Source organism: Schistocerca cancellata, chromosome 9, assembly GCF_023864275.1.
Source record: "Schistocerca cancellata isolate TAMUIC-IGC-003103 chromosome 9, iqSchCanc2.1, whole genome shotgun sequence".
Taxonomy (NCBI): domain Eukaryota; kingdom Metazoa; phylum Arthropoda; class Insecta; order Orthoptera; family Acrididae; genus Schistocerca; species Schistocerca cancellata.
This window is the reverse complement of record NC_064634.1, coordinates 207,993,361-208,281,718: the sequence shown is the minus strand read 5'-3', so window position 1 is coordinate 208,281,718 and position 288,358 is coordinate 207,993,361. Positions and strand designations below refer to the sequence as shown.

Sequence of the window (288,358 nt, the reverse complement as noted above, 5' to 3'; positions counted from 1 at the left end):
ATTAGTGATTAGTTAAGAGCATTTTCTTTCATTCTTAAACTGTTGCCTATATTAGAAACTACGATGTTATCAACAAAACATGAAATACAACGTTTCAACGATTTAGTTTGCACAGATTGCAGAAGTGATATAAATTTTTTATGACACACTCGCATTTGTAATGTTTCCCTTTACATAATACATTTTTTACATCACATCAGCATAGCCATTATCCAAGTGGCACCTAAAGAAACAAAGGTACATACACTTCAGGAATAAACAGAAGTTAAAGGAGCCGGACAAATTGATAAACAAACAGTCCGAATTTAAATATATTTTTTCGGTTTTCTAAAAAATCTATAAAATAGTTCGATAATACCTGACACATTTATCAATACACTACCTACGAATCAAGGAGCTGTATATTTAGTTGTAACATTATGATCTCGAGAAAGAGCATATGAACACACAAAGAAACCGAAGGCGCCTGTCACATTTTTATGCATAAGCAACTAAAGACGCCTATAGCATTTTGAATGTATCAAGACATGGGAGAAACAATTTGTGTAAGGATTTAAATGCTTAGATCTGCAGTTGAAACTGACCACACATTTTCACAGCACAGCACAGTTTCTTTTTCTCGTTGTCAGTTTCAACAGATCCGGTAAGTTCCACCACACCAAGTATTGGCCCTGTGCCTTGTTGATACTCATAGCGAATGCAAGCAGCATGGGGAACTGCAGTCCCTTTAAAAGGACATATTTCAATCACTGGGTGCCAACGGAATGCGTTAAACAAATACGTCTTAACTTGTGGCATTCATAAAAATCCGATTCTAGGCTTCCGGTTCTGACTTTCGCAAATGTACACCAATTTCAAACCAGAAGTCTAGTAACAACAATTATATCATAGATTATGCTCTAATTCCATTTTAAATTACAAATTAAAATAATTTATCTGTAATGCGTAATGTACTTTCGAGATGTTTGGGAACAACGCGTCTCCTTTGTACACTCATGTTCAGAAAAACCAGAAAACCTTGAGCGACTAGAGATACGACGTTCATATTCACAGGACATGTGCATTAGTATGTTATGCAGAAATGATTAGCATTTTAGTCACCTCGGTTAGCGTGTGTCCTGTTGCCTAGTAGGGACAGGGTTCAAATTTTAGACAGGTGATAGCGGGTTCACAACCACAACCAAGTATGCTGAGATAAGGAACCAATAGTCGCAAATGCATATTTGTTGTATTGTGGACATAAACCACATATCAACAAGTAGCTCATGGTAATAATTGTTGAAAGTGACGACCGCCACTCTCAGTACATGTATTACAATGGCGCATCAGGCAGCGGGTGATAAACAGCGTACATCCTGACCACCAAATAGATATACTGTACAGAATTCAGTTCAAAGCACAAGTGTCATGTGACGACCGCATGCATCGCACTGGCTCATTAACCTGTGCTGCGCGCACACCACTATCTGTGGTGTCAGTTGTCTATTGCATCAGACAACTTGTGATGTGGCCATGTGGATGTGTGATACTGTGTACAGTGCATGACCAGTAGTCAAATGTCGAACGTTACTCATTACGAAAGTTGGGAGACGTGACTTTAATGTACGTTGCGGCAGGTGTAACGCTCGTAAAACAGCACGAATGTACGTAGAATGTTTTCCCAACAGGCGTCATCCTAATTGTACGTTGTTAAGCGTTGTACGCTGTGTATGTACATAACAAAAGAAATATGCATTTCCGACCATAGCTTCCTTATCTCAATGTAATCTATTGTGGACACATTATCAATCCTTTCAATTTGACTCAAAAAGTTTGTGACACCCTGCATGAGGGAGCCACCTGCGCTTTTTTCAGTCGCTTGGGACTTTGCGCTGGGCAATAGATTTGTTTAAGTAAGTAGCGAATGCCGTAAGGTACTATCTGTAAAACCGAACTGGGATTCAAATGGTTCAAATGGCTCTGAGCACTATGGGACTCAACATCTTAGGTCATAAGTCCCCTAGAACTTAGAACTACTTAAATCTAACTAACCTAAGGACATCACACACACCCATGCCCGAGGCAGGATTCGAACCTGCGACCGTAGCAGTCCCGCGGTTCCGGACTGCAGCGCCAGAACCGCTAGACCACCGCGGCCGGCCAACTGGGATTCCATCCGGACCTGGCGACTTATTTGTTTTCAACTCTTTTAGTTGTTTCTCTGCGCCAGGGATGCCCACTACTATAACCTTCATGCGGGAGTCTGTGCGACGGTCGGTCGATGGGATCTGTGTACGGGTCGTCGTGCGTGAACGATGTCTCAAATGCGAAATTTAAAAGTTCAATTTTCCTTTTGCTGCCTCGTACTGCCATGCCCGATTGGTCGACGAATGACTAGATACAAACCGTCGATCGGCTTAGCAATTTTTATTTGAGTCGCTTGATTTCAAAACATCTAGTAGAAAGGCCTGGTCTCTCCTCCTTAAACTAGATGGAGCTAATACATCACAGCTGTCCAGATAGTTCTGCAATTACAGGCTACATCCGGGGCTCCAAGGGACAGAAACCACACAAGAACAATATGCTGTGAACTTAGTGCCCTTAAGACAAGCAGCACATCTTTGCATCAATATTTTTCCAGATTTACCACTATTGAAATCAGAAACGCGCTGAAGAACGTCAAGGCAGGAAAGGCACCGGAACCAGATGTAATACACCAAAATTTCTTTTTCACTGTGGGAAGTACGGCACAAATTGGCTTGCAGAATATTATAAAACTGTAATGAAAACACGGAACATACCACAGAAAATGAAGAATTCGAAGATCATCGCACTGGTTAAGCCGGGAAATCCAAGCGACCAGCTATAGACCAATCACACTGCTCAGTGTCATATGTAAGGTGCTTGAGAGAGTCCTATATAACAAACTGAGCCCAAAAATACTGGAATCAGTTCCAGGCGAACAAGCAGGATTCCGACTTCATAGAAACTGCACTGATTAAGTGCTTTCCCTGACAACCGGTATGGAGCCAAGATATCAGAAAAAGAAAGGAAAAAAAAAAAACATGAGCTGCATTCGTAGAACTGGGCACAGCCTATGACACTGTCTGGAACAAGGGTTGTTGTACAAATTAATTAAAATAATTCCATTCAGTAATACCGTCAGACTGATCGATAACATGTCTGCTGTGAGAGATTTTAAAGTGCTCGCTAGAGAAAAAAGGAGCTTCACTAACGGGCTCCAACAAAGGGCTACTACAGGGCCCAGTTCTTGCCCCACACTGTTACTCAGTCTTTACATTCCAAACACACAATCTAGGAAGTTTGGCTACACGGACGACTGGGCCCTAGCTGCAGAACACGGATCATTTGAGGCCACTGAAAACATCTTGTGCTCCGATCTGAAATCGCTGACTGGCTACTTTCGCACTTCACTTCAGCCGAATCCGCAACTGGGCAAGAAAAGAGCTCAATGTTATCTTTGAGGGGAACTCCTTAACCATAACAACTACCCCAAATATTTAGGAGTCAGGGCGCTGTCTCACAAGGAGCCCTGAGAAAGACTGCAGGCAAAACGACAACAACAAACATCGTATCATCCATAAATTGTGCGACACTACTCGGGGCTCTACAGCAAACACTCTCCTCACATCGGCAGTTGGGCTTGTGTACTCAAGTAGCAGAATACTGCGTTCCAGTATGTGCACTATGTAATCAAAAGTATCCGCACACCCCCAAAAACATTCGTTTTTCATTTAGGTGCATTGTGCTGCTACCTACTGCCAGGTACTCCATATCAGCGACCTCAGTAGTCATTAGACGTCGCGAGAGAGCGGAATGGGGCGCTCCGTAGAACTCACGGAAGTCGAACGTGGTCATGTGATTCGGTGTATCTTGTGTCATACGTCTGTATGCGAGATTTCAACACACCTCCCTATGTCCACTGTTTCAGATGTGATAATGAAATGGAAACGTGAAGGGACACGTACAGCACAAAAGCGTACAGGCCGACCTCGTCTGTTGATTGACAGAGACCGCCGACAGTTGAGAAGGGTCGTAATGTGTAATAGGCAGACATCTATCCAGACCATCACACTGGAATTCCAAAGTGCATCAGGATCCACTGCAAGTGCTATGACAGTTTGGCGGGGGGTGGGAAAACTTGGATTTCCTGGTTGAGCGGCTGTTAATAATCCACACATTACGCCGGTAAATACCAAACGACGCCACGCTTTGTGTAAGTAGCATTGGTGTAAGTAAACATTGGACTATTAAACAGTGGGAAAACTTTGTGTGGAGTGACGAATCACGGTACACAACGTGGCGAATGGCTGGTGAACGTCATCTGCCAGCGTGTGTAGTGCCAACAGTTAAATTCGGAGGCGGTGGTGTTATGGTGTGCTCGTATTTTTTATGGAGGAGACTTGCACCCCTGTCGTTTTGCGTGGCACTATCACAGCACAGGCTTACATTGATATTTCAATCACCTTCCTGCTGCCCACTGTTGAAGAGCATTTCGGGGATGGCGATTGCACACGATCGGGCACCTGCTCATAATGCACGGCCTGTGGTGGAGTGGTTACTCGACAATAACATGCCTGTAATAGACTGCCCTGCACAGAGTCCTGACCTGAATCCTATACAACGCCTTTGGATGTTTTGGAACGCCGACTTCGTGCCATGCCTCACTGACTGGCATTGGTACCTCTCCTCAGTACAGCACTTCGTGAAGAATGGGCTGCCATTACCCAAGAAACCTTCCGCACCTGATTGAACGTATGCCTGCGAGTGGAAGATGCCATCAAGTCTAAGGGTGGGCCAACACCATATTGAATTTCAGCATTGCCGATAGAGGGCGCCACGAATTTATAGTCATTTACAGCCAGGTTTATGGATACTTTTGATCAAATAGTATGTTAATAGCCCGCACACAAACAGGGTCGATGTGGTATTAAAGGACACCAGGCAAATCATCAGTGGCGCAATGAAATCTACTCGTACCGTATGGCTGCCAACCCTGAGCCACATACCACCATGAGAGGTACGGCGAAAAAATGATCTCCTCTGAGAATATGACAAAAATATTAATAACTTTCAGCTGCTCATATATAATGATACAGCTGACCTGGAGCGCAGAAGGCTTAAATCGAGAAGACCGCCACTACTCCAGCTTTGCTATAAATGAAAAACCGCCCGGCTTCAATCAGTCACGGAAAGTGTGCACAACTTTAAACCGTATACGCACTGGCCATGGAAGAAGTGCTAACGCCCTCTACAAGTAGGGAAAGATACCAACTCCGAATTGCGACTACTGTACTGAAAAACTAAGAATCCAGCACATAGTGGGAGAATGGCCAGTTTGAGCTTACAAGTGAACAATATCGACTTCCTAGCTGCAACAGAGGAGGCTATCGATTAAATTCACTGTGTGGATGTCAGTTTGTAATTGAATTGTATATAAAGCGTATAAGAATGGCGATGTATGTGATACGGTAAATAGATAAATAAGAACATAATACGCGATTTTACCTAGGACCAGAATTTTTCTCGGGTTCTCGGCAAGATCGTTCGTTAAGGCATGATCATGAAACGGTTTAAACGCCGGGATGTCATTACCTTGTGGCTGCTCGTGGTCTCGCGGTAGCGTTCTCGCTTCCCGAGCACGGGGTCCCGGGTTCGATTCCCGGCGCGGTCAGGGATTTTTCCTGCCTCGAGATGACTGGGTGTTGTTGTGTCGTCTTCATCATGGCAAACCACCTCCACTAGGACCTTGCCTAGTACGGCGGTGCGGGTCTCCCGCATCGTTCCCCTACGCTCCGTCACGGAGTATGGGACTTCATCATCATCATGTCATTACCTGACATTTACTTACAACAAATCGTACCAAAAATATGTTTCTGTTAAATACTCAAGCTCCTTTTCTTTGAAACGATCTAATTTCATAACTCGTAAGTTACATTTCAAATACGAGAAGCCTTTAACCAGCGATACGTCGTTTACCATCATTTTACTATAATAAACCAAAGAAAAAAATGACACGTTTTAGACAGTCCCTCGCTGTGCCGTGCTTTGCAGCACGTGAGTTATATTGTAGAAACCACCAAATAAAGCTGAAACTACAGAGGACGTAATCCAAATATAGCATCTATTGAGTTCTTCTCGTGACGTAAAGGAGATCTTACCTCTCATTAGCCACGGTACTCTCCATGTCACAAAAATGTGACGCGTCTTATTCTGCCTTTCACGCTTTTAATGCTCCGTAACGTGAAATTCCATATAGTGATGCCACAAAAATAGCCCAGTTCCACATCCGCGACCACGTTCTCGTCGGCCTTCGCGTCCCTTGTGAGGGCGGCTCGAAAGAGTCACCTCGCCGCTGTCGGTCGCTGAATGCGACGCTGGTGCTGAAGGGCTGCTGGGATAGAGAAGGAAGCGGAGGAGGCGCGCCCTGGCTTGAATAGCCAGACACGTCCTCTCCTCTTCTCATTGTCAGAGCGCTGCGTCAGCCGGGCCGCTCGATCGCCGATCGATAGCTGCAGCGACGGGGCCACCACGCCGAGCTATCGCGTTACGTAGAGAGCAGCCTCTCGCGGAGGCATCGAGCAACCATGTAACTATGTCTGAAATTACGATTGTAAACCAGTAAGTGAAAACTATAACTCGATAGAGCTTTATAGCCAGCCGGTGAGTAAGTCTGAAATACGTAATCATGGTTCCAATGTATAAAATTTTTGACAATGTTAACTGGAATACACGTTTTGAAAATCTGAAGGTAGCAGGGATAAAATGCACGCTATCTACAACTTGTACAGAAACCAGACTGTAGTTCTAATAGTCGGAGAACGCAAGGGAAGCAGTAGTTGAGAAAGGAGTGAGACACGGGTGTAGCCTATTGCCGATGTTGTTCAATCTGTACATCGAACAAGTAGTAGAAGAGACCAAGGAGAAATCCGGAAAGGAGAAGAAATAAAAACTATGAGATTTGTCCATGACGCGCTAATGCCATCAGAGGTGACAGATTATTTGGAAGAGCAACTGAACGGAATGGGATAGTGTCTTGAAAAGTGGTTATATGTTGAGCGTCATCAAAACAGAAAGAAGGTATTTGAATGATTCAAAATTAATTAGGCAGTGTTGAGGGAACTGGATAAGGAAATGAGACACTAAAAGTAATAGATGAGTTTTTATATTCGGGTAGCAAAATAACTGATAATGGCGGGACTAGAGAAGATGTAAAATGCAGACTGGCAGTAGTAAGAAATGCATTTCTACAAAAGAGAAATTTGTGAAGACCAAATATAAATTTAAGTATTAGGGAGTCTTTTTCTGAAGGTAGTTGCCTGGAGTGTAGAATTGTACAGATGTGAAACGCAGGCGATAAATAGTTTGGACAAGGAGAGAATAGCCACTTTTGAAATGCAGCGTTACAGAAAAATGCTGAATATTAGATCGGTGGACCTTATAACTAGCGAGATAGTGGATCTTAGTGAGTATAAATGTAATTTGTGGCACAACTGGAATAAAAGGAGGACTCAGCTGATGGGTTCGTAATGGATGGTACTGTAGCCATTGTAAGCAAATTCAAATGGATGTAAATTGCAGTTATTACATAGTGATAAAGAAGCTTGCACGGGATAGATTAAAGAACAACAACAACTTGACGATGACAGAACGAAAGAGGAGTCAAATAAGTGACTGCAAATTATGTACTCATCTGCTTCCTGTACAGATTCTTTGCATTTTTGAAAAGATGGCTGCTAAGAGAATATTCATCCACTATTGGACAGTTCTTTTGTGAAGTTGTATGTTGTTTCTTGTGCGTTGCCAGTACAACTCTATATATGTCATATAGCTTTCTTTCAAGGAGTTTTGGAGACAGGTATTTTCTAATAGGATTATGTCACCTTGTGTAATGACTCCTGCATTTGAGTATTCTGTTAATGAAATCTCGAATAATATTTCTTTATTCTTCAGATTCCTTGTTTGGTCAAAACCCTTTTGTCTTTTGTCGGTGTTCCATTCACTTTCATCAAATCGGTTGTCTAATAAATTTTTGCTATTTTAATTCCAAGACAATTGGTTAGCGCTTGTTTACAAATTATAATGTTTTCTGTACTTGCATATAGGCTATATTGTACGCTGATAGTTCCTTTTTTTTGTGGACTGGCCGCATAACACGTCTTCGGTGGCAAAATGAAATTATCGTATGGCATTGTTGGCCGGGAGGTCCCAGTCGGTTTCGGCCACCAAGTGCAACTCTAATTTCAGTCGGCGCCACATTGGGCGACTTGCGGCCGATGATGATGATGGTGGTGATGATGATGATGATGATGATGATGATGATGATGATGATGATGAAATGATAATTAGCACAACAATACCCAGTCCTTGAGGGGAGAAAATCTCCAACCCGGCGCTGAATCTAAATCGGGCCCAGTGCATGGGAGGCAAGCACGTTACCACCCAGCTAAGCAGGCGGACAGGTGACAAGAGAATAATGCATTTAGAAACAAATAATCTCGAAGCAGTGGCGTCAGGAAGGCTGTCATATTGAAGTCGGATTTTGGAACTCGCGTATTGTTGAATGTTGAAGCATTTCTTCGAGCAGTTACATGGTTTATCTCCTTTAATTTCAGACACATGCCTCCTTTTGTAGTCGACGTACATCTTTCCTTCTCTACGATTCATTGCTTATTTGTTGCTGTCGCATGGTGATTCATCATGCTTACGCTTTCTTCCTTTTTCTTTAGATGTTCTCTCACCTGAAATTAATACGGAAAATAGTATGTGAGCTTATTATCTTTTTCCGCTGGTGATGACACGGTACCCACCTTTCTTTGTTAATCGAAACAGTGGATTTCACAATAAATAACTTATTATGTTTATCGAATTAATAATATAATTCAATATTTAAAATCCAGAGTAGATTACCTGGTTAATTTGGTCCCGCTAACACTGAAAAGTCAAGCTTTCTTGCAGCAGAAAATTTGTTTTTAATTTGGTTAAGCAATTTTCTGAGGTTCTTGCACAAGATGATGCTTAGTTACAAATACACAGAACTACTATTGGCCTCTGTGGAGTGAAAATGGAAACAGGTGTGAACTCCGTTATGTAGCAAATGATAACAGATGGCATTAGCAGTTACTCATTAGTATTAACTCATTTTCTTAGAAAATGTGGGTTATCGGTTTCTAACCAGACCACAGAATTATCTTTGAACAATAATTCAGTTTCGCTTCTGTAAATAATTCTGTGCGTAGATGGAAATACACACTCTCTCACATGCATGAAACAAGTAAACAAGGAAAAATAGCCTTTTGTTGTTTTCTGTGCTTTCGCTAAGTTATTCCTTGTACATATCATAAATTCTACAAGGGAAACTAAATTTGCATCGCTTTAAAGGTATTCGCGTCGCATAACTGGAGTCATATGTTAGCAGCAGAAAACAGAGTAGATGATGATGTTTGGTTTGTGGGGCGCTCAACTGCGTGGTTATCAGCGCCCATACTATTATCCAATCTTTGCTCAGTCCAATTTCGCCACTTTCCTGGATGATGATGAAATGATGAGGACAACACAAACACCCAGTCATCTCGAGGCAGGTGAAAATCCCTGACCCCGCCGGGAATCGAACCCGGGACCCCGGGCTCAAAACAGAGTAACATTAACAAGTGGTACGACGGGAACAATACTAAATTCGAAGTTGAGAAACATTGCATACGGCATACTGGAAGATTCTGTGCTTGGCTTCCACCTGAATACTGAGCAGAATTAGTTGTATTTTCTGGAGCAAAACTGTGTGACACGCTAACGGCACACACACCAGGCAAGAAAAAAAATGCCCCGCTATTCAAGAACATAGGAATACCTCGTTAGTTACTTCTACAATCTTTCAGACTATTTAGACTCAGGAATGTAGATTCAGAATAATATTTTATATAAAATAAGCCTTGTCTTTTCCAAAGTATAGACAACTGACAGTGTAATTACGTAAATGCTTTGAAGTAGTAGAAAAAACCGCAACTTATGGAATAAGATACGTGATTTAATGAACGATTTAATGAACGAATGCCAGCCTCGAAATTCATTGTAGTCGTTCTCGGGACGGTCAGCATCTATGAGATATACAGTACTTCAGAAGGACTGTATAATATATGGCGGAAGCTGTTTCTCATCAATGTTAGTTACTTCTCACTCGGTTAAATTTTCACGTACGGAACAAGTACGCTCCCCCTGAATTCTCTTACACTAGTGTTTTTCATCGCTGTGAGAGATAAACGATAGAGATAAAAAGAACTACTTTTTCTCATTCAGTAGCGGGGTAAAATGACCTGAAAAAGAAGGATTTTAAAGATAAGTTTACCAGTACCGTCTCTTTTGGTTACATTGATCGAAAGAAGACGTTTTATATTCCTTCAGGCGTCGAAATGGAATGGTGTCCTTCCCTTATCCTGATCTTAGAAGATGGAATCGGTCTTTTCGAATGCGCCGACGTTACGCAATACATCATGTTAAAGATGGCGACCAGTGTTCAACATGGCGCCGCTTCCTCTCAAGGAAGGTCACTATGTTCAAAGTTACATGCTGCAGGATCCCGTAACATTGATACTTCTGCAAAATTGTTCCTTTTTTTCCCAAGCAGTAGTGCACTGCGCACTCAGCCAGTCGCCTAGCTTGATTTGCTGCACTGGAGATGCAGTGAATGGTAGCTTCAGGTAGAGGGTATTTGGGCGACGTACTTAAATTAAAATCCGCCAGTGACTAGTGCGTCGTTATTGGAGCCCCCATTGTTCTAGATAGTAATGATTCATCGTATTCCGTAATGTTGTTTTTATGATTGAGGCCTTTCTGATGAAATGAAACGAAATGTCGTGTGGCTGGGGCCTCCTGTCAGACAGACCGGTCGCCTGGTGCAAGTCTTTCTATTTGACGCTACTTCGGCGACTTGCGCGTCGATGGGGAGGAGGTGATAATGAAGACAACACAACACGGAGTCCCTGAGCGTAAAAAAACCTCCGACCCAGCCGGAATCGAACTCGGGCCCCTTTGCATGGCATTCTGCCGCGCTGACCAATCAGCTATCTAGGCGGACCTTTCTGATGAATTGTACATCTATATGCATATTCTGCAAGCCTCCGTGTGATGTATAGTGGAGAGTCCGTTGTATCACTACTACTCATCTCCTTTCCTGTTCTTCCCACAAATTGAGCAAGGTTCGCAGGATATCGTGTGAAGAAAGGGCAGGCTGAGGTTTGCACGAGAAATGCTTTCTGAATCCGTGCTGGTTTTTGGCCAGAAGCTTTTCTGTTTCTAGGAATATGTTCAAAAATTCTGCAGCAAACCGATGTTAAGGATATTAGTTTATAATTTTGCGGGACAGTTCTTTTACCCTTATTGTATATGGGAGTCACCTATTCTTTTTAAGAGTGTCTGTACCTCGTTCGGTAGAAACGGAACCCTTGTAGGATCGTAGGACCACTTTACTGTCTGACAGACAGACAGACAGACAGTCAGTCCGTCTGTCCATCGGTTAAAAACCTTCTTTCTCACGAAGGGGTAGACGTGTGAGCTTCAAATTTGTCACTTACTAAGACCTATGCTCCCTTGGTAGTGTAAAAATTTGAAGCCTATAAGCCAATGCAGTCAAAAGATAGGGCCATTTATGTCACATGTTTTGATACTCGCAAACTCACTTACCGTAACCTATAGGGTTGTCCCAGACTCACGAACCCCCCTGCGGGTCCGGGGATTAGAATAGGCCCGAGGTATTCCTGCCTGTCGTAAGAGGCGACTAAAAGGAGTCCATCCCCCTCACGGGGGTAGTTAGCGCCTGCGTCCGGAGACGGACGGTTTCACGACCTATAATCGTGGTCTTTTTGGTTTTAAACTTCTCGTTTCTTCCTTCCTTTTGTTGGTCCCTTTCTTTGCTCTTCTCCACCTCACTGTCTTCCTTACTCTTTCCCTTGACTTCTCCTTGCCTTCTCATTGCCTTTTTCTCCTTGCCTTCTCATTGCCTTTTTCTCCTTGCCTTCTCATTGCCTTTTTCTCCTTGCCTTCTCATTGCCTTTTTCTCCTTGCCTTCTCATTGCCTTTTTCTCCTTGCCTTCTCATTGCCTTCTTCTCATTGCCTTCTTCTCCTTGCCTTCTCTGGTCTCCGTCTCGGCGTTTGAGACAGTCTGTCCTCTTTCTCCCTCTCTCTCTTTTCTTTTTCCTCTCCTTCCTTCCTCCCTGTGCGTGTCTGAAGGCCGACCCACGCGTTCGCACGCGTAGCCGGTGACGGGGTAACGCGTAAGTCCCCGCCCTGGGTAGACATGTAAGGCACGCGCGTACCCCCTGGTAGTGGCCAGGCCCGGGGAGGGGTGATTGCCTGAGCTGATACCTTCTGACCATGCCGATTGGTCCCTCCGTCTGTTTCTCGGGAGGTGTGACCTGAGGTGTAAACATTCACCTAAGGCGGGAGTGCCCTCTGAGAGGGTCCCCACAAGGAAGGAGCGCGCCATCGGAGACGCTGGCAATCATGGGGGATTCCTCCGCAATGGATTCTACTCCATCGCTTTCGACTTCGACCCAAAAACGGAAACGTGACCAGCCAACAGTGACAAAAGTACTACCGCCTGCCCCACAGTTCCTCGTAGTTTCTCGCACTGAGGACGGAAAGGATTTTTCCTCTGTCAACCCTTTTGTCATTCAGAAGGGCGTTGATGCCATAGCCGGATCTGTCAAATCTTGTACCAGGTTGCGTAACGGCACCTTATTACTAGAAACTGAGAGTGCCTTTCAGGCACAAAAACTGCTTCGGGCCACCCTCCTGTACACGTTCCCTGTCCGGGTGGAGGCCCACCGTACTTTGAATTCGTCTCGTGGTGTAGTGTATACTAGCTCCCTCGACGGATTGACTGACGAGGAGCTTCAATCTTTCCTCGCTGAGCAGGGCGTGACGGCTGTCCATCGGGTCATGAAAAAGGTCAACAACGACCTTGTACCGACCCGGACACTCTTCTTGACCTTCGATAGTGTTAAGCTGCCATCGCGCATCAAGGCGGGCTACGAGGTTATTTCTGTTCGCCCCTATGTCCCGACACCTACGCGCTGCTACCAGTGTCAGCGTTTCAATCACACTCGACAGTCTTGTTCCAATGCGGCTAAATGTGTCACTTGTGGCAGGGATGCCCATGAGGGTGACTGTCCACCTCCGTCTCCTCATTGTGTGAACTGTCAGGGTGACCATGCCGCATCCTCCCGCGACTGTCCTGTCTATAAGGACGAACGTTGCATCCAAGAAATTCGTGTCAAAGAGAAAGTGTCCACCTCGGCTGCTCGCAAGCTATTGGCTAGTAGGAAGCCCACGCTGCTCCCAGCGGGGAAATATAGTACTGTCCTCGCCTCTCCTCGGACTACCCGGGAGGTCGCAACCCAGACATGCGATCTGACCTTCAGCACCACGGCCGTCCGTTCGGCCAGTGCTAAGATCGCGCGGTCGACGTCTCCTCTTCCTCCCATCACACCACAGACACCAGCCACTTCCTCAGCTTCTGCTAAGTCGAAGACCCCGAAGTCAGATGCACGGTCCTTCAAGAAGGAACCATCCCGTGCAGACTTCCTCCGTCCCTCGACCTCCCAGCCTTCGACCGGTACTTCCACCAAACGTCCTTCCAAAAAGGCGCATAGGAAGCACAGTTCTCCTTCTCCGCCACAGCGCATTTCTTCTCCTGCGCCACCCAGCGGTTGCCGCCCCAGGCCGTCATCCGTTTCGCCTGGCCGCACCGCCGGTAGCCGTACATCTGGCCGTTCACCGGCGGAGGAAGCTCCCCCTCCCGGCCATCCTCCCGAGATGGCCGATGACCCTATAGACCCCATGGACGATGACTGTCCGCCTACTGATAGCGGCGGCAGTGCTCGCTCGAAGCCAGGCCCTAAGCGGCCTTCGAGGTGACCCCTTCTCTCATCTTCCTTTTCTTACGATGGCACTTATTCACTGGAATATTCGCAGCATTCGCTCCAACCGAGAGGACTTGAAGTTGCTGCTCCGCTTGCATCGTCCGCTCGTCGTAGCCCTCCAGGAAACGAAGCTACGCCCATGCGATCACATTGCCTTGGCACACTACACCTCTGTGCGTTTTGACCTACCCCCTATGGTAGGAATCCCAGCTCATGGAGGGGTTATGTTGCTGGTCCGGGATGATATTTACTACGATCCCATCACGTTGCACACCGGCCTGCAGGCAGTCGCCATCCGCATTACTCTCCCCACCTTTACGTTTTCCTTTTGTACCGTTTACACTCCCTCGTCATCTGCCGTTACCAGGGCAGACATGATGCAACTTATTGCTCAGCTACCTGCACCGTTTTTGTTAACTGGAGACTTCAATGCCCACCATCCCCTTTGGGGTTCTCCAGCCTCCTGCCCGAGGGGCTCCTTGTTAGCAGACCTTTTCAACCAGCTCAATCTTGTCTGCCTTAATACTGGCGCCCCTACTTTTCTTTCGGACACATCTCATACCTATTCCCATTTAGACCTCTCTATATGTACTCCCCAACTTGCACGCCGGTTTGAGTGGTATGCACTTGCTGATACATATTCGAGCGACCACTTCCCGTGTGTTATCCATCTCCTGCAGCATACTCCCTCTCCGTGCTCCTCTAGTTGGACCATCTCCAAGGCAGACTGGGGGCTCTTTTCTTCCAGGGCGACCTTTCAGGATCAAACCTTCACAAGCTGCGATCGTCAGGTCGCACACCTCACGGAAGTCATTCTCGCTGCTGCTGAATATTCCATCCCTCACCCTACTTCTTCTCCACGTCGCGTACCGGTCCCCTGGTGGACCGCAGCATGTAGAGACGCTTTACGTGCTCGTCGACGTGCTTTACGCACCTTTAAACGCCACCCTACAGTGGCGAATTGTATTAATTATAAACGATTACGTGCTCAGTGTCGTCGTATTATTAACGAAAGCAAGAAAGCCAGCTGGGCTGCTTTCACAAGCACCTTCAACAGTTTTACCCCTTCTTCTGTTGTCTGGGGTAGCCTGCGCCGGCTATCAGGCACTAAGGTCCACTCCCCAGTTTCTGGCTTGAAGGTCGCGAATGAAGTCCTTGTGGCCCCTGAGGCTGTCTCCAATGCCTTCGGCCGCTTTTTCGCCGAGGTTTCGAGCTCCGCTCATTACCACCCTGCCTTCCTCCCCCGCAAACAGGCAGAGGAGGCTAGGCCACCTGACTTTTGCTCCTCGAATTGTGAAAGTTATAATGCCCCATTCACCATGCGGGAACTCGAAACCGCACTTGGCCGATCACGGTCCTCCGCTGCAGGGCCTGATTCTATTCATGTTCAGATGCTGAAGAACCTTTCTCCTGCGGGTAAAGGTTTTCTTCTTCGTACATACAATCGCATCTGGATTGAGGGACATGTTCCCGCATGCTGGCGCGAGTCTATTGTTGTCCCGATTCCTAAGCCGGGGAAGGACAAGCACTTGCCTTCCAGTTATCGACCTATCTCACTTACCAGCTGTGTCTGTAAAGTGATGGAGCGAATGGTTAACTCTCGATTGGTTTGGCTGCTCGAGTCTCGACGCCTACTTACCAATGTCCAATGTGGATTTCGTAGGCGCCGCTCTGCTGTTGACCATCTGGTTACCTTGTCGACCTTCATTATGAATAACTTCTTTCGGAAGCGCCCGACCGCGGCTGTGTTCTTTGATTTGGAGAAGGCTTACGACACCTGTTGGAGGGCGGGCATTCTCCGCACCATGCATACATGGGGCCTTCGCGGTCGCCTCCCTCTTTTTATTCGTTCCTTTTTAATGGATCGACAGTTCAGGGTACGTGTGGGTTCGGTCCTGTCCGACACCTTTCGCCAGGAGAATGGGGTGCCACAGGGCTCAGTTTTGAGCGTCGCTCTGTTCGCCATCGCGATCAATCCAATAATGGATTGCCTCCCAGCTGATGTATCAGGCTCCCTTTTTGTGGACGATTTTACCATCTATTGCAGCGCGCAGCGTACACGTGTCCTGGAGCGCTGTCTTCAGCGTTCTCTTGACCGTCTTTACTCCTGGAGTGTCGCCAATGGCTTCCGTTTTTCTGCCGAGAAGACGGTCTGTATTAACTTCTGGCGCTACAAAGAGTTTCTCCCACCGTCCTTACGACTTGGTCCCGTTGCTCTCCCAATCGTGGAGACAACCAAATTTTTAGGTCTTACCTTTGACAGGAAACTTAGCTGGTCTCCACATGTGTCATATTTGGCCGCCCGTTGTACCCGTTCTTTAAATGTCCTCCGTGTTCTCAGTGGTATGTCGTGGGGTGCGGATCGAACCGTCCTACTTCGTCTATATCGGTCGATCGTCCGCTCCAAGCTGGATTATGGGAGCTTCGTATACTCCTCTGCACGGCCATCCATCTTACGCCGCCTCAACTCCATACAACATCGGGGTTTACGACTTGCGATCGGAGCATTTTATACCAGTCCCGTAGAGAGTCTTCATGCTGACGCTGGCGAATTGCCACTCACTTACCGGCGCGATATACTGCTTTGTCGGTATGCCTGTCGGCTACTGTCAATGCCCGACCATCCGTCTTATCGTTCCTTTTTTGACGACTCTCTTGACCGTCAATATAGGTTGTATGTCTCTGCCCTGCTACCCCCTGGAGTTCGCTTTCGTCGCCTCCGTCAACACCTTAATTTTTCACTCCCTGCAACCTTTCGAGTGGGCGAGAGCCACACGCCACCTTGGCTCCAGGCTCAGGTCCGCGTTCACCTTGACCTCAGCTCGCTCCCAAAAGAGGTCACCCCCAGTTCGGTCTACCACTCCCGTTTTTTGGAACTTCGTTCGAAGTTCATCAACATGACTTTCATTTATACAGATGGCTCTAAGACCAATGACGGGGTCGGGTGCTCCTTTATAGTCGGGGCACAAAGTTTCCAATACCGGCTCCATGATCATTGTTCGGTCTTCACAGCTGAGCTCTTTGCCCTCTACCAGGCTGTTCTTTACATCTGCCGCCACCGACATTCTGCTTATGTCATCTGCTCAGATTCCCTGAGCGCCATCCAGAGCCTCAGTGATCCGTACCCGGTTCACCCTTTCGTACACCGGATCCAACGCTCTCTTCAGCGGCTGGTGGACGTCGGTCCGCCGGTTAGCTTTATGTGGGTTCCTGGCCATGTCGGTATCCCTGGGAACGAAGCTGCAGATGCCGCGGCCAAGGCTGCGGTCCTCCAGCCTCGGACAGCTTCTTGTTGTGTCCCTTCGTCCGATTTTAGCAGGGTCATTTGTCGGCGCGTTGTGTCGCTGTGGCATGCCGATTGGGCTGCACTTACCGACAACAAGCTTCGGGCCTTAAAACCTCTTCCCGTGGCTTGGACGTCCTCCTCACGCCCTTCTCGGCGGGAGGAGGTCGTTTTAGCAAGGTTAAGGATTGGACACTGCCGGTTCAGCCATCGCCATCTGCTGACGGCTGCGCCGGCGCCGTTCTGCCCATGTGGGCACTTGCTGACAGTTAGACACATTTTAATGTCCTGTCCCGATCTTAACCAACTGCGCCTCGATCTTAACCTGCCTAATACTTTCGATGCCGTTTTAGCGGATGACCCACGAGCAGCTGCTCGTGTTCTTTGTTTTATCAATTTGACAAACCTCGCTAAGGACATTTGATGTTGTTTTTTAATCCTATGCCTGTCAGTCTCTTTTAGCGTGTTTTCACTTTTAGTTGTTGTCCACTTGTGCCTCGCGGTGCATTTTTAGTGTAGTCAGGGCGCTAATGACCATTGAAGTTGTGCGCCCTAAAACCACAAAAAAAAAAAAAAAAAAAAAAGACTCATGAAATTTGGCAAGAAGAAAGATTTCACATCACAAGTAAACGAAAAAATCCGGAAAGTTCTATTTTTTAATTCTATCACAAGAAAAATTTCTTTCGTCATTAGTTATCAGATTTTCAATTAAAACATTCTCGAACATTTTGGAATCCCTGGGATCGATATCTTGCCAGTCGCAATGTCGGTAACAGGCAAAAATGGCAGAAATTCTCGGTTCCCGGAGTGGGTGAACTGTCTGTATACATAATTCAGTTTGTGTGGAACCCTTAGTGCGCGAGTCGTAATAGTTCAGTCCCTAGAGACTTCACTCTGGGCGATAAATTGGCAACAAATGCAAGCTATATTTGTTCCGTTAGATGAAGAGCTCTACAGGACCTGGCGGGATGGTTCCTGCTAAAAGGCCACGGGCGAATACCTGTCCCATATTTGACAAACTAGACCTGAAAAAATGTTTTACACACACACACACACACACACACACACACACACACACACACACACACACTGGGGGGGGGGGGAGAGAGAGAGAGAGAGAGAGAGAGAGTTTTAAATTGTAATATCATGACTTGTCAAAAACATCCTTGTGAAAGTGCTCCACGAATTAATAAACAACAATTACTACTACTACTACTACAACTACAACAGGTGGTCAGAAAATTTTTGAAATGCTTGTAGGCATGTTACAGGGCAGGTTGTACAGAGACAGAAATGTTAAGAAAGAAATTCGATACGTTGCTCCGTTTCCGAGTTATGTAGCATAGAATTTAGCCAAACGGAGCGTCGCGCGCTCGCATTCAAGCGGCCTGCCAGAGGCGGTGTTGCCCAACGAGTGCTTTGTCTCGTTAGCTGAAACTTGAATTTACGCTCGCGACGATCTGATTGGCTAACTTCTATGCTAAATAACTCGGAAACGGCGCAACGTATCGAATTTCTTTCTTAACATTTATGTCTCAGTAAAACCTGCCCTGTAACATCCCTACAAGCATTTCAGACATTTTCTGACCACCCTGTATATATTACTATTACTTCTACATACAGTAATGACAAAGTGGTTATACGCTGTCCTTGTAGGGAATTAGAGATTTCGGGCGTTCTTCAGAGTGTCAGCCCGACAATCACAGCGAAAAGACGTCACTTTTTCGTGCGTCTCTGTTCCGCTACAGCCTCTCCATTTGAAAGTTTCAGTGTCCATTATTTCTGCCGAACAGAGGACTGCAGCAATTCCACTGACATCATCCCCCACCGGTCGGTCCACTTGGCAATGGTTATGCCGCCACTCTCAGTTGTCTATTAAAGCCTGACGTGTTTCCATGTGTGTTGGAAAGAAGACATTTTGCTGCCTTGAAATTTCAAATTGCCTTCAGTTACATTTCTCGTTCATAGTGAGTAATTTTCTGCTTCCAAACTTGGACATACAGCTTACTTGACGGAGAAACGAGGCGCACAATGGAAGGTACTCGTGGTAAAAAGAAAGGTTTGTTGGGAATTACTGAATATTTAGGTAGCATATACGGCTGTTACGTGGATTCGGAGTTTGCAGACTTTCGAAAATGCTGACGGATACCAAGGAAGGACACTAGTGTGGGGTTTGCAGAGAGGTTTGTAACCGGATTCAGATTTTTTTGACACGTGGTACACAGGCGCATTAACATCGAAGGAGAGCGATCCTCAGATGCAAAAGTACTTCAACAACTACATCTGCAATTCGCGGGTCACCGTACGAAGTATGGTGGAGGGACATCGTCCAATCAAAATTATCATCCCTTCCCTCTGCCCTCTATCCTTTCTCATTCGCTAATTGGTTACAGAAAAAGTTTTCACTGCTCCCCTGTACATATCGGAATTTTTTGATTTTGCCGCCGTGGTCATTACACGAAATACACCTGGGGTGTCGGAATACGTTTCTTGACTCACACTGTAATGTGACGTGGTCTCAGTTTAGTTTTTTTTTTTTTTTTTTTTTTTTTTTTTTGTTATGGCCCTCCACGATTCTCAGCACTTCTCTCGTATTGTTTCCTACAGCAATGTTTTTAGCATTTTTGTGCCTCGCATGCAGTTACTTCTGTAAAATATCTGGGAGTATGCGTGCGGAACGATTTGAAGTGGAATGATCATATAAAATTAATTGTTGGTAAGGCGGGTGCCAGGTTGAGATTCATTGGGAGAGTCCTTAGAAAATGTAGTCCATCAACAAAGGAGGTGGCTTACAAAACACTTGTTCGACCTGTACTTGAGTATTGCTGATCAGTGTGGGATCCGAACCAGGTCGGGTTGACTGAGGAGATAAGGAAGATCCAAAGAAGAGCGGCGCATTTCGTCACAGGGTTATTTGGTAAGCGTGATAGCGTTACGGAGATGTTTAGGAAACTGAAGTAGCAGACTCTTCAAGAGAAGCGCTATGCATCTCGGTGTAACTTGCTGTCCAGGTTTCGAGAGGATGCGTTTCTGGATGAGGTATCGAATATATTGCTTGTCCCTACTTATACCTCCCGAGGAGATCACGAATGTAAAATTAGAGAGATTCGAGCGCGCACGGAGGCTTTCCGGCAGTCGTTCTTCCCGCGAACCATACGCGACTGGAACAGGAAAGGGAGGTAATGACAGTGGCACGTAAAATGCCCTCCGCCACACACCGTTGGGTGGCTTGCGGAGTATAAATGTAGATGTAGAGTTAACTAGCCCCGTGGCCAAGTGGCAAATATCGTCTTTGATTCTTCTCTGCTTCTTCTGTTAATCCTAGTCGGTTGGTTAGCATCCTAAACCGACAAAAACGACTTAAGAGTTCATTGAACGACGGATTTGTAAGTGAATTGCTGTACGGATGGAATTAGTTTTCTTGCGATTCTTTCAATATAAATCAGGGTCATTTACATACACGTGTTCGACAAAAAATACGGAAACATCGTGAGCCGTTGAATTTTTCCACGAACTGCAGCGGTGCATTGTCCTCAATACGATACAAGTGTGAGCAGTGCTCAGAACACAGTTCTGCTTAGTTGTGAGTGCGTTATGTCAGAGCTAAGTGAATTCGAATGGGAGCAAATTGTTAGTGCTCGCGTGGTGGGTACCCCCGTAGCCAAGGCAGACAAAGTACCGGGTGTACATAAAATCCGGGAACACTTTCAGTTATTTATTGCACAAGAACTAAACATTATACAGATGTCATACATATTACATTTTGAAGAGAAACTCTGAAAGTTTTTTTTTTTTTTTTTTTTTTATATTCGATATGCAACAACTGGACTCCTTATGAACGTCTGTCGTACGCCCTCCACATTCACTTCACTTACACTGGGACGTCCGCTTCTCTTTGCCAGGCACAAGCAATCCGTCGTAACGAATTTGTTGTGTCAGTGGTAAATGGCCTTCCTTGTCGGTGGCTTCTTACCCTACTTGGTTCTAAACATCCGTTGAACAACTGTAGCACACTTGTTTTTGTCGAACTCCAACACACAGAAAAAGCTCGCTCCGCACCTGAACTCGCCATGTTTGCGATTAGCGCTGACTATCAGCAAATTACCAAACTACACTGTGGCGGTACACATGGGGAAAAAAACTTTCAGGGTTTCTCTTCAAAATGACTTAGGCGTATGTGTGATATCTGTACAGTGTTTGGTTCTTGTGCAGTAAATAATTGAAAGTGTTCTCGGACTTAATGTACAATCTGTATTTGATGTCTCTAAAGGTATCGTATCGAAATTTATACGGCTTACAGTGAGTAAGGAGAATCATCTTTGGCTGTTGAGTCATTGTGACAGACGATCATTGAGGGGAATTGTGACATTTTAAAAAGATGAAGATGATTGTCGCACTCGCGAACCATGTCAGCACCAAAGCAACACCAAGGGAGCTCCATAAGCTGGGAATTGCAGGGCGAGTGTGAATTCCGAAACCATACGTCAGTAACTCGAATGCCCGTAAAAGGAAACCGAAGCCATAAACGTTGACCGTGGAGCAATGCAAGAACGTTATTTGACTGGATGAACCTTCTTTCACACTGTTTCCAACTTCTGACCCAGTTTTCTGCTGTAAGCCGCCCCTTGTCTACGGTGTAGACTGCTTCCTACCATGTCTGAAACATGACGGGGGTTCGGTGATGATTTGAGAAGTGATATCGTGGTATTTCAAGATCGCAATAATGCCACCGAGCGAGGTGGCGCAGTGGTCAGCACAGTGGACTCTCTCTCGGGAGGACGACGGTTCAAACCCGCGTCCGGCCATCGTGATTTAGGTTTTCCGTGATTTCCCTAAATGGCTTCAGGCAAATGCCGGGATAATTCCTCTGAAAGGACACGGCCAATTTTCTTCCCCACCCTTCCCTAATCCGATGGTACCGATGACTTCTCTGTTTGGACTCCCTCCCCCCCTTTCCCACCACCTCCCCCTTTCCCACCACCTCCACCCCCCCACCCCCCCGAAAAATCAACCAACCAGCCAATCATCAATGCGAAGGATTATGTGACCATTTTGGCGGATCAGGTCCATCTCATTGTACAATGTTTGTACCTCAACGGTGACATGTTCCAAGATAATAGGGTGTATAATGACACATTCCGATGCAGAGACATACAATACCTTAAAGGCTGCGCCAAAGATTAAATTGAGAGGGATGTAGAATATAATCTCTGTAATGTGCATATTGGATTCTCTTTTGTTTCATACTCCAAGAAGGAGTTAAGAGTCACTTTCGATTGTTACCTTGTAGAGGATGGACGTAATTTTTGGTGTGTGCGGAAAGGCAGCCATATTGTTAGTATTTATGGTATGTGCGACGAGCAGAGCAAGTCTTATTGTGTTGTGAATAAAAAACAGAAGTATCGAAGTTTTACGAGAATTATTTAAAGCGACGTAGCATTGTATTCCTTGGTTTCCACCGTCTTCGTGAAGTGAACCGATGCCGACTCAGGAAGATACACACGGTCAACAAAGAGAACAACATCGATGGTGACTAATGAATTAATATTGTGGCAGAAGGACGAATTCTACGTCTAAGGTGAGAACTCTGAATAAATCAACAATGACGTAGAATTCAAAAATGTAATTAATCGGAATGGTAAATTATATCACAGGCAAATTTCACACAGCACTGAATTTGTCCGCGTTCAAGCCGGTCAATACAGTCCGTAAAAAAGCATTTCAAAAATTCTAAATTTACAGTTCCATATCCATAACTTTTCCTCTTTCCAAAAAATCAAGAAATTTAATTTTTTTTACTTGTTTCGCCACAGGTCCCTGTTCACACAGCTCGCATCTTTCCTGGACTAATTTTGTGAGCACTAGGATGAATTGTCGCATCTTCCCTGGCACCACAATCACCATTTCTCCAAATGATTGAGATTTTGTCATAAGGCTGCGTGATCACCATCCATCTGAATTTGCCACTGGCTATAGAAAGACATTCCGTTGACTAGTCGCCTACTCAAAAGATGTCGGATGTTTTCGGCTATTTTTGCGCATTACATAACATATGTTTCTGGGCGGGATGAATCTACCAATATCGTGCATCGGCTGAGTTGTGACATAAGGGCGGTGTGACGTCATTCGTTCCCAAAGATAGAACGTCGAAACTCATTAATCACAGTCAGCTGTTTTCGAAAACACTTATTATTGCTGCTATTTTGGATTATTACTGATTATTAGCCACGAGAATTGTTCCATTTACAGTGGATACGCGCATGACTTTCCATCCGACGCTACATAATGTCAAATGCACCGAAGTTCTTGTTCTTAACGTTACGCAGAGTCGGATGGGTAGTCGTGTGCGTATCCTCACAGATACTGCGATCCAATTATTCTTGTGCGTAATAACTAGTAATAATCGAAACCAGTAAAAATGATAAGATTTTTCGTAGCAGCTGACGATAACACAACAAGGTACTTGGTACATACCTGCAAGGTGTGGGGCATCAACTACTGAAGAGAGACAGTTCGCAGTATTTATTTTGCTCCTGTATTAGTTGTTTGGAATGTATATTCTGATGACAAACTGATAAGTGGCGTAGACTGAGGTGTAGGCTACAGTGGAAAATGAAAGTCGTGATTTGGTGAAGCCATTAATATGAATGCGTAATCTCAGTTATGGTGACATACTGATATGATGTGAGAAAATTTTCGATTGTCATTATATATATAATAATTAGGTTACAGGTTTAGCGTATCTGAACGGTTTGTACTGCCGTAATTTCATGTCGTTACATCTTCACTGATTCCATCCCCATTAATCATCCGATTTCATTTAGCGTATTTTATTAATTTCATACATACTGATCTTTAGCATCTCTGTAAATCTAGGTTGTGAGTTCGTGAAGCTAGCAAATGTGAGGCCATGAGAATAACTACGTCTGCCTTCTTGATAACGGCTGTGAGTCAAAGCAGATTGTCACACTCCGTATTTCCTTAGTTATAGTGAGTTGCCTACGATAATCATATTGAATACATCACGCCTTTCATAACGATATTCTAACGACGTAACGTTACTCCATGGTATCCATAGCACTGGAAACAACGGCGCTCAGTTTGATGCCGTGGTCCTTGATTACAGGAAGGCATTTAACACCGTCCCACACTGCCGGTTAGTTGAATAAATACGAACTTATCGCGTATCGGACCAGATTTGCCTCTGATTTCAAGACTTTGTTCCAGATAGAACTCAACACGTAGCTCGCAACAGAGCAAAATCGACAGATGTACAGGTAATTTCCGGAGTACCCCAGCGAATTGTTATGGGACATTTCCTGTTTACAGTGTTTATAAGTGGTCTACTGGAAAGCATCGGAAGCTCTCTGACTCTTAGCAGATGATTCTGTTGTCCATATGAAGGAAGCAACGCCGGAAGAGAGTATGTATTTGCATAATAAAAGTCAGAGGAGTGATGAATGGACCAGGTTCTGGCATTTGACCCTGAACGTAAATAAATGTAACATTTTGTGCATACATAGGATAAGAAATCTACTACTGTACAGTTACAATGTTGATGATAAACTGTTGGAAGCTATATCTACCGTAAAATACACTCATGCTCATAAATTAAGGATAATGCTGATACATGGTGAAACAACGCTCTGCTGGGCGGTTTGTGGGTTTAAATCACCTCGGGGTATGACCATGCGATGCATTTGACCTGCGGTCGTCGCACAATGGCGCTGGCAGCTGTCCATATACGCAGAGGTGGGTTGGTGCATGTCAGATTACGGTGCAGCGAGTAAGTGCGCAGACGCTTTCAGACGTGTTAATGGTGACTGTGTGTTGAAAACGGCTCAAAAAACACATATTGATGACGTTATGAGGGGTAGAATACTAGGGCGACTGGAGGCTGGTCAAACACAGCAGGTCGTAGCACGGGCCCTCCGTGTTCCACAAAGTGTGATCTCAAGATCATGGCAACGATTCCAGCAGACAGGAAACGTGTCCAGGCGCTACAGTACGGGACGTCCACGGTATACAACACAATAAGTGGCCGCAGACGGCTACGGAGTACTGCAGGTAGCCTTGCTCGGGACCATACCGCAGCCACTGGAACATTTGTCTCCAGACACACAGTCCATAGACGACTGATCACACATGGTTTATTCTCACAGAGACCTGCAAGGTTCATTCCACTGAGCCCTGGTCTCAGAAGAGCCCGTAAAGCCGGGTGTCAGGAACACAGTACATGGTCATTGGAACAGTGGTCCCAGGTTATGTTCACGGACGAATCCAGGTATAGTGTGAACAGTGATTCTCGCTGGGTCTTCATCTGGCGTGAACCGGGGACCAGATACCAACCCCTTAATGTCTTTGAAAGGGACCTGTATGGAGATCGTGGTTTGATGGTTTGGGGTGGGATTATGATTGGCGCACGTACACGCCTGCATAGCTCACCCCATGCATGATTGCCCCCCCCCCCCCCTACTCTGTTATCATATACCTATCTCTCACGGTCGCGATAGTACAAAATGAGCTGCTCTTCTTTGAACTTGTTTGATGCATACCGTCAATCCTATCTGGTAAGGAATCCATACCGCACAGCAGTACTCTTGACAAGAACGGAAGCGCATATGGTGGGCAGACGCTTTGGTGGATTTGTTGCCCCTTATTAGTGGTCTGCCATTAAAACACAATTCCCTGTTCGTTCTCCACAAAGCAATTCCTCTTTCATGGTTCCAGTTTGTTGCTAGTAACTGTAATCTCTAGGTATGTTTTGAGACGATACTCTTTAAATACGTGTGATTTATCGTGTAATCGAAATTTAAGGGAATACTCATATGGAGGACGTCACACTTTTTATGTTATGGTCAGTTGCTACTTTTTGCACCGTCAGATTTCTTGCTGAATCACTTTGAAATTCTTTTTGATCTTCTGTTCGCTTTACTAGACGCCAAATGACAGAATCATCTACAAACCATTTGAGAGGGCTGCGCGGATAGTGTCCTAAATCGTTTAAGCTCTTATATAGATTGGGAGGGTAGAGAGCCTTTGTAGAACCCTAGATATCAGTTCGGGTTTACTAGATAAAAATGTCGTGTGACTAGAGCCTCCCGTCGGGTAGACCGTTCGCCGGGTGCAAGTATTTCTATTTGACGCCACTTGGGCGACTTGCGCGTCGATGGGGATGAAATGATGATGATTAGGACAACGCAACACTCAGTCCTTGAGCGGAGAAAATCTCCGACCCATCCGGGAATCGAACTCGGACCCTTAGGATTGACATTCCGTCGCGCTGATCCTCCTCCCCCCTCCTCCCCCTTCTCCCCCTCATCCCCCCTCCCTTTTTAATACACTTTCTTGGTTGTTGTTCGTTGTGTTTGGTCGTAGCGGACGTCACATGACATCCGTCGAAGTTCGTTGTTGATCCGTTCACTCAGGTTTTTTTTTATTACCGAGACCACCCAGTTCTCTGACCGAACACGCTGAGCTACCGTGCCGGCGACTAGGTGACTCCCTGTGTATTATTACGAACTCTGACGTCTGTGACAGGATATCTAGTCCAGCCACACAGCTGAGTCGATACTCCATGACGTAAAGAGTTTTCAGGAGAAACGGTTAAACTTGCATAAGCGAGAATCCAAGGTAGCTACGAATTATACCTGGTTGGCTGATCAATATCAGTCGAAAATTAGAAACAATCTATTGTTTGTCTGAAAACTTATTCATTAATTCGTCTGTTCGCAGCCAAAACGCTTGAAACACACAGCAGTTCCTACGGCATGTGTAAATAATGAAATACTCTCTTTATTTGAATGCGCCACTGTAGAACAATAGACACATATCTAAATATATTTAAAAATTCAGAACTTCGAAGGTAGATGATCTTCACATTTATACTCCTTACCCGAGCGTTTAAGAATTTATGATTTTTTATAAATACTTACGATCAACATTCCCATATGTCTGATTAATTTGCAGCTTAACACCCACCGAGAGAGACGACTTACCTTAAGATCATTTTAAACTGCTTTTATACACATAATTTTCTGATGCACTTTCTTATGGCGACATGTGTTTACATGTCTTTAAGAGTTAATACGTTTTCTTAAACAAACGCAAGGTGTTTCTAAGGGAATAATGATTTTAAGACCTTGTAGCATTTTGTACATTCGACTTAACATTATAAATAATACACCAAATGAATGAGCAACTGAAATAGTTTTTCTTAAGTGTTCAACGTGAGTACCATTTTCGTTACACATCGAACCAATAAGCAAGTTCTTCACGATTCTTGATCAGAGTGTCTGGGTCAGTTATTCCAGCAATACTCTTTCTAAACTCGGGTGGATGATGTAATAGTGGCAGCACATACACATGATCATTTATGAAACCCCAGAGCTAGAATTCGAATAGCGTCAGATCGTATGTGAATGTGGAGGTCATACAAAACAAGATCCGTCATCCAGCCCCTCGCGGCCAATCCATTGGTCAGGTACAACGCCGTTTAACCAATTACGTACTGAGTTATGCCAACGAGATGACGCACCATCTTGTTGCCAAATAAAATTCTGTGGTTGAGCTGCTTCCAATTGAGGGTTGAACCATAGTTCTTATGCATCAAGATAAGAAACACGTGTTACATTTGCGTCACCGAAAAAGAAAGGCCCCTAAACTTTCCGCCGGGATGCGGCCACAAAAAAATTCAAGTTAGGGGTGTCCCGTTGTAAACTGTATCATCTCCCCCAGATACGCACTTCATGTTATGTTCATATTTCCAAGTAAGTGAAATGTCGATTCATCACTGAAGTCGACACGATCCAGAAAATCTTCTTCATGCTGCAACATTTCGTTTCCAAAGTTGGCACGTAAACCGTATTATGCAGGCGTTAGAGCTTGTAACAACTGCAAACAAAATGGTTCAAATGGCTCTGAGCACTATGGAACTTAACGTCTGTGGTCATCAGTCCCCTAGAACTTAGAACTACTTAAACCTAACTAACCTAAGGACATCACACACATCCATGCCCGAGGCAGGATTCGAACCTGCGACCGTAGCGGCCAAGTGGTTCCAGACTGAAGCGCCTAGAACCGCACGGCCACACTGGCCGGCCAACTGCAAACAATAAGGACGTAACTGTAAGCGTCCTCATAAATTTCCACAGAGATTTCAGTGGAATTGCTAATTCACGACAAGCCTTCCGAATTGAACTCTTGGGGCTAAGTGTGAAAATCTCACTCATTCCACACGTTCTTCAGTCACTTGCGGTCGTTCCATATTCTCCTCTTTCAGCATAGATATACAAACGAATCTGTTTGAATTACTCTTTCATTTGACGTATTATTTATAATTATAAGCTGAATTTATCAAATGCTACAAAGCGTATATTCATTTTTAAACACACTTTATTTAAACCCGTCACGCTTAGCATTTTTCCTTATCTGTTAGCGAAGGACTCCTTGTGAGAAAACAAATTTCAGGATACACATTTTATCTGATATGTGAAAACTGTGAATTCTCATGAGCTTTTATACTGTGAGTGGTGGGGGACGGAGGGTAATAAAAGACACATTTCGCATCAAAACAACTTCGGCGTTGAATACTGTTTTCATTGTAATGAAGTTTGTATAGGTCCCGCGCCATGCTGATCGTGTTGCATGTCTCGTATTGATCGAGTGACTGAAAGCAGTTCACTTTTGAGCACAAGTCGTTATACATGGCTGCGGCTGCATTGTTAGCCACCGCCGGCTATTGTGATGTTGCTGCTATTCGTTCTCTCCCTAGGACCGCATTGCGGACTGGCTTATTATTAGAAAACAGCGCTTTAGAAACAGTGGCCTTTAACGGAAAATCAGCTGCAGGTAGCGCAGTGGAATTGCAGAAGCTATCAGTTTCTCATACAGGCGTTTCTCGATACCATCAGCTGTTCTTTAGTAAATACAGAGAAAGAATTTAAGTCTCCTTTTAAACACGAAATAAGTTTGCCTGTCGTATCGTCTCTGGAGCGCATTTCGGAAGAGTCCGTCACCTTTCCCCAGTCGTCGTCGGATCCTCTTCTTTAGGGTAGCAGTCTCGAAGACTGATGTCTTCAAACACGAGTAATTACGTATTATTGTATACACGTGAAGTCTGAAGTTCGATGTCCCCTTTTGTTTCGCGACTTCCTGGGGGAGGGGGGGGGGGTGGAGTTGGAGTGGGGGCGGAGGTGTGGCATTATTTGCACTGGCGAGCTGTACAGATTAGACGTGATTGCTTATCAGCGTAATTTCGACTACTGCTAGGTAACTTTCTTCTCGCGTGTTGACGTCAGAAACACTTTTTTGACACAGACTACGTAGTAAACAAGGATACACGTTCTAAGGAAGAAAAGGTGCCAGGTGACACAATCTTAAACTTAGCTATTCGTTTTCCATTGAACATGAAGTTACAAAGAAAGGCAGTTGAAGTATTCAACGTTAACAGCAGCAGGTGTAGGTGCATGGCACTGCAACATACCGGGTTCTTTGTGCGTCTGTGCATACTTATTAGGGGCGGACAAATAAAACAAAAATTTTTAAGACATCATCGCACCTCTTAATTGACGTTACAGTTTTCATGACTCAACTCAGTGCGTATGAATGCACCCTTCCACTATTTGATACGTTTAAACCCGATAACATTGTGTGGGAAACCCATATCGTACACTTGATATGGTCCTGCTGAAGGTGGTACGGCATTACCTTCTTCGGAATTGCGGATCATGTATCAGATGTGTAACGGAATTCTGTGGATTCCAGTGGGTATTTATGGAGTGTTGTGGAATCTGATATCGACACACAGCCTGCTCGCCACGAATAGCAGGGAGATGATAGTCGAGCGCAGTGTTATCCTCGGACGAACATACCACAGTATCGTGTCATAATGACTGACCTGTGAGTGTACCGTGGTCAAATAAGTGGTCAGTACGCCCATGCAAGATTATGCCTCCCCTGACAGAAACATCTAGACGGCCAAAATGATAATATTCGACAGTGTTCGTGGATGCATCACGCGTTCCCACCTCTCGCCATATGAGGCTACGTCCAACACGTTATTGTGACGCCGTACCCCTTCCACACGTGCGTCTTTCGAGGGATGCAGCGGATGACAGCGCGCGACTGCATCGAACAGCGCAGTGGAGCAGCTCTTGGAACGAGAGGATATTCGGCGAATGGACTGCTCTTCCCGTCCCCCGGACTTAAATCCCATGGAATACGTGTGGGATGCTTTTGGGAGAACGTATTGCAGCACGTCCACGTACACCAATGACCATCCAGCTGCTGGAGGAGGAAAGAAACGTCCTACCACAAGAACGTCTAACCACCCTTGTGGCCAGGGTGGGAGCACGCTGCACGGCACATATTGGCGTCCGTGGTGATCATACACCCTAGTAAGAACGATGTCTTGCCTTTAGTAATATCCAGATGTGATTTCAGTGTAATTATTGAGTTTAAATAAAAGTGTCATTTCTTTTCGTCACATTGCGTATTTCTTTCAGTTATCGTGTTATAGCAGTTCTTTCTGCGTATGGTCAAAGTTTCATTGATCTATGTTACTTGTCAGTGACAAGTCATGCGAAAGTTATTTTCGTTCGTAATTTTTACACACTAGTTTGTATACAAGCAAGTGGTTAGAGGAGGGTTAAGAATGTTGGACCGTGCGCGGATCAGACGAACGGAAGCTCCCGTTTACGAGAACAACGGTTCTGCGCTGTCCTTGAGAAGCGGCCCTGAAAAACAGTAAGAAACGACCATACCCGTGGCTCGTTGAAGGTAGCAAACATAGCTGAAAGGCTTCCGGAAAATAGCCTCTGCTGGTACGGGCTAACCACGCGCTGTGGACCTGACCATATGACAAGAACAATTGACGTAAAATGACCGAAAAGAGGCCATTGGTGGTCAATGAATACATGAATTAGAACCTTAAATAATGATGTGAAATGACGCACTTACGTTCACGATGACGTAACAACACTGGGAGTGCCGTCCCCAAGAGACCTGGTAAATAAGGCACGGAAGGAGAGGAGCTAGTTGCGACATCTGTTCAGTTCCGGTCAGCATCAGGAACCGCCCATAACAGCTTGCTGGAGGCTGCCGAATACACTCATGAGCCAAAACATTATGACCACCTGTTTAATAGCGCGTTGTTCCACTTTTCGAACACAGCAAGGCAGAGGTTCTATTTAGTCCTTGACAGGATTTCAGAAGTATGTGGCACCGGATGTCTGCGCACAGGTCAAGAAATTTCATACAAATTACGGAGTGGTGGTTTGTGGACACGCAGCTGGTGCCCGGTATGTGTTCCAGTCGGTGCAGATAAGTCACACTTCTGACCAAGACGTCAGTGTGAGTTCACCTCAGTGCCCCTCAAACCTCCGTAGCACGATTCTGACCTTGCAACTCGACAGTTATCCAGGTGGAAGATTCCATCGCCGTAGGGAGAGACTTCAAGCTTGAAGGGATGCAGAAAGTCCGCAGTAATGTTCACGTAACTCACTGCTGTCGTGATACATTGGATATCACCGCAGATCCCATCAATGCGAAACTCAGTGTATCCTACTGTATAATTCTTTCCCACCGGCCTGCACCTGTGGCGCGGTGCACGTCTCAAGCAGTCATTCGCTTGGATGACGGCGTGTAATGACACAACCATCGATCTGGTGCAACAAGAAATGCGATTCAGGCGACACGTTTCTATTGATCCACGGTGAAAACTCAGTGATGCTGTGTCCACTGCAATCGTAACCGACAATATCGTTGGGTCAACACAGGAACACGTAGGGGTGTGATGTGGAGCTCGCATGTTCAACAATGGCCTTTGAACAGTGTGCTCCGGAACACTTGTGCCGGCAGCAACATTGTACTCTGACGTCAGATCTGCCACAGATCACTGCCTGTCCTGGATTGCATTGTGGGTGATTCTCTCACCTCTACGTTTGTGATGAGACGTGGTCGTCTAATACCATATGGCGTTATCGTTATTTCACCATCCTTCAACCAATTTGGGTAGGTGCTCACGACAGTAACTCAACAGCAGGCTACCAGCTTCACCGTTTCAGAGATTCTCAATTCCAGCGCCACAACGATGTGCCGTTTATCAAAACCGCTTATATCAGTGGATTTCTGCATTTGCCGCAAGTATCTTCGCTATAATGAGTACCCATTCGTCTCCCTTCCGCTTACATTCTTCTTTCCTTACTGCGTCACGTGCCAGTAACAGCACCAGGAGGCGTTCAGTTTCGTGGTGGGCAGTATGTATGATGTTTTGACTCGTCAGTGTATTAGTGTCACATTATTCTGATAGTCTCGCCATACACTGATCATCTCGTATTCGACAGAGGCTCTCTGCATCCATCATGCGCGGAGGTCCCGCGGGCTGCTTCTAAAGGAGACGGCCACCCGTGCGGTCTTCGGACTCGGTGGCGAGGCAATAAAAGAAAAAGGATACTCGAAAGACGGCAGGGTCGGTGAAAGAAGAGAACGAGGAGTCCGACAGTGGACGTGCCGTAGATGGAGTCGACTGTATCGGATTGCATCTGCGGTTCCCGAATTGATATCTTGCCTACGGCTGAGGCAACTGGTACCTATAGATAGACCGCCGGATACGTGCCGTGTGTAGCACATTGGATTCCCCCGGAAACGATAATGAAACGACACAGGGGTCGTACCTCGTTTCTAGAATTAGTTGCACCTTTCGATGTTGCTGCCTTGTGCCTATGGCCAAAGTTGCTTACATTTGTGTCAGCTAGGTTGGTGATTTGCCTAAAAAACCTCCAATTATGAGGGAAATAGATTTGCTTTAAGAAGTCAGCGTGTTCAAGACTCCAGAATTCGTGAAAAATTGTAATCGGTGCACGGTCCCAACTGGAGGTTGGTTGTCTAAACGACTTCCAGAGACAAGAGAAATTTTATTTTCAGTATTTCGTATAATTATTGACCAAATTTAAAATTTAAATTTTTAATGATCTTCCCGTTAACAATTACAATCTTCTGTTGAAATTTTAACACAATAAGTTAAGTATTAATGTTACAAACGGTGTTTGTCGTCGGGCAGTGTAATTCATGCCGCGCAAATTATGCAGACAATATTCGTCCAGTGTTTGCGAACGAGAACACTTAGCGACTTACAGCATACCTTAAACATAATTTTAGAACCTTTTCTCGCCGAAACTGCTCCTAAATAATGAAAGGAAAACAGTTTATCGCTTACTATATTTCCGCTGTTCATGTAGTAAAACTGCATGATCGGGCACGACGTTTTGTTTCATTACTTCTAACTCTGTTCACAACACATTTTGCATACAGTAGCCACGTATACGTACGTGCGAAAATATATCATCGTACGGCACTTAGTTCATGAGATACCACGTTTGATACATGGGAGTTGGATTCTTTAAAGAATCGCGCTGAAGGGCTTACAGGTTTGAATTGTTCCCTGATTGCCAGCCGGAGTGGCCGAGCGGCTCTAGGCGCTACAGTCGCAGGCTCGAATCGTGCCTCGGTCATGGATGTGTGTGATGTCTTTAGGTTAGTTAGGTTTAAGTAGTTATAAGTTCTAGGGGACTGATGACCTCAGATGTTAAGTCCCATAGTGCTCAGAGCCATTTTGTTCCCTGATTGAAACCGATATCTTGAGTAGTTTTATTACAAATGACTTGATCAGATTTATTGTTGCAGAACTGTCAGTTACGGAATCGTCACGTAAATAAAGACGAAGCATTGCAGTGCGTTTTGTTTTGTTGCTCACTCCAAGCATCCTCCATGCGCTCACCTACCTTAGGAGTCTTTGTTATTGTCCGTAGATTGTAGGGCTGCGTTGACACTTCTCCACTGCTTTATCTGGGTGTAATACGGGAGTGAATCTGTCATATAACTGCGTTCCTGAATACTGTGATTTTGTTTGTATTCACCTGTGTTACCATTGCTGAAAGACTGTCATATACTGAATGACGAAATATTGCGTCTTGTATCTCTAATTTGAGTTTTCACAATGGAAATATTACAGGGTGTTTCAAAAATGACCGGTATATTTGAAACGGCAATAAAAACTAAACGAGCAGCGATAGAAATACACCGTTTGTTGCAATATGCTTGGGACAACAGTACATTTTCAGGCGGACAAACTTTCGAAATTACAGTGGTTACAATTTTCAACAACAAATGGCGCTGCAAGTCATGTGAAAGATATAGAAGACAAGGCAGTTTGTGGATGCGCCATTCTGTACGTCGTCTTTCTGCTGTAAGCGTGTGCTGTTCACAACGTGCAAGTGTGCTGTAGACAACATGGTTTATTCCTTAGAACAGAGGATTTTTCTGGTGTTGGAATTCCACCGCCTAGAACACAGTGTTGTTGCAACAAGACGAAGTTTTCAACGGAGGTTTAATGTAACCAAAGGACCGAAAAGAGATACAATAAAGGATCTGTTTGAAAAATTTCAACAGACTGGGAACGTGACGGATGAACGTGCTGGAATGGTAGGGCGACCGCGTACGACAACCACAGAGGGCAACGCGCAGCTAGTGCAGCAGGTGATCCAACAGCGGCCTCGGGTTTCCGTTCGCCGTGTTGCAGCTGCGGTCCAAATGACGCCAACGTCCACGTATCGTCTCATGCGCCAGAGTTTACACCTCTATCCATACAAAATTCAAACGCGGCAACCCCTCAGCGCCGCTACCATTGCTGCACGAGAGACATTCGCTAACGATATAGTGCACAGAATTGATGACGGCGATATGCATGTGGGCAGCATTTGGTTTACTGACGAAGCTTATTTTTACCTGGACGGCTTCGTCAGTAAACAGAAGTGGCGCATATGGGGAACCGAAAAGCCCCATGTTGCAGTCCCATCGTCCCTGCATCCTCAAAAAGTACTGGTCTTGGCCGCCATTTCTTCCAAAGGAATCATTGGCCCATTTTTCAGATCCGAAACGATTACTGCATCACGCTATCTGGACATTCTTCGTGAATTTGTGGCGGTACAAACTGCCTTAGACGACACTGCGAACACCTCGTGGTTTATGCAAGATGGTGCCCGGCCACATCGCACGGCCGACGTCTTTAATTTCCTGAATGAATATTTCGATGATCGTGTGATTGCTTTGGGCTATCCGAAACATACAGGAGGCGGCGTGGATTGGCCTCCCTATTCGCCAGACATGAACCCCTGTGACTTCTTTCTGTGGGGACACTTGAAAGACCAGGTGTACCGCCAGAATCCAGAAACAGTTGAACAGCTGAAGCAGTACATCTCGTCTGCATGTGACGCCATTCCGCCAGACACGTTGTCAAAGGTTTCGGGTGATTTCATTCAGAGACTACGCCATATTATTGCTACGCATGGTGGATATGTGGAAAATATCGTACCATAGTTTCCCGGACCGCAGCGCCATCTGTTGTTGAAAATTGTAACTACTGTAATTTCGAAAGTTTGTCTGCCTGAAAATGTACTGTTGTCCCAAGCATATTGCAACAAACGGTGTATTTCTATCGCTGCTCGTTTAGTTTTTATTGCCGTTTCAAATATACCGGTCATTTTTGAAACACCCTGTATATACTGTGTTACAAAGAAATTTTAAGTTTTCTGCAATGACTTTGTTACCAATTCTTACGACAGAACATTATTTCTTGAACAATAAAAATAACCCGTTTCCAATATATCTAAATCTCAGTCCAAGGTGGAATCTGAAAAGTCAGTAATAAGTGGGAATTCAAATGTGCTAAAAAATAAAAAATTGCGGCCGTGACCTCTCACATACAGCAAAAATCGTTTCACAGAAATTTATGTTCATGTCCTGGAGGAACCCAAAAATCTTGAAAAATCACTTGTTACTTAAATTTTTGTGTTGCGGCTTAATAAAAGATTGCATATTCACAGATTTTATCGAAGCATTTTTATCTTTGTGTACTTATCAGCTCATTCATGCTGAGTGAGTAGTTTAGTCTGGTGCTATTTATCATATGTCTTCACTTTGGCCCGCTATAGTTAAACCCTGTGATGTTTATTATTTATGTGTATTCTGGTCTGTTATTTTCTTTTGCGGTCATTTGTAATAATTATTTCGCTTTTTTAAATACATGTAACCCGTGAGCCATCATTGGTTCCTTGTACATCTGACGCAAATAAAGAAAGAAAGATACAGCAGCTATGCATTTTTAGATGTGGCACTTTGTCATGAAGATATGTATGTCTTAAATTTCAAAATAGATTTACAATAAGATACGTATTGAATTTTATAGAGCTTCCAGTGCCATGAGATGCAGCATAGGCTTCTAAATTCGAGGAGAACAGAAATCTTGTGACCAATCGAATAAGATGATAACCCAGCAAATAGTGACTGTTAAAATCTTAAGTTTCGTAATCATGGTATCTTCATAAGTTGTTATAACTTTATGGTAGATTAGTACCAAAAATTTATAACAACAGATATGGTTGTGTTATACAAACGGCGCAATGTATTGGAATCGTAAAGTATAAGGGTAACTGAGATATTTCGTGTGGCTGCTGTTTCCACTGTAAGCAAACGCTTTTCCGCGAGGAATATCAGGTGTAACGAACGCCGGCCCGAGTGGCCGAGCGGTTATAGGCGCTACAGTCTGGAACCGCGCAACCGCTACGGGCGCAGGTTCGAATCCTGCCTCGGGCATGGATGTGTGTGATGTCCTTAGTTTAGTTAGGTTTAAGTAGTTCTAAGTTCTAGGGGACTGATGACTTCAGAAGTTAAGTCCCATAGTGCTCAGAGCCTTTTGAACCATGTAACGAGCAAAGAGGTGCAGTAGTAAGACACTGGACTCATTTCTGGATGACGACGACCGAACCGCACAATAACCCTGAAAGAGTGGTTCGGTGTGGGGTGGCGGAGGGGTGAAGTGTAGTGCGGTAGTCGTCGTGGGGTTGTGGACAGCTGCGGCTGCGGCGAGGACTGAGCCTCTCCGTCGCTTCTAGGCCCCCGGTTAACATAAAATACAATACAATACAGTACAGTACAATACAACAATACAATACTAAAAAATGGTTCAAATGGCTCTGAGCACTATGGGACTTAACATCTATGGTCATCAGTCCCCTAGAACTTAGAACTACTTAAACCTAACTAACCTAAGGACATCACAGAACACCCAGTCATCACGAGGCAGAGAAAATCCCTGACCCCGCCGGGAATCGGACCCGGGAACCCGGGCGCGGGAAGCGAGAACGCTACCGCACGACCACGAGCTGCGGACAATACGGTACTATACTGGGTTCTTTACTTGGAAAGTCTTAGAGCCATCCACGTATCTGGAAATGCGATCCGTAGGCTCGGACCTACGCCAACAATCTGTAGTGAGGCAACTTGTCCGTCTGTAATGACAACGATGTCGGCGGGGTGTTAAATCCTAATCTTCCTTCTTTTTCAGGTATAAAATTTGACACGGAAACGAATAATTTCGAAAGTTATCGAGAAACGTTACAGAAAAAAAGGGCTCTAATTTTTGTATGTGATTTTAAAGTGGAATACTGTCTTTTTCTTCACACTCTTTATATTCGTGCATCACTTTTCGTAACTGCTCTCATTCATGCTATTAATGCCTCAGGTTGCGGAGAGTAAATGTCTAGAATTTTTTCTTGAGAATTTTGGCTTGAATTATAGTTCAGATACCACGTCACATGTTTTGTAATGCTTCGTGAGGTTATCCTGCAGGTGCGTTCGTCACCTGGTCCCAAACGGCAATAGAAGAGTGCTCAGCAGCTGTCACGTTGTTGCATAATGTTCAGTCGACTGTTGTTCTTATAATTTCCTAAAGCATTATAATATATTAGGATATCAGCTATATAGGGTGTTCGGAAATTCCCGTTACAAACTTCTTCGCCTTGTGGAGGAGAGCGAGTACATAATATTTTGAATAGGAACCCATGTCTCGGAATCGTACCGTTTCCGTGCTACAGCCGTCTGAAAACGTGTTTGCTAGATAGTTACGCAACAGGGCAGTCATAGTGGGACGTGGTTACGTCGGAACGGCTGATGTCATTTGACGTGGATCCTATCTCTCTGACCTCGGTCGATCTCCATCCACGTGTCAGTGTCAAAGCAACGGCGTTGAGTACACGTTAGCAGAGTACACCGACCTCATCCTTCTCAATGGCGATGGCGATGGTGATGGTAGTGGAAGAGTTGCTCGTCGGCTTTATCACTGTCGTCGTCCACAACGTCCGACTTCCTTTTCGCCACAGTTACCCAACGGCTTCGAGATAGGGTACCTTCACCGTCAGCAGGTCTGACTGGTGCTCCAAGGAGAGGCTGTGCACGCGAATTGGAAGACGACGTGATGCATCAAGCTGAACAGAACCCGTCAAAGAGTATACCAGCAATTTATTTGGCTGTTAATGAGTGGAACTGTAAAACAAGTGATGTACTGGGTGACGCCTAATTAATTACTTGTAAAAGTGGTCGCGTTACCAACGTGTTTTCGAATGACGTTTCCGGACGTGGGTTCCAATTCAAAATAGCATCCACTCACTCCTCTCCACAAGTCCTAGAAGTTTGTAACGGGAATTTCCGAACACGTTGTATAATATACCGTCGCTGCCGGACGAACATAGGCAAATTGTTCCACAATAATATGCATTTTGTAGACAGTGGAGAAACCAACAGCATTCGAAATCCTTCTTTTTGTTACAGCAGATCTAGATTTCAACTATTACATAGACATCTTCAGTGCATATAACAGGTGGCATTAGTCCAATATTGTTTACTACGTGACACTTTGGACTAATGTCATCTGTTGTTATAGACACTGACGATGACTATGTAATAGATTGAAATATAGATCTGCTGTAATGAAAGAAAGGATTTTGCGATCGATAGCCGTTCTTTCCTCCATTGTCTATATTCAACGATTGCTAAGCTTAACGGAATCATATGGATTTAGATCTGATTATTTTATAGTTCTTTGTGAAACGGCTTTCGACTTTCTTTGCCGTTCTCACACGATTTAAAATGAAACAGACAGTCCACACAACATCAGCGAGAGTTGTAGCAGTACAAAGATTGTATCCCGAATATATGCGAACTTCTACGACTGAGTATATCTATAAAGGAAAAACACAAGCTTATTGAAATACACTAAGAAACATGGTTTAATACATTAAGAAGCTATGAACAAATAAACCTTACATTATATTACCCTGGAAGATTGGAAGTATAACAGCCTAATATTAAAACAGTGCACAAGTGAATACTAGCACAGAATACTATCTTACATTCACAAAAAACTGATTGTGGTGAGTAGGCGAAGAAGGGAAGGGGAGGCAGATGGTAAAACGGAGTCAGTGGAACGTGAGGGGTTGGGGGGAGGGGCTGCTGTTCTGTTTATTTCAAGCTTGTTATCTTATAATGTGAAAAATATTACCTGGCTGCTATTTTAACAAGGATGAATACTGGAACTCTAATCATTAAGGATAAAGTCGGGATTCTGTGGTTTGTGTTTATTGATACCCAGAATTTCAAGAAATGTTACTTGTAAGCCTTTATTTGCTATATGAAGAACATTGCATTTATTTATTTATTTATTTATTTATTTATTTATTTTTATTTTTCATTTTTATGTTTTGAATTTTATTTTGGACCACTCTGGTCAGTTATATAAACCTTCATACGAGTTGTTCTTATTCACTAACGCAGTTCAGTTCAGTAATAGTTCGACAATTTAATAGTGCAGTATTCATACAAGGATTATTATAATTCATTCTTTCAGTCGTTTTCTTTCTTTCTTCATCTGAAATCACTCTTCTTGTAGTCCTTTTATCGATATCCTTTTGTAGTCTGGTTTGTGTGTCTTGCGGCATTCTAGTTTTCTCTGTGTTGTTTTTTAGGTTATCTACCGTAATTTGGAGCTCCCTTGTATCTTCCTTAATTTTTCTGATCCATTTGATGTTGCTCTTACTATTCCACAATTATTCTATTATTTCCATACTAATTCTGTTTTTTGACGTTCTCATCAGATGCCCAAAGAATAAGATAGTTTCTCCTTGATGGTGCTCATTACTGGTTCTATTATCTTGTATGCTGTTAAATTTGAAGCTATTATTCTTCTTTATATCGTTAGAATTTTTTCAGTTTCTGCTGTGTTAGTTGTTTCGAAGATGATTTCAGCTGATACGTCATTTCTGACTGTGTAACTGTTCTATAATGTTTTAATTTTACATATATGGATAACCTCTTTTGATGTGTGTATTTTTGGTAATGTAGCTTGCTTTGTTCAGTTTTTTATTATATTTTGTCATGGTGATTTCTCATTTGGATTGTGTGTTACAATTTCACCTAAATATTTAAATCTATCAACGATTGTGATTTCTTGTTCTTCTATTGTAATTCTGTTTGCAAGTGGTGAGTCAGTTAGCATAGCATCTGTTATTCTTCATTCTAAGGCTAATTTACTGTAATATTTCTTATAGTGATTTAACTTGTTATCTGGTTTCTTCAGTTTTTCGCACTTCCAGTTCTTATATTCTGAGGGGTATCATTGTCCCATTCTCTCATTAAGTATTCCAGTGCACAGCTGAACAGTAATGTTGATTGTCTTAAGCCTGTTTTTATGAGAATGCTTTAGAAATTTCTCCTCTAAACTTCACTTTCGATTTGGTTTAGGGTAGATTAAGTCCTGCAAGTTTTTTAGTTTTTAGCGGGATCCGAGATTGCTTAAAATTTTTGATACTGAAGATCTATGGAGACACTCATATGCCTTCTTAAAATCTAGAAATGTTATTGCCAGAGGTTTGCTCCGTTTCCTGTAGTATGCCGTAGTCAGTTTTAAACTAATGATCTGCTTTGCACATCTTCTCCACGGTCTGAAGCGCCCCTGCTACTTCCCTAACTCCTATTCTAGCTGTTCCTTGATTCTTTCATGTAGGATCGTGGATAAAATCTTGTATGTGCAGTCTAGGAGAGAGATTCCTCTACAGTTGTCCGGATTACTCTTATCTCCCTTCTTGTGTAGTTGGAGGATGATGGCTGTAGTCCAATGTTCAGATAATTGTTCTGTTATCCAGATTTTTCTTAGAGCCTTGTGTAAAGAGGTCTGAAATGCGTCACTTTAATATTTCCACATTTCAACAAAAACCTGATTTTCTCCACATGCCTTAAACTTTTTTGTCACTTCTTAGAAAGTTGGAGGTTCTAATTTGCTAGGTTCGGTTTTTAAGGGGTGTTTACGTCGATTTGTAAGAGTTCTTTGGGTTGTTCACAATGTAAAAGTTTATTAAATGCTTTTGTCATGGTATAAAAATTTTATTTGATTTCCAAAGATTTTATAGTAGTTCGTGGAATTTGTCTTGTGGTAATTATCATCTATGGAGTTTATTATGTCTTTATGGAATCCTCTCCTAATTCTTGTAATGTTTTGTGTGTTTTGAAACTTTAACCGTGCTTCGTGTCTTTTTTCGTGGAATTTGTCACGTTCTTATGACCACCATGCGTGTTTTCTTGGTGTATTCAAGGGAGCTAGATTCTCGGCTTGTTTCTTGAGACTTGGTACCAGTTCTTCTAAATCATCTATTATTTTAATAGTTTTTGTTGATTGTTGGTATTTGTCATTGGTGATTTGCTGATGCGGTTCATACCCACTTTTTGTTTTTAGTTTTTCCACTTTTTCCCTTAGTGGATTGAACTTGATTTTAATTTTAAGTAAGTACTGGTCTGAGCCTGTGTCTGCTTCTCTCAGTACTGTAACATTGTAGATTTCCGGATGAAAATTTTTGTCACTGCAGACATGGTCTGGCTGCCACTGCCGTTTCCTTCAGTCTGGATGTTGCCATGTTTTAAATTTATTTGGCTTCCTCGTGAAGTATGTTGATTGAAATATAAGGTTCTGTTATCTGCAGAGTTAGTCTTTGGCCATTCTTGTTTGTAAAATTATGTGGAGTAAATTTTCCAATTGTATCTTTACATTTCCTTTATTTTCCCTGCTGGGCATTGAAGCATTTAAGAAAGATTCTTACGTTCTTTTTATTTGTTCTGTTCTCACTTTGTTCGAGTAAGAGCGTGAGCATTCATAATTTTTATTCGTTTTTTGTAAAAATCAGAGGTGCAGTTCTTGGCGATTTTGCTTGAAAATAAGTTATTGAATGTGTTATTTCTATATTGACTATAAATCCTGTTCCAGGTTGGGGACATTGTTTCATAAGCCTCTGTCCTGGTTTCCCGTTATAAGTTATATATCCTTGTGATTCCAAATGGTCCTCTATCGTGTTTCCCATTTCCTGGAGCCCCGCTATTAAATTTTTTTCTTTATTTAATTCATATGTGAAATTCTTGAGTTTTCCGGTCTTAAATAGTCAGTTTACGTTGCGGTTTGCTGTAAAATTTATTTGCTCATGTTGGATCTTCTTTTAGTGTGTCAGTGTGCGTTTCGGTGATTGCACAGACTGCGATTCGTTGGTGTCTTCTACTGTGGCATTTACCTGCCATTTTGGGCAGAACAAGAACAGCGGTATTTATTTTTCGTAAAAGACCTTTCCATATTTGAGTTTCAAAGGTAATTAACCTTAGCTGGAGGGAGCTCCGATTTACAACTACGGTTGTTAATCACAGGGGGCTAGTTTGCTCTCTCAAGTCCCTGGTAAACCACTGAGGACTCCCGCTATCCCCCACCCAGGACGCGCCACGTAAGAGTATCACCTTTCCTCCTCCTACGGCAGCGCGGTAGATTCGACAAATCACTTTTAATATCATAAGAATGGCATTTATCCAGAGTGTGTTCAACAAAGGTGGAATCACTCTTTTTTTCAGTCTCCAACTTCTTTCATGTTCAGTCAATCTAGCGTATTTGGCATAAACTCGACACTTCCGCATGATAGCTCAGAATAGTTATTTATGTTGTTACATTTATGTTGATACAGATATGCATAGCTCCAGCGCCGGCATAAGTGCAAGGGACGCAAGTCCCACTTGCGGGCGCCAAGCTGGAAGGGGCGACCAAGTGCAAGATTGATATATAGTGCGTATCACAGTATCGGAAACAGATAATTGAGGAGGAGGAGGAGGGAAGCGTCAAATTTAAGTCCTTTATGTTCAAAATATGTTCTCGAACCGGTCCTGCAAACACAAAGAACCTAATGATGACTTCAAGTTTTGCAGTCCTGTCTTCACAGCACTAAGAACTGAACAGAAAATATAATATCAAAACAAGTGTCCAGTTCCTACTGCTGTGAAGTCTGAAAACTAAATTTCAAATGGCAATTGTAAGACGAAGAACAGCAATAACAGTGGAACAAAAACACATGTAGAAGAACCTCCGCGAAACGTGCCGCTGAAGATGCCTTGCAAAGAATAAACGGGAAACACGTATGGCACAAAAATTGTTACGTTCAGTCGTAATTAGATGGTCCAAAAGGAAAAAATATCCCGTAATGTAGCTATTCACAACCGCGGCAGCAATGCATTAGCAGACTGTGGTAAACGTCAGTGGTAGGGTTTGGACTCTTCTTCGCCCAGATGTGAACTTCATAACCGTAGCAAAAAAAAAAGGGCTGTTTCTGCTATAAAAATTGACAAGAAGCATCAGTATCTCGCCAAATTACGAATGCTCGCACCGTCAATATTCAGTGTGTTAAGATTCGGCGACTGTTCAGAGGCATACAAAGCGCTATTCACAGTTAAACTAAAGAGTAGTGTGTTAATTCGATTCAAGCTAATACTGCCGCTGACACTTAAAAAAAAAAAAAAAAAAAAAAAAAGCTCCTGGACGTGTTGCTCATTTGAGCAATGTGATGAGCAAGAAAAAGTTTCAATCATAAGACCTAGTACTTGTCATGCCCGATAGAGCCTCCGTTTAATAAGGCTGATAGGAATATCGATCGATGGGTGCGGCCGTCTATCGGGGTTTTTAATTAGACACGCTAACGAGCCCGGTCGTGTAGCGTGCTTGTTAGAGGCGCGGGCCAATCTGCCAGATTTTTACGAGGCCTCCGCCGCATTGACGGGGGCGCCACCTGGGCGCTGTGCCGGTGAATCTCTTTCGGTTCCTCCCCTCCGCCCTCCGCCCCGCGACCTGCAGTCAGTGCTCGCGATAAAGCGCGATTTATGGCGGGGTGCTGCCACCTCTAATTTTTCATACACGCTGGGCTAGCAGGCTACCAATGGTTTTGTTTGTTTTGTCGTAATTTATGGCCCACCTGCGTGGCGTGGCGTTGTCTAGTTGCGCTTCGGCTCTCAGCTGGAAGACTTGCGAACAGGTGCATTAGTCTCCATCAGCTGCCGCTCGGTTATTGCCAGAGCGCGGCCCAAGTTGAATTTCTGTGCATGCTCCATTCGCTTCTCACGATTTCTTCCTCATAGCTTTGTACTTGTTTATACAGTGTCCTGAAAGATGAAGAACTGTAGCATTTCCTTACTGACTTTGCAAGTTACAAAGTCTGACAAAAACCTTTGTGCTAACCACTTTCACGAAATGAAGAAAACCGCAGCAGTTGTTGAACCTATAACAAATAAAATATTATTGGTTCAAATCAAATGGTTCAAATGGCTCTGAGCACTATGGGACTTAACTTCTGAGGTCATCAGTCCCCTAGAACTTAGAACTACTTAAACCTAACTAACCTAAGGACACCGAGCGAGGTGGCGCAGTGGCTAGCACACTGGACTCGCATTCGGGAGGACGACGGTTCAATCCCGCTTCCGGCCATCCTGATTTAGGTTTTCCGTGATTTCCCTAGGTCGCTCCAGGCAAATGCCGGGATGGTTCCTTTGAAAGGGCACGGCCGACTTCCTTCCCCGTCCTTCCCTGAACTGATGAGACCGATGACCTCGCAGTTTGGTCTCTTCCCCCAAAACAACGCAAGTAACCTAAGGACATCACACACATCCATGCCCGAGGCAGGATTCGAACCTGCGACCGTAGCGGTCTCGCGGTTCCAGACTGTAGCGCCTAGAACCGCTCCGCCATATTGGTTCGACTACTGTTGCGGTTTTCTTCATTTCGTGAAAATGGGCATGTACAGTTGGACTACAGTTGAACTTGCGGTAGCGCTACGAAAAGAACGCTTTCTATTACCAGATGTAACAACTTCGCTATTCAGCGTGTAATTATACGATGATAATTAGATGGAAAGATGAGATTAAAAACCAGCGCCGATACGAACCGACCTCTGTGGAGCAACTCCAACAGGTGAACCTTGACTGCCCACCAATGTCACAGGTTCTCTACGTGAGTGGTTCCCAATCTCCCTTTGCCCATCAGTGTAACCAGAAACTGGCTGGTATCTCTCCCCCCCCCCCCCCCTCCGCCATCGTCAACATTAGCGCTTTAGTTAACTTTTCTACCGAGTGCCTGCAGTGTATACACTGCAGAGTTTGTTCCGAATTCGTACGTCAAATCGCGGGCCACGGCGAACTTTCTGATCTGTAGTGGTTCCATGAATTGCTCAAAAGGCGTAACCCTGTGTTATCTCAAAACTCTCTGGGTCGCCGTCATCCAGGACTTACTGGTTGACCTCTACAGCTCTGGAAAGACAGTGACCATCATCTGGACACGGAACCACATAGGCATTACAGGAAATGAACTTGCACAGTCTAGCTAAAGACGCGACTACAGGAAGTCAACTTGACGTCGGGTTACCGGACACAGACTAACAATTACAACTTCGACGCAATATTTCGAGGCTCTGGAAATTGGAATGGCAAGCTACTACGATCCAAAACAAGCTGGGAGAGATTAAAGGGTGCACTAAGGTGTGGCATACATCTTTCCAGGCCTCTCGGAAATATGCCATTGCATTGTGTCGACTACGCATCGGCCACGAGACACACACCCACAAGTTGCTTCTGCGTAGGGACGATCCTCCTCACTGCAGCTGCGATAGTCTACTGGCGATAGCGCCTCTTCTTGTTGAGTGCGCCCTGCTGGCTGGTCGATCTGCGGCACGCTCTCAGCTTGCCTACCTCTCTACCTCGGATGCTTGCGGATGACGAAATAGCCACAATCAAAGGAGTTGCATTTGCTGAGGGACAGCAGTTTTTACACTAAACTATAATACTCCTCCGCTTCCAGCGTTAGAGGCCGTTGTGGAGGGGGGGGGGGCAACCTTGCCCTGTGGCGGGTACACCCTACGCGACCGCAGGTTATTTTCTTCACCCCTCCTTTTCTTGTGCCTTTAGACCATCTCGTGCAACGCTTAAGTCCGGCCATCTGCACGATCTGGCAACACTGCTAGATGTGGAAGTGTCAGGAGGACGTGTTACCTACTTCCGAGTTGTAGTTATGTTGGGTGAGTCCGTGGTCTAGTGGTAATCGTCGCGAATTCTAAACTTATAGTCGCGTGTTCGCATCCAACTGTATTATTTTTTTTTTTTACCACATTTCGGCCCTCTCGTCTAAACTTATGAGTCTGATTGAACACCGAAGATAATTAGCTTCACATTATACCCACCAGCAATAACAAATACCTCCAGAAACAATTCCGCAGGACAGCTCGTGGCTGCGTCGCGTTCAGTACAGCTTACGCTCGAGCGTTTCCTCGCGCTGCAGCGGCTACCGGCCAGACGCCACCCGCCACTTGAAATCCGGCGCCGCCCAGGTGAACGCGGCGCGACGCTGTCAGTGTGTGTATCAGCTGTCATTTTCGAATTTGAAGTTCTAGTTATCATCTTGCAGTTAAGCATTGGATCTTGCGTACTTGAAAATCATGAACTACGGTTAAACGTTGTAAAATTGAGTCGCAAGTGGGAAAAGGTGTAACATCTGCAACACAATATTTACTTTTGGTATAACAGAGAGGTGAATGCAGAGGAGGCAGCTAGGAAGATTTGAATTGTGTGTGGAGCGAGTACATTTGGGGGAAAATACGCCAGAAAAAGATATTCTTCTTTCAACAAAGATCGTTCTGGCATGAATGATTTTCCACATTAAGGAAGTCTCGACTACTGATATATGTGATGGGCCACCATTGAACCGTCATGCGACATTTGCATTCAACAGGCATAGTTCAGAAGTCTTGTGTCGGTGTACTGCATGCTCTAATTCGAAACAACAAAAAGCAACGAAATGGCTATTATTAAACGTCATCAGATGGCTCATTGAGCATTTCTGTGCAGTACTGTTACTGGTGACGAGTTATGATGCCTTTATCGTTAACTGCCTACGAAGAAATGAAAGTCTGAGACCCACCAAAAGACATAAACTCGAACAAAGAGTAGTGTGAACATAATATTTTACATCCGATAGCTCCAAAAGTGTGTTTTGCGCTACGATTTCAGCCCCAAGGGTGTGTGGATCACAAATGGAATTTGTTGCCAACAACTGAGACACGTTCCAGTTGCAGTGTAAGAAAATCAACCGGCAATACTACATCACGTTTGCTACTCCATGATAAGGCACTATGGGGCACTAAAATTAGCAAGACTAATTTTGCTCGAGCGTTGTTTTACGATTCCGTTATTGAGTTTGTATCTGCCTGCTTGTAGCTCTGCTACAAAAGAATTAAAAATCTGGCTTCCATCGTGTCTCGAAAGGCGAACGAAAGCAGCTTGCACCTGGTAACCAAGCACTTTACTCAGGAGCTAGCTGACAGGTGCCATGTGTTTGTCTTACTTACTGGCCCAGTAGCCGCGATGGCAGATAAATCGCAACATAAGAGACGAGAGTAGTATTTCCCGCGTGGAACAACTTTCGTTGACGCAAAAGGATTAACTGATATCCTTATGTCACATCTCAAAAGAAACTCACTCACATTATTCAGTTGAAATGACACGATAACATCAAGTGAATTTAGCAGGATAGTTCTGTGCTATAACTCGTCGGTCACAGAGTTGCCAAACATATTCTGCGCTGTTGCCAAGTTTCAGATGTAGTGTCAGGAAGGATACCAGCTGATGTGTTCTGTGAGTGACCTCGGAAGTGACTAGCTTCGTCTGAAAGTTGGGGGTGGCAAGGGCCGCAATATCCTCATTATATGTCAGTGAGTCGTATTCGCATTTCTGTAACTAGGTCTAGAGGCTAGAGTGTAAGTACTTGTAATACATCGATGCCCTGAGTGCAAACTAAATGTCATAAATTAATAACTGCGACAATTATTTGTGTTTTACTGTCTTAATCGGACCGAAACCTTGAAAGCGTATTCACCAGACGCGATTCACAATTTTGGAGCTTCGCCAGTGGTTGAGTTGGCAACTTATCTTTGCTGTGCAATATTGTTATTGAGATCACTGCCATTGGCATATCCGCCAGAAGACAGGCATCTTTTCTGACGGTTATTCTGCCTTCGTTCGAAACGTGAAGACTTACGGTGTATTCGAATATCCATATGGCGAAAATCTGATGTTTCTATTCTTCCAGCTCTAACATTCAAAAAACAGTTACAATAAGCGGCAGAAAAGCGCCTGTTAACCAACAATTAATAATGCAGTCATAATTAGTGGAATCTGACAAATTACATCTGTCTACATCTACATCTATACTCCGCGAGCCACCTTACGGTGTGTGGCGGAGGGTACTTATTGTACCACTATCTGATCCCCCCTTCCCTGTTCCATTCACGAATTGTGCGTGGGAAGAACGACTGCTTGTAAGTCTCCGTATTTGCTCTAATTTCTCGGATCTTTTCGTTGTGATCATTACGCGAGATATATGTGGGCGGTAGTAATATGTTGCCCATCTCTTCCCGGAATGTGCTCTCTCGTAATTTCGATAATAAACCTTTCCGTATTGCGTAACGCCTTTCTTGAAGTGTCCGCCACTGGAGCTTGTTCAGCATCTCCGTAACGCTCTCGCGCTGACTAAATGTCCCCATGACGAATCGCGCTGCTTTTCGCTGGATCATGTCTATCTCTTCTATTAATCCAACCTGGTAAGGGTCACATATTGATGAGCAATACTCAAGAATCGGACGAACAAGCGTTTTGTAAGCTACTTCTTTCGTCGATGAGTCACATTTTCTTAGAATTCTTCCTATGAATCTCAACCTGGCGCCTGCTTTTCCCACTATTTGTTTTATGTGATCATTCCACTTCAGATCGCTCCGGATAGTAACTCCTAAGTATTTTACGGTCGTTACCGCTTCCAATGATTTACCACCTATGGCATAATCGCACTGGAATGGATTTCTGCCCCTATGTATGCGCATTATATTACATTTATCTACGTTTAGGGAAAGCTGCCAGCTGTCGCACCATGCATTAATCCTCTGCAGGTCTTCCTGGAGTACGTACGAATCTTCTGATGTTGCTACTTTCTTGTAGACAACCGTGTCATCTGCAAATAGCCTCACGGAGCTACTGATGTTGTCAACTAAGTCATTTATGTATATTGTAAACAATAAAGGTCCTATCACGCTTCCTTGCGGTACTCCCGAAATTACCTCTACATCTGCAGATTTTGAACCGTTAAGAATGACATGTTGTGTTCTTTCTTCTAGGAAATCCTGAATCCAATCACAAACCTGGTCCGATATTCCGTAAGCTCGTATTTTTTCACTAAACGTAAGTGCGGAACCGTATCAAATGCCTTCCTGAAGTCCAGGAATACGGCATCAATCTGCTCGCCAGTGTCTACGGCACTGTGAATTTTTTGGGCAAATAGGGCGAGCTGAGTTTCACATGATCTCTGTTTGCGGAATCCATGTTGGTTATGATGAAGGAGATTTGTATTATCTAAGAACGTCATAATACGAGAACACAAAACATGTTCCATTATTCTACAACAGATTGACGTAAGCGAAATAGGCCTATAATTATTCGCATCTGATTTATGACCCTTCTTGAAAATGGGAACGACCTGCGCTTTCTTCCAGTCGCTAGGTACTTTACGTTCTTCCAGCGATCTACGATAAATTGCTGTCATCTGATAATTGTGAAAAACTACTTTTTTCATCTGCACAGCACCGCAGCACCGTAAGATTCCTATACTTAATTTCGTTGTGATCACTTTCAATGACAGTAGGGGAGGAGCAAACCATCTGACTTGAAACATATTTTTCCAGCGGGATTTGAATCTTTGGCTAAAGTTCAGTAGCACGTCCAATAAGGTATCAAGAATGTGAGCACTCATTGCTGTAGTATAGGCTAGGGCAGGAAGAAGCAGGTTTCTGACAAAGTAAACGACGCAAGACACTGTCGCTGTCACTTATTAAACAGGGACTGTTCAGAAAATTACAACTATAAACAATACCACCGAGTTGCCAAACATTTTCCGAATAGCACTTAAGATAAAAAAAGTGTGTGTGTGTGTGTGTGTGTGTGTGTGTGTGTGTGTGTGTGTGTGTGTGTGTGTGTTTTCTTTCGGACATTTCCGAAAGAACAGACACTACAAATCGAAATAAACAGCATTGTTAATCAATTAAATATCGAAGGACAGATGTCCAGGCTGTCATGGGCGTTAAAATAGAACAACGGCGTCAGATGAAAATTTATGCCAGACCAGGTACGAACCCGGATTCGTAGTGTCTTTTTTTCGGACGTGTCCGAAAGAACAGACATAAACAGGGTGTTTCAGGAGGAGTAGTAGATATTTTAGCAGGTGGTACTACAGACGAATTGCATAAAAGAAATTCTATATAAATGCGTCCACTTTTTATTGAGTACAGAGATACAGCTGTTACTACTTAACACTAACAAACTCAAAGCAAAGGCAAATGAGGACGTTCAAAGTTAATTTTCAAAAATTCCCCCACCAACTTCAATGCACATTTGACTTCTCTTGATAACACGACGTGTATTTTTTTTTTAGGACTGTACTATTCATAATCTGATCAATCAGATCCGCTCTTGGGTTTACTTTTTCTTTGTAGACTTCTCCTTTAACCATCCCCGCAGGCAAAAATCCAAGGAGGTAAGCTCCGGAAACCTTGGTGGCCAAGAAAAGTGCTCCTATCTACTGATCTATCTTCCGGGAAATGTTAGGTTTGGATAATGTGTCACCTGACGACTAGAATGTGCAGGAGCCCCGTCATGCTGGAGGGACATACGCATTCTTGTAGCCAAAGGAACCTCTTGCAATAACGCTGGATACTCATTTTCAAAGAAGTGTAGACAACTGAACGAAAATGCATTGAACTCAGCTATATGTACTCAATAATAATTGGACACGTGTTGTACGGCATTTTTTATGCAATTTGTCGATACTACCATCTTCTACAATATTTACTATTCCTCCTCAAGCATCTTGTATAATTACTCAGGTCTCGACGGGTCATCGAAAGTTTTCAGTGCTAGACGCACATCATCGCCCATACCCTCACGGGGTGTGGCCGCGAGCGAGTGGAATAATGGACGGAAAGGGGGGGGGGGGAGACTGCTGCTTCCCGGTAGTGCCCACCGTCGGGGGGTTCGAGTCCTCCCTCCGGCATGGGCGTGTGTGTTGTCCATACAGTAAGTTAGTTTAAGTTAGATTAAGTAGTGTGTAAGCTTAGGGACCGATGACCTAAGCAGCTTGATCCCATAAGATATTACCACAAATTTACAAAATTTTAAATCCAAACTACTGCATATCGGTTCTTATAATAGTGAAACATGTGTGCACTGGTTAGATGTAATTGAAGAGAGACTCCAACTCGGATTGTGGTTAAGGGCGAATCCCAAGTGCATGGCTACGAACAGCTGGGAGCGGAAACTTAATGTCATCAAAGCCTTGTTGAAGGACCATGACATGCGATCGTTGGACCGACTGCAGAAAGTTCAGTTTATAAATAATAGCAAAATATATCATGTCGCAGCAGTCTTACCGATACCGCAGTTCACCGCACATAAAATACTAGCTGCAGCGTGTTGGTATGTGTGGAAACAAAATATCTTCAAAGTATCTTTCCACACGGCGACTTTGCAGAGGCAAAACGGAGAACTTGGAATTGAATACGTTAAATCTAGATGTGACACACTGTTTCTAACTTATGCTTTTAAACTAATACATGCCACTAGGACAGGCATCGCGAAACCTTTGTTCCTCTCGTTAGATCCTGGGGATAGGAACGCTCCTGTTAATGTAGCACATATAGATTCCAGACTAGATTGCGTCAGGAAGTACTATGTCGATTGGAGCTATATAAGATTTCCACCAGCACAAACCAACACTAGAACCGTCTATGATTATATTACCAGACATCATCTTCACAACCCAATTCAGGTAAATTAACCTACTAAAAACTGGATGAACGTCTGGAAACATATCAACAATAAACTTCTACCAACTAGAGTCAGTGTCGTATGGTACGACGTTGTAAACGAAACCATATCCACAGCGGAACGATTATGGAAAATCAAATTGAGACCATCTCCATACTGCGACAAATGTCGGCTTGTAGAAACTGCAGCGCACTTGTTCTTATGTGAAAATAGAATCAGAATTTGGAACTGGACTAGGAAGAAATGAGCACTTATCAACAGAACCACAGAAAGTCATATACCGATAACTGAAGCTTTACAACACGACTGGAATTGTTACCCGTTCGCAAAGAATAACAGTGATTCGTGGCTTCTGGGACAGTTTGCGTTTTACGTGTTTAGAGACAAAACTTCGAACTTAGAAGAGTACATGTTTTATATTGCACAAGAAAGAATAACAAATATAAGGAATGGTTTCAAAATTTTTTATCCATTACTTTATGTGGGCTAGAAGGAGGTGGACAGTTTTATTGATTAGAAGCAGAATACTATTCTTTCAATTTTTTTATTCGTGGTTATGTTGGTTCTAAAATTAGAACTGTTCTAAATTAGAAAACCCTTCCGGCTCCGAAATTTCTTTCATTTGTTGAAAAATATATGGCTTCATTACAGACCTCATATGCATCCAGTGCATAATAACTGAATTCCGAATATGTTTCTGAATGAATGTTTGTTATGTGTCTTTCCGTCACCCTTTTGCCTGTTATGAGTTATGTTCTACAAGGAACGTACGCCATTGGAAGCGGCCATCTGTAATTTATTTTACCTTATATAACTATTTCAATTTTGTTCTACAGTTTAAGGCATACATGGGAACAAACATGGAATACATGGGAATAATGCAGCTACTCAGTGACAGGTATGGGGGAGGCGTTGTTGCCAGGCCTCGGATCTTCGACCCCTGCCCTCTTTGCCTCCGCCTACCTGGTGCTGAGTCTTCTCAAACTTCAAAAATAAATAAATAAATAGTGCAGTGGTCAGCACGTCTGCCTAATAAGCAGGAGGTCCAGGTTCGAAGCCCGGTCGGTCACAAATTTTCATCTGCCGTCGTTGCTGTATTTCAACGAGCTGTGACAATGTGGACGTCGGTCCTTCGATATGAGTCGATTTTTGAGGCAATAGAGGTGATTTGCGAACATTTGTCTTGCCATCAATGCAACGGGACTTCAACGGCATCCAACCCTTAGTCATTGCTTTGTGACTGCGCTAACCCATGTCATATTCATGCGAATCAGATTGCAGCGCATATTTAATCAAATAACGAAAGGTAAGTATACAAGTATTTACGAACAGTAGAAGCAGGATTGCAGCGAACTGATCACTTAACCAAGTGCAACATAGAGTACTTGTGCAATGAGTCATTCCAGCTGCATAGCTGAGGGTAATATTTGTTAAGCAATTCACTGCAGAATTAATGGAAGACCAACACGATGATCTCTGTAGTCATACTGTATCATTAGCAGCTCGCGAATGCAGTACTATGTTCGTTAAATCGGATTACTCAAGCTGATGCCAAATAAAGAGAAACCACACTATCTAGGTAGTCAGCGCTAAATTATGTGCGCCACCATTAATGTTACTATAAGCAGTTTGACAGCATAACACCACTAAACCTACTGAAAACCTGTACCATTATCATCACACAGTTGTAACTCGCAGTGATTACAAGTTGCTGATGTTTGTAAAGATTAGCAGAAAGCGCCTCATGAATGTGAAGTTCCATTTGCATTACGCCTAAGACGGAGAGAATCCTAAATAACAGTAATAGGTCACCCAGCGAAGAGAAGAGTCCACGTATTGTCTCAAGTTCTTGCAGTTTGATATTAATGCAGTTCCCGATGGTTTCACACTAATGGATTCTTTTGGCTATCTGAATACTTGTATGAGAATTATCAAATTGTAATCGCTAGAATGCTCAACTACCTTAATAACACCTCATTCTGGATTAAATACGACACGGGAAGCGACGTTAATTTCACGTTTCCGTCCATCTCCTGACGTCTTACTGAATGAAGTGCACTCACAGTTGTGTTGCCTGCCGCATGGATTCTGTGTTGTGGCAGCTGGCAGTCATTGCTGAATACAGACATGTGAAAATATCCTCACTGCTCTAGGGGAACTCGCCTTTGTTGCATTTTTTCCATACCGTAATTAGCACAATAACATAAGGCTTGTTCTGCTGAAGAACTTGGTGCCCCCAAGTCCTTAAATAAGAATCTTCGAGCGGTAGTAATGCATGAAAGGAAACAGACTTTTGGACAATAGAATGGACAGCTCCCTGCTTTCTGCGTATCCGATAGCGCCTACGTTAAGAATCTGGTGTCATATTATGCTTCAAAGCCCTTAACTGTTTATTTTTTTACTTCATACTAAAAAAAAACAGTGTTATGAGAAGAGGAAATGACTTATATGCTTCTCAGGAACTTTAGTTTTTCTTGGTTTTGGTCCAAAACAAGGACGTTGATATGAGAAGAGGAAATGAAATATACGCTTCCAAGACATAATATTTCCTTGTGTGCTACTAATGCGTGCATGGAAGCTCTGCAGTTAAGTTTTGTGTGTTGGATAAATTTTGATATCACCTCACATACCTTTGTGAGAAGGTACCTATTTTCTTGGGATTCAAATAGAGTGGTCATTTCATCACTGGTTAATATTCTGATTAATGACATGATAACCGTTGCAATTGCTCCATGGCACCTGTGAGTAGAGTCTCACGTTGGTTACTATAAGAACACGCAGTCAGTGATATCCGCTCACTGCAGTCAGAGCCAAGGTGATTTCTTTCTGTTTATGGCGAAGCGTCTGCTGCAGTGTCCACGCTCAGCCAACATAAACAAATCGCGGTGGCATTGGGCACTGCTAATCACTGCACTTGGCGCGAGCCTCTACAACAAGAGCGCATTGTCTCTGCTAACGACACTATGGAGTTAATACATCTTACTTAACGTAATATGCAGGATGTGGGTTGGGTGAAAATTCTGTTTGTAACTTCCCATCGCATTAAGATACTTTACAGTCATATTTGTTGCAATATTTATTGTTGGTTGTCTCTCTAATGTTAACAGTATTGATTCAGATTGTGCGTGACCACGAAAACACACACACACACACACACACACACACACACACACAAACAGTCATTGATTCCAGTGAGGGTGACAACTACTGTGTGTTGAACAACATATGCACCAATCAATTCCTCAGTTGGCGTCGAATGGATGAGATTTTTCAATTACCTTGCATTGCAAGAATTGTAAGGAGGAGACTGAAAGAAAATGGACTTGTATGCTAAATAGCTGCGACGAAGCAAAGCTTGACCGATTATCAGATGATTGTCCACATGGGTTTTGTAGACGAGTGTACTTTTAGTAACCAACCCACCCACCATCATTACGTAAGATTTCTCGAAGGCGTAGGGGCATTGATTTCATTAAATCGTCGATAGTGTTTCCAGATGGTTTACTTCCCACCATACGTTTTCTATATTCCTCCAAAGATCGCTTTCATTGGTAGGTCCACAAGGCAATGACCTTGTTACCTCTGCCCACATATTCTCTATCTGGTGGATATTCGGTGATCATGGAACAAACGGCAACAGCTTTATCCTCTCTTGGCCCTGAAATCAATCTTGCACTGCTCTGCTCTGATGGACGAGGCTCTGTTCCTGTAAATAAACGGTTATCTCGTTACTTCATATATTTAAATAACGTATTTGTAATAAGCACATTGTATTAGTATTTTCCATAGTGTTTAAGTAATCAGGCCCTGTCATAGATAAGTAATCTAGATTCAACAGTCCGATTAAGAATGTGGTTTATCTAGTCTATCATATGATGAGAGCCGTAGTCGGATATCGACATTAAGACTGACTGGATGAACCCGATTAGAACGATCTGGTATCGAAATGAAATTACAGAAATCGGATAATTTGAACGTCTATATTGCAATAATTCTGCGCGCATAAATTGCTTTGATGGGGTAACAGGTAGTAACTGTCTAAGAAAAAGTGAGTACTATGTCTACTAGCAGTAATTAACGTATTTATAACCCATATTTATGTGATGGAAATATTGAATCGAACAATACACATCTATTTCAGTAGTGGGAAGATACACCATATCGGATTTGCTGAGAACATAATAATAATAATAATAATAATAATAATAATAATAATAATAATAATAATCCTGTGTGGCGCATAGGGGAAAGCCTCCCACATATGGGTGATACCGAGGAAATGAAATACTTGGGGTGAACGAAATACTAACACAATCCTGAACGGCTACTCAACCCGTTGAACCCAAAATCCAGACACGTCTGAGTGGAAATCACCGGTACTCTGGTCACCGTTTGTTAGCTCAATGAGCCCGTCGAGAGGCGGCAGCTGGATTTTCGCATTCTGGGGAGTCCAGGCTACCACGGCAGAGAATATCGAAGATCTCTGGTAAATTTCCCTACAAGCAGAAAACATGCATTTGAAAATTAAAACATCGATACATTGATCCAAACACGAAAACTAAATAATCTCACATAAGAAACTGACCGACAAAAAATTCTAATCCTTGCTCTTCAAGAACCACGACTAACTGACAATGAAGCTTTGCATTACGGAAACTATCACATCTTCAAGAGCAAAACACAACAAAAAGTAGCGAAAGTCGCACATAGATCTATCATCAACTCTGTCAAAGAAATCACACCAATCATCTATCGACTTATGACTAGGCTCATTCAAAGCCCTAATCAAAAATATACACTCATCAATGCACATGCCCCCACCAACATCGAAAATAAGAAAAACACCAAAAATGTCGGAAAATTCAGGAACACACTCGAAAACACCATGATCAAAATTCAAGATGACGTGAAAATACTAATGGGAGACTTCAACTCTCTATTTGGAACAGAAAAAAAACCTATGGATAAATCATAGGCACAAATTCGACACACCGAAACACACCAACGGCACACGTCTGACTGACATTTGCCAACAATTCAACCTCAAAATGATGTCTACCCACTTTAGGAAAAAACCAGTTCCCAGGTAACATGCTTGGTTACCAGATGCAAGCTGCTTTCATTCGCCTTTCGAGACTCGATGGAAGCCAGATTTTTAATTATTTTCTAGCAGAGCTACAAGCAGGCAGATACAAACTCAATAACGGAATGTAAGACAACGCTCGAACAAAATTCGTCTTGCTAATTTTAGTACCCGTTAGTGCCTTATCATGGAGTAGCAAACGTAATGTAGTATTGTCGGTTGATTTTCTTACGCTGCAACTGCAAGGTGTCTCAGTTCTTGGCAGCAAATTCCAGTTGTGATGCACACACCGTTGGGGCTGAAATCGTAGCGCAAAACACACTTTTGGAGCTATCGGATGTAAAATATTATGTTCACACTACTCTTTGTTCGAGTTTACGTCTTTTGGTGGGTCTCAGCCTTTCATTTCTTCGTAGGAAGTTAACGATAAAGGCATCGTAACTCGTCACCAGTAACAGTACTGCACACGAATGCTCAGTGAGCCATGTGATGATGTTTAATAATAGTCATTTCGTTGCTTTTTGTTGTTTCGAATTAGAGCATGCAGTACACCGACACAAGACTTCTGAACTATGCCTGTTGAATGCAAATGTCGCATGACGGTTCAATGGTGGCCCATCACATATATCAGTAGTCGAGACTTCCTTAATGTGGAAAATCATTCATGCCAGAACGATCTTTGTTGAAAGAAGAATATCTTTTTCTGGCGTATTTTCCCCCAAATGTACTCGCTCCACACACAATTCAAATCTTCCTAGCTGCCTCCTCTGCATTCACCTCTCTGTTATACCAAAAGTAAATATTGTGTTGCAGATGTTACACCTTTTTCCACTTGCGACTCAATTTTACAACGTTTAACCGTAGTTCATGATTTTCAAGTACGCAAGATCCAATGCTTAACTGCAAGATGATAACTAGAACTTCAAATTCGAAAATGACAGCTGATACACACACTGACAGCGTCGCGCCGCGTTCACCTGGGCGGCGCCGGATTTCAAGTGGCGGGTGGCGTCTGGCCGGTAGCCGCTGCAGCGCGAGGAAACGCTCGAGCGTAAGCTGTACTGAACGCGACGCAGCCACGAGCTGTCCTGCGGAATTGTTTCTGGAGGTATTTGTTATTGCTGGTGGGTATAATGTGAAGCGAATTATCTTCGGTGTTCAATCAGACTCATAAGTTTAGACGAGGGGGCCGAAATGTGGTAAAAAAAAAAAAAAAATACAGTTGGATGCGAACACGCGACTATAAGTTTAGAATTCGCGACGATTACCACTAGACCACGGACTCACCCAACACAACTACAACTCGCAAGTAGATAACACTTCCTCCTGACACTTCCACATCTAGCAGTGTTGCCAGATCGTGCAGATGGCCGGACTTTGCGTTGTCAGGGGCGGTCGGTTTTATTGGCCACCTTATGTGAGACTTAGTCTCTGTGGCGGCCGGCCGGCGGTTAGTTTTTATGTCTAAGATTGTACTTTGATTATAGATTGTGAGTCATATGATAGGAATATACACTGAAGAGCCAAGGAAACTGGTACATCCGAGTAATATCGTGTAGGGCCTCCGCTAGCACGCAGAAGTGCCGCAACACGACGTGGCATGGACTCCACTAATGTCTGAAGTAGAGCTGGATGGAACTGACATCATGAATTGTGCACGGCTGTCCATAAATCCTTAAGAGTACGAGGGCTGGAGATTTCATCTGATCAGCACGTTGCAAGGCACACGAGATACGCTCAACTCCTATGAACACTCTAAAAATTTGTCCCTTATCTTCTGTAGAACTGCTTTATGAATTCGATCCTTACTAGACAGAATTAGCGGAGAACATTGAAAAAGTGTAAAGGAGGGCAGCTCGTTTTGTATTATTGCGAAATAGGGGAAAGTGTCTCACGGATATGATAAGCGAGTTGGAATGGCATTCATTAAAACAAAGGCGTTTTTCGTTTCGGCAAAATCTTTTTAGGGATTTTCAATCAGTAACTTTCTCCTCCGAATGCGAAAGTATTTTGTTGACGCCCACGTACCTAGGGAAAAATGATTATTAAAAAATGTGTGTGAATTCGTAAGGGACCAAACTGCTGAAGTCATCGATCCCTAGACTTACACACACACACACACACACACACACACACACACACACACACACACACCCGAGGGAGGACGCGAACCTCCGGCGGGAGAGGCCGCAATGATCATTGTAACAAAATAAGAGAAGGCAGACCTCGCACGGAAACAGTAGTGGAACGGTAGAGAAATAGTTTCAAGGTGATTCGATGCCAGGCACTTAAGTATTAATTGCAGAGTAGTCATGTAGATGTAAATATATATGAAGATTGAGAAATGCCTCATCCAAATAGTAAAATTTGTTTCACGTCATGTTGGCACCTGAAGTTGCTGTGACGCAACCTATTTGCAAACGGCTTCAATCCGCGGAAGATCGCACTCATGAGCCACAAAAAATTTCAACATTTCGGAGTTTCTGGATTACAGTAGTGACGTCAAAATACGTAGAAATACTCACGTTTTGCCAAATGTAAGGTAAGCCAACAAATAGATCAAACACAAATTTTTGCGAATTCTTAGTGTTTGAAAGCCACAAGAGCTGAAATGTCGAATTTGTTTGAGACTGCTACTAATCTCATGGGATTAAAAGTAGTTGCAAGTAAAACATTTGGTCTATCTGACATCAAATACACACATCAAAAAAAAGTTTTGCATCATCTCGGTTCCGAGAGTTCCAGAACTTGTTCAGAACATTGGAATAGAGGTCAACATAAACATCATTTCCGCCCTTTCCATTGCTCATTGTACACAGCAGTACCTCTAATACCCAGTAGCACGTCCTCTTGTATTGATGTATGCCTGTATTCGTCATGGCATCCTCTCCACAGGTTCATCGCGGCACTGTTGGTCCAGATTGTCCCACTCCTCAACGGCGATTCGGCGTAGGTCCCTCAGAGTGGTTGATGGGTCACCTTGTCTATAAACAGCCCTTTTCAATCTATCCTAGGCATGTTCGATAGAACTTGCTGGCCACTCTAGACGAGCGATGTCGTTAGCCTGAAGGAAGTCATTCACAAGATGTGCACGATGGCGCGAATTGTCGTCAATGATGAGGAATGCCTCGCCAATATGCTGCCGATATGGTTGCGCTATCGGGCATTCACGTATCGTACAGCCGTTACGGCTCCGTAATGTAATCGACAGTTTCTGTCTCTCTGTATCTCCTCCATGTCTGAACAACATCGCTTTGGTTCACTCAGAGACGCCTGGACACTCCCCTTGTTGAGAGCCCTTCCTGGCACAAAGTAACAATGCGGACGCGATCGAACCGCGGTATTGACCGTCTAGGCATGGTTGAACTACTGACAACACGAGCCGTGTACCTCCTTCCTGGTGAAATGACGGAAACTGATCGGCTGTCGGACCCCCTCCGTCTAATAGGCACTGCTTATGCATGTTTTTTTTTATTTTATTTTTTTTTTACACCTTTGGGGGGGTTGAGACACACCTGTGAACTGTCAACGTCTATCTTCAGGAGTTCTTGGAACTGGGGTGATGCAAAACTTTTTTTTATGTGTGTAAATACGAAAAAATGTAGGGTACCGTTTACAACGAATAGTGAAAGGTGAATCATATTACCGATTAGAATTAGCAGTATAGTGGTGCGTAAAAATTCGTGCAGGGAAGAAAAGCTCGCGCTCTTTGCTTCCTTTCTCTTCTGTGTGGTGAAGGGCAGCTGCTGACGGATTTTAATTTTATTTATTTACAGGAAAGAACGCTTCACTTTTCCTATTAGTCGTGAAGTAACTACGCAGCTTATTTAGTCGTCAGACAAATCGTGGATAGTGTAATCAACCCATAGCTGGCATGAATTAAGTATGAGTGCTGCATAGCCTGGAACTGAACTATGTGGTTTATTTGTGGCAAATGGAGGCAATGTTTTCCTGCGGAGATGTTGTTCTTGGTGGAGAATGCGCAGGCGCGGCGTCAGCCGTTGCGTGTTCAGAAAACAAGGGTGTCGGATGACTGGAGGGTGAGTAGGCGGGGCAGGCCTGGCCTCTTATAACAGCTCCGACGTCTTCCACCCGTTTCGATACGGCTGCCAGAAGGGGAGCGAAGGGCGAGAAAATGAAGCCCTTGTCTGGTCCACTAACAGCTCCGACTGTTCTCATAGCATTCCTGCCCTCTCTTTTTGCTGCTCGCGTGAATTCCTCGTAGAGTCTCACATCATAACTTCCAACCTATGAAATTCCATCGTTCTCATTTGGTACATATGGTGGCTGACATCCGAATGCCCCAGAAATCTGGATGTTTCATTATTCGACCAGACGGCCAAATGGAGACCTACAATAACGCCCCTTTCAAACACTATCAGGTACTGTCTCACACAAGTACGCGGCATTTCCGTGTCCTTTTCAGTGATCACTTAGCATCCGATACTGTTCACGCCTCTTATTTTCCCATTCCAGGCTCTGTAACAACATCGAACACGAACAGCACTAATGCACTCTGGTGGCCATTTTAGCTTTCAGAGAGCACTGCAAGCTATTAATTTACATACCCGCCGCTTGTGCGTTCGTGCTCGAAGTTACAATGACGTTTGACGATGTCCTCTGGATCCACAATTTTTTTCTCTACTACTAGTTGTATGGCTGCAGTATAAATTTGTCAACGGACCGTTTCGCCAAGAGTGTTCATGCAAAATTTAATTTTTGGATGTATTTTATCATCACCTGGTACGCTTTTTTACGGTTTCCTGAAACAGCTTTCACCACTGTTTCTTTTTTATATCTTGAAAAAAAACATAGTGTTCAGCTGGGGACAGCGTTGTGACATGGCAGGGTTGAAACTGACTAGAAGGGTTGTTCTCAACCTGCGGATGTTCAAAAGTTGCCGGCGGGGGATGGCCGAGAGGTTCTAGGCGCAACAGTCTGGAACCGCGTGACCGCTACGGTCGTAGTTTCGAATCCTGCCTCGGGCATGGATGTGTGTGATGTCCTTAGGTTAGTTAGGTTTAAGTAGTTCCAAGTTCTAGGGGACTGATGACCTCAGAAGTTAAGTCCCATAGTGCTCAGAGCCATTTGAACCGTTTTTGTTCAAAAGTTCTAAAAACGGGACTGCTTTGCTTCATGTTATTACCGGATTTTCAGTGAGCATAGAAGATTGAAGGTACATGTTCATAGCGCACAGGTAATACATTAGTGCAGTGTCTGTATTTGACGATCTCTGTAAAGTTCGATGCAATGTTCCTTCGGACATCCATGCATGCACAGTTTATTGCAGACGAATGAAAATTTGTGACGGGCCGGGACTCGAACCCGGATTTCCCGCTTTACGCGAGCTGTCCCCTTATTCGCTTCGGCTATCCGAACAACGCTTCATATATCCCACTATGTGTTACCCGTAATAGTTCACTTGCTTATTTTCCTTTGTGGTATAAAACGAAAGGCGTGGGATTGGCGAATTAATAACTGAAAACATTTTTAATGCAGTTGCGCAGCACTCGACGGAAACAGGAATGTTGGAGATACGTTCAGACAAACAAACACAATAAAGAAATCTATGAGGATAGGTGATCGCGCCCATATGCCGGAATAGTGCACCATTTAGTAAAACACTTTTAAAAAAGTGTCAATTTTAGTTGCTGGTAAGATACTACGTAGACGTAATAGGTAACAAAAAACTTCGCTGAACGTTTATAGTTTTTATTTTGTAATCTCACCTTGGCTGCATTTAAATCATTGAGAAGAGGTGACCATAACCTCCAATCCATTTTAAGAATTAGCTGCTTTCGAGTTGCAGTTCTAAGTGACATCTATCTCGAACAGATGACATCAACACTGCCTCTAAACGCTTTAGATGCAAGTCATCATGTATAGTGTGTCTTGTCCTTTCTTATTCTGTAACGTACTAGCATGGGGGACATGTTATGTTCGAGCAGTAGGTGTGGCGCGTATGACCATACGATGGCTTTGGAATCGGTAAACAGCCGAATTCCTGGAGGGATGTGACGAGAAGATAAAACGCACTGAAATCCGATCTGCTGCATGAAGAATGTAGCTTTCTTGTACGTACACAACTGAGGTAGCGCACGAAGGATTAATGTTTCTGGGACTCCGACTAGTGTGAGTCAGTGCTGCAGTTTTCAAATATTGTAAAAGTTCAATAGTCACTGTTTGGTTTATTGATCAAAAATACTTACATTTTTCAACTCAGTGGTGTTTTAGACCTATGCATTCTTGTCTTTTTTTCGGTTAGTTCATTCCATCCCTCAAGCGTGTTCTGGAAATTTTGCAAAATATGCGGCTGTTAAAACTTCGTAAATGTCAATGTTAATGAAAACCAGTACAGCTGTATTTCAAGTACAGGCACCATTTGCATTCTAAATCTGCGGTTCCCAACGTTTCTGTCGCCATTACCCATGAGTGTAATCAGATACTATCTACAACCCCCTCCCCTTATCACCAGCATTATCGCTTAGCTAAACTTTAAAACCAAAAGGAAGATTCTGACTTTTTGAATAACGTGAGATAAATGATACGTAGTTTTTGTGGGTGTTTTATTAAACCAGGCATTGGTTAGCGAGTGAGCGTGTTCGTACTGCTTATTTCTAACAACTTTTTCTTTCTAGAATGCTGAAGCAATTATAAGTGCATCGCGACTGCTACCTACAGCTCCTTGCCAGAAAAGAAATCCAACTATCCACTATTTACGGTAGAGACTTGTTACAAAATATGCTTCCTCTGCCACACTGCTCTCCCTTTGAACACTTGTTTCTCTGACACACTAAACCCCCATTTGAAATCAATCAAGCTAAAATGTGTGCACTATATTTACTGTTTGTAAGTCATATGATTGCCGAAATCATTACTTCTGGAATGGTGGAAATTGAAAGATTTCGGGCTGCCACTGCTTTGTGGTGATCACTGCCATTGTTAATAACGGTGGTGGTGGTGGTGGTGGTGGTGGTGGTGGTGGTGGTGGTGTGGAGGCTCTACAGTAGCAGACTAAACACTACACAGGAACCGTTATATTATGCTGGCGGTTAGTTTAGTTGTGGCCTGCGGTTCTAGGCGCTTCAGTCTGGAACCGCGTGACCGCTACGGTCGCAGGTTCGAATCCTGCCTCGGGCATGGAGGTGTGTGATGTCCTTAGGTTAGTTAGGTTTAAGTAGTTCTAAGTTCTAGGGGACTGATGACCTCAGATGTTAAGTCCCATAGTGCTCAGAGCCAATTGAACAATTTTTGTCGGTAGTTTATTGTTGCGAAGCCAGTAATGAAGCAATATGTGGCCTATTGCTGGAACTACCTGCAACTCATTTTCGTGAAATATTTAAGCATATGTGATATATACCTCAATTTTACTTTCATAGTGATTAGGATGTTCACACATGCGTTTCGCAAGCTTTAACCTCTACCATATTGTGTCACGGATTAATACTACAGGGTGTATACGGCCCGGGACATCCGGGAATTCCGGGAAAAACCCGGGAATTTTTTCATCCGGGACAAATTCGGGAAAAACCCGGGAATTTTTTAGAATTCCGGGATTTTTCGTTGTTTTAGATTTCAGTTAAAGTTTTGTAGGTGTGACGTGTAAGATCTGATACGCTGACAAAGAACTTTAGTCCACTACTGCTGAATAATATTGCAGCAATGAAACACAAATCAGAGAATAACACCAAAATAAAAGTTAAGTTGCATAGAAAATGGGTAATTTACACAATGCACAGACCAGCTTGCCGACACCGTTAAGTGTCAAAGGCTTTAGGTCGAAGATTATGCAGTACGTCCGTAACAACTAACGTGCATTCGATGTGTGTGACGTCACAATTGTTTACATTTCTAACAGATCACCAGAAAATATTACGAATAGTGGCTTGAGATGCGTTACTTTCAAAGGAAATTTCCACGCAAGATGATTTATGTTACGTGTGAGAATGTGCAGTGAATTTCTTAAATCACAGGGCGTTATAACTCTCATTCAAAACGTAACACTTTGAGAATCAGCCATTTGAAAAATGTCGGGCCGAGAAGATAAGTCATTTATGCCACTATTTAAAATTTTACCGGCATATTTGTATTTGATATGACTTAACGTGTAACACACGCTAAAAAAAGACCGAGCTTCAAGTTAGTTTTCATATTTAATGTTGTTTTTACATAGATAAAAAATTATGCGATCGATGGCAAAAAGTGTAATTGACCTTCAAAAAAATGTGCATAATGTGTTACTGGGTAATGTCACAAGTCTTTTCATGCCAGAACACCTCGACTTTTCTACGCAACTGGTAATCATTTTGGCACGATTTTAATTGCCAAATTAGAGCCTGTTAGTAGGCCTACGGACTTCCTATCATTGTAGGGCTAATAACAGTGGATGCCAAATAGACGATGCAATTCTCGTTCGTACATACACATCTACTTACGAGTTAACCGCTGTAGAAACGCACTTTGCTGAGTTGAGCGAGCTCGGCCCACCTTCGTAACGTACGCGCCGCGGCCTGTCTTTCTCGTAGACCTCGTGCTCTGAATAACTGCCGTCATTCGCTAGCGAGATCAAGTGACATAAGCTATGACTGGCTGACAAAGTGCATCGCTCAACTCAATCTATATTTTAGAGTTTCGGAAGCTACCGTGCTGTAATTTGTGTATATACTTTAGCAATACGAAAATAAACTCTGTGCATATTGTCTCGCATCAAACGACTTTCCAAACGCATTGTTTTTCCTGGATTTCGTTTCCTAAAGTGCTGGGACGTCCTCCGCCGGTATAAGACCTTTACGATTCAAAGGACTGATAGGTTTTACAGCTCCGAGGGAAAGTATACTGTTACTTAACACGGATGTATTTTCACCCGCTTTATACGTAATTTCATCCGGGAGAAATTGTGTTTTTAACCGGGAAATCCGGGAAAAATCCGGGATTTTTTTTTCTTGTCCACGTAGACACCCTGTACTAGTATTTGGAAAAAATGTAGTTATTAGTGATATATGTAATTAGTTTTACAGGCTTGCGAAGGAGTGGTAGAGTAATGATCTTTTAAAATGGTTTAATGTCGTGACCAAAACACAATCGAACCCTTTTGTTTTTACGCCTCGGAAAATTTAATTTTATCCCGCTGGCGATAATTACCTAAAATTGGGAAGCACTGTTCTAAATGTACTTCTTTTGATGACCTGGAGTTCAACAAAATATTTATTAAGATACAGAGTGTGATAAAAGCCATTAAAACATACACGTAATATCGTACACAAATAATATAACGCAACTCACACTGAACGTCCTCCTGCAATGGTCATGAAAAATTGCACTTATGCATTCATGCAAGAGGTGTTGATTGACAACGTAAATAGTGTAACGAAGTTAGATTCCATGGGACTGTTGTGCAAAGCGACTGCGGTACAGTTAAACAAGGAAAAGGAATTCAGCAATCATTCACAAATCCAATCTGTAGTTTTGTTACAGCTCTAGATTTCATCTGTTGAATAGCTATCTGTAGTGTCTTTAACAGAGTCATGTAGACTCGTCAATTTTGTGGCAATACATTGTAGTGCACAACTTTAAAGACCAGATTGGCCATATACGTCTTTAAAGTCATGTAGTAAGTAACGTATATTGTCATATGCTTGACGAGACTATACGACCCTGTTAAATGGACTAAAGACAGCTATTCAATAGCTGAAATACAGATATGCACTAAAATTATAGGATTTGCGACTAATTTCTGAATTACTTCTCCTTTTTGGTAAATAGTGTAGAAAGCAATTTTGTATTTTATTAGCCGGCCGTTTTGGGCGAGCGTTTCTATGCACTTCAGTCCGGAACTGCGCTGCTGCTAGGGTCGCAGTTTCGAATCCTGCCTCGGGCATCGCTGTGTGTCATGTCCTTAGGTTAGTTAGGTTTAAGTAGTTCTAAGTTTAGGGGACTGATGACCTCAGGTGTTACGTCCCATAGTGCTCAGAGCCATTTGAACCGTTTTTTTTTTTTTTTTGTATTTTACTTTTAGGTAGATTTAGTAACTATACTCATTTCTTAGGTTTCACTCTCGTATTTAGATCATTACCTTTGTGTGACTCGATTGTGATATCCTAAAATCGATGTACCACACGCGCTAGATGGCCGAGTAGGATGGTTACACGTTTAATTCTTTCGTAACATTCCAGTATAGCGCAGCTGTCACGTTCCCTGCATGTAATCAGTTTCAGGATGTGCTTTTTACCGTTGGTGTGGCGATTTGACACATTTGAGTCATGACATGAACACATTCATGCCACTTTGTGAGAACTAGTTACGAAGAGTACTATTTTCGATGTGAGTTGCATATACACAATATGTGTAATAGCGTTATTTGCATATTTTAGTGCCTTGTAGCGTAATCTTTATCTCCTTGAACTGCAGGTCACCTGAAGATGTTCATTTAGAGCGAAACCAGCCCTGGCCTAAAATACATCTACGGTGGTTTTTATTAATTTATTTATTCAGCTGCGGAGCTCAAGACGAATAAGCTTAATTCTTCACTCGCCTCCCAAGTGTTTTACAGCCACAAAGTCCTTTAGCTGTGCGAATGGATGGAAGTGAGATGTTATCAACGGTAGAAATAGTAAGACTCGTTGTTTAATACTGTCCAACATCTGTTTTACGTTTGCTTTTCTACGGGTCATCATCGAGCAAATAGGACATCCAAAGCATTCTCACTGTCATCACCTCGAGTAAAATCCAGGAATGGTTAACTTCACAGAGGAAGGTGAAATAGAAGGGGAGAAAATACTAGGACAGATAAAGATTAGAATATGCGTAACAGATTGTAGATGATATTGAGCCCGTGGAGATGGGAAGGTTAGAGTAAGATAGTAAACGACTGAAAACTAGATCGAAACCAGTCAAAAACTTATAACATGGAAACAAAGCAGGAAATGCAGTGCAATGTTCCTTTCGATAACACTGAGTCTGAGCTACCTGGAGGGAACTTCGAACATTAGTGAAAGGTTCCTGAAAGCTTCTATCATTAAAGTTACACTGGATTGTATGTGCGATCATGTAAAAGATACACCGTTGTGAATCTGATGCTTCTTCTGAAAAGAAAAACATCCAAGTGCTATGCGTAAGTTAAAATTCATCCCAACTTTCTATCTTTATTTCTGTATGGTTGAAGTCTTCTGAAATCGGATGAATCTTTCTGAATCACGCAGAATTTTGGCTACTGGTTACATCGCTTCGGTATTCCATTATTAAAGGTTCCGTGGGGATAGGCATGCCGGAAAACTGTATTTACCGGGGCAGCGGCTGTGAGTAATTGGATAATGCATGGAATCCCATTATTTCCGCAGTCCGCTCTCGGCGAAGATGAGAGAATACGCTGAGGGCAACGGCGAACGGTAACCCAGGGGATAACTGAAGTTCGCACTTGCAACATCGTTGGGTGCGCGAAATGCAACGTGGCACTCCAATCTCACTCTTCAACGGCTCGCAGGAAGATTTCTGGCAGGTGCCCGATGAAATATCGTGCTTGATAGTAGAGACGGCCAACTGCAGTTCCTAAACACCATCGCGATAGATGTAAAAGCAATTGATTTTGAAACTGTTTGCGTTTGCTGCAGTACATCGAAAATTTACAAGCACCGTCAGTTGAAAATACTTCCGATCGTCCTGTACTACCTTGAATTATCGTACGTAGTTGCTGTTTTGAGACTTACTTCCAGTGAATCATCTTCGAAAGACGTACGTCATGATTGGATGCAAACATCCATTTTTCAGCTGTCCAACATGAAGAAGCACTTTGTGACTTTTCTTGTCTTGTAACATTGTGCAAGGCCCACAATATTTCATCGAGAGAACGGTTCGACATCTTCAGGTGGTGATCGTTGGTGTGTTCGTCTCTGAAAGGTACGCGCAGTGGCGATAGTTATCGGGCTCAGGAGCAGGAATTATCGTTACGCACGCGCCGGAACTGCACTCGCAGATGGGTAAAGTAGCGAACATAGTGCTGGGAGCCGAAGAGAGGGCTTGCCTTGGAGCAAGGTTTTAAGGAATGGGAAAGACACACTGCGGTTCAGTATTCAGTAGTCGCGTTAGGAAGTTACTATGAAAGCAAAGAGAGCTTCATAACAAGGTGAGCGGGAATTCAAAGCGTAGCTGCCAAACAAAAGCTGAACGTAGCGAAAATGAGCGCCAGGAGAGCGATGCGAGAAGCGTTCCAATAAATTTGGAAGTAAAATATGCCGACGACATTCTCAACACTGACGGTTTTGAGATTCCCGATTCTCGCGCAGTTTGTGTATTACAGCGCCATGTATCACAAAGCAGAAAAAGTGGTCCAACTAAAACATTCATATTTCTTTACGTACTACACGAATATGTAATAAAAAATGGGGGGGTCCTTTTTAAAAAAAAACGCAGCTGATATCCGTTTGACCTATGGCAGCGCCATCTAGCGGGCCAACCACAGCGCCATCTGGTTTCTCCCATCAAGCTAGACAAGTTTCGTTCTTTGTAGTTTTTCGTTTGACTCTTATTTCGTTAGATATTTTGCCCGGTCACTATCAGTGGACCACCCTGTATACAGGGTGTTACAAAAAAGGTACGGCCAAACTTTCATTCCTCACACACAAAGAAAGAAAAGATGTTATGTGGACATGTGTCCGGAAACGCTTACTTTCCATGTTAGAGCTCATTTTATTACTTCCTTTCAAATCACATTAATCATGGAATGGAAACACACAGCAACAGAACGCATCAGCGTGACTTCAAACACTTTGTTACAGGAAATGTTCAAAATGTCCTCCGTAGCGAGGATACATGCATCCACCCTCCGTCGCATGGAATACCCGATGCGCTGATGCAGCCCTGGAGAATGGCGTATTGTATCACAGCCGTCCACAATACGAGCACGAAGAGTCTCTACATTTGGTACCGGGGTTGCGTAGACAAGAGCTTTCAAATGCCCCCATAAATGAAAGTGAAGAGGGTTGAGGTCTGGAGAGCGTGGAGCCCATGGAATTGGTCCGCCTCTACCAATCCATAGGTCACCGAATCTGTTGTTGAGAAGCGTACGAACACTTCGTCTGAAATGTGCAGGAGCTCCATCGTGCATGAACCACATGTTGTGTCGTACTTGTTAAGTCGCATGTTCTAGCAGCACAGGTAGAGTATCCCGTATGAAATCATGATAACGTGGCTCCATTGAGCGTAGGTGGAAGAAACTAAAATGAGCTCTAACATGGAAATTAAGCGTTTCCGGACACATGTCCATATAACATCTTTTCTTTATTTGTGTGTGAGGAATGTTTCCTGAAAGTTTGGCCGTACCTTTTCGTAACACCCCGTATATAAACCTTACAAATGTTAAGCGTGTATTCGACAATTCCCGTTACGAACTCCTTGGTCTGTAGAGGGGAGTGAGTAGATAATATTTTGAATGTGAACGCATGTCCGGAAACGTACCGCTTCCGTGCCACAACAATTTTAAAACATGTTGGAAACGCGACTACTTCAAGTAATTAATTAGGCGTGACTCAGTACATCACTTGTTCTATGTGTACGGCTGGTCCCGGCGGAGGTTCGAGTCCTCCCTCGGGTATGTGTGTGTGTGTGTGTGTGTGTGTGTGTGTGTGTGTGTGTGTGTGTGTTTGTCCTTAGGATAATTTAGGTTAAGTAATGTGTAAGCTTAGGGACTGATGACCTTAGCAGTTAAGCCCCATACGATTTCACACACATTTGAACATTTGAACTTGTTTTATGATTCCACTCAGTAGCCATAGAAATTGCTGGTGTACTCGTTGACTGGTTGTCTTCAGCGTGATGCTGTACGGCACCTTCCAATTGGTGTGCGCGGTATCTTCTTGGCATACCAGAGCCACGGCTGCTGACGTGAAGGTACTCTTTCTCGAAGCTGTTGAGTAATTGTGGCGAAAAGGGTGTGCGGTGGAGTCGGACGTTGTGGAGAACGATCTTGATAAAGGTGACGAGCGGCTTTTCTATAACCATGAGCTTCGCCATACAGGAAAATCATATCTGAATATTCTGCTAACGCGTACTTAACCATGTTGCTCTGACACTGACAGACACTTGAATGAGGCTCGAACCGGGTGAGACGGGTTTGGACAGACGTCCAGTGACATTAGCCGATGCGATGTAATCACCCCCCCCCCCATACACGCGCGCACACACACACACACACACACACACACACACACACACACAGTGACTACCCAGTTGCATACCTACCTTGCAGACATGTTTTCATGTCTGCATGGAAACGGTACCCTGTATTTACAAATTGATGTGCCACGTGAATGTAGAATGACTCGTTGCACATCTTTACGATTTATCATGAAGAATGATACGTGAAACATGAAAGTAACTAACTAAGGCTTTTCAAGCTACATTAGTCGGGTACTGGTCCGCCTCCGTAGCTGAGGCGGTCAGCGCGTCTCACTGCCATACGGAGAACCTGTGTTCGATTCCCGGTACAGCCAGGGCCTTTTTCCTTTCCTGGGAGGACTGGAAAGGTGTCTACACAACATTGTGAAAGTTTGTCTTGGCAGGAAACAGAGCTTTAGTTTCAGCATTTTTACTGTCCAGAAACAGTAGTGATCTTTCGCTCTTTAGGATCAGAGTAAACGGTGTATGCCAGGCTTCTCTTCATTTGTAGCGCAAAAATTTTTATCTTTGGGAGGAAGTTCTGTGGCCTCTGAAACAATGGTTCGATTTGAATGATACTGTTTCTGACGAAAGGCGCCGAGTTACAGAACAACACATTATAATCGAGTATTTATGAACAGACTGAACAATAAATAGTGGTCAATGGATTAATTAATTATCGAAATTTTAATTACCGTCATGTAATTGCTCGTGGTGAAGAATTTTGCACGTTATCTAAACTGTTCATTTGAATTTTTTGAAAGAGAACTTTTAGTTTTTTTAGCAAAAAAATTAACTGTATTCAAATTTTAGTTGAAAAGTAAATTTGACTACAAAACGATATTTTCACCGGAAATAACTGAAGAATAAGAACGCTACAAATTTTACACAAAAGCTTATAATTGTTATTTCTAAGAAATAATAAAACAGAAAGGAGATTATGGTAAAAATATTAATTAAAAACTTAAAAATTCATTCATAGTTTATAATAAAGACAGAAAGTAGCTGTTTTGCTATGTCTACACAATGTGCCCTTATCTGCTTGTAGCCCGTGGAAACGGACAACTGAACACGAAAACTTGAGTTCTCCAATCTCAGCTTTCGCCCTTCAGCACCAACTTTTCGTAACGTCCAATATAGTGATATTATCCTGGATTACAACATGACTTAGGAGCAGAGTTTCAAAAAATTTAAAATCATTAGGAGAATACCGCTGATTTTTTGTACTATTCAGTCCCGAAATACTCTTCGAAAAAGGCAGCGAACGGTGGACGGACAAAATTTTATTTTACTTGGCTATTTTACTTGATAGCTTAATTCCACTTATCTTGACACGTATACCGCAAAAGTCTGAGGGAGTGTCAGAATTTTTCAGCCTTTCTTCGACGTCTACATTTATAACCGGCAATAATATTAGTAATAATTAAAAAACGAAAATGGTTATTGAAAAAAGTTATTTTGACCCGTTTTAACAGTCAGTTTAATCTGGAGATGAAAAAAAAGTGTAACCAAAAACCGGTTATTTCAGCTATATCCGCCATTCGTATCCCAGAGTGATGAGCAATACTCAGGAATCGGCCCAACAAGTTTTTTTGCAAGGCATTTCTTTTGTTGGAGAATTACTTTGCCGTAAGATTCTCCCAAAATAAACGTCAGCCTAGCATATGCTGTTCCTAGAGTTTGTTTTACACGGTCATTTTACTTTAGGTCGCTCTAGATTGTTACTTCTTGATATTTTACGGTTCTTATTGTTTCCAGTGATTTGTCGACAATAGTGTAATCGTACAATAGTGGATTACTAACCGATTTAGTTGCTTTTCTGTTTTGAGAAAACGTATTTCGATAGTGTCATTCCGGCGTTTGTGCAATGATTGAAGAGAGGGGACGAATTACAATCTTCCGTGGTGAAACAGTTTCGAAAGACCGAGTTCAGTACAACGACCTTCTCTCTGCCAGCCCCCGTTTCGGCGCCAGTACGGTCAATGAGCGACCGAATAGATAATTTCCAGCCGTTATCTGACTTTACATTAGACCAAAATTTCTTAAGGCTAGAACACAATATTTCTATGCACAAGGAGTTGCATGGCGACGACTTTGAACGACGTGTACAGTTCTGCCACTGGGCACAAGAGAAATTACAGGACGATGACAGATTTTTTGCACGCGTTCTATTTAGCGACGAAGCGTCATTCACCAACAGTAGTAACGTAAACTGGGATAACATCCATTATTGGGCAACGGAAAATCCACGATGGCTGCGGCAAGTGGAACATCAGCGACCTTGGCGGGTTAATGTATGGTGCGGCATTATGGGAGGAAGGATAATTGGCCCTCACTTTATCAATGGCAATCTAAATGGTGCAATGTATGCTGATTTCCTACGTAATGTTCTACCGATGTTACTACAAGGTGTTTCACTGCATGACAGAATGGCGATGTACTTCCAACATGATGGGTGCCCGGCACATAGCTCGCGTGTGGTTGAAGCGGTATTGAATAGCATATTTCATGACAGGTGGATTGGTCGTCGAAGCAACATACCATGGCCCGCACGTCCACCGGATCTGAAGTCCCCGGATTTCTTTCTGTGGGGAAAGTTGAAGGGTAATTGCTATCGTGATCCACCGACAACACCTAACAACATGCGTCAGTGCATTGTCAATGCATGTGCGAAGATTACGGAAGGCGAACTACTCGCTGTTGAGAGGAATGTCGTTACACGTGTTGCCAAATGGATTGAGGTTGACGAACATCATTTGAGCATTTATTGCCTTAATGTGGTATTTACAGGTAATCTTAAGTCCTATAGTGCTCAGAACCATTTACAGGTAATCACGCTGTAACAGCATGAGTTCTCAGAAATGATAAGTTCACAAAGGTACATGTATCACATTGGAACAACCGAAATAAAATGTTCAAACGTACCTACGTTCTGTATTTTAAAGAAACCTACCTGTTACCAGCTGTTCGTCTAAAATTGTGAGCCATATGTTTGTGACTATTACAGCGCCATCTATCACAAAGCTAAAAAAGTGGTCCAACTGAAACATTCATATTTCTTTACGTACTACACGAATATGTAACAAAAAATGGGGGTTCCTATTTGAAAAACGCAGTTTATATCCGTTTGATCTATGGCAGCGACATCTAGCGGGCCAACCATAGCGCCATCTGGTTTCCCCCTTCAAGCTAGACGAGTTGTTCTTTGTAGTTTTTTCGTTTGATGCTTATTTCATCAGATATTTGGCCCGGTCACGATTCTCCCAGACTTTCATATCGCTGGGCAAGTGCTCAAAAATTTTAGTTCCGGCATTGTGCACCTCTTTTTGTGCTAAAGACAACCTTAATGTGGAGTAATGAATGTCTTTTTTTTTCCTTCTAGTATTGTAATTATGTTCATCACTGTTCCTTTTAAAATTACAGAGGATTATTTACAACAAACTTCCATGAGGAATAAATAAACTGTGAAGCAGTAGTCGGAATGCTCGAGTCCTTAAACATATGTCTACAAGATGACAGTGGGTGCGCACCACATATTATTCTTAAAGCATGTTTTTGAGCAATGAAGACTTTCTTTCTTAAAGATAGGTTACCCCAGAACATCATTCAGTATGACATTATAGGATGAAAATATGCAAAATACATCGACTTACTGATTTGTGTATCCCCAAGATCTGCAATGATTCTAACTTCAAATGTCGCTGAACGAAGTTGTTTTAGGAATTCAAAAATGTGCTTTTTCCACTTTTAATTCTCATCAAAATGGACAATTAAGAATTTTGAAGTTTCTATCCTATTTATTATTTTCAGTATATTCATTGTGGATGACGAACTGCGTCTGTGATTTAAATTGGCGATTTACCTGTAATAAATATGCAACCAGTCGCTTTTTTTTTACGATTTGTTCAACGATCAACTTGTTTTGGAGCCCCTGCAGGCTCATCATCAGATGGAGGTGCAAGAACATTATGTTGCAGACCAAGTGTAGCTAGACGCAGTGCTGGTGAGTGCACTGCCTTGTGGAATCCATATCAGATCTCTTCCTATAACGCACATTATTAAGCCATGTGCACAAATATACACAGAATTTAGCTGCACTTTGTTTTACATAGTGTAAATTGGAATTGGGGAAATGAATTGATAGTATCTTTTTCGAAGCAATGGATCATACATTTGCATTACACCATTTAGGCAAATCATGGAGAACCTAGCTTTGGATGGTCGCGTGGCTGTTTGAACCCCATATCTCTAACACCGACATTTGTGTCATAGCCTTTGTGCTATCTCGCTCGCTTACAGTAAAAACCATTAGCTGCCGTAAGATAAAAAGATAACTGATATCCTGCATAGACGTAGAATTTTGTCACGTTTTACACGAGACACTGGAGCAGAAAAGAATTTTTCTTCCGTGGAAAAATAAATAAAGAAATGTTTTATCCAATTAATGCATAATGTACAGTACGATAAGTTTCCTTGATACAACGCTGATTTTCACACTGTTTAGATATTATGACAAATTTTTGTGATCTAGGATAGAATGCGGGACTCTCAACAAACACATGTTACTGCTTTATAATACGTCGTACAGAAGTATGATATCGCATACATCAACAGTCTGTAATTAAGTTCAACAAATCCAGCGCGATCCATAGTGGTTTTGCTCAAGAACAAGTATGTAAACGCCAATTCACAGAATACAAAAAAAAGACTGATCGATTTTTGCTCTTGAGTCAGGTAAAAGCCAAGACCGATGCTATCGCTAACTCCGATGAGCAGAAGTATTTTATCGGCTCTGCGTAATGGCATGAGAAACTTTACGATTATATTTACGGCTCGCACACGTTACTGGTACTTATTCCCAGTGTCTGTCAGACCAAGTGTACGAAACTATAAATTTATGGAGACTGTCCTGCCCGAAATCTAGATGAGTAGATGCATTCCCCGATAGGCTTTATGCTGATGATACATCGACCATGCGTGTGTCGGAACGCTCGGCCGTAAACGGACCAAGCGAACAGTGCTGTGCGCTACAGTTTTACTGATGCCGTAAATTTCCGTTGGGCGTATCTGATGCGGAATAAGGCGCATTAAGACACAGTGAATGGAATTCCTTGATAACAGCGGCGAAACTTCCAACAAATGACCACGCTGATTAATATATGGGCAGTTAAGAGGCTACTCCATAGTGATAACACACAATGAAGCGACTGTGACGTCGGTAGCCCAGTTCGCCGAGGGGTCACAAGGTCGCCGTGGATGGTTGATTTGTGACGAAGCAATTCATGAAAGAGGACAATCTTTTACATTCTGTTCACTTTCTATCACTACGTCGCACTCCGTGCCTGATCCGTCGTTTTCTGCAGAGAGTTTGATGAACTTGGCGGTGGAGAAGTAATCTTCCCGTGTTGCTACAGTTATAAAATAACGCAGCCCAGCACTCGTGATAATTTCATTCAAATTGAAACAGATATTTGCTCATGTACTACACTTACGAGACATTGATGTACGCGATACGCGCCATAAAAAAAATTAAGGCAGCTTAGAGTTTAAGATGTGGTTAACTTCAGGATCATTAGTTAAGAGTGGGTAAGGATGGAATGAGGAATTTACGCTTACACTCTGCATCCCACGTTACGTGTGTGGCGGAGGGTAATTCTGATACCACAAAATTTTTCCCCTTCCCCATTCCATTCCCAAATGAAACATGGGAAGTCTGTAAATCTCGATATTAGCCCCAACAGCCATGTTTTTCTCCTTGTGGTCATTTCGTGAGACCTGTGTGTTGGAGAAAGTGACATTTTCCCGACACTTCCAAGTTAGGAATTTCAACAGCAGACTTTAGGTGATTGTTCAGTGAGAAGTAGCGACTCTAAAGTCTGGAAAGCCGACATTGGCCGGGAGAGCGGTGTGTTCACCACATGCTCGTAAATACCGCATCCAGATGACGATAACACGACGGCCGTTTGGCATTTCGCGGTGATGTTGGCCTGATGGTAGTGTTCAGTTCAGGTCAATCAGTGGGGCACTGATGATTGTACAGCGTGTTTTGTATGACGTGGTGCTCCATTCTAATATGTTTTGGTATGGTTTTCCGCGTGGTATTTCATGTAGTAACATGGCAGCGATGGCTCAGTGATTAAGCGCCAGTTTGCGGATAGAAATTTTCGGGATTAGATTCTCGGACAGTCCTAGGATTTTCATCCGTGACTTACCACTTCATTCTTTGACACTGTTTGTCAATGTTAAAAATGGTCAGTCAGACTATGGTTCGGCGTCCACGTTAAACTGTAGGTCCCGCTATAACTGGCTGCCTAAGTCACTTCTACGGTCGGAGAAATGCATTGGGATTATGCCTAGTAAAGCAATTCGATGTTCAAATCAGCCATCTGATTGATGGCATCTTTACCTTTTACCAAACCCCACCATGTGTGAATGTGAAATCTTACCCGCATGGTGGAACTGCCCAGACTCCGCACACACTCCTTACGACCCGATGTTAAATTTTAATAGCTTAATGGAATCGCTATCTCGAAAATGACGCTAACATTGAATCATAAGGTAGAGAATTGCTATGAAGTCTACTGAATGACTATTTTTACTCAATCGACAAATAACAACAATAATAATAGATAATGAACTGAAGGAAACCACAAGTTACTTGAAATGAAGTACAAAATAAAAGTAAACTGATGTTTTAGTACATTAAAAGGAATGAGGTGGCATAAGACTCGGAGACATTGAGATTGCAATAAAGATATGAAGAAACTGGGAGAAGCGTTACCATATCTTAGCTACACATTGAGTCACTAATATGAATGCAACACACCAAATGTTTTAGTTGCTCCAGTGGTTGATTGAATAATAAATGAAAACAATACTGTCATTGGAACCAGTGGCAACGATACGTCCCATTTGAAAACATCAGTGCCCACCTACCGCCAGTGCTGATTCAAACTCTCGCCAATCTGCTGTGGCGGTAAGTCAGCCGTGCGCTGTCGCATGTGAAGAACCAGAATCTTGCTTGTCAGGACTCTGACGGCGTGAAGTCCCATCCACTCGACGTCTAAAACCAGCAACCTTTCGCCTTCCGCATACAAACAAAGAGTGTCGATCTCCAGGTGTCCCTAATGCCGAGTCTGCTGTCTGCGCTATTCCGGCCGCAACCGCAAGTTAGAAAAAATGTTACTGTTTTCCGCCAATGGCGTGAAAACTGCCACGTTTAATAAACTCTCACCACAGAATTTGTCTGGATGCAGGCTAATCGGAGCACCTCTTCCTCGCCAGTTTGCTCTAGAAATTCCCGTCTGACGTCAGTAGGCGATGGGCAAATCGTAGCGTTGTTTACATAGTTCTGAATTTCCAGAATCGTAACCAACATGACGGGAACTCAGCGAGGGTACTTTCCCCATCGCATAGATCCAGACTTTCCGACTTGACATTTCTCACCTGGGGCGGGGATTTTCTCCGCTTAGGGACTGGGTGTCCGCGCAGGTCGCCCAATGTGGCGTCGAATGTAATAAGACCTGCACCAAAGCGGCCGGACCTGCCCCGTAAGGGGCCTCCTGGCCAATGACGCCAGTCGCTCATTTCCTTTACCATAAATTGTGAGATTTCAGCCAGCACTTGAGTCTACAGCCTTCTATAGACCCGGATACCGCGAACCCAGTCTTAGCTTGATTGACAGGGGGTTCCGTGAGCCCCGTCAGGTGGCTCCTTGAGCACGCATAAGCCGGAATAAAGCCTCTGAATGTCTTGTGGTCTCCCCTGTCGCTCTGAGTTGAGTGCAAACTGAGCGGTTCTCACTCATTCGTAGACTGGGATCGCAAGCTTTGATCGACAACCACTGCAGTTTTATAAAATACATTCCCCCGCATTCAGTAACGTCAGGAAACTTATATTGTGTTGAAACTAGAGTGTGCGGCCTAGCTCCAGTTGTGACAAGGAGATGAATTTAGCTTATAAATGGGAGAAGGCAAGCCAGACGCGTTATAACCTTTCACTTTTAACATTGCGTATTCGGGACGTTTTCACTCGTCGTAGTTGTTTTTTCACATGTCTCATCAAGGTGCTAACGTGAAACTCGTCATCTGTGGTGATTGATTGTTAAAATTTGTCCGTCAAAGCAAAACGAGGATACTAATAGTTTCATCGAGTGTCGGTTGGAAAAAGGCTAACGGTGATAGTGTCGAACGGAACCGATGATGAATCCGCCTGTTCTGTTGTCGGCGTTGGCAGAGGTTTTGAAAGAAGCCGCGTGGAATCTTGCTGTCCACGTCGTGAATATGGCCAGACTCGTAGTAAATATGCAGGTAAGCGTGCCTGGCTGCTTTTCCAGGATTCTGCGCATGCGCGCGCGGACGGTAGACGCGCCCTTGTCAGAGCCGCCGCCGCCGCCGCGACCACCACCGCGAGTACGAGCACTCGTGCCGGTATCCCCCGCTGCGGCGGCCGCCGGAAGTCACGTCCCGCAGCCTGTGTTGCACCTCACCCCACCCCTTCCCACCCCCGACCTGGACAGAGGCCAGGCGGCTCACCACCACTTTGCATACCGCGCTCATTCGTATGCCGGTCGCAGAATACCCTCCTGCTCCTTCTGGTTCTTTCCCAGCGGACGCTTGCGGGCGGATATCTGTTTACAACAGCGAGGTTGGCTCTCCAACAAGGTAGCGAACAATATTAACACTCGATTGTCTGAGTTTGCAGCCAGTTAATGTCATTTATTCCTTCCAGGAAGTTTCGACAATTTCCCTAGTTGTCTTCGCCAGCTATCAAGTGCAGATCTCGTTGCTCGGATTCTAACCAAATTGTGAAAGAACACGCTTTGTTTGATTGTTTCCCGTCTTCTTCTACTTGTTCCTATCTTCTTCCCTTGTTGTTGTTATTTTTGTTGTTGTTGTTGTTGTTCTTCTTCTTCTTCTTCGGTGGCTCTACCGTTCGTTGTGAGCCGTAATCTCGTAAATAATTCTCCGCCAGTTAACACGATCCAAAGCTCCACCTATCCATCCCCTACAGCTTATTTTCTAGAGGTCTTCCATGACACCGTCCAAAAAGACTGTCAGACAAAAAAAAAGAAACACAAAAAATCATGGACGCATGTCAGCGTAACTTCGTACACTTCATCGGCGGGTATGGATACGACAACCAGAGCGCTTCAGTGTTGTTTAGTGTTGTAGGCTATATAAGCAGCATGAACAGCGTTAAGTGTTGAGTGATCACTGTGGAAGACGAGGAGAGGCCACGTACTCGTGACAGACTGCGTTGTTAGCAGATGAGAGAGTTTGAAAGAGCGCCGATTGTTAGTGTCCATTTGGCCCGCCGATCAAGTGGCGCAGTATCCTAATTTGTTGGACAATGCTCCGATGTTGGTTTCTATGGGAACATTAGGGCAAATATACTCGTCGTCAAGTTTCCGGTCGAACTCGTGTGACCACCACAATGGCGGGGAGGGGGGGGGGGGGCGCTCGCGATATTGTGCACCAAGCACACCGTAATCCCTTCACATCTGCGTCAACCATCCTAGATTGAGTAATGGACAAGTAGCAGCCAGACTAGGAAATTACTGTCCCACACATAAGCTGTATTAACATCACGATACAAACGGCTGCGTTTGGAGTGGTGCCGTGACCGAAAAGCATTGCTGATTAATTGCATCGCTTTGTGTTCAGCGACGAATCGCGGCTGCATCACCCCAGATGATCCGTTGGGTGATTGAAAGTACTATGAGGCCACAATGGTTTGTCACGTACATCCAGCATCCTTGTGTATTATCACTCGTGTGACAGTATCGTGGTGCCCGTTTTCAACTGCCGACGCGTGGTACGTGGTCCTATGAACAGTCTACTTGATGCCGTGGCCAGCGAGATCGCCAGACCTGTAATCGATAGAACATGTATGGGATCAGCTCGAACGTAAACTTCGCCCAATGCCAGTGTCCAGGGTATCAGGGACCAGTCACAATAGTTGCGGGCCAGTTCGCCTCAGAAGAGAATGCAAAAGCTTTGTGATACTCCTCCCAGTACAATGAGTGCATGCATCCAGACTATTTCACGAGTGTGCTGTGAATACTAAGAATCCGGTAAAACATCAGATCTCCGACATAGCTGTGGCCGGAAAAAGATTCTGCGAGAACAGAACCAACGACGACTGAAGAGAATCGTTCAGCGTGACAAAAGTGCAATCCTTCCGTAAACTGCTGTAGATTTCAGTGGTGGGCCATCAACAAATGTCAGCGTGAGAAACATTCAACGAAACATCGCCGATATCGGCTTCCAAAGCCGAAGCCCCACTCGTGTACCCTTGATGGCTGCACGACACAAAGCTTTACGCCTGGCTTGGACCCGTCAACACCGATATTGGACTGTTCATGACTGGAAACACGTTGCCTAGTCGGACGAGTCCTGTTTCAGATTGTATCAAGCGGTTTCACGTGTACGGCTATGGAGACAACCTCATGATCGATGGACCCTGAATGTCAGCAGGGGACTGTTCAAGTTGGTGGAGGCTCTGTAATGGTGTGGGGCGAGTGCAGTTGGAGTGATATATATGTGGAAGCCCTGATACGTCCAGATACGACTCTGACAGGTGACACGTACGTAAGAATCCTGTCTGATCACCTGCATCCATTCATGTCCATTGTTCATCCCGACGCACTTGGGCAATTCCAGCAGGACAATGCGACACTCCACGCGTCCAGAATTGCTGCAGAGTGGATGCAAGAACAGTCGTCTAAGTTCAAACACTTCTGCTGGCCACCACGCTCCCCAGACATGAACATTATTGAGCATATCGGGGATAGCTTGCATCGTGCTAGTCGGAAGAGACCTCCACCCCCTCGTTCTCTTACGGATTCATGGACAGCCCTGCAGGATTCATGGTGTCAGTTCCCTCCAGCACTACTTCGTACATTAGTCCACTCCATGCCACGTCGTGTTGCGGTACTTCACTTCTGCGTGCTCGCGGGGGCCCTACACGATGTTAGGCAGGTGTGCCAGTGTCTTTAGCTCTTCAGTGTATTATACCAGAATGAAAAAGATTCCTATCGTAGCAGTAAAAGGCAAATATGTTCGGGGCAGAGATCGGGATGTAAAAGCTGGAAATTAGCTTTTCAACTTTCCTGGGAGCCTCAAGGGCATTTTATCAAAACATATTGACACATTCGCGCCTTTTTACTTTTAAGTATTAGTACCCATGTCACGTAATACAACGCATCATCTCAGGTCAGGTAACATGATACATAATGTCATGTTGTATAACATGGAGCATGTCGTTGTATCATCGAACATGCCATTTCTCATGTCATGCAATATGGCGCAACGTCTCATTAAGGTTTAGGATGCGTGAACCTCAAATTCCGGATACTTTGTAGATGAATTCACTCTCTAAAAACACACAAATGTGAGTCTATTTGTTCTTACATCCCTAACCATACGAGTAACAGGGGGCGGGTCTAAGGTAGCTCACTCACTGCACTGGGGAAGTGGGGTTAACTCATAAAAAGCGCGAATATGTCAACATGTCTTGATTTAAATGTCTTTGAAGCTGCCAGATAAGTCGGAAAGCTAGTTTCCTTCTCTTACATTTCTAGCTCTGCCCAGGACATATTCGCCATTTTCGTGTTACGATATGAGCATTTTTCATTCTAGTGCTCAGCTTTTACTTTAGGATAATTTTGACATTAGAGCGCCGTATCTTGGCAACCGATTTTGATTTTAGTTAACTCCGGCGACGAGTAATACGGTGTAGGGTTTTTTTAATTGTTGTTCGAACCAAGTTGCTTATATCGTGGCAACGGATAAAGCTTTCACAAAACAACAGGACGACCATTAATTACATGTATCTGTCTACCTGTTTACATAATTTGAACTGTTTGCACAAATTAAAAACATAGAAAAGACGCGCTTAAAAAAATCTCACGAACGGTTTTAAAATCCGAATGAAGCAATACAGGGTGTACATAAAGTCCGGGAACACTTTCAATTATTAATTGCACAAGAACTAAACATTGTACAGATTTCATACAGGTTGCATTTTGAAGAGAAGCTCTGAAAGTTTTTTTACAAACATTCGATATGCGAACCACGAGTGACCCGGCAGACGTCAATCGGTAATCGAATTCTTGCCATACCCGTCCCAGCATGGCATCGTCAACTGTGGCAGTCGCTTCCCGTATTCTCTCCCGGAGCTCTGCTACATCACGTGGTAGAGGCGGTACATACACCAGATCTTTAATGTGTCCCCACAGAAAAAAGTCACACAGAGTGAGATGTGGCAATCGAGGAGGCCATTTCATGAAACGGCTGTCCCCTCCTGTAGCATGGCCGCCATGTTCGCCACTAGCGCTGACTATCGGCAAATTACCAAACTACGCTGTGGCGGTATACATGAAAAAAACTTTCAGGGTTGCTCTTCAAAATGACATATGTGTGATAGCTGTACAATGTTTGGTTCTTGTGCGATAAATAACTGAAAGTGTTCCTAGACTTTATACACACTCTGTATTTTTAAAAGCGAGTTTTCAATTATATTGTAAAAATGCATTTTTTTTTATTTCTTTCACTTAACATCGTTTCCCCCATTCAGTTCGCGTGATAACGAATTTAAGTTTTACATTTAGCTCGACGTTGAACCGTAGGATCTCTACTGTGGACAAAGATAATTGGATAAAAAGCAGTTTATCCACTTTTGCGCAAAGTGCGAACCGTTTTCCGAAAGTTTAGTGTTGAACTGGCTCGCTTCAAAAACCTCCAGGAAAAACGTGTCTTTTGCACGTAAAATCCAGACGAAGCAGGATTTTTTGAAACGATTGAAACATTTCTTAGACCAAGGTTCGATACACTGATGGACCCACATTTAGTCTCGCTCGACTCCGGTGTTCGAGTGACTGATTTTGCGCGTAAAATCCGAGCGCTGGACATACAGATAGTGCCATTAGCAGAGCATTAATTTCAGCTCGTTTAAAATATTTTGCAAGAGGAATTAGTCGATGCGCACAATTTGTCTGGGCGCCAGCTCCGGTTCGTTGTTCAAACCATGCTTAATACACGTATTGTAACATAGCTACAGTAAGACAGATGTTCGAATGGGTATAAAAATAGCTGCTGGTCCGGGCTAAACGAAAATCTTTTTATTCCATGTTCCTATCTCACAATCAAATTGGAACCGAGCGCCAAGACCCTCTCTCCCTCCCTCTCCCCCAACCGCTCCTCTCAAACCATCATTTTGTGAGCGACCTTTTCAGACATATTAGAGACGTTAAGTACTTACGGAATACATAGTTCAACACCTGTTTGATTTAGTTGTTACTTAAATAACAACGTACAAAGGTACCCTACGCTGCTCGGTAATACGGAGAGCGACGCCACATCATCTATATGGGGAGAAATTACAATGAGAGTCCCACAGGGTTCGATCATTGGCACAGTACTATTCTTGCATTTTGTTAATGAGCATCCATTTTATTTGAATCAACAGGCATTCGAGTCGTGTATGCAGATGATACAGTGATTGATGTGAAGCCGAACAAAGGAACGTCAACAGAGAAAATAGGAAACGTAGTTTTTGTGAAAATTAACGATTGGTTTTTCCAAATGGGCCAGACTTGGCCTCACTCAGTTTTGTACTGTCAAAAATATTCCACCCCCTATTAACGTAATATAATAAACAGGGTAAAAAATTGCAAGTTTTTTGGTGTGCATATTGATGAAAGCTTGAAACCGAAACACCTTACAGTATACCTGCTAAAACTTTTAGGTTTGGTTGGTTTTGCCATAAGAATAATTGGTAACTTTGGATATACTGAAGTCAAAAAGTTAACATATTTTGTACATTGTCATCCGCTGGCGACTTACGGCATAATGTTTTGGGGTAATTCTGCACTTAGCCAAATTTGTTTATTGCACAAAAGAAAGTGACTGGAATATGTGTGCGGTTGACACCTGTAGTTCTTGCGGGCATCTCTTTAAGCGACTAGGCATTTGAGACGTCACTGTAGTGATCATCACCTTTTTATTTTTATGCCCAATATTACCGGTTTTGATGAGTACACCATTATCAAGAAGAAGCAAAGCGTAACCATCGTGTCACTGCAACATTTGCAGCGAAAAAAATTCACTGTCGATAGAAAAACATAGCTTCTGTTACAATAAATAATATCCAAAAGACCCAGATATAATAGGAGACGCACACAAGACGATCATACTTTTCACAGCTTCGCAGTACATTTGTTCGCTTCTGAAATATGCTGTCAACAATCCATCTGAGTTTGTTTGTAACAGATATTCAGAAGCAGGACACTGAACGGAAAAGTGATGTGCATTACCCTTTATTAAACCCAATTTCGGCACAGAAAGGTGTGAAATGTTCAGCTGCATAACTCTCTGACGATCTACTGGTGGAAATAAAGTCTTTGACAAATAGGAGAAGTGTTTTGAAATGTATATTAAAGAAGTTTCCCCACGACTCCTCCTATACCATGGAGGAATTCTTCAATAAAAATAATTAAACATTTATACAGCAAAAAGACAACTACATAATAGAGGTACTCCTTTCGTTGTTCAGCCTTTGCCTGACCCACAAACTGGATTTGGAACGTGATTCAGATTGCTGACAGCCAGTGGGTTTTGACATGGCTCTGTTTACAGCTTCCGTGTTGGTCTTCCTGTTGCATCACAGGCCACACGGTGGAAGACAAGCATTCGCTTCGTGCTTGGGGTAAAGGAGAAACTGTGTTGAGTTATTCTTGCGATTAGTTTCTGCTTGATGAAGTCAACACCGTAAATCAATTACTACAACGGCGTGCTGAAAACTAATACCTCCTCATTTTGCATGTGAAAACGCTTAAAGCTTTTTAAATAAAACAAACTTTATTAACATTCTACATCTCTGTTCTTCTTATCTACATATTTATTTCTCAACATAATTACCCTTGTGACGAACACATTTCTCGCAACGAGAGACCAGTTTGTTAATACCGTCATCGTTGAGTGTTTGAATTATTTTGACGGAGCCACAGGCTCACGTCCGTGTGCACCGCTTTATCACTATCAAACTGGTATGTAAGCAGATTAAAATCGGATGGGACCAAGTCGGATGATCGGTGAAAGTGAACCAAAGCCCTCGGGTTGTTGCAGACGTAGCGCTCGTGTGTGATCTGGAATTGTCATGCTGAAGGAGAGGGTGCTTCATGTATACACGAACAATTCCAGCTTCATGTTTTCAGAAACTCGATTACAGTACGTTGCTTGTAACGTACTGACAAAGTTGCGTTACACACCGCCATGTTACACGCTGCAATGCGGAGCCCTCTATCGGCAGATAGTTGCAAGTTGCCCCATCGAAGCGGGAAAGTTGAATGATTAATATGCATGACATGTAACACCTCAGCCGATTCTGAGACACTACTTTTCAGCCGCGCGGGATTAGCCGAGCGATCTAGGGCGCTGCAGTCATGGACTGTGCGGCTGGACCCGGCGGAGGTTCGAGTCCTCCCTCGGGCATGGGTGTGTGTGTTTGTCCTTAGGATACTTTAGGTTAAGTTTTGTGTAAGCTTAGGGACTGATGATCTTAGCAGTTAAGTCCCATAAGATTTCACACACATTTGAACATTTTTGCTTTTCAGCAATCCCTGGTAAAAAGCGAGGCACAGAGCAGTCGAACTTGGCTGTAGTGTCTACACCGTCTCACGTATACTTTCATATATACCCTGCAATACACTGTACGGATCATGGCTGAGGGTAGATCATACCGATAACATAATTTTTCTTTCCTGTTCAGTATCAAGCGAGGGAAAAATTTATTAAAATATATGATATGCATGGCTAATTTCTCTTCCCTCTCTTTCATTACCCGTACACGGAATATGAGCTGGTGGCAGCATAACGGGCGCATAGTCATAATCGAATACAGAGTTTCTTAGATTAGATTAGATTTACTTTCATTCCAGTTGATCCGTAGTGAGGAGGTCCTCCAGGATGTAGAACATGTCAGAAAACAACAATACATGACAAATATTTACAACTCAAACAAATAAGCTAATGTACCATTCCACAGGTCCCAAGTGGTATGGTCGTCATTTTTAATGAACGGTGTATGAAAGAATCATGTTACAAATACTAGTGCACTGAATTTAAAATAAAATTTTATTTATTTATTTATAAGGTAGTAAACGTGTAATACAACTACTAAATACTTATTTACAATGAACACGTTACTGCATTGTACTGGTGCAGAAGTTAGGTTGTACTTACACACACAGACTCTCTCTCTCTCTCTCTCTCTCTCTCTCTCTCTCTCTCTCTCTCTCACTTATTTATAATGAACAAATTACTGCACTGAAATTGTGCAGAAGTTATATTGTACTTTGTATATATATATAATCAGTTGGTTCTAGTGAGAAATTCATCAATGGAGTAGAAGGAGTTGGCCACCAATAAATTCTTTAGGCTTCACTTAAACTGAATTTCATTGGTTGTTAAGCTTTTTATAGCTGCTGACAAGTTATTGAAAATGTGTGTTCCTGAATAGTGCACACCTTTTTGTACAAGACTAAGTGACTTTAAATCCTTGTAAAGATTATTCTTATTTCTAGTATTGATTGAATTGAGCTGTTGGTTTGAAAAATTGATATATTTTTAATGAAAAATTTCACTAAGGAATAAATATATTGGGAAGCAATAGTTAGTATCCCTATTTCCCTAAACAGGCTTCTGCAAGATGTTATTGAGTTCACACCACATATAACTCTTACTGCACGTTTTTGTGTCCGGAAAACTTTAGCTTGGCTTGATGAATTGCCCCAAAAAATAATCCCATATGACATTATGGAATGAAAGTAAGCATAGTATGACAGCTTTTTCATTTTTATATCCCCTATGTCTGACACAATTCGCATTGCAAGTAGAGATTTGTTAAGACGCTTCAGCAGTTCTGTGGTGTGCTCGTCCCAGTTGAATTTATTATCAAGCTGTAATCCCAAGAATTTAACACTGTCCACTTCTTCTATCTGCTTGTCATCGTATGTTAGGCATATACTCGGGGGGCACCTCTTACAAGTTCTGAACTGCATGTAGTGTGTTTTTTTAAAGTTTAGTGACAAAGAATTGGCTAGGAACCAGTGATTAATGTCCACAAATATTTTATTAGCTGACCTTTCTAAGACTACACTTCATTTGCTATTTATTGCAATGTTTGTATCATCGGCAAACAAAACGAACTTGGCTTCTGGTAATGTTACTGGTGAAAGGTCATAGATATAAACAAGAAAAAGTAAGAGCCCTAAAATGAAACCTTGTGGGACCCCACATGTAATTAGTTCCCAGTTGGATGATGCCTGATAGCTTGATACATGTCTCTTTCCTAATAACACCCTTTGTTTCCTGCCAGAGATATAAGATTTGAACCATTTTGCAGCATTTCCTGTAACACTATAATATTCTAATTTATTTAAAAGCATATTGCGATTTACACAGTCAAATGCCTTTGACAGCTCATAAAATATACCAGTTCCCTGCAATTTTTTGGCTAATGAATTAAGCACATTTTCACTATAAGTGTAGATAGCCTTCTCAATATCAGAAACCTTTAGAAATACAAACTGTGACTTTGACAGTATGTTATTTGAGATAAGATGGGGTAGGGAGGGTCAAATTCATATTATGGTAGTTACTTGAAATGTCTGGTCTGACGTATTCCATAGCAGCATCTACAGAACCTGACAACCCCATCCTGTCAATAACAGTTATAAAATGTTTGTTAAAAAGTTCTGCAACACTATACACGTCTGTCTTAGTTTACCCAACAGCGTTTTGTGACAATTACAGAGTGTATAAAAAAAGAATCACCTGATTTAACAAAAATCATAACTGTTATGTTATTTGAGATATGTACGTGAACAGAGTACTGTTGGAAAGAGCAAACACTCGACTTTCACGTGGTTCCCCCTAGGTAGCAGCAGCGTGCGCCCACGGAAGTTCTAGTGAGAATGGTGTCGGGACAACAGAAATCGTTTTGTGTTCTACGTTTTGCACAGTGCGCGTCAATAATAACTGCTCAGCATGACTTTCGTACTAGGTATGGCGTGAATCCTCCTACAGCACAGAGCATTAGACTATGGCATGAACAATTCCGAGAAACGGGTTGTTTATGTCAAGGCAAATCGCCGGGCCGTCTCCGAGTGTCTGACACAGACGTCAAACGCATCCGCCGTAGTTCGGCAAGGAGCCTGCAGAAATCGCCATGCAACTCGACAGCTGAGCATGCCCCCGATGTCCGTCTGGCATGTGTTGCGTCGCCGTTTACACATGATACCATACAAAATTCAACTACTGCAAGCTCTTAGTGAAGGTGACGAACAACAGCGTCTGGAGCTCTGTAATTTCGTTCTTGGGAAGATGGAGGATGACAGTTTACTTCCACTCTTAGTGTTTAGCTACGAAGCAAAATTCCGTTTATATGGAAAGTTGAATTGTCACAATGTGAGAATATGGGGTATGAAAGAACCACATGAAATTGTACAACATGAGAGGGACTCTCCAAAATGTAATGTGTTTTGTGCAGTTTCGCGGGAAAAGGTGTATGGTTCATTTTTCTTTGCCGAGAACGCTGTTGCAGGAAGCACTTATCTCGATATGCTTGGCAACTTTGTTTTTCCACGGTTGAAGACTGATTCGAACGGCTTCATTTACCAACACGCTGGGGCACCGCCACATTGCATTTGGAAGTGGAATTTTTAAATCAAAGGATTACCGAACGATGGATCGATCGCACTGGACCAAATGATTCAGCCTTACATTACTGACCTCCAAACTCACAAGAAATAATCCTTCTTGTGAGGGTTGATAAAAAGACTCTGTTTATGTGCCTCCGTTACCTCAACAATGAATGAAGTGAGACATCGCATATCAGCAGCTGTGGAAGGGACATATTGAACACACATGAAAATGTATGAAAAAAGCTTTTTGAGTTTCGCATTCATCAAAAGAACAAAATTCATTTTATATTTTTATTAGTTTCAAAAGTACAGACGTGTCAAATCGGGTGATTCTTTTTGATACACCCTGTATATCGTCTTCCTTCCACAGCTACTCGGTAAGTTTGTTGCTCTTTCTTATGGACTATATTGGTCTGTCACGATCGTGGCTGCATGCTTCTGAATTCGAACGATGTCTGTTGTCATGCCTATAAGATAAGTACTCTGGAACAGTACTGTAGAATTTCTCGCATTAGTGTCTTGTACACAATATCCTTTACACATGATTGCATTTTACCAGAAACATTCCAAAAAGTTTGTCTTCGATTTGACTTTCTTAATGTTGATACTTCATACCGCTTCTTAAGCTACCCCTAACTACAAGGGGGCAATCAAATGAAAACGAGACAGATGGAAAAAAAGTGTTTACACTATTTATTATTGCAAAATAAATCGGCATAACTATTAATACTTTTAGCCTCCCACTGTAAGACAAGACGGTCAATGTCATCATGGAAAAATGTTTGCGATGCCTGAAGAACCATGATTGTACCCAGCCGCGCACACCTTCGTCCGAAGCAAATCGACGTTTCTTCGGGGCGCCAAAAGTATGGAAATGGCACGGGGAGAGATCGGGACTTCATGGAAAACATGTAAGCGCTTTCCAGCGAACTTCTGCATCATAATCCAAACAACCATGGTTACATGTGGAGTTTCACTGGGAAGTCGTTACACTTTTTCTATACCGTCCCGATCTCTCCGCGTGTGATTTCCACAATTTTCGAGCTTGACGAAGAGGTTCATACCTGGGTTGAATCATTTTTCCGTAGGCAGCCGCAAACATATTTCCATGAAGGCATTCACCGTCTTGTCTCACAGCGGAATAAATGTATTTACATCTTATGGCGATTACTTTTACAATAATAAACAGTTTACTTACTGCTTTTTCGTCCGTCTCGTTTTCGTTTGACTACCCCTTACACTTTCACCATTCAAGACGTGCACCACTAATCGAATACTATTGTATTATTTCTTTGTATTTTAGGCATTATCTAACATATATTTACACTTAAAGAGATCCACTTTTCTCTGCACCAAGTGAAAGTTTTGTCAAAATCTTTCTGCAGTTCCTTACGATCCTCTAACAACGATCCCTTCCTTTGTACAACTGCTTAGTCGTCGATCAGTGTCATAGTGCTGCTGATCCTGTCTGATAAGTAGTTTTTTCAAGTTTACGTAGCGTCAGTAATACCCAGTTTCCAGTGTTCATTTATTGCGCTTGAGAATAGACGACGCCACTGTATTCCTCACGGTACAGGCATTCATGGCGGAGTACTGACAGATACAAAGGTTTCCTTAGTGCCTATCTACGAAAGTACCCGGCGTACAAAAGCATACTAGTTTCCAAGAGTTTCCTGTTGGTACTCAATTGTCAATCTTCAGAAGGGATGATGTGGGAAAGCATGTGAAGCATCAGGCAGTTATTATTGATCGCCACATACTTCACTAGCAGAGTTTGTTCCGTTCTCCCCTACTTCATCTAATCTGAACAACAGGACTTGGCCTGCCGTCTCTGTGAAATACGTGTAGCCCCTTACAACATGCCCCTGCAGGACTTTAGCAAGGCACCTGCGCTGGTCGACGTGGACCACACGTTGCGCGATAACGCGTGTAGGCTGAATCCGCTGCAGACCTGCGCGCCTGTCGAGGTCGTAATAAGCACCCTTGGAGGCCATAGTTAGCAAGAATTGCCGCCCAGTGCAAAGGACCTCCAAAGACGGAGGCTTTAATTGTAGCATTCTGCGTCTGCCGTACGGCAATTACAGGGTCTTTAGGGATAACTGTCGTGTTTGTACGCCATACAGCGGTACTTAACAAAGCGGACGCACATTCGGTTACGGAAGTAGCCGAATCGTAACGCATAACTTCATAATACTACTGCGGTTCGTTGTAAACGCCTTCTGGGAACTGTATAACTTAGTCGCTGCAATTTGCTAAGGCACATGGCGCGACGGTTGCGTACCATTCTTCTTATTGTCCTTTTATTAACTTTTAACCTAAATATCTCGCCCATTGGCTTGCAGTTCGAGATAATCTTCATTAAGATGGTCTAAACTGGGCTTTGCAGGAATCGCGAGAATCAGACCTACGAGATGTCTGTATAGCTGCATACTTAATTCGGCTCATTCCATCCTTCGACGATGGTGGAGTGTCACATGTTGCAAGGTGAAATCAAAGCTGTACATCGGCGTAAGTCCGTACGTAAGCATATCGATGGTGGTCTTCCCTACAGCCACACACTGCCAGAGATCTACATACGAGCTTACGTAGGTCTGTGCGGCCACCACGACAATGTACCATCTCTCTCACTGCTTTGCTCAAAGACATCCTCTCCGCAGATGCTAGAGGGCCGATAATGAGTTCCGTATTTTCGTTTTTGTTGTTGTTGTGATCTTCAGTCCTGAGACCGGTTTGATGCAGCTCTCCATGCTGCTCTATCCTGTGCAAGCTTCTTCATCTCCCAGTACTTACTGCAACCTACATCCTTCTGAATCTACTTAGTGTATACATCTCTTGGTCCCCCTCCACGATTTTTACCCTCCATGCTGCCCTCCAGTACTAAATTGGTGATACCTTGATGCCTCAGAACATGTCCTACCAACCGATCCCTTCTTCTAGTCAAGTTGTGCCACAAACTACTCCTCTCCCCAATCCTTTTCAATACCTCCTCATTTGTTATGTGATATACCCATCTAATCTTCAACATTCTTCTGTAGCACCACATTTCGAAAGCTTCTATTCTCTTCCTGTCCAAACTATTTATCGTCCATGTTTCACTTCCATACATGGCTACACTCCGTACAAATACGTTCAGAAACGACTTCCTGACAATTAAATCTGTACTCGATGTTAACAAATTTCTCTTATTCAGAAACGCTTTCCTTGCCATTGCCAGTCTACATTTTATATCATCTCTACTTCGACGATCATCAGTTATTTTGCTCCCTAAATAGCAAAACTCCTTTACTACTTTAAGTGTCTCATTTCCTAATCTAATTACCTCAGCATCACCCGACTTAATTCGACTACATTCCATTATCCTCGTTTTGCTTTTGTTAATGTTCATCTTATATCCTCCTTTCAAGACACTGTCCATTTCGTTCAACTGCTCTTCCAAGTCCTTTGCTGTCTCTGACAGAATTACAATGTCATCGGCGAACCTCAAAGTTTTTAATCAAAATATCCACGGGTGTACTACCGGTCTACAGTGTCCAACGGGCACAATATTTCGGCGATCATACAGGTCACCATCATCAGGTGAACTGACGGACTGAGCTCCTGCACGGAGATCCGTACGCTATGGCTGCTCAGGAGGAACTGGGTTCGGTCGCAGCGGCGGCCGATTTAAATACCCTCCGCCCGCGGCGCGCTCACTCCGCCGTCCGCGCCCCGCGCCACGGTCGCGCGGTGGAACAGATTGCGACGGCGTCTGGGGTGACGTCGGTGGGATAGCTCTGTCCGCCGTGGTCGTCACAACTACACGTTTGCTCGATTTACTCTTGATTAACCCAATCGCTGGTTCCCAAGCCTTGCTAAGATTATAGCCACAGTCACTGTTTATGAGGTCGTCATTGGTGCGAATTTCGATGGCCTCTCTAACAACGCTGTCCCAGTATCTCGACATCTGTACCAGAATCCTCGTGCGTTCATACTCCATAGCGTGATTTTCCGACAAACAATGTTCAGCGACCGCCGACTTGCTCGGATACATCAGTCGAGTGTGCCTCTGGTGTTCACGGCATCGATCCTCGACGGTACGCATCGTCTGATCAATATACGACTTGCCACATTGACACGGAATCTGGTACACGCCGGCCTTCCTCAAACCGAGGCCATCTTTGGCGCTCCCCACCAGTGCACGAGTTTTATTCGGAGGACAAAACACAGTTCCGACCTGGTGTTTCTTCAGAATGCGGGCGATTTTCCCCGAGAGTGCGCCTGTGTATGGAATAAATGCAGTGCCTCCCTCCTCCCTCGTGACTTCATCCATCTCAACAGGTTGTGCAGCAGTGGTTGGGCGGAGAGCACGTTGAATCTGCCACTCTGAGTACCCATTTTTTCGAAATACAGTTCTCAGATGTTCCAATTCCTGGGGTAGACTCTCTGCGTCAGTGATAGTGCGTGCCCTATGTACTAGAGTTTTAAGTACCCCATTCCTCTGTGAAGGGTGGTGGCAGCTGTCTGCGTGCAAATACAGATCAGTGTGCGTTGTCTTCCGATACACGCCATGACCTAGGGTGCCGTCAACCCTGCTCTTGACCAAGACGTCAAGGAAAGGTAATTTACCCTCCGTTTCAGTCTCCATAGTGAATTTTATGTTGGGGTGTATGGAGTTTAGATGTGTAAGGAAGTCAAGGAGTTTATCCATACCATGTGGCCAGATGACGAACGTGTCGTCCACGTAACGGAAAAAGCAAGTAGGTTTCCATTCGGATGACGACAGGGCTTCCTCCTCGAAGTTCTCCATGTACAAATTCGCCACCACTGGTGAGAGTGGGCTACCCATGGCGACTCCCTCCGTTTGGTCGTAGTATTCTCCATTAAAAAGAACATACGTGGAAGTCAAGACATGCCTAAGCGGTGGTCTTCTCGTCAAACTTCTGACTAATCAATTCTAGTGACTCTCGCAGGGTTACCCTCGTGAACAAGGAAACGACGTCAAAACTCACTATGATATCTGACTCATCCAACCTGAAGCTATCAAGGCGTTTAGCAAAATTCACGGAATTACGGATGTGATAAGGGCATTTACCCACATAAGGACTTAATATTCCCGTCAGGTATTTGGCCAACAAATATGTAGGTGCCCTGATGTTGCTGACAATGGGGCGTAATGGTACCCCCTCTTCGTGAACCTTCGGGAGTCCATATAGTCTAGGCGGTACCGGACATTGGGGTAACAATTTCTTAGCGTCACCCTCCGGTACTGGAACTGAGCAGCCATAGCGTACGGATCTCCGTGCCGGCACGTTCACAGGAACTCAGTCCGTCAGTTCACCTGATGATGGCGACATGTATGATCGCCGAAATATTGTGCCCGTTGGACACTGTAGACCGGCAGTACACCCGTGAATATTTTGATTATCAAATACGCCGGGAGAAACTCAAGAATCATCTCAAAGTTTTTATTTCTTCTCCATGGATTTTAATACCTACTCCGAATTTTTCTTTTGTTTCCTTTACTGCTTGCTCAATATACAGATTGAATAACATCGGGGAGAGGCTACAACTCTGTCTTACTCCCTTCCCAACCACTGCTTCCCTTTCATGTCCCTCGACTCTTATAACTGCCATCTGGTTTCTGTACAAATTGTAAATAGCCTTTCGCTCCCTGTATGTTACCCCTGTCACCTTTAGAATTTGAAAGAGAATATTCCAGTCAACATTGTCAAAAGCTTTCTACAAATGCTAGAAACGTAGGTTTGCCTTTCCTTAATCTTTGTTCTAAGATAAGTCGTAAGGTCAGTATTGCCTCACGTGTTCCAGTATTTCTACGGAATCCAAACTGATGTTCCCCGAGGTCGGCTTCTACTAGGTTTTCCATTCGTCTGTAAAGAATACGTGTTAGTATTTTGCAGCTGTGGCTTATTAAACTGATTGTTCGGTAATTTTCACATCTTTCAACATCTGCTTTCTTTGGGATTGGAATTATTATATTCTTGTTGAAGTCTGAGGGTATTTCGCCTGTTTCATACATTTTGCTCACCAGATGGTAGAGTTTTGTCAGGACTGGCTCTCCCAAGGCCGTCAGTAGTTCCAATGGAATGTTGTCTACTCCGGGGGCCTTGTTTCGGCTCAGGTCTTTCAGTGCTCTGTCAAACTCTTCATGCAGTATCGTATCTCCCATTTCGTCTTCATCTACATCCTCTTCCATTTCCATAATATTGTCCTCAAGTACATCACCCTTGTATAGACCCTCTATATACTCCTTCCACCTTTCTGCTTTCCCTTTTTTGCTTAGAACTGGGTTTCCATCTGAGCTCTTGATATTCATACAAGTGGTTATCTTTTCTCCAAAGGTCTTCTGATTTTCCTGTAGGCAGTATCTATCTTACCCCCTAGTGATACGCGCCTCTACATCCTTACATTTGTCCTCTAGCCATCCCTGCTTAGCCAGTTTGAACTTCCTGTCGATCTCATTTTTGAGACGTTTGTATTCCTTTTTGCCTGCTTCATTTACTGCATTTTTATATTTTCCCCTTCATTCATTAAATTAAATCCCTCTTCTGCTGCCCAAGGATTTCTACTAGCCCTCGTCTTTTTACCTACTTGATCCTTTGGTGCCTTCACTACTTCATCCCTCAAAGCTACCAATTCTTCTTCTACTGTATTTCTTTCCCCCATTCCCGTCAATTGTTCCCTTATGCTCTCCCTGAAACTCTGTACAGTCTCTGGTTTAGTCAGTTTATCCAGGTCCGATCTCCTTAAATTCCCACCTTTTTGCAGTTTCTTCAGTTTTAATCTACATTTCATAACCAGTAGTTTGTGGTCAGAGTCCACATCTCCCCTGGAAATGCCTTACAATTTAAAATCATGTTCCTAAATCTCTGTGTGGTGTTACCGCCATACACCACACTTGCTAGGTTGTAGCCTTTAAATCGGCCGCGGTCCGGTAGTATACGTCGGACCCCTGTGTCGCCACTGTCAGTGATTGCATACCGAGCGCCGCCACACGGCAGGTCTAGAGAGACGTCCTAGCACTCGCCCCAGTTGTACAGCCGACTTTGCTAGCGAAGCTACACTGACAAATACGCTCTCATTTGCCGAGACGATAGTTAGCATAGCCTTCAGCTACGTCATTTGCTACGACCTAGCAAGGCGCCATGACCAGTTTATATTGAGATTATATAATGTATCAACAAGAGCGATGTTTTCCAATTATGGATTAAAGTTAAGTATTACATCAACTCCGTACTTTATTTATTAGACTCAACTCCTTTAATCTGTTCCAGACCTCACGCCAGTCTGCGTGAGCTTAAACGCGTGCTAATCGGCTACAAGTCATAGTGGATTGGCTGTCGGGTCAGTCCACTACACTCTGTCTTACCATTATATAATCTATCTGATACCTTCTAGTATCTCCAGGATTCTTCCATGTATACAACCTTCTTCCATGATTCTTGAACCAAGTGTTAGCTGTGATTAAGTTATGCTCTGTACAGAATTCTCTTTCATTTCTGACCCCCATTCCATATTCACCCACTATGTTTCCTTCTCTCCTTTTTCCTACTCTCGAATTGCAGTCACCCATGACTATTAAATTTTCGTCTCCCTTCACTACCTGAATAATTTCTTTTATCTCATCATACATTTCATCAATTTCTTCATCATCTGCAGAGCTGGTTGGCATATAAACTTGTACTATCTTGTACTATTGTAGTAGGCATGGGCTTCGTGTCTATCTTGGCCACAATAATGCGTTCACTATGCTGTTTGTAGTAGCTTACCCGAACTCCTATTTTCTTATTCATTATTAAACCTACTCCTGCATTACCCCTATGTGATTTTGTATTTATAACCCTGTATTCACCTCCTGCCACCGAACTTCACTAATTCCCACTATATCTAACTTTAATCTATCCATTTCCCTTCTCAAATTTTCTGACCTATCTGCCCGATTAAGGGAACTGACATTCCACGCTCCGATCCGTAGAACGCCAGTTTTCTTTCTTCTGATAAAGACGTCCTCTTGAGTAGTTCCCGCCTGGAGATCCGAATGGGGGACTATTTTACCTCTGGAATATTTTACCCAAGAAGAAGCCATCATCATTTAACCATAGAGTAAAGCTGCATGCCCTCGGGAAAAATTACGGGCGTAGTTTTCCCTAGCTTTCAGCCGTTCGCAGTACCACCACAGCAAGGCCAGACCGAAATTAAGTCTCCTGTCACTTAACACGCCGAACTAGGACCAATTGTGAAGAGCGGGATCGCCTAACGCATGCATAGGCGGAGCGCCAACTGTAGCTCCCCAAGGTTAACTGTGGAGTACCCAATTCCATACGAAGCAAGTAATTATTGCTGTAATCAGGCTGTAAATAAGGTCAACAATTGATTTGGGGTGAAGTCACATTATTTGACCGGCTAGAAAAATGAGCTCAGTGAGAAAAAGAAACCACTTACGCCGGCCCCTGTGTTTGAGCGGTTGTAGGCGCTTCAGTCCGGAACCGCGCTGCTGCTGCGGTTGCATGTTCGAATCCTGCCTTGGGCATGGATGTGTGTGATGTCCTTAGGTTAGTTAGGCTTTAGTAGTTCTAAGTCTAGGGGACTGATGACCTCAGGTGTTAAGTCCCATTGTGCTTAGAACCATTTGAACCATTTTTTGAAACCACTTACACTGCGGTGGTATTACAAATAAATTAGTGTAAGGTTTGAAATAACTATGATCTAATTTTCCATGCAGTAGGAACCAGTACTTAGGGCCAGTTTTCCTCAATATGGCCAGTTGATATACTAATTTTTGTTACCAATGTCAGAGCACCTGGGAATTTCAAACTATGGCGACATGAAGGAAAAAACTTTGTATGTTCGCAACACATGAGACAACAAATATATTAGCGGGAAATACGTGTTCACATTACCCTCGAACTGTGAATGTAGCTATTTTTAAACCAAAGTACAAAGCAGCGTTCAAATGATAAAGTACGAAACGTCGTAACAACCAAACCAGTTGAAATTAGCATATACCTCTTTCGGATAACGTAGTGAAACATCTAGGGTCGCGAATGTAGTGTCGTTACCGTTCCCTGAAGAATTCAAACCTGTACTCTCAACAGGCAAGGTGATTCTCACCGTCTTTATCTGCGTTCGAGGTCCGACTTTCAAGGAATTCCTCGATCACGGAAAAACCATTGACAGTAATGTAAGGCACTCCGCAGCCTACGCAAGTCCTGATATGCTCACGGAGGGGGTGATCCTGCGTCCACACGTCTCCGAGTTCACTCACTCAAAGTGTAATGGCCAAGTTCTCAGGAGCTCGGACATGTCGCCTTGCTACTTCCATATGTTTGGTCCGCTAAAAAAAAAAAAAAAAAAAAAAAAAAAAAAACTCTGCGAAGGGGTGCGCGTCAGCTCGGACGACGAACTGAAGGATACGGTGGAGGACTGGTTCTTGTCACAGACACAGGAATTCAGGGAACGGGGGATCCTTCGGCTCGTTAAACAGTGGGATAAAAAATGGTTCAAATGGCTCTGAGCACTATGGGACTTAACATCTGTGGTCATCAGTCCCCTAGAAATTAGAACTACTTAAACCTAACTAACCTAAGGACATCACACACATCCATGCCCGAGGCAGGATTCGAACCTGCGACCGTAGCAGTCGCGCGATTCCTGACTGAGCGCCTAGAACCGCTAGACCACCGCGGCCGGCTAAACAGTGGAATAGTTGTGCTCAGGAATCTGGTATTATTTACCAATAAAGACTTCAGATATACCCATAGTGTTATTTCGTACCTTTTCTTTTGTAACACCCCTCACACATTTGTGTCCTACCTGAAAAATATTTGTTTTAAATAGTAAAGGAATGCGCCTCAGGTATCAAGGACTCGCTATAATGCATCATAAGGAGAGGCAGTATCCTCAAGTGGTAATTCTGTAGCTATTGCATTAAATGGCTGCTCCAACGAGCTGAATATACATATTTCTGTAGAAACTGCTGAAGCTACTTATGTAACTCCAAAATGATCTGTTGAGAAAGGACGCAGTGAATGTGTCGTAGCTTTTGATTTATCCTACGGCTGATCTCCCGGTAAAAGGCGTCACTAAGACGACTTGCGTCTCAGATCTGCCACTTACGTAATTCCATACTATCAGGAACTGTGGTAAGTGACTGTATGCTGCAAATGTTCTGTTTCTGTTGTTCACGGAGGATGTGGGAGAATAGAAAACATCTACCGCCAGCCCTGTCGATTAACACCGAGGGGACAATCCAGCTTAAAGTTCTCAATGTCACAACTTTGTACGAGGTTCCAGCGAGGTCTAGAATTTATCCACAGAGTGATAAGAAAGTGTACATCGCCCTTCTGTTCCCCTTGCAGATCAAAGTCTGCCGACAAAAATATATTGCAAAACCAAGATATCACTCGGTTATCCCCACATCGAACGTGTCTACGCTGGCGTGCCTTAAAGACCTCGACCACACAGCGGACATAATTTTGTAGTCCGTCTGTAACAGTATATCCGATCAGAATATTAGTCACGCCGTTAAAAGCACAAACCGGTCATTTTGGAGCGCTGTAAATATGTAACATTGGTACCAGCCAATCATGAGACCCTCTACAACAGACGTGAATCATGGTATTAAAGTGATGTGTATGTACCAATCGGTTGTATGTAGTCAACGCAGTAAGAGGGTCAGCGAGGAGACATTACGGAGTGGTAGAAAGGGGCTTTGTGTTTGGACACGCCCACAACCACACGTTGATTCAAGTTGCCATATTTATAGATATATTAACGCAGTCCGTCCTGCGCGTCTACAAGGAACGGTGTAGCACTCGGAGCCATGCAACACGGCGTTAAGAATTGTGGTCACTGCTTATCAGTAACAATTGGTTTCAAACCAAACAGGAACTGCTGCTGTCAATGAATACAGGTCCATCTGCCTAGTTTTCAAGCGAAAGTAGCGAAGGGGACTGCATGCAGTGGACATTACTTATCGGGTAACTCGCAAAAGTCCATTGTTCACTCTGGCACCATGTGACAAAGAACACAGTAACTGGAGAGTGGCTGACAGGAGACGTATAGTGTGGTGCAAGGCGTTGCGCGCACCAACTACCCAGTATGGTATTTAACCTGTAGTCTGTGAAGGATGTTGACAGGCCCAAGCTGATTCTGTGGTGTTTTTTTGGGGGGGGGGGGGGAGGAGGGGGCGTTTTTTCGTATCACGACACGGGCGCACTCATTCAAGTTGCAGTGAACGTGAAGCAGTATGTTGAAATTAACGTTCTGTGTGAGCAAGTGTTGCCCTTTCTTCTAAATCTTCATGATGATTATGCTCTGGACACTCCTGTCTTCCAAGGTGTTCACAGGGCTGCACTAATACGCTCCTGATTGCCGAACACTCCCGCACCCAATCGCACATCGGGTGGACCGCTAATCACCCGATCTTAATCTTAAAGAAAAATGTCTCGGGCTGAAACGTAGCAGTCAGCGTGCCTGGAATTTGGTAACTATGCGAGATGTAGCGATTAATGAATGGCTCCAAATGGACTTGGAGTGCCTGAAGAAACTTGTGCACACTCTTTCTCTCCGAACTGAGTTCATTATCATGGCTAGAGACGATGTTATATTTCATTAGTGTGCTGCAAGAACTTGTGATCCGGCAAGGACTAGTTAGCGAGAGTATCGTATGTCCTCCCATAAGCGGTAGGCACAACCCTTACCGCAGCTATTGTTCAAGAAAACGGGAGAACGCTTGCTAATTTGTTTTTTCCTTATATGAGGTTTAATTTGTATAAGAGCAGATATTTTTATTGGTGACTGAGAACAGTGTGGAACAGTGTACTGAACAACGTTACATCAGTATTTACTTCAATTGCAGGCTAAGAATTATGACTATTAGGAACAGTATGTTGTTAAGTTGGTTAGTACCTCCAAGCACGTGTCGTGAGAGCAACCCATTAATGCTTATTTTCTCCAGTGTAGCAGGTCAGGTGTTCAAACGTGGATGCAAAACGGTTGCTCTTTATTGACAGGCGTAGTCCACTTAGTGGTGCAGTTACGACAACGCAGAAAATATCAGGTAGCAAATTATATGACGTGTTTGCGGGAAGACTGTTCGACAGAAAAAACAGCCAACACACTGATGTACACTCCTGGAAATTGAAATAAGAACACCGTGAATTCATTGTCCCAGGAAGGGGAAACTTTATTGACACATTCCTGGGGTCAGATACATCACATGATCACACTGACAGAACCACAGGCACATAGACACAGGCAACAGAGCATGCACAATGTCGGCACTAGTACAGTGTATATCCACCTTTCGCAGCAATGCAGGCTGCTATTCTCCCATGGAGACGATCGTAGAGATGCTGGATGTAGTCCTGTGGAACGGCTTGCCATGCCATTTCCACCTGGCGCCTCAGTTGGACCAGCGTTCGTGCTGGACGTGCAGACCGCGTGAGACGACGCTTCATCCAGTCCCAAACATGCTCAATGGGGGACAGATCCGGAGGTCTTGCTGGCCAGGGTAGTTGACTTACACCTTCTAGAGCACGTTGGGTGGCACGGGATACATGCGGACGTGCATTGTCCTGTTGGAACAGCAAGTTCCCTTGCCGGTCTAGGAATGGTAGAACGATGGGTTCGATGACGGTTTGGATGTACCGTGCACTATTCAGTGTCCCCTCGACGATCACCAGTGGTGTACGGCCAGTGTAGGAGATCGCTCCCCACACCATGATGCCGGGTGTTGGCCCTGTGTGCCTCGGTCGTATGCAGTCCTGATTGTGGCGCTCACCTGCACGGCGCCAAACACGCATACGACCATCATTGGCACCAAGGCAGAAGCGACTCTCATCGCTGAAGACGACACGTCTCCATTCGTCCCTCCATTCACGCCTGTCGCGACACCACTGGAGGCGGGCTGCACGATGTTGGGGCGTGAGCGGAAGACGGCCTAACGGTGTGCGGGACCGTAGCCCAGCTTCATGGAGACGGTTGCGAATGGTCCTCGCCGGTACCCCAGGAGCAACAGTGTCCCTAATTTGCTGGGAAGTGGCGGTGCGGTCCCCTACGGCACTGCGTAGGATCCTACGGTCTTGGCGTGCATCCGTGCGTCGCTGCGGTCCGGTCGCAGGTCGACGGGCACGTGCACCTTCCGCCGACCACTGGCGACAACATCGATGTACTGTGGAGACCTCACGCCCCACGTGTTGAGCAATTCGGCGGTACATCCACCCGGCCTCCCGCATGCCCACTATACGCCCTCGCTCAAAGTCCGTCAACTGCACATACGGTTCACGTCCACGCTGTCGCGGCATGCTACCAGTGTTAAAGACTGCGATGGAGCTCCGTATGCCACGGCAAACTGGCTGACACTGACGGCGGCGGTGCACAAATGCTGCGCAGCTAGCGCCATTCGACGGCCAACACCGCGGTTCCTGGTGTGTCCGCTGTGCCGTGCGTGTGATCATTGCTTGTACAGCCCTCTCGCAGTGTCCGGAGCAAGTATAGTGGGTCTGACACACCGGTGTCAATGTGTTCTTTTTTCCATTTCCAGGAGTGTATGTACATATTAAGATACAGGATATAAAAGTATCTATGCTTATACCCGTTACACCCTATATAAGTACAAAGCAAACATCTTCATGGTAACTGGTTACTGGAACGACATATCTCAAACGAAGGCGTCCACGAGGTGGGCACTTGCCACCTCCTTGTATTTGGGTGGAGAGTCGTTATTCATTATATTTCTATCGGGGACTCTGCGCCGACTGTTTCGCCACTGTTCTGCAGTTGCAATGGGAGCGGAACTTTTCAGAAATGTCGAAATAAAGTAATCAGTATTTTGTCACTTTTCCATAGAGCCCTTAAGGATCTGTGGACTGCACAACGAAATCACAGCAGTCGTTCATAGTTTTGTGTGGATGAAAAAGCCCCGTGAGTACATGCTGGATAATATTCGGTTTTACGCGGCAGAGCTAGTGCAGTACTCAATGGAGGACACGACCATACCACACTGTACTGCACTTGGAAGTTAAATAAATCGTTCGGAAAAAGGCTGTTTTCTGCGTTGGAAGAGAGGACAAAAGGTTTGAAATTTCAAGGTCGAACATATGTTCTCTGCAGGTACCGAAAGCTTCAAACTCTATAGGTTGCGATACAGTCCCAAAATTCATAGAGCTAGAAACTGTGGACTCCAATTGGCCTAACTGCACAATAATGTTGCAAAGTGAAGACACAGTGATCGTCTTGATTCAGTCCCAGGCAGATAACAGTCGGTTCCACCGGTTAAATTGAGGATGGTTTTGGGAAGTTTCAGCGTTCATCCAGCCGAGCCCTGAGATATCCTTTATCCAACCAAACCAAAAAATGTAGCTTTTAAAACACATTCGATTCGGTTTTAGTTACAACAGTAAACATTTAAAGAAGAAATGCAGTAAATCCATTAACGTAGTCAGATGTGAAACTTCGTAAGCAGACAAGGTGTCGTAGATAACATCAAACTTCAACAAATGTCTGTTCAAGTTTCTTCCCGTTTCTTCACTTCGTTGAAAATTAAAGTGGAATTTTTCTGTTGGTTACTTTTTTGAAATCCAAAAGGAATTTCTGAGACGTCCTGAAAGTTTCTTTATACCTATATTCGTAATTCATTGGTTACCCTGATGACATAATTTCAGATTGTTGATTAAAAATAGTAGAATTCATATATTTAATATAAATAGTATCAGAAAACTACCTGCGTTATTTAAATATGCATGTCGTTTAGGTACCAAAGTAATCTACCTTAAAAGTACGTCACGTTCTCAAACTCTCTGAATTAGCTGCATGAAAAACGGCAATTTTAGAATTCACTCCCTCTTGGAGAAATTTACCCGGACGCCCATGACCTCTAATTTCTTTTGTAGTCACTGTGCACATCGTGGACAGGTTTCAGAAGAAAACAGTTCTTCTTTTGTTCGGTTTCATCCCAACACAGCGACGAGAATCCACTTTAACTGATTTGGAGCACAATTAAAGAAAATTTATCAGCAAGAAACATTTACAAACCTGCAGCTGATAACTCTGAAGCGATTGACATGACGCTGCAAAAGTAAAGGGAACTGCAGAAGACTGCGTGAAATGATTTGCGCGTTCCAATAATTCGCGATGTTTTTATGTAGCAGGCACTTGAAAAAGATCATAGATTGCCTAGGTGAAAATAATGGGGAAGAGGGTGACGAAGGTTCCACACAGCTCATCAGAAGGAAGCTGGACCCATTATGGCAACATAATCTATCCGTAATACCTGATTAGGTTGCAATATAAAGGTTTAAGATTTACCGCGAACGACACATCTACATACAGTACTCGATAATAAGCATTATGTGTAAGTAATACGCATTTAATGACCTGCAAGCATCTCATATAATCCGCTAATATTTCTCCCGTCTTAATGTTCTGAAACTGAGTGTATCTGCAATAATATCTGTCAGCGGTGGCGTGATAACTGCATGAAGGAACACTTAAGTTAGGTTAGACGAATTACATTTTAGGGATGGAAGCAATGATAGGCAGTGCCATCGCGATGCACTGTATGCACCGGGAAGGTGTAGCTATAGGTGATATTCTATATTGAGTTAATGTTGAAAACAATGCTACAGTTTCAGTCGTCTGTAAATGCTGATCCAATACTAACGGCTTTTAAGTACAGCATCTAGAAACAGGTGAAGTAAGACTTTGACTTAAGTGACATCATCTCCGAAATTACTCCAACGTTCAGCAGAATTACTAAACTTGCGTCATTTGAAATTTCATCATCTGAATAAGAATATAAAAGTATGAGCGTCCACCAAAGAATATTGCAGGGAGTTTATTGTGATTGTTTGAGTCCTGTCGTAGCAAGATCAAGAGAGAGATGATGTGATTTCTAAAAGAAAAATCTGTGTAACGATCTATCCAGAGGACGTTGCCCCCCCCCACACACACACACACACCAATCTTACATTTTCTGTCAGAACTTATGGCACATTTGCGTTTTTTAATTTACCACTGATCCACTCAAGACGGTACTGTCACGCATTTCATGTTTTAATCTAAGCAACTTTCTCGTGCATGAAGTTACAATTACCCCAAAATCCTCATGCCTCCAGAATACTGTTTATTAGACTTCTGACTCTTTTATTGCGAGGGAAGCGGTAGGAACCGTACACTTGCTCCCCTCAGCTCATCCTGATATAGACTTTTCCGAGTTATCGACCCACGCTAATAGTGCTGTAGAACTAGGTCAGAGCCAACCAATTATATTTCAGTTCCAATCCCGTGCAGGAACCGAACGGCGAGGGCTGCGTGCTTGGTGCCCTCAAAAATTCTCTTCAGCCTGGTTCCGATGGGAATGTCGCGGATGCCATCACAGACATCCTCATCCAGCGAAATTTTTGAGTCTGGGGTAATCAGGCTGGGGTAAGATAATTGTAGAAGGTGTGCGTTCGCTGTTCTATACTGTATAGAAGTAAATTTGCAGGTTGACTCAGAAGTATGGCTTCTTTATTTATTTCACGAGTTTAACCTCACGATAATATAATACGCACCTACATTTGCTCACCGCCAATAACAGTACAGTGTACGACGAATGGTGGCTACCATTACCAGTACTAATTTACCCCTTTCAATTGAATTCGAAAATATCGCGCGGAAAGAATAACTTTCGGCATTCATTCCTACAAATTTATGTATAAATTCTGCAAACCACTGCTGCACAGTCTGTAGCGGAGTTACTTCATACAAAATTTATCTATTTTTGTCCTATCGCAGTCGCAAATATTTAACGAGGAAAGAAACACTATCTTCGCGCACAAACCTCTCTTACTCTTACTCTCTTACTCTCGTGAGTCCTACGCAAGGCATATGCAGCAGAATTGTAAACGTCCTCGAATACCAGTTCCCTAAAATGAGCCAACAGCTCTTCGCGATCCTTTTTACATTTTAGTATTGGGTATACCAGTCTGTGCAAGTTGCACTTCCGTGATTTCGGTATTTCCTGCCATGCTTAGTTGATTGGAACAGTGCTCTAGAATTGGCGGAGCGCCGCCGCCTATGCATTTTCCATTGCAGTTACATTACACTTTCCCATAATCCTTGCATGAAATCTAGTTTCCAGTCATCTTCCATACTGCATATTTAACGTGTTCTCTCCATTTCATTTCTACGGTTAGTATTATCCCTAAATACGAGGGCTTGCTGGAAACTAATGTCTCCGAATTTTTATGTGAAAAGGCTTAAAGCTGATTAAAACAAACGTTATTAACATTCTGCATCTTCGTTCCTCGTGTCTACATACTTGTTTCTCAACATAGACATCCTGGTAATGAACACATTTCTCCCAACGAGATACCAGTTTGTTGATACCGTCGGATACCGTCACTACGGAATGTTTGACTTTTTTGACGGAGCCACAGTTTCACCGCTGCTTGCACCGCTCAAAGTAAAGTGTCGAAGATGCCCTGTAAGTTTTGAATACAGATGAAACTCGAATGGGCGAAGTCGGGAATGCATGGAGGATTATGAATGACAGTGAACCCAAGGCTTGGGATTGTTGGAGATGTCGCATCGCTGCTGTGCGGTTTGGAATTTTCACACTGAAGGAGACGTTTTCTGCGGTTAGAAACACCATTACAGCACGCTGTGTCTCACGTACCGACATGGTATTTAAGCGAGTATTGTGGCTAGTGCCATCGCAACAGGATCCTTTGTTTCTATATCTGATTTGCGGCACATTTTCTTGGCATCTTCATGTCCTAGTACGAGGCGTGTTGTTTAAGTAAGTACCGTCTTGAAATTAAAAAAATTACGTACTAAGATATCTCAATAATTTTATTTTTACATGAAAGCCTGCAGCTTAATCTACTTTTCTACATAATTTCCGTCAATACTAAGGCACTTGTCATAACGTTGTAACAGTTTTTGAATACCCTCCTCATAGAAGTCTGCCGCCTGACTTGTTAACCACTGCATCACCACTGTTTTGACTTCCTCATCGTCTTGAAGACGCCGACCGCCCAGGTGTTTCTTCAAGATGAAATATGGGTGGCCTACGTCACACCAGAATCAAAGCAACAGTCCATGGAATGGCGGCATTCAGATTCACCCAGAAAAGTGAAGTTTAAGCAAACAATTTCTGCCCAGAAAATCATCTGCACAGTTTTTTGGGACAGAAAAGGAGTACCGCTTGTGGAATTTCTTCCTCTTAATGAGACAATCATTGCAGCAGCTTACTGTAAGACATTGCACAATCTGCGCCGTTCAATTCAGAACAAAAGACGTGGCAAGTTGAGCAAGAGCATCGTTTTGTTGCAAGACAATGCGCGTTCGCATGTGGCGAATCAGACCAAAAATCTCATCACATCCTTTCGTTGGGAAACTCTAGATCATCCTCCGCACAGCCCCGATCTTGCGCCCAGTGAGTACCATCTGTTCCTGCACTTGAAGAAACACCTGGACGGTCAGCGTCTTCATGACGAAGTCAAAACAGTAGTGATGCAGTGGTTAACAAGTCAGATGGCAGACTTCTATAAGGAGGGTATTCAAAAACTGGTACAACGTTATGACAAGTGCCTTAGTATTGACGGAAATTATGTAGAAAAGTAGATTAAGCTGCAGGCTTTCATGTAAAAATAAAATTATTGAGATATCTTAGCACGTCCTTTTTAATTTCAAAACGGTATTTACTTAAAAAACACGCCTCGTATCTGAAATATACCAAGTGGATGCAGCAGATCGTTTCCAGTCGGACTTTCCGAATTAGGCCAAATAGAACAGAACAGAGACGTTTCTGAATAATATAACTTAATTAATAGAAAACTGTCACAAAAGGATAGAACGGTGGCTGACAGCTTCGTATATAAAAGGATTTAGAAGTTATTTTTATCTGTTGTGTTACGCGCGTTTTTGGACGTGACTAACTTGTTGGGGGTCAACGTCCTGGCCACTTTTCCCAACGAGTAATGTGGCCACCTTTCCTTACCAAATGCAGTGTCGGCAATAGTGATCCATAGAAGTAACTATCAAACTTATATAAATAACAAAGAACTACAACCTATTTTGGCCTAAAAGTGTTCAAACTTTGACATTGTGGGAAGTTATAGCTCTTGACACACCTGATGTGACAAGAACAATATAAACGACTTATCTTACATCAGACGACTCAAAAGGCGTGGTAGAGTGGTCGGCGCAGTTTTAATGACCTCTGTGTCAGGATGGCTCAGTGGTCAAAGCATCAGCCAAATGAGCTGGAGACCCGGGTTCGAATCCAGGTCCGACACAAATTTTCGACATAGAGGTTTAATTGGCGATATACTGAAGGAAACTTCACAAATTAGAATTATTTTTTAATTGGCACTTAATCTAACACTTAGCTATTATACACCAGAGTCCGAAAGTAATGTGTACAATTTAAACTGTATTGTGCACTTCCTACAGAAAGTAAAGCTAATGCGCTGTCTTACCCGACCTTGGAGTAAGAGTACGTTTCTTTTGGTGTTGCGCTTTATTATTAAAATGAGCTCATACGTGGCATTCAATTCTTCTTCTTTATTTAATTTGTGGTACATATACACATAGGTACCTTGTTTTTAGTATATATTAGTTTCTGTTAACACAATATTTGATTTAATGGACAATTCTGGGGTTTGTGAACAAAACACTGCGAAAATATTCCAATCAGAGGAAATGCTGTTTAACAGATATTACAAATGAAGTGTTCAGAACCTTCATGACAAGAGAAGTATTCATGCCACCGCTGCTCGCAAATTAGATATTGAATCCAGTATTCTGTGGTTGAGTTATTGTACTTTTCAGAACAGCCTGGACAGTGAAAGTTTGTGGGTTTTCCGTCGATGTATTTTAAGTTCTGCTTTGTTTTCTTTTTGTTGGCTTGATCATAATCAGTTTTCTCTTTTGTTTCGTTGTTTCTTCTTCTCTTAATTGTGGGTTCCGTTGCTTCTTGCAGAGGTCTCGGATACTATTTCTGACTTCTTCCCTTTCTCCCCTTTCCATTTCTATGCTTTAAAACAGTGGATTCATCTGCCAGCAGACTAGATTTTTCGTTACCGATATCAGCTCGCAGAACTTCTTTGAAATAGGGACCCAACGCTTCGTTCGATGTAATTGCAGATTTGTGGTGTATTTAGAGTCAGAAAATATGTTTTTACACAATTCTCCCAGATGTTCTAGTTATAGCCGAACACTGTTCACCAATGAAAAATGCAAGTGATGCTTCTGCTTTACTGGAAGGTCTAATGTCCATTTTTTGTACTGGTAAATTTTTTCTGTGCCGATTTTATGTGAAGTCTCATTTTTTTGCTTTTTAGTTTCAGTGTGTTCTTTAATATCGTCACTTCAGCATAAAATTCAGTTTGGCAGTAGGAATACATAGCTTAATATTTCCGGAACGGGTGTCATCTGTCCATTAAATGCAGTTGTATACCCTTATTTTTTGTATTCTTGAGTGTAGCACTTTTTCTTCACCAGTAATTCCATTACACCCCATTGTATTAGCTCACAATACAAGACGCAACACAAAGAAACGAATATGTGCAAAAACACCCTAGAGCCTAGGCTTAGCGGACAATGCCACCCCAAGCTACGCGAACACTTCCGAAATGACATGAGACAGCTAACGATTTCAAGCTACCCGAGAAGTTTCGAAGCGGCACGAGACAAATGCCGATTTCAAAGTGCCTTGGTGTAGCTTTTTGAAGTATCAAACAGCTGTTCTTTTTGAGTTTGATTAGCGTTTTCCGGTTGAACTAAGAGTTACGGCGTATATGTTCTCAAGACAAGTTGCATGTGGTACTTGAAGAAACGTAGTTCAAAAAGTCGCAAGAGAAGTTGTTAAAATAAATTTAGTCGCTAAACAACTTCAAAGAGTCGGCTTTAGTTCCCTGCAGAGTAGCCGACTGCTAGATTATTAAAACTGAGTTGTAAGCGTTGCACGGACTTAATCCAGTCCACGAATGCCATCACTTTGAGTGTACTTCTGGCACTGCCAACTGATCGCCTCTTCCCTGTTCCACTCGTTATTGACGCGTGAAAAGGATGATTGTCGGTAAGGTGTCAGCTCTAATTTCACGAATTTTTTCGTTGTTGTCATTTCACGAGGTGTATGTGGGAGGAAGTAATACGAGGGTTGGAACTTAAATAGTGGCAACTATTTATTCACAACCGATACAAAAGAGTTACATGTTTGCACCTCTTACTGTCGTAAGTAGTCACCAGCGTTGTGCAGAACCCGTTGCCAGCGATGGGAAGGCGTGGTATACCGTTAGCAGAGCCTGTTCTGTTGATGGTGCGAATGGAGCGGTCTATTGCCTGTCGAATTTCCGGAACAGCTCTGAAGCGAATGCCACGAAGTGGTTCCTTCATCTTCGGAATCAAATCAGTCACAAGGACTTAAGTCCGGGGAGTATGGTGGATGGTACATTACTTCCCACCCCCATCGACCGAACAGAGCAGCGACAGCTTGTGCTGCATGCGCCTGCGCATTGTCGTGCAAAATGATGGGTGGGTTGCGCAGGAAGTGTCGCCGCTTATTTCGCAAAGCTGGTCGCAGGTGATGCTCCAAAAACTAACATACTGTGCATTGACGGTGGCATTCGCTTCAGAACTGTTCCACGAGATTCGACAGGCAGTAGACCGCTCCACTCCCCCCATCAACAGAACAGGCTCTGCTAACAGTATACTATGCCTTCCACATCGCTGGCAACAGGTTCTACATGACGCTGGTGACTGCTTTGAACGACAGTAACAGGTGCAAACACGTAGCTCTTTTGTATCGGTTTTAAATAAGTAGTTGCCACTATTTAAGTTCCAACCCTCGCATGTTGACCGGCTCTTCCCTGAAAGTGTCTGCCACTGCTCCCCTCTCCCTCCCTCCTTCACCCTCCCCTCTCCCTCCCTCCTTCACCCTCCCCTCTCCCTCCCTCCTTCACCCTCCCCTCTCCCTCCCTCCTTCACCCTCCCCTCTCCCTCCCTCCTTCACCCCTCATCCTCCCCTCCCTTCTCCCTCCCTCTCCCCATCCCATCCTCCATCACCCCGCCTGTATCAGTCCTATCTGGTAAAGCTCTGACTGAAGCCCAATATTTAAAAATCGCTCGAACAAGTGCCGTGTAAGCCACGTCCTTTGTGGGTGAGTCGCATTGCGTTAAGGTTCTTTCTAAGGCTTTGTCTACCATCTGTTTTTCGTACTATTTGTTTTATTTGGTCATTCAACTTACGGTCGCACTGAATAGTTGCTCCCAGATATTATACGGTAGATACTTTATCCAGCGAGTCTCCATCAGTAATTCTCTTTTTTTTCCCTTAAGTTGGCTGGCTCTGAACACTATGGGACTTAACTTCTAAGGTCATCAGTCCCCTAGAACTTAGAACTACTTAAACCTAACTAACCTAAGGACATCACACACATCCATGCCGGAGGCAGGATTCGAACCTGCGACCGTAGCGGTCGCGCGGTTCCAGACTGTAGCGCCTAGAACCGCTCGGCCACCCGGCCTTACGTATGCGCAATATGTTGAATTTATTCTCGCCCAGAGTCAATTGCACAGGGACTGCATCACTCATCAGTCGTCTGCAGGTCATTCTGAAAATCGATACTGCCACTTTGTCATCACCTGCCAACAGTCTTAAAGAGCTTCCAATGTTTTCAGCTAGATCATTTGTTACGCTGTAAAAAGTGGCGGATCTATTTACATTGTACTTAGCTGAGAAAGTACAATTCGAAACCAAGAAAATTTGAAAAGAGGATTGTAGTTCTGCCAGAGACGGCGAAGGACCTGAAAGAGCAGTTGAACAAAAGGTTCAGTGTCTTGAAAAGGGTTTATTAGATGAATATCAAGAAAAATAAAACGAGGATAATGGAATGAAACGAAATTAAATCAGATGATGGTGAGGGAATTAGATTAGGAAAAGAATCATTAAAAGAAGTAAACGTGTTTTGCTGTTTGGGCGGCAAACTGCACGTAAGTGGCGATGGTTGGAGTAGAGAGGAATGTAGACTTGTAATGTAAGAAGACCCTTATGAAAAACAGAAATATGTTAGCTCTGAATGTAAATTTGTTAGAAAATATTTTGTGAGGGTGTCTGTCTGGAATATAGCCTTTTTGGGAGCGGTACACAGACGTTTGTTTAACATTTGCTTAGACAAAATAGAAGCTTTTGAAAGATACGGTCACAAGAAAATACTGAAGATTGTGTGGGTACTTCTGATAACTAACGAGGGGGTACGTAATAGGATTAGGCAGAAAAAAATGACGTAACTTAACTAAAAGAAGGAATCGGTTGATAACATATATCGTGATCCCAATAAGCAGGTTCGAATGCTTATAGGTTGCAGGAGCTACTTGCGTTAAGAACTGCATCAAATCAGTCTGTAGACCTGAAGAAGGAGAGGAAGAATGCTGCTGATGCTACTGCTACTAAAAAGTTTCCTGTGCCATGCACATCACATATTATGAAGCAACACCTTAAACGCGATTCTGCGTTGCATGCACTTGATAAATGTTTGGTAGGTATATAGTACCAAATCTCTTTACAGAGGTCATACAATTCGCGCAGATTACGGGCCGGTGGTTTGCAGGCACGTAGCCGGGGCACAATACAGCGCCAGATGTATTCATTCACTATCTGATGAGGCAAATTTGGTAGCCAAGATATCAACAGGAGTTCACCATTATGCTGCTCAAACCACTGTAAGACGGTTCTGACCTTGTTACGCGGACAGTTATCCTGCTAGCAGCTGCTACAGCTGTCGTGCAAACTACCAAGCTAGACCCCCCTGCGGGTCCGGGGATTAGAATAGGCCCGAGGTATTCCTGCCTGTCGTAAGAGGCGACTAAAAGCAGTCCATCCCCCTCACGGGGGTAGTTAGCGCCTGCGTCCGGAGGCGGACGGTTCCACGACCTATGATTGTGGTCTTTTTGGTTTTTCACTTTTCGTTTCTTCCTTCCTTTTGTTGGTTCATTTCTTTGCTCTTCTCCACCTCACTGTCTTCCTTACGCTTTCCCTTGACTTCTCCTTGTCTTCTCATTGCCTTCTTCTCCTTGCCTTCTCATTGCCTTCTTCTCCTTGCCTTCTCTGGTCTCCGCCTCGGCGTTTGAGACAGTCTGTCCTCTTTCTCCCTCTCTCTCTTCTTTTTCCTCTTCTTCCTTCCTCCCTGTGCGTGCCTGAAGGCCGACCCACGCGTTCGCACGCGTAGCCGGTGACGGGGTAACGCGTAAGTCCCCGCCCTGGGTAGACATGTAAGGCACGTGCGTACCCCCTGGTAAAGGCCAGGCCCGGGGAGGGGTGATTGCCTGAGCTGATACCTTCTGACCATGCCGATTGGTCCCTCCGTCTGTTTCTCGGGAGGTGTGACCTGAGGTGTAAACATTCACCTAAGGCGGGAGTGCCCTCTGAGAGGGTCCCCACAAGGAAGGAGCGCGCCATCGGAGACGCTGGCAATCATGGGGATTCCTCCGCAATGGATTCTACTCCATCGCTTTCGACTTCTGCCCAAAAACGGAAACGTGACCAGCCACCAGTGACAAAAGTACTACCGCCTGCCCCACAGTTCCTCGTCGTTTCTCGATCTGAGGACGGAAAGGATTTTTCCTCTGTCAACCCTTTCGTTATCCAGAAGGGCGTAGATGCCATAGCGGGATCTGTCAAATCTTGTACCAGGTTGCGTAACGGTACCTTATTACTAGAAACTGAGAGTGCCTTTCAGGCACAAAAATTGCTTCGGGCCACACTCCTGTACACGTTCCCTGTCCGGGTGGAGGCCCACCGAACTTTGAATTCGTCTCGTGGTGTAGTCTATACTAGTTCCCTCGACGGATTGACTGACGAGGAGATTCAATCTTTCCTCGCTGAGCAGGGCGTGACGGCTGTCCATAGGGTCATGAAAAAGGTCAACAATGACCTTGTACCGACCCGGACACTTTTCTTGACCTTCGATAGTGTTAAGCTGCCATCGCGCATCAAGGCGGGCTACGAGGTTATTTCTGTTCGCCCCTATGTCCTGACACCTACGCACTGCTACCAGTGTCAGCGTTTCAATCACACTCGACAGTCTTGTTCCAATGCGGCTAAATGTGTCACTTGTGGCAGGGATGCCCATGAGGGTGACTGTCCACCTCCGTCTCCTCGTTGTGTGAACTGTCAGGGTGACCATGCCGCATCCTCCCGCGACTGTCCTGTCTATAAGGAAGAACGCTGTATCCAAGAAATTCGGGTCAAAGAGAAAGTGTCCACCTCGGCTGCTCGCAAGCTATTGGCTAGTAGGAAGCCCGCGCTGCTCCCAGCGGGGAAATACAGTACTGTCCTTGCCTCTCCTCGGACTACCAGGGAGGTAGCAACCCAGACATGCGATCTGACCTTCAGCACCACGGTCGTCCGTTCGGCCAGTGCTAAGATCGCGCGGTCGACGTCTCCTCTTCCTCCCATCACCCCACAGACACCAGCCCCTTCATCAGCTTCTGCTAAGACGAAGACCCCGAAGTCAGATGCACGGGCCTTCAAGAAGGAACCATCCCGTGCAGACTTCCTCCGTCCCTCGACCTCCCAGCCTTCGACCGGTACTTCCACCAAACGTCCTTCCAAAAAGGCTCATAGGAAGCACAGTTCTCCTTCTCCGCCACGGCGCATTTCTTCTCCTGCGCCACCCAGCGGTTGCCGCCCCAGGCCGTCATCCGTTTCGCCTGGCCGCACCGCTGGTAGCCATACATCTGGCCGTTCACCGGCGGAGGAAGCTCCCCCTCCCGGCCATCCTCCCGAGATGGCCGATGAACCTATAGACCCAATGGACGATGACTGTCCGCCTACTGATAGCGGCGGCAGTGCACGCTCGAAGCCAGGCCCCTCAGCGGCCTTCGAGGTGACCCCTTCCTTCATCTTCCTTTTCTTACGATGGCACTTATTCACTGGAATATTCGCAGCATTCGCTCCAACCGAGAGGACTTGAAGTTGCTGCTCCGCTTGCACCGTCCGCTCGTCGTAGCCCTCCAGGAAACGAAGCTACGCCCATGCGATCAAATTGCCTTGGCACACTACACCTCTGTGCGTTTTGACCTACCCCCTGTGGTAGGTATCCCAGCTCATGGAGGGGTTATGTTGCTGGTCCGGGATGATATTTACTACGATCCCATCACGTTGCACACCGGCCTGCAGGCAGTTGCCATCCGCATTACTCTCCCCACTTTTACGTTCTCCTTTTGTACCGTTTACACTCCATCGTCATCTGCCGTTACCAGGGCAGACATGATGCAACTTATTGCTCAGCTACCTGCACCATTTTTGTTAACTGGAGACTTCAATGCCCACCATCCCCTTTGGGGCTCTCCAGCATCCTGCCGGAGGGGCTCCTTGTTAGCAGACCTTTTCAACCAGCTCAATCTTGTCTGCCTCAATACTGGCGCCCCTACTTTTCTTTCGGACACATCTCACACCTATTCTCATTTAGACCTCTCTATATGTACTCCCCAACTTGCACGCCGGTTTGAGTGGTATGCACTTTCTGATACATATTCGAGCGACCACTTCCCATGTGTTATCCATCTCCTGCAGCATACCCCCTCTCCGTGCTCCTCTAGTTGGACCATCTCCAAGGCAGACTGGGGGCTCTTCTCTTCCAGGGCGACCTTTCAGGATCAAACCTTCACAAGCTGCGATCGTCAGGTCGCACATCTCACGGAAGTCATTCTCGCTGCTGCTGAATATTCCATCCCTCACCCTACTTCTTCTCCACGTCGCGTACCGGTCCCCTGGTGGACCGCAGCATGTAGAGACGCTTTACGTGCTCGTCGACGTGCTTTACGCACATTTAAACGCCACCCTACAGTGGCGAATTGTATCAATTATAAACGATTACGTGCTCAGTGTCGTCGTATTATCAAAGAAAGCAAGAAAGCCAGCTGGGCTGCTTTCACAAGCACCTTCAACAGTTTTACTCCTTCTTCTGTTGTCTGGGGTAGCCTGTGCCGGCTATCTGGCACTAAGGTCCACTCACCAGTTTCTGGCTTGAAGGTCGCGAATGACGTCCTTGTGGCCCCTGAGCCTGTCTCCAATGCCTTCGGCCGCTTTTTCGCAGAGGTTTCGAGCTCCGCTCATTACCACCCTGCCTTCCTCCCCCGCAAACAGGCAGAGGAGGCTAGGCCACCTAACTTCCGCTCCTCGAATTGTGAAAGTTATAATGCCCCATTCACCATGCGGGAACTCGAAACCGCACTTGGCCGATCACGGTCCTCCGCTTCAGGGCCTGATTCTATTCATATTCAGATGCTGAAGAACCTTTCTCCTGCGGGTAAAGGTTTTCTTCTTCGTACTTATAATCGCATCTGGATTGAGGGACATGTTCCCGCATGCTGGCGCGAGTCTATTGTTGTCCCGATTCCTAAGCCGGGGAAGGACAAGCACTTGCCTTCCAGTTATCGACCTATCTCGCTTACCAGCTGTGTCTGTAAAGTGATGGAGCGAATGGTTAATTCTCGATTGGTTTGGCTGCTCGAGTCTCGACGCCTACTTACCAATGTACAATGTGGATTTCGTAGGCGCCGCTCTGCTGTTGACCATCTGGTTACCTTGTCGACCTTCATTATGAATAACTTCTTGCGGAAGCGCCCGACCGCGGCTGTGTTCTTTGATTTGGAGAAGGCTTACGACACCTGTTGGAGGGCGGGCATTCTCCGCACCATGTATACATGGGGCCTTCGCGGTCGCCTCCCTCTTTTTATTCGTTCCCTTTTAATGGATCGGCAGTTCAGGGTACGTGTGGGTTCTGTCCTGTCCGACACCTTTCGCCAGGAGAATGGAGTGCCACAGGGCTGTTTTGAGCGTCGCTCTCTTCGCCATCGCGATCAATCCAATAATGGATTGCCTCCCAGCTGATGTATCAGGCTCCCTTTTCGTGGACGATTTTACCATCTATTGCAGCGCGCAGTGTACACATGTCCTGGAGCGCTGTCTTCAGCGTTCTCTTGACCGTCTTTACTCCTGGAGTGTCGCCAATGGCTTCCGTTTTTCTGCCGAGAAGACGGTCTGTATTAACTTCTGGCGCTACAAAGAGTTTCTCCCACCGTCCTTACGACTCGGTCTCGTTGCTCTCTCAATCGTGGAGACAACCAAATTATTAGGCCTTATATTTGACAGGAAACTTAGCTGGTCTCCACATGTGTCATATTTGGCCGCCCGTTGTACCCGTTCTTTAAATGTCCTCCGTGTTCTCAGTGGTATGTCGTGGGGAGCGGATCGAACCGTCCTACTTCGTCTATATCGGTCGATCGTCCGCTCCAAGCTGGATTATGGGAGCTTCGTCTACTCCTCTGCACGGCCATCCATCTTACGCCGCCTCAACTCCATACAACATCGGGGTTTACGACTTGCGATCGGAGCATTTTATACTAGTCCCGTAGAGAGTCTTCATGCTGACGCTGGCGAATTGCCACTCACCTACCGGCGCGATATACTGCTTTGTCGGTATGCCTGTCGGCTACTGTCAATGCCCGACCATCCGTCTTATCGTTCTTTTTTTGACGACTCTCTCGACCGTCAATACGGGTTGTATGTCTCTGCCCTGCTACCCCCTGGAGTTCGCTTTCGTCGCCTCCTTCAACACCTTAATTTTTCACTCCCTGCAACCTTTCGAGTGGGCGAGAGCCACACGCCACCTTGGCTCCAGGCTCAGGTCCGCGTTCACCTTGACCTCAGCTCGCTCCCAAAAGAGGTCACCCCCGGTTCGGTCTACCACTCCCGTTTTTTTGGAACTTTGTTCGAAGTTCATCAACATGACTTTCATTTATACAGATCGCTCTAAGACCAATGACGGGGTCGGGTGTTCCTTTATTGTCGGGGCACAAAGTTTCAAATACCGGCTCCATGGCCATTGTTCGGTCTTCACAGCTGAGCTCTTTGCCCTCTACCAGGCTGTTCTTTACATCTGCCGCCACCGACATTCTGCTTATGTCATCTGCTCCGACTCCCTGAGCGCCATCCAGAGCCTCAGTGATCCGTACCCGGTTCACCCTTTCGTACACCGGATCCAACGCTCTCTTCAGCAGCTGGTGGACGTCGGTTCTCCGGTTAGCTTTATGTGGGTTCCTGGCCATGTCGGTATCCCTGGGAACGAAGCTGCAGATGCCGCGGCCAAGGCTGCGGTCCTCCAGCCTCGGACAGCTTCTTGTTGTGTCTCTTCGTCCGATTTTAGCAGGGTCATTTGTCAGCGCATTTTATCGCTGTGGCATGCCGATTGGGCTGCACTTACAGACAACAAGCTTCGGGCCTTAAAACCTCTTCCCGTGGCTTGGACGTCCTCCTCACGCCCTTCTCGGCGGGAGGAGGTAGTGTTGGCCCGGTTAAGAATTGGACACTGCCGGTTCAGCCATCGCCATCTGCTGACGGCTGCGCCGGCGCCGTTCTGCCCATGTGGGCACTTGCTGACGGTTCGACACATTTTAATGTCCTGTCCAGATTTTAGCACACTGCGTCTAGATCTTAACCTGCCAAGTACTTTCGATGCCATTTTAGCGGATGACCCACGAGCAGCAGCTCGTGTTCTTCGTTTTGTCCATTTGACAGACCTCTCTAAGGACATTTGATGATGCTGTTTTTTAATCCTATGCCAGTCAGTCTGTCTTTTATCGTGTTTTCCCCTTTAGTTGTTGTTGTTGTCAACATGTGCCTCGCGTTGCATTCTTAGAGTAGTCAGGGCGCTAATGACCATTGAAGTTGTGCGCCCTTAAACCACAAAAAAAAAAAAAAAAAAAAAAAAAGAAAATACCAAGCTAGAAGTGATGCAGGTGGTCTGCAATAATGTTCACCTAGTCCTCAGCTTTCATGGTGTCTTCGATTACTGCCTCAGGTCCCGTAGAATTCCAGGTGAATATTCGCCATGGCATAATGGTTCTTCGTCTCGCTGACTTCGTGTCTGGACACGGTAATCGACCTGGTGAAATGTGATTCCTCCTACCAGGCATCACGTTTACAATGATTCGAGGTCCCAGTCTCGATGACCTCGTGCCCAGTGCAATCGTAATTGACGAAGTCATTGGGCTAGCATGAGTACATGTAGCATTCTTCTTCTGCAGAACCTCGTGTTCAACACTGTGCGGTGAATACTTGTGCCTGCAGCTGCGCTGTACTCTGTCGTGAGATCTGTTACACACCGAAGCAGACAAGCCTCCGACATCCACGGTCTGTGATGCTTGGACGCCCAACACATTTCCGCCGGAAGGTGCGTTTACACCTGTGAGCCTAGTTGCCGTGCTACTGTACTTGCCCCACGCGCAAGTAGAGGCACGCGTGTAGGTTGTATGCCTCTTCCTGAACATGTACGGGCGAGCGATTCCATTCACACCTGTGTTCACAATGGACGCCTCTACTTCCGCCTGGGGCAAGCTGCAGCCGCTCGGCGACTAGCCGCAAGGCGTACGGTAAAAATACACCTTAATAGTGGTTTCACTGCATTCGACCGGTTGCTGTACATGATCACGACTATAGCACACGAACAGCTGACAAGTTTCGCCGTTTCAGGGGTGCTCGTTCCCAAGCGCCGGGCCGTAGCAACCTGTCCTTTGTCAAAGTCGCTTACATTAGTGGATTTTCCAATTTGCGAGCTTCATAGCCGCCGATTCGCGTCTGCTCTGTTTACATACTCATTCTTTCCTTTACGCGTCAGGTGTCAGAAACACCACCAGGCGGTCTCGAAACTCGTAGTGGGACCGGTCATAATGTTTCGGCTCATAATTGCATGGCATTGGTTCCCAACCACTGCCCTGCAAGAATTAAAGTATGGTTCGCGAATGATTTAAAATTTTAATTTTTTTATGTTAAACTAATAATCAATCGTCGTTTGAGTAATCGAAACTGACAGCATAATCAAAAACAGCTTCGCTCTATAGCAGAAACACTCGTGAATCATCAAGTTGTCGAAGAAGTTCCAGAGGTGAAGGAAAAAAAATCTCTGTCGAACAGCACGGTTAAAGTTCGAATTGAACTAATGTCAAGTGATATCGAATAGCAACTTGTTTCAAAAATTAAAAAACTGCCATGTTTCGGTTTGCAGTGTGATGAACAGGCTGGCAATTCTAATTATTGCCAGTTCCTCGTGTTTCTCCGCTTTTTAGATGACGGCAACATAGGCAAAGCAGAATTATTGATTTCGCGTGAAATGGAATCGACATTAAAAGGAACGGACATCATGGAAATAATAACGGAACATTTTCAGAAACATAACATTATGTGGAAAGATCGTCGGTTTCTGGAGGGATGGCGACCCAGCGATGTTAGAATCAAGCTCCAGTCTAGCAACATCAGTAAATCTGAAGAACACTTCGGCATTAACGACGCATTGTATCATACTTCGCCAAGCGTTACTTTCGAAGTCTGTTCCTGAATGCCTAATTCAGTGTTGTTGTTGTTGTTGTTGTTGTGGTCTTCAGTCCTGAGACTGGTTTGATGCAGCTCTCCATGCTACTCTATCCTGTGCAAGCTTCTTCATCTCCCAGTACCTACTGCAACCTACATCCTTCTGAATCTGCTTAGTGTATTCATCTCTTGGTCTCCCCCTACGATTTTTACCCTCCACGCTGCCCTCCAATACTAAATTGGTGATCCCTCGATGCCTCAGAACATGTCCTACCAGCCGATCCCTTCTCTGGTCAAGTTGTGCCACAAACTTCTCTTCTCCCCAATCCTATTCAATATTTCCTCATTAGTTATGTGATCTACCCATCTAATCTTCAGCATTCTTCTGTAGCACCACATTTAGAAAGCTTCTATTTTCTTCTTGTCCAAACTATTTACCGTCCATGTTTCACTTCCATACTTGGCTACACTCCATACAAATACTTTCAGAAATGACTTCCTGACACTTAAATCTATACTCGATGTTAACAAATTTCTCTTCTTCAGAAACGCTTTCCTTGCCATTGCCAATCTACATTTTATATCCTCTCTACTTCGACACTCCTTTACTACTTTAAGTGTCTCATTTTCTAATCTAATTCCCTCAGCATCACCTGACTTAATTCGACTACATTCCATTATCCTCGTTTTGTTTTTGTTGATGTTCATCTTATATCCTCCCTTCAAGACACCATCCATTCCGTTCAACTGCTCTTCCAGGTCCTTGGCTGTCTCTGACAGAATTACAATGTCATCGGCGAACCTCAATGTTTTTATTTCTTCTCCATGGATTTTAATACCTACTCCGAATTTTTCTTTTGTTTCCTTTACTGCTTGCTCAATATACAGATTGAATAACATCGGGGAGAGGCTACAACTCTGTCTTACTCCCTTCCCAACCACTGCTTCCCTTTCATGTCCCTCGACTCTTATAACTGCCATCTGGTTTCTGTACAAATTGTAAATAGCCTTTCGCTCCCTGTATGTTACCCCTGTCACCTTTAGAATTTGAAAGAGAATATTCCAGTCAACATTGTCAAAAGCTTTCTACAAATGCTAGAAACGTAGGTTTGCCTTTCCTTAATCTTTGTTCTAAGATAAGTCGTAAGGTCAGTATTGCCTCACGTGTTCCAGTATTTCTACGGAATCCAAACTGATGTTCCCCGAGGTCGGCTTCTACTAGGTTTTCCATTCGTCTGTAAAGAATACGTGTTAGTATTTTGCAGCTGTGGCTTATTAAACTGATTGTTCGGTAATTTTCACATCTGTCAACATCTGCTTTCTTTGGGATTGGAATTATTATATTCTTGTTGAAGTCTGAGGGTATTTCGCCTGTTTCATACATTTTGCTCACCAGATGGTAGAGTTTTGTCAGGACTGGCTCTCCCAAGGCCGTCAGTAGTTCCAATGGAATGTTGTCTACTCCGGGGGCCTTGTTTCGGCTCAGGTCTTTCAGTGCTCTGTCAAACTCTTCATGCAGTATCGTATCTCCGATTTCATCTTCATCTACATCCTCTTCCATTTCCATAATATTGTCCTCAAGTACATCACCCTTGTATAGACCCTCTATATACTCCTTCCACCGTTCTGCTTTCCCTTCTTTGCTTAGAACTGGGTTTCCATCTGAGCTCTTGATGTTCATACAAGTGGTTCTCTTCTCTCCAAAGGTCTCTTTAATTTTCATGTAGGCAGTATCTATCTTACCCCTAGTGAGATAAGCCTCTACATCCTTACATTTGTCCTCTAGCCATCCCTGCTTAGCCATTTTGCACTTCCTGTCGATATCATTTTTGAGACGTTTGTATTCCTTTTTGCCTGCTTCATTTACTGCATTTTTATATTTTCTCATTTCATCAATTAAATTCAATATTTCTTCTGTTACCCAAGGATTTCTACTAGCCCTCGTCTTTTTACCTACTTGATCCTCTGGTGCCTTCACTACTTCATCCCTCAAAGCTACCCATTCGTCTTCTACTGTATTTCTTTCCCCCATTTGTGACAATTGTTCCCTTATGCTCTCCCTGAAACTCTGTACAACCTCTGGTTCTTTCAGTTTATCCAGGTCCCATCTCCTTAAACTGCCACCTTTTTGCAATTCCTTCAGTTTTAATCTACAGGTCATAACCAATAGATGGTGGTCAGAGTCCACATCTGTCCCTGGAAATGTCTTACAATTTAAAACCTGGTTCCTAAATCTGTCTTACCATTATATAATCTATCTGATACCTTTTAGTATCTCCAGGGCTCTTCCATGTATACAACCTTCTATCATGATTCTTAAACCAAGTGTTAGCTATGATTAAGTTGTGCTCTGTGCGAAATTCTACCAGGCGGCTTCCTCTTTCATTTCTTAGCCCCAATCCATATTCACCTACTACGTTTCCTTCTCTCCCTTTTCCTACACTCGAATTCCAGTCACCTATGACTATTAAATTTTGTCTCCCTTCACTATCTATTAATTTCTTTTCTTTCATCATACATTTCTTCAATTTCTTCGTCATCTGCAGAGCTAGTTGGCATATAAACTTGTACTACTGTAGTAGGCATGGGCTTCGTATCTATCTTGGCCACAATAATGCGTTCACTATGCTGTTTGTAGTAGCTTACCCGCATTCCTATTTTCCTATTCATTATTAAACCTACTCCTGCATTACCCCTATTTGATTTTGTGTTTATAACCCTGTAGTCACCTGACCAGAAGTCTTGTTCCTCCTGCCACCGAACTTCACTAATTCCCACTATATCTAACTTTAACCTATCCATTTCCCTTTTTAAATTTTCTAACCTACCTGCCCGATTAAGGGATTTGACATTCCACGCTCCGATCCGTAGAACGCCAGTTTTCTTTCTCCTGATAACGACATCCTCTTGAGTAGTCCCCGCCCGGAGATCCGAATGGGGGACTATTTTACCTCCGGAATATTTTACCCAAGAGGACGTCATCATCATTTAATCATACAGTAAAGCTGCATGCCCTCGGGAAAAATTACGGCCGTAGTTTTTCCTTGCTTTCAGCCGTTCGCAGTACCAGCACAGCAATGCCATTTTGGTTATTGTTACAAAGCCAGATCAGTCAATCATCCAGACTGTTGCCCTTGCAACTACTGAAAAGGCTGCTGCCCCTCTTCAGGAAACACACGTTTGTCTGGCCTCTCAACAGATACCCCTCCGTTGTGGTTGTACCTACGGTACGGCTATCTGTATCGCTGAGGCACGCAAGCCTCCCCACCAACGGCAAGGTCCATGGTTCATGGGGGGAATTCAGTGTAATTGGACATAAATGTGGTAAATGTTACCAAAATCAGTGCCTTAAATACATTACTTTGTTAATAAGTAAATAAATAAAATTGTTCGCTAAAATGGACTTAGAGGAGAGGTTGAGTTGTTTCTAGGCTAGGAAAAAAGTGAAAGATTTAGTAGAGTAGTTTTCCGTCGACACCTCAGATGCATTTGGCTTATCTTACGGATATTTTCACGTATTCGAGTAAGCTGAACTTGCAGTTGCAAGGTTCCGCTAACGTTCAGAAGGTGTCGAAAATATGTTTATATTTGAAAATAGATTTCGTGTCTTAATGTGCATACTTCAATTATGGGTAGTGACCCTGAAAGTGCTCGTTGATGGTAAAAAGCATGACACGTTAAGGATAAACATAGAAGAAAAAATGGACAATGGTCTGCAAATGTTGCTTGATGAATTCAACAGTACTTTCCAGAATACAACAAAACAGGAGTTAAAGCTGATTAAAAACTGTTTCGCAACCAATTTTAGCACTCATGATGGGGAAGTTGCAGAAATAATCCAGCAAGAGCTCAGTGAATTTGAAAAGACAGAAACTATAAGGACGCATGTGAATCTGATTCTCTGGAGAAACTCACTTCCGACATCTTATGCTTTTCTCCACAAGTTATTTCTGCCAACATGAGTTTTCTGCTTTGCTAGCAATTAAAGGCAAGTGTAGGAATCGACTGAAGGTGAGACGATATGCGTGTAGCTTTGAGCAACAATATTAGCCTCAGGATCACCGAACTTGTGTATAAGATGCAAGCTCAAATATCACACTGAAGCAAACCGAATTTTATTTTCTATTACAAATGTTGTGTTTTCTTTTATAGTAGTACTGTTAATGCATGTTGCTTGTAATGAATACATTGAAGTGACAAGAGTTTTGGGATAGCGATATACACACATACAGATGGCGGTAGAATTGCGTACGCAAGGTACAGAAGGATAGCGCATTGGTGAAGCTGTCATTTTTATTCAGGTGCTTCATGTGAAAAGGTTTCCTACGCGATTATGATCACGCATCGAGAACTAAGACTTCGAACGCGAAATGGTAGTTAGAGCTAGATGCATGGGACATTACATTTCGGGAATCGTTAGGGAACTGAATATTCCAAAATCCGCAGTGTCAAGAGAGTGCCGTAAATACCAAATTTGAGGCATTACCTCACAACACAGCCAACACAGTGGCCCACGGCGTTCATTTAACGACCAAGAGCAGCTTACATACAGTTGTCAGTGCTGACAGACAAACAACACTGCGTGAAATATCCGCAGAAACCAATGTAGGACGTACGACGAACCTATGCGTTGGGACAGTGCAGCGGAATGTGCCGTAATGGGCTATGGCAGCAGAAGACCGATGCGAGTGCCTTTGTTAACAGGACGACATCGCCTACCGTGCCCCTGCTGGGGTTGCGATCATATCGGTTGATCCCTAGTCGACTGGAATACCGTGGCCTGGTCAGATGAGACCCGATTTCAATTGGTAAGAGCTAATAGTAGGGTTCGAGTGTGGCGCAGACTCCACGAAGCCATGGAACCAAGTTGTCAACAAGGCACTGTGCAAGATGGTGGTGGCTCCATTATGGTTTACATGGAATCGACTTGTCCTCTGGTCCAACTGAACCGATCATTGACCGTAAATGGTTATGTTCGGCTATCTGCACACCATTTGAAGCCATTCATGAGGAACTTCATGTTCCCAAACAACGATGGATGACAATGCAACATGTTACCAGGCCACGATTTTTCGCGATTGGTCTGAAGAACACTAATGATGATTCGATCGAATGATTTGGCCACCCGTACCGCCCGAGATGGGACATAATTGAGAGGTCAGTTAGTGCGCGGAATCCTGCACCAGCAACTCTTCTGCAGTTGTGGACGTCTTTAGAGGCAGCATGATTCACTATTTCTGCAGGGGACTTCCAAAGACTTGTTGAGCCCATGCCACACTGAGTTGCCCCAGTATGCCGGGCAAAAGAAGGTCCGACACAATATTCGTAGGTATCCCATGACTTTCAGTGTTCATTGAAGGTTTGGTTAAAGTTTATTTTTGGATTGACACAGTTTATTTTTCGGGAACTTTATAATCTCTACTAACAACAAAGAACTGACAAAGGAACCTCCCCATCGCACCCTCCTCAGATTTAGTTATAAGTTGGCACAGTGGATAGGCCTTGAAAAACTGAAGACAGATCAGTTGAGAAAACAGGAAGAAATTGTGTGGAACTATGAAAAAAATAAGCAAAATATACAGCGTAGTCCATGCGCAAGATAGGTAACATCAAGGAGAGTGTGAGCTCAGGAGCGCCGTGGTCCCGTGGTTAGCGTGAGCAGCTGGTGAACGAGAGGTCCTTGGTTCAAGTCTTCCCTCGAGTGAAAAGTTTAATTTTTTATTTTCAGACAATTATCAAAGTTCAGGCACTCACACATAATCAACTTCGCTCTCCAAACTTCCAGGACATGTTCAGATTTGCTTGGACATATGCAGGATTTGATGGTCTACACACGGAAAAATTTGAAAACGTAAAAACATATGTTTTGACAGAGCACAGGGAAAACTGTGCGACTGTGAAACTGTTGCATTCATTTGTAGCAGTTTATGTGACAAACCCTTATGTTTTCATCACTTTTTTTGGAGTGATTATCACATCCACAAGAAAACCTAAATCGGGCAAGGTAGAAGAATCTTTTTACCCATTCGGCAAGTGTACAAGATAGGTGGGTCGACAACATACTTCTGTCATGTGACGCACATGCCGTCACTAGTGTCGTATAGAATATATCAGACGTGTTTTCCTGTGGAGGAATCGGTTGACCTATGACCTTGCGATCAAATGTTTTCGGTTCGCATTGGAGAGGCACGTCCTTTCGTCTACTAATCGCACGGTTTTGCGGTGCGGTCGCAAAACACAGACACTAAACTTATTACAGTGAACAGAGACGTCAATGAACGAACAGACAGATCATAACTTTGCGAAAATAAAGGAAACTTTTCACTCGAGGGAAGACTTGAACCAAGGATCTCTCGTTCCGCAGCTGCTCACGCTAACCACGGGACCACGGCGCTCCTGAGCTCACACTATCCTTGATGTTGCCTATCTTGCGCATGAACTACTCTGTTTGTATATTTTCTTTATTATTTTCATAGTTCCACACAACTTCTTCCTGTTTTCTCGATTGATCTGTGTTCAGGTATCGAAGGCCTATCCACTGTGCCAACTTATAGCTAAATCTGAGGGCTGTGCGATGGGGAGGTTCCCTTGTGAGTGGTCGCTGGTTAAAAAAAGCTTGAGAACTGCTGGTGTATGTAAAGATAGGTGCGCATTTTCCCAGTGTTGTGCTCTTGTTTGGTGCCTAGTGATTGCCATGCAGGGTGTGTATGTGTGTGCGAGACGAAGTGGTGTCGTTGCAGGCGGAGCTGGTGCACCTGCGCGCGGAGCTGGTGGAGGCGGTGGCGCGGCGCGGCTCGCTGGAGGAGGAGCTGCACGCGCTGCTGCTGCGGCTGCACGCCATCCAGCTCCAGAGGCTGCCCGGCGCCGCGCCGCTGGACGCAGACGCCGAACGCATCCGCCGCCGCCTCGAGGAGGAGCTGCAGAGGTCGCCCTCCCGCCAGCAGCGCTCCAGTCAGTATCACTTGTTTCCTGTTGTAACTTGCCCACTAGTGACTTACGCAGGTAGTGTTTGACAATCCAAAACACGTCACCACATTGTTAGATAAGCTCACCAGACAAAGTACGTTTCCTGTCAAAAGTGGAACACCCAGTAGGGGAGGAGAAAACGAAATGAAACTGTACAGTTTGAGAGGGTATGCGCTGTTATTTCGGTGATTACAAAGTTGAGTCAGATTTACAAAGAACTTGGCAGTCTTATCCCACTTACCACTATGACATTCCAGTCCGTCTAACTTGAATCTGTCACAGATTTGGGCTGTTTTTTAGGTTAGAGGGTCCCGCGAAAACACAAGAAGGGCTTCAGTCACAAAGGGTGCAGGTCTAACACAGGAAGGACGTAGATACATGAACCATCGGTATAACATGTGTAAATTGTCGTAGCTGTGTTGGGAAAGTACCAGAGCTCCAAGCGCTAATAGAAAGCACTGATGATCAAATCGTTATAAGCACTGAAAGCTGGCTAAAGCCGGAGATAAGCTCAGCCGAAATTTTTGCGAGGAACCTAACGGTGTTCCGAAAGGATGTGCTAAACACGGTTGGCGGTGGCGTGTTTGTTGCTGTTACAAGTAGTTTATCTTGTCGTGGAATTGAAATAAATAGTTCCTGTGAGTTAGTATGGGCAGAGATCATTGTTGGCAACCGGAATAAAATAGTAATTGGACCCTCTTACCGACCTCCCAATTCAGATGATACAGTTGCTGAAAGATTCAAAGGAAACTGGTTTCAAACACGTACTCGACTCATACGATTATAGTTTGTGGTGGCTTTAATTTACCATCGATATGTTGGCGAAAAAACATGTTTAATTCCAGAGGTACGCATAAAACATCATCCGAAATTGTGCTAAACGCATTCTCTGAAAATTATTTCTAGCAGTTAGTTCATGAGCCCACGCGAATCGTAAACGGTTGTGAAAACACACTTGACCTCTTAGCAACAAATAATCCTGAGTTAATAACGGCCTCAAAAAGGGTACAGGGATTAGCGAACATGGGGTTGTCGTAGCCAGACTGAATATTGTAAACCCCAAATAAACGAAAAATATACCTATTCAAAAAAAATCAGATAAAAATTTACTTGAAGCCTACCTAAGAAACAATCTCCACTCCTTCCAAATTAATAATATAAGTGTAGACCAGATGTGGCTTGAATTAAAGAAATACACTCCTGGAAATTGAAATAAGAACACCGTGAATTCATTGTCCCAGGAAGGGGAAACTTTATTGACACATTCCTGGGGTCAGATACATCACATGATCACACTGATAGAACCACAGGCACATAGACACAGGCAACAGAGCATGCACAATGTCGGCACTAGTACAGTGTATATCCACCTTTTGCAGCAATGCAGGCTGCTGTTCTCCCATGGAGACGATCGTAGAATGCTGGATGTAGTCCTGTGGAACGGCTTGCCATGCCATTTCCTCCTGGCGCCTCAGTTGGACCAGCGTTCGTGCTGGACGTGCAGACCGCGTGAGACGACGCTTCATCCAGTCCCAAACATGCTCAATGGGGGACAGATCCGGAGATCTTGCTGGCCAGGGTAGTTGACTTACACCTTCTAGAGCACGTTGGGTGGCACGGGATACATGCGGACGTGCATTGTCCTGTTGGAACAGCAAGTTCCCTTGCCGGTCTAGGAATGGTAGAACGATGGGTTCGATGACGGTTTGGATGTACCGTGCACTATTCAGTGTCCCCTCGACGATCACCAGTGGTGTACGGCCAGTGTAGGAGATCGCTCCCCACACCATGATGCCGGGTGTTGGCCCTGTGTGCCTCGGTCGTATGCAGTCCTGATTGTGGCGCTCACCTGCACGGCGCCAAACACGCATACAACCATCATTGGCACCAAGGCAGAAGCGACTCTCATCGCTGAAGACGACACGTCTCCATTCGTCCCTCCATTCACGCCTGTCGCGACACCACTGGAGGCGGGCTGCACGATGTTGGGGCGTGAGCGGAAGACGGCCTAACGGTGTGCGGGACCGTAGCCCAGCTTCATGGAGACGGTTGCGAATGGTCCTCGCCGATACCCCAGGAGCAACAGTCTCCCTAATTTGCTGGGAAGTGGCGGTACGGTCCCCTACGGCACTGCGTAAGATCCTACGGTCTTGGCGTGCATCCGTGCGTCGCTGCGGTCCGGTCCCAGGTCGACGGGCACGTGCACCTTCCGCCGACCACTGGCGACAACATCGATGTACTGTGGAGACCTCACGCCCCACGTGTTGAGCAATTCGGCGGTACGTCCACCCGGCCTCCCGCATGCCCACTATACGCCCTCGCTCAAAGTCCGTCAACTGCACATACGGTTCACGTCCACGCTGTCGCGGCATGCTACCAGTGTTAAAGACTGCGATGGAGCTCCGTATGCCACGGCAAACTGGCTGACACTGACGGCGGCGGTGCACAAATGCTGCGCAGCTAGCGCCATTCGACGGCCAACACCGCGGTTCGTGGTGTGTCCGCTGTGCCGTGCGTGTGATCATTGCTTGTACAGCCCTCTCGCAGTGTCCGGAGCAAGTATGGTGGGTCTGACACACCGGTGTCAATGTGTTCTTTTTTCCATTTCCAGGAGTGTAGTATCGGCAGCAATTGAGATATTTATACCAAATAAATTAACAAACGACGGAGCTGATCCTCCTTGGTACACAAAACGGGTCAGAACACTCTTGCAGAAACAACGAAAGAAACATGCCAAATTTAAAGAGACGCAAAATCCCCAAGATTGGCGATCTTTTACAAAAGCTCGAAATTTAGCGCGGACTTCAATGCGACATGCTTATAACAGTTTCCACAACGAAACTTTGTCTCGAAACCTGGCAGAAAATCCAAAGAGATTCTGGTCGTATGTCAACTATGTTAGCGACAAGAAACTATTAGTCTTCTCTGCGCGATAGCAATTGAGATACTATCGACGACAGAGCTACGGCCGGCCGGTGTGGCCGTGCGGTTCTAGGCGCTTCAGTCTGGAACCGCGTGACCACTACGGTCGTAGGTTCGAATCCTGCCTCGGGCATGGATGTGTGTGATGTCCTGAAGTTAGTTAGGTTTAAGTAGTTCTAAGTTCTAGGGGGACTGATGACCTCAGATGTTAAGTCCCATAGTGCTCTGAGCCATTTGAACCATTAAAACAGAGCTACGAAAGCAGAGTTGCTAAAAACAGCCTTCCGAAATGCCTTCACAAAAGAAGTAAATATTCCAGAATTCAAATCAAGAAGAGCTGCCAACATGAGTAACGTAGAAGGAAGTATCCTCGGAGTAGTGAAGCAACTTAAATCACTTAACAAAAGCAAGTCTTCAGGTCCAGACTGTATACCAGTTAGGTTCCTTTCAGAGTATACTGATGCATTATCTCCATACTTAACAATCGTTCCCTCGACTAAGTATCCGTACCCAAAGACTGGAAAGTTGCACAGGTCACACCAATATTCAAGAAAGGTGGTAGGAGTAATTAACTTAATTGTAGGCCCATATCATTAACGTCGATATGCAGCGGGATTTTGGAACATATATTGTGTTCGTACATTACGAATTACCTTGAAGAAAACTGTCTGTTGACACAGAGTCAACATGGGTTTAGAAAACATCGCTCTTGTGAAGCACAACTAGCTCTTTATTCGAATGAAGTGTTGAGTGCTATTGACAGGGAATTTCAGAACGCAAAATTTTGTACATGGCTGCACGTTCAGAGACCGTGAATAGTTACAATTGAAAGAAAACAGCCCTCGGTCACCATTTTTAACGAATTAACCGGGTTTCAACACTGCTAGGGGTGTCTTCCTCAGAATTTAAATTAAAGAATGGTCTGTAACATGGTCACAGAATTATGACTAACAACGTATGATACAGAGTATAAGTACAGAATCATCGTGGAAAGACTGGCAGTACTTATAAGTCATTTATAAAATAATAAATATGCCAAAAGGGCATTAGTCACAAAGATATTTAAGATAAAAAATTATGATGGCGAGCCACTAAGGGCTGCTCGTTACTTGCGCGGTTACAGGTTTCAGATAGAGTCCGCATACCTGGATTTCCGGGAGACTTTTGACAATGTACCACACAAGCAGCTCGTAGTGAAGTTGCGTGCTTATGGAATATCGCCTCTGTTACGTGACTGGTTTTGTGATTCCCTGTCAGAGAGGTCACAGTTCGTAGTAACTGACGGACAGTTATGGAGTAAAACAGAAGTGATTTCTGGCTTTCCCCAAGGTATTGTTACAGGCCCTTTGCTGTTCCTTATCTATGCAAACGATTTGGGAGACAATCTGAGCAGACGTCTTAGGTTGTTTGTAGATGACGCTGTCGTTTGTCGACTAATAGTCACCAGAAATTACAAACAACTTCAGTTGGAAGGAACACATGGAAAATGTTGTAGGGAAGACTGCTTTTTATTGGCAGGACAGCTAGAAAATGTAACAGGTCTACTAAGGAGACTGCCTACACTACGTTTGTCCGTCCTCTTTTAGAATACTGCTGCGCGGTGTTGGATCCTGACCAGATAGGACTGACGGAGTACATCGAAAACGTTCAAAGAAGGGCAGCACGTTTTGTATTATCACGAAATATGGGAGAGAGTGTCACTGAAATAATACAGGATTTGGGCTGTACATCATTAACAGAAAAACCTTTTTCGTTGCGATGGAATCTCTCATGAAATTCCAATCACTAACTTTCTCTTCCGAATGCCAAAATATTTTGACGACACCGACCTACATAGGGAGAAACGATCACCATCATAAAATAAGGGAAATAAGAGATCGTACGGGAGCATATAGGTGTTCGTTCGTTGTAATAATAGAGCATTGTGAAGGTGGTTCGATGAACCCTCTGCCAGACACTTAAATGTGATTTTCAGAGTATCGATGTAGATGTAGATAAAGCTGTTGTATCCTCTCCTGAGGCATATTATCACACAAATGTTGTAACTGGTCCTTGATATCCTAGATATTTGTACAGGGATGCAGATGACATTGGATCTGGTCATATACATGTTCCAGTGCGGCAGACTGGTCGCAGGATTACCTCTACATCATGTAAACAATTCATAGGTAAATGAACCGTGAACATCGTTCTGTTGAAAAATGTCGCCTAAGAGGTAACACATCAGGGCGCAGGATGTCTGTGATGTGTTATTGGACCTTCAGAGTTCCATCAGTCACTGTTAGGTGTGAGTTGAAGTCATACCCGACGATTCCCCACAGCATGACGCCAGGAATAACACATCTGTGCCTCTCTAAAACATTGGAAGAATGGGACAGCTGCCGAGGTTGCCGCCATACTCACCACCAGCTGTCATGAAGAGTAGTGCAGAATCCTGATCCATCACTGAATGCAAAGTGACGCCATGAATCCCGTTCATAGCACAACTCCAGATGCAGCCTATTTTGCTGCGGTGTTAATGCCAGCTTACGCGTGTGACAGTGATTCCCTGGTCTGGCTGTGTGGAATGATGCGAACAGTTACGAAGAGTTCATATCGTATTCTCGGATGGCAAGCATAGATGTGAAAGGGTTACAATGTGCTTGGTTCACAGTAGGGTCGTCCTCCATGTTGGTGGTCACATATTGTCTGCCAGAGCCTTGACGATGAGTGCCGGTCGGAGTGGCCGTGCGGTTCTAGCCGCTGCAGTATGGAGCCGAGCGACCGCTACGGTCGCAGGTTCGAATCCTGCCTCGGGCATGGATGTGTGTGATGTCCTTAGGGTAGTTAGGTTTAATTAGTTCTAAGTTCTAGGCGACTGATGACCTCAGAAATTAAGTCGCATAGTGCTCAGAGCCATTTGAACTATTTTCTTGACGATGAGTGTGCCTGCCCTCTTATTTACACCCAGTCCAAAATCGCGCCACTGTCGCATCTGAAAGCCGCACAGATACTCCACGACTCGACCCGTCAGCCAAATACAGACACTCCCTGAAGCCCCTTTCAAATTCCAGATGGTGCTGATAATGTTGTCTCACTTGTGTACTCAGCATCTCCGTGTCCTTCAGTGATCACTCAACATCTGACGCTGTTCACGCCTCTTATACAGCCTAACAGACCTGGTAAAAACACTGAAAATGAATGGCATTAACGCAATTTCATGACCATTCTACCTGTTACAGAGAATTGCATCTCTTATATGTATTTTACATACCCACCAATAGTATGCTCATGTACAAAGTTACATTTAGAGCTGATCGTTTCTTCTTGGTGCTTCATGTTACAGTCAGTTAGTGTATTAGTCACCACTTTCAAAAAGAGGTGGTCACGTTATGCTCCACCGCTGGTGTAAGTCATGGCAGTCCAGTAGTATGTGCCAAGCGGCTGTATGGAATCAGTGTAATAAAGTGGGGCCAGCATTGAGATTTGGTAGATTGGCGAAAAGAAGCTATCATGCTCTGTCAGGTTTCTCAGCATGATCGGTTACTTGTGGTCTTCTGGTTTCTAGGCCGTTTTGTTGTTTCAATTTTATGCTCGGTGTTTTGATAACTGACCTAATCATCTTCTCTGGGTGCTAGTGGTTATGTACGTAGTGTCTGGACTCCACTGGTCAGAAGAACACATCAGGGTCACTCATTGAAATGTTGTGTGTAAAAGGGAAACATCAACTCGGCTGAATAGCTGAAATGTCATGTGGCTAGGGCCTCCCGTCGGGTAGACCGGTCGCCTGGTGCTTGTCTTTTGAGTTCACGCCTCTTCGGCGACTTGCGCGTCGATGGGGATGAGATGATGATGATGATGATAAAGACAGCACAACACCCAGTCCGCCGGCCGGAGTGGCCGAGCGGTTAAAGGCGCTACAGTCTGGAACCGCACGACCGCTACGGTCGCAGGTTCGAATCCTGCCTCGGGCATGGATGTGTGTGATGTCCTTAGGTTAGTTAGGTTTAAGCAGTTCTAAGTTCTAGGGGACTTATGACCACAGCAGTTGAGTCCCATAGTGCTCAGAGCCATTTGAACCATTTGAACCCAGTCCCTGAACGGAAAAAATCTCCGAACCTGGACCCCTTAGCATGGCATTCCGTCGCGCTGGCCATTCTGCTATCGAGGCGGACGGCTGAATAGCTGGCAGACCAACATTAAAAAAAGCTATCATATTTGAATGTGCCTACGAGCACGCCTTGAATAAAGTAAACTGTGTACCAACAAAGTGTGCCCACACACAAGGTGTGGTGTACCACAACATGTGGTCACAGGAAGATCCTAACCAACATAAATCTGACCCAAGTCTCACGCCTTGCCAATAACAATTGAGTTAAAAGTTGACAAGAATTTCTGCTGTTAGTCAGTGCAGGTTCATCTCGACCAGTTTCTGAGGGAACATTTCGACGTGAACTGCATACAGTCGAAATTTGGTGTCGACTTTCATGCAGAAGACCACTGCTTGCAGTGGCACATAAATCAGCACATCTTGAAAGGGCAAAACAAAACAAACTGGACAGTAGCTGACTGGAGGCAGCGTTAACTAAAATTTCTTGATTTAACCGTTTTTCAAATGTTACAAGGCATTGAGGGCACAGATGAAACAATGAAGCATTTAATCTGTGTTGTATCTAGTGTGCAGCTGAGGCCAGATGTGGTTGTGTGATGTTTCGGGGGGGGGGGGGGGGTTGTGTCTTTGCTTGGACCCACTTACGCTGATTACTGTGAATACGATGCAGGCTGTTTACTTCAATATTCTTACTTCATCTTCATGACAAGATGAGAAAGACTGTGCTGACAGAGCTGCATGCATACATTCATAGTTTCATGAACACTCAGGCATCCTTTCACACTTCAACTGCCACACTCAATCACCCAATATTAGTTCCAGACATTTACTGTAATATTACTGGGACCATGGATGCAATGTAGTAATCACTATCCCCCACAGTTTGGTAGCAGTGGCTTCAGCTGGATGTGGCATACCTGAAGAAAGAATGCCATTATCATGACTAGAGGTAGTGTTACGAGGTAATACTCTGATGTCTCCTAGTGTTAATAATTTTTTTTGTTTGGAACGTATATAATGCATGAGGGTGATAAATCTATAAATTGTGAATCATTGATTTTCTCTAATTCTCGGTGCTTCCATGGCCTCACGCAAAGTCTATTTCATGACCACATGCAGAATCCACATACTCCCACCTCGTGAGACACGTTACATGTCTATTTGCTCTTACGATTAACTCAGAAATGTTTGTTGGCGGACCTAGATTAGTCTTGCTCTAGCACACTTACACTGGTGGTGTTACCCTCTTGGAAGTAGATCCTGCTTATGTATTAGATACGTTATTACTAAGTTGCGTTAAATAAAACTTCAAGATATTCAAATCTGTTTACAGCCATCAACGTTACTTCTTAATCACGCTTTAGCTAAGTAGTTTTTATTTCAAAAATCGTGTACAGTCACGATCTCTGCACTCCCCCACCCAGGGGGTCCACAACTCTTTCGTGGATACGTGCGTAGCGAGCACGGGACCCCAAGCTAATGTGGCCTCCCTTCCTTCCCGGGCTGCATACCTTCCCTTTCCGCATCCTTCCCCATCCCCCATATTCGCCCCCCCCTCTCACCACCGCCTCTTTCCTTCCCTTTCTCCCCCTCTGGGAGTATGTTTTGTGCCTACGTCCAGAAACGGACGCTCGAAAATGTATCACATTCTTTGCTTTCTCTGCTTGCAAGTCTCCGTCCTTCCTTTGTCCTTCTCTTTTCCTTACCTCTTCTCTTTGCCCTTTCCTCCGCTGTGGCGTTTGAGACCTCTCTTCTTTCCTTTCCCTTTGTTTTTTCCCCTTTCTCTTTTTTCCTCCCTGTGCGTGTCTGAAGGCTGACCCACGCATTTCCATGCGTAGCCGCTGATGGGGTAACGCGTAATTCCCCGCCCCGGGTAGACAGGTAGGACACGTACGTACCCCCTGGTAACGGCCAGGCCCAGGGAGGGGTGATTACCCGAGCTGATACCTTCCGAAAGTGCCGATTGGTCCCTCCGTCCGTTTCTCGGGAGGTGTGACCTGAGGTGTGAACAATCATCTAAGGCGGGAGTGCTCTCAGAGAGGGCCCCCACAAGGAAGGAGCGCACCATCGGAGACGCCGGTAATCATGGGGGATACTTTCGCAATGGTTTCCTCATCTTCTACTATGTCTGCTCACAAATGTAAGTTCAATGAGTCTCAGCCACAGACAGTCCTTCCATCGTTGCCACAGTTCCTTGTTGTTTCTCGGTCTGACGAAGGTCACGACTTCTCCACGGTCAACCCTTTCATTATTCAGAAAGGTGTCGACGCAATTGCAGGTCCTGTAAAGTCTTGTTCCAGATTACGAAATGGCACCTTGTTGTTAGAAACAGTCAGTGCCCTCCAGGCACAAAAATTGCTGCGTACTTCACTGCTACACACCTTCCCTGTCCGGGTGGAAGCGCACCGCACTTTAAATTCCTCACATGGGGTCGTTTATACACGCTCCCTCGACAGATTGTCCGACAAGGAAATTCAACACTATCTGTCTGACCAGGGCGTAACGGCTGTTCATAGAGTCATGAAAAGGGTTGACATGAACATCATTCCAACCCGTACTGTCTTCTTGACATTTGACAAAGTTCAACTCCCATCGAACATAAAATCGGGCTATGAGATAATTTCCGTTCGCCCTTACATCCCAAACCCTACGCATTGCTATCGGTGTCAACGGTTCAATCATACCAGCCAGTCCTGTTCCAACCCGGCCAAATGTGTTACGTGTAGCAAGGATGCCCATGAGGGTGCTTGTCCACCTCCATCCCATCATTGCATCAACTGTATGGGTGACCACGCTTCCTCTAGAGATTGCCCCATTTTTAAAGACGAAAAGCTCATTCAGGAATTCAGGGTCAAGGAAAAGGTGTCGTCCTTTGCTGCTCGAAAATTATTCGCCAGTCTAAAGCCCACTGTGCCTCAGACAGGAAAATACAGCACTGTCCTTGCCTCTCCTCGGCCAACAAAGGAGGCGGCCACGCAGACTTGTGATCTCAACTTTAGTGCCACGGTCGTCAGATCGGCCAGCGCAGAGATCGCCCGTTCAACCTCCCCACTTTCGCCTGCTGACTCTATGGCTCACCCTTCATCGGGTTCTGCTAAATCTCGAGCCCAAAAGTCAGACACCAAGACTTCCAAAAAAGAGCATACTCGTGAAGATTTTTTACGTACCCCAACTTCACAACCATCGGTTCCTCCTTCATCTAAACATACTGTTTCCAAGAAGGCTAATAAGAAACCCAGTTCTTCTCCTTCTCCGCCACGGCGTGTCTCGTCTACAGCACCACCTGGTGGTAGCCGCCCTCGGCCGTCTTCTCTGTCGCCGAGGCGCACTGCTGGTGGCCAATCAACCGGCCGATCGCTGGTGGCAGGAGCTGCTCCTGAACAACCTATGGATCAGGATCTTCTGCCTTCGGCTGAATGCCGTTCCACGCTGTCAATCGCAAGCTCTGAGCAGTCGTTGAGTTGATGGCAATCTTGGTCACATTCCTCCATTTTCTGTTCACCCTATGTCCATTATCCACTGGAATATCCGCGGCATTCGAGCCAATCGGGATGAATTGTCGATCCTCTTACGATCCTATTCGCCGGTCATCTTCTGTCTTCAGGAAAAAAAGCTGTGTCCCCACGACCGCTTTGTTCTCCCCCATTTTCAGTCCGTCCGATTTGATCTCCCCTCTGTTGAAGGCACTCCAGCACATGGAGGGCTTATGATTCTTCTCCATGATATTCTCCATTATCACCCAATCCCCTTAAACACTTCCTTCCAGGCTGTCGCTGTCCACCTTTCCCTTTCTGGATACACCTTCTCTCTTTGTACTGCATACATTCCATAGTCCACACCAATGGCACGAGCTGATCTCCTTCATCTTCTTGGTCAGCTTCCACCCCCCTATTTGCTGGTTGGGGACTTCACTGCCCACCACCCGCTTTGGGGATCTCCACATCCTTGTCCGCATGGCTCACTATTGATAGATGTCTTCCACCAAGCGGATCTTGTTTGCCTCAACACTGGGGGCCTTATATTTTTGTCTGCCTCCACGACAAATTTATCTCATTTGGACCTTGCGGTCGGTACTGTTCCGCTAGCTCGGCGCTTCTAATGGTTCGCCCTTGATGATACACACTCGAGTGACCACATTCCATGTGTCCTTAGACTGCAGCCTCAACTGCCATATGTACGCCCGCGACGCTGGAAGTTTGCCCAAGCCGACTGGACACTCTTTTCCTCTCTCGCGACATTCGATGACCGTCATTTTCCTAGCGTCGACGATGAGGTCACACATATTACAGACGTTATTCTTACAGCTGCGGAACTTCAATACCACGCGCCTCCGAATTGCCCCAGCGCACCCCAGTTCCTTGGTGGAACGAGGCATGTCGTGACGCAATACGTGAGCGGCGACGTGCTCTTCGCGTTTTCCGCCACCATCCTACTTTGGCCAACTGTATCCGCTATAAGCAGTTCCGTGCGCGATGCCGTCGCGTCATCCGCGATAGCAAGAAGGCAAGCTGGGATTTCTTTACTAGCTCATTTAACACCTTCACTCCCTCCTCGGAAGTTTGGAGGTGGATTCGACGGTTATCTGGCGCGCCTCGTTTCTCCCCGGTCTCTGGGCTCACTGTCGCGCATGATACGTTAGTGGACCCCGTCGCAATTTCTAACACATTGGGTCAACACTTTGCTGAGATTTCGAGCTCTTCAAATTACCCGCCAGCGTTTCTCCCGAAGAAACGTGCAGCGGAAGTGGAACCTCTTGCTTTCTCCTCTCACAATCGCGAAAGCTATAATACTGTTTTCTCCATGCGGGAACTCCAACATGCACTCTCTTCTTCTCGCTTCTCCGCCCCCGGACCGGATGGTATGCACATACAAATGTTGCTGCGTTTATCAACCCATAGTCTGCGTTACCTCCTTCGCCTTTGTAATCGAATTTGGACCGACAGTAATTTTCCCAGACGATGGCGGGAAGCTATCGTCGTTCCTGTTCCAAAACCTGGAAAGGACAAACATCTCCCCTCTAGCTATCGCCCCATTTCTTTCACGAGTAGTGTAGGTAATGTTTTGGAGCGTATGGTGAATTGCCGTTTAGCTTGGTGGCTGGAGTCCCGCAGTCTTTTAACACCTGCCCAATGCGGTTTCCGAAAGCATCGTTCTGCAGTTGACCATCTTGTTGCTCTCTCCACTTACATCATGAACAATTTTCTCCGGAAGCGCCAAACAGTAGCAATATTTTTCGATCTGGAGAGACCATACGATACGTGTTGGAGGACAGGCATCCTGTTCTCTTGGGGGCTTTCGAGGTCGGCTGCCCCTTTTTCTTCGCGAATTTATGGCAGAGCGCACATTTAGAGTGCGGGTGAACACTCTCCCGTACTTTCTCCCAAGAAAACGGGGCACCCCAGGGCTCCGTGCTAAGTGTTGTACTGTTTGCCATTGCCATAAATCCAATTATGGACTGTCTCCTTCCCGATGTCTCGGGCTCCTTCTTTGTGGACGATTTTGCGATCTACTACAGCTCTCAACGGACCAGCCTTCTTGAACGACGTCTTCAAGGATGTCTCGATCGCCTCCACTCTTGGAGCATCGCAACAGACTTCCGCTTTTCTCCCAGTAAGACCGTTTGTGTTAATTTTTGGCGTCGTACGGAGTTTCTTCCACCTTCCTTACATCTAAGACCTGTCAACCTTCCGTTTTCGGACGTCGCTAAATTCTTCGGTCTTATGTTTGACAGAAAACTGTCCTGGTCCTCCCACGTTTCCTATGTTTCGGCTCGCTGTCTGCGATCCCTCAACACCCTCCGTGTCCTGAATGGTACCTCCTGGGGAGCGGACCGAGTGGTCCTTCTCCGCCTCTATCGCGCCTTAGTGCGCTCTAAGATGGACTATGGAAGCATAGTTTACTCCTCTGCTCGGCCGTCTATTCTTCGGCGTCTCGACTCTATCCACCACCGTGGATTACGTTTAGTGTTTGGAGCTTTTGACACCAGCCCTGTGGAAAGCCTTTATGCTGAGATTGCTGAACCTCCGCTGTCCAATCGGCGAGCTGTCCTTCTGAGTCGTTATGCTAGCCATCTGTTTTCTATGCCTCCTAATCCGGCCCATGACATTTTTTTCGACGCCTCCTTGGATTTAGGGTATGCAGGCCGCCCTTCCTCCCTACTACCACCGGGAGTCCGCTTCCGTCAACTGCTCCATTCTCTTTCCTTCCGTTTTCCTAAAACCTTCTTGACAACTTGGGGTACAGCACCCCCTGGGCTCCGTCCCCGGACCTGCCTCCTCCGTGACCTTTGTCAATTTCCCAAGGATGGTACTCTTTCACTTGTTTATCGTCGGGCATTTGCTGCTCTATGTGCACAAATGAAGGAAGCCACATTTATTTACACTGATGGCTCAAAAACATCGTTAGGTGTAGGGAGTGCCTATATTGTTGGCGACACCCCAAATCGATTTCGGCTTCCCGACCAGTGTTCGGTTTATACTGCGGAGCTTTACGCTGTTCTCCAGGCTGTCCAATACATCCGTCGCCATCAGCGGATACAGTATGTTATCTGCTCAGACTCTCTCAGCTCTGTCTCCAAGCTCTCTACCCTGTCCACCCTCTGTCCACCGGATTCAGGACTGCCTCCACTTGCTCCACTTGGGGGGCGTTTCTGTGGCGTTCCTCTGGATCCCAGGACATGTTGGTATCTGTGGAAATGAGGCGGCCGATATAGCGGCCAAGGCTGCAGTCTCTCTCCTTCGACCAACTATTCGCATGATTCCCTTCGCCGATCTACGGAGTGTTTTATGTCGTCGTGTTGCTCTTTTATGGCACGCACATTGGTCGACACTTCCCAATAATAAATTGCGGGACGTGAAAGCTCTTTCCTGTGCTTGGACGTCTTCCTCCCGAACGCGTCGTCGGGAGGAGGTAATTTTAACTAGACTCCGGATAGGGCACTGTCTTTTTAGCCATCGACATCTTTTAAGTGGTGATCCTCCCCCACTCTGTCCCCACTGCTCTCAGCTGTGGGTGGTAAGACACCTTTTACTTGAGTGCCCCTATTTTATTCCTTTACGCGTCCGTCTACAGCTGTCGCCTGATATATCTTCCATTTTAGCAGATGACGCGCGCTCAGCCGATCGCGTTCTCGAGTTTATTAGTGCCAGTGAGATGACGTAAGTCATTTGAAGCTCTTTTTGGGGACAAGAAACCCCCTTCTATAGTGTTTTTTAAGCTTTCCTTCTATTTTTAGTTTCTCCAATTTTTTGAGTTTCGTTCCCATTTCTGCTGGTTTCCAGTTTCGTTTTTTACCTTTTCCTAAGTCAGAGACCGGGCGCTAATGACCGTAGCAGTTTTGCGCCCTAAAACCATAACAAAAAAAAATCTCCGCACTGATGTGCTCTGATTGTCGCGCTGTTAATATGTGGTATGAAAATGGCTGAGGCTACTTCATGTTCCGTAGTGAAACACGCGTGTGGAACATGGTTAAAAAGCGTGGAGAAATAGGTAGCTGGTTCTTTATATTTTTCATTAATTTACAGAGGTAACAGGCTTCGAAGTTTTCCGTTGTTCGCTGGTCGGTCCAAGTCTCCCCTGAGTCATTTTTTTCTCATTCAATTTGAAATACGTACGTCTCGTAATTGTAAAATTCATCATTATTTCTATGAAAAATGCACATCTTCTTGTTTCTAATTACATGCTGCACGTGAGATTCCTGTTTATATAAATTATTTGTTTTCGATATTGTATGAAAGACATTTAATACAGGGTGGCGCAGGGGAACGGGAAATTTTGAACGTTGCAGTTGGCAACACTGTAGCGCCGGCAGATGTTCGAAACTTTGCACAATTGATACTGTATGAACGCATTGCCATTTACATTTAGTTAGAGATGGGCAAACTGAAACACACAACAGTTTTGAAACAGTGAAACAGTTTGTGTTTTGTAGTAGTATAGGCCTTCACATTATATCATCTTGAGTGAGTGTCTACTGTGTAAAGATTGTCATAAAAACACAAATGAGGTGCGAGAGCGCCAATCATATTGCAGAAAGTATGAAACTTTCACGTAGGTGTCTTTGCAGTTCCGCATTTCCTGTAGCAAATACGCTGCTTTCGTGTCATGTGACTTTCATACTTTCCAATTGGCCGAGGTCAGACTAAATATGTTTGAAAAAACAGATTTTGCCAAACTCGTTTACCTGAATGAGCATAATTTTGATAGGTTTTATGAGTGATAATATGTATGTGCTCTTGAAAAGGCTTATCATGAGATATAATTTACTAAGATAACATTCTGCGAAGCGAGGCACTGAATTAACATTTATGAGTGTGCTACTCACACTTTTACTACTCAGTTAAATTTTCAATTGTTTGTCACACAGAGCAGGATGCAAAGTGAGTGAAGCGCACAGATCAAAAAATTACCATAACAGAGTGAAGCATATAGCACAATGATCAAGTATGGCAGTGTTTCATCAAACATTCACAAGTTAGTTAGATACATCTCATAATAAGTACACTTGATAGAAGTAGGAAACATTTCAAGGTAACTGAAATGCAGAGAGAGGTATATTTCTTTGAAGCATAAAATCCAGACTAAACTTTACAACAATTCATACGGTGTAATGCCTTTGTGATACCAGTATCATCGAAGATCTGCCTCTACACCACTTATAGTTCTTGCTAAAGAAGTTTGTTTGAGGTACAGGTACATGGAGTTCCCTCAAGTACTCACAGCAAGCAGATGTATCTCCATTTTATAATACACTTCCCCAGAAAATCAGAGATGAAGTTACGTTGCTGTTGATAAGCAATTTTTTATCACAGTATCTGAACGCCAAAAACAAAAGTATCGAAGTACCATTGTTGATTTGCCTCAGAATTATTTATTATACACAAGTATCAAGATGCCTATAGTGTAATAACCAAACATAGCACACTTACAAAAATAAATACACTAATCAGATAATTGTTGTCAAACACATAAATTAATAAATAACGTACGCAAAAAATTAAACTCACTGAATGGTGAGCAAAAACGTGTCTTCTGCGCGCAACAAATTTGAGAAAAATGTTCTTGTAAGGTAGCTACATGCACGATGTAGTGGACTAAACAAAATACAATCAAATATAAATTCAGTGCACACTGTCCAGAGAAGAACAAAATCAACTGAAATTTTACTGTTTCATTTCTGAGTAGATCTGCTGTACCTGTTCTAAGTTGTAGTTTAGAAATATCATTTTCGGTACTTTTTCGCTCGTTTGCCCCTGCTTTGAAAATATGCGCTCACATGGAACAGAGGTGGACACAATACAAAGACGTCGTTTCATTATTTCAAACAGTGTAGGAAACAACACATGATTTTCTTTCCACCACAGCAATGGATCATGTGATCTGTGTATCAGCGGCATCTTCATATATTTATCAAGCTCGACTATACTTGCAGCACGTGGATTGTCTACATTTTGGATCAAGCCACCTACAGCTTGGTCAAAATCTTGGCAAATGTTGCCACTGCTGGAAGTGAATGTGCTCACCACAACTGGTTTGGCTGGTGGTGGATTCTCTGTAGAACACCGAGAGGGTTTCTGTCGTATTGTACAACATTTGTTAATTATGGCATCTTTTGTTTCTTTTAATCGATGCCCAGTTTTTGGAAATCCATGCTCCCTGAAGCGAGGATCCAATAAAGTTGCTTCACAAGCAATTGCTTTATCTGCAAACGTTTGAACGAGGCGTGTACAGATTCCATCCTCAAGTTTAGCAATTACTGTATTAGTGGCTTCATTGCTGTGATCTGAGTTTTTCAATCTCAGACAGTGACTTTGTAAACCTTTCTTAATAAGACAACTTTTGACAACGTTTACGTTTCTTTCACTGCTAATTTCTGTTGTGACTTGCTCAAAATACGATAGTATGTCACAAGATTTTTCAGTAACTGACCAGTCTTCATGGGACAGTTTTGTTTGTGAATCTACTCTGAGGATGGTGAGGGTGCTTTGCAAAGGCTCTTTGATTTTCATCAGCCTGTCAAACATTCCATACGTGGAATTCCATCTCGTAGGACAATCTTGTTTTAGTGTTAAAATACGGAAGCCCATTTGCTTCTGAATATTGTGTAATTTATCAAGTGCTTGAGGAGTTCTTTTGAAAAATTCCGCTATTGACTTCACTTTTTCCCTTGTGTCTGTAATTGGTTCAAGGCTTGCTTTCACAGTTAAATTCAGTGAATGTGCAAAACAAGGTACATGCCACCATTTGCACCTCATCACTGCCTTCACCATATTAGGTGCATTATCTGTAGTGCAAGCTACAATTTTATTGGTAATATCCCAAGCTGAAGTCACATACTGTAATTCACTGGAAATGTTTTCTGTTGTTTGCTTGTCATGGAATTTAAAACTAGATAACAAATATGACTTCAGATTGCAGTTTTCATCAATGAAGTGAGCAGTCGCTGCAGTATAATTCTCACTATTCACAGATGGCCATCCATCAGTCGTAATGCAGATGTAGGATGCAGCTTGCACTGCGGATCTTGCTCGCACTAGTGTGCTGTCGAACACTTGAGAGAGTAATCTGCGGGAGAGTGCTTTTCTACTGGGAGGTACATAGCTTTCATTCAACAAATAAGTCATTTTTCTAAACTCTACGCTCTCAACTACATTAAATGGAAAGTATTCTTTAACAACGAGTCTCGTTCGGATGAAAGCACTGGTCTTGATGCAAATCCAGTAATCTTCGTTTGTCTACCACACCTACCCAGAACTGAACCGGTGGAAGTGCTGGGTATTCCTTACACAGATTGTTCATCTTGACGAACAGGCACTGAAATGGCAAATTCCTGAACAGTTGCTGTGGAAACTGAACTGGCTTCGCCACTGCCCAGATTCATTAAAACTGATTTCGAACGAGTTTTACTTAAGTGTTGGATGCTTTGTCGGAAGTGTCTGTTCAAGCAAGAAGTTGAACTACTTTTAAACGACAACACTGCCGAGCACAAGTTACATTTAATTTTCTCAGGATTTATCTTCATAAAATAATCCCACACCGGGCTTCGTAACGCCATAGCTGAAGACAGAAGAACCGACACGAACGAAACTGGAGGCCGGAGCAAACTGCAGAAACAACGAATACGCTACTGCGATTCCCACATTTCGTTAGTATGGATAATAAATATATACTCGTCCTGCTAATTTCCATGCACACAAAATAAATCAATACAGAAAACAGACTCACAAATCAAGCCACATAATACGAATAAATAACAGAATATAAGAGAAAAAAATTTTTGTCCCCCAAGGTGTTTCGAACCATTACTACCCTAATTCCAAACTGCTTCCCAGCCCTTCCCGTTCACCATTAAATCATCAGTGATCCGTCAATCACATTGCTTGAAAGTACCTCCAATTTACGTACTGTATATGTCTAAAAACTGCCACTCTACGCCTTTTTTAATTAAATATAGTAGCTGTACTTGCGTTTTTTTAATATGATTACTGTACATGAATAGAGAAGCGTATGTTATAGGAGATGTGTACTTTAACTGAACGTTTTTCACACTTTTATTATTATGAATGCGAATAGTGTGCCTTATTTTATAGTGTGTTAGTGTTTGTAAAGCATATATTGCGCCATTTCAGAATAGAGCAGTCAGTTAGAAACGAAGCTTTATTTTCGAAAATCTTAAGCTTCATGCTGTTGTGTGTAAAAAAAAAAAAAAAACTCTTGAAAGTGTTTTATGAAGTAGTATATTAAACGTATTTTAGTATCTGTGCCGTGCCCGAATCTCGTGCGAGACAAAGCGAAATGAAACATCACTGTTTCGATACAATTAGTCCCTTCCAAGCACAAGTGGACTGAAACAGCGTTGTTTTGAATCGACGGTACCGTTTGTGTGCCTGGCTCGAGATCTAATCTAGTCCCGTTATCCGACACAGAGCGGAATGAAACACTGCTGTCTCGTAACAGTGAAACATAGCCGTTTCGAAACACTGAAACAGTTCCACGTATCGATACACTGTATCGAAACATAGACACGGTGGCTAAGTCTACATTTAGTCATCATGGAGAATTGGACTGGTGCGGAACGTGCAGTAGCTGTGCGACCGTTTTACAAAAATGGTGATAGTGCGACTGCCGCGCAGAGAACATTTCGACAGCATTACCAGCTTGGACGTCATGGACGTGTCCCATCTGCGCATGCGATTACAACTTGGGTGCGTAATTGTGAAGAAACAGGATCTGCCTTGAAAAAGAAACCTCCAGGTGGCATTCCAACGGTACGTACACCAGAGAACATTGCAGCTGCAATCGAGAGAAGTCCTCGCCGCTCCGTTCGACAGCATGCATATTCGCTAGGGATTAAGCGACGAAGCTTATAATGAATACTGCACGAATTTGACTTCCATCCCTATAAGTTGCAGATTGTGCAACACTTACATGAACGAGACCCAGCGTCACGTATGGAGTTTAGTAGCCAGATATTGGCTAAAATCAACGAGGACGCGAATTGCCTTGGTAACTTATGGATATCAGACGAAGCCCATTTCCACCTGAACGGATTCGTGAACAAACAGAATTTTCGTTATTGGGCACAGGACAATCATTGTGAGTTTCACCAGCGACCACTACATAGCGCCAAGGTGTGCTGTATCATGTCATGGTGTTATCGGCCCTTATTTTTTTGAACGTGAGGATGGTAGTGCAGTGACAGTAACATCCGCTCGATATGTTGAAATGCTTCAAACATTCTTTACACCGAGACTGTACGAGCTTAATCTTAACGTCGAAAACGTGTGGTTTCAGCAGGACGGGGCCACGTCACACACTGCTCGACAATCGATGGCAGCAGTTTGTCAGTTGTTTGGAAAACGCATTATTTCACGTAACGGTGACATTGCATGGGTCTGCGAGATCCCCTGATCTTAGTGTGTGCAACTTCTTCCTGTGGGGATATCTTAAAGGCAAGGTGTACCGTACACGTCCTGCAACAATCCATGAACTGAAGGAGAACATTGAAAACTAAATCACTGCCATTCCCCAAGATTTGCTACACCGCGTATTTCAGAGTTTTCGTAACAGGCTGTTAAATAAAGTGTGAACGCCGAATGGGAGCACATCTTTCCGATATCATCTTTAAAAAGTAAAGAGACACTTTTGGACATTTTGATTGTAAAGACATACTGAATAATGGCATACTGGATACATTCACTTTCGTTAATAAATTACTAGTTTTATGAATTTATTCATGGAAATGACGTTATTTCGAAATTTCCCGTTTCCCTGCGCCACCCTGTACAAGCTGCTTAAGTTAAGAAAACACAGGTTTAATTTTTTAAGGCAAAAATGAAAAACCAAGTTTTCTTCATTGTACCACAGAAACATGACGTAGAAACATGAAAAACGATCATTTTCACAGCCTCGAGCACACCAAACAAATGCTGCATTTTTCCATTTTCCACTGTACGATTACAATATGAACCAAACAGAACTGACCAGGAGCCAATTTAAGGGATTCGGCCCGAGAAATAACAAGACTGTTAAGCTGCCAGAATACTGGAACCAACGCACGCAGCTTTTTCAAAAGAAGAAAATGCGGCGCTTGGTTGGCTTCGTTGTTTTGTTGTTATCAACGTAGCAGACGACAGTTCCAGAACTGCAATGTAATTCTCGGATTCGGATAAGGCTGACTGTAATAAATACCTTCAGTGGCTTCAGTATTCAACAGTAAGGTGAATTCCTTCCAGTACGCTTTTGCATCACACTTGGCTTGCTGAGAAAAATTATCCTGTGTTTAAGTTAGGAATTTTCATTGCTCTTGTTTTTAATTAGAATGCTATGTCAGGTGGGAGCGAGAGCATTTTATGCTTTCCGTCTGGTCACTTAAGGTCGGTTTCCACTAGAGCGCGGCGTGCGGCAACGGCAGCGGCAAGCGTTTTCCGCGTCGACGCGGCGGCTCGCGGAATTGGTGTTCCCATCTGGAAGCGGCAGACGTTAGCGGTAGCCAATGACGGACAGCCACTGAGGTACGGGGCAGGACCCACTGAAACGCGCGGTGCGTTTGATTAACTATATCTTACACCGACATGAAGGAAAGACGAAGTTGGGTGAAGACATACCAATTTTTCATTTTCTGTACAATGTACTCTTTCACATATTTCATTATTCATGTTTTCTCATTTCACCATAAACAAATTTCATGACTACCGTTCACGATTGTTCACTATCTTCTAACACATTGAAACAATGTACGACAAAAGAGATTATTCAGATAGTTAAAGCGAGACAAAAATTTAAAATGTGATACGGTAGCAGGTACACGAAAACAGTAAGAACACAAAGGCTAGGTGGAAGGGATGAAAGTGGAAGCCACCTGATAGAATTTCCCACAGAGCATAATGTAATCATCGCCAGCACCTTGCTTAAGAATCACGAAAGAATAATATATATTTGGAACAGTTTTCGAAACCAGATTTTAAATTGTAAGGCATTTCCTGGTGCAGACGCAAACCTGACTGAAGACTGTCAATAGCAAGAAAAGCGTTCTGAAAAAGAAAGTTTGTTCACGCCGAATATAAATTCTAATGGTTGGATACTATTTTACAAAGGTATTTGTGTGGAGTGCAGCCTTGTATGTAAGTGAAACGTGGACGATGAACAGTTCTGTCAAGAAGACAATGGACGCTTTCAAAACGTGGTGATTCATAAGAATGCTGAACATTAGATACGAGGATCGTGTGACTAAAGAAGAGGTACGGAATTAAATAGAGGAGGAAGAGGAAATTACGGCACAACTTTGACAACAATAGGGGTTAGTTGACAGGACGTATTATGGGGCGTCAAAGAGTGAGGACAAAGGGGTTGGGTGATACTATTCTGATAATAATCATCTGTTCAAATACTATTCTACTATTTTAACTATTAATGTAAGCAGTGAATTTATTCTTCCATGCACTCCTCCACAAAACATTTAAACCAAAACTGAAATCAGCTGAACACCAAATCTTTCAACCACTGTCTGACAACTACTGGATTCACTTTCAACTTTCTATAACTATCACTGGCTAGCCACATACACATACAGATATAAGGAGAACAAAAGTAAACAAACATTAGTTTTCAGCATATAATTCTGCAGTTTGGCAACATGTACACAAACAAACCAGACAGGAAGGGACATGAGGTGAACACACTGTAGTTATGACTTCAAATCAGAGTTTTCGGTAAAACGTCTACTGCTAGTGACAGAAGAAAAAAGAGTGAACATGAAAATGTGCTTATGTTCCATAATGTAAGTTTTAATTCAATCTCCAGCATGTGACCAGGTGAGGGGAAACGTATATGTCCGCCAAAAACTCGATTCACTGTAAGTAATCAGTCATTCATGTAAAAAAAGATGTGAACTGTTTTATAATCTGCAAGAATCACATATCAAAACAAAACTGCATCATTCTAGATTCCACCAAAGATGCCTTAAAGTAAAAGGCGAAAAGCGTCTTGAATAAGTAAAGTACACTGGATAAAGAAAAAAAAGTTTGTTACTTACCAAAGGAAATAATCAATAGCTCTAGATATTTAGTAAATTACATCTTATGACATACCAGCAAATTAGTTTCGGTTTAACTTCTCATTCGACATGCTATTAAATGCCGTTTAAAAAAATTCATCTATCCCTTCTGAAAAACTGTAGTTACTTTCATATCTCAGTAGATAAACAGATTTAGGATATTTATCATGCGGCGAAATACATGACTTTTCACAAGTTATCGTTTGCAAAAAAACACGTTTCGATTTCTTGAAACGTTTACGAAATTTGCGGTTGATACAACCACATGGTTTACGACGAGCAGGACGAAGTATCGGTCACGTCGCGAGCGACCCGCGCGCGGTTTATGGCACAGCCCGTCCGCCGACATATCATTCAATATCTCGAGAACGGTGATAGCTATCGATCTGCTCTCAGCTTTAAAAACAATTTCGATATGTTGACTAAATTTCATACGCAATAATGTATTACCTAAAATGAACTGTACGCAAAGTCCATGCAATGCGTTTTTACCTCTGCACACTCATTAAAATTTCGTGTAAAGGTTTCTGTAAATGCGATACAGCAAGTAACCACCACGAATAACGAAAAGAAATTCGGTTCTTTATCGAGAGAAGATATCAGGCTGTAACATGCCCAAGAATCAAATTTTTCTACCGTATAGTTTCCTTGGAATCGGATGATAAGTATTTCATAGCTGCCGCCGCGTCCGCGCCAGCGGTTCGGCGAAAGTTCGCGTGGCCCGGGGTTCGTACCTGACGTCACGCTCAGCGCGTTCTGTGATTGGCGGCACGCACCTGGAGCGCGGCACGCGGCAGCGGAAGCTGTTCGACATTGTCAAACCGCGACGCAGAGCCCGCCGCACCATGCCGCTGACGCCGTTTCCATGGCAACCACGCCGCTGACGCGCGGTTTTGACGCGCGGCAGCCCTAGTGGGAACCGGCCTTTATGAAGCGTGCGGCAGTGCTGAAGTTTTGCCGAATATTATTTCACTATCTGTAAAAATTAAATGACATTCGAAGCTGTATCGTTTCTTTGCTGGTTAGTTGGACCGCTGGGTGGCCAATGCTGTCCTAGTTTAATGCGCCGGTAAAGCTGAGCATTATAGCTCAGTTTATGTCCATGTGACACAGCACACAACGATCCTTATGGTCGTACGTGGCTGTACACAGCTTGGCGTCCGCTCCACGTGAAAAGAAATCCAATGAAATTCAAGCAAACGTGTAAGAGTACATGGCACAATGTATACATCAGGTTTATTCTTATGATGAACACAGTATAATATTCTGTTGGTATCTAATTACATTCAGAAGGATTTAGAGATGCTGCCATTGGATTAGAAAAAGTACAGCCTTAACAATAAATACACCGCCTCCAGTTGGTTCCTAGCAACCTTTATAATCTCCACAAAGTGAAATTTCACACCTAAAGTTTGATTAGATTTCAGTATGTTCAAGAGTGAGTCACAATTTTATTACGACATATGAGAAGTGATGTACACTAAAAATCACAGATGGTTGGTGTGACATACCTTTTACCAGATGTCCCTGTAAATGAAATAGCTGTACGCCTTAAGAATAGCTCTGAACTGCATTCATGGTCAAGGTTTTTCTGCTTGATAAAGACAATGTTATTGCATGTCTAGTTGAGTATGAAAAATAAAATAAATAAACAATAAATATTGAGGAGCTGTCTTGTTGAATGACCGAGCAACTGATATCAACACCTAATGTGCATTAGTTAGATTTTGGTTGATGTTACACAGATTCACCCAACAGCTACACAGACATGCATGGAGGTGAGGTGACCTGAGGTTCCACACAAACACTCACAGGTCTTGGAGCTTTCTTCAAACAGTGGGAGTAGTCTTGCTCAAGCTGCAGGACACTCACAATTTGTAGCAGATGAACAAAGGGTTCATGTGATCAGAATTTAGGTTGCTGAGTCCTGATGGTGGAAATATCAAGGCTGTGATTTTATCCAATATAAACCTCGCCCATATATACACTAAAGAGTCAGAGAAACTGGTACACCTGCCTAATGTCGTGTAAGACCCCCATGAGCACGCAGAAGTGCCTCAACATGATGTGACATGGACTTGACTAATATCTGACTGGTGCTGGAGGGAATTTGTGCCATGAATCCTGCTGGGCTGTCCATGAATCCATCAGAGTACGAGGGGATGGAGATCTCTTCTGAGCAGCATGTTGCAAGGCATCCCAGATATGCCCAGTAATGTTAGTGTCTGGGGAGTTTAGTGGCCAGCTGAAGTGTTTAAACTCGGAAGAGTGTTCCTGGAGTCACTCTGTTGCAATTCTGGACGTGTGGGGTGTCACAGTGTCCTGCTGGATTTGCCCAGTGGAAGTAGGTGATCAGACAGGATGCTTACATACGTGTCACCTGTCGGAGGCATTTCCAGATGTGTCAGGGGTCCCATATCACTCCAACATGCCATACCATTACAGAGCCCCACCAGCTTGAACAGTCCCCTGCTGAAATGCAGGGTTCATGGATTCATGAGGTTGTCTCCATACGCATACCCATACACGTCCATCTGCTCGATACAATTTGAAATGAGACTCATCCAACCACGCAACATGTTTCCAGTCGTCAACAGTCCAATGTCAGTATTGATGGGCCCAGGTAAGGCTTTGTGTCATGCCGTCATCAATCGTACATGAGTGGCCTTTGGCTCTGAAAGCCCATATGGATGATGATTCATTGAATGGTTTGCACTCTGACACTTCTTGATGGCCCAACACTGAAATCTGCAGCAATTTGCAGAAGGGTTGCACTTATCTCTTGTGGAACTATTCTCTTCGATCGTCGTTGGTCCCGTTCTTGCATGATTTTTTACTGGCTGCAGCAATGTCAGAGATTTGATGTTTTACCAGATTCCTGGTATTCACGGTACACTTGTGAAATGGTCATATGGGAAAATCCCCATTTTATAGCTAACTCAGAGGTGCTGTGTCCCATCGCTCGTGCGCCAACTATTACACCACATTGAAACTCGCTTAAGTCTTGATAACCTGCCATTTATTTCACAGGTATACATGTATACTGCATTAAAGATAGTCGCTGAGTTAGAGAGCAAACACTCTTGTCACCATTGTGAATGTGACAGTTTGGCATCTCTTGTGACTGGGACTTACCAGAACGTCAACTGGCGATCTGACAGCTGCTCCAGACAGTTGTTGTACATAGGCATTGCCAACCACAGTGTCGTATTCTGCCTGTTTACATTTCCCTGTATTTGATTACACATGCCTATACCACTTTCTTTGGTGCTTTCATGTAGATTACCTCCACTACCTGCTGTTAGCAAGTGATAGGTGTCATGTCAAGCAATTTTTTATTTACCCATACACTGCCATTGGCAGCTCACTACCGGTCAACCTTTATTCCAATTGTCATGGCTCTTTACTCATTGTCATTTACTAATATTGAAATGGCCAGTTATTTACTACACTGTGGCCCATTTATCCTCCATTAAAATTCATGATGGTCAGTGCATGCCTGTTCTTTCATTAATATGTTGTAGCCCTGGAACAAAAAGTCCAATGCATGAATGATCATGTAACATGCAAGATAATCTCACGATTATAAAATACTCTCTTAATTCATATCCTGCCTTCCGCTGTCATTCTGATGGCCAGTTGAAGTTCTGGTAAGATCCCAGTCACAAGAGATGCCAAACTATTAAATTCACAATGATGACACGAGTGTTTGTTCTCTACCTCAGCAACTATCTCTAATTCAATATATAGGTATATATGAGAAATAAATGTTGCCTCATAATCATCCTGCTTTGCAGCTTTTTCATGCCTTTAAGGTTGCTGATGCCATTCAGGATAAAAGCAAAATAAGCTTCTTGACAACCCTACATAAAAAAATACAGTCTATGGACTGTAACCATTTTTATGCTATCTGTGTGACCTATTATCACCTGCTAACTTTTGACCAAGCAGGCATTCTTTCAAAGAGCCAAACAAGTGATGATCTGGTGTTGTTGTGTCTGGTCTGTATTGTGGATGTTTCCACATCTCAAACTTCGGATCACATAGGACATCCACAGTTTTCACATCTGTATGAGTGTGTGGCCTGTCATGGAGCAGCAGTTCGCAAATTGTTCAGGAAACACACCAGGGTAGGGTGCCTTACAACCCAAAAAACTGAGTGCGGTTGTGCAGTGGTTAGCACACTGGACTTGCATTCGGGAGGACAACCATTCAATCCTGTGTCCGGCCATCCTGATTTAGGTTTTCCATGGAAAAGGCAAATGCTGGGATGGTTCCTTTGAAAGAGCCCAGATGGTTTCCTTCTCCATCCTTCTGTAATCCAAGCTTGTGCTCCATCTCCAGTGACCTCATCTCCTCCTACAACCCAGAAGTTCATCAGTATAACTTCGTAGTGGATGCCTGCACCTCTGATTGTTTCCTGAATGGAGATGATGCATGCTGCCACTGCTTTGATAATCTCTTTCTCTCTTGCTGGTGAATGTGCACACAGAACTCATCTCCTGTCAAAGTTAAATTGAGGAAACCTAGTCCAAATTCAACCAAGACATTGGCTGGTGCTTTGTCACTGTCATTGTCACTGCCACTGACATTGTGCCCTCTATATTTCAATATTTTCATCCTCATACAATGATAATTCATTTAAATATTTGTCTCCATGCTGTTTGTTCATTGTGTGCTGAAGATTCTATAAAATGTAATTTTTTATGAAATAAAAGCAAATAATCCTCATTGTTCTTACTCATCAACAGAGGTGTAGCAGTGGCTTATACACTACGGGTGCATACGACTAGATCATGACTCCTTTGTGGCATAAAGTTAAGGAACCATTGTTCATCCTGCAACACAACTTTTCATTTGTGTGTGTGTGTGTGTGTGTGTGTGTGTGTGTGTGTGTGTGTGTGTGTGTGTGTGTGTGTGTGTTTCCATGCAATTTTATTATTATTAAGTTTTTTTATGAAATAAAAGCAAATAATCCTCATTGTTCTTGTATGTTTGTTGTTAGTGAATAATTATTCATCACTCTATAAAACTGTGCACGAGGTCTTATTTGTAAGTATTTGTTAACTGTTGTGCACCCATTTCCTTACAGAATTTAGGCCTTCACTTTCAACACCAGTGCCATTTTCCAGACATTGCATGTTAAGAAATACTAGCAACATCACGCTGACATCTGTTTTGCTTTAAATCTTAGTTAATTGGAGTGAGGTCTGTGCCCTGTTACAGCTTCATTCCCTTACTGATTTTAAGTGCTTTGCTCTATTCTGTTATGATTGCGTGTATAATGTTACCCCATAACAGTGCTTGATATGTAAAAAAAGAGGTTCTGGTACTGCGACCTTCCAGGGGAGGGGGGAGTGTTTTTGGAATTTAGACTTCTCAAGCCGCTATTTTAATGGTTTATTGAGCATTTTAAAAGTGTGAATACAGCATCTGTTCTGGTAAAAGATAAAACTTATCTTTATCTTTTATTGCATGTTTTATTGATTAAGTTAATATTATTTCTCAATTTACAATTTGTTACAAAAAATAAATTTCAGTAAGATGAACCCGTGTAAACTGTCCAAAGCTTTGAAAGGTTTTCTTTGTATGTTCCTCCACTTTCTCTTTCCTTCCTGTTAGTGCCCACAGTGGAATACTATCCATGAAGCAGTCAATATTCTACTTACTTTGTAGGGTGAAAACACATCAGTGATGGGCCATTCAGCTTCAGAAAAAGTAATGAAGGAACTGTTTTTGTTGACAGAGAGGCTCTACCATCAGTAATGGCCAGAATCATTTGGGGAAAACCCTCCTTCACGTTCACTGGACAGAAGCAAATTTGTGAGATACTTTGTTTTGTTTTCATAATTTCCACCAAAGCTCTCACACTTTACAAAAAGCTACTCATGAAATGGTTTAATTGTGTATTGTTCGTTCAGCTGAAAGGCATAGTTATTACATCACTCAACTGCAGCAAATGTTCTGTTATACCACATCGCAAAATTTGCAGTTCTGATTTGTTTTCATCAGAGGCACTGATATTGGCTACTGGTGCGTCCATTACAAATCCAGCATTGCCCCACACTACTGCATATGAGACAGGATGGTGAGCCAGACACCTACCAGCATGGGTGTCATTTGTACACAGTTTCCTAAGCACTGAAAATGCTGGACTGGTACCCAGTCTCTGCCGTAGAAACCACACTTAGCAAAAAATTAAAATAAGGTAACCAGAAAACAAACTTCAGATGATTCACAGACAAGTAGCCCACACAACGTAGCTCCCTTAGTTAAACTGATAAGTTCTGGCAGGAAAGGCATTAGGCTGAGGAGGAGGAGGAGGAGAAAAAAAAGATGATTCTGTTCCATTACTTGATATTGAGAATTAGCCGAGGAACTCTTCTGCTGTTTCCAAAAAAAGTCTGCTATCATTCATTTTTTTATCCTTTCTGTTACTTCACTCTGTTCCCCCCAGTTGCCCTCTATGATCTCAGGTGTCTTACCTCTGTTTCCTATTTGGAGCAAACCAGTGGTACTGTGTCGCATCATACTTAGATTTACTGAGTAGAGACCAAGAAACAGTTGCAAAACTGTTGCAGATGTTGTTTTGTACTTCCCAGTGAGTCTGAGAAATATATTCTGCTATGTTTTATTTTGGAACACATATTTGTCAAAGTTTATATGCCAATGTGTGTCCTTCAAAACCATCAATATTGCCAAGGTCTGCCTTTTGATATGCATATAAATCTTGAAGTAGCCTAAATTTGTTGAAGATTGCGTGGGCCAACTCTCACTCAACGAGATTGCGCCATAGGGTGGTGGGGTTTCGGGTTCCGCTGGATAGGTCAGGAGTCCACTACACACAGCAATCGGCTACACGGGTAGCAGGGGTTGTGTGGCATGGACTGGGCGGTTTTTTAGGTTAGAGGGTCTCGGGCAAGTGCAGAAAGGGCAACAGCCTCAAAGGGTGCGGGGCAAAGTCAGGACATGCGGGGACCAAGCAGCAATCGGTATTGTAATTGTAAACTGTCGAAGCTGCATTGGTAAAGTACCGGAACTTCAAGCGCTGATAGAAAGCACCAAAGCTGAAATCGTTATAGGTAAAGAAAGCTGGCTGAAGCCAGGGATAAATTCTGCCGAAATTTTTACAAAGGCACAGACCGTGTTTAGAAAGGATAGATTGCATGCAACCGGTGGTGGCGTGTTTGTCGCTGTAAGTAGTAGTTTATCCTGTAGTGAAGTAGAAGTGGATAGTTCCTGTGAATTATTATGGGTGGAGGTTACACTCAACAACCGAGCTAGGTTAATAGTTGGCTCCTTTAACCGACCTCCCGACTCAGCAGCATTACTGGCAGAACAACTGAGAGAAAATTTGGAATACATTTCACATAATTTTTCTCAGCATGTTATACTCTTAGGTGGAGATTTCAATTTACCAGATATAGACTGGGACACTCAGATGTTTAGGACGGGCGGTAGGGACAGAGCATCGAGTGACATTATACTGAGTGCACTATTCGAAAATTACCTCGAGCAATTAAACAGAGAACCGACTCGTGGAAATAACATCTTGGACCTACTGATAACAAACAGACCCGAACTTTTCGACTCTGTAAGTGCAGAACAGGGAATCAGTGATCATAAGGCCATTGCAGCATCCCTGAATATGGAAGTTAATAGGAATATAAAGAAAGGGAGGAAGGTTTATCTGTTTAGCAAGAGTAATAGAAGGCAGATTTCAGACTACCTAACAGATCAAAACGAAAATTTCTGTTCCGACACTGACAATGTTGAGTGTTTATGGAAAAAGTTCAAGGCAATTGAAAAATGCGTTTTAGACAGGTATGTGCCAAGTAAAACTGCGAGGTATGGGAAAAACCCACCGTGGTTCAACAAAAAAGTTAGGAAACTACTGCGAAAGCAAAGAGAGCTTCACTCCAAGTTTAAACACAGGCAAAACCTCTCAGACAAACAGAAGCTAAATGATGTCAAAGTATGCGTAAGGAGGGCTATGCGTGAAGCGTTCAGTGAATTCAAAAGTAAAATTCTATGTACCGACTTGACAGAAAATCCTAGGAAGTTCTGGTCTTAAGTTAAATCAGTAAGTGGCTCAAAACAGCATATCCAGACACTCCGGGATGATGGTGGCATTGAAACAGAAGATGACATGTGTAAAGCTGAAATACTAAACACCTTTTTCCTAAGCTGTTTCACAGAGGAAGACCGCACTGCAGTTCCTTCTCTAAATCCTCGCACAAACTAAAAAATGGCTGACATCAAAATAAGTGTCCAAGGAATAGAAAAGCAACTGCAATCACTCAACAGAGGGAAGTCCACTGGACATGACGGGATACCAATTCTATTCTACACAGAGTACGCGAAAGAACTTGCCCCCCTTCTAACAGCCGTGTACCGCAAGTCTGTAGAGGAACCGAAGGTTCCAAATGATTGGAAAAGAGCACAGGTAGTCCCAGTCTTAAAGAAGCGTCGTCGAGCAGATGCGCAAAACTATAGACCTATATCTCTGATGTCGATCTGTTGTAGAATTTCAGAACATGTTTTTTGCTCGCGTATCATGTCATTTTTGGAAACCCAGAATCTACTCTGTAGGAATCAACATGGATTCCGGAAACAGCGATCGTGTGAGACCCAACTCGCTTTATTTGTTCATAAGACCCAGAAAATATTAGATACAGGCTCCCAGGTAGGTGCCATTTTCCTCGACTTCCGGAAGGCGTTCGATATAGTTCCGCACTGTCGCCTGATAAACAAAGTAAGAGCCTATGGAATATCAGACCAGCTGTGTGGCTGGATTGAAGAGTTTTTAGCAAACAGAACACAGCATGTTGTTATCAATGGAGAGACGTCTACAGGTAACCTCTGGCGTGCCACAGGGGAGTGTTATGGGACCATTGCTTTTCACAATATATATAAATGACTTAGTAGATAGTGTTGGAAGTTCCATGCGGCTTTTTGCGGATGATGCTGTAATATACAGAGAAGTTGCAGCATTAGAAAATTGTAGCGAAATGCAGGAAGATCTCCAGCGGATAGGCACTTGGTGCAGGGAGTGGCAACTGACCCTTAACATAGATAAATGTAATGTATTGCGAATACGTAGAAAGAAGGATCTTTTATTGTATGATTATATGATAGCGGAACAAGCACTGGTAGCAGCTACTTCTGTAAAACATCTGGGAGTATGCGTGCGGAATGATTTGAAGTGGAATGATCACATAAAATTAATTGTTGGTAAGGCGGGTACCAGGTTGAGATTCATTGGGAGAGTCCTTAGAAAATGTAGTCCATCAACAAAGAAGGTGGCTTACAAAACACTCGTTCGACCTATACTTGAGTACTGCTCATCAGTGTGGGATCCGTACCAGCTCGGGTTGATGGAGGAGATAGAGAAGATCCAAAGAAGAGCGGCGCATTTCGTCACAGGGTTATTTGGTAACTGTGATAGCGTTGCGGAGATGTTTAGCAAACTCAAGTGGCAGACTCTGCAAGAGAGGCGCTCTGCATCATGGTGTAGCTTGCTCGCCAGGTTTCGGGAGGGTGCGTTTCGGGATGAGGTATCGAATATATTGCTTCCCCTTACTTATACCTCCCGAGGAGATCACGAATGTAAAATTAGAGAGATTCGAGCGCACACGGAGGCTTTCAGACAGTCGTTCTTCCCATGAACCATACACGACCGGAACAGAAAAGGGAGGTAATGACAGTGGCACGTAAAGTGCCCTCCGCCACACACTGTTGGGTGGCTTGCAGAGTATAAATGTAGATGTAGATTTCATTTTCATTGTTGTTGTAGACATGTCTTCCTCTTCAGTTTGTTCCTTGATCAGTTTGGTTGTTTTTCTGTCTGCCTGGTAATTTCAAACATACATTTCTCCTTTGCTCCCTGAAGAACTCTCATTTCATGTCTCACTTCTGTGAGTTGCACTGATTGATAACTTTCCTGTTCAGACACATTGCAAGCTATATTTTGAGACCTCTAATTGGTTTCCAGATTGAATCATGTCAATTTTCTCAAACTGTATGAATCTTTTGCATACTTCAGGCAGTTTTCTCACCTTATCCTGGTGATCAAATTTCAGATTGTGGAAAGGCCACCTGAAACACATTAAGCTGCTGTTCATTTTATTCGCTATTGTGCGATTGGTTTCGGTCAAAGACTATTGTCCAGTATGGATTTTCGTTAACAGCAAGAGTTACTTATATATGTTAAAAACACAGTATCAAAATTACAGTATTTATAAATAAAGTTTACATGTACATAGAAGTGTATATGTAACTCTTGCTTTTAACAAAAATTTGTGGTGGAAAATGCTCTTTGACCAAAACTGCTCGAAAATAAATGGAACAGTAGCTTACTCGAAAATAAATGGAACAGTAGCTTAAGGTGTTACATCATATCATGTCTACAATTCATAAAGGCTGTGTAACATAATAAACAATAAGTTTTCAAATTTCAATTAACAATTCATCTTACAAAAACTATTGAGGACTAGATAGAAATCAGGTATTGATAGACTCACCAAGAAACATTTTTTATATATAACAGTAGACATTTGAATAACTATATGTTTACCAGAGCTCTACAAATAAATGTACTTAGTCAAAGGTATTTTCTTTACTTTGTCACAACAATTATAGGAAGGCTATCATACCAAAGTGTACAGTTAACCTATACTGTCAATAAAATTTTCATACTTGTACTTACATTTATAAATCAGTAATCTTCAGTTATTTTATTTAATAGATAAAGATGGCAGTCTTCAACTGGGCTTAGCTGAAGTAGCAACATTACAGAGTGAAGCAGTACAACTGAGACGAGAGAATACTGCTCTGCGCAACACACTTCTTGCACTCCACTCCGAGCTCTATGGTGCTAAATTAGCTGCGAAGTATCTTGATAAGGAACTGGCTGGCAGGTGAGTGAGGCAAACTTCCTTTTTCTTAACATGATACTAATATGCTTTGTGTAAAGTATGTACTTCACATTACCTCTTTTATTGTTGTTTTATTTTACCTATATGTTTACATGTTCTCCGAATAGATAAGTTTCATGATCAGTTGTGATTACGAGTGTCTACTTTCAAGCAGTAGTATTGAACCAGTAAGATTGTTGTAGACTCGGTGTTACGTTTAGTGCAGTTGATAGTAATCATGTCTCATAAAATAATGCATGTGCAACCAACATTGATGTATGAAAAGAGGTATTGTTAACTGTTAACAGTTTATCTTCTGTGGTACCAAACATTTCAGTACATTAACAAATTAATTTTCCTGTTTATTATTGTTAATAGTAATTCTATACTTTTATTGATAACAGTTATTTCATTGTATGGTTTCTTGTATTTCATATGTTTCATTGTGATTTCTCTTTTTGATTATTTTCAGGATCCAGCAGCTCCAATTGTTGGGACGAGAGATGCGTGGTGAAATACGGGATAAACTGTGGAGGCAGCTTGAGGCAGAGATACTACTGCATAGGCACAAAACGGTTGTAAGGGCATGTCGAAGTCGGAATGCTGGATCAGGTTCCTCTGGTCCACCACTGAATACCTCCCAGTCACATTCACAGCCACAGCAGCATCAGCCATCATCTCCACAACAACAAGAACAGAACCAGCATCAGCAAAAACAACACCAGCAGCAAGAACAGCAGGAACAGCAGCAGTCCAGTGCATCAGAGAAGGCTGCTGCAGAAGTAGCCAGCACTAGCTGTGGGTCACAGGGAATTGGTGAGCCACGGACTGTTACTGTGCGGAGGGAGCCAGGTGAAGGCCTTGGGATATCCATCACGGTTAGCATTTTGATTATTTCAGTCAGTTGGTGATAATGCACTAGTTGTTGTTTGTTGTGGTTTTCAGTCCTGAGACTGGTAAACTTTATGAAAATGTATACTGTAAAACTGTTAGCAAAAATGAACATCAATATTGGATGCTCTTTCCCTTTGAAATATGTCATTTCCAAAAGAAATAATTTGAAAGTAATCTTTCTGTAAAATGGATTTATTTTTAAAATGTTTTCCATGAATTCAGTTCATATCTTCATGTTTCTTTAAGTACTTGGTATTACAGTACTTGATTGCAAGTAGTGTAATGCATGTGCAAATTCTTCTTACAGAATTCTCTTAATTTTGGATAAGGTATTGCTTCTCAATGCTACTTTCAACTAAATGGGAAAATATTATGTCAATTAATCTCATAATGTGTAAATGGATACCTCATAAATTTCTTGATTGTTATGATGATCCATTGCTAGGCTAGTAAACTTAACTTACAAAGTTTCCTTTGCCTTGCCTTAAAAGAATTAACCATCCTGCCATTTCCTGCTTTGCCCCATCAACATCATGCTGTCAAGTTAACCAGAACTAAATATTTAGTATGATGTGTGTCTATGCTTCATTTTTTAGACATTTTTTGTGAAGTATTCAGCCATTTTCCAACTGCTCAAAACCTGTCCACCTCCAGTGTTATGGTCATGGTTGTGTGTTTGACATCAGTCCATTCCTTGAACCATTCGTTTGCTTTCTTGCCTCTCATAGTTGCCAACATGCACCTCTCTGAACGGTTTTATCATTAACCCAGTCACATTGTATGATGAGCAGTAGTCACAGAGGAAAGATGTGAAAGTGAATGGCCGGCCGGAGTGGCCGTGCGGTTCTAGGTGCTACAGTCTGGAACCGAGTGACCGCTCCAGTTGCAGGTTCGAATCCTGCCTCGGGCATGGATGTGTGTGATGTCATTAGGTTAGTTATGTTTAATTAGTTCTAAGTTCTAGGCGACTGATGACCTCATAAGTTACGTCGCATAGTGCTCATAGCCTTTTTTTTTTAAGTGAATGTCAGTGTAAAATGTGTGGCGTTGCTCTTCTTTTAAAAGGCTATTTTGAGTTCTACCATACTAGTTGGTATGTAAAGCAGTAGTTCTACTGCGTATTGAATCTGATTTCACAGCAACCAAGACTGTATTTAAATGTGATGCCATTGGGTTATAAGTGTACGCCTCACTGTTGTACGTCAGACTGATGGTAAATTATTTAATTTATTACATTCTGAGCTTCATTTTGAGAGATGTTTGGTTTTCCAAAAGTACTACAATTTTTGATTTTTCTGTGTATTTCTTTTGTTGTTCATTGAGTATTCGCCTTCAACTTTATCAAATACAAAAACTTGTCAACTAATTTTGTGACCTCATTTGTAATTTGTAATCAGGGTTGCCACAGGTTCTGGAAACCAGGGCATTTCAAGTGCCAGGGCATTCAGGGAAATATCAGAGAAATTTGAAAAAACATTGGAAAAATCTCGTTTTTGTCTCAGTAGATGAAATGGTTTGTTTACTAAGGTGCCATAGAACATCGCTGGCTGGTTGCAGCTGAGTACGTTCACCGCTTCCCTACTCCCTCATTCCTACCACTCCCCTCAGCTTGCAATCAGTGCTCCCAGCACATCTTGCCACAAGCGTAGCTGCTTCCGACAAGAAGCAGGGAGGCATCAGGAGTGGTTTGTTTGGATCTGATTCTTGGACTGTAGTGGCAGTGGCAGTGGCTGGAGATGGCAGTCATGTGTGCATGAGTTGTGTCTGAGTGATTTTGTGTGTGTTCTCGTTTTCTAACAAAAGCTATGGCTGAAAATTTAGTTATGAGAGTATGATTGTCTTTTCTATGTGCCTGTCTGTTGCTCAGCAATCATCTTCACAGTGAGTTGCTACCTATCCTCATTATTATTGATTCTCAGGGTATTTGAATAAGTTATCTGTTGTGTTAATTGATCACCATGGTCTCATGTCATCAACCTGCTGTCTGTGGCTCATCAATAGCTGGCCAAACAAGTGGATTTCCATGACTGACCAGAACTGCAGGCCATTTTTGTGGGTATCTGTAATGGATCGGCCTTGCCAATCTGAAGCTGTTCAGTTCCCACAAATGTTTGGGCCCTGCCTGGGATCTAGTCCCACCGATCTACCCGCAGGCTAGGTCTGTTTGTTTGTGGCGCAATGCAGCAGACTTAAATGGTTTATCCATTGCAGCTGTGTCACCATAAGTGAATTGTATAGTGTGGCATTTTATAGACATTTTATTTGTTCTAGTACATTTTGACACTGAAAATGGAGTTTATATGTTCGAAAGTATGGACGATAAGAGGAAGAAAACTGTGTCAGTTGCTGGCAGTTTGTACACTATGTACACATACATTTATGAAAGAAAAATCACACAATACCAGTAAAATAATGACACGGTGGGTAATAACCAACAATAACAAACGTAGTAGAACCATCATTTTATTGGCAGTCACCAAAAGCGTTGGTTTGCAAAATTCTTCTCCGCCTTATACACTTCTTTCAAGAGGCCTACTTTTTCTGAGGCTATTTCTGAAATCAGTGAAAGTATTTTAATGATGTCTTGCGACTCCAAGGAAGTGCGTATTTTTGTCACCAAATGTGTTTAGTTTTACTGAAATAAAATAACATCAGTGGTCTTAATGGAACACGTACACCATTTGGCTTGCTTTCTGCACCTAAATACAGTTCATTACAAAAGACGTTGATGTTAGTACTTATGATTTTCCCTCACATCATGAAACGCCATTTGCTTGCAGGCTTTTTTTAGTATTTCCTTGTTTGCACTATCATTTCTTGTACCATACCTGCAAAGATAGATTGTCAACTTACATCTTAACTCACCCTTGAGATTTCAAAATTTTTCAGGGAAAAATGCTAAAAGTTGTCTGTAAATTAGGGAAATATCAGGGAATTTCACGTGGGGAAACCTGCGGCAACCTGGATAATGTAGTCTTTAAGTATGTTGTTCACACATTGTTTTAGCCTTAATATAATTGATTCCAGACCATTTCAGACTTGTTCTATTATGTTCTTCCATTCATTGTTAAAGTTTATTTGCATTATAGACAAGCAGTGTGATGTCATCAGCAAATAAGAGATAACTCGATATGTTACAATGACACACACACTATCTAATCTAAAAAGTATCTGGACACCCCTATGCAATGCAGAATTGACCACTAGATATCACAGGGTGCAGATCCACCACTACAAAAAGAGGTGGAAAGTACTTATGTGGTGGTAATACAGAAGCACGAACAGCAGAATGCTTCAGTCAGGAGAACTCACTGACTTCAGACATGGACTGGATGTCACCTGAATATCAGATCCATCTGAGACATTTCAACCTTTCTAGAAGAGCACATTTCAACTGTTAACTACCTGATTGTGAAGTGGAAAACATGGAGAACAAACACAGGTAAACCAAATCCAAGCAGACCTCATGTGCTGATGGAAAGACACAGTTGAGCATTGCAGAGGATAGTTGCAAAAAAAAAAAAAAAAAAAAAAAAAAAAAAAAAAAAAAAAAAAAAAAAAAGGTATGAAATAAGAAGAGAGAATCACTTGTGAGTTCCTAGGTGCTGTCAGCAGTCCATTTAGTGCAGCATAAGGAGTTAAAAAGAATAGAGTTCAGTGGTTCAGCAGCTATTCATAAGCCACACATTTCTGTAGTCAGTGCTACATGGTATTTGAGATGGTTTAATGAGTGATGCCACTGGACAGTGGATGGCTGGAAATGAGTGATATTGTGTAATGAATCACTCTGTACTATGTGCCAATCTGATGTGGAATGGTCTGGGTTTATTGAATTCCTTGAGAATGTTACCTGCCAACGTGGGTAGTGCCAACAGTAAAGTACGGAGGAGGTTATTGTTATGCTAAGGCAGTGTTCTTTGTGGTTGCAGTGTGTTCTCCTTGTTGATCTGGAGAAAAACACTAAATATGGAAGAATGTAGCTTGTTTGTATCACTGTGATGTTCCCTGTCATAAAACAGTATATGTGAGTCCATGATTTGTTACACTTCTGCAATGGAATGGCCTGTGCAAAGTCTTGGCCTGAACGTAATGGAACACATTTAGGAAGAGTTAGAACATTGATTTTGCTCCAGATCCAGCATCTAACATTACTCCCTTCTCTGTTTTGGCCCTTCAGAAAGAATGTGTTGCCATTCCTTTACAGATGTTCAGACATCTCATTGAAAGTGTCCCCAGTAGAGTCCAAGTTGTCATAACAGCAGAGGTTGGGACATCCCATATTAATACCCACTAATAGGTGTGGTCAGATAACGTATTCCTTGTTCATTTTCCCAGTTTTAGGATCTGAAAACTTGCCCTAGGACTGCTGCTAATAGGATGGTAATATGAAATCTCCTTTCCAGATTCCTCCTTCAACTCTGAATTCTGTCCTGATGAAATCTAAAAAAAGCCATTGTACTGAGATATATTATTCAGCACATCATTTGCTGAAAATGCTGTCCATAAGAGAGCCCAAAAGAATGTGGAATGAGTTAAAGTTATACATTATCTATTGTTTAGGCTGAAGAAGCCACAGCAAGCTACTTCTGTAATATATACGAACAACACATTATGACTTGGCTAATCTACTCACACTTGTAATTGTTGAAATTAAATATTAAGGTCTCTGATATGGAAACTTAGAATAGGGTCATTGGCTTATTTGTTTTCCCTATTGAGGTAAATAACTTCAGCAAATTTCAGCATTTTGTCTTTGTTTTTTAATGTTATGGTACTTTACAGTTTGGAAGTTTTTTCATTTTTAACACTGTAATGGCTCAAAACAACATTTGATAAAAATTTTAAAATAAATTGCTTTTTTTATACGTAACAATCCAAACAATGTGTACATTTAAGTAAAAGCATCAAGACAGGAAAAAATGTATACTGACATTTTTGTATTTTAATTTGCAAAAAACTACAGTTCACAATTACATTGACTGCCACATAAAGGGAAAGAAATAACCTCAAGAAAGTTCTTTCAGAGATAATCCTTAGACCATGGACTATGACTTGGAAAAAGGAAGTGAATGGTGTTTTGTTCCTTTGCTTTTACAACAAATAATAGTTTTTCATTGCTTCTTGAACATAAAATATAACATTGAAGCTTTTAAGGGTCCCAAATGATACACTTTTGACTGTGCTGATATTTTAAGTGGTTAAACTTATAAAAGAAACTGGCTCAGCAAGAAGTCTATATTAATCCAGTTATTTGAAAAATACTATGTACAGTAGAAACAACAATATTTTCTGACTAGAGCACATACACTCTTCTGAAAATTGACAAGTTCTTCCAGTTGATGATATAGGACTTTAAATGACAGAAAGCAAATGAGGATTGGAAGCTGGGCAAATGTCCTTGGATTTGGTCAATGCAATGATGGTGAAGGTCCTGAAGGATGCATGTATTGTACGATAACATCATAGTTTATTGTATTTAGTTAAATTATTTATCCTAAAGGACCACAGATGTAAATGCTATACAAGGTACATGCCTTGATGGGATATGGACATGCTGGTTAATAACATAAGGAACAATAGGCCTTTGTTCGAAGAAAAAAGTTTAAGTGGCTGACTATCCCTATCTCACAGAAATGGTCTCGGCAAAAAATTCAAAATAAAATGAATACTCAACATGTCAATCACAAAATATTTTTAAAGAAAAAAATGGTTTCTTTGCAAAATGAAGCCTGAAAAGAGGGAAGAAACTCAAAATTGAAGTAACTGATTTAGTAACAAATTTCTAGCAAACCAATGAGTATGAACATCAGATCACTGAAATTGTGTCTCTTGGTCTGCAACACCTTGAGTAGCATTCCAGACACTGTCTCCATAAATTATCCAACTGGCTAACATTCTACTGCCACTTTGGGATACCAATATCCAGCTCCTATCCTGCCCACAGTATTGTCTTTGTCAAACCCTCATACAACCTAGATCCTGTCAATCTCATCTTTTCAGCTTGCTGCATCCTCCAACATTCCCTGTCAACACTGCACTAAATCCAGAGCCAAAAGATTCCCAGAACACTGTTGTTAACTTTTCCGCCAAAATCTTCAGCTCCATAGAAGTTTGTCCTATCCAAAGGCCTCACCTTTAGTTGTACACACAACTATCCTTGTTGGACTTGTGAGAGACGTACTGTCCTCCTGATCCCTGCAAGGGAATCACTTCTTGGCCACCAATCCCTCCAACCAAAGCCAATCTAATCCCAACAATGAACCATGCCTCTCAGAATTCATACCACCACCAAACTGTGATACTTCTCCTCCCCCTTTCCCCAACCACTTCCCGGTTCCTTCCAGCAATTCCTTACCTCCACCTTGGCCTCACCATCCTTCCCCATGTCCTCTCCTAAGAACATCAATTTTTCAGAAGAAGAAGGGAAAGCCCTGCACAGCCTCAAAACAAATCCTGACGTTATCATCCTACTTGCAGACAAAGTTTTTCACCACTGTCCTTATGAGTCTCAGTGAGTACCTGGTGGAAGACCTATGCCAGTTGACTAACACCTCCATGTAAAAGGGGCATTCAAATGAAACCCAGTCACTAGCGTAAAGTAACGGTAATGATTTTATTAACTCAAAAATGTAGTTATACGCAGTACACATACTCAAAAATAGTCACCAAAACTGTTGGCCTATTGTCTCATTGCGACACTAGCCGGTCGATTCCATCCTTGAAGAAGCTAGTAGGCTGCTGTTGGATCCAGACCTGGACCCAATCATACACTTCGTCATCTGTTGCAAATAAATGTTCGCAAATAGTTTGTTTTAGAGGGCCAAACAAATGAAAGTCACTTGGTGAAAGGTTGGACTGTATGGTGGATGTTCCATCATTTCGCACTGAAACTGCTAGTGTAATCTTCACCGCTTTGGCTGTGTGGACAGGTATTATCATGCAGGAGGATAACGCCATTGGACAACATGCCTCGGCGTTTCGACTTGATGGCTCTTCTAATGTTCTGTGAAGCAACTCGATATCGCTGGGCATTGATAGTGGTTTCCCATTCCAGGAACTTGACAAGCAATGGCCGCTTATGGTAAAAAAAGGAGGACATCATGACCTTACCAGAACTGGTGTGCATGGCCTTTGATTTCTTTGGAGGTGGTGAAGTCTCATATTTCCACTGCTTGCCCTGATGCTTGCTTTCCAGTTCAAAACAGTGATGCCATGTTTCATCACCTGTGACAATACATGACAGAAAGCCATATTCCTCCTCATGATAGCGTTGCAGATGACTCAAAGACAGCGCCATTCGAGTATTGCACTATTCAGTGGTCAGTTGGTGGGGAACCCACTGGGGGCACAGATTTTTCAAAAGTTCAAGTGTTGGTGCATTATGGTGTGGGCGATGCCCACACTAATACCCAGTAACCAGTGGATCTCATCCACAGTGATTCTGCAGTTGTCCAAAACTAAAGTATTCACTTCCACAACCATTTCTGGTGTGGTGACATGATGAGCCTATCCAGGATGAGAATCGTCTTCCAGTGACTCATGCCCCTCCAGGAATTGTTTGCGCCGTTCCACAACACGTGAATGACTCGGACTGTACTAACGATACACAGCCTTCATCTGTCAATACAGTTCATGGCCTCAAACTCCCTCCACCACCAAAAATCAAATCGGTCCTCGTTGTTCCTGCTTGCATATTCAGTAGTGGATGATAGCTTGTGTGACCACCTTCTCTTCAGCTTGAAACCACACTGGCACTATGCAACATCAAATGGTATGCACGCGTCAGTCTCTCTACCAATAGATGGTGCCACCATACCCGCAGTTATATGTTGCCACCTTTCTTATAAGGCAAATGTAGATGCAGTGACCAGGTTTCATTTGAATGAACCCCATATAAACTCGCTAGAGTGATCCCATCGCAGAAGTCTAACATAAGCTCCAGTCTGTGCTTAAAACCTTAGACCCTTCTCAGAACTTCTCCCCTGAATCCATTTCCCTCCTTACCCCTATGACACGCCACACACCCACGTTCAACATGCTCCCCAAAATCTGCAAACCCAACAATCCTGGATGCTTTATTGTAGCTGGTTATTGTGCCCCCAATGAAAGAATTTCAGCCTTCATTGACCAACACCTCCAACCAACTGCCTGACATATAGCCTCTCACATCAATGATTTCAACCTCTTCCTTCACCATCGCCACCTCTTCACCTCCTGGATCCCTAATTGTCACTGTTGACCACACTTTCCTAACACCAACATCCCTCATACCTATGGTCTTGCCACTACTGAACACTACCTCTCCCATTATCCTTTTGTCTCCAACCCATTATCTCATTCCCAATACACTTTACTAACTGTACCCTAACCCAAACTACCTCTCCTGTGAAGGAAAGCTATACAAAGAAGTCCACAATGCAACTGTGGGCAGCCACATGCCACACTTGTATGCCACCTGTTTATGGGTCATCTAGAGGAAACCTTCCTAGCCTTCCAAAAACCACAAACCCCTGGTGTAGTTCAGAGTTGTCGATGATATCTTCATGACTTGAGTGCAGGGCCAGGACACCTTATCCTCAATCCTTTACAACCTCACACCTTTTCTCCCATTCACTTCACTGGTCCTTCTCAATCTTGTGTGCCACCTTCCTGGACACTGACCTCCCCCTCTGTGATGGTACCATCCACATCTCTGTCCACTTTAAACCCACCTACTAGAAGTACCTGCATTTTGATAGCTACCATCCCTTTTGTGGTGTCACCGCCAGACACCACACTTGTTAGGTGGTAGCTTTTAAATCGGCCGCGGTCCGCTAGTATACGTCGGACCTGCGTGTTGCCACTGTTAGTAATTGCAGACCGAGTGCCGCCACACGGCAGGTCTAGAGTCAGATCCTAGCACTCGGCCCAGTTGTACATCCGACGTTGCTAGCCATGGTTCACTGAGAATTACGCTCTCATTTGCCGAGACGATAGTTAGCATAGCCTTCAGCTACATGTGCTACGACCTAGCAAGGCACCGTACTCAATTGATATTGAGATTCTATTAATGTATCATCAAGAGCGATGTTCTACAAATGTGGATTAAAGTTAAGTATTCCAGAAGCTACGTACTTTTCTTTATAGGATTCATTACGTATCCTGTTTCAGACCTCACGCCAGCCTGCGTGAGTTTAAGCGCGTGCCTTTCGGCTTCCTCTCATTGTGTCTAGGCTGTCTTGTCTAAACACAACACCTTTCATGCCAAAAAAATTTCTCTCATACAGCCTGGGCATATGGGGATGGCGTATCTGCAGTGACAGAGCTCTCTTGCCCAGTATGCTGAAGGTCTCACCCAGGGTTTCACAGATGGGCACTGTCTGCCAGACATAGTCCATAAACACCCGTGCCATTTTCCCACACATCACCAATCCCCCCCCCCCCCCCCCCCCCCAGGAGCCAACTACAAAGGAGTGCTCCCTTCATCACCCAGGACTGAAACAAATGAACCACATTCTTCATCAGGGCTTTGATTATGTATCATAGTGCCCTAAAATGAGGGAGGTGATACCCAAGATGCTTCCCACCAACCATACCACTCTAAATCCCAACCTGTTGACACAGGGATCAAATTCTTGTGGAAGACGAAGTGCAAGACGTTTCCAATCCACACACCCAGCACTTCCTATTCCATTCCTGTTACAGGGTTGTCCTACTCCTTAAGAGGCCAGGTCACCTGTGAAAGCAGCCAAGTCATATACCAGCTCTACTGCAATCACTGCACAGCTTCTTATACTAGTATGACTACCATCTAGCTGTCCACTAGCATGAATGACTACAGCCATACTGTGGCCAGGAGCATAGTAGACCACACTGTGGCACAATATGCACCTGAACGAAACATGCTAGATTTCAATGGCTGCTCCAAGCCCAGGCCATCTGGATCCTCCCCTCCACCACCTGCTTTTCTGAACTGTGCAGATGTGAGTTATACTCGGAACACATTCCCCCACTCCTGAAATTGTTCTCTTGTCAACCTACAGTAACCTACCCTCCCTGCAACAGTTTGTCCCCTCTGTCCTATCCTCTCCTCCCTGTTCACATCCACTCAATCTAATGGTGCATCACCCTCTGCTGATGCACCTGCCTGTCTTTTCTGTTTTCTGCTCCTCATTGCATCCATTCCCACCACTCTCCTCCTCCCAACACTGCACCTAGCAGGATTGTCATGCCTTCATGTAGTTCTTGCATTTGCCACCAGACAGCTCTTCTCTCCTTCTACATGTACCCTGATAACCCTCCCCCTTCCCTGCCCCATTCCAGATTGCTACTTTCATTTAATGTGACAGTTATATACCAGTCCAGACTGCTGGAGATGACAGTCGTGTGTGTGAAGTGTGCTTGCTTGTATGAATGTGTGTGTGTGTGTGTGTGTGTGTGTGTGTGTGTGTGTGTGTGTGTGTGTGTGTGTGTTTTCTGTTCTCAAGAAGGCTGTGGCTGAAACCTAAATGTGTAACAGTATTTTCATTGTAGCTGTCTGCATCTCAATGGATCGAACCTTTCTGATGGTTCCGCCTGTCCATTTCCTAATATTGTTGTGCCACATTCTTACATTTGTAAGTCTCAATTGAAATAAAATAAAACAATTAAAGAATTATCTGTTACAAGTGTTACTATAGAAATAATGGACTTCAGTGAAAATCACTCTTTTTACTATCCACAGTGAAGCTCAGCAATACCATTAGACACATTGAATTGTACATACTGTTATAATTAATGCGGGGAAAAAAAAACTGAATGTGATAGATTAGTTCCGCATCTTTGCGTTATATCTAATGACATGAAACATGTCTCCATAGTTCACAAAATTCAAGAAATTGTGACTGGATTTATCAAACAAACACATTAAAATGATTTTAAAAAATTATTGATGGTTTTGCAGGCCAATAAAAATCAACTTTTATGCAAATGATTTTAAGACCAGTGCTGGGTGGTCATTCTTTGCAACTAGCCACAGAAAAAAATGAGTGTGGTGGCATAGGACCAACAGTTATAAGTAGTTAACATAAAAGGAAATTTTACAAAGATCCTTAGGAAATCAAATGTTATCTGCAGCAGATTACTTTGTTTTGTAATGTTAATGTCACCAAAGTTAACATTTATTTAACTTCTGAAGAGGCTATTAATCATTTACTTCTAACCTTGCACAATACTTTGCAGAACTTCAAACAACTCTTGGAACCAGAAGTATCCATAGTTTTAAACCAGTTAACAGATGGAGCATTCAGTTCATTATTATTTTGCAAGTTCACCCACTGAAACCTATACGTGCATGTAGAAGATCTTACCAGTAAGGAGATTATTTATCAAGTAGAAAGTCTAGTCTGCAGTTTTTGTTTGTGAGCTATGCAGGCCAAGGGTGCAAAGAAGCAGAGGTATACTTGGATATTGCCATTCACATTTACGTAGTATATGCTTACCTTTCTATTCTTTCTCTTCCACAGCCCTTCGTCCTACAGTTCACTGATTACAACAGCTTATTGCTAGAAGTGCTCTGTAATTTGAACCTTGGCTTGTAGTTAATTATTATTTCCATAGCATTCTCTCCCTCTCTCTCTCTCTCTCTCTCTCTCTCTCTCCCTCTCTCCCTCCCTCTCTCTGATGAAGGCATGGAACATTTTTTTTCTCTAGTGCTGTGGCTGAGCGGTTCTAGACACTTAAGTCTGGAACTGCACTGCTGCTGCGGTCGCAGTTTCGAATCCTGCCTCGGGCATGGATGTATGTGTGATGACCTTAGGTTAGTTAGGTTTAAGTAGTTCTAAGTCTAGGGGACTGATGACCTCAGATGTTAAGTCCCATAGTGCTCAGAGCCATTTTTCTCTGTGTCATTCATTGTGTGATTACCATATAAGTATATAAATGACTCCTGCACTTGATTTGTTAAATGTGATTCTGTGGATAGCAAAATAGTTTATCAGTAACATCAACTCAAACTAATTCAAAAATTGTTTGACTGGTTTCTTGCAGGGTGGTAGGGAGCATGGAGTTCCAATTCTCATATCTGAACTAGACCCTGATGGACCTGCAGCAAGATGTGGCAACTTATATGTAGGTGATGCAGTGCTGTGTGTTAATAGTATTGATCTCAGACAGGTATGTCTACGCAGTATTTTTTATTGAGAAAGAGCTTTTAATACAGAAAAATGGTTTTATGTTTAAATGTGATAGTCTGGAAACTGAGACACTATTATTGTCACACTCTTTGCTGTACTTTCATTCCTTATAAATTCCAGCAAGAGAATTTCAAATGGAAATTTTACTTATGAGTATTGGCAGATGAAAGGGTTGTTCAGTCATAATTAGTAACTACTGTTCATTGGAAATAACAATAAAATTTTGTCATCGCTACTGTCATGGTTTGCAGGTGCCTTCTATGGATCTTCATTGATGTCAGTTTCATGAGTCATGCACCTAATACTGAATTTGCTATGCATACCAATTAAATGTTTGCTTATGTGGGTACCCCAACAACGAGAGGACATAGCATAGAATGTATTTTTAAGAGGTGTAACACTTCTGTTACCATTCCCAAGTACTGAAAATTGTCAAAATCTGATTTTTAATTTCTTATTACACTAAAATAATGGTATAATTGCAGTGTTTCAAAAGTTATGTGAGAACAAGAAGCATGATATGCCTTTTACTTATCTTTTATATTGGGTTTGTTTTTCTTGAAGCTTTATTGCAGGGTGATTATTTGTAGTTTCCATTCTTGTCCTGGATTTTTCTTAATTTTTGTATGCTTCAAGTGAAATTAGTGATGTTATGGTTTTGTTGGAAATTAATTTGTTCAGAATTTTTTATATTGGCATTATTTTATTTAATCCAAGCTAAAACAATTGAACTTTATAATTACACTCGTAAGTCTTCGTTCTAGAACTGTGTGGCTTTTTGATACAGGGTCCCACCAAAATTTGTCACAGATCTTTATAGTTACCAGTACATAACAAAGATTGTATATAAGACCATGAGAACTCCAGGTAGGAATTTCAGTAATATAGGAAGAGACAGAGTGCTACTTATTGTAAACATTACACATTAAGTTGTGGGCAGACACAATTAAAATACACTTACACATAAGCTTTAGTACCCAGCCTTTGTTGCAAAAAGAGAAACGCACACTATTCATTCACACTAGCAAGCAAACTCACACACACATAACTGCTACAGACTGTCTTATTAATCTGTTTTCAAATGTGCTTAAATAAAAATGAAATAATTACTTAGAACATTCCATATTATGATTAGAAAAGTATTCTTTTTTCCTTTGGCAACAGCTTTTTGGATGTGGTACAGACACTTGCATAAACATTACCGGTATGTATTCAACTGCTACTCCAGAATGGACAGTATAATGATATAAACAAACTCTACACATGAAAATGACAAAAGTAGCTGATAAATATCACTTTGCTTTGACAAATGGAGGGTCTGATACCTAACAAAACAAACTCCCATACCTCAGACTGACATCTCTAGAAACATTACTGAGGGCTATCTAGGAAGGAGTAGTCGTTTGGCTCCAATAAAGTAACTTATGTGAGAAGTCTTCTTTTGACAATCTTGTATAACTTTCCTATGTAATCGCCATTCAGACTTAACTGTTTGTCACTCCCTCAACCTAGTTATCTAAGCTCTTTGCAAAAAATTTTAAGTTTCATGAATTTTTTGTCACTTGCCTGTATGAGCTCATTGCTGGCTACTGAATGACAACCACAAAAACATGTTTCCATTCATCCTTAAACTCATATTTAATGTAAAACATCTTCATTTACCACCTTTGAGCTATATGCACCACAGATTTTGTAGTGAATGTTAACAGGTTCTTTAGCCACTAAACATGCTATTAGGGAATGGATTTCACATTTGGTGGAATTTTCAGTTGTGGTGCTCATTGCACATAATTGTGTATGTGGTGTATTAGCCACTGACCCCCCTGATGATTAAAGTAAATGTACTGGAAACAAATGGTGTCCAATACTAATGGTTTTCTTGCAGTGGAAAAAATTCTGAGAATGACTCATTACTATTTAAACACTTTTATTTATATTCTATACATGCTGACTTTTAGTTCCTGAATTCATTGTCAGTTGCTGTGATCGTTGATTATACTATCTCCAGAATGATGGAGTCGGTAGGCTCGTTAGTTGCCAAGTACCATATTTGAAAGTCCATGAAAAGTCATTGACCTATTTAGGAGGGTGGGTTAGGAGCAAAATGTAGAAAACATTGGAAGAGTGCATTTTTGTGGAGAATAAAATTCTTAGGTGAAAGGTTCAGTAATAATTCAGTTCAAGTTATTATTTTGTGACCATGTTCTGACCCTGTTTTTAACAAATAAATGGAATCATTAGTTAAACAGAGAATGTAACTTTATTAAGAAATTAACATGATGGCAATGTTTGCCATAAATTTGGACCTCCTCTTTGGCAATGTTTTGATACTTGAATGACATAATATAAAAGTCAGCTGTCTTACCCTAATCTGGCATTTATGGTACTGGATTAACCATTAATTAATTAATTGTGTGGCATTATTTCATTATAAGCCTTGCATTGCTTTATGACCTATTGATTTTTGTCCATACTATCACTTTGCCACTTTGCCACTGTGTCAGTGAAATGATTAATGGAAAGGTGTTTGTCTGTTTCGTCTTCTCTCTCCCTTCTGGGCATATATGTATGAAAGTAAATCAAAGCAAAACAAAAGTAATAAGAATTAGCAGAAATGAGAACAGTAAGAAACTTAACATCAAAATTGGTGATCATGAAGTAGTTGAAGTTAGGGGATTCTGCTACCTACACAGCAAAACAACCCATGACAGACAGAGCAAGGAGGATGGGCATTTCAGGCTAAGAGAAAGCTATTAGTATCAAACATAGGCCTTAATTTTTCTCCACGGGCTTGGTGAGGAAAGGAATACATGGAAAACACTGACAGTAAAAAGGGACAGGATGGTGAGAAATCTGTTAAAGCATCAGGGAATAACTCACATGGTACTAGAGGGAGCTGTAGAGGGTAAAAACTGTAGAGGTAGACAGATACTGAAATACATGCAGCAAATAATTGAGGATGTTGGTTGAGAAGAAAAGGTCGGGACAGGAGTGTAATTCATTGGGGGCTGCACCAACTCTGTCAAAAGACTGATGACTCAAAAAACCACTTCTTCATCCATGATGATGTGTTTTGAAACAGTGGAGTTACATTGGTGAATGGACAGTCAGTACTGGCATATGTATGCATGCATAAGTCACCTCCAGAAAAGCAATTGCCTTTGGTTTGGGTTGATATTCTGATCCATGTTGCCGTTTGCAAAGTACTATGTCATTCTGCTGGGCAGTAAACAAGATGTAACGTCTGCTGCAGTTTATTTGAATACAATTAGATGCCAATATCAGTTATACAATGTTATTGAACATGCCACATCATACCCTAAAATTGTTCAAATAAAATCAGAAAATAACACACTAAACTATTTAATTCCAGAACAAATATCAAGCTAAGAAGAAAGATTAAGGAAAGGCTAACCTACGTTTCTAGCATTTGTAGACTTAGAGAAAGCTTTTGAGAATGTTGACTGGAATACTCTCTTTCAAATTCTGAAGGTGGCAGGGGTAAAATACAGGGAGCGAAAGGCTATTTACAATTTGTACAGAAACCAGATGGCAGTTATAAGAGTCGAGGGACATGAAAGGGAAGCAGTGGTTGGGAAGGGTGTGAGACAGGGTTGTAGCCTCTCCCCGATGTTATTCAATCTGTATATTGAGCAAGCAGTAAAGGAAACAAAAGAAAAATTCGGAGTAGGTGCTAAAATCCATGGAGAAGAAATAAAAACTTTGAGGTTCGCCGATGACATTGTAATTCTATCAGAGACAGCAAAGGACTTGGAAGAGCAGTTGAACGGAATGGACAGTGTCTTGAAAGGAGGATATAAGATGAACATCAACAAAAGCAAAACGAGGATAATGGATTGTGGTCGAATTAAGTCGGGTGATGCTGAGGGAATTAGATTAGGAAATGAGAAACTTAAAGTAGTAAAGGAGTTTTGCTATTTGGGGAGCAAAATAACTGATGATGGTTGAAGTAGAGAAGATATAAAATGTAGACTGGCAATGGCAAGGAAAGCGTTTCTGAAGAAGAGAAATTTGTTAACATCGAGTATAGATTTAAGTGTCAGGAAGCCGTTTCTGAAAGTATTTGTATGGAGTGTAGCCATGTATGGAAGTGAAACATGGACAACAAATAGTTTGGACAAGAAGAGAATAGAAGCTTTCGAAATGTGGTGCTACAGAAGAATGTTGAAGATTAGGTGGGTAGATCACGTAACTAATGAAGAAGTATTGAATAGAATTGGGGAGGAGTATGTGGCACAACTTGACAAAAAGAAGGGACCAGTTAGTAGGACATGTTTTGAGGCATCAAGGGATCACAAATTTAGCATTGGAGGGCAGCATGGAGGGTAAAAATCGTAGAGGGAGACCAAGAGATGAATACACTAAGCAGATTCAGAAGGATGTGGGTTGCAGTAAGTACTGGGAGATGAAGCAGCTTGCACAGGATAGGGTAGCGTGGAGAGCTGTATCAAACCAGTCTCAGGACTGAAGACCACAACAACATCAAGCTAAACAAATATAAATGGAAAGGGGACAATATTTACCATGTCTTACTTGTAGAAACTATCCCAGAATTTTCAAAGAGTGTTTTGGGAAAACAGTAGAAAATCCAAATCAGACAATTGTGTCAAATAAGCCATGAATCCCTTATACAAGGAAAGATTTTTCTATCTTTGAATTCATTTTGGTGGGTTAGAATTGTAACATCATTAGCAAATAGATCTAAAGTATTTGTACATGGACAATACAGTCTACTGTTTCATTCATTCTAGTGAATTACTTTCCAATAACACAGTGAAACGTGTCTAAAATATCACTACATGGAAAATAATCTGATCAGGAGAAAAGTCTAAAAATCCTGTGGTTTCTCATAAGCTGTTTCGTAGATGTCCATGGAAAATAATGGTCCCAGTGTAATGCACACTATTTTGGATGTATTTCAAAATGTGCTCATCACATAAAACATTGATCATCTGTGCCATATTCTTTTAATGAACTCTGCTGTTTCTGTTAAACAAGTACACATTGTCAGACATGCATCTTATGAGTTGGTAGGTGCACTTTGGTACCAGTGAAAGATCATTAGCTTGTTAAACAGAGGCCTACTGTAAGGCCTGTGAATTAACAGCACAAATGGCCTGCTTTTGGTCTAAAACTTTTCTTTGTGTATGAAAGGATTTACTTCAATATTATCTCCTAAGTATTTGCATTCAGCTCATGCAATGGATTCTAAATGTGTCCCCTCTACAAAACTACCTTTCCAACTTGCCCTGATCTTTTCAGAATTCCTACTAATATTGATACATAGGTACTCAGTCAAAAATTGCACTCCACTGGCAATTTGGTTTTACTCATTCTTTGACTGATCCATGAATGTCTGAACAGTGACTCTTCATGCCTTGGATTTTCACTGTATATGTTTCTGGAAACCCTGCTGGCTTTTTCCTCACAAAGGTAGGAAAATGATGTGCCTTTCTTTACAGTGAAATGTGTTGATTTACTATAAATGTGTGTATTTGGTTCATATAGTGTGGTTTATGAATTAGCTTGATTAATGAAAAATTTCTTTTATAGGCTTGCCACCAAGAGGCTGTGGAAATCCTATCAGCCCAAACAGGTGATATCACTCTTGAAGTACAATATGTATCAACTGAAGACAGTGATGAAGACAACTCCCTGGGAGAAGATTTATATGGATTCCGGTAAATAACTTACTTAAAATATGTGTACTCTGTAGAAGGATAACAGATATGTTTAGTAGATTATGTACAACAGCCATAGAAGATATGGTGACTGTATTTCTGAAACTATCTACATGTTTTTAATAGATTTAGTATTTTCGTATCTTCCCTCATAACAAAATATTGTAATATATAATGACAAAATTGACCATGTATTTTGCGGTAAATTTTTTAGAAACCAGTCTCACTTATTGCCTACTCATCTAATTATGGACAAATTAAATTAATTGTCAAGTACATCAAGTACATCATGTTTAACTGCATACTACTGAAATCAAATTAGTAATTAACCCCCCCCCCCCACCACCACCACTACAAAAAAAATAAAAAAAAAATCATTGACTGGCCTACTGGTAAAGATAAAATTTATTAATTTCTTAATTAATGATTCTAACAACACTATTTCACAAATTTTATTTATACTGTCTCTTTACTGCAAAAAAAAAAAATTGTGACACTTCTAATTTACATTCCTTTTTGTGAGTTCTACTGTGCTTTCTGTTAGGCAGCACATGGTCTGTAGCTGCATGCATTGCTGACCAGTACTTCCCTCAAGGAGGCAAAACATTTAGCTTTGCAGATACACAGATTTAAAAGTAATAGTACACAACACAATCCTAGCTTTTGGAGCTATTAGTTCCTTCCATGGTAAAGAAGTGGTATAAGTTCTGGAAGATTAAACAGGAATGACAGAGCCTTATTTTTTCAACTTTCAAAAAGTTCAATTTCCACGTCATTATTTTGTTCCAATATAAAATGTGTGCACCATGTTAGCCAAATCAAACAACTGAATGACAATCTACAATGACCCAGAAGTTCTGGATTTTTCACTCTGAACATCATTTCCAGATAACCATTTATTTCAGGTAATTGTTTTTTCACTTTTATTTGAAATTAGTTTTAGACACCAGTAATGGATAATAATGTGAGTTTTCATTAACTTAATTAACAAGTGAGCTTTGTTTCCAGTAGTACATGATTTTTCTGTTGCTAAGATAACATGGAAAAAATACCAAATATTCTCCATAGGATCTATGTTAGCTGATTTTTCATAAATAATTGAGGTTAACTTACACTGTTATTATGAGACTTATACTATAAGTAAAAGACAAGTTCATAGAAAACAATTCTTTTATTACCAAAAATTTTGTACACTTATGGTTCTTTTTCAACATAATCACTAAAGAGATTGATACATTTATAGTACCTGTGGACAAGCTTTGCAATATCCTCTTCAAAAAATGTTGCCGCCAATGATTTCAAATGAGCATTGACATTGTTTTGAAGATCTTCGTTGGTTTGAAACTGCTGCCCTCCTAGCCACGTCTTCAGTTCAGGGAAAAGGTGAAAGTCGCTGGGTGCCAAGTCAGGACTGTATGGCGAATGATTGAAAATGTCCCATTGAAATTGTTCAAGGAGCCGTTGGGTTGTGCCAACAGTGTGTGGACGACCGTTGTCATGGATCAACATAATTCCTGAAGTCAGCATTCCTCTTTGTTTGTTTTGAATGGCGCTCCACAAAAGTCTAAACTTTCACAGCTGATATGAAACTTCCTGGCAGATTAAAACTGTGTGCCGGACCGAGACTCGAACTCGGGACCTTTGCCTTTCGTGGGCAAAGGTAGAGCACTTGCCCGCGAATGGAAAAGGTCTCGAGTTCGAGTCTCAGTCTGGCACACAGTTTTAGTCTGCCAGGAAGTTTCAATACCTTTTCGGCCCTGAAACACTGTAGCCATAACCTCTGTTGTTGAATGTTTGTTTGAATTTTTTGGTTTGTTTGGTGAATTTGGGAGTATCCATTGTTGTGATTGTCGTTTTGTTTTCAGCATGTCGTATTGGATCCAAGTTTCATCTACAGTAACAGTTGATTTCAAAAAGTGCACTTCTTCATCGTGATGACTGTCAAGTAAATTCAAAGTTGATACCATTCGGTGACTTTTGCGGGTACCCATCAACATTTTTGGAACCAAACGACACAAAGTTTTTTGTAGCCTAAATTTTTAGTAACAGTACAGATCTTGAAACATCCAGAATTTCCATAGACAAAGAAGTTATGGTGAACCTAAGATTTTCTCTAACCATTCTGTCAATTTGTTCAAAAAGGTCGGCTGTAACAACAGACTTGCGTCCTTGGCCCTTACGTCGTGCACGTCATTTCGGCCATCTTTAAACTTTTGGCGCCATTCATGCACAACACCATCAGTCATGAAGTAATCACCGTACAATCGGCTCATTCTTCGATGAATTTCTACTTTCAGAAACTGAATTACACTTCATGATTCACACTTGGCAGGAGCAGCAATGACGGTAGCCATGTTTATGTTGCTGTAATGCAACTCAGCCTGTTGCCTTGAGGTCGGCAACGGCAGAGTGTGTATTGCGAGAGTTGCGCAGTAGCCTACAGTGCATGTCCACTTTCTGCTGTTCACGTAGGTTCTATACTAAACAATCGTAGGTTGAAAAAGAAAAAAGGCCCTCGTATTATTATTATTATTATTATTATTACTCTTTCTTTCTTTCTTTTCTCAGACGTTATGTCTGGTCAAAAATGGAAAGTGACGCGGACCTTGATCAAGCGTGACTTCCTTTTAACTGTACGGTATATGTTATATTGCATTTAGGAACTTTTGGGTGATTGAACATGTATCAATAATTACGGATTTCTGTAGTTGTATATATAAGTTTGGATGTAGCTGTGTTGCATTGATGTACTGGTGGATATTGTGTGGTATGACTCCTGTAGTTGATAGTATAATTGGTATAATGTCAACTTTATCCTGATGCCACATGTCCTTGACTTCCTCAGCCAGTTGGATATATTTTTCAATTTTTTCTCCTGTTTTCTTTTGTATATTTGTTGTATTGGGTATGGACATTTCGATTAGTTGTGTTAATTTCTTCTTTTTATTGGTGAGAATGATGTGAGGTTTGTTATGTGGTGTTGTTTTATCTGTTATAATGGTTCTGTTCCAGTATAATTTGTATTCGTCATTCTCCAGTACATTTTGTGGTGCATACTTGTATGTGAGAATGTGTTGTTTTACAAGTTTATGTTGTAAGGCAAGCTGTTGATGTATTATTTTTTCTACATTGTCATGTCTTCTGGGGTATTCTGTATTTGCTAGTATTGTACATCCGCTTGTGATGTGATCTACTGTTTCTATTTGTTGTTTGCAAAGTCTGCATTTATCTGTTGTGGTATCGGGATCTTTAATAATATGCTTGCTGTAATATTTGGTGTTTATTGTTTGATCCTGTATTGCAATCATGAATCCTTCCATCTCACTGTATGTATTGCCTTTTGTTAGCCATGTGTTGGATGCGTCTTGATCGATGTGTGGCTGTGTTAGAGGATACGGGTGCTTGCCATGTAGTGTTTTCTTTTTCCAATTTACTTCCTTCGTATCTGTTGATGTTATGTGATCTAGAGGGTTGTAGAAGTGGTTATGAAATTGCAGTGGTGTAGCCGATGTATTTATATGAGTGGTTGCTTTGTGTATTTTGCTAGTTTCTGCTCGTTCTAGAAAGAATTTTCTTAAATTGTCTACCTGTCCATAATGTAGGTTTTTTATGTCAATAAATCCCCTTCCTCCTTCCTTTCTGCTTAATGTGAATCTTTCAGTTGCTGAATGTATGTGATGTATTCTGTATTTGTGGCATTGTGATTGTGTAAGTGTATTGAGTGCTTCTAGGTCTCTGTTACTCCATTTCACTACTCCCAATGAGTAGAGCAATATTGTTATAGCATAAGTATTTATAGCTTTTGTCTTGTTTCTTGCTGTCAATTCTGTTTTCAGTATTTTTGTTAGTCTTTGTCTATATTTTTATTTTAGCTCCTCTTTAATATTTGTATTATCTATTCCTATTTTTTGTCTGTATCCTAGATATTTATAGGCATCTGTTTTTTCCATCGCTTCTATGCAGTCGCTGTGGTTATCCAATATGTAATCTTCTTGTTTAGTGTGTTTTCCCTCGACTATGCTATTTTTCTTATATTTGTCTGTTCCAAAAAGCCATTTTTATATCATTGCTGAATACTTCTGTTATCTTTAGTAATTGGTTGAGTTGTTGATTTGTTGTTGCCAGTAGTTTTAGATCATCCATGTATAGCAAATGTGTGATTTTGTGTTGGTATGTTCCAGTAATATTGTATCCATAATTTGTATTATTTAGCATGTTGGATAGTGGGTTCAGAGCAAGGCAGAACCAGAAAGGACTTAATGAGTCTCCTTGGTATATTCTACGCTTCATCTGTATTGGCTGTGATGTGATATTATTTGAATTTGTTTGTATATTAAGTGTGGTTTTCCAATTTTTCATTATTTTCATTATTATTATTATGTTCTCTTTTTTGGATGATTTTTCAGTTGTTGTTCCAAACAATTCGTGTTGCTGATGCAAAGTGACATCTGTGGTGTGGCCTTTTTAGGTTTATAAAATACCATTAGGTTATTCTGATAGTTCATCACAGAACTTAAGAAATCATTTTTATGTCTCTGTTAATAGCTGTATTTCCAAACAAATCATTGTAGTCAAAGTACTTTCAAATCAGAAAATTGTAAACTTTTTTCATACAACTTAAGAGCCATAAATCTACAAAAACTGGAAGCACAGCATTAGTGATCAAAAGTGTTTCTGTTTCATGGCAAAAAACACAGTTTCCTAATAAAAGGAATTACACTGGCATTGATAAATTAGTCAAACTCTATGATGAAAAGTAAGGTTTACAAATATGTTGGACTTGAACTGCAGACAATAAAAATTGAAATGGAAGAGGTATTTTGTGAAGATGAGGGACCACCTCTTTTACATAGCTGTCTGGTTCTGTGGAATAGAGAAAATTCTTATTATCTTTTTTTCTTCACAACATTTACACATCAAGAAGATTGAGTGATCCCCATGGTTGGTGCCGATAAAAAACACAAGGAAGACAGATCATTGAAGTCCACAGCATTGCAAATTGTCAGGAGCAACATGACGTATGAAGAAATGGAACAGTGTTCTACCATTCATCTGCTTGTTCCAGCAAAAACAGATAATTTAACCTCAGTGACTGTCAAGAGTTAGTGTTGCAGTATGATGCAAATCTGCTCCCACCATACAGAGGTGTTGAAAAGATTGATAGATGCAGTAATAGTATCTTCAGGAAAAGAGCAAGCCATGGCTGCTTACTGAACAGTCGAAAATTGGGCTATCATCCACAAAATTTTGAAGCTTTTGTGGCTACTTGTTGCCAATTCCAAGGTGAAAACCCTACTTCAGGCACTGTGTTGAGATACAACAGCAAGCAATCCAGGTTGACTAGATAGTTCCAGTACCATTGTAAAGAAAAAAGTTAGTTAGAGAAGTTTTTTTGACGCTATGATCCTGACATGATGCTTTCGAAAAGATTCAGAAAAAACCTTGGCAGAACACAACAGTTGTATTTATATAACTGGCAGCATTGTAGTGTATGATGGTGTCTGCTTTATTATTCTTGGATTCCTTGAACACTACTTTCCCACACTGAAATAACAGCAAAATGGCTACAGAGAACTTTTGGAGCTAAATAACTGTTTTTAGAACAAAAGGATATTGTTTTGTATTTCATTAGTTGTAAGCCTATCCTGTTGTATGACAAAGGCATTCTAGATATTGAATTACTTCAAGATCATTTTCAGTTATGGGAGGAATAACTCTTTAAGAAAAATGTATATTTTTCTTGCTCACATTTATGTACACACTTCATCATGAGTTCCTGTTAATGAGTCAACAGAAAACCATCAGGATATTGAATGGATAATTGATAAGGTTGCTGTGATAAGATTTTATGACTACAGTAAAACCCCGTATTAATGAACCCACTTTTAAGGAACACTTTCGTTGGTCCCGGCGATAACGCCATAAAAACAGTGTTCCTGAAATTCGGTTTTAACGAATCGCGCTTTCTTTTAAATTCCGCTTTTAAGGAATAAGTGTGTTACAATTCGCAAATTAAAATACAGTCTGCAGCTGCACTACTTGTTTTTGGACATTAAATCGTAACAAATTTTTTGGTCCCCCGAGATTCGTTGAAAAGGGGTTTTACTGTATCTCTGGTACATAGTTCATGAATCTGGGACTCTGTTCTTAGGTATGTTGTGGCAATAATAATTACGGTAAATGTAGTAAAAGCTATGCAGCAAGCAGATGAAGCTGAACAAGATGGAAGGAAGAAAAAGACTTCTGAACACACAGTCTGCTTTAAAGAGATTTTTTTATTTTGTACAGACTTCGAGTTCTCATCTTTTGCCACATTTGGTACAAAAACTTTCTTCAGGAGATTGTGCACCATAACTGACTTCTACAACAAAATCCCTTCACAATGAAGCAATGCTCCTGGTTGTAACAGTGGAATTGGAAAAAATCAGAAACGAGATTCATACTCAACCAAGATTACAGAAGTAATCTCACAAAAAATGAAACTGAGGCATAATTTGTTTCCCAAATGGTTGCTGGAGAGCATATAAAGTATACAACTGCTACCATATTCATTCTTGGGGGGGGATAGAATCTTCATATCTGTTTGCTCTCATCATGTTTTGGTTCAATAGAAGTTGTAAATAAAAATACATTTCTGTTAGAGAAATATTGCATATTATTAAATAATATATAATTTTTCTTGAATTATTCACATTTTCAGGAAATTTTGGAAGATATTATGTGGGAAATTTTGTTCAACATGTTTTTTTTTTTTTTAACAATCGCCCGCTGCAATTGCCTTGATGTGTTCCCATGTATTCATCTAACAAGTATAGGGCCATAGGCACAGAACTGACTTTTTAACCATTACACTACACTGCCAGTGTATGCAGTGCTACTATTTCTAAAGCTATAGAACATTATGCAAAATTATGAATTTTTTTTCATTGACTACTTGCAAACGAGGGCCTACGAGGGCGAATGGCTGCAGGGTCTCATATAAGGAACCCTAACCTACACAATAATACAGATGGTTTCAAATGTCAGTCCCATCCATGTGGACCTCTCCTTGTAAGAATAAAAGAGCAAATGATGGAAATGGGGAAGAGAGAACACTTGTGAAGGAACCTGATCAAAGCACGTACTACTTTCAGGGAATTTAAGAGGACACCTAACAATTGTCAGATTGAGTGGAAATTTTATGCAGTCTGTATTATGTAGTTGGTTGGAAAAAGGATGAGGAGTAGAAGCAGCCGCACACATGTATACCCACCTTAAAATAACTTGCTGTCTGACACCCCTAGCACTCTTAGGGATGAAACTGAGAGTACGAAAGGGAGGGGAGATGTGGGAGGGACGTGGGTGGTTGGGGAGGCACATGTGATAGTAACTCTGGAATACATGGAGAAATAAGTACACATATTAGTACCACTAGATAATCACTGTGAAGGTAACACAGCCCTAAAATACCTGTTTATGTGTTTGTATATCTAAAATAATCATAAGAAAATTGGTACAACAGTTAATGAAACTTCCTGGAATATTAAAACTGTATGCCAGACTGAGACTCGGACTTGGGACCTTTGCCTTTCACGTGCAAGTACTCTATTGATTCAGCCACCCAAGCACAACTCACGACCCATTACTTAATGTCTGCCCAAGGGTCCAGACAGTTGTAGGTAGTAAATTTTTCACTCTTGGCTACATTTTTGTTGGGAGTCATGAACCAGAAGTTGCAACAAAGTCGCCAATTTAGTAGAACAAGACAATAATTTTATCAGGATACACTGTTTAGAAAAGTGAGATCCCACATCCAGATTTATCATAGGTTTACTGAGAGCTAGTTACAACACAATCTACAACAAATTGTCCATGATGATACGTCATATCTTTTATAGAAGTTTCCTACAAAAATCATGAATGATAGAATGCAAACATTGGAATAAGTTTTGCAGTGTCCATTGCCAGAAGATGGCACATACATAAAAATAAGGAAGCAGAAGCTGTTGTCATTGAGGTTCTGTATTCAAGTATCCTTATAGAGGGTAAACGTACGCGAAGTTTTAGATAGTAATTTGATGGCACTGGTTTTATCTGTGGAGAAAATACTTGTGAGTAATTTGCACTGATAAAAGTTTCTTCCACTTATGTCTTTATCAGTTACATCTGTTCCTTTTCGTCTTTCTAGCAATTTAAGGAAACAGGTCATTTTGTAATGTAAGTGTAAACATTATTTGTGAATAAAATGTTTTCCTGCACAGAATATGTTTAAATTGTGTAATCTCCTGCAACAGCCCTCTGTACGCAGACATTGTATTTAATTATAAAAAAATTAATGGGACAAATCAATAAAGTTTCACACAGTGTGTTTCATCATTTGATAATTGCAACAGAAATGAAATGACTTGAAAAATACCTTGTTGCAGGTACAGATTTTTTGATGATGAGGTTCTAGATGGAAGCGATCCCGTCACCCTGCATCCATTACAGAATGGTTATATCAGCTATAAAAATAATACTGATTGTGCATTAATAACAACACCTACTGCACCAAGGACACCAGAATCACCAAATGAACAACACAGGTGAATGCATTTACTGGCAGAAGGTTAATAACTGCATTTTCATACTTACTAAAGAATAAAAGCAGACACTGAGAATGACTGTTATACAGTAAAACTTCGTTTATATGTTTTTTTTTTCAATGGACTATAGGAAAAAAATGTGTAAGTGTGAAAAATGTATATGAAATATAGCACCGTACTATCAAATTAATTCGTATCACAAATGAAAAATCCAGTAAATAAAAAGTTACATTCTACATAACTTTATATAGGCTTACTAGGTACCATACTGAACAAAGATATAAAGAAAAACGTAAACCTCTACACAGAAGAAAACATCATTTTGTAAAAAAAAAAGTCCATAATTTTTGCTTGTTTTTTCTTTGATATGGCAATAGCTTACACTGTCCCCTCAAAATGGGATAACTCTGTCATTATTTTATCAGAAACACTGTGGCGCATCACAAGTTGTTTAATTATTTATAATGCATTTACTGCATTGTTAAACATCATGGAGGAATGCTGAGGCTCTTCTGTGTCAACCTCATCATCAGTTTCGTCCTCTTCCAGGTCCTGCGATGACATTGAACTATCTCAGCGATAGTTGTGGGTTCTGTAGTGATGAGGTTTTCATCAACGTTCACATAATCCTCAAATGATGCCTGCTCTTAAAGTCAATTCCATTCTTCATCTTTCAGTAAATATCCTCAATATGATCATTTCCACCAAGATCATGGACTTCATTTTCAAATCCGGTTTTTCGGAAACAGTTCCGAATGGTATAGTCTGAAACTGTGCCATGAAGCTGCAGTGTAGTACAGTGCCTATCAGAAGAAGCAAATTCATTAATAATTTCTCAAAGTGTTCTTTGGCTCTGGTAGCACAACATGAAATAAATGGCAAGTAAAACTCATACCTGTAAAATGTTTATTTTCATTTCTTTCTTTTTTCAATGTTTACACACCTGATGGCATGCTGCACAATCATTTTGCAATAATGCAACTTGAAATTATGTATTACTCCAAGGTCAAGTGGCTGGGGCTTACTCGTGCCATTCGCTGGAAAGAATTCCGTGGTCACATTTCTCAAACAGGAAGTAAGGGGAGGATGTGCTACACACCTGTCTGCAAACAATAATACTTCTGGCCTGCTGCACCCATTTTCACATCGACATGACGAAGCCAGCTTTCGAAAACTTTTGTCATAATCCACAATATCGTGTTACTAGTGTATTTTGTGGGAAACGTGACAGTGTCCTTAAAACAATGGGGTTTGGCAAATTTGCTAATTGTAAGTGGCGGGAGCTTCTTGCTCCCATCACTGTTAGCACATAACAGCACTGTTACACGTTGTTTACATTGTTTGTCGCCGTGGAAATTCTCGGCTTTGAATGCCATTGTGGGGTCAGGCATTGTATTGTAAATCAAGCCTATCTCATCCGCATTGAAAATGTTTTTAAAAGCATATTGGGATGTCTGTTCTTTCAAACGGTTTACTTCCAGTCTCACACTGTTTCAGGATTGACACTTTTGCTTTCGTCACATACCTTCTGACAGCTGATGCCATGTCTTACTTTAAATTTGTACAGCTAACCTGATGGAGCAGTGAAATTTTCCACACTGAGTTGAATTGCAAATTTTTTTGCTTTTTCACAAAGCGTTGGGCCACTAATAGGAAAGCCTTCTGCTCTATGTTGTCTGAACCATTGCAATAAACAATCTTCCATGTCCTCATATTTCCTGCCCTGAATGCAGGTTTGCTTACTAGTAGAAATTCCGAACACACATGCACTCTCTTCAATCTCCTTTGCCTTTGTTACTATAGAATTTAAAGTAGATGCAGAAATTCCTAATTCCTTAGCAATGTCCACTTGCTTTCAATTACTGTTTTCCTTCACAACTCTCAAAATTTGTAGCTTTTCATCAATAGTAATGCTTTTCTTTTTTCTTCCACTCATGTTACCAGTTCTCAAAATAATTAGAAATACAGTACTATAGCCTATACAGTATGAGGTGTGATGTGTTTCGGGATTCCCGAGTGACATGCAACAATTCTTGTCCAGTTGTGCCATAGTTCAGCAGAAGTCGTGTAATTTTGGGAAAACAAATAAGTGCTATACCTACTACCAGCCTTCCCTAAGGCTGTCCCCATTACTGTAATAGTAAGCTTCATACGTTATACTGTACTTTCCAATACTGTACAGTCTCTGTATAACATCTGGTTTTTGTGATGATTCTATAATTGTAGTTTATACTGTTGTTGTGTATCTGTCAATCTGTAAAACAATCTCAAGTGTGTCACATTAAAAATTAAGTGTTAGTTGGATTCGGATGCTCGCAACAAAGTGATTTTCTAGTTGGCAACCGTGGTGCTGTGTTAATAGATGGAGCTTAGGCCAGTATTATACTATCAAATTTTCTTTCACAATGATCTTTGACGTGGCACAAAAGGGGGCATTTCACTGTCATCAAATATTTCCTCAAAGTTCCTTCATAATGGCCTATAACAACTTAATACTATTCTCTGCAGTTCAATTTTACTTATGGCATCGGCAGTGTAGTGTGCTGATGTTGGCAACACCATCTTCATATAATGCAAATGTTTTGTTATGAAATGTTCATTTTATGAGTATAACTAAGTTACTGAGCAGACAAGGGTTCATACAAGAATCTGTCAAGCATAGAGCAAGAACAGCTTCAGTTATTTACTTTGTGGTGAAATGAATCCCCAGCAATGAATGGTCATTGCCAACATCGACACACTAAGCTACCGATGCCGTAAGTAAAATTATACCTAGTCTGCAGTTGCATTGTCATTGCATTTGCAAGAGAAACGGAAGAAAAGGAAACATACCTGGGTGAAGCTGTGGACTTCGTGGTGAGATGAAAAAGATATACAAAAAAAAAAAAAAAATTTGCTACAGAAGCTGCAAGCTGAGGATGTAAAGTTGCATGAAAATCCCTTTGGGAATGGACGAGAGTATATTTCAATATGTGCTCAAGAAAGAGGCTCCTCATATTATGAAGCTGAACACACTCCTCAGAAATGCTACATCCGCAAAAGACAGACTTAACATAACACTGTGATTTCTAGCTACTCTAGTTTACAGTACCGGTGTAGCACTCTAATGTTGCAGTACACATTGACGAAAATAATACCAGAAATGTTTGAAGCTATTTATTTTGCACTAGATACGTGAAGGCAAATAAATTCAACACGTACTGCAGTCATGAAAAATTTTTATTTCCACAGAAGTTGTAGATTTTTTCCTTTGTATTCTTGGGGGTGTATCTTGGTTGTACTTCATGGCTAATAGCATCAGCAATTTTTTTTATAGTTCTCACTTTTTATTCTGTTTCTGTACTCGGGATGCCGTAAGCTACACAGTGCTTCATCTGCCTCGAATATTTCTATTAATTTCGTTATATATGCGATGCACCATGTAAATCTGGGAGTCATATTGATAAACATTGTGTGTCAGACAGCTGCAGTGATGCTAGTGTTCCAAGTGGTTGATTTCTCCATGCAGTAAACATAAGGTGAACACTTCCTTTGATAAGAACTCTAATGCGAGGCACTAGAGTTGATCAAAGAAAATTTTACCAATGCCTAACTTCGACAAAGTTCCTTATTACACTATCAAATTTTATTATAGTCCAATATCGGCCTTACCAATCCACTTCTCGACAACGAACTCTGAAACACTGCATCAGAACTTGTGCACACTGTGATAATTCGTCAGGGGGGGAGGGGGGGTGGGAAGAGTATAAGTGAGAAAAACATATAAGTGAAAAATGTATAAATGAAGTTTTACTTTATATGGATTTATTATTACTGTTATTGGCAGTGAACTAATGCAGGGTATTATTCTTGTCACGTAAGTAAGATTGTATGATTTATGATTTTTGTTGTGGCAGGTCATGACCACAAGTATTCAGCTATACATACCAGGAGTAATGTAATAGTATCTTGAAATATTATTGGCACTGTGATTACATGGAACTAACTTAAAAGGTATTATAAATATTTGTCTTTTGTATTCCTTTTACATAGCTTGAATACAAAGATTTAGTGGGAAATAGGCAAGATTTTTTGCTTTCAGTTGGTGTAATTATATAATTCTTTGATCTACTCCATTATTCCGCTGTCAACTGAACCCTCACCTAATTGTGCCACATCACAAAAATAGTGACAGGGAATCACAATGAACAACTGTTTGTTGATTATACATTCCAGTTACACACAATATATTATAATCTTGCCAGAAATACAATATATGCAGTTTGTAAGTAACCAGTGACCAGATAAGACTGCAGTTTAGAGTTAACTTAGATAATGAAACTAAACTTTATTTGAAATGGAATTACTCAGAAAACAAGTGTGGAGAATGCTTATCCAGGTGTACATGAAGGCAGTTGTGTGTTACTTGTAGTGATACAAGGGATGAGGATTAAGGGTTATGTTTAACGACAATACAGTAAACAGGCAAATTGCGGAATTTATTGTGACTGTTTGTTCTGGGGAGCTTGTGCATGAGATGGTAGGAATGGAGGGGAACAGGTTGGATTCATGTGAAAATGTCAGAGATGAGCCTAAGGATGTGACCAGTTATTGATGTTTGTAAGTGAAGGTGTTGACAAAGACTGTCCACTCACTAACCACTGCAGTTCATCACAACAGTGGTGGGGGCTTTATCTGCAAGTAAGGTGTAAGCAGTGATCTTTGAAAAGTAATCAAAATGTCATGGGTCCTGGGTATGAACCTTGCTTAAATTTTGAATACAAATCTCCAGCAATGGCGACCAAAGACTTCCAGCGGAAGAAGCCACCCTCATTCTGCCAAAGGCATTGTCAAAGAGGGTGGAGGAGCAGATAGAGGTTCAGGTCACTATCTTGCTCTTACAGTGGCAAAATGCCCCTAAAAGGTGGAAAAGTCAGCAGTTACCTATGGCATGAGGATGTAGAAGGTAAGGGAAACCACTACATTAAATACGCGCAGTTAATATGCACGGGATATGTGGCTGGTAATTGGAAAAGTGTCATGATTATCTCTCCATTGGAACAAAAATCCAGAATTAGCCCCCCATTTGGTTTTCTGGGAGGGGACTGCCAAGGGCGAGGTGACCACGAGAAAAAGGTGAAATAACCAATGAAACAGTTACGTTCTGTGAGGCAGGGCATGGAATGTCAGAAGTTTGAATTTGGTAGGTAAGCTAGGAAACCTGAAAAGGGAGATTCTAAGGCTCAATCTAGATATAGTGGGGGTCAGTGAGGTGAAATGGAAAGAAGACAAGGATTTTTGGACAGACAAGTATAGGATAATATCAACAGCAGCAGAAAATGGTATAATGGGAGTAGGATTTGTTATGAATGGGAATGTAGAGCAGAGAGTGAGTTACCATGAACAGTTCAGGGATAGAGTTGTTCTCATTAGAATCGACAACAAACCAACACTGACAGCAATAGTTAAGGTATATATGCTGGCATCATTAGGAAAAGATGATGATGATAATGAGAGAGAGAGAGAGAGAGAGAGAGAGAGAGAGAGAGAGAGAATGTGAGGATATTGAACAGGTAATTTAGTACGTAAGGGAAGGTAAAAATCTAATATTCATGGGGGATTGGAATGCAGTTGTAAGGAAAGTAGCAGAGCTAATGTGTACTAGAGAATATGGGCTTAGTAGCAGCAATAAGAGAGGAGATAGACGAGGTGAGTTCTGCAATAAATTTTCAGGAATCACAAGGGGAGGGGAAGGCCAAGGGACATGCGAAAATTTCAATTGGATTACATCATGGTCAGTCAGAGGTTGCGAAATCAAATATTGGATTGTAAGATGTACTTAGGAGGTGGTATGGAGCATAATTTGACTTTGATTAAGAGCAGCTTGAAGTTTAAGAGACTAGTAAGGAAGAATCAGTGCACAAAGATGTGGGCGACAGGAGTAGTTTGGAGTGAGGAGATGTGCTTGAAGTTCTCTGAGACTATATATACTGTACTAATGATAGTTCAGCAAGCAGTTCAGTTGAAGAGGAATGGACATCTGTAAAGTGGACAATCACAGAAGTTGGAAAGAAAAACAGATAAAAAGAAATAATTATGAAAAACCATCAGTAACAAAAGGAATACTTCAGTTGATAGAGGAAGGAAAGAAGTACAAAAATGTTCAGGGAAATTGAAGAACACAGAAGTACAAGTCACTTGTAAAAAAAAAATAAATAGGGAGTGCAGGGAAGCTAAGGCAAATTGGCTGCATGAAAAAAGTTAAGGAATAAAAAAAAAGAAGTGATTGTCCAGAAGACTGACTCAGAATAAAGAAAAGTCAAAATTAATTAAAACCAAGGGCAGAAACATTAAGAGAGTGCAGTGGAAATTGCTATGTTATATGCAGAGGAGAGAGAGGATAGGTGGAAAGAGTACATTGGAGGCCTCTGAGGGAGGGGACTTGTCTGCTGATATGACAGAAGTAGAAATAGGAGTCGACAGGGAAGAGACAGGGCATCCAGTAATAGAATCGGAATTTAAGAGTTTTGGAACTTTTTAAGATCAAATAAAGCAGAATAGATAGACAACATTTCAACGGGATTTCTAAAATCATTAGGGGAACTTGCAACAAAACAACTATTCACATTTGGATGTAGGGTTATGAGACTGCTGATATACCAGCAGACATCCATGCATGCAATTCCCAAGATTGTAAGAGCTGACAAGTGTGGGAATTATCACACAGTCAACTTAACAACTCATGCAGCTCAGTTGCTGACAAGAATAACATACAGAAAAATGGAGAAGAAAATTGAGGATCTGTTGGATGAAAATCAGTTTGGCTGTAAGAAAGATAAAAGTAACAGAGAGGCATTTCTGATGTTGGGATTGATAATGGAAGCAAGACTGAAGAGTAACCAAACACGTTGAGAGGATTAGTCGACCTGTAAAAAATGTTCAGTAATGTAAAATGGTGTACGAGATGTTTGAAATTCTGGGAGAAATAGGGATAAACAATAGGGGAAGATGGGTAATCTGTTCTAAAGACAATTAGTTGTTTAATATTGTTACCAAAAATCTCAAAAAGTTCTTGACTGATTTACTTCAACTTTGTCTTTTTTTTCCCTTTCATTTCAGTGACCCCCACTATATCTAGACTAAACCATAGCATTTCCCTTTCTAAATTTTCTAGCTTCCCTGTAATAAACAATTGAATGGACATAAGCTACAGATTTTTCAAATATATGTAATACATATAGGTCATATAACAGGGAAACTTTGTTAGCAAAAATAAAAATCTTGAAAAGTTATTGAGTGATTAACTCTGAATATTTACGTGATGCTCTTATAAACGTTCAGACTGACATGAGCTTCATATTTTAAAATACATATAGTATATAAACATATGTATAATACGAAAAGGGGAAAATTGTTAACAAAAATCTCAGAAAGTCCTTGATCACTTTACTTCAAATTTTTACATGGTACTCTATAAATATTCATATGAACATAGACTGCATATCTTTTTAATAAAAAATATACAGGTTTTCTGTTAAAACTGGCTGTGAGAAAGAAAACGCTGCGCTGTGAACCGAAAAAGTAACTGTGTTATCAGGACATTAGACAAATCATTTTTTTCTGTAAATATTCTTTGTGTGTGTTTGTGTGTGTGTGTGTGTGTGTGTGTGTGTGTGTGTGTGCGCGTGCGTGTGTAAAATTTTAAACAAAAATTGTATGCACAACAATATACGGTTTGTTTTCTTCCTCACAATCGGTTTTAAAAGAAACAAGAAAATTGCATTTATGGCTTATGTTTAGAATACTACTACAGAATCTGAATCATCTGAAACTTTGTAATCTTAGCTGTTCACAGATTAAAACTGCGCAAAATACTGTCATAGAAGCTACTATCCTCATAGATCCAGCTGCTGGAGAGGTCTCTCTCATAAGCTGTATATCAATGATCCCAGCTGATTTACGCACTCATTTTAAGTAACTAAAATTCCCACTAAAAGTTTTGTTTGTAATAACAATACTCAAGGCTGAAAGTTAGAGAGAGGGTTGAAGTGGAGGGAGGAAAAGGACATCGAAAGGGAGAAGGGGGAGATGGATAAAGAAACAAGGGAAAGGGGGGATGGTGAGAGATGTGCAGGAGGAGGAAAATAGAGGGAGGGTAGAGGAGGAGATTAGAACATGTGTCCAATTCCAGTACTTACTGAGCAGTTGTGAAGCAATGCCAGGTTCACCGGTATACAATATGTGCAGGAACCAAGAGTGAACAACAAGACTGGAAGACCAAGAATGAAGTGCTTTAGTTAACAAGGGGTAAGACAGTGGTGTACTGTTTTCCCCCTACTGTTCAATCTGTACATCAAAGAAGTGAGGATGGAAATAAAAGAAAAGTTCAAGAGTGGCATTAATATTCAAGGTGAAAGGCTATCAATAATAAGATCTGCTGATGACATGGTTAACCTCGGTGAATGCGAAGAAGAATTACAGGAGCTGTTGAATGAAATAAAGAATCTAATGAGTGACGAATATGGACTGAGAATGAATTGAAGAAAGACAAAAGTAATTAGAAGTAGCAGAAATGAGAAGAGTGAGAAACTTACCAGTGTTGGTGATCACGAAGTAGATGAAGTTAAGGAATGCTACCTAAGCAGAAGATTAGCCCATGATGGTCAGAGCAAGATAGACACAAAAACAGACTAGCACTGCCAAAAGGGGCATTCCTAGCCAAGAGAAATGTACGTGTATCAAACATAGGCCTTAATTTAGGAAGACATTTGTAAGAATGTATGTTTGGAGCACAGCTTTGTATGTATGTTGTAATCTTACCCTCCCACACATCACCATTAAAGTTCTCATTTTTTGCACAAATTTTTGAAAATTATGAGAGGAGTAAGGTTACAAAAGAAGAACTTTTGACTTATCTCGTTCTTGTAGATGGCTCAAGTCTTGTCTAAGAATACTTTCTTGCAGCTGAAAATTTTGATTCCTTACATTTGTGATGACATAATAACTATTGAAGAGTTCCCAGAATGAGATTTTCACTCTGCAGCGGAGTGTGCGCTGATATGAAACTTCCTGGCAGATTAAAACTGTGTGCCCGACCGAGACTCGAACTCAGGACCTTTGCCGTAGAGCACTTGCCCGCGAAAGGCAAAGGTCCCGAGTTCGAGTCTCGGTCGGGCACACAGTTTTAATCTGCCAGGAAGTATTGAAGAGTTGCCTGTTGCTATAAACATTCTTTTATTTTATCCCATTCTTCTAAGTCACACTAACTTTACAGTTTCCATATTCAAAACCAATAATTACATTGTTGTTGAAAAGTTTAGCAAAATATATGCATTTCCATCAAAGGAATGCCCACCACAACTTACATGTTGCAGTACTCACAGTTTCCAAAGAGTTTACAAAGCAAATGATTTTACAAACTTTCTCCCAAATTATATCATTATGTCATAAATTAATCCATAAACAAATTTAATAATTAGTGTTTGATTGTGCAATTAATAATATGAATTTTAAATATGCAACAAATTTTGTAATTTCAAATATTTTTAAAAGAGGAGTAATTTTAACTGTTAGTACTTATCAATGTTATACATTAATTTCTTTTTATACCTTTTAGCCTGAAATATAATACATTTTATACAAAATCATATGAATTCTTTTAATGAAACAGCTGAGATATTTTTAACCTATACAAGATTCTAGAGTATACATGGTATTGGTTGTTTCTCTCTCACAAAAAAAAAAAAGGTGTGAGAGCACGCAGACGGATAGTTACGTGTGCACAGTACAGGGGCAGCAGCGAAGACTCTTTGCTTTGTGTTTGTTTTTGTCTTAGTTGTTCTATGTTAATGTCTGGCTCATTGCTTCACAGTAAAGTTGAACATTAAGAATACGAACGAGTCTATGATTAATAGAAAGGAGCTACATAGTGGCTACAAAGTGGTGACCCCAAAGTCAAAAGAACATATACAGCAAGAGGCAGAGGAGAAGGACAATGAAGGTACACTGCAACATACGCCAAATGACAGAAGCTCTACAGCACGATCAGTACACCAGCAAGGTACGCTGCACGGTCAGGTTCAGAAATTATGGAATGACGTTCAACACCATGGAATGGATTCAGCAGAGTAAGGCAGTGATATTACCATGACAAAATCCGCGGCCAGAACACATATACGAGAGGAAGATTCGCTGGGACAATGCATGAAAGTACACCCGCCGCCCTTCCTGGCTGATAAACCAGAACTTTGGCTCTCCATGTTAGAACTGGCATTCACGCATAATCGGGTAACTGACAACCGGGAAAAGTTCATAATAATGGCAAACAGTGTGGATGTCAGGGCAGCGGTATTGATTGAGGAGATAATTAGATGGTCATCGGAAATGCAACAATATACAACATTGAAGGGCGTTTTAATAAGCCGGCTTACTAAACCGCTAGATCAAAGAATCTGCCAGGTGTTGCGAGGTGAATGTAGAGGTGACAGAATTCCCTCCGAATATTGGAGGCATTTGCGTGGAATCGTGACGGAAAATGAATTTTCGAACATCACACTTCATATCGTTTGGGCAGCACAGCTTCCACCTGCAGTAAGAGCAGCTGTGGCAGCGAATGACGGATACAGTATACAAGCACTACTCCAACTCACCAACAGGGTTCATGCAACAGTTGAACCAACAAATTCTCTCAGTATAGCAAAGGTGGAGGCAACGACGGAAGAATACGAAGCGGCGGCGATTAATAAGCAGCAGTGCACTGTTACTGGTACACAACTTCAAAAACTCAAGGAGCAGCTAGACAGGCTGCAGAAGCAGATGGAGGCGTTGAGAGGTCCTGCCGACACATAAGGACAACGGAGATGCCTGGAAGGAGCAGTTGTGTTGGCATCATCGGTGATTCGGGGAGCGAGCCTCAAAATCTTGGTGACTTTATGTTCGGGATGTGATGGCTTCGTGTTATTATTTGATAGACACGGGGTCTGATGTCAGCACGTGGCCAAAGGGGAAATGTACTTCCCTCAGTGACAGCACATCATTTTGCCTCAAGGCTGCAAATAAACAGCCCATAATGACATTGGCAGTTGTGTCAAGGAAGTGAATTTAGGACCTAGTATTATTTGTCATTGGACTTTTGTCACTGCAGATGTGGCAGAGTGCATATTAGGAGCAGATTTTCTATATGCATTCGGTATTGTGGTGGACATTCGGTTATCGCAGCGTAGAACGGGCAAAGAGGTGGTGCATGGTCATGAAGGAATAATCACAGAGAAGGTACACAGTTTGGTTGGAGTGAGAAGTATGCTAACTTAGAGAACTGTCAACGCAGCCAATAGCCATGGTGGCCCATCATACAGTTCACCACATAAACACTATGCCTGGGCCTCTGGTCTCCCTCAGACCGAGAAGGTTGGCCCCAGACAGATTTGCAGACACAAAAGCTGAGTTCGAAGAGATGTTGGAAATGGGAGTGATACGAAGATCTGATAGTGCATGGGCCTCGCTTTCACATTTAGTGTGGAAGAAAGATAGAAGTTGGAGACCTTGTGGTGATTATAGGTTGTTAAATGCCCGTACGATACCTGATCGGTATCCAGTTCCCAACATTCGCGACTTTACAAATAAATTGGCCGGAGCTGAATGTTTCAGTGTAGTCGACTGTAAAAAATCATACCACCAAATACTGGTGGCTGACAGTAACATACCGAAGACAGCAGTCACTACCCCCTTTTGGTCTTTTCGAGTTTTTACGCATGCCATTTGGTTTAAAAAACACTGCACAGATATGGCAACATTTAATCGATGAGGTGCTGCGACGGCTAGATTTCACTTTCGCCTTTTTAGGTGATATACTGGTGTTCTGAGCGACAGCAGCCCTCCGCGAAGAGCACCTCTGGACAGTTCTCGAGAGGCTACGTACTTATGGTGTAGTGGTAAATGACACCAAATGCAATTTGCATAGAGATCAGGTGACTTACCTGGGTCACACAGTCTCAGCAGTTGGCATCCATCCTTTGGAGGAGAAGGTCGAGGTTATACAGCAGATGCCTCGCCCGTTAGATTTGCAACATTTTTAAATTTTTACTGCAGACACCTGCCAGGAGCTGCGACTTTCGAAGCGCCACTCACGGAGGCTTTGGCGGGCATGAACACCGGGAACAATCAGAAGCTACAACGGACATCAAGCATGCAGCGGGCGTTCGAGCCGATCAAGGAAAGTCTAAAGCAAGCGGTTTTACTAGCTCACCCAGAGAAAGATGCGAAGCTAGCTAGTCTTCTCCAAGAAACTCACAGCAGAATTGGAGTGCATATGATAGAGAGCTGCTGACTGCTTACGAAGCCATAAGGTATTTCCAGCCTTATGTGGAAGCCAGACCATTTACATTGTTTACAGATCACAAACCGCTCACTTTCGCATTCTGCAAGCACACGGATACTTCATCACCTTATCAGGCAACTGGAATATATAAGCCTGTTCACTACTGATTTATGACATATTAACGTGGCAGAGAATATGGTGGCAGGTTACTTCTTACGAATTGCGGCAATAAAGTATTCAGTGAACTATGCTACAATGGCGAGAGAGCAGAAAGACGATGCACAACTGCAAGTTTTTCGGCAGAGCACGCCAACCGGGTTGAAGTTAAGAAAACTGTGTCCGGAAGGTGAGTCAATACAGTTATGGTACGATACCTCACAGGGACGACCTAGACCTTTTGTGTTGGAGAGTTTGCACTGGAAAGTATTACATGGTTTGGCTCATCCGGGGCCTCGAGCGAGTGTAAATTTAATGACGGAGCATTTCGTGTGACCAGGAATTAAGAGAGACTGTCGGAAGTGGGCGCAGATGTGCCTGGATTGTCAGCGATGTGAAGTGGGACACCTTGTGAAGAAGCCAGTGGGTAAAGTTGATGGGCCAACTGGTCATTTCGAATGTGTGCATCTGGATATTGTTGGAACATTGCCTAAGCCGAAGGCTATCGGTACCTATTGATGGCAATTGAAAGATTTATGAGATGGCCAGAAGCAATCCCCATTTCAGACATATCAGCAGAGACAGTCAGTCGGGCATTCTTGACGACGTGGATAGCACAGTTCGGATGTCCGGTACATGTCACGATGGATCAAGGACGTCAGTTCGAATCCTTGTTCCTGGAGCTGGCAAACATGAGCGGGTTCCGCTGTCACTGTACCACAAGCTATCATCTGTAAAGCAACGGCATGGTAGAGCGGTGGCACTGAACACTTAAAGCCACGTTAATGTGCCATGGTGAGAATTGATCAGCAGCATTGCCACTAGTGTTACTAGGATTATGCACTGTTTTCAAACCTGACCTTGGAGGATCTACAGCGGAATTAGTATACGGGGAAACCTTGCGCCTACCTGGAGAGTTTTTTCAGAAGAGTACAGGCGAGATGGACTTGATAATGAGAGTAAGGACTCAACTGGCTGAGCTTAGACGACAACCAGGGACACGGCATGGTGTTAGGCCGTCGTTCGTACATCGAGAATTGAGCAAATGCTCGCATGTACTATTGCAAACCGACGCAGTCAGAGCTCCATTGCAGCCACCATATACGGCACCTTATAAAGTACTACACCGTACGGAACAGGCCATGACTATCCTAGTTCACGATAAAAGTGTTACTGTGTCAATAGACCAGGTGAAGCCGGCTCACTTACTGCTAGAAGATGTGAGACAAGAAGAGAAGGCGGGCCTGCAGCAAGATGAGGGGTCCTTACAGAGTGCAGTGGATGGTAGGACAGCGAGCCAGATGAAGCTGCAAGAGGATACGACGATGGAGGAAGTACAGCCAGAAATTCGCACAAGAGCTGGGCGAAGAATCCGGTACAAGTTTTCGCACATTCCTGGAGCTCCGCTCTTCAGGGAGGGGGCTGTGTGGGAGCACGCGAATAGTTGGCGTATGCACAGTACAGGGGCAGTGGCAACGACTCTAGTGTGCACATAATTATTTACTCTTTGCTTTGTGTTTGTTTTGTCTTAGATGTTCTATGTTAATGTCTGGCTCATTGCTTCACAATAAAGTTGAACATTAAGAATATGGACGAGTCTATCATTAATAGAATGGAGCTACATAGTGGCTACAAAGGTAATGTTAGAGGAGGATGTATCATTACAATGTGAAACATGGACTGTGGAAAACCAGAGCAGAACAGAATAGAAGCATTTGAGATGTGGTGCTACAGAAGAATGTTGAAACTTACGTGGCCTGAGGATGTAAGGAATGAGGGGGTTCTCCACAGAATTGGCGAGGAACTCAACCGAAGGATAGCAGTGACAAAGAGGGACAGGATGATAGGACATGTGTTAAAACATCGTGGCATAACTTGTGTGATACAAGGGAGCCTGTAGAGGGTAAAAACTGTAGAGGAAGACAGATAATGGAATATATCCAGTAAATAATTAAGGATGTAGACTACAAGTGAAACTCTGAGATTAAAAAGTTGGCGCATGAGAGGAATTCATAGTAGACTACTCAAAGCGGTCAGTAGACAGATGACTTAAAGACAGTCAGGTTGGAAACAGTTTTGGGCCTGTGAATGGCTGCACTTTCACTGTCTACAAATTGTTGCCATCTGATGTTGCGTAGGGAATGAAGACAACAAAAGGTTGGAGGTGAGGAATTTCTGGAAGGCTACAAAAGTCTGGTACTATGGAAATGCAGGAAGGTCATAGACATTGGGTGTGTTTCAGATACCAGGGTGGGTGGGAAAGAAGCAATTCAGCTGCACAGAGTGAATGAAGGAGAATACATTTTTTATTTCACGATGTCTAAATTGAATATGTAGTCTTCTTTTTAAGTCAATAACAGCCTGGTTTGTATTTTTGGTTTGACTTCTAGAAGAAAAACAGAAAACCATGAGTTATAAGTGAATTACTGCCAATAATGGAAAAACAAAAAATATACTGCTCACTTATTAGTTTATTTATCTTCATACTTAATGTATCAAATGCATAAAATGCTGTTCACAGCAATATTGGTGGAGGCCATCAGCTTATTAATGAAGAGTTCAAACATGACACCAAGCAGTAGTAAGACATTAGACTCACATTGAGGAGGATTGTGCTTCAGATCCTAGTCTGGCCATCCACATTTAGGTTTTTTCTAAATTGCTTAAAGCAGATGCCAAGATTACTCCTTTGAAAGGACACAGCCAATTGCCTTCCCTAACTTAAGCTTGTGCTCTGTCTCTAAAGGTCTCATTATCAATGTGATTTTAAAAACCAGTTCCTTCCTTTTCATGATCTAAGGAATCACCTTCAGAGGACGTCATGTTTCCAAGTAGAGAAGGAATTAGAGATAAAGTTAGTGAACTGCTTATAGGTGTTGACTCTGAAATTATTGGTATATTTGAGCACCACTAATATGACAATTCAGAGGCCTCTTTTACCAGGATAAAGATTAGCTGGCTGTTTTTCAAAGAGTTCTTTGCAGAGAGGGGGAGTGGCCATGTATGTAAAAAAATGGTATTCCATTTGAGCCCATAGGCAAATCATGGCACTACATTTAACAGATATTTTAATGTTGTGCAGGGGTAGTTGAATTTAGTGAAACTAAACTTCTAATTTTTGTTGTTTATAAGTCTCCTAACTCTTGACTTCAGAGCATTTCTGCTCAAGCTAAAGAGGGTTCTTGATTCAGTTTATAGGAAGTACGAGAAATTAGTAATATATGGTGGCTTCAATATTAATTTTGTATATGATTGCACAAAAAAAGTATGTTGGTAGATCTAAATTAATATGATCTTATGCAGATTGTGTTTTTTCCAACTATGGTGCAAAGGAACAGTAGCACAGCCATAGACAATATTTTTATTCATTCTTCATTACTAGATGGGCATTCTGTTAGTAAAAGGCTTAATGGCCTTTCAGACCATGATGCACAAGTTTTAACACTAAAAGGCTTTTGCACTCAACCAAATGTCACATATACAGGGTGTCCAGAAAAGGACTCCCTGATTTCAAAATTAAATATCTCGAAAACAAAGATCGATAGAGGAATGCAGTAAACGGTATGTTTATTGTGAAAGCTGTAAGAAGTTTATACAGCAGTTTGAAATAATAGTTACAAAAGCTGCTAACAGATGGCGCTGTAATCGCCATACGTAATGCCTAGTATAAATAGTGATCCGAAGCCCAGAGCGATCAGTTCCACTATTGAAACGTGAAAGGAGGTTAGCGTACCGAAGGAAGAGATTAAAACCATGTACTCCATTGAACAACGCATTTTTCTGGTGCTAGAGTACCACAGGTTAGAAGAGAGTCCTACGGCAACAAGGCAAAGTTTTCAAGCACGATTTAATGTTCCAAAAGGACCCGATGCGAAAACCATTCGTATGCTCTTCGCAAAATTTCAATGAACAGGCAGCGTAACTGATGGTATAGTGGGGCATGTTGGCCGCAAGCAAACCGCAATTACGCCTGAAGATATCGCCACAGTTTCTGGAATTATTCAGCGAAATCCAATGTCATCCGTCCGTAGAATTGCATCTGAGACTGGTTTGAAGCTGTTCCAGCACACAGAAAATACTGAGAAGGAGCCTACACATGTTTCCATTCAAAATTCAAACGCACCAGACCATACCCGTACGAGCTGTGCAACAAAGGGTTGCCTTTGCTAATCAGATGCTCACAATGATTGATAGTGAAGGATTTGATGTTGGCTGCATCTGGTTTACAGATGAAGCACACTTCCACCTGAATGGATGCATGAATAAGCAGAACTGGCGATTTTGGGGTTCTGAAAAGCCATATTGGTGTGAAGCGAAACCCCTGTATTCTCCTAAAGTTACTGTGTGGGCTGCAGTATACAGCAGAGGCATTATTGGCCCTTTTTTCATTCGAGAAACGGTCACTGGTGCACGTTGCGTTGCAATTTTGGAACAATTTGTCGCCACACAGCAAGCGTTAGAGGATCGACCAGGTACTGAATGGTTTATGCAAGATGGAGCCCGACTACATCGGACTGAACAAGTGTTTCGCTTTCTTGAGGAATACTTCGGGAATCGAGTCATTGTTTTGGAATATCCCAAATTTACTGGTGCAGGCATGGATTGGCCTCCATATTCGCCGGATTTGACTCTCTGTGACTTTTTTTTGTGGGGCACAGTGAAAGACATGGTCTACCCGAAGCATCCTGCCACGCTGGATGAGCTTGAATCGGCGATCTCTGTGGCATGTGAATCCATTTCGGTTGAGACACTACGAAATGTGATGGCGAATTTCATTCTTTGTTTGCGCCACCTCTGTAGTGCCATTGGTGAACATTTTGAAAACATTGTGATGTGAGTGTTTGCAAAGATTGTTTTCATATGATTATTTCACTTATGTATGCTGATATGAGCTGTACAGCATACAGCGCCATCTGTTAGCAGCTTTTGTAACTATTATTTCAAACTGCTGTATAAACTTCTTACAGCTTTCACAATAAACATACCATTTACTGCATTCCTCTATTGATCTTTGTTTTCGAGACATTTAATTTTGAAATCAGGGAGTCCTTTTCTGGACACCCTGTAATTACTATGTAGAAAAGTTAATCGGCCTTAGAAGTCATTTAACAACTGAAAATGCTATATTCTCTATTCTCTGTGAGGTACTAGATTGGTTAAACAAAAGGTTCGAATGCTAGGCATATTTTTTGATTTAACTAAGGCATTTGATAGTGTTGATCACAAAATATTTCTCCAGAAGTTGGTCCATTACAGAATACAGGGAGGAGCTCACAATTGGTTCACCTCTTACTTTAACAACAGACAGCAAAAGGTCATTATTCACAGTGTTGAGAATAGCCTGTGATGTGGGGTATGGTCAAATGGAGAGTGCCCCAGGGATCAGTGTTGGGGCCACTCCCGTTACTTATTTATATAAATGATATGCTCTCCAGTGTTATGGGTGACTCTAAAATATTTCTATTTGCTGATTACACTAAGCTAGGTGGTAAAGGAAGTTGTGTGCAACATTAGCTTAGTTTCAAATAATGCAGTTCATGACATAAGTTCATCGCTTGTAGAAAATAAACTGACGTTAAATCACAGTAAGACTCAGTTTTACTAACACGTAATTTAATAAAACCAACATTTTAATTTCACAGAATGGGCATATGATGAGTGAAACTGAACAGTTCAAATTTCTAGGTGTTCAGATAGATAGTAAACTGTCACGGAGAGTCCACATTCAGGATCTTGTTCAAACACTTAATACTGTCATTTTTACTATTCGAACGGTATCTGAAGTAAGTGATTGTTTGACATGAAAATTAGTCTACTTTGCTTATTTTCATTTGATTATGTTGTATAGTATTATATTTTGGGGTAACTCTTCTCATTCTAAAAGGATATTTTTGGCTATATACATATATATATATAGCCCGAACCACCCGTTTCTGAGCCAAAAATTGAAATTTCTAATTTAAATTTGCCGCCGCTCAAACCTCACCTGTCTTTCAACAACATCTTTGCCTCTGTACTTCCGCCTCGACTGACATCTCTGCCCAAACTCTTTGCCTTTACAAATGTCTGCTTGTGTCTGTGTATATGCAGATGGATATGTGTGTGTGTGCGCGAGTGTATACCTGTCCTTTTTTCCCCCTAAGGTAAGTCTTTCCGCTCCTGGGATTGGAATGACTCCTTACCCTCTCCCTTAAAACCCAAATCCTTTCGTCTTTCCCTCTCCTTCCCTCTTTCCTGATGAGGCAACCGTTGGTTGCGAAAGCTTGAATTTTGTGTGTATGTTTGTGTGTCTATCGACCTGCCAGCGCTTTTGTTTGGTAAGTCTCATCATCTTTCTTTATATATATATTCCTTACTGTTGTTTCTTGTTAACAATATCAGCTCATTCCCAAGAATAAGTAGCTTTCACTCAGTTAATACTTGGCAGAAATCCAACCTGCATTGGATCGGACTTCCTTTACTCTTGTGCGGAAAGGTGTGCAGTATACTGCTGCATCCATTTTCAATAAACTACCACAAGAATTCAAAAATTTTAGCAGTAATCCATGTGCTTTCGAATCGAAACTGAAGAGTTTCCTCATGGGTCACTCCTTCTATTCTGTTGAGGAGTTCCTTGAGAAATTAATCTGATTCTTATGTTATATCATTAATTGTGTTTACTTAAACATAGGTCTGACTTTTTTTGGGTTTATAAACATTTTATTTTTAGTTGTTATTACTTTTATGTTGTAATTTCATATACCGAGACGTTCCATGACTTGGTCCTATGGAACTTGACGTGAAAATAAAAAACAGCAACCTACAAGACGATTGCAGAACATGTCTAAAACTTATTTAAAAATTACATGTAATATACTTTTTATGGTTAATGAACCTTAAGTGCAGGTACTTCAGTACGGGTTATTGACAAACACCAAATGAAACACAACTTGGAAGGGTTTCTTGTTGTTCAGGTAGACAAAAGCTTAAACTGAAGCAGTATATTAACAATTTAATCAAAAAATTCATGTCATCATGCTTAAAAACATTACTCACATTATTGATCTGAAGACAAAATTAATAGCTCACTGTGTACACTTTCTCTCTTTGCTGTTTGCAGGAATTATCCTCTAGAGTTATGCAATGCTACAGGAAAATCGTATAGATAGCTCTTTAATAATGCCAAAAAACTTTAATGTTTTATAATAGAAAACAAAAGTAATTACCTTGTAAACTGTTTTTTCCCTGTCTAGGATTCAGAATGGGGGATTCATTTTATTGGGTGCAAAAGACTGACAGTTGGCTATAGACTTAATGCAGTAAATTAGGAACCTATATACATGTAAAAGTAAGTAAAAAACATCTCATACTTGCCACCTGAGTATTTTTATTTGAGGATTAAACATCCATGTTTAAAAGATTCTGTAGTAAATAGGCCTCACTTTTTACAGCATTTTGATAACTGTAACGCTTCAATAAGTGTTGCATCAGTCAAATGTCCCACAAATTCTTTACACTCTTGGATTCCCAGGTAGTAATAATACCACCAGTTTCTCAGTGTGCAAGTTTGCTGTTATTCGTTGATGATTGTGCAGTTATATGATTGTTAAGGAAGCAATAGTGAATTAACAGCAGCTATGGAAATACGTAAGAAACAGTAACCTGTTAAAAATGCATCTTTGTGGGTAATTGTATAAATGTCCATTTGTAGGGTCTTTTCAAGCAGGAGTCCAACACAGTATGTTACCATTAAACTTGCAAGGAAATGGTCCAACCTAACATGAAATTTTTCACTGAAAGAAATGCACTGGCAAAATTTTAGCTGCTAAGACACAATGCAAGCATTTAAAAAAAAAATTAATGTTGCCCAGTTTTGCCACACAAAGAACTGCTTATAACAGAATTTTGTGCAGCCCTTACTGCCTAGTGCATGGGTCAATGAATAAGCAGACACAGCCATGACTAGACAGCATAATGCCGTGTAGCATAAGTCAAAAATGTACATATGTGACTATTAAGCTCTTAAAACATACCTAAAATGTCTCACATTGTTAACTTTTTGAAATTAGTTGCAGTTCATTTTGGCAGCTAAACTGCTGCAGATATGATTATTACACAAGCGATCAGCAGAAGAGGCAAAACTGACGCACTGTATTAATTAGACTTTAATTTGTTGACATGAAAAATTTATAACAATTCCTGTAGTACAATTCTTATAATGATTTTCGAATAATGTATATTTTACTGAATATGAAACAGTTCCTTATTTATTCCCTGAGATAGTCTCAAAATTACAAAGCATCTATTGGATGACTAAACCAGACATTTTCTCTACACAAAGCACACTTGATAAATGAAAAATTAATGCATTCAGGCACTTCAAAGTAATTACAAGTTTTATTTAAACAGAATTGGGATGGAGAAAGAAACAGTTTTGGCTGTTCTTATGCATATTGTGCTGCATACCAGGTATATTTGGTAAAATTCATAAAATGTCATCAAGTCGGCACCGTTAATTGGGCCTTCAAGGCCAGTTTGAATGGAATTTAGTTTTAGATTGATGATGCAGACCAACAGTGCAGAAATGTTGGAAGTTTAACGGCACTATTCTGTTGGTAATCTGAAATGACAAAGACCTTTTGGAAATTACTGCTTGTACATCACAGGTAAAGTTCAGATGGAGTCCACGAACAACCTTTGGACCTCCAATCAATTGCTGTTTATTAAACTGCCCAGCCAAGTCAATATCAATCGCCTTCAAACTACGATACACTGGTACACTGTGCCGCCAGCGACAATGGTAACCACATCGCAGAGGCATTGCAGTGGCACGTTAACACAAGAAGAATGGTTAACGCTGTCAAAAAATTTCATTATGGAGGGCTGAATCTGAATTACATTTACAGTTTTGTCTTTATCGTCCTAAAGAATCCAACAAAAGCAATGACTATTTTCTGCAACTGGTAAGTAGATGCTTTAGATGTAAAATGGAAAATTATTCCTCTAATTTTTTCAAAGTTTGCTCAGTAGATTACAAGATTTTTGCAACTAAGCAGTCTTTTTTTGAATTGTTGGCCCTAAGATGCTTTGAGGTTCTTGAAGACAGATATAAACCTGCAGAGACAGTAATCTTCTGATACATCCATTGACTGCACAAGTGAAACTGTCTTTTTTTTGTGCAAGAACTGCTTGCAAATTGGAGGAAAAAAAGACTGGCTGGCTTTATACACAGCATTTTAAGGAATAACAAAAAGCTATGAATTTGTCTGTAGTATTGCCTGTTAATGACATCCCTTGTACATCTTTGCAGTTCATAATTTTGCAACTTCCTTCTCTGTTTAATTTTCTGAATCTGCTTAACCATGTCAAAGAAGCCTGGATATCACTAATTTTCATCTCACTTGCAATTTAGAGTGCCTGGTCTTATAGAATTGTTTTAGGAATGGTGCATTCATTCTCATAATCAGTTCTAAAACTTTCACACTTTTGCAAGTTTTATTTTGTCGCATCTATCATACTGTCTGTACATCTTTCTTCTAGTTATACAATTTACATTCAGATTTTATGAAATGGGACCAACTTTTCAAACAGCTTAACTTTAAGCATTTTCTCCCTGCTTTGTTTAATGGAAAAATTTACAGCCATTTCTTGGTCATCAAAAGCTATTGCTGTCCATGTTTTCTTTGTGTTAGGAAGCTACTGTATTGTTGGTCTGGACTTTTATTAGAACACAATCACTGTTCAAGCCATGATTCATGGAACTGTCAGAGTTATTTCCTCTGTCTCCTAATGTTTTCACAATTTCTAAAGAAATGTCTACTTCATTTTAATGACTATCCAAGAAACTCTTATTTTATCTTTGTAATGTTGGAAACATTAATTGGATACCACATTACTGTGAAACTCTGGAACCTGCATAACAACAGATGCTATGAGCAACCATATATGAAGAAACCAAAAGAATTAATTCAGTTTCACATCCATTGTTAACACTTAGCGATGTTGCAGAGACAACTGCTAATTATTATGAATATTAAATGAGTTGCAAATTTGAGTGAATAGTAACTGTGAATAACTGTGTCAGTAAAAATATCAGTGGATACTGAAACTCACTTTACAAATTACGATCACATTGTGCTGTCAATCAAGTGTGTGTGCCTGCTCTGTGGTGGATGTGCAGTATTGGCTATAGCTACAGAAGGTGCATACTTCTCCAGCCACCAGGTGAGCTGTGAATTTGACAATATTCAACATAAAAAGCAAATAAAATAAAAAAAGAACAAAAACTTAGTGTGCCTTAGCAGTGAGAATTTTGACTTTGCATTCCTTTCAGTGTATTTTTCCCGTGTGAAAAATTTCAGTATAGATTTCAAAATGTCAGATTGGACCATTCCCTTATTAGTGAATAATTAATATAGCTTCCATGAGTAGTTTGACAGCTACTTCTCCCTGTCTAATATATAGCTTCACTTATGTCACATCCTTAAATGTTTCATCTCATGATGATTCCTTTGGAACACAATGAATAAACCTAAAAAAACCTGTCAACAGTGAACTACAAACAAAATTTGTTAAAAGTGCTGTCATTCATTGCAGCTGCAGAAGCAGCTTTTGTGATAATAAACAGTTTATGTATCATTTTTACTTAAATAACTGAAACTTCAGTTGTGCCAGCTTGATAAGAGGAATTAATTATGTTTCCAGGAATTACTCAGACTGCAGCATCCCGGGAAGTCCATTGATGAATGAAAAGGAACAGCTTGAGCCACATTCTGCTGGAGACCATGAAGCTGGCTTTGCAGAACAGCTTTCATCTTCTTTTGCTGTTAGCTGTTCCACAAATTCTCCTAGCCACTCAGATACAAATTTCTCTGCTGTGAACATGGATCCTTCTCCATATTCACCAATGCAAGTTTCAACAGATGGCAGGTCGTCTGTGAGTGAAGATTCATTGGTCAGGAGTCCTATTAAAGACCACACAGGCCAAAATTACTACAAAGATAGTGACACAAGCATCTCTGTTCCATCAACTCCAAACAACAATAATAACAGACAGTCGGTCACTAATGAAGATGACAAGCACAATTTGATGAACATTGGTGTCACCACATTACAACATATATTTGGAAACACATTCCCTAATCCCTCTGCATCACCAGACACAAAAAACCACATTTCATCTGATGCAGTAGACAGTGTTTCACTAGGAAGTGTTATTCTTGATTCAAATAAGAACAGTTTAGAGAATACTGCTACCACTGGTGCCAAACATGATGATGTGCAGAGACATTCTGCAAAAATTAAGAAGACCTCTAGTATAGATTCAACAAGTGATCAATCTCCAGGTGAAACATCAAGTTTGACATCTGAAAAGTGCCGAAGCAAATCTAGGGAAAGTCAAAAGACTCGAGGGCACAAAAAGCGTTCAGCAGGGACTTCTGTTGTGGAAACCCATGGACAAAGAACTGGTAGGAGTAGTACAGGGGTGACAAAGTTTGCAGATACTGGTCACAGAAGTGGGAGGGCACAACGCCTTGCACAAGACATCTCTCCTCCTTCAGTTAGTGGATCTTCTCGCTCTGTGGGTACTGACAGTTTTGGTGACCCTGATTTTGGTACTCCAGTCTGACACAACTCACAGAAATGTGAATTTTGACTGAACATAGCATATGCTACACCCCGTCCATGGTGTCCATCCACTGCCACGTCTACCCTGCTGAACCTATGGAGGGTGCGGTGAATCTAGTTTCAGAACTTCCGTTCTGTAGAATAACATATGCTGTGTGCTAGCAACTATTTGAAAATGCATTCCTCCCTCCATTTCAAGCAGCTGAACCTTATTTTCCATGACATTTTTGAAAAACATAGTAGTACATATTACCACAGTATGTTAGGATTATAATACTTATTTTCATTCCATTTGTCTCACTTGAAGGCAATTTTTGAAGTACAACTGCTTTAGAAGCTTCTCTGATTAAATATATTTTGGATACAGTCATAGCAAGATTAAGAATTGTAACTCTGTGGGATGTACAATAATGTGTTTGCACACTTAATATCTACACATTTTGTACTTTTACTCTTGTGTTACATATGTCATTAGCCTTTAAATGATCCTTGAGGAACTAGAAACTAAGTAGACCTTTTGAATAAAGTGTTAATGTTGTTTCATCAACTGCAGTTGTTTTAAGGTTGCAGTTATCCATTTTATATCTTCTGTGGTTTCTACTGAATGGAGCAATTTTAGCAATACCTTTGTTCTTCATTGTGAAGTAAAAGTAAGTAAATGCAAGTTGTGTAACTCTCAGTTTCTATTTCTCACACGATACAAATTTTTGAGAGAACATTTTCTTGGCCAAGCTTTCTTGCAAAGCATTATTGCATTTGCATTCAATGCGTTTTGCAAAAGCAGTGTATCAGTAAAATAACAGGTTAAGTCATTGAAAAATAAATCAGGTTTTGCTATCTGATTGAGAAATAGTGTTTGAGATTTGCATATAGCACATTATATAAAACTATGCAATATGTCTCATGTAATTCTTCTCTTAAATATAAACATCTATCTTTCTCTCTTGTAGGTAAAATGATGTAAGGTGTGATTATACAGCACTAAATTTTGTAAATAGGATATATTTGTTAATTTTTATTTAAGACAGGTTATTGTGTATCTCCTGTAGCTCATTTGTATTGAATAGTGTTCTTACTTTATTTTCATATGGACACTGAAAGAGTGATTACTTGGTGCTCTGTTACTGGTCAGTACTGTTGCCCTTACAGAAATGTCTGTATAATAATTACAAAGTGTAAAGTTAATTCTGTTTTTAGCAGCTCTTTGTGTGCCTCCACCACAGCTTTAGCTTGTCAGGTAAATGATGAAATCTGATTTTCAAATCTGATTGGATGCCCAATATATCTGAAGTTTACTTTAATTTGTTAGATACATAAAATTTTAATAAACAATAAATTCCCTAGTGAACAGAAATGGGAACTGGGAATGAAGTCTTACTTAATGACAACTGAAACTGTGTGTTTAGTTGTTTCAGTTGATTTTTAAAGCCAGTAATAAGATTTTTCAACTTAAGTGTGGGGGTTTTCAAAACTTACTAAGGAGAATTAAAACAGGAAGACACAGGTAGTCCTGAGTGAAAGGTTATTTGTCAGACATAGCTATCAGGTTCAGTGGGTGTCGTAGGAAAAGACATGGCACAATAACATGCCAAGTGAATGGAGAAATATATTGTATCTCTTTGGGGTATATATTGTTTGGGATATACAGCTGAAACAGGTATTAACTGTAATCTCAAACTCTTGGTGTAAAGCCCAGAAAAAAATTGAAATGAAAAAGAGCCTAAAAAGGTCGTAGAAGAGATTTGTAGTAACAGTGCAAGAGACTGCAAACAGGAATTTTGATGTGCAAACAAAGATTACCAACATAAAGGCCTAAACAAGGAAATGCATTAGAGAGTTTTTCACATTGTCAGAATGCACATAGATTATTGAAATTTAATGAACAAATTGCCATGTCATAAGAAAATTATATTATTTAATGTCACTATGCTATTAAGTACACTACTAATTAGCACTTGTTGTTGATTTTCCTATGTGAAATGTGACTGAGAAACTACATATACAGCGCTAGAAGATGTGAGTGCCCTCTCATAAATAACTCTTCTGAACAATGTCCTTTTTATTACTAATTTTGTACTTGGATTGTCTAAGTAGCAATAATGTTGATTAAATACCATAAGTGGAAGCATTATGACAGCTCAGTCTTATTGATGAATACTCCAGTTTATTTTCTTTCCACAGCAGTGTGGCACATTATAACAGTAACAGCTTGGATCTGTACCAGTCATCAGATACAAAACTGTATCTCTCTCATGAATAAATAATGTCCTTGCCATAATACAACAGTACATTTTCACTTACAACATTTCTGACATCTGCTGTTAAGAAAGCTATCTGTTTTTGCCGTGATATCATCAATCTGGGCAAGATGAAATGAAATAATTGTCATTGCAAGAAGACTATGCCATTGGCTTGCTTGTAAACAAGCAGAAGGTAGCCTGATGCAGTTAACATAACTTACTGCAAATTGAAGCTTATATTTAAGTCTACAATTACTTGTACTGCTGTAACTGACGAAACTCTCTCTCTCTCTCTCTCTCTCTCTCTCTCTCTCTCTGTTTATTGATACTTGCCAACTGCTTCATTTTTTATTAGAAAATACCTCACAGAAAATGTACAGCACATGATGTGACTACTGCAGCTACTCTTCTGCTCTTGGCAGTTTAAATGCCCAATTCATGTTATCTTTTGAGAACTAATTTCATTCTAAGTCAGCATTAAAAAAACTCAAATAATTACAATTCTACTTAGAAATTCAAAATCTGAAATCTGACAGTCAGTTCCCTCACAAGCTTTACACATACTACTGTACTCTTGTACTGAGCAAGAAGTTGGCCCAAAACCTAAGACTCAAATTTAAATAAAAAATCTGATATTGGTTGAAGAAAATGCACTGCATGAAATCCTGGCAGCTACAGAAAATTTCAATTTTTGCATTACATTGCCACTTTCTCAATATACTTTTAATATGTAAATTACAATAAATTGTTATTAAATTTTGCTTTTGATTAGGGAAAGCAGATGTTTATCATAAAGAGACAATGATTTTATTTGATATATTTCACAAAATTATTGTAACGAAAATCGTGACCTGATCCTTGTTTTATGCTATTGTTGATAAACAGAAACTGAATTAACAAAACACAGATTTGATTCAGTTTTTAAAATCCTGTTGCTGACCTGCAACATAAATATTTGTATATATTATTTACTTGTATTATAAATTTATAACTGCATGTATTGAACTTTATTTATGTATATGCATAGTTGCAAGTGCACACGAATCAGAATTGTGTGAACAGAACTATGTTTTATAGTCATTTTAGCCTTGACTGTACATCACAATTAAGTTCTCAATCCATTGAGTAGTCTGTCATTTTTGTCCTCTCTCTCCTGAAATAAATAATTTATTATTCACCTGAAACACTACTGTGAAATTCACAACAATCAATTTCCCATGTAAAATAAGTTATAATGAGCAGTCACATGTACTCGAAAGTTCATTCCATTACTGAGCTGACAATGATTTGTTAAAACATATTGGTACCTCCATTATAGCTTTGAAAATCATGAGACTAAACATAGTTCTGACAGTTTCATTTCTAACCAGTATCCGCTACATAAAATTACCTGAAACATTCTTCACATATTTCACACACTGTGTGCTTTTCTTCCAGTTGCCCATATTTCTCATCTGTCTACATTCTGACATGGTTCTATAATCATGAAATGTATATGCTTTATGCCACACTGTTATGAGTAATAAGACAGTTTTATTTCTTTTAGTGGCTGGTATATATTCACCGAAGTCTTTGTTTAAAGACACTATAACTTTATATTTTTTCCTGTTTCTTGGGGTATTGTTGCTGGATTTAGTATTAAATGTTCAAAAGAATAGACTTTTACATCTTCCCAGTGGGTCCACTATTGAAATCACGGTTGCTAGATATTTGAAATTTATTTAGAAAAAATTTCACAATTGCACAGAGTGTCTTGTTCTGATTTCAGACTATCATGCCTGTTACGGCATTTGCATATCTTATGGATTGAGTTATACCTCTTTAAATCCCCTAGTTAGTAGTCCATTGCAACCTATTAATGCAAAGAAAAATCTATGGATTACATTTGTCCATCAACTACAAATTTTTTTAATGAGAGAGAAGACAAATGTATATTGTGATGATAACTTTTATTCATTTGTAAACACAAATATGTTGTCCATTAGTGGACTTTTTTCTTAAGAATGAATGCAGTTTCTTTTTTCACTGTCTTCTAAGTAACATGCTTGTGGTGCTAAACTGCTGCTTTGTAAAGTGAGGAATGAAAGCTTCCTGTGAATAAAGAATTACATGTTGTAATGTGGAACAGCAAAAGTTTTATTAAGAAAGAATCAAATATATAATACTCTTTAGGAAATTTACTGAAATATTAAAATTTGTTACAACTGCATGCAATAATTAGAAGCAAGGCTTCAAAAGTAAATTAAATTAAATATTATGTTAGTATTTTTATTTATCTCCTCGAATACCAAAGATATTATTCTTTCTTATTGATTGTAACAATTTACTTTCAGTTGATGTAAAATCACATCCATTTACTGAGGCAGCTTCATGCCAACTCTCACATATTGTCAATTTTTATTCTCTGATAGCTGAAAGCACAGGGTGTTTCACATACAGCCAAAGTGATACGGCCGCATACACATTTTGTTGGGCATTATATTGGTTTTAGCTAAACTAGGTGAAATAGGAGCAACCTCAGAAGAATTCAGAGAATATTGTTGCAACATTCAGCATTTTAAATCAGAGTATTAGCAGCATCAGCTAACGGAACTGCACACATACTAAAACTGTACAAAGTAATGCTTAGGGACCTGAAAAATTCACAATATATTATAGACAATAATTCGGTCTCAAAATACAAAAACACATTAGCTAATAAATGCTATTTCATAGTAAGTAGTACCCAGATAAACTTTTTTGTCAGAGATAGTTTAAAATAGCTTTATTTTTTATGTATAAATACTGAAAATTTACTCAGTTTTTGGTTACTTGTATTGAGAATCATCTAGTGAAGCACAGTTTCTAAGGAGAACATGTTTCCAAAATAAAAAGTGCACACATGCAATTTTGTACTAGTGCACTCAATGCTCTGGTGTCATACCAGTTGTGGGCCATTGAATGGTATGTACAAAATACATGCCACGTAATGCAACATAGGAATCAACCATGGGAGCTAGCATCTCAGTACAAAGGAACCTTTAAAATTAGGTAAGTGGATAGATAATAAAGATCTACTCACCAACCGGTGACAGAACACACACATAAAAGATTACAATTAAACAAGCTTTCAGAGCCAGTGGCTTCTTCAGGCAGAAGGGTTGAAGGGGAAGTAAGAGGGGTGGTGGAAAAGGAGTGGGGAGGTCTAGGAAAATGGGTATATTTGACAAAGTCATCCAGAACTGGAGGTCAGGGAAGACTTACCGGTTGGGATAAGAAGGAAAGACTGATTGTTGGAGACTGCATTGGATGAGATTTGAAAACCTGAGAGCTCAAAGGTGGAAGACAGGGTAATATGCAAGGCAGAGATTACTGCTTAATATGTTAAACGTTCCCTCCCATACAGCCTTGGCATTCAAGGTAAATGTATTTGTTTAGATGCAGACACCTTACACCAATATTCCATCATTCTCACCTCAGCCTTCACTGGACGTAATTACCCCACCAGCCTCATTCAAAAGCAGATTTCCCAGGCCATCACATCCAAACCTGATACTCCAGTGGTTACTCAGTATTCTAGTCTGAAATGTATTAATCAGCTACTTCAAAAAGGCCACAACTCCTTAAAATCATGCCATGAAATGAGATCCATTCTGTCTGAGATTCTTCCCACCACACCTAGAATAACGTTTGCCTGCCCCCCTCCCCCCCCCCCCCCCCAAAAAAAAAAAAAAAAAAAAAAAAAAAAAAAAAAAAAAAAAAAAAAAAAAAAAAGCAAGAAGCAAGCTCCTCGATATTCTTGTCAGACACTATGCTCCGTTTGCACCCATCTCCTACCCTATGGCTCCTGCTCCTGTGACCATCCCCACTGCAAGACTTGCCTTGCATCCTGCCACTGTGACGGAACTCTCTCTTAGTCCACTGTCACTGAAGCAAGCTACAAATTGATATTCACCTACCTTAGACCAACATCTGCTCAGCGTCCCTTCACTCTGCAACGTACATATTTACAAGATGATGAAAAATCATCACTGATGAAAACAGCATATCTCTCTCTCTCTCTCTCTCTCTCTCTCTCTCTCTCTCTCTCTCTCTCTCTCTCTCTCTCTCTCCCCCCCCTCCTAAGCATTAATCCTGACTGGCAGGGCGTGCTGGTTAATCGGATGTAGCATGTTAATTTGAAGGGGTGGCAGACACCCTTCCTGTCTCCACTCCGTACCCCTCCGGGAAGGAATTAGTGTACCCCAACTGTCTGCATCTAGTATAATCCATGGAATAGTGTGAATGTGGTCAGATGCCAGCGAGCTGTGTGAGGTGTAATGTGGGGACCAGCCCAGTATTCACCTTGCAGGATGTGGAAAACCACCTAAAACCCACATCCAGGCTGGCCGGCACACCGGCCCTCGTCGTTAATCCACCGGGCGGATTCAATCTGGGGCGTGCGCCTACCTGAGTCCAGGAAGCACCGTGTTACTGCCCTTGGCTACCCTGAGGGGGCGATGAAAACAGCACCTAATAACTACAATTACTGAGGCTGTGTAAATCTCGTTATAACTGTTCCTGTAAATATTCATAATAAATTTTCAGGTGGAAAAATGGAGTCCTGATCCTCTTTGAAAGTTCGGAAATCTGGTAAAAGTAGGTTTTATTTTCTTTGCTTAAACATGTGTCATCATCCCACATTTAATATGCAAGACTGCTATTATAAGTTCCCAGAATTCTCCTAAGTCCATTCCAAAAAGAATCACTTGAATATACAGTCACTTTCTACACATAATGTTGATTTCTTACACAAGTCATTCAGTGGATTTCTTTCACAAAGATTGCTCGTTGAATATATTCTGCAGTAAAACACACAACATTGCCACGCGGAAATTTCTGAGGACAAGAAGTCACACATGTGTCTCTCCCGAAAAAAATATCCCATGACTCTCAAACTTTTACAAAATATTCGTAGCAACAAAATCTACCATTTCAAATCCATCTGATTGCGAAGGACTGAACATTTCTTCATCTTACACATTTTATGGATGGTCACATTTAACATGACCTTTGCGTTTGAAAAGATAGTCCCTGACTCCTCCCCTCTAGTTACTGATACAACCTAAGTATCTTGCAGTGTGCGGGAACCATACTGACTTCCGATTGGCTGTTCAAAAAGGCCAGCCAATCCGATCGTACCTTCTAGATCTTACTCGCGCCAAAAATGTTCTGAGCCAATCACTACATCAGACTCATTGGCATCACTTCGACAAGCAAACTATTACTATAATGTTTATTAATTGAAACTAAACGAAAATTAATCTTGAGATAACTTTAGAAAACTGATTATATCATTACCGACTTTCTGGCTGGCTGCTTTATTACATAATCAAACACTCACAGACGTAAGTCATCTGCCATTTAGGGGGATTTACAATTTTCATGACACCCTGGTGGTGTAACACTTGCTGGTAACGTAAGGTGTATTACCATATAAATTTGAAATTTTACGTATGTCTCTCATACGCACTCACATTCACTGTCACCACCCTGAGACAAAATATAAAAGTTAATATTTAAACTTATTTTCATTACGAAAGAAAGATTATCAAAAGTTTAGAATTGAAAATCTTTATAAAAAAATAAATTGGCACACAGAGTGCTATTACTGTTTTCAAATAACAAAAGAAATATAAACTGTTATGGTTCCTATCTGAATTTCCTTTCTTTTGTTTTGGTCACGTAGTTTTTCAATGGGTTTTTCATATCTCAGAAATTATTATAGGTAGCAGTATCAAATTTTGATACACTATTTTTCTGAATAACAAAAGGTCCTGTACAACTTTTGGAATAAAACAGATAATATTTAACATAGTTATCTAGTTTCTTAGGTGAGGTAAAATTGGACTCTATACGTGGCACACAAAAGCATTCCCATGCTCGGCCAGAAGGGCAGGTGGCTGATGACACAATCGGCAGGCCACAAGTCGGCTGCCACTGGATGCTACTATACTGCAGGCTTCCAATATAGTTTGTCATAATGCAACAAAACTTATTGAAAAAACAGCGGTCGCAGATTAACCCGTGATGCTACACCACCGCCACCTATACCAGCCCGATAACTGGCAGAACTTACTCTATCAAAGAGACGGATACTTGAACCAACACAGTCTTGTAGGGATGCATTTTCAAACCTCAGTGCAAGATTCTTCTCACACTTCAATCAGATAATCATAAGGCTAATATGTGCTTTCTTGTGGAACATTGCAGTGCCCACATTATACTGACTTTTGAAATTTAGCTAGCAGACAAACTTAGTTCTTTAACAATGAAAACAATCAATTTTTGTCAAAATAATGTAATTAGATGGATAAAAAGAATCTACTCACCAAGCAGTGGCAGAACACATGCATAAAGGATTACAATTAGGCAAGATTTTGGAGCCAGTGGGGCACTTTAACATGACAGTTTTAAGTGGCTGGTGTTTTGAACTGCGGTTGCACTTGAGCCTTAACCACCTTGTTTTAAGATACTGGCAGCATCAGTAAGCAATTGCACAATAGCTGTTAATGAATGCTTTGCAGTGTGCATTGTTTTCTTCTCTTATTTTGAAATGAGTGAAGAAACTAATCATAGTCCATCAAGGAACCCGATTAGAGCTACCAAATACCAGGAGGTATCTGTGATCCCTATAACCATATCAAGTTCCACTTTTCCAGAAAAACAGAACACAGTTGTATAATGGCTGCCCTGTGAAAGGACTTGTTTCCTCACAATGCTCCTCTTCCTTCTGGGTGTAACAATTCTACTTTGTTTATGCTTGTGGTCAACTGCCGTTTTGTACTCTCCGCACTCTGGCAAACAAAACCTGGTAATGTATTTTGACCCTGCCAAAAGTGTTCCTCAAACATGCAAATAGAGTTATTTTCAGAGGACCATGTTGGTTCTATCTGTAGCACTGTCAAATATTGGTTGCATGGATATGAATTCCCATGAAAAGTCTAAATCAGTACTCTACATATTTTGTAATTATTGAACTGGGTGGGTAAAGAAAAATGATGATGGGAAAGCACTTAAATCAGAGGCATGAAAATCATGCTGCTTCTGAGAGAAACAATCACTTACTGAAAACTTAAATAGAGCCAAAACAAAGAAGCAAAGAATGTTTTGGAAAATTGTTGAAGTTTTTGCAAAAGCAAACATTCCAGTCAAAAACTTTCCACTTCACCCATTTTTCTCCAGTCAATTTCAAAGCAATAAGGCTTCATCTGCAGGCGTGCAGTGTGACAAACTTTTCAACAGGTATATCTGATCATTGACAAAAAAAAAAAACAGATGCAAATTTTGCCAAAAATAGATGCTAAATTTTCAGATTCTACCTATGGCTGTGCAATCACAGACTGATTCAGATGCTGTTGCCTTTCATCTGTACTGCAACTGGCTATTTCAGTTTGTGCAAGACAGGAGGTTAAGCTTGAACTGATTTTTGTTTTCTGCTTAAGCATGGCTTCAGGAAAAGCAGACGCCATCCTGAACGTCATTGGTAACATCCTAAGAAAATGTAACTTGCCTTACGGAACTCCATTTTGACTGATTATTGAATACTGTCAGTTGGTGTGAGATCCTCAGCAGATAGAACTAATAGAAGAGATAGACAAGAGCCAAAGAATATTTACATGATGCATCATGAGTTTATTTAGGAAACACGTGAGCATCATGGAGGGGTGCACATTGAGCTCCAGTGGCAGAAGTTCCAGGGTGCAGCAGAAAGAACACCCTGATTTAAGAGGCAGTATGCAATGACAGAGTAGAGTGATGGAGATGTGTCCTTGACTAACCACATATGTGTTGTTTTCAGTGTATGCCATGGCTTGGTCAGATGAACATAGCAGTTTATTCAAAAAGGCAGAGTGCCAATGGCTACTCAACTTGGCTTCTGTATTTGCTTTGCGCTTGGTCAACGAGACTCTGTTCCCAATAAGAAAAACGTTTAATTGTTGGGTTTTGAATTTTCGAGAGATCCATTCTGAATTAAAATGTAAACCCCAAGGTTCAAAACAGACTGCTACAGGTTTCAAAAATGTTGCTGCTGAGAGAGATTCAGTTCAATAATCTCCTCAATGTTCTACAAGAAAGTACATATTAGCCTTATGATTATCTGATTGAAGTGTGAGAAGAATCTTGCACTGAGGTTTGAAAATTCATCCTCACAAGACTGTTTTGGTTCAAGAACTGAGTGGAAGAGATTATAAAGTCCATACAAGATTGTGGGAGACATGCTTCAGAATGTTCACCGAGAAGGTGTTATGATTTTTTTTCAGATGAGATACATTTTTGTCCTGTCTGTCAGCTGCAGTAAACAAACAAAATTGCAGGTACTAGCCTGAAAACAACCCCCAGGATCTCCATCAACAACCCCTCCATAGTTCCAAAGTAACAGTGTGGTGCGCTGTTTTTAATTTTTGTGTGATTGGTCCATGTTTTTGTGAAGCAAATGAAGAGTGTGTTACAGTAAACAGCAGTCTGTACTGTACCATGCTCTGTGACTTCCTACAGTGAAAACTAGGTGAATAGTTTCATGACCTTGAGAATGTATGGTTACAACACGTGCTACAGCCCATACAACACCTCCATCACTGGCACTAGTGAGAGAAATGTTTCCTGGACACATCATTTCTTTGTGTGGTGATACTGGGTGGCCACTACATTCACCAGACTTGACACCTTGTAATTTTTTTTTCTGCGGGGCTATCTAAAATCCAATGTGTTCCAATATTGCTCTCAAATTTTAGAAACCCTCAAGGATATAATAATTCAAGAAGTTGAAACAACCATACCCAACATGACTCACAGAGTAATGAACAGCTTCAGAAAATGGCTCAACCAATGCATCAACAATAGAGGCAGGCACTTGAGTGACATATTGTTTAAAACATATTAATATTGGGTATTCTTAAACAAAATTATGTGTGTTCTTAGATAATAAAAATCTCCTATCTTACTTAGTTTCATTTTTCTTAGATTCACTAATAAGGGAGTTCTTTCTGCTGCACCCTTTACAAGATAACTGCTGTGCATCACAGAGAGATTTACTGCTGAAATTCAAGGAGTATGTTTCAAGAGTCTGGTAACATATTACTTCCACATACAGCTCATGAGATAGCCAGTTTCACAGACTGGGAAGGGTTATGGCTTGTATCATGGCATGCAAAGGAGATTAGAACATTCCATCTGTTCTTCAGCTTTGGCACCCTCTCAATTCCACCTATTGGGTGAATCATTTTGATTCCAAAAAAGTGGTAATGGTAGGCATAGAAGGATATTTTGCATATCCTGCACAAGAGAAGGTTTCTGCAGCAAGGGTACCAAAATTACTAACATGTAATAGTGAAATCCACAGGAATTGAAGTGTGTCTGGAAAGTAAGTGGAATGATTTTTTTTCCCCTGCCAACTTGGAAGGTTGCAACATTGTGACTAGTGTGGCCAACATAGCCCTTGACAGTTGCCTGCTGGCCGTTACACAGAGCAGATTGTTCATGGTACATACCTGCGTTCGAGTGACGCACTGGGAGATCCAAATGCCACGATTCACTGAGCAGCAACATGCCATTACATTTCCTGTTATGTTAGGAAGTCAGGCCCCACAACAGTCACAATGGTAAATGAGCCAAAAAAGCAAGAATGTTGAAATTCCAATTGAAGGTAATGCTCATTGCCTTTTTCGATTCTAGAGGCATTGTCCGCTCAGAGTTTGTGCCACACAGGGATAAATTGTCAACAGCCAGTTTTACATGAAGACCTTGAAAGACTCTGAAACAGGGTGCTTCACACTGGGAAGCAGATCAGTGGAAAATGGCAACTCCATCACAGCAATGCATTTTCACATACCTCCTTGATCGTTAGTGTATTCCTGGCCAGGCATGGTGTGGCAACACTGCCCCAGCCACCATACAGTCCCAGTCTGGCACTAGAAGACTTTTTTTGTTTCCTTGAATAAAGGGAAGCTTAAACGGTCATTGGTTTGGGATGGTAGATCCTTTGAAAGTCCAGGTGATGAGGTGTCTGAAGGAGATTCCTATCAGAGATGGCAGAATCACTAATAAAAGTGTATTGACACCCAAGAGTGCTATTTTGAAGAATGGTAAACATTTGTATTTTTATTTTCAATAACTTGTTCTCCTGGATTATTCAACTTATTTTTGGGATAAACCCTGCATTTTGGATCCATAACTTTCCAAGAGTCCAAACAATATACAAGTTCTTGTGAGAGTACACAACAGAAAAACATTTTTAAGCCAGAATATTAATAACCACTGATTTTAGAATTACTACTGTATAATAAACAGATGCTTGACTGTTGAATAATTGGAAACATATTGTTAAAAACAACCCCTGATTGGTACATGAGGATGTGCTTTTTCATTAGGATAAGTATACAGGCCACACAGCAGCAGTTAAAATAGTGACGAAAACAACAGTTGGCACTGGATTGGTTTTTCAACTGCTTTATACTTTTGATTCTGCCACAAGTGATTTTCTCACTTCTCTAGTTAGAAACTTCAGGTTGGTAGAAACACTGTTTCTTTAAATAAAGAAGTGATTAGCCGCATAATCGAATCTGTTGTAGGAAAAAATTGAGCATAATTTTCCAAATGTGAATGACTGGAAATTTTCTGGATGAATTGCATAATTATTAGTATTACATATTTTGATAACTGAACTATTATTCTTTTTAAATGTTTGTCGGGTTTTAATAGACTAATCAGACTAATTCTGTATTCATGAGTGTTTTGGAAAATGCATATATTTGATTACTAGCCATTGTGAGTGGAGGTACCCTGTTTCATGTTTGTTAGAGCTATGGTTGATATGCCAAATGATGTATAACATATGAGAAGGGAAAAAAACTATAAAAATATAAAGAATATAGAATAGTTGGACAGAATGTATCTTCAGGAGCCAAAATTCCAATTCTTCTGATATATACATTTAAATGTACAAAAAAACTCTACATTCTGTAACTATTAATTCCTTCCTGTGCGAGGAAAGAGGGATTGGATGGGGAAGATTAGAAAATCACACAGATCTCATGTTGTGCATAAGAGGGGAGACAAATATGGAGGAGGAGGAGGAGGTGTAAGAGAGAACCGAATAGTACAATAGTAAGCACAGCTTACCGAGTAAGACGCAAAATTGGATTACGAGGAAGAGAAATGAGAAGTGAAATGAATAGGCAATTTGAAGTGAGAGGAGAAAATACAAATTAGAAGGCAACAAAGAAATTAACTGATGTAAATAAATAAATAAATAAAATTAAATAAACATACAATAAAATAAATAATAATACAGGGAAAAAAATGAGAAAGGTGATAGTGTGTTAACAGAGGTTAAGTCTAGGAAGATGGTGGGATGCAAGGATATGTTGGAGAGAATGCTTCCACATCCAGAGTTCAGGGAAGCTAGTGCTGGGTTGGAGGATGCAATTGGCCTGTGTGGTGCAGTGCACACACACATCCCTTAAATCATGCTGTAGAGCATGATCACCAACTGGTTACACAATATCTGCTAAGTGAGTACTTCTTCGGTGTCCTTTATTGGTGGTCATAAAGTGACTACGTTAGTTGGTAAACATCATCATTGGTTGCATGTGGTGTTCTGCCTTTGATGATACAGGAATTACCAGTCATCAAGTTGGATGCTTGGGACAGGTTTTACAGTGATAACAACTGGAGAGGTAGTGTCTAGCCACAATAACTTGACAATTTTGCTAGTGCTGCCAGAAGTGGAGAAAAATCGGCACTACGTGAAAGATATTTATTTGTTTGTGAGTGCTGCCAACATCAAGCTTCCCCTAGATGCAAAGTATTAAGAAAGGCTTGTCACCTCCAGCAAGTAATTTCTGTAAGCACTTGCTGAGTTTATGACACTGAAGTAACGAACTTGCTAGAAGTACTTGTTACAGAAGTGCATTTATTCTTAGACACTCGAGCAGTTGTCACTGTTGTTGCTTTATTATTAATAATGAATAAAAATCAAGACAAAACTAAAAAATAGAAAAAATGTTGGACGAGTACATATTGAAGTTACTAAGAAACTCAATTCAGTTAATTAGTCAGAGGTTTTTGCTTAGATTAAAAACTTTCACAATATCGTATGTGAATTTCGAACATTTCTTGTCTGTTGTATAATCAAATATTGGATAATAAGAAACAAAAATGAGGCTCTGTGTCTCACCAAAAGACTGCCTTGTAACTACTCTAATTTTTTTCGAGCAGTATTAACTACTTTTATCACAAACATAATACATTTATGTTTCAGGTTATCATTTAAAAAAAAAATCAGCTAAAATATAAAGTTGTCTGTAATGACATTCTACTTTACTTTTTGAAATTGATTTGTAAACTCATTTCCCACTTTCTTGACTGGTAGTCAATTACATGTGTTTAAGGATTCCAGAGGTACATTTGTTTCAGACCATCTGCCTTTGTGCCATTCTCCTTTTAAACACTGATAATTTCAAACCAGTGCTGAACGCACACAGCATTTTGTGCCATACCACAACAGAAAGTTCGAAAGAATGCCTAATAAATATGATTCAGAAAAAATTTGGAAATTTGTGGTAAGATCTTATGGTACCAAACATCTGAGGTCATTGGTTCCTAAGCTTACACACTACTTAATCTAACTATCACTAACGACAACACACACACCCACGCCCGAGGGAGGACTCGAACCTCCAATGGGGGCAGCCATGCGAACCGTGACAGCACGCCTCAGATCGCGTGGCTATGACTTCAGGATTATGATGTTAGAGTGGTTACAAGACAGGCAAATAAACTGCAATGACTTGTTGAGAGAGGCTGAATAGTTGTCTAAACGAAAGGACAATAAACCAGCCATGAAAGTGTATAGCGTGGATAAAACTGCTGACAGCAGAGGCCACAAATCAATCCATTTACCAACCTGCAACTGCTGCCAAGGTTCCATAGAACTGGCCTGGGACAAAATAAAACACATTTTCAGGATAAGTCACTGCTGACATGTTGAAGAAAGTACTGCAAATGTTGTTATGCTGCTTTCCTTTCAGTTACTGCCACAGAACTGGCAAAGTTACTGCAGGAAAGTGCAGCAGCTGGGGCAAGAGTATTGGACACAAGATGAAATAACGGAAGTGGTCATAGATGAAGTTATCATCAATACCACACACACCCTCAGGTGGTGGTGGTCATGATCTTGAATCAAACATAAATGACAGTGATCTTCAGTGAACATCATTTTGACAATTCTTTCAGGCATAGTTAATTACACCTTCTAAACATTACTGCTGTGCTGCATTTACATATTCCAAAAATCAGTTTTTGACTTTGTTGAGCACAAAATGAAAGTAATGGTGCCAGCACTGCTGCAAGCAGCTGAGCCTGCCTTCCCCTCACCACTTGTCCCCCATCGACTGCCATAATGTGGGGCCACGGCTATTGCCAAGAGCCACTGTGCCAATTTGCCAAGAGCCACTGTGCCAATTGTCAACTGATCATTGACAAACTGCAGGAACTTTGGGGCACTGATAATAAATGTTTGGTGGGCAATTTCCAATAGCAGTAATGTATTTTTTTGAAGTGTGTGACACACAGCTGAATTAAGTCTTTTCTTATTGTCAGTTTCATATTGTTCCATCATCTCGTTATGAAAAGCTTAGTTATCAATCATGTGTCATATCATTTATCAATACATCTGTCTCTCTTGCCGAATTGTTGGTACGGCTGGCTGCCAAGTAGGTGATCTGGGTTCGATTACCAGCCAGCTCATATATTTTATCCACTCGGGGACTGGTTGCTGTATTGTCGTCATCATCATCATCATCATCATCATCATCATCATCATTTCATCAACATCACACAAGTCATCGAAGTTGTGTCAAATAAAGACTTGCACTAGGCAGCCGAACCACCCCAGATGGGGTCTCTCGGACAATAATGCCGTATGATCATTTTATTTATCAATATGGAAATCCATATAATACATGTCCGAACTAAACAGTTGCACATATACAGAAAACCAACTGGTGTCTTAGCATCATCTTTCATGCTAAGACACCATTTGTTGACAATTGTATAATAGTTTATATAGAACACACATCATTTGGATTTCGATATTGATAAATGATATGACGTGATTAATAACTGAGCTTTTCATACTGAGATGATTGTACAATACCAAAACCAGCAGTAATAAAAGACTATAAATACAATTGTGTCTCATGCATTTAGAAAAGTAGGGATAAATCGTCTGGGACTATAATATAGTTTGAAAAATATGTTGCAGAGATTAGGAGGGTGATGAAAAGCGACAGTGCATGATGTGGGGAGGATATCGGGGGAAAGTTCTCATTTCAAGTCTTCAATGAAAATGTACCCCAAAATATTTTTATTATTAGTAAGAAATACCATCAGAAAGTGAATGTACTGAGAAGTGAGTGTGAGAAAATTAAAATTGTTAAAGAGAACAGTGCAAGATGTTTGGTTATCTACTTTACATAGTATTCTTACTGCCCACTTTGATGAATTAACACTTACTTCACTTACATTCCACCAGAATGTAATAGTATAAAACAGGGAGTGGAAGTATGCAAAATAAGCCAGCCCTCAAGTCAGCACAATGACCGATACTTCTAAAGGCAGGACACCCTGAACAGAGCTTCTTGATTAGTTTTGTGTCGACTCCAGTTTACCTTGTTGCAGCTGTAAGTCATGGAAATTTAAACCTGGTGTTTCATTTAGTTTTGTGACCTTTAATGTCTACTTCAAATATTAGCAAATAATTCTTTGTATTTGTTCACATTTGTGTAATATGAGTCTTAGTATAGTCGATAATATGTGTTGAGTGTATATGGTTGAGTTTTGCCTTTTGATGAGTATATTTGTGTCATCAGCAAACAATGTGGTTCTTGAACAGGTTGCTAAAATCACTGGCAGGTCATTTATGTAGATAAGGAACAGAACCACATCTATTACTATACCTGGTTGGATTCCTTATTGTGTGTGTCTCCGTTCCGAGTTTAGTTTTATTGCCGTGGGACAACTATCCTATGTGGCCCTCTTCGTTCTTTTATGAAGTTAAATATCAATCCATGCAAAATAGATGTGCTATCATTTTAGTTTACAACATAAAATTTTACGCTCCACACAGTCAAAGATTTGCAAGGTCACAGAATATTCTAAATGGGGTACCTTTTGTTATTCATCTTTGCGAGAACTCTCTTTATAGATCACATACAATTTATCGACTCCCATGGTCCAGGGATAGCGTCTTTGACTAGTAATCAAAATGTCCTTGGTACCAGGATCAAAACACCCACCACTTAAATTTTGATTAATAATCAGCCCTGGCAGCCGAAGACTTTTGACATAAGAAGTCACCCTTATTTCATCAATGGCATTGTCAAAGAGGGCAGAGGAACAGAAAGAGGTAGGCCCTCTCTTGGCTGTGGGGTGGGAATCAGCAATGATCAATTGCATGGGGATGCAGAAGGCAATGGAAACCACTGCATTAAACACACATAGTGTGTATCCACAGGACATATGGCCTGTAGTTGAAAAAGTGTCAAGATTCCAGAATAGTCTCCCATTTGGATCTCTGGGAGGAGACTGCCAAAGGGGGTTGACCATGAAAAGAAGATTGAATAATAAATAAAAGGATAATGTTCTACGAGTTGAGGCATGGAATGTCAGATGCTTGAACATGGTAGGGAAGCTAGAAAATCTGAAAAGGGAAATGCTAAGGCTCAATCTAGATATAGTAGGGGTCAGTGAAGTGAAATGGAAAGAAGACAAGGATTTCTGATCAGATGAATATAGGGTAATATCAACAGCAGCAGAAAGTGGTATAACGGAAGTAGGATTCGTTATGAATACCAAGGTAGGGCAGAGAGTGTGTTACTGTGAACAGTTCAGTGATAGGGTTGTTCTTATCAGAGTCGACAGCAAACCAACATGACAATGATAGTTCAGGTATACATGCCGATGTCGCAAGCTGAAGATGGGGAGAGGGAGAGGGAGGGGGAGGGGTGGGGGGGGGGGAGAGAGAGAGAGAGAGGGGGGGGGGGGTATATGAGGATGCTGAAAGGGTAATACAGTATGTAAAAGGAGACGAAAATCTACTAGCCATGGGGGACTGGAATGCAGCTATAGGGGAGGGAGTAGAAAAAAAGGTTACAGGAGAATATGGGATTAATAGTGGATACTCTGTTCATGAATCACAAGAGGAGGTGGTATACTGGGTGATAGGGGAAGATTTCAGTTAGATTAGATCATGGTCAGACAGAGATACCAAAATCAGATTGTAAGGCATACCCAGAAGCAGATACAGACTCAGATTACAATGTAGCAGTGATGAAGAGTAGGCTGAAGTTTAAGAAATCAGTCAGAAAGAATCAATATGCAAAGAAGTGGGGTATGGAAGTACTAAGGAATGACAAGATATGCTTGAAGTTCTCTAAGGCTACAGATACAGCAATAAGGAATAGCTCAGTAGACACTACAGTTGAAGATGAATGGACATCTCTAAAAAAGGCAATTACAGAAGTTGGAAAGAAAAACATAGATACAAAGAAGGTAACTGTGAAGAAACCATGGGTAACAGAAGAAATACTTCAGTTGATCGATGAAAGAAGGAAGTATAAAAGTGTTCACGGAAATGCAGGAATATCGAAAAACAAGTTACTGAGATACAAAATAAAAAGGAAGTGCAGGGAAGCTAAGACAAAATGGCTGCATGAAAAATGTGAAGAAATCAAAAAAAGAAATGATTGTTGGAAGGACTGACTCAGCATATAGGAAAGTCAAAATAACCTTTGCTGAAATTAAAAGCAAGGCTGGTAACTTCAAGAGTGCAACGGGAAAGCCACTGTTAAATGCAGAGGAGAGAGCAGATATATGGAAAGAGTACACTACAACAGTAGTGTGTCGAACAGGAGGAACAATCCAGAATGGTGACGGGAAGGGGGGGGGAGTGAAGAATCAGTCAGCACTGCCTGATGGAGCATGCAGGGACTAAATGTGGCAGGACAGGGCTTCCAGGGAGCAGAAAGGACATGAGCGGGGAAAGGCAAGACGGGCGGGTGCACAGGCAGAGAGCAGTGCACAGTGACGATGAGGGCAGGTGAATGGTGAGGAGATGACAGGACAGAGGAGGTCGAAACAGCTATGTGGAGGCTGTGGGGACAGTAGGTTACTGCAGGTTGAACCCAGGATGATTTCAGGGGTGGTGGTGTAAGGACAACTGACATCTGCACAGTTCAGAAGAGCTGGTGGTGGAGGGGACGATCCAAATGGACTGGATTGTAAAGCATCCACTGAAATGAATTGTGTTATATTTGGCTGTACGTTGTGCCAGAGGATGGTCCACATTGCTCTTGCCAACAGTTTGTCGGTAGCCCTTATCCTGGTTGACAAATGGATGGTCATTACACCAATAGAAGAATCTGAGCAATTATTGCAGCACAGCTGGAATATGACAAGGCTGCTTTCACACGTTGTCCAGCCTATGATAAGTCCACAACAGGATGGGAATAGGAAGTGCTGGGCTGGTGGACTAGGCAGGTCTTGCACCTTAGTCTTCCATAGAGATATGATCCCTGTGGTGATGGGCTGGGATTGGGTGTGGCATAGGGATGGACTAGGATGATGTGGAGGTTGAGTGGGTGACAGAACATCACTTTATCAGGGTGGGAAGCATCTGAGGTACGATGCCGCTAATGTCAGGGCATGATGATAGATAATCAAAGCCCTTAACAAAGATGTGGTTCATTTGTTCCATTCCAGGGTGGTATTGGGTGATAGAGAGGGCGCTTCTTTGTAGCTGGTTCTAGGGGATGGTGGGACGATTCGGAGTATGTGGAGATATGACATGGGAAATCTGTTTGCATACTGGATCTGGAGGATCGTGCATCTCTGTGAGACCTTCAGCAAATCAGGGAACGGAGCTCCCATCACTGCATATACATTGTCGCTGGGTGGCCAAGCTTTATGAGAGAGATTGTTTGGTGTGGAAGTGATGACAGCAGTCAAAAAGCAGGTAATGTTGGTGATAAAATTATAAACAGTCGACCAGTTGCAATGGATAAAGAATTCTTTACCTAGGTTTCAACAAATTTAAATTTGTCTTCTTCAGAAGGTGGCAATTTTACATTAGTATGGACTAATGTACCATCGCCGTTTTTACAAATGTCGGCATAGATCCATTTGTCAAAATTAAAATATAGCCCTAGAAATAGGGTTTGTCACGTAAATATAAATATATTTTAATGGTTATGTATGCTTGTGTCTGTATATGTGTGGATGGATATGTGTGTGTGTGTGTGTGTGTGTGTGTGTGTGTGTGTGTGTGCGTGCGAGTGTATACCCGTCCTTTTTTCCCCCTAAGGTAAGTCTTTCCGCTCCCGGGACTGGAATGACTCCTTACCCTCTCCCTTAAAACCCACATCCTTTCGTCTTTCCCTCTCCTTCCCTCTTTCCTGATGAGGCAACAGTTTGTTGCGAAAGCTTGAATTTTGTGTGTATGTTTGTGTTCGTTTGTGTGTCTGTCAACCTGCCAGCACTTTCATTTGGTAAGTCACATCATCTTTGTTTTTAGGTATATAAATATATTTTAATTCTGACAAATGGATCTATGCCGACATTTGTAAAAATGGCGATGGTACATTAGTCCATACTAATGTAAAATTGCCACCTTCTGAAGAAGACAAATTTAAATTTGTTGAAACCTAGGTAAAGAATTCTTTATCCATTGCAACTGGTCGACTGTTTATAATTTTATTGCGTGGAACTGTTGCTGTTGTGCAGCTATGTTTAAAATACTAATGTTGGTGAGCTTAATGTGGACAAAGGTGAGGATGGAGCCATCAGAGAGGAGATGGCCAATGTCCAGGAAGTGGCACACTGTGTTGAGTGAATTGGAATGGAGAGAAGGAATCAGGATAGCGTGTCCTGGCCCCGAGTCCAGATCATGAAGATATCATTGATAAACGTGAACCAGACCAGGGCGTTGGGAGGCTAGGAAGGTTTCCTCTGGATGGACCATAAACAGATTGGCATAGGAGTGTGTTATGTGGGTACACATGGCTGTCCCATGCATTTGTTTATGTACCTTCCCTTCAAAGTAGTAGTTGTGTGTTGGTGGAAAGGTTAACAAAAGTGTTCTGGGATTGTTTTGGTTTTAGATTTAGTGGAGTGTCAGATGTGAGTTTTTGGGAAGAAGTAAGTTGAAAAGGTCAACTAGGCAGGGTCTAGGCTTATCCTACGCCTTCAGAGGCCAGGCCACCTGTGAAAGCAGCCATGTCATATTCCAGCTTTGCTGCAATCATTACTCAGCTTTATATATTGGCATGACAACCAACAAGTTGGCCATCAGGATGAATGGGCACTGCCAAATTGTGGTCAGGAGCAATGTAGACCACCCCATGATACAATATGCAGCTGTACATAAAATGCTTGATTTCAATGGCTGTTTCACAACTTGGGCCATCTGGATCCTCCTTCCCACCACCAGCTATTCTGAACTGTGCACATGGGAGTTACCCATACAACACATTCTCTGCTCCCAAAATCAAATGGCCTCAGTCAGGGTGTTATGATCATTGCTCAGCCAAGGCCACATTCTGATTTTATATTGCGTAATTTTCATTTTCTCTTCGATGCAGTGTATCAAGAAAGTATTGGAACTTTATTTAATTGGGTAGTAAGAGTGGAGAGGTGAGGGCCGACATTTTTTACTGACATTAGTTTCATTTTGATTCCTATTGACTGCTATAAAAATGAGGGGCAAGCCGTTACGCTCATGTAGTATTATGTTTGTATGATACCCAGTGGTGGCCAAGACAATATTGTGTCTTTTATTCTGACCTTACTCATAAATAACTTACAATCTAGGCTTTTACACTGAAACTGTAGACCTCAGGGTTTATGTCCTTACTGATGTGCTGCAGGCACAGAGATTCACATCCTGAAGAGGTGGTGCAAAGGTATTTCCAAAATATCTTGGTATAGGGAATGGACAGACTTGCATGCAAAGGTTCATAGTGCAATGAGAAGTTATCACCAAACTGTTCACACTTTGCAATACTGATATGACAATAACAAATGCCTATAAGTAACTTAATCAAGTATTTGCTAAACACACTTTTGCCAGATGAGCTCTCAATCACAGACGTGTAGGTATCTATCAGTACTGGTACGTTTCTGGTACACTCTGTGGCAAAGTGAGCCAACAGAATTCTCTACATTTATACTTCAAGGAAGGGTAGGATGTCATTATTTGAACACAGGAGAAATGTATTTACTGTCATGAATGCAGGATACAGAATCCTTGGAACACACAGTTAATAACCCACTGATTGCTGTGGATGTCTTAATGTCAATCAATCTGCTACTCCTAAACAGTTGTAGGTGTTTTAGTTCATGCTACCTATTCACCCACTGAATGCTGGGGGATTTTGTTCAGTTGGAGTATTTGTTGTTGTCTTGGGCCGCAACTCTTTATTATGCTTTTCCACACAGGCAAAGTACATCCCTGTTTCTTTACGAAAATCATACATTACCATAAATAGTAATTTTTGACATAAAAAAGATGACAGTGAGACAGACTTCTCACTAGTGAGAATGCTCATGACTTTTTTACAGAAGCTTGAAGTAACAATCCTCAGTCACATATATTGACTGGTATAAATCGTCTATCTTTCGAGATTTTCTAGTACAGTACCTGATGATATATCTAGTAAATAAACTAAATCAATTTTATTTGTACTCATGGGCAAATACAAAAGAAAACAATTTTTCATTGCCAAAGCAAAGAAACATGAGATTTGACAAACTTTATTGCTTCACTGCTATTTTGGCCTTTCATGATTAGGGTGAAAAGTTAGTGATTTTTGCTTCAGAGATATATGTCTTTGACATAAAAGCTGGACAGTGCAGAGAACAATAGCAAGCTCAGGTTGCTCACTTAAGATGGCAATAAACTCAACTGAACCCCAGACTCCTTATCCTAAACCTTTGCGTGAGGTGGCAATGCTTGGATGCTGAAGTACTGGAGGAAGTGTTTTCTTCCACTTGAGCATTTGTGGTTTTGTATCTATTGGTGGGCTAGTGGTAAACAATGCACAATGTAGAAGAAAAGTTTGAGCCCATCTACTTCCTAATTTATTAAATAGCATTTCCTTCATACACTCATAGAATTTATTAGTCTGTTAGAAGCACAATTACTTATTTCACTTTCTGACCAGTCAGTAATAATGAAAGCTTCCAAAAATGTTTCCTTGAAACAGTTTCTAACTGTCTGTAGAGCTTGATACATTATCTGCTTGAGAGTTTGCATTTTATGCAGTGATCACTAGCCACTGGATGCCGTCTGCAGGTGATAGTGAAACACACTACCACGCACTTATGATCTACAGCACATATTGCTGAACTGTTGTGACTCACCGATCTTTCAAAGTGCCGCCGCGCAGTTATGCGCGTCCTCCACATGCGGCGCTGTCTGCCAGCCATGCAGCAGCAGCGCCACCTAAGCGGCCAGCCAGCCAGCGGCCGCTAGATTCGGACTCAGTTATGATTTGACTGTTAAAGTGTACACATGTCTTACTCTGTTTACTTGATCTGTGACTTTCATGTATTGCGTCTTCTTGAAATATATTTGTTCAACTTGAAGTTATAACAATTGGCGACAAGGATGGGATTTTTCTTTTCCATCATTGACCCACATGTTTACATGCCTACTTTAGAGCAACTATTGCAAGGTCTCATAGAACAGCAAACGCTTCTCACAAATGCGATTCGTGATTTCGTCGCGGCATCATATGTGGGGTGTCTCTTGTCGTTGTCTCTACCTCCTTTTCCTCCTTACGACAAGACGGTGGAAGACTGGTCTGATTACGAAAAATGTCTTCGACAGCACTTCTTGGCATTTCATGTCGTGGACGAACAAACATGTAAGTCTCTGTTCCTTTCATGGATTTCACCTCAAATGTATCGGTTGTTGTCGCAATTGGCTCCTTTGAAAGATCCTGCGTCTTTGTCCTTTGCTGAAATGTGCTCACTTCTGACCGTCTATTTTCAAAAGCAAACACATGTGGTAGCCTCTCGTGTTGCCAAAAACAATCGAATCAATCCTATCGCGCTTGGGCTGCTGACCTTCACGGCCCCAGTAGAAAGTGTCAATTTGTTACTGAAGTTCACAAAGAATCCTATGCCGATTCCACGGTACGGGGTGCTATTATCCGATTGGTGCCCAACAAAGAAGTTAGGCAACGTGCCCTTCAGTTGGCAAATCCGACTCTAGATGAAGTCCTATCCATCGCTCAGTCTTTTGAAATTTCTCGCTCTGCTGGAGCGCAAATAGAGGCATGGGGCGACGTCGGGGAAATACAACCTCTGTGCGATGTTAATGAAGCATGTAGCTTGTCCCCGCCGGCCGACGTGGCCGCAGTACGCTCCCAAGCGCAGCCTCGGCCTAACCGTAAACAAACCTCTAAGAAACTACAGCAAAACCCACGGCAACTTCCTTCATGGCTGCGATGTTTTACGAAACATTCACGAGAAGATTGTCCACAACGTTGGGCCGTGTGTCACAAATGCAAACAAGAAGGGTCATGTGTCATCCGTCTGCATACATGATATTTATAAACATGACGCTGATTCTGATTGTGTGTTGTCTGTCAATTGTACTTCTTCCCTTTCAGGGAAGTTATTCGTCACTGTTCAAATACTTGGTCGAGATGTTCGCATGCAGGTGGATACTGGTTCTGCTGCCTCGATCATCAATTCTCAGACATATCTTCAGTTGGGTTCTCGAATCCTGTCACCTGTCACTAAGCAATTACAGACTTACAATAAACAGAAGATTTCTCTTTTGGAACAATTTGATGCTGAGGTATGTTACAAATCTGTCATTTGCACTGTTCCCATATTTGTGGTCGACTATAGTAATGCGGAGAATCTTTTTGGTTTCAATGCCTTTCGCGTTTTTGGGTTCTCCATAGGTGACTGTCAATATCGTCTCTGATGCTATTCCTTACGCTCAATTGGATTCCTTGTCGACGACATTTTCGTTCCTTTTTTCTCCTGGGTTAGACCGTGCAAACGACTTTGAAGCTCATATCACACTCAAACCCACTGCTCGGCCTAAGCTTTTCCGGGCTCGGCCCATTCCTGTGGCCCTTCGTGATCAGGTCAAACGGGAGCTGGATCATCTCACTGCTTCAGGGATCTTGCTTCCTGTCACTTCCAGTGAGTGGTCCTCTCCTGTCATTGTCATTGCTAAGCCAAATGGTGATATTTGTCTCTGTGGCGATTTCAAAGCCACTGTAAATGCTCAATGCCTTATCGACACTTACCCTATGCCTCGACCTGAAGAATTGTTCACTAAATTTGCTGGAGGTCAGTATTTTTCTAAACTTGACCTGTCAGAAGCTTCCTCTCGACGCTGCATCCCGGCAGTTTCTGGTCCTTAACAAGCCTTTCAGCCTATATCAATACCAACGATTGCCATTCGGGGTTGCCAGTGCCCCTGCTCTCTTTCAGTGATTCTTGGAACAATTATTGCTCACTGTCCCTGGGTGTATAAATTACCAGGACGACATTGTTGTCATTGGCTCCACCACTGACAAACATCTTCAAAATCTTCACACACTTTTTCATGTCTTACAGACTGCCGGTCCTAAGTGTAATCTTCAGAAATCAAAATTTTTTGAGGCGTCTGTCATGTACTTGGTGTTTCAACTCTCTCGGGATCGTATTTGTCCGCTTCAGCAAATTGTCGCTGCGATCGATGCCCTTCCTCGCCCTACATCTGTTAAGGAACTGCAGGCCTTCTTGGGCAAAATAGCATACTATCACAAGTTCGGTGGCTCAGCCGGTGCATCGCCTGTCACATAAAAAGGTGTATTTTCACTGGTCTGTGTCATGCGATGCGGCTTTCCAGAAATTGAAGACTATGCTGAAACAGGCCCCGTGCCTGGCTACTTATCGACCTGGCCAACATCTTGTTCTTGCCACGGACGCCTCTCAATACGGGGTTGGTGCAGTCCTTGCGCACCGTTTTTCTGACGGTTCTGAACAACCCATTGCTTACGCCTCCAAAACGCTCACAGATGCCCAACAAAAGTATTCTCAAATTGAAAAAGAAGCTTTGGCCATTATTTATGCTCTTCATAAGTTTGGTGTTTTTCTCTATGGATCCAAATTTCATCTTGTTATGGATCACAAACCACTTGTTTTCTTGTTTCATCCATCCACGTCACTTCCCGACAAGGCTGCACACCGCTTCCAGCGTTGGGCTCTTTATTTGTCTCGTTTCAATTATGAGATTCATTTCTGCCCAACGGCTCAACATGTGAATGCTGATGCACTGTCTCGCTTTCCCATGATTCCTGATCTGGCATTCGATAGGGATGAACTTTTGTGTTTCCACCTGGATGTTGCCGAGCAGTAGGTTGTGGACGGGTTCCCCATCACCGGGTACTGGCTGTCGGCTGCTACGGGTTCTGACCCTACCCTCTCCCGGGTTTTACGCTGTATTCAGAAGGGTTGGCCAGATTGTCCGTCCGCTAAGACTTCTGAGCCACTGCGGAACTACTACGCTTTGCGTTACTGCCTCACGGCTAGGGATGGTGTTATCCTCCTTTCCACCGACAATGGTTCGCCACGTGTTGTGGTACCTGCGTCTTTGCGTGCTTCAGTCTTGCGCCTCCTTCACCAAGGGCAATGGGGTGTCTCTCGCACAAAATCTCTGGCGCACCGTCATGTGTACTAGCCCGGCATCAACTCTGAAATCGCACACATGGTCGCTGCCTGCGGCCCTTGTGCGTCACAGGTCGCCGCCCCGAAGTCATCTTTGTCACCGTGGCCTTTGCCGAGAAGCCCTGGGAGCGTATTCATGCTGACTTCGTGGGACCTTTTTTAGGTACTTATTGGCTTCTCGTTATTGACGCCTACTCTAACTTTCCTTTCATTGTCCGTTGCACGTCGCCTACCACTGCAGCAACCACCAATGCTCTAGCTCGCATTTTCTCTTTGGATGGCCATCCCTCAACTCTTGTTACTGATGATGCTCCGCAATTTGCCTCTTCCGATTCTGCGGATTTTTGTGCCCCTCACGGCGTCATGCATGTCACGGCCCCTCTGTTCCAGCCACAGTCTAACAGTGAGGCTAAATGACTGGCCTGCACATTTAAGGCTCAGATGAGGAAACTCCTGACTTCTTCTGCTGCTGATGATGCGCTTCTCCAATTTCTGGCTTCTTACCGTTTCACCCCCATGAGCGACCACAGCCCGGCTGAGCTCTTACATGGCCGACAGCCCTGCATGTTACTTCATCTTCTGTGGCATTCCACCTCACAGCTGCAGGTGCCTTCTCTTGGCTGGTTCACAGCCGACGACCTTGTAAGGGTACGGTGATATGGCAGGCGGCCAAAATGAAGTCCTGGCCACATCTTACGACACCGTGGCCAATGCCTGTATGAAATCCAGATGGACACGGGTGTTGCAGTGAGTCATTCGGACCACCTTCGGCCTCGTATGCCGGCAACGCCTGTTCTGGATGCCGCTACACCACCTTCAGCTCTACCTGACGCTCGGGATACTGGAATCTCTCATTACTCACAATGCAGTCCTCTCACCATCATATCGGTGCCAGCACAAGAACTGACGCCACCAGGAGACGTGCCCATGCAGAAACCCGATGACCATCATCTGTCGGAGCAACTCTACTCGCCTCCTCCTCCTCCTCCTCCTCCTCCTCCTCCTCCTCCTCCTACGGACGCGGACACATCGCCCATGTCTCCTGTTATAACAGCCGGACTTGCCGCAATGGGCCCCAGCAGATTCGACCCACACGTCTCCTGTCATCTCGACCCGTTGTCATCGGGGACACTTCCGTCCGTACAGGAAGCCTCCTCCTCGAGACTTTACAGCCAGTCAAACAACACCTATGGACGTTAGCAATCTACAGGCCACCTCCATCAAGACCTGTGCAAAAACTTCAAAGGGGGGAAAAGTGTTGTGACTCGCCGATCTTTCAAAGTGCGGCCACGCAGTTACACGTGTCCTCTACATGCGGCGCTGTCTGCCAGCCATGCAGCAGCAGCAGCGCCACCTAAGCGGCCAGCCAGCCAGCGGCCGCTGGACTCGGACTCAGTTATGATTTGACTGTTAAGTGTACACACATCTTACTCTGTTTACTTGACCTGTGACTTACATGTATTGCGTCTTCCTTGAAATATATTTGTTCAACTTTAAGTTATAACATAAACTAGTTTTGACAATCATGAATTTATTTATGATTGTAATGTGGGTTCCATCAGTCACTACAATCCAGGGATAGAGTCTTTGACTAGTACTCAAAATGTCCTAGGTTTTGAATAAAACAATTGTCAGCAATGGTGGCTGAAGGCTTCTGGTGTAAGGAACTACCCTCATTCTGCCAATGGCCTCATCAAAGACAGTGGAGAAATGACAGGTTAAAGGTGCCTTCTTGCCCTTGGGGTGGAGAATTGTCCCTAAGATATGGAAGAGTCAGCAATGATCAACATCACATGGATGCAGAAGGCAATGGAAACAATGTCTTCAGGGCATGTGCCCTGTAATTGAATAAAGTCTCAGGATGATCTCTCCATTGGCAATAGGTTCTGGATTAGTCCCCTATTTGTATATCTGACACGGGACTGCCAAAAGGGAGGTTCCGTCAAATGGGGTGATTTCGGACACTGGGGCGAATTGGGACAGTGTGGCTTATTTGCTCTTTGCCACTGCATAGAAACAAAGCGATACCTATTTTAACGTCCGTGCGCCAGTTATTTTAAGCGCAAGATTGCATTTATCGCTTTCCACAACTTTTATTTTGCGTCAATTGTTTCCCTAGGTGAATAACTGACGAAAAGTCTCAGTGTTAAAAATCTGTGCATTATTGTAAAGTGGAAACTTTCTATTGTTGCGCCAAGCGGGAAGTTATTGTAACCGTAACTGTCGACGCGCTCAGTAGCTAACAGCATTGAGACAATTTCTGCATAAGTCTATCGAGTTTCTTGTGCAATGTTATAAAATAATGACGGTTTTTGTAAAACTGTACTTTGTGGGGTGATTTCAGACAATGCCAAGAACGTATAAGAGCAGAATAGGTGCTACAGTACGGTGTAATTATGACCCGGAACTTTTAGATAAAGCTGTTCGTGATATTCAGAGTGGTAAATTATCGTACAGAAAAGCATGTGATTTGTATGGTGTACCTAAATCAACCCTACAAAATAAAGTGCTGAATGCACATCCGAAAAAAATGGGAGGACAGCCAGTGATAAAGAAAGAAGAAGAAGAAGAAGAAGAAGAAGAAGAAGAAGAAATGTTGAAGCAAGGTATCTTGAGGGCTGCACATGGGGGGATTTCCCTTCACTAAATTGGATATCAGATATTTAGTTAAAGGCTACCTTGATAAATCTGGCCGAAAAGAGAAGAAATTTCATAATAATTTGCCAGGAGAAGAATGGGTGCATTTATTGTTCAAACGACAGTCAGATCTTTCTGTTTGCTTAACTTATCTGTAACATATAAAATTCATTAGATCATTCCATATCACTTATTAGTAACAAGGGGCTACCTTAAAGTGTGTAAAATGTCACCAAAATCAAATAAAAAGCACGTAGAATTAAAAAAAAAAAAAAAAGGCAGTAACTGTCCGAATTCGCCCTCTATATACTGTAACTTCAGACAGAGATTTAAAAAACACGTGTCCAAAATCACCCCAATCCATGGGGTGACTTCGGACACTTTAACTGTTTCAGATAAATATACCTACACATACAGTTTCTGGTTCTGGGATATTTTATTCGTTACACATATACCCTACCATTTCCATAACAATCAATTTAATCTAACAATATATATGAAAGTTACAATCGAAATAATGACAAAACCATCTGAAATCACCCCGTTTGGCCGTACCACACAAAAATGATGGAATACACAACAAAAGGGTAATATTCTATAAATCACTTAGTGTGAAATGTCAGAAGACAGAACGTGGTAGGGCAGCTATAAAAACTGAAAATGGAAATGCAAAGGCTGTCCCTACATATAGTGGCAGTTAATGAACTGGTCAGGCAAAAATAGGGTGTTATCAACAGCAGTAGAAAATGGTGCAACAGACGTAGGATTTGTCATGAATAGGTAAACAGGACAGAGAATGAGTGCCTGTGAACAGTTCACTGATAGGATTGTTCTCATCAGGTTTGACAACAGACAACCACCACCACCACCACCACCACCACCAACAGTTCAGGTATACATTCCGGCTTTGCAATGAGAGTATGAAGAAATAAAAAAAAAAAAATATATCAGGATATTGAATGTGCAATCCAGTATATAAAGAGAGATGCAAATCTATTAATAATGGGTGACTAGAACGCTGTGGCAATGGAAGTAACAGAAGACAGAGTTACAGTAAAATACAAGCTTGGTATCAAGAACAAGAGATTAGAAAGACTAAATGAATTGAGTTCTACAATAAATTTCAGCTAACACTATTCAAAAGGAGGTGGTATAGTTGGAAAAAGCCTGGAGGCAGGGGAAGAATCCAGCTGGATTACATCATGGTCAGACATAGATTCCAAAATCAGATGACGTAATGAAAAAAGAAATGGGAGTTAATAAGGAAGACAAGCAGATCCAATACTAGAATCAGTGCTTTTGGACAACTTGCAATAAGTAAGGTGGAGGGCAGAATTTAACATTCCTTCGAAATTTACGAAACCTTTGATGGAAATGGCAGCCAGGTGACTACTCGATTTGGTTTGTGGAATTTTTAAGTCTGACTTTCAGAAACGTATCATCCATCTAATTCTGAGGATAGCAAGAACAGATATGGGCAACAACTACTGCACTATCAGCTTAAGAGCCCATACATCAAAGTTGGTGAAAAGACTAACAGAAAAATGGAAAAGAAAACTGGGGATATGTTTGATGATGAACAGTTTGGCTATACAAAGGGGCTGTTGTGATGATGTACTTGACAATCGAAGCAGACTTTAGAAAAATCAAGACACGTTCATAAGATGTGCACACATGGAAAATGCGTTCAGCAACATAAAATGTGCAAGATGTTCAAAACTGTCAGTAAAATAAATGTAAGCTATAGCAAAAGGTGAGCAGTATACGACATGTACAAGAAAGTGGGAAAAATATAAATGAGAAACCAACAAGGAAATGCTTGGATTAGAAAGAATATGATATCAATGATAAGATTCACTTTTGCTATCCTCTGTGGAAGTGAGGAAGAATTACAGGATTTGTTGAAGGGAGTGAACAATGTAATAAACACAAATTATAGATTGAGAGCAAATGAAGAAAGAGAAAGTAATGAGAAGCAGAAATCAGATTAATGAAACTCAACATCAAAACTGGTGCCCAAAAAGTAGACAAAGTGAAGGAATCCTGCTACCTTGGAAGCAAAATGATGCATGGTGGACAAAGCAAGTGCAGCATAAAAAGCAAACTAGCACAGATAAAACAGGCCACTCCTGGCCAAAAGAAATCTGCTAGTGTCCAAATTTGACCTTAATTTGAGGATGAACTTTCTGACAATGAACATTAGGAGCACATAATTGTATGGAAGTAAGTCACAGACTGTGGGAAAACTGGAAACAAAGAGAACTGAAGCATTTGTAATGTGGAGCTATAGAAGGCTGTTGAAAATAAGGTAAGCTGATAAGATAAGAAATGAGGAGGTTCTCTCCAGAATTGCTGGGGAGAGGGACATGGAGAAAACATTGGTGAGTAGTAGTAGTAGTAGTAGTAGTAGTAGGAGGAGGAGGAGGAGGAGGAGGAAGAGGGACAGAATGATTCGGGACAGGCTGTTTCGTAACAGTCAGAAGACTGATAAAAGGAAACTGAGTTTCCATGCACAATATCTTCCATGACCAATGCAGTAACAACAGTGATGTGGCCATTGATCACTGAGCATATGACCCAAGGAACATTTACATATGTAATTTATTATCACAGTTAAAATTTATGTAAAGAAACCACCATTGTGCAGGTTTGTATCTTTTTGTTTGGCATTTTGATGCAAAGGTTGCTATGAGTACATTTCTCATTAGTTATTTTCTTTAAAGTTCTAGTGTTGTTTAAGTGTTAGAAAATGGTGCATCAAGTGGCAAAGGCCTAATATTTGTAAAATGCTGTTTTGTTTGGGTTTATTGGGCAAAGCCAGCTTGAAACACTTCAAGAAGTCATTATGACATAAATGGTTCTTCACATTCAGAGAGACCTATTGGTTCTGACGAGGAAAGTTTAAACATTTTAATCCATGATGGTCCACACATAATTGACAAGTGTGATAAATTGTGACTATTAAACTTTCATTTGAAATTTGCACTCAATGGGCATTGATGTAGTACTTGAAGTTCTAGTTCAAAGCAACACAACTCAATGGTATTATGTAAACTGAAGGTGGAAGGGGGCGGTGGGATAAAGGAAAGGGAGGGAACTGATGATATCGCCTGCATCACGACTTTAATGCGGAATCACTGGCAATGAATGAAAATGTGTGCCAGACCAGGACTCAAACCCAGCATCTCCTAACTAACAGGCAGTTGCGTATCCACTGTGCCATCACGAGACAGTGTTTATTGCAAATGCATTGATTGTCTTGGCACACTACCCAACTAACCCCCATTACCACCTATCTGCAGTCTCTGTTCATGTCCTCCATGCTTGCTAATTTCTAGATTCCTGCCAAAGGTCAAATGATATTGTGCATCCACACTGAAGATCACGCCCATTGAGGAGAATCAATTATTAAGACTGCATGGTGTCTATTCTTCTGGACATGTGCACAAACTGACCTCTTGATTATGCCCTGTTTTCAAGAGGGTTCATATTGGTGCTAACCTGTTTGGTAAAATGAAGTCCAAATGTGGCTGAAAATGGTCTCCAAGTAGCCAAACATAACCATTTACAGTTGATGATCGCTTCAGTTGGACCAGAGGATCCAGTACATTTCATGTCGACACCACTCACACCAATATGGAGCCATCACCACCTTGCACAGCGCCTTGTTGATAACTTGGATACATGGCTTTGTGTAGTCTGCACCACATTCCAACAGTAAGATCAGGACTCACCTGACCAGGTCATGGTTTTCCAGTCATCTAGGGTCCAACCAATATGTTCACAAGCCCAGGAGAGGCACTGCTGATGATCTGCTGTTAGCAAAGGCACTCCCTTCAGTCATCTGCTGACACAGCCCATTAACACCAAATTTCGCTACGCTGCTTAATGGATACATTTGTCGTACGTCCCACATTTATTTCTGTGGTTATTTCACACGAAGTTGCTTGTCTGCCAGCACTGATAATTCTGTGCAAACACTGCTGCTCTCGGTTTTTAAGTGAAGGCCACTGGCCACTGTGTTGTATGTTGTGAGAGGTAATGCCTGAAATTTGGTATTCTCAGCACACTTGACATTGTGGATCCATGAATAATGAGTTCCCTAACATTTACTGAAATGGAATGTTCTCTGCTCCTAGCTCCAACTACGATTCCACCTTAAAAGTCTGTCGATTCCCATTGTGCGAACATAATCACGTCGGACACCTTTTCACAAGAAACACCTGGGTGCAAATGACAGCACTGTCAACGCACTGGCCATTTATACTTTGTGTACGTTATACTACCACCATCTATATATGTGCATATGGCTATCCCATGACCTTCGTCACCTCAGTGTGTAAGAGAGAAACTGCAAGCAAATGAATTCTTTCTTTCTTTTTTTGCACACTGGACATAATTAGAGCGGCATATCATTAGTCCAGTATATATTTCATATCATTATAGAATATAAATTGCATTTTGTAAGAAATAAAAATTAGGTGATCACTCAAATTTTGAGCTTTTTTGTAAGCAAAGCATTTACTTTTGATGGAAGTACAGTTTGAATATACACACGTAAAAAAATACGATTACTGTTATTTTTTACTCAATAGAATGTTCATCATGATCAAAGAAAAGATAAATGCATGTTGTTTATGAATAACAGAAACATGTTTTATATAACTTTTACATAGTATTAAAGCAATAGTCGATACACTTTGTTTAGCATTTTTAATTTATTTTACCTTTTTGTGAAGGAAATTGTATTTCCTAGAGCTATATGATAAATTTGTATCATTTTCTATATTTTTACATCATCCCACTGTTACAAGTCACAAATCAACAAGTTTTTAGTAAAAGTTGGGTTCAAATTAATGATATGGTTATAATAGAAGGAAACATTCCACGAAGGAAAAATATACCTAAAAACAAAGATGATGTGACTTACCAAATGAAAGTGGTGGCAGGTCGACAGACACACAAACGAACACAAACATACACACAAAATTCAAGCTTTCGCAACAAACTGTTGCCTCATCAGGAAAGAGGGAAGGAGAGGGAAAGACGAAAGGATGTGGGTTTTAAGGGAGAGGGTAAGGAGTCATTCCAGTCCCGGGAGCGGAAAGACTTACCTTAGGGGGAAAAAAGGACGGGTATACACTCGCACACACACACATATCCATCCACACATATACAGACACAAGCAGACATATTTAAAGACAAAGACAAAACTCTTTGTCTTTAAATATGTCTGCTTGTGTCTGTATATGTGTGGATGGATATGTGTGTGTGTGCGAGTGTATACCCGTCCTTTTTTCCCCCTAAGGTAAGTCTTTCCGCTCCCGGGACTGGAATGACTCCTTACCCTCTCCCTTAAAACCCACATCCTTTCGTCTTTCCCTCTCCTTCCCTCTTTCCTGATGAGGCAACAGTTTGTTGCGAAAGCTTGAATTTTGTGTGTATGTTTGTGTTCGTTTGTGTGTCTGTCGACCTGCCACCACTTTCATTTGGTAAGTCACATCATCTTTGTTTTTAGGTATATAAGTTTTTAGTAAAACCTGCATTAAATGTTGAGAGCTTCAGATTTGCTATAAATACTGTTTACTTTTAAGTAACTCTCAAAGGATAATTATGTAGAAGAAAAATGTTCCATACGTTACATGGCCCTTTATATATGCTCACTCAGTTTCTAGAAGGTCCACCGCTTCCTGTTTTTACGGGAACCTAGGAAGGCACTGATCGCATACGCATTATGAGGTAATGTTCTCGATAGATATGCAACAAACTTAACATACAGGTGACATGGGTACAACCGTAACTGACCAAAGGTACTGGAAAATCACCATAGTGTACGCTTACTTATGCTCGATACTCAATCTCGAATGTAGCTGCTGCACCTTCAGTAGTCAAACTGCTACAATGATGATGATGATGATGATGATGATGATGATGATAAATGTTCATAATACAGGATGTCTCACCTAACTATGCCATCTCAAATATCTCTGGAACAACAACAGATATTCAAAAACGGTTTTCACCAGCATGAACGTACGGCAGGGGCTTGGGAAACCAAATACTAGGCGAAATTTTAAAATGTACACAAATACTATTTTTGACACAAACATGTGTATTTTTAAATGGACACCCCCTATTATTTCATATGCAATCGATAGCATGAAAAATCACAAAAATAATGGCGTTGGTTGCATTGCAATGTGTCAATTACATCCCGAGAAATTGTGAAGCAAAGCTGACACTTGAAACAATTGAAGGGCACAGCTTGCGCATGTCCTGAGACTCTAGCGTGCACCTCATGCTGCCTGTGTCAGGGGCTCACACAATGGGAAGGTATGCACAAACAACAAAAATAAACCAGTAACACGTCCAATGCAAAGTTACATCTTTCAAGGTGGAAATGTACGTTTACTCTAGCGAAATGACAACTAGAGCTACAATTAGAGATAACATACTTGAATTCGCTTTGCTAAACACACTGACTAGTGCCCTGTTGTCCACAGAAGTATTGTTGTGCATTACATCCAGCATAGAAAATACATCCACATCTTGACAAATGAAATTTTGTCACATCAACATATGTTCGAAGTGACCTAAGTTTGCATCAATACACACACGTTTGCAGATGGGTAACAAGATTGTGTTGCCCAGATTGTAGAGTTTCCACAGATATTGCCGCACATGCCACGGTAATACGATGTTGCATATCCTCTACTGTTGTTGGGGGGTTCTTGATACACACTGTCTCTCACTGCGCCCCATAGAAAGAAGTCTAATGGCGTCTAGTCGGGGGACCGTGCTGGCCATCGCACAGTATCTCCCCGCCCCATCCACCTATTTGGAAATGTCTCATCGAGAACATCTCTGGCAATTTTTGCATTGTGTGCGGCACATCCATCATGTTGGAATCACATTGATAGATGAGTTTGCAATCCTAGATCCTTCATGAGGAGCGCTAGTGTGTGTTGAAGAAATGATGCATATCGCTGTCCATTCAATGTTCCACGCTAAAAATAGGGACCTACAATACAGTTAGCAATGATACTGCAGCAAACATTGACACTCTACTGTCATTGATGAACAACTTGGCAAATCCAGTGGGGATTTTGCACGGACCAGAAGTGCATGTTCCGCAGATTCACATTACCGTGATTTGTAAATGAAGCCTCGTCCATAAACAACGTACTGCTCACGAATACTGGATTACCTTGCAACTGCTGAAGTGCAAAATGACAGAATGCCATGTGGGATTCAAAGTCATTCCCACACAGTTCTTGGCACAGTGAGATATGGAATGGATGAAACTGATGCCGATGCAAGATTCTGCACACACTACTGTGGCTTATTCTTACACCTTGTGCAATTTCTTGTACACCCACCTGAGGATTGTGTGCTACAGCAGCCAGAACAGCAATTTCTCTTCCATTGCCAGTTGCTGGCGTTGTACGTCGACGTTTTGTGGGAGCCCAGTTTCCTGTTTCCGTGAGTGTCTTCCAGATGTTGCCAATGGTTCTACTTGATGGACACCGCCAATCTGGGTAGCATTCAGCATACAGTGTCACAGCTGTGGTTGTTATTTCTGTGACATTTGCCGTAAATTACTAATGTGGCAACGTACGTGAATTACATTACAGTATGAGAGCAGTTCAGCAGACCAGATTAGGAGACACTTGTACACTGAAGGTAGAGCGTGCCGTGGTGATATTGGTAAGTTTACGGCAGGATACAGGTGCCACTGTAGGCAACCCCTGCTCTGAGTGCAGTACTACATGTGATGCATTATGTCAGAAACTGTGACACCATTGCTATCCTTTACAAGCCACACATTTCAGAACTTATGAGGTTTAGAAATGTGAAACCAAGTGTGTTACCCCTAATTGTACCTCTAGATGTCATTTCGCGGACTGGCTCAAGTACGGTACAGCTCAAGAAAGAGTTAAACTATCCCCCTTTAGGAGTGCCATCAATGAAATACGGGTCAATGATGTGTTGTCATACAATACCACACCATACATTAACACTCCACTGCTGTAATATGTCAACTAAATCACAATTACTGGCAGCGTGAGGTGCATGCTTGAGTCTCAGGACGTGCACTAGCTGTGCGCTTCATTTATTTCAAGCGTCAACTTCGCTTTGCAATTTTTCTGGATGTGACTGACGTATCGCAGTCCAACCAAGGCCATTATTTTTGTGATTTTTCATGCTATTGATTGCATACGAAATATTAGGGGGTGTCCATTTAAAAATACACAAGTTTGTGTTGAAAATAGTATTTGTTTACATTTTAAAATTTTGCATAGTACACTACTGGCCATTAAAATTGCTACATCACGAAGATGACGTGTTACAGATGCAAAATTTAACTGACAGGAAGAAGATGCTGTGATACGCAAATGATTAGCTTTTCAGAGCATTCACACAAGGTTGGTGCCGGTGGCGACACCTACAACGTGCTGACATGAGGAAAGTTTCCAACTGATTTCTCATACACAAACAGAAGTTGACCGGCGTTACCTGGTAAAATGTTATTGTGATGCCTCGTGTAAGGAGGAGAAATGCATACCATCACGTTTCCGACTCTGATAAAGATCGGATTGTAGCCTATCGCGATTGCGGTTTATTGTATCGCGGCATTGCTGCTCGCGTTGGTCGAGATCCAATGACTGTTAGCAGAATATGGAATTAGTGGGTTCAGGAGGGTAATACAGAATGCCATGCTGGATCCCAACGGCCTCGTATCACTAGCAGTCGAGACAACAGGCATCTTATCCGCATGGATGTAATGGATCATGCAGCCACGTCTCGATCTCTGAGTCAACAGATGGGGACTTTTGCAAGACAACAACCATCTGCACGAACAGTTTGACGACCTTTGCAGCAGCATGGACTATCAGCTCGGAGACTATGGCTGCGGTTACCTTAGACACTGCATCACAGACAGGAGGGCCTGTGACAGTGTACTCAACGACGAACCTGGGTGCACGAATGGCAAAATGTCATTTTTTCGGTTGAATCCATGTTATGTTTACAGCATCATGATGGATGTATCCGTGTTTGGCAACATCGCAGTGAATGCACATTGTAAGCGAGTATTCGTCATCGCCATACTGGTGTATCACGCGGCGTGATGGTATGGGGTGCCACTGGTTACACGTCTCAGTCACCTCTTGTTCGCATTGACGGCACTGTGAACAGTGGACATTACATTTCAGATGTGTTACGACCAGTGGCTCTACCCTTCATTCGATCCCTGCGAAACCCTACATTTCAGCAGGATAATGCACAACCGCATGTTGCAGGTCCTGTTCAAATGGCTCTGAGCACTATGGGACTTACCATCCGTGGTCATCAGTCCCCTAGAACTTAGAACTACTTAAACCTAACTAACCTACGGACATCACACACATCCATGCCCGAGGCAGGATTTGAACCTGCAACCATAGCAGTCGTGTGGTTCTGGACTGAGCGCCTAGAACCGTTAGACCACTGCGGCCGGCGCAGGTCCTTTATTGGCCTTTCTGGATACAGAAAATGTTCGACTGATGCCCTGGCCAGCACATTCTCCAGATCTCTCACCAATTGAAAACGTCTGGTCAATGGTGGCCGAGCAACTGGCTCATCACAATACGCCAATCACTCAATCACTACTCTTGATAAACTGTGGTATCGTGTTGAAGCTGTATGGGCAGCTGTACTTGTACATGTCATCCAAGCTCTGTTTGACTCAATGCCCAGGCATATCAAGGCCACTATTACGACCAAAGGTGGTTGTTCTGGGTACTGATTTCTCAGGATCTATGCACCCAAATTTTGTGAAAATATAATCACATGTCAGTTCCAGTACAATATATTTGTCCAATGAATACCTGTTTATCATCTGCATTTTTCTTGGGGTAGCAATTTTAATGGCCAGTAGTGTATTTGATTTCCTAAGCCCCTGCTGTACGTTCATGCTGGTGAAAACCATTTTTGAATATCTATTGTTGTTTCAGAGATATTTGAGGTGGTAGAGTAAGGTGAGTCACCCTGTATAGTGCACTTTATTTGTAACTTAGCTTGGAATCAACAGAATCCAATATGTGTATTCCTGAAGTTGTTGATTTTCTACTCAATGAGCACAATAACCACTGACTTAGCAAGACAACACATTTAATAGAGATAATACATAATCAATAATAAATTACTAAGAAGCTATACATAACTGAAAAAAGGGAATGGAAAGATATTGTTACATTTTCACAATTCAGCAAGTTACTATCCCACAGTAGTCCATCAACCACAATCATGGCTCTGATAGATGTGTGATCCAACAGCGCTCTCTCTCTCTCTCTCTCTCTCTCTCTCTCTCTCTCTCTCTACCACACACTACTTGAGGAACGAAGAAGGGTTACTGCCATATCTCAGCTGTCATAATGTGACAAGAAGTAATGCAAAGTCACATCCTCATGCATGACTAAGAGGTGCAACAAGCGACCATCAGCTATATCACACTGCATTTTGTTTGGGTGCAACTGTTCACTAGCCAGAACTTGTACAAATTTTCGGACGTCCACTCTCACTGATCGAATCTTTTCTGGATCAGGCAATGCGTCTGGAACAAAGAGAGTAATTACATGTAATTCTGTAAAAGAAAAACTCATTGAAATTATGAAAGCTTGAAAAAAAATTAAACCTTCATTGTCAGGTGAATAAAATAGATATTATTTTAAGCTAACACTGAGGATTATGTCACTATAAATGGAGTGTTATTCACTTCAAGTAATTCATGGAAATCACAGCATACCCACATAAGAATGGCTGGTTGAGGATTTGGATATTACTCCTCCTCAATAAGAGTCTACATAACTTGTGATAGTCTTGTACGGAATACAAATCATGGAAAAAGTAAAGGTAACTCAGCTTACATTCGAGTGGTTGACACTCTTGCAAACAAGAATGAAGTCATCCCTAAAAATTTGTACAACATCCAGAGTTAACAGACTAAAAAGGAAACACACACATACAAATGCATAACTACATTGTATCAGCACTACTGTTTTACGCCATCACACCACTCTTGCCAGTAAATGAAAAGTCAGCTAAACTAGTAGTCAAGCTGATCATCAACAGCTATGAAATGGAATTCCAATCAGAGACAGGAACTACGATACTTACCAACACAATGACACTTTATGCCTCTGGTAACCACAGTGGATCCCACTAGGGGTCAAATCAAAGTTAAAAGTAAGCTATATCACATAGTTTAAACCATAAGGTGTGGATCCCAGTGATATGCGATACAATACATCACAATAAAAGACACATATGTGATGCTTATCTGTTTGCAATGGAATGACACAACAGGCAACAACACATCACAAATCTCATTATGCTTGCACCACTTACATTGCTACGTATGTTAGTAGATGCAATGTAAAGATGCAATTAATTCCAGGCAGCAGTTGACTGTAGGAAGTAATCTGAAACAGTTGTGACGCACATGGTGTTGAATATGGAAAAAACTGAATATTGTGCAGTGATTAAATTCTTCATAAAAGAAGAATTAATCAATTTTCACCATGAAGAAATGGGCAGTCAAGTTTAAACATGATCATGAAAGCATACAACATGATCCAAGCGAAGGATGTCTGAAAAGTGAAAAAGTGCATGATATGATTTTGGAAGGTCAGCATATAAAGGTGTGCGAAATTGCTAAGAACACCAGAAAGCTTTGCGCAAGATGGGTGACATGTTCTCACTGCAGATTACAAATCCATTCATGACACTTTCCAAAAAGTGTTTGATGTGACGATTAAAAAAAAAAAAATAAAAAAAAAAGGGACAGAAGTGACTTTTTGCATCGATATGTGGCAGTGGATGAAACATGAATTCACCACTACACACTCAAATCCAAACAGCAATATATGTAGTGGACAGAAGCTGGTTATTCAGCTCCATAGAACACAAGGACAGTCCCACCGATGGGAAAGATGTTGGCGTCAGTGTTTTGGCTGGCGAAAGCAATTTTGTTGGTTGACTGTCTTGAAAAAGGTACAACTGTAACTGGACAATACTACTGTCATCTTCTCATGAAACTGGACACAAGCATCCATGAAAAGAGATCCAGCTAAAAGAACAAACTAGTCATATACCTCAGGACACTGCATCCATACAAAAAAGGGTCTTGGGAATGGGGAATCTGAGGGATGTGCATTATGAAATGCTGGAACATCCACTCTATTCCGCAGATTTGGCTCCCTCAGTCTCAAAACTGAAGAAATTACTCACTGGTCAGCACTTTTCCTCCAGTCAAGAAGCCACAGCCGCTATAGATGGGTACTTTGCAGCTCTTCTGGAGAAACACTACAGAGAAGGGTAAATGCCATTGGATCACCACTGGATGAAATGTATTAATATTGCAGAAGTTTATACGGAAAAATAAAACTTCTTTGAAAGCATAAATTGTCATTAATACTATTGGGCTGAGCACTTTTCAGACCACCCTCATACTGTGTCTTATCTTTATTTAAAGCTCAGAAAATTGGAAAACTGTAATTACTTGGAGCACCTGTACAGTGCTATAAACATCAAACATAGTTTCATTGTGGTTTCTCATGAACTCTCTCAATGCAAACAGAAATTCCATGAATGACTCCAGATAGCTTACACTTCTTGAAGCAACTAGTGTCAGCTACTCTGACAAAGCAAGACATAAATTTTCAAGTTACTGAGAAACTGCTCATTACAATAAGGTAAATTTGAGCAAGTATTTCAGTTCAAAAATGGTTCAAATGGCTCTGAGCACTACGGGACTCAACTTCTGAGGTCATTAGTCCCCTAGAACTTAGAACTAGTTAAACCTAACTAACCTAAGGACATCACAAACATCCACGCCCGAGGCAGAATTTGAACCTGCGACCGTAGCGGTCTTGCGGTTCCAGACTGCAGCGCCTTTAACCGCACGGCCACTTCGGCCGGCAAGTATTTCAGTGTTGTTAAAAATGACACTATCAAAAGCTTATTTTTAATAAGACCACATAATATGGCACTCAATACCGTGTGGTAGGTAAAAAAATAATGGTTGTAAGTTACTTAATCTACAATAGTATTTCTACAAAATTTCAGTTTCACAAAGCAATACACAATTCATCTTGAGGTGTATTCAGAAGAAACAATGCTGGATTTGAAGTTACCATCGATGGAGTAGCAGTGGGCACATGCTTAAGCTCGTATCGGCAGTGTACGAAAAAGAGAAATGCGAGAGAGCTTTTTAGACTGGAAAGAGGAATGGCTCTCCTTTCAGTGTTAAAATAAATATAAATATGACATATTTATAAGGAATGTCCAGACTCGCTGCTGCATTATATTAATTTTCATTTCCTTCCACTTGTACTAAATATCTGTTTAGTCTACATTGCCATTATCGAACAAACACACAAAAATTAATAGCATCTACAACTACTATAAACACAGACTGCTCCTGTTGCTGCTGCTGCTGCTGCTGCTATAATGTATATATCATCTATGTAACAGTGCTTATGTGGGATGTTTCACAATGTTTTGTCGATTCAAAATTTAAATAATATGCAAACTAGTTGCAAAACAAAGCTGAACATTTTCACAAGGTACAACATTTACCCACGTTTACTTATAAACACTATATTGGAACAATGATGACCGTTCACAGTTATACAACACTAGAGGCATTTCACTCACTTTTTGGACACATCTTTCATAACTGCTGGAGGGATTCTGGAAATCTCATTGCGAATTCTATCTATTTAACTGCTGACAGCTTCTTGACCAGTCATTTGAGAAAGTTCTGGTAACAAATGGTGATAGTTTGCCTGTAAACTGCTACACACATGTTCAATGTACTCTGGAGTTCAGATGGTTTTCCAAAGGCTGGTTGATTTTGATTCCATGCACTGGTAGTTTCTCATCCTCTTCAACATTGTTCCCCGAGCAGGATTTGGATAGCACAGTTTAATCTTGAAATGCTTACGAAAGACGTGCTGCAAATGCACGATATATTTGTCATAGTGGAAACAGCACTCCATCACAAAGTTGCTTTAACCAATATGACATGATTACTCCCCTGTATATGGTATGAAACTTAACACTCTGTGCTACCAATAGATGGTGCCACCATTGCCGTATCTTGTTTTTTGAGCATATTATTCAAATTTTAGAATGTCAAAACATTGTGAAACACACTGTAATATGTAAACATTCAACATCGTAGCTCCAAAACAGTCGTTATTGCCAGAAGAAATTAATTACTACCTTAATTCAACAAATACGAAGCAGTCAAAATACTGCTGCCAACAATTTTATATGAATGTCAATCCGTCTAGACAATATACATGTAAGTAACAATTCATGTTCCATGTCCTATCGTAACACAAATATGTATAATGAAAATAATGTCACTGACATTGTGCTGCAGGTCGCCTGATAACAACAGTTTAGCTGAAACAGATACATACTGAAAATGGAGAGAAATAAAAATTAATATAACCCTCCAGTGACGCTGGACACTCCTTATAAATGTCATTTGCTGACTTATACTATGCTGCAAGCCCTTTGGAATATAAACAAGTCAGATATATTAGCTATATTTGGTATGCAGTGATGTATGGCCTAAAATGCATCAGCTGTAAAATAGCTAGTAACTACACTTTTCACAGCTGTTGTTGTTGTGGTCTTCAGTCCTGAGACTGGTTTGACACAGCTCTCCGTGCTTCTCCATCCTGTGCACACTGCTTCAACTCCCAGAAGGTACTGCAGCCAACATCTTTCTGAATCTGCTTAATGTATTCATCTCTTGGTCTCCCTCTACGGTTTTTACCCTCCACACTGCCCTCCAATACTAAATTGGTGATCCCTTGATGCCTCAGAACACGTCCTACCAACCCATCCCTTCTTCTAGTCAAGTTGTGCCACAAACTCCTCTTCTCCCCAATTCTGTTCAGTACCTCCTCATTAGTTATGTGATCTAACCACCTACTCTTCAGCATTCTACTGTAGCACCACATTTCAAAAGCTTCTATTCTCTTCTTGTCCAAACTATTTGTCGTCCATGTTTCACTTTCATACATGGCTACACTCCATAAAAATACTTTCAGAAATGACTTCCTTACACTTAAATCTATACTCGATGTTCACAAATTTCTCTTCTTCAGAAACACTTTCCTTGCCATTTCCAGTCTACATTTTTTATCCGCCCTATTTCGACCATCATCAGTTATTTTGCTCCCCTAATAGCAAAACTCCTTTACTGCTTTAAGTGTCTCAGTTCGTAATCTAATTACCTCAGCATCACCTGACTTAATTCGACAACATTCCATTATCCTCGTTTTGCTTTTGTTGATGTTCATCTTATACCCTCCTTTCAAGACACTGTCCATTCGGTTCAATGGCTCTTCCAGGTCCTTTGCTGTCTCTGACAGAATCACAATGTCATCAGTGAACCTCAAAATTTTTATTTCTTCTCCATGTAATTTAATATCTACTCCGAATTTTTCTTTTGTTTCCTTTACTGCTTGCTCAATATACAGATTGAATAACATCAGGGAGAGGCTACAACCCTGTATCACTCCCTTCCCAGCCACTGCTTCCCTTTCATGTCCTCGACTGTTGTACCTGCCATCTGGTTTCTGTACAAATTGTGAATAGCCTTTCGCTCCCTGTATTTCACCCCTGCCACCTTCAGAATTTGAAAGAGAGTATTCCAATCAACACTGTCAAAAGCTTTCTCTAAGTCTACAAATGCTAGAAATGTATGTTTGCCTTTCCTTAATGTGTCTTCTAAGATAAGTCGTAGGATCAGTATTGCGTCATGTGTTCTAACATTTCTACAGAATCCAAAACTAATTTTCCCTGAGGTCGGCTTCTACCAGTTTTTCCATTTGTCTGTAAAAAATTCGTGTCAGTATTTTGCAGCCATGACTTATTAAAACTGATAGTTCAGTAATTTTTACATCTGTCAACACCTGCGTTCTTTGGGATTGGAATTATTATATTCTTCTTGAAGTCTGACGGTATTTCGCCAGTCTCATACATCTTGCGTATCAGATGGTAGGGTCAGGCTATCAGTAATTCTAATGGAATGTTGTCTACTCCCGGGGCCTTGTTTCGACTTAGGTCTTTCACTGCTCTGTCAAACTCTTCACACAGTATCATACCTTCCATTTCATCTTTATCTATGTCCTCTTCCATTTCCATAATATTGTCCTCAAGTACATCACCCTTGTATAGATCCTCTATATACTCCTTCCACCTTTCTGCTTTCCCTTCTTTGCTCAGAACTGGGTTTCCATTTGAGCTCTTGATATTCATATAAGTGGTTCTCTTTTCTCCAAAGGTCTCCTTAATTTTCCTGTAGGCAATATCTACTTACCCCCAGTGACATATGCCTCGAATCCTTGCCGTCTAGCCTTCCCTGCTTAGCCATTCTTCACTTCCTGTTGATCTAATTTTTTGACGTTTGTATTCATTTTTGCCTGCTTCATTTACTGCATTTTTATATTTTCTCCTTTCATCAATTAAATTCAATATTTCTTCTGTTACCCAAGGATTTCTACTAGCCTTCATCTTTTTACATACTTGATCCTTTGCTGCCTTCACTATTTCATCTCTCAAAGCTACCCCCTTTTCTTCTACTGTATTTCCTTCCCCCGTTCTTGTAAATCGTTCCCTTATGCACTCCGTGAAACTCTCTACAACCTCTGGTTCTTTCATTTATCCAGGTCCCATCTCCTTAAATTCCCACCTTTTTGCAGTTTCTTCAGTTTTAATCTACAGTTCATAACCAATAGATTGTGGTCAGAGTCCACATCTTCCCCTGGAAATGTCTTTCAATTTAAAACCTGGTTCCTAAATCTATGTCTTATCATTACATAATCTATCTGAAACCTTCCAGTGTCTCCACGTATACAACCTTCTTTCATGATTCTTGAACCAAGTGTTAGCCTACGATTAAGTTATGCTCTGTGGAAAATTCTACCAGGTGGCTTCCTCTTTCATTCCTTACCCCCATTTTATGTATGTAATTGATTTTCTAATTTATTTTGACTATGCCTAGTTAATATCTTTTATTATAGAGTGAAATCAATAATTGTTTCATTACTTAAATTCTACTGTTGACGTATAAACAAATACAAATTCTGTACTAATTATACACATTTGGAAGATGAAATACTAGTAATCTTAAAGTATCTATTTAGCTCTTTTTGTCAACATGTTAGCAAAGCCAGCCTTCAATTAATTTCAAAGTAATTAACAGTTTTGTCAAAAGTATTGTTTACGTAACTATATACGTTAATTTCATGATTTAAACAAATAATTCGGCTTAACTCCTGCAGTAAAAGAAACTGTTAAAAAGAACCAATTTTTTGATGTAGTCAGTTAATTGTGTAAAGTAAGTTTTAATTGTAATTTCTGTTAATTTTACTTCGAACAATGTGTAAGTTCAGCACCTGTTATTGTGAGGATATATAAGGGCCCAGTTTTTGATCACAAGACAGTCAGTCCACAGCTGAGTTTCAGACAAGGAACCAGTGTTGGTTAGAACGGCAACAATGCATTAACTTAACAGTGTAATAACAGTGTAATAAATGTTACATAATTAGGTCATGTGATAAAACAGTGACAGTGTCTGCTCCATATGTACCTTTCTATTCTTCAAGAACTGTGAACTTTGTGGTTAGGCTTTTACTGCTCGCAGATGTTCAACAGTAAACTATTTTAGCAGTATGTGGATGGCTTGCCTGCTAACTGTTAGTGAGGCTTATAGGAAGTTAGAACAACAGTGCACTGGCCATTTATAACTGTGAATTATTGGGTGGTTGTGAAAAGAGAAAGTGAAAGACTGTGAAATGCAATTGTGCATCTGTCGGCTACATCATTTACAGAAGACAGTACTGCACACGGCCACCTCCTATTTTTTTAGCTAGTACGTCAACACTGAGGACAACAAACAAAGAAACAAAGGAGGCGAACCGCTACACATTCAATTAATTTTAAAAGTAAAATTTTGCCAAATTATATGACTAAGACTCTTAAGAAGTTTCAGTCTTATGTAAAATCTGTAACTGGATTAAAATCATTTATACAGCCACTCGGTGACCATATTGGCACAAAAACAGGAGAAAGAGAGAAGGATGAAACACCAAATTTGGTTTTTTGAATTTGTTTCACTGCTAAAAAAAATTTAATACTGCTCCTCTGTTCAACAACAACATGAATGCCAAATTGGCATATACTGGGATAAGCCTTGCAAAATAGAAATCGAACTAAAATGGCTCAGCAGTGATAGACTTCTGGAACATAAGGGACACTTGCTTCTACAGAGATAATGCAAAAGTACTTGTTCCTCTGCCAAGAGTAGTTTACTGTAGGTCACTGAAGGAATGAAGAGCACCTAATGACCAGAAAGAAGTGCGGTCATTCCCATCTTCACAATAGGTTCCTTGGACAGACCCATATAATTATCAGGCCTGTATCACAGTCGTCAATTTGTTCTAGAATTATGGAACACATCTAATGCTAACACAGATTTGGAAGTTTTTGAAGAGTTTAAACTCTCATCTATTAAAACCAACACAGATTCTCAGACTCTGCAAACAAAGATCTTTTGAATCTCGGCTCACTCTGTTCACCCACGAGATCTATGTTTATTCCATGTTTCCTTGAATTTCAGAGGGCATTCGACACATTACTGCTCTGTCTATACTGTCTTTTAGGGAACACAATATGAGATTAACAAGTATTGGATCAGAATTGTTTTTGGGTTCAGGGGTTCCTTACAGACAGAACTAAACAAATCAGCCTTAATGGAATAAAATCAGTACATTTAAAGGTTATGTAAATTGAAGGTGAACAGGGGAGAAAAAAAGGAAAGGGACTGTTAATGTCGGCTGCAGCAGGACTTTAGTGGAATCAGCAGCGATGAGTAAAAATGCGTGCCGGACTAGGAATCAAACCCAGTATCTCCTGCTTACAATACAGTTGCGTTAATCGATGCGCCATCTGGACACAGTGTTTATTGCAAATGTGTGGCCTATTTGGCACGTCTTTTAGCTGACTCACACTCCACCTAGCGCCACCTATCCACAGCCCTGTACATGTCCCTTATGCTCACTACTTTGAGATTCCCACAGGATGTTGAACGTTATTGTGCATCCAAACTGAAGATGGTGGATTCATTGCCCATCAAGATGAATCAAATTATATGAATTCACCTTTGTGGGTGATGAATCCACCAGCTTCAGTGCGGATGCACAATAACTTCCAACCTCATGTGGGAAACTCAAAGTGGTGAGCATGGAGGACATGGACAGGGACTGTAGATAGTTGGCACGGGGGGCGGAGGCGGGGGGCGGGGGAGAGGGTCAGCCAAGAGGTTTGCTCAGATAGTCCACACAGTTGTGAGAAACATTGTGTCTGGGTGGTGCAGTGGTTAAATCTGGTCTGGTATACATTTCTACCTGTTGCAGCTGATTTCGCATGAAGTCTCTTTGCAGCTGACCACAATAGTCTCTTTCCTTTCCTTTCTCCCCCTCCACCATCAATTTACACAATACAGCAACAAAAGTAATCAATTTTTGACTAACTAACTTAAGTGGATAGATAAGAAATCTACTCACCAAGTGGCAGCAGAACACACACACACACACACACACACACACACACACACACACACAGGCAAAGGGTGTGTATACTGGCAACAAGCAATATCCTGTTGCAAAGCATGATCTACAACATGACAATCGTGACCTCGGTGACTGTTTCACAACATGAGCCATCTGGGTTCTTCCCCAGACACCAGTTTCTCAGAAATCTGCAGGTGGGAACTAGCACTAAAACATGTCCTTGGTTCTCGCCACCCACCTGGCCTTAATTTACATTAATTTCTTCTGTCTCAGCATTTCCTCACAGTAACTGCTCTTTTCTTCACTCTGTTTTAGTTTTCTACATCTTTCCTTGTCTTAACCATCTATTTTTCACTGCCCCCCCTCCCCCTCCCACCTCTGTTATGTATAATGCACTTAGCTTTTTACTCTTACTAACTCACACATGATGATAAGCAGTAATCTCTGTCTTGCATTTACCCTGTCTTCCACCTTTGAGATCTCAGGTTTTCAAATCTCATCCAATGCAGTCCCCAACACTTGGTCTCTCCTTCTCAACCCGTCCGGTAAGTCTCCCCTGACCTGCAGTTCTGGGTGACTTTCCTGAAATCTATCCGTTTTCCTAGACCTCTCCAGTCTTTTTCCTTCATCCCTCTTCCTTCCCCTTCAACCCTTCTGCCTGAAGGAGAAGCCACTGGCTCCAAAAGCTTCCCTAATTATAACCTCCTTTTATGTGTGTGTTCAGACACAGCCTGATGAGTGGATTTTTTATCCATCCAATTAAATTACTGGTTCATGGTGTGGGTTCCTGTAGTCATGTCCTAGTTCATGAACCACGGGCAACGTATGAGTGGCCAAGTAAGTGGTCCCGACAGTCGGGATACCAGTTACTTTGGAATAAGGCTGGGCATCTCGGACATATTCTGAGTCGTGGTCACCTTTGTGCTCATACGGCAAAGACTAACAAATCCACCGGTTAGCCCCTCAGCCGTTAGGGGTAAAACCCAATGGGACTCGGGGCAAGTAAGGCTAGCAACCTGCTTCCCTGGTACTTTAAATATGATGCTGGCAACAATCAGAGCAAAATGCCTCGGATCTTTGGAGGTGACGGAGTCCCACCTCTAACTGACAAACCAGGGACACCTAAGATACGACTTGGCAAACAAATGGTAATGAGATGGGGAGCTATTAATATCAATGGGGGCTACTCTGGGAAGAAGGTAGAGCTGGCAGAGGCTGCAAGTAAGATGGGGCTGGACGTTTTAGCTGTTAGTGACATTCGGGTAAGGGGATGAGAAAGAAGAGGAAGTGGGAGAATACAAGGTCTACCTGTCAGGAGTCAAAGCAGGAATAGCACAATGGGGTGTAGGGCTTTACATCAGGAAAGAAATGGAACCCAGCGTAGTTGCAATAAGGTATGTAAACGAACGACTGATGTGGATAGATTTGACAGTGTCTAGCAAGAAAATTAGGATTGTGTCAGTATATTCGCATTGTGAAGGGACAGATCAAGATAAGATTGATAGTTTTTATGAGGCACTCAGTGATGTAGTTGTTAGAGTAAAGGACAAGGACAGTGTTCTGCTCATGGGTGATTTTAACGCCAGGATTGGAAATCGAACAGAAGGGTATGAAAAGGTTATGGGTAAATTTGGAGAGGATATGGAGGCCAACAGGAACGGGAAACAACTCTTGGATTTCTGTGCCAGTATGGGCTTAGTAATCACAAACTCCTTTTATAAACATAAGAACATTCACTGGTATACTTGGGAAGGCAGGGGAATCAGATCTGTCATTGACTATATAATAACAGATCAGGAATTCAGGAAGGCTGTGAGGGACACACGTGTATTCAGGGGATTCTTTGATGACACTGATCATTATTTAATCTGCAGTGAAATTGGGATTGTGAGGCCGAAAGTGCAGGAGGTCAGGTCCATATGTAGGAGGATAAGAGTGGAAAAACTTCAGGATAAGGAAATCAGGCACAAGTACATAACAGCGATCTCAGAAAGGTACTAGTTGGTTGAATGTAGTCAATTACAGTCATTGGAAAAGGAATGGACAAGGTACAGGGACACAGTACTAGAAGTGGCTACAGAATGTCTTGGAACAGTAGTGTGTAAAAGTAGGATGAAGCAAACAGCTTAGTGGAATGATACAGTCAAGGCAGCCTGTAAAAGGAAAAAGAAGGCGTATCAAAAATGGCTACATACCAGAACCCAGGTAGACAGAGAAAGTTATGTTGAAGAAAGAAACAAAGCCAAACAGATAATTGCAGCATCCAAGAAGAAATCGTGGGAAGACTTTGGAAACAGGTTGGAGACTATGGGTCAAGCTGCTGAAAAACCATTCTGGAGTGTAATTAGCAGTCTTCGAAAGGGAGGTAAGAAGGAAATGACAAGTATTTTGGACAGGTCAGGAAAACTGCTGGTGAATCCTGTGGATGCCTTGGGCAGATGGAGGGAGTATTTTGAAGAGTTGCTCAATGTAGGTGAAAATGCGATCAGTAATGTTTCAGATTTCGAGGTAGAATGGGATAGGAATGATGATGAAAATAGGATCACATTTGAGGAAGTGGAAAAATGGACAATAGATTGCAGTGCAATAAAGCGGCTGGGGTGGATGAAATTAAGTCGGAACTCATCAAATACAGTGGAATGTCAGGTCTTAAATGGCTACACAGGATAATTGAAATGGCCTGGGAGTCGGGACAGGTTCCATCAGACTGGACAAAAGCAGTAATCACACCAATCTTTAAACATGGAAACAGAAAAGATTGTAACAACTACAGAGGTATCTCTTTAATCAGCGTTGTGGGTAAAATCTTCGCAGGTATTGTTGAAAGGAAAGTGCGAGTATTAGTTGAGGACCAATTGGATGAAAATCAGTGTGGGTTTAGGCCTCTTAGAGGTTGTCAGGACCAGATCTTTAGCTTATGGCAAATAATGGAGAAGTGTTATGAGTGGAACAGGGAATTGTATCTACGCTTTATAGATCTAGAAAAGGCATATGACCGGGTTCCTAGGAGGAAGTTATTGTCTGTTCTACAAGATTATGGAATAGGAGGCAAACTTTTGCAAGCAATTAAAGGTCTTTACATGGATAGTCAGGCAGCAGTTAGAGCTGACGGTAAATTGAGTTCATGGTTCAGAGTAGTTTCAGAGGTAAGACAAGGCTGCAACCTGTCTCCACTGTTGTTCATATTATTTATGGATCATATGTTGAAAACAATAGACTGGCTGGGTGAGATTAAGATATGTGAACACAAAATAAGCAGTCTTGCATATGCGGATGACTTAGTTGTGATGGCAGATTCGATTGAAAGTTTGCAAAGTAATATTTCAGAGCTAGATCAGAAATGTAAGGACTATGGTATGAACATTAGCATCTCCAAAACGAAAGTAATGTCAGTGGGAAAGAAATATAAATGGATTGAGTGCCAAATAGGAGGAACAAAGCTAGAACAGGTGGACGGTTTCAAGTACTTAGGATGCATATTCTCACAGGATGGCAACATAGTGAAAGAACTGGAAGCGAGGTGTAGCAGAGCTAATGCAGTGAGCGCTCAGCTACGATCTACTCTCTTCTGCAAGAATAAAGTCAGTACCAAGACTAAGTTATCTGTGCACCGTTCAATCTTTCGACCAACTTTGTTGTATGGGAGCGAAAGCTGGGTGGATTCAGGTTACCTTATCAACAAGGTTGAGGTTACGGATATGAAAGTAGCTAGGATGATTGCAGGTACTAGTAGATGGGAACAATGGCAGGAGGGTGTCCACAATGAGGAAATCAAAGAAAAACTGGGAATGAACTCTATAGATGTAGCAGTCAGGGCAAACAGGCTTAGATGGTGGGGTCATGTTACACGATTCAGCAGTAGAGGGTAGGAGGAGTCGAGGCAGACCGAGGAGAAGGTACCTGGATTCGGTTAAGAATGATTTTGAAGTAATAGGTTTAACATCAGAAGAGGCACCAATGTTAGCACTGAATAGGGGATCATGGAGGAAGTGTATAAGGGGGGCTATGCTCCAGACTGAATGCTGAAAGGCATAATCAGTCTTAAATGATGATGATGATTAAATTACTATACGTGACATGCATCACAGCTGCAGATTTCGTATGGTGTCTGTTCTTTTGGACATGTTCAAAAGAACAGACACCTTGCAGTTATATTACATTTAAAAGTAACACTGGGAGTGCCCCAAGAGAGTGTTATAAGGCTTTTACTGTTTACAGTTTATATTAATGATCTTTCTAGTGGATATGTTGAAGGTCCCATGAGGGTATTCAAGGACAACTTTGTTGTCTGTAAGAAGGTTACAATGCCAGAAGACTGTAGAAAAATGCTGGAAAATCTATAGAGAATAGATGACTGATGCAGGGCTTGGCAAATAATGATGAATGTAATATATTGTGCACAAACAGGTGAAGAAATTCACTACTGTTTGATAACACTATAGATGACAAATCATTGGAAATATTAACTACCGCAAAATACATATGAGAAACTATATGTACTGACATAAGAAGGCCTGACCATATAAAACAAATACTACAGGAAGCCAGGCTGAGATTTGTAGGGAGAATATTAAGGAAATGTAATTCATCCATGATAGATGATGCTTGCAAATTACTTGTTCGACTTATTCAATCTGAAGCACTTTCCTGAGTTGGATGAATAGGAAAGTGGTCCATTCCATCATACATTCGTTTATTCAGTGTACGAGAGTTTGGAACTACTCAACAAACTCCAATGACAAATCCTACAAAAGAGGCACACAGAAAGATTTAATGCTGAAATTCTAAGAGTTAGACAACATATTACTTACACCCTCATATCCCTTGCAAAATGATGATGAGAAAATAATATTATGAGCTCACAAAGAGCTAGAGCAACAATTGTTCTTCCCATGCACCATTTATAAATGGAACAGGCAAGGTGGGAAAAGGAAATGTTACCAAAGTACCTTCTGCCACACGCAGTAAGGTGGTTTGCAGAACGTAAGATATGCTTATTTACACGAACTAAATGAGAAAAATCACATACAAAAATCAAAATAACTATGTGAAACACGTATACAGGATTGATTTTTGATTTATTTTTGTCAATTACAACATATATGCACTTAATATCTTACACATCCACATTATAATTATGACTTGATTAGTCTTTTTTCATTTTTAATAGCATGTTTGATGATAATATGGCAATATTAAATTAGCCCTATAAAAAAGACAGTGTTTCAATGGACTTTGAAACAGAAAACTATTTTAGGCAGATTAGTTAGTATAATACTCAAAAATTATATGTTCAGAAGTAGGAAAGTTCTGGTAAAAGTCAAAAGTTTAATTCATGCCATCATCTACACATTAACTGAGTTAAGCATTGCTGAAACTGAACTTGTGATGTATAAAGCACATGTGATTCAGCGTTTAGAGACAATTTTTTAATAAACTTACTTGCTGTACTATTTATATTGAGATCGTTGAACTGAGTTCTTAGTCTGACAATATCTGTCCGTGTTTCAATTACAAGTGTTCCCAGTGAATTGGCCCCAACTTCCAAATACAAGTTGATGTTACGCATACGTTCTGCTATTGTTCGCAAAATCCTGAAATTTGGGAAATCTATACTAACCTGAAAAATGGAAAGACATGACATATTCTTAAGATCATGCAATAACATAAACATTACAGTCTTAATATAGTTCAACAATATTTTCGCTTTGGAGCACAGCTTCTATTGTTATTTACATATTTAGTATTATTAACTGATAATTCAGAATAATGATTTGGAGATAGACTAACAACATTAAAACACTGTTAATAATGCTGATAATGACAATACTGTTTGCTCCTCCTACTCTCAATCCCTCCAACTCCTCTCAAAGCAGTATTATACCGCCACCTTGTCTATGAATACACGTAGATGTAGGAGATGAGGATACAAGACGTGTCTAATGCACCCACCCAGCACATCTTACTCTAGTCCTGTCACAGACATATCCTAGTCTATCAGAAGTAGAGCCACTTGTGAAAAGTGTCACATCATATACCAACTCTGTTGTAACTTCTTCAGTGTTTTCATGGGCATGACCAACAGCCAGCTGTTCATCCAAATGAATGGCCACTGCCAAACTGTGGCTAATAGCAGTGTTGATGAGCCGGTGGTAGAACATACAGTTTAGCACAAGATGCTTGATGATAATGGCTTCTTCACAACCAGAGCCCTCTGAATCCTTCTATCCCCAACACCAGCTTATCTGAATTATATAGATGGGGATTGTCCTTTTAATACATTCTTTGATCTCATTAGCTTCCTAGCCTCAATCTCTGCTAGCTCACGCCCCACCTTCACTCCTGCCTCATGACCCTAACTTCACTCATCCTGCAATTACAACCTTCTCTCTGCAAACTCCCTCTTCCTCTGGTCTATCTCCCCTTCCAAAAGCACCGTTCCATTTTACTAGGTGCTGTGCACAATTCCTCCTGCCTTAAGCCATAACAGGCTCAACAGTGCCACAGACCTACACTGTACGACTACTGCCTCCCCCTTCCAGCTGTCAGTCATCCTTTCCCAACCCTCCCTTCCATTTCTCATCTCCATTCTCTCTTTGTTCACTCCATCTGACACAGCTCCTGAACCCAGTTGAGCTGCAATGCCAGCACAATAAAGCCAGTCAGGACAACGCAACCATGCATGTACATGAATCTTCCAGTAGCTCTGAGAAAGATTTTGTATGAAATTTAACATCATTCTCAGTCTTATTTTATGTTCCGGTCAACTCAACTGCACGATGAGCTGTTAGCTGTACTTCTTGCATTATTTATATTTCACCAAAGCTTTTCCATTACCATAAACTGAGCATGGATTGAATTTTGTTTTACAATCCATAAAACTCTTGCAGTATCAAGGAATCTTCTCTTCACTTTGGTAGTGAAGTGAAATTGTGTGTGTGTGTGTGTGTGTGTGTGTGTGTGTGTGTGTGTGTGTGTGTGTTTTGGAGGGGGTGGGGGGGAGTGTAACAATTGAACTATGAAGGAAGATCAAGGCCTGACTAAAGAAAAGCAGGTTCAAATAGATGTAGGCTGCAGTTGTTATACAGAGATGATGAGGCTTGGACAGGATAAACTACTATCAAGGATTGCATCAAACCATTCTTCACAATGAAGACCACAACTATAAAAAACAAAACAGCAAAATAATCTGCATGTAGACTTTGCCTTCTTATGTAGGGTTCAAAATTTGTTTCTGTGCTCTGGTGTGAAAGTCTTTGACATGATCCTATCTAATAACGCAAGACTAAGAGTAACCCTAAAAATAAATACTACAAAATGAAAAGTACCTTAGTCGCCAGCCCTCCTAAAACTTGTCTGATTATCCAGATTCAAGGATTTAAGAGTCATGTTACTTCCATTACAATCAATGCTTTTTGCCTATTCTTGTGACATGTAAGCAACATTTATAGGACAAATGTCATAGGTATCAAGCCGGAGACACTAACAGGAGAAACAGAATGAGACGGAGACACTAACAGGAGAAACAGAATGAGACGGAGACACTGACAGGAGAAACAGAAGCTTTTTATTGTAACTAAGCAAGTAGCAGCTTATTCAAACATGCATAATTTTAGCATGAGTATGTACAGACAGATTGTAGAAGTCCAATAAGTTAGTTATTAAATCTAAGAACTGCTTCTTTTAATTTATGTTTATGATTAATTTCATAATCCTGAAGGTTCTTCCTCGTGATATGAGGAACATAAAATATGGAATGTATGAATATAAAACAGCACACACTGTAAAATGCACCTCTTGTGTGCAGAACAAAAATTATTTTCCCTGTGCAAGGAGCTTTATTTTTCTTTATAAAGGCCACTAACAGTTTCTTGCTTGACTCAGTTATGGGTGACATTAATAACACAGTGTCTAATGATGACAATTTGTTGTTGCCCCACACCACTATACCAAATATTACCATCTATATGACAGTTTCTTCTTCACATGAGTCTCAAACAATTGTGCAGGTCCATGATGCAATTGACTGTACTTGTCAGCTCATTTGAGTAAATAGGTATTTGTATAACTGAATATGCAACCAGATACTGTCAGATTTCATTGGTATTGTATATTTTTACCTGGAGAGACAGGGGAAATAGCAGACACTCTCCCATAACATATTTCCAGTATGGCTATGAGAGTCTCAAGATGTGTTGGTATACAAGATTCATCTAACAATTAGTGTTACACTGGTGCCAACTGTAAAGCTGTAATTCAGCAGATTTTTTTTTACTTTGACAAAAGTCATATACAGCACTAAAAATGATATAAAGTTTTCAGTTTTTTTCTGCGTTTTATAAATATACCTGTTTTTTGTCTTTGGCTAACTCAAAACAATGCTAATTGTGTATTAAATCCTTGCTAAAGATATTAGTGTAAATGCGTTATGTTAGACACGCTGCTTCTGGCTTGGGCGTAGCCATATCATATTTCCTGGACCATTCTCAAGTTTTTAACTATTTGGCAGAACAAGACTGTGTGTGTTTCTTATCTAGCACTATGGATAAGGTAAGCTCAACAGATGGTTGATACTTTCCTCCATTCAACAAGAGTCTTAAGTCTCTTTAAGAAGGAATGCCACAGCAGTGATGACAGACGAAGCACCACAGCTTATAGTCTTCAGAAGCTGCCATCATAACCCATAACCCTTCTCCTTTCATAATAAGCACTTCATTGACCAACCATTCAGCACTACCTTATGTGTTCCACAGAGAGCCATATTCAGATTTACGAGGATCATTTATGATAAGTGTATCAACTTAAGGAATAGTGTGGATGTAGTGAACATCAACACATGTCATGTACCATCATGAATGATGATAATGCTCAGCAGCTACTTACATCAACACATGTCATTTACCATAATGAATTATGATAAATGCTCAGCAGCTACTTCAGGATATGAGACTTTTGAAATCCAGAGTGATGTGCACAGTAAAAATCCTTAAAGATTCTACTTAGAAAAGTTTCTTTTGGCATGATATTTATTTAAAAAGCATATCCAAAAATGAACATACCTAAACCTATTGCTATTCTATACAGCCATTACCAGTAATTTTACACAACAATGGTGCAATGTATTTTCCAAGAACAGAGTTGTTTGCTGTTTTTTTCACACTCAACTTTCACTAAATTGTTTTATTAACCTATCATCATAAAGCCAACTAAATACTTGCACACTGAATGCCCTGTCTACAAGAACCTGAGAGTCATTTGCCTGATTCAATATCCATGAGAAAACTGCTCATCAATTACCTACCAAATCGGATACCATGAAGTAAAGACAATGTAACTGCCAGCATTATACCTCTTTCCAAATGTGACAGAAATTTGTTTCTGAATCATTGTGTTAAAAAAAAGACAGATTTATCACAATGTGACCAGATTTAAGCTGACTAATTAATTAAAAATGAACTTATTTACACTATGAAATCTATCAAAATTCAAATACAATGGGGGGAAATATGTCCTAGCTCACCTTTAAATCAAGTTTCATTCCTAGAATTTCCTGAAATAACGTTATTGAATTGCATTGCAAATGAAATTTATATAAAACTATGTAGTTCTCCACCATTAATCTTCAAATTGCTGCCAGTAGCATTGAGCACAAACACATCAAAAAGTGGCTTCACAAGTAGAAAGAATGCAGTCATGTTAGGAAACCAGAATACTGAGTGAAGGGCTAAAGGTAAATATACTACAATATCAATGAAACGAAAATTCGTGTTGAGGACGCAAAAGATATATTTCTGAATTTGTAAAAAAATTTAAAAAAGGAAAATGTAAATGCTGAAATGGGCAATATACAAGCTGTCCAAATTAATAATGGATTTTCAACGCAGTAAAGAATAAAATTAGAACTTTGAAATATATTCCTCAATTGGCTGTGAAGTAAAAGTTATGCCATTTCTGTTGTGCAGTTGCTTCACATAAAAGAAATTTCATGTTCTGATACTAAGTTTTAAGCTTAAACATTACATGAAAAAAATGCAGAAAATTTACTGTTCGGTAATATCATCATTTGGTTCAGCTGAAGCATGAACTGCTAGCCACAGACTATTTTAATCTGGGAGATGCACAACACTTTATGACTTTATGTCAGAGTTTCCGTTGTGATCACTTTTATGCAATATTCAACATTTAGGAATAAGAAAAATCAGTTATACTACCAAGATTTGACAAGTTTGAGGAGCAGGCATACAGATTGTACATTGAGATTTGTCTATAGCTTTCCAGTGTTGTTCTGCATGACACTCACAATGTAATGGGGAAAAAAGAAATAACACAACAGAGTTTGTGCAGTTTAAATGCAGTTTCATGCACATAGAGATTTATCTACACAGTTTCAAGAAAATCAAGAAGTTTCTTGTATTTGAAGCTCCTTAAGCAATTATTTTTGTTGTAAATGGTTTTCAGTACAATTGTTGTGCAACAATATTAGATCAAATCAAAACTGTAGTTGCTCAACAAGTTACTATATATTAAGGGCACTTGTGAATACAAACTGGGTGGCTAATGACAACAAGGTGATATTAGCCAGTTCAATGCTAGAGTTGTCAGTACCATTACTAATCTTGTTAGACATTAATGAGGTTAAAAGATCTAAAATACACACATTTTTCAATATACAAAACCAATGTGTATTTCAATTTCCCACTCTCCAACTTGCATTCACTGAGACTGACAATGTAAAAACAGAACAGCATTTTCACATTTGTTTCATGTTTGTGATGTCTCTTGCAGTGCAAACAACTTTCATAGGTGTGCCATGTACACCAAATAATATCACACAACAGCAATTTATTTGGGGTCAACCAAACTTTGCAGTACCACCTGTCTGCTTTGACCAGTTGTCCTATTTAACTGTGTTGTGTAATGTTATGGCAATGCAATGTGTTTGAAATGTGTTTATAGAGAGTGTGTTGGAATATGTGGTGGCGCTTTCTTGTGTGGGACATTTGTTTGTGAGCCTGTTAATGACCCATTGGACTGCTTGAGTGCTGTTTGTGAGAATAATATTGGAAGAGTTTGAGGCAATTTATTGCAGAGTTATTTTGATGTTGGCACTTGTGGGCAATAGATTCATTTTTGGGTTTAGAATCATTAGTGCAGCATGTAGTTTATGCTTGGACATTTAATTTCCTGTATCATATTTTGTTAGTTGTGGATGTAATAATGTATTACATGAGTGGATCCCTACATGCCACAATGGGGGAAGGCATGTGATTAATATTAAATTTCTACAGTCGTTTGGTCTAATTTCTGAGTATGTGAAGTTGCTGCATCTTTCATCAGGATATGACATAATCAGCAGGACAATGTATGGCATTGTATCTGGATGATTTCCTGGTTTGAGAGGTTGAGACAAGCCATTTGAAAGATTGTGCTGAAACATTTTTGATATCCCTATATCTGTGTGTCAGCTAACCTTGGTTGGGAAGCACATTTATATGCTATTTTTTTATTTCAATATGTATAGTATATGCGCATAACTGTGTATTTTTTGTGTATCAAAACTAGTGTTAACACAATTTTTAATCCATTTCTTGGGTTGCACTGTTAGTTGAAGGTAATTATGATGGAATGTGACTGGTTGCTATTATTATTTTAGCTATATCACGGATTTCATTTTGAACTTTACAGGTCAAGCGAAATTTCTGGTACAACTGTTTGGAGCTGCGTGTCAACTGATGGTACAGTGGACTTCGAGTTATAAAGGTCGAGGGAAATTTCTGACACTAGTGTTGTTGTTGGTTTGTTTTTTGTCTTCAGGTTTTTCTTAGTGCAGTTTTGTTGGTTGCTGAAGATTTGGTGTGCTGCTTTTTTGTGTTAGTCATTGTTTTGATGTTCCTTTGTTATTAGGACTGCCACATATTTTAGAAATTCTGTAATTTGTGTGGTTGTCATATTAGTTTCATCTTGTTTCTGCAATTTATATTTTGTATTATATGTGTCTTTTTGTGTGTCTAATGAGTGACGTCATGGTCACCATGTTGTATAAGCTTGAAATAAGGATGTCCACCAGTGTGAAGGTGTCACAGCTCAAAACCAACATGTGATGCCACAATTTTCAGATTTGCACTGATTTGGATCAGGACACAGCTGGGTATTCTGTTGCGAGTGAAGATATTTCTATTTTGCTTTTGCTGGTAATTTGGAAGGAGTGGTTCATACCTACTTCTTCCTTTCTTTTTATGGAGGAATACAGTAAAGTCCATGGTAATTTGAGCTAACCAAGGCTGAGGCTACCTCAAATTACAAAAATCAGTTAACTATCACTAAATCAATGGGTAAATCATGAAAAAAAGTTTAATGAGCACAATAATGATTAAAAATAAAAAACAATTCATATATAGGTACAAATTTCCAAGCTGCAAAAAGGTAAGTTACATTTTAAAGAAACAGTCCATTGTCCTCTGTTTTAAAAAGGAGCCTCATTTTTTAACAGCAATGTTGTGCCGTCTTCTAAGAAGCATGGTGTCAGTGGGGGTAGCTTCTGCTTGCCCCTCGATATAACACAGTGCCACATCTAGTGCTGTCAAACCCTTGGTGTGAGTGATCACTGGTACAGTTCCTTTTGTGCAATTCCAGATCGCCACTGTCTTCAGCAGGTTCACTAACCATTTCAGTAATTGCAAGAATGGTCACTTCAAACTGTTCATCCATTCTGAAACATAACATGCATTCACATTTTCAGATCCAGCAAGCTTTGTCGTTAGTTCTGCCAACCGTAGCTCATCTTCATCTTTAATGTAGGTATCTGTTTCATTCCATAAAATCTGGTTCCAAAACTTTTTTAATGTCTCCATTTCAGCCCATCAATCAGCTATCCTGTAAACTACATGTTTTATCGCAGTTTTTTTTAGAAGTTCTTTGATGGTTCCTTCACCTTCTGTTGTTTGTAGAAGCACCTGAAGCAAATGATGATGATACCTTTTTCCAAGCACTGTAAAACAACTTGGTCTACCGACTGCATTTAACTTGTCATGTTAGGGGGTTATAATAACAATGCGGACATACTATCACATTGTAATTCTTCCTCATCAGGGTGTGAAGCAATGTTGTCAAGTATTGAGACTGCTCTCGAAGGCAGTCTCTGGAACGAAATCTCCATAATATCACTTGTTAAAAATATTTTTGTCCACCAGAGCATTTTTGGTGAACATATGTAATGGACAATGCAGAAGTAGTGATATTTTTTAAAGCTTGAGGCTTCCATGTTACCAGCAGCATCAGTTTATGGTTTCCACTTGAATTTGATGCAGCAAGAACTGTTAACCTCCTTTAAGTTTTTTGTAGCCCAGGCCAGCCTTTTCTTCTTTTGAGGCTAGAGCTGTAGATGGAAGCATTGTATAATTTAGCCCTGTTTTGCCACAGTTATCCAGTTGACTGGATAAGATTTTCTTCTTGTATGATTTTTATTAATTTGTCACAAATATTTGTAACAGATTGAGAATCTGCAGAAAGTTTTCCATCACAAATTTCAAGCTTCCTTATGCCATATTGCTTCTTCCACCTCTACAACCATCCTGAACTTGCAGTAAAATCTTCTTCGACATCCTTTCACTCACTCCTAAAAAATTCAGCCTTTTCTTGCAGAACAGGCCCTGAAATTAGATTTCTGTTTTGTCTTTGTTGGGTAAAAACGAAACAAGCTTCACTCATTTTTTTCATACTCAGATTTCTTCACTGACTTCCTCATATAATGAAATAAAACACTTGCTTGAGGAAAACTTCTCAATTTTGTCTCTGTTTCTATGCCAATCTCCAACTGTCATTTCACCAACTCCATACTCATCAACAAGACTTTTTCATATTTCTCTTTTGTCTAGTCCTTTCAAAGCATCCAGTTTCACAGAATAAAATTTTCATTCCACAGCGGAGTGTGCACTGATATGAAATTTCCTGGAAGATTAAAACTGTGTGCCGGACAAAGACTCAAACTTGGGACCTTTGCCTTATGCGGGAAAGTGCTCTAGTGACTTCACGTTCAATGGCTCAAATTTTATCTTACATCTACCACTCATTGCAATATGTGAATTAAAACATTAAAAAGCATATAGTTACATACGTACAGTACACTGTACATACATAAAAAAACTTTAAAATTAATGTGAGACAGATGGGTTCACGACAGTGCTGTTGTTATTACACAACCAACTACAGTACATACAACAACAGTCAGTCAATGTTGTAAAATGTGTACTGTATTGTTACTTAGGCATACTGTATTTTAATGAACACTGTTGCTAGTAAGGTACAACAGTAACAATGGTATGCACTGTACATTTGATTGTCAAGCAGTCTCAATTAGTGTTGGTTCCACAAACAAAGAGCATCCCTCTCCTCAATACCTAACGGTACCTGTCCATTAGTTATAGAAATGCATTAGCAGCCTGAGGCTAAGGTTGTTTCTGCGCGTTATGAACAAGAGCTCTATGTGGGACAGTTTTACCTTTACTGTACATCGAAAATTGAAAGTAAGTTCAAAATGTAATGCATTCGAAAGTGTGTAATATGCACATGAGCACAACGTATTAAAACAGACTTTTACTCTAGTTTTACATAAAATTTTAATTTTATTAAGACCAGCTCGAATTACACAGAACCTCGAAATACCAGGGCTCTACTGTACCAGTAAAGGGTTAGTTCCAAACTTTCAGTAAAGAGCAACTCACAGTTTTTAGTAATATCTTGTTTTCATTCCTTTCAGACCAAGAAATTAATGACGAATTTATTAATAAAAGAAAGAAATTTCCTAATTGAGTCCAGGATTTGTAATTAAGACTTTTTCGTACTTATGTTGACAGGTAATAACACATACTTAACCTTCATCTTAACTACACGTCCAATGACGGCAGTAACCAAAGCATTGCAAATAAATGCCACCACAAGGCTGTTGCTAATTAAATGTTAAAAATCCACCATTATAGAGCGTATGGGCATGTTGTGTCTGTGTTGTGGCCTTCAGTATGAAGGCTGGTTTGATTCAGCTTCCATGACACACTATCCTGTGTGAGCCTCATCATCTCGAAATAACTAATATTATGTACATCTAAGTGTGGTTAGTTACTATAGCTGATGGCGAAAATTCATATCTTACTACTATTCATTAGAAAGTCAGTACATGAAAGGATATAAATTTGCCTTCGAGCTGCGTCTATTACATTGCAAGAAAAGTCATTATCAGAACAATACAAAGAAGTGTCTCAGTGGGGAAATGCAACTAGTCTACAAAAGAGATTGCTTACAAATCACTGATGTCACTGGTTCTAGAATATTGCTTAAGTGTGTGAGACCCATACTAAATAGGACTAACAGAGGGTATTGACCATATACAGAGAAGGGGAACATGAATGGTCACTGGTGGGTTTACTTCGTGGGAGTGTCACAGAGATACTGAAGGAGCTGAACTGGCAGACTTTTGAGGACAGTCGTAAGCTCACCCAAGAAAGTTTATTAACAAATATTCAAGAACCAGCTTTAAATGATTATTCTAGTGATATACTACAACCCCCTATGTATTGTTCATACAGGGGTCATGATGATAATATTACAATAATTACTACACACACAGAGGCGTTCAAACAGTCAATGTTCCCATGTGTGGTTGGAACACGAAGAAACCAGAATAACTGGTACAATGGGATGCAACCTCTACCGTACACCTGACGGTGGTTTGCAGAGTATAGATGTAGATGCAAAAATGAATCAAGTAAAACAGTCAATTTTTACAAGTTACTTCATGTTTTTTCTAAATGTTTAACTGCTACACAGCTCTACACAAACTATGTTTTAAAGTGTAGATGATTTTTCATGTCTGGCATCAATATAATATAAATCATTTAAGAAGTAAAAGTAATTGTGAATAGCTGAGGTGTTGAATCATCAAAAGGCACAAAAAGATAACTGAAAATTTAGCTAGCTTCCAGAGAAATCACTTTTTGAGCTAGATTATGCATATTTTGTGGTAGGCAGCCACCAAAACACAGGTGTACAGAGGTGTGTGTGTGTGTGTGTGTGTGTGTGTGTGTGTGTTTTAGACAAGTCAAGTCTTTGTAAATTAATTAACAATGTAGCAGAACTGTTGTGTTGCAGGCAAGCACAACAAAAAGACTGTCAAACAAGTAAGCTTTCAGCCAGAAAGGCCTCCGCAGGAATTAGGCAACATCAAAAACACACACACACACACACACACACACACACACACACACAAACCAGTGTCTCTGGCTGCTGGGCCAGACTACAAACAGCAGCACATGATGGGAGAATCAATCTGAGTGGTGGGAGTGAGGAGGAGGAGGAGGAGGAGGAGGAGGAGGAGGAGGAGGAGGCCGGGATGGGATGGGCATCGATAGCACGGTAGGGGTGGAGCACGGTAAAGTGCTGCTTGTGGACGGGTACAGCAGCTAGGTGCATTCATGGAGTTTTGACGGAGTGGGAACAGACTAGGGAACAGATGGTTGTAGAACAATGACTAAAAAACACTGAGGCCATGAGGGTTAAGGGATTGGGAATGTAAGATATACTGCAGGAAGAGTTCCACCTGAGCAATTCAGAAGCGCTGGTGCTAGTAGGAAGGATCCAAGTGGCACAGGCTGCATTGCAGCCATTAAAATGAAGAACATTGTATTGGGCAGTGTGCTAGCCAACCGGGTGGTCAAGCTTTTTGCTGGCCACAATTTGTTGGTGGCCATTCATGTGGACAGATATCTTGTTGGCTATCATGCCCACAAAGAATGCAGCACAGTGGTTGCAGCTGAGATTATTGATCACATAGCTGATTTCACACATAGCGCTGCCTTTGATGGGATAGTTGATGCTTGTGACCGGCCTGGAGTAGGTGCTGGTGGTGGTGGTGGTGGTGGTGGTGGTGGGAGGATGTTGGTTGGTTGGTTGGTTGTGGGATTAAAGGGGCCGGACTGCTACAGTCATCGGTCCCTTTTTCCAGAACTTAAAAACACCCACACAGAATAAAAACGAACAAGGAAAAGATGACAGACGACACAGGACAAGAGAAACTTAGACAAAGACCAGACAAAACGAATTAAAATCACACAGAGTGTGAAAGTGGTTGGCCGACCATAGAGAAAAAAAGGAAAAGCCAACCACCAAGAAACAATAAAAACTCCGTCTAAAACCGTAGGCCAAAGGCCAGACAACACAAAATAACGCAAGTGATAAAAGCCCCCTGCCCGAATAAAACGCAAAACTAAGCCCGCCATGGCAGTGTCATCTGTTAAAAGGGCAGGGAGCGTGTCAAGCAGCGCAAACGTCTGCCTGAGCACAGCTAAAAGGGGACACTCCAACAAAATGTGGGTCACCTTCAAAACGGATCCACAGCGACATAGAGGTGGGTCCTCACGGCGCAATAAGTGGCCGTGCGTCATCCGTGTGTGCCCAATGCGCAGCCGGCAGAGGGCGACAGACTCCTTACGAGAGACCCGCATGGATGACCGCCACACAGTCGTCGTCTCCTTGATAGGACGGAGTTTGTTTGGAGTGGTCAGGTTGTGCCATTCAGTGTCCCAGAGTTGGAAAACTTTGTGGCGTAAGATCACTTGCAAATCAGTCTTCAGGAGGCCAATTTTCAGAGATAGTTTACTGGTGGCCAGTTTGGCCAGGCTGTCAACATGTTCATTGCCGGGTATCCCAACATGGCCTGGGGTCCACACAAAGACCACAGGCGGATGCAATGGGCAAGAGTACAGAGGGACTCCTGGACAGCCATCACCAGACGAGAGCGAGGGAAGCACTGGTCGATAGCTCGTAAACTGCTCAGGGAGTCACTACAGATAACAAAGGACTCACCTGAGCAGGAGCGGATATACTCTAGGGCACGAAAGATGGCGACCAGCTCAGTAGTGAAAATGCTGCAGCCAGCCGGCGATGAATATTGTTCGTAATGGTCCCCTAGAGTCAGAGCATAATCGACAACAACCAGAAACCATCGAACCATCAGTGTAAACAACGCCAGAGCCCTGATACGTGGCAAGGAGGGAAAGAAAGCGGTGGCAGAAGGCCTCCGGAGGGACTGAGTCCTTCGGGCCCTGTGCCAATTCGAGCTGAAGGCAAGGGCAGTCCACATACCATGGGGGTGTGCGCAGAGGGGCCCGGAAAGGAGGTGGAAGATGGAAAACCTCAAGCCCTGAGAGAAGCTCTCTGACTCAGACCGCGATCGTACAACCCGACCGGGGCCAACATTCTGGAAGATGGATGACTGACTGAAAGAGCAGGAGACAATAATTAGGATGCCCGGGCAAGCTAAAAACATGTGCAGCATAAGCGGCCAGTAAGTGTTGGCGCCGTATCTGCACTGGAGGGACACCTGCCTCCACAAGTAAGCTGTTCACAGGGCTGGTCCGGAAAGCACCAGTGGCAAGTCGTATCCCGCTGTGAAGGATTGGGTCCAGCATCCGCAATGCAGAAGGGGATGCTGAACCATAAGCCAGGCTCCCATAATCCAGACAGGACTGGATTAACGCCTGGTAGAGTCATAAAAGGGTAGATTGGTCGGCACCCCAGCTGATGTGGCTCCAGCATCGCAGAGCATTAAGATGCCGCCAACACATCTGTTTAAGCTGCCGAATATGTGGGAGCCAAGTCAACTGGGCATCAAAAACCACACCCAAAAACTGATGTGTCTCCACCACAGCAAGAAGTTCGCTGGCAAGGTAAAGCCGCGGCTCAGGGTGAACTGTTCGTCTCCGGCAGAAATACATAACGCAGGTCTTGGCAGCTGAAAACCGGAAGCCATGCGCTGCAGCCCAAGACTGCGCCTTGCGGATAGCACCCTGCAGCTGACGTTCAGCAGCTATGCCAATGGAGCTATAGTAGAGGCAGAAGTCGTCAGCATACAAGGAAGTTGAGACAGACGTTCCCACCGCCGCAGCGAGCCCTTTAATTGCAATTAAAAATAGGCAGACACTGAGGACTGATCCCTGTGGTACCCCGTTCTCCTGAATTTGGGAGGAACCGTGGGAGGCTGCGACTTGCACGCGGAAGGTACGATGCGCCAGAAAATTTCGTAGGAAAATTGGCAGTGGACCCCAAATACCCCAACCACGAAGTGTACAGAGGATGTGATGGCGCCATATAGTATCGTACGCCTTCCGCATGTCGAAAAAGACTGCAACGAGGTGCTGACAGCAGGCAAAGGCCGTACAGATGGCTGACTCCAGGCTCACCAGATTGTCGGCAGTAGAGCGGCCTTTACGGAACCCACCCTGAGACGGAGCCAGAAGGCCCCGAGACTTGAGAACCCAACTCAAACGCCGGCTCACCATGAGTTCGAGCAACTTGTAAAGAACGTTGGTGAGGCTAATGGGGCAGTAGCTGTTCGCCTCTAATGGGTTCTTGCCAGGTTTCAAAACGGGGATAACAATGCTTTCCCGCCATTGCGATGGAAACTCACCCTTGACCCAAATACGGTTGTAAAGTGCGAGGAGGTGTCACTGGTAGTCCACTGAGAGGTGTTTCAGCATCTGACAGTGGATGCGATCTGGCCCAGGAGCTGTATCAGGGCAAGCAGCTAGAGCACTGTGAAATTCCCACTCACGGAATGGAACATTGTAGGATTCAGGATGGCGGGTGTGAAATGAAAAGCTCCGATGTTCCACCCGCTCTTTAATGGAGCGGAAGGCTAGCAGGTAATTCACAGAAGCGGAACTAAGAGCAAAATGGTCTGCTAAGTGGTTTGCAGTGATGTTGGGGTCAGTACAAACTGTTCCATTCAGTGGCAGCGCAGGGACGCTGACAGGGGTCCGATAGCCATAGAGGTGCCTAATCTTGGCTGAAACCTGCGATGGAGAGATATGGAGCCCAATGGTGGAGACATACCGTTCCCAGCACTCCTGCTTGTGTTGGTGAATGACGCGGCAGGCCCATGCACAGAGACGTTTAAAGGAGATAAGGTTTTCTAAAGATGGATGCCGCTTGTGACGCTGGAGCGCCCGCCTGCTATCTTTAATCGCAGGCGGCCACCAAGGCACAGTCCTCCACCGAGGGGACCCAGAAGAACGGGGAATGGCAGATTCTGTGGCAGTAACGATGCCGGTGGTGACCGAGTGAACCACCGCATCAATGGTTTCATTAGAAAGAGGCACAATAGTGGCCATGGAGGAGAATAAGTCCCAGTCAGCCTTATTAATAGCCCATCTGCAAGGGCGCCCAGGAGAATGACGCTGGGGCAGTGACAGAAAGATCGGAAAGTGGTCACTACCACACAGGTCATCATGCACACTCCATTGGACAGATGGTAAGAGGCTAGGGCTGCAGATAGAAAGGTCAATGGCTGAGTACGTGCCATGCGCCACACTGAAATGTGTGAAGGCAACATCATTTAAAATGGAAAGGTCGAGCTGTGTCAAGACATGCTCAACAGTGGCGCCTCGACCTGTTGCCACTGACCCACCCCACAGAGGGTTATGGGCTCTTAAGTCGCCCAGTAACAGGAAAGGTGGCGGCAATTGGGCTATCAGCGCAGCCAGGACATGGTGTGGGACATCACCGTCCAGTGGAAGATAAATACTGCAGATAGTAACAGCCTGTGGCATCCACACCCGAACAGCGACAGCCTTTAAAGGTGTTTGTAGAGGGACAGACTTGCTGTGAAAGGAGTGAAGGACATAGATGCAGACGCCACCAGATACCCTTTCATAAGCTGCTCGGTTCCTATAATAACCCCGATAGCCACAGAGGGCGGGGGTTCGCATTGCCAGAAACCAAGTTTCTTGTAGAGAAATACAGAGGAATGGGTGAAGCCTGAGAAGGTGTTGGAGTTCAGCTAGATGGTGGAAGAAACCGCTGCAGTTCCACTGGAGGATAGTATTGTCCATGGCTGAGAAAGGCGTGAAGGGACTGGGGAGGCAGATTACGCCGCTGGGTCACCTGCTGCCTCCGATTGAGCACCTGTGCAAGTGCTATCCATTGCGTCTGAGGGACCGGTGAGATCGAGGTCCTCAGCAGACGCCAGAATCTCCACCTCGTCCTCAGACACAGAGCTGGAAGGTTTCGGTGGGATGGGTACCACCGCGAGTTCCTTGGGCTTAGAGCTCTTCTTCTTGCATTTCTCACACTGTTCCTTGTGTTTCACTGGCTGGGAGGGCTTCACCGATTCAGTCTCCGGGACAGAGGAGGATCGCGAAGCCCTACAACCAGCTGGTTGTAGGCACTTAAGCCATTGTAGGGCGTCAGCCTTCCCACTTGTGGAATCCTGGGAAGGGAGGGATCCAAGGGACCTCTTGCAAGCGTGAGAAGCCGAAGAAGTTGGATGCTTCTCTGGCTTAGAAGCGGGGACAGATGTCCCCAATGTGTGGGGGGGTGTTGCTTCCAAGGTAGGTGGCGTAGGAGCAACAGGGTGTATAGTGCCTCCTACGGGCAAGGGGGCAGGTGTTGTATGGTTCGGCGAGCCGACAAAGTCGCGTAACTGATGGGGCTAACACAGTTGTTGCAGCGGCATAGGAGGAAGTCATTCACACAGGATGGAGGCGTTCATATTTCCTCTTAGCCTCAATATAGGTCAATCAGTCCAGGTTCTTATATTCCAAGATTTTGCATTCCTTCTGTAAGATCCTACAGTCTGGCGAGCAAGGTGAATGAGTCTCTCCACAGTTGACACAGATGGGAGGCGGGGCACATGGAATATCGGGATGTGGTTGGGCGTCTGCAATCTCGACATGTGAGGCTGGAAGTACAGCGGGAAGACATATGGCCGAACTTCCAGCACTTAAAGCACTGCATCGGGGGAGGGACATAGGGCTTGACGTCACAACGGTAGACCATCACCTTGACCTTCTCTAGTAATGTATCACCCTCGAAGGCCAAGATGAAGGCAGCAATCTGGTTGCCCCTCGGACCCCGACAAATGCGCCAGACGTAATGAACACCTCGACACTCCAAGTTGGTGCGCAGCTCATCATCAGACTGCAAAAGTAGGTCCATATGGAAAATAATACCCTGGACCATATTTAAACTCTTAAGTGGTGTGATGGTAACGTTAACATCCCCTAACTTGTCACAAGCAAGTAACCTGCGTGACTGGGCAGAGGATGCCGTTTTTATCAAAACTGAACCAGAGCGCATTTTGGACAAGCCCTCCATCTCCCCAAACTTGTCCTCTAAATGCTCTACAAAGAACTGAGGCTCCACGAATACAAAGGATTCCCCATCAGCTCTGGTACAGACAAGATACCGGGCGAATACGTTTCAGTTATTTATAGCCTTTCGTTCCTCCCATGGTGTGGCCCGGGGGGGGGGGGGGGGTAGATTTGGGGTCATACACATTAGCCTTAAAATGAGCCCCCGAACACTTAGAGACTGCTGGTGGCTGGCCACCAGCAAGAGATGATGTGCCACGCTTCATTGCATGTCATCCACCCTGATGCCACCTACTCCGACCAAGGGCCCTCCCCACGGGCGCCACCCAGCCTCAGCAAGGGCCACCTGGCAGGATGACCATTGCCAGGAGTCCTGATGCCCCAACAAGAGGATAGACATCTACTCCTTGGCATATGTGGGGCGCAGGCATCAGCAGAGCGATCCCTGTATTGTCAGGGGGCTACAACCAACAGGGTACATGGCGGCCCCACAACGGACTGGCTACCGTGCTGGATCTTAGGTGCAAAAGTGTCTAAGGTCGTTGTCTCAGCAAAAAGCAACACTGCACAATGCATAGTGGTAATCACACCCAGGAACATATCCTCGCCCAAGAGATGGAAAACGAGCGGGACGGCAATGCGATGATGGTAAAGCTGGCTAGAGGTCTTAATGCATGATGGACAAAATGCACCATGTAAAGCGCCCTTCCCCAATTGGCTCGCTCTTCAGAAGAATTTGGAACGCTGGAGGTCAAACCCGAGAGGGGACCATCACATATAGGCCGAAACGTTTGAGACTCCTTTTAGTCGCCTCTTATGACAGGCAGGAATACCGCAGGCCTATTCTTACCCTTGAACCCGCAGTGGGGTGGGAGGATATATGGGATAGGTCTTGCATCAAGGTCGATTACAGGGAACCATGAGGCAAAGGATTCGGAGCATGGGTTATGTAGGGATGGAGAAGGACATTGTGTGGGTTCAGTGGGCAGTGGAATACCAATGAGAGGTGGTAGAAACCCTGGCAGAGGATGCGATTCAGTTACTCGAGTCCTGGGTGGTTTCGAGTCATTGTTCTATCCTGGATTTTCCATTGTTTGTAAATTAATTACTTTATTCACTGTGTCCCAACTAGATTCAGTTTAGTAGAAAAATTTTCAGTGATGTGGACAGAGTCAAGGTATATGTTAACCAAAGGCAAGAGCCCTCTGTATTAATAAGAAGCTCTTGCTATACTGCCGACTCCTATTTCTGCTTACACCAGGAACATGCTATGTATTTTATGTATTGTGGTTGAGAATTAGAGAATTATGCTCAAACTTCATGCATGTAATGCAATGGAACGTGGTGCATTGAAACAGTGGGAACAAGAGACATTTCTAAACAGAAGTATGGTTGAACAGGTATTTCTATCAATGTTTTTTGTCAATTTCTATTTTACTTTTTAAAGTTTTGCTATTTACCTAGTACACCTGCTCAGTCAAAGGAAACAGAGTAGCTATTTTGACAAAATTAATGCAATCACATCAATTTATTCTGAATATCTAGGGCCTTTTAGACAGTAACATAGCCTGCAGCGGTACAGCACTCTATTCTGATAAAGATGGATTCCTCAATTTAATTGCTACAGACTAGTCATTGTGTAGGAGAGATAAAATAATTGGGCCACATAATAAATCAGCAAATGGATTACAGGAATGTTTGATACGAGTCATTGGCATGGATCAAGGAGAAAGGGAACACACGACAAATGTCGCAAAGTTACAGACCAGTCTGTTGCCACAACCAGGTGTTTTCAGAATCACATTTGTTGGCTTTGCCAACTTACAACTAACCTTCCGACTAACAATAAAACTGAATATATGCGCCAAAAGGTGACGTGACAGCGGCCACTAAAGCTACGTCACTAGGCAAAGTTGACAACTCGTATCTATCATTCCTCTTGGCCCTCATTAAATTACTTGCAGTAAGGACTGTTTGAACTTACAACTATTATGCACATTGTTCATCTCAGTATTATCACACTGTTTTATCTTTTGGCATGCTATTGTTGTCTGAATCCAAATGCCAAGAACATAATGCTACGATCCGTGGAGCTTAACTCATTTGTCCAAGCATCTTCTCAGCCTGTTGACATTCCTTCCAATGACCACAATGACAATAAGCAACACAAATATGATAGAAATACTTGAAGGGAACTACAATATGACTCTCTGAATACAACTTATTTCTAAAGCCAGAGAATATAATACAATAAAATTACTGTAATTCAGAAATTATTTAGTGACATTTCTGATTCTTTTACGAGCAAACAGGTTCAACGAAACTGAAAAGCTGATCACAAATGCTGTAATTAACTCAACCTTAATAAGTTGGAAATAGAACAGTGACATACATCAAAAGTTGGCAGGACAGGGTCTTCAAGGCTCCCCCACTGTCTCCGTGGGACAACAGTCACAGGAATGTCGTGTACACAAAGCCGCGACTGTCCCTAGGGGGAAAAAAAAGGGACCGGATCACATTTACAATACTCTCTGCAACACACACTCTTAAACCTTTACGTGACAAATTTTCGCTACTAAGAATAAGAAATTCGAAAAGTTTTCTGGATTACCGATTCTATCTCAAAAGTGAGGCAAGGTGACATTTTGTTCGTCAGTTTCATTTTCACTGATTTAGTACTCGCTGATGTCCTCAAATTGGCCGTAGCCCGCGCCAGTAGGTCTGAAACAGGGGAACTGCTGTTAACATTCTGATTAAATGACATTGTAAAAATACTTACTGTCTGCATTCTTACCTGGCGAAAAAATTAAACATATCATATTGTGTGTGTTGGAGACACCGACCACTGTATACTCGTTGAAGAAATGGGCCTGTTCTATAATACAATATGCCAATGGTCGCTCCAGAGTTGAACCATCCGACACAGTGAAAAAGATCTTGTCCGGTGTTATTCGCAACTTACAGTCTTTCGCCAGTTTTGCCAAGGCTCCGATTATATCTGTTGTGAAGAATTGTCCAGAAAGAATTAATAAAAGATCCTACCATATAGATTATGTAATGTATCTCATTCAGCTCATTTTACTCACTTGAAAACTGCTTTATACATAACACCTCCGTCATCTTACCCCTGAACTTCATATTTCTTGTGTGTTTCGTATATTAGTGCGCACTTTCAGCCATTATCGAATGTAAACATAACCTTAATGATGCTTTGAACACCCGCTTCTGTTGGTCAAAGTGTATCAATGTCAAAGCGATCCTTATGGGTTTGTGATGACGTCGACCGCCAGATCGATACGAACGAGTTAGAAAGAGTTACACACACATAAATGCCGCGACAGTAACTCTCTTTCTTCTTACCCACTGTGGTAACAGCACGCCAGTCGGCCGGGTAGTTCACTGTTGAGTTCAGCGTAATTTTGTGAAAGCGAAAGGAAATAGTAATTGTTTGTATTGGTCTGCTGAATGGCTTTTACGAACGGGGGTGTCTTTAGCCCAATAAGTTGCAGTAACAAGAAGAAGAAGACAGCACATTTGTCTTTTTTGGGGG

General features: G+C 42.0%; 2 protein-coding genes across 3 annotated transcripts; one reads left to right on the top strand and one right to left on the bottom strand.

Annotated features, from left to right (window-relative positions):
• The first annotated feature begins 78,898 nt into the window (after nt 1-78,898).
• Nucleotides 78,899-216,649, top strand: LOC126101285 (uncharacterized). The gene is made up of 10 exons (XM_049911966.1): nt 78,899-78,918; nt 79,858-80,082; nt 86,162-86,231; nt 128,326-128,536; nt 161,864-162,035; nt 162,505-162,910; nt 174,933-175,058; nt 180,653-180,780; nt 189,186-189,344; nt 212,479-216,649. The coding sequence occupies exons 1-10, from the start codon at nt 78,899-78,901 to the stop codon at nt 213,401-213,403; spliced, it is 2,442 nt and encodes an 813-aa protein (XP_049767923.1). The 3' UTR covers nt 213,404-216,649.
• Nucleotides 216,650-248,562: 31,913 nt separating this feature from the next.
• Nucleotides 248,563-288,041, bottom strand: LOC126100813 (checkpoint protein HUS1-like). 2 transcript variants are annotated; one of them, XM_049911445.1, is made up of 6 exons: nt 287,895-288,041; nt 287,603-287,806; nt 287,420-287,529; nt 287,201-287,296; nt 268,112-268,289; nt 248,563-253,626 (listed from the first exon to the last, which is right to left on the bottom strand). In XM_049911445.1, exons 1-6 carry the CDS (start codon nt 287,944-287,946, stop codon nt 253,436-253,438), a joined length of 831 nt encoding a protein of 276 aa, XP_049767402.1. In that variant the 5' UTR covers nt 287,947-288,041; the 3' UTR covers nt 248,563-253,435. The 2 variants fall into 2 exon arrangements, with proteins under 2 accessions (XP_049767402.1, XP_049767403.1); XM_049911446.1 differs by lacking the exon at nt 287,201-287,296.
• Nucleotides 288,042-288,358: the final 317 nt, after the last annotated feature.

Coding starts and splice junctions, on each gene's coding strand:
- LOC126101285 (XM_049911966.1), top strand. CDS start 78,899: ATGACGGGAACTCAGCGAGG. Junction 80,083..86,161: donor TTTGCATACCGCGCTCATTC/GTATGCCGGTCG, acceptor CTCTGTTTACAG/CTTCCGTGTTGGTCTTCCTG. Junction 189,345..212,478: donor TCACCAAATGAACAACACAG/GTGAATGCATTT, acceptor TTATGTTTCCAG/GAATTACTCAGACTGCAGCA.
- LOC126100813 (XM_049911445.1), bottom strand. CDS start 287,946: ATGAAGTTCAGGGGTAAGATGACGGAGGTGTTATGTATAAAGCAGTTT. Junction 287,530..287,602: donor ATGTTTAATTTTTTCGCCAG/GTAAGAATGCAG, acceptor CCCCTGTTTCAG/ACCTACTGGCGCGGGCTACG. Junction 287,297..287,419: donor TCACTTTTGAGATAGAATCG/GTAATCCAGAAA, acceptor TTTTCCCCCTAG/GGACAGTCGCGGCTTTGTGT.